The sequence below is a fragment of the Rhinoderma darwinii genome, chromosome 1, assembly GCF_050947455.1.
Source record: "Rhinoderma darwinii isolate aRhiDar2 chromosome 1, aRhiDar2.hap1, whole genome shotgun sequence".
Lineage (NCBI taxonomy): Eukaryota > Metazoa > Chordata > Amphibia > Anura > Rhinodermatidae > Rhinoderma > Rhinoderma darwinii.
The window spans coordinates 472582773-472871130 of record NC_134687.1 but is presented as its reverse complement, the minus strand read 5'-3'; the positions used below and the strand labels follow the sequence as shown (position 1 = coordinate 472871130).

Here is a 288358-nt window from a genome sequence, read left to right as displayed (position 1 = left end):
TTGTTTTTAACTCCTTAACGCACCTTGACGCAAATGTACGTCATGGTTTGCCGTGCATTAAGGCACGAAGTACAGTTACGTGGTGCCTTACAAAATACATGGTGACAGAACAGTGACATCGGCTGACACAGACTCCCTCGTGACTTGTCAGGGGGAACAATCGCGGCGCGGCACTGCCTGCGATCGCTGTGATTGGTCAGTCAGTAGTAACTGACCAATCACAGCATTACAGCATGGTTACCGGGCTAAAAGAGCAGGGGAGCCACGCTAGTTGATCGCGATTTGGCAACAGGAGGCCTAACAATGGCCCCCTGTCTGCCAAGTACGGCGGCCTGTTAGGCGGGGCTTAAAAGGCTTCCGGCCGCAGATGAAAGACGGCGGAGGGCTCAGAAGCTGAGCCTGCGCCATCAGCCAAGGGGGGAAGATGTATGTTAAAGCTGACATCCTTCTGTAACGGCAGGGAACGAAGCTAGCTCCGCTCCCTGCCATTAACCCCTTAGATGCCGCAATCAAAAGCGATCGCGGCATCTTAGTGTTTTCCAGGAGATCGGCATCGCTGCCATGTGGTCGCACGGATGCTGATCGTTGCTATGGGAACCGGAGGCCAACAGTGGCTTTCTGGTCTGCCACATACAAGCCTAATAGACTTGCTGACAGCTCTAATGCATCGCATTACGTGGGTAGTGCAATGTATTAGAATAAAGATGAGAGGTGCAGGTCTTCAAGTCCCCTAGTGGGACAAAAAAAAGTTCAGCTAAAGTGTAAAAATTAAAAACTGCCTTTTTTCCTATAATAAGTCTTTTATTATAGGAAAAAAAAATTAAGACGTTAAAAAAGTACACGTTTGGTATCACTGCGTCCGCAACAACCCAAACTATAAAACTATAATGTTATTTTTCCCGCATTGTGAACACCGCAAAAACAAAAAAACAATATCAGAATCGCTATTTTTTTGGTCACCATCCCTCCTAAAGTATAGAATAAAAAGTGATCAAAAAGTCGCACATACCCCAAAATAGTACCAATAAAAACTAAAGCCCGTCCCACAAAAACCAAGCCATTACACAGCCTTGTCAACGCAAAAATAAAAACGTTATGGCTCAGAATATGGTCACACAAAAAATATAAATTTTTTCAAAAAAGGGATTTTTTTTGTGCAAACGCTGCAAAACATAAAAAAACTATATACTTATGGTGTCGCCTTAATCATATCGACCCGCAGAATAAAGTAAAATGTCTTTTATTACACCAGGGTGAACACTGTAACAAAACCCCCAAAAAACTTGCTGGTTTTTGGTCACCTTGCTTGCCAAAAAAATGGAATAAAAAGTGATCAAAAAATTGTGTGTTCCCCAAAATGGTCCTAATGAAAACTACGGATTGTCCCGCAACAAATAAGCCCTCACAGAGCTTCGGTGCAGAAAAAAGTTCTGGCTCTCAGAATATGGCGACGAAAAATATGCAGGGTGTTCCAAAAGTGGATAAGATTGGGCAGCATTTATGAGTGCGAAACTGGCCACACATCTATGAATTATTTATTTACCCCATTATTATACCCCCTTATTATTCCCTGATGTACTCCGCACAGCTTAGATATGCCCCCATGTAACGTCTATGGCCACGGCCCGTCGTTCTGACTTACCCCTTGACGGCCGTGGCCATGGACATCAGAGTTCCTTCCAGCGTCGTCCTCCTGTGAGGCACCGGCACTCACTTCCGGACATCGAGACTGTCTCTAGAGGGCGCGCGCGCCCGTGCGTGCACAGTCTTAAAGGGCCAGTGCGCGCATAATTGCAGGAAGTCTGCAATCTAGCCAAGGATGCTCTCGGCTATAAAAGGGGCTCTGCCCTCTTGTTCTTTGCCAGAGCATTGTTCATTACCCAAAGTTTGTCTTTCTAATGGTCCACTAGTGTCTTCCAGTTTCCTAGTATTCCCTGTTCCTGTATCCTATTTCCGTGCTATCCTGATCTAGTGCCGTGCTGAGCTGTTGCCGTGTTGTGCTTCATTCCACGCCTGTTCGCAGCTAGGAAACTAGGAAAGACTGGGCCCCATAGCAAACTTTTGACTGCGGCCCCCCCTCCGCTGGGTATCACACAACCCCCCCCCTTGTAGATAGTGCTTCCCTATAGATTCCACCACACAGCGCCCCCCTATAGATAGCACCATACACAGCGCCCTGTAGATAACGCAATACACAGCCCCCCTGTAGATAACGTCTTACAGCCCCAAATCCCCCCTGTAGATAATGCCATACAGCCCCCCTTTAGATAACGCCAGACAGCCCCCCCTGTAGATAATACCATACAGCCCCCCTATAGATAACGCCATACAGCCCCCCTGTAGATAACGCCATACAGCCCCCTGCAGATAATGCCTTACAGACACCCCCTGTAGATAACGCCATACAGACCCCCCTGTAGATAACGCCATACAGACCCACCTGTAGATAACGCCATACAGAGTCCCCTCTGTAGATAATGCCATACAGAGTCCCCCCTGTAGATAACGCCATACAGAGTCCCCCCTGTAGATAACGCCATACAGACCCCCCCTGTAGATAACGCCATACAGACCCCCCTGTAGATAACGCCATACAGACCCCCCTGTAGATAACGCCATATAGACCACCCCTGTAGATAACACCATACAGAACCCCCCCCCCCTGTAGATAACGCCATGCAGACCCCCCCAAAACAAAAACGGCCTATAGTTTGTCCTGCAAAAGAGATGTATCCCCTATTCACAGGATAGGGGATACATGTGTGATCGCTGGCAGCGATAAGGAGAACGGGGGACCGAAAGACCCCCGAAGTTCCCCATGACAAACCTCGGACTTCCTGCGTCTGCGCAGTTCAATAAAAATGAAAGGAGCGCTGGTCACGCATGCGCACAAGCGCGACCGGTGCGCAAGTCATTTCTATGGAGCTGCAGACAGACCCCGGAAGGCCGAGGTTTGTCATGGAGAACTTCGGCGGACTTTCGGTCCCCCATTCTCCTTATCGCTGGGCGTCCCAGCGATCACACATGTATCCCCTATCCTGTGGATAGCGGATGCATGTCTTTTGTAGGAACAACCCCTTCAGTGGCATCGCACTGTAGCAGCCATAGCAGCTGCTAGCGGAGCCTCCGGCCATGGGGGGGGCCGTGCCGGCGGGTGGCACGGGCCCCCTCATGCTGCGGGCCCCGTAGCAGCCGCTACGGCTGCTAAAGCGGTAGTTACGCCACTGCCTGTTCGGCTAAGCCACGCGTGACGTCTACCTGCCGCCTGGTCCCAGCCGTGCCTGCCTTGCTACTGTCTACATTGCCTCAGGTATCCTCTCTGAACTATAGACTCTGTACTTTACCTGTTTGGCCAGCTGCCATCCCGCTACGCGGTACGGCCCAGTGGGTCCACACCCCGCTTCGTGACACCCCACATTATAAACTGAAATACCAGTAAAACCCCAAACAGAACAACTGCCAAGCAAAATCTGCACTCTGAATGCCAAATATCACTCCCTCCCTTCTGAACCCTACAGCGTGCCCAAACACCAGTTTACATCCACATATATGGCATTGCCATACCCGGGAGAACTAGCTTAACAGTTTGAGATATTTGTCTTCAGTGACACAAACAGGGCACAACATATTGTGCACTAAATTGGCATATCAGTGGAAAATTGCAATTTTCACTTTGCACCATCGCTGGGCACTAATTTCTAATGTAGAATCACCTGTGGGGTCAAAATGCTCACTACACCCCTTAAAATGCTCTAAGGGGAGTAGCTTCCAATATAGGGGTCACTACTTGGGGGTTTGTTTTACTATGTGACCTCAGAGCCCTGCAATTGTGAGGCAATGCTGTGAAAATCACCAAAATAGACCTCAAATGTGCATGGTGCTCTTCAATTCTGAGCCCTGTTTTGTCCAGGCAAATGATAAATGCCTTGAGGGGTGCAGTTTCCAAAATGGGGTCACTTCTTGGGGCTTCCACTGTACTGTGGTACCTCAGGGGTTTTGCATATGCGACATTGCGGCCAAAAACCAATACAGCAAAATCTGCATGCCAAATAGCACTCCTGCCTTTCTGAGCGCTACCGTGTGTCCAAACAGCAGTTTACGATCACATGTAGGGTATTGCCGTAATCAGGAGAAATTGCTTTACAAATGTTGGGGTGCTTTTTATCCAGTATCCCTTGTGAATGAAGACATTCTACAATTTAGTGGAACAAAATGTAGATAGTGATTTTCACGGCCTAATTCCAACAAATTCTGAAAAACACCTGTGGGGTCTAAATGCTCACTATAGCCCTAGATAGATTCCTTGAGGGGTGTAGTTTCCCAAATGGGGTCACTTTTTGGGGGTTTCCACTGTTTTGGCCTCTCATGGGCTTTGCAAATGAAACATGGCACCTGAAAAACAATCAAGCAAAATTCGTGCTCCAAAAGCCAATCGGCGCTCCTTCCCTTCTAAGCATTTCCGTGGGTCAAAACAGCAGTTTATTACCACATATGGGGTATTGCCGTACTCAGAAGAGTTTGCTTTACAAATGGGGTTCTTTTTCTCCTTTATCTACCGTGAAAATGGAAAAATCTGAGCTAAAACAAAATTATATTAGAAAAAACTTAGATTTTCATTTTCACAGCCAGTGGCGTAACTACCGCTATAGCAGTCATAGCGGCTGCTACGGGGTCCGTAGCATGAGGGGGCCCGTGCCACCCGCCGACACACGGGCCCACCCCCATGGCCGGAGGCTCCACTAGCAGCTGCTATGGCTGCTACAGCGCAACGCCACTGAAGGGGTTGTTCCTACAAAAGATCGCTGGGACGCCCAACGATAACGAGAACGGGGGACCAAAAGTCCTGCGAAGTTCTCCATGACAAACGTCGGAATTCCGGGGTCTGTCTGCAGCTCCATAGAAAAGACTTGCGCACTGGTCGCGCTTGTGCGCATGCGTGACCAGCGCGCCTTTCATTTTTATTGAACTGCGCAGACACCGGAAGTCCGAGGTTTGTCATGGAGAACTTTCAGTCCCCCGTTCTCCTTAGCGCTGCCAGCGATCACACATGTATCCCCCTATCCTGTGAATAGGGGATACATCTTTTTTATAGGACGTACTATAGGCCGTTTTTATTTCTGGGGGCGAGTCTGTATGGTGTTATCTACAGGGGGGTTTGTATGGTGTTATCTACAGGGTGGTCTGTATGGCGTTATCTACAGGGGGGACTCTGTATGGTGTTATCTACATGGGGCCTGTATGGCGTTAGCTACAGGGGGATTTGGGGCTGTAAGACATAATCTACAGGGGGGGCTGTATGGCGTTATCTACAGGGGGGACTCTGTATGGCGTTATCTACAGGGGAGGTCTGTATGGCGTTATATACAGGGGGTGTCTGTATGGTGTTATCTACAGGAGGTGTCTGTATGGCTTTATCTACAGGGGGGGCTGTATGGCGTTATCTACAGGGGGGATTTGGGGCTGTAAGACGTTATCTACAGGGGGCTGTATGGCGTTATCTACAGGGGGGATTTGGGGCTGTAAGACGTTATCTACAGGGGGGCTGTATGGCGTTATCTACAGGGGGGCTGTATGGCGTTATCTACAGGGGGGTTGTATGGCGTTATATACAGGGGGGCTGTATGCCGTTATCTACAGGGGGGATCTGTATGGCGTTATCTACACGGGGGTGTCTGTATGGTGTTATCTACAGGGGGGGTCTGTATGGCGTTATATACAGGGGGTGTCTGTATGGCGTTATCTACAGGGGGTGTCTGTATGGCGTAATCTACAGGGGGGCTGTATGGCGTTATCTACACGGGGGGTCTGTATGGTGTTATATACAGGGGGTGTCTGTATGGCGTTATCTACAGGGGGTGTCTGTATAGCGTTATCTACAGGGGGGCTGTATGGCGTTATCTACAGGGGGGATTTGGGGCTGTAAGACGTTATCTACAGGGGGCTGTATGGCGTTATCTACAGGGGGGCTGTATGGCATTATCTACAGGGGGGCTGTATGGCGTTATCTGCAGGGGGGATTTGGGGCTGTAAGACGTTATCTACAGGGGAGCTGTATGGCGTTATCTACAGGGGGGCTGTATGGCGTTATCTACAGGGGGCTGTATGGCGTTATCTACAGGGGGGATTTGGGGCTGTAAGACGTTATCTACAGGGGGCTGTAAGGCGCTATCTGCAGGGGGCTGTGTATGGTGCTATCTATAGGGGGGTGCTGTGTGGTGGAATCTATAGGGAGGCATTATCTACAGGGGGGGTTGTGTGATACCCAGCGGAGGGAGGGCGCCAGTCAAAAGTTTGCTATGGGGAACAGTCTTTCCTAGTTATGCCCCTGTTCACAGCCTAATTACACTAAATTCAGCAAAATACCTGTGGGGTAAAAATGCTCACTATACCCCATGATAAATTCTTTGAGGGGTGTCGTTTGCCAAATGGTGTATTTTTTGGGGGTGTTTTCTTTGTTTTGGCCCCACAAGGCCTCTTAAAACCTGTATTGGTGCCTAAAATATATTCTAATAAAAATAAGGCCCCAATATCCACTAGGTGCTCCTTTGCTTCTGAGGCCTGTGTTTCAGTCTATTAGCACACTAGGGCCACATGTGGAATATTTCTAAAAACTGAAGAATCTGGGCAATAAATATTGAGTTGCGTTTCTCTTGTAAAACTTTCCGTGTTACAGAAAGAAATGGATTAAAACTGATTTTCTGCAAAAAAAATGACATTTGTAAAGTAAAGGGTTAAGAAACTTTCTAAATGCTGCTTTGAATACTTTGAGGTGTTCCGTTTTTAAAATAGGGTGATTTATAGGGGGTTTATAGTATATAAGGCCCTCAAAACCAGTTCAGAACGGTACCGGTCCCTAAAATAAGGCTTTTGAAATCTTCTTGGAAATGTCAAAAATTGCTGCTAAAGTTCTAAGCCTTGTAACTTAATAGAAAAATAAAAAGGACATTCAAAAAACAATGCAAACATAAAGTAGACATATGGGAAATGGGAAATAGTAGCTCTTTTGTCTGGTATTACTATCTGTCTTACAAGCAGATACATTTAAATTTTAAAAAATTTACATTTTTGAAATTTTTTGCAAAATTTTGGTGTTTTTCATAAACACTGAATGTGTCGCCCAAATTTTACCACTAACTTAAAGACCAATCTCAGAAGCGCTTGAAAAAATAAAAGCATTCCAAAGTTATTACCACTTCAAGTGATACATGTCAGATTTGAAAAAAATGGTCTGGTCCTTAAGCCCAAAAGGCTTAGTCACTAAGGGGTTAATCTTTCTTCATGTCATTTGTCAAAATAGTACAAACATATCATGCATTTTTATAACATGTATACTAGTTTTGTTTACTTTCAATCCAAAAAAAAAAACACGCACAAAAAAATAAATTAATTACCCTTCTCAGATATTAATTTTGTCATGGGGACCTATCTTTGTTATATTTTGCCCCTCAAGTTTTTCAAAAATATATATTTCTGCACTCATTATCCATTTGTTGCTTCTACAACTGCACTGTTGGTAGTCTTTTTTTTCCCTCCAATTCTATGTTAACACTGAGTTTTTTGCAGGAGGAAGATTCCTCCTGCAAAAACTGCTCCACACAGTTTTTGCACAGTGGTTTGACAAAAACTCGTCAAAACACTCGTCGAGGAGTTCTTTTTCCTCTTTCTGACTGAAATGGGGTTTTGGAGGCGGAAACCGCCTCAAGATGGGTCATGACGCTTCTTTTTACCGCGACGCGTTTTTTTTACTCGCGGTAAAAAGACTCGTCCAACTCCCATTGAAATCAATGGTAGGCATTTTCAGGCGGTTTTTGACGAGTTTTACGGTGCGGTTTACTTGTCAAAAAACTCGTCAAAAAACTCTGTGTGAACAGGCACTTGTTGTGTAAATACTGCTGATTTTCTGCAACAGAATTAGTTGCGGAAAATCTGCAGCAAATACAGTAGAACAAATCTCATCCACACGCTGCGTAAATAAAGAAAAAACGCTCAGAAATTTACATACAGTGCAGAATTTTATTTATTTTATTGTATTTGCGCAAATGCTGCTTATTTGTTGCAACCCGCAACAAATAAGCAGCATTTGCGCAAATACAATAAAATAAATAAAATTCTGCACTGTATGTAAATTTCTGAGCGTTTTTTCTTTATTTACGCAGTGTGTGGATGAGATTCCCCCATTGAACTCAATAGGGAGGTAAAACCCGCAAGAAATAACATTTATTGCGGTTTTTGCAGTGGGTTCACAGCGATTCCGCCACAAAAACGCAACTCAGAAAATAAAAAACCTATACTTACCCAGAAGTCTGTGTTTCTTCCTCCAGGGCAGCCTCCTAGGATGACATTCCATCCCATGAGACCGCTGCAGCCAATTACATGCTGTAGCGGCGGTCACATGGGATGAAACCTCATTCCAGGAGGCCGGCCTGAATTACGTAAGAGGCACAGCCTACTAGGATGACGTTTCATCCCATGTGACCGCCGCTGCAGCCAATCACAGGCCACAGAGGTCATACTAGGAGGCCAGCCTGCTAAATGCTGCAGTTTTCCGCAGCGTACATTCCGGACGAAAAACTGCACCAGAGTTTGGTGCGTTTTTTTGCAGCGTATCCGCCCTGTGTGAACTCAGCCTAAGCGTCCTAGCGATCAAACATTATTCGTTCTTGCCCTGAATTCCCTTTTCACTTTCTAGTATACAGTTAACCCCTTAAAGTCCAAGCCATTTTTTGATTTTCGTTTTTCACTCCCCATCTTCTATGAGCCATAACTTTATTTTTCCATCAATAGAGTCGTATAAGCGCTTATTTTTTGCAGGAGGAGTTGTAGTTTTTACTGGCACCGTTTAAAGTACCATATAATGTACTGGGAAACTGAAAAAAAAAATCTATGTGGGGTGGAATTGGAAAAAAACTGTGATTCCTTCAATTTCTTCTGGGTTTAGTTTTCACCGTGCGTCAAAAACAACAATTTAACTTTATTCTCCTGGGCAATACGATTACGGTGATACCAAATTTATATAGTTTTTTTTAATGATTTACACCTTTTACAAAGAAAAAACTATTTGTTAGAAAAAATAAATAAATCTGTGTTACCACATTCTGTAAGCCATAACTTTATTTTTCCATCGATTCAGCAGTATGAGGGCTTATTTTTTTTGCGGCACGAGCTGTGTTTTTTATTGGTACATGCGACTTTTTGATCACTTTTTATTACATTTTTTTCACTAAGTTGACCAAAAAAACAGTGATTCTGGTGTTATAGATTTTTTCCTTTTTGTGGCATTCACCGTGCGAATTAAATAATGCTATATTGTTATAGTTCAGACTGCCAGAGGCACGGCTTAAGGAAGACAGACAGAAGGGAGTCCTGGAGGGCTTCATTAGGCCCCTGGTCTGCCATGACAACCATTGGCACCTCCCGATCGCGTGGAGAGGGGGTCGCCCCCCTGCATTCAATGCCTCAGATGCTGTGGTCGTGATTGACCGCAGCATTTGAGGGGTTAAACGGCCAGAAATAGTGCGATCGCGGTTCCTGGTTGTTAGCCCTGGGTGTCAGCTGTAAAAAAAAGAGCTGACACCCGCAGCGCATGGAGCGAGCTCCATACTTGTCCCCCTGCACCATGACGTCCCGGTACATCATGGTGCGTCGAGGGGTTAACAGGGTCCTTTGGGATTTTAAGATCAAATATCTTTCATTTTATTGATTATTTCAGACCAATTACAGTGCAGTCTAGGGCATCTCCAAACCATATGTATTTAATCAGCATCTATAGCTTTACATCTAAGGCTTGCAAGATCATTCTTTCTTCCAAATTAATTTAATTATTTTGGGGTGTAGAATACCATATGCATATTGAAAAGTTGGGACACTATTAGAAGCCCCATTTTTAGTTATTTTGGGGACCATCTCTAATTCGATTTGCCACTGTTTTGGCATTATAAAATCCAGCACACTTCCTTTTTTATCTGTGGTTTTTTTGTATTCCTTGATCGTGAACGGTTTTTATAAATCCTTGACATTAGGCTTTTCTTCTTTTTTTTTTTTTTTTTAAACATACCTACGGTCGATAATTATATTAAATCAGGATGCTCAATTTTCTTAAATGTACACCAATTTATGCTTATTAGTATACCGGATACAGATCAACTTTGTAATTTACTCACTGTTAGGGTATGTTCACACGAGGTCATTACGTCCGTAATTGACGGACGTATTTCGGCCTCAAGTACCGGACCGAACACAGTGCAGGGAGCCGGGCTCCTAGCATCATAGTTATGTACGATGCTAAGAGTCCCTGCCTCGCTGCCGGACAACTGTCTCGTACTGAAAACATGGGACAGTTGTCCGGCAGCGAGGCAGGGACTCCTAGCATCGTACATAACTATGATGCTAGGAGCCCGGCTCCCTGCACTGTGTTCGGTCCGGTACTTGCGGCCGAAATACGTCCGTCAATTACGGACGTAATGACATCGTGTGAACATACCCTTAAAATGTAGTTGTTTTATCCATGCAAATTCTGCATGAAGCTTCTGCCACTAGGTGTCCCTCCAGTTACTTTTAGTGCCTGAATACTTTTCATGCATCTTTAGAAGATTAATTACTCTCTGCAGCACATATGCCGCCTTCCTAACAAGAGTAGCATGCCATCAGCATATAACAGGATGCTTTCTCTCCCCTGGGCTGCATGCCGCAGTACTTCTGGAAGCGAGGCTCTTAAATAGTTTGACACTGGTCTAAATATTATTCTGGTAGAAGTTGTAATCCTGGTTTAGCAGTGGTGCACCAAATCCCACGTAAATGGGGGAAGGGTCTATTCTGGGAGTCAATTATGGTGCCCTTACCTTAAAAAAGAAACAAAGCCTGTGGATGTTCCCATATGTACTCTCAGAGAGCTTATACATCTTGATACCATACCATACCCTCTTACTTGGCATCAACAGAAATGTAGTATTCAGGGGTGTATGCCTGGGAAAACTTAGCACTGAAATGGTCTATGAGGGGCCCAAGTTTACATGAACAGTCATAATTGTGGTACCATCAGAGTGGGCACTGTGCATTATTAATTAAAGAGTAGGAACCTAAGAATTGCTTCAAAACACATCCTCGCCATAGCGAATGTGTTGTACTAGATATTCGTGCTACAATAGTTTCTAATGCTTGGCTTCTTCAATAACCTCATATTTATTACAACACGAGGCCCCAAAATACAACCTTCTCTGCTGCACCTACAGGGTCTACTGGTAGGGTTTAGCATAGAGCTGGCGATTTGGGTGACAAATAAGTATGGGCTAATAAATTAATAGGGGTAGAGGGGGGGGGGGGTAAAAAATAAAAAAGCCCTTCTTGAAGCCCTGACAAACTTTATTCCAAAATTCCTAGTGAACACAGATCTGGGGTACATAATTCCGAGGGGTTATCCATATAGGTCAAGAGACTCAAGGGCTGCATCAGTGGCACTCCTTTGATGCCTTCTCCAGGTTTTTTTTATTTTTACAGGTGCTAGTTAATAAAGAGGATAACAGTAGTAGAGGAGTGTCATTCTTGCAACCTGCAACACCTGAAACTCAATTTCAGAGGGGGAAAAAAAAGCATACGCCTCCCCAGCAGCAAACACTTTTTTTGTGTATGAGGAGTTTCTACATGGGAGGTGTTAAAAATGTATAAAGGCAAAAAAATAAAAGTCAAATGAGAATGTAGTACTAAGATTTTATTACACTAACCTAGTTTATAAACAAATCGCAGAGAAAATAACTAGATTAGTTTAACTCCTTCAGGACTGAGCCTGTTTTGGCCTTCAGGACGAAGCAGATTTTTCAAATCTGACATGTGTCAATTTATGTGGTAATAACTCTGGAATGCTTTTACCTATCCAAGCGATTCTGAGATTGTTTTCTCGTGACACATTGTACTTTATGTTAGTGAAAAAATTTGGTCGATAAATTCAATATTTATTTGTAAAAAAACACCAAGATTTAGAGAAAATTCGCAAAGATTAGCATTTTTCAAAATGTAAAAGTATGTGCTTGTAAAACAGATAGTAATACCACACAAAATAGTTACTAGTTTACATTTCCGATATGTGTACTTTATGTTTGCATCATTTTTTGAACATTCTTTTATTTTCTAGGGCGTTACAAAGCTTAGAACTTTAGCAGCAATTTCTCATATTTTCAAGAAAATTTCAAAAGGCTATTTTTTCAGGGACCAGTTCAGTTCTGAAGTGGCTTTAAGCACCTTATATATTAGAAAGTCCCCATAAGTCACCCATTATGAAAACTGCACCACTCAAAGTATTTAAAACAGCATTCAGAAAGTGTTTTAACCCTTTAGGCATTTCACAGGAATTAAAGCAAGGTAGAGGTGAAATTTACAAATGTTATATTTTTTTGCCAAAATTCATTTCTAATACATTTTTTCCTGTACCACAGAAGGTTTTACCTGAGAAATGCAATTCAATATTTATTGCCCAGATTCTGCAGTTTTTAGAAATATCCCACATGTGGCCCTAGTGTGCTTATGGACTGAAGAACTGGCCTCAGAAGCAAAGGAGCACCTAGTGGATTTTGGGGCCTCCTTTTTTTTTTAGAATATATTTTAGGCACCATGTCAGGTTTAAAGAGGTCTTGTGGTGCCAAAACAGTAAAGACCCCCCAAAAGTGACCCCATTTTGGAAACTACACCCCTCAGGGAATTTATCTATGGGTATAGTTAGCAAAAACAAAAAGTTTTTTTGCTAAATTTATTTAAATTACTATGTGAAGATGAAAATCTACTTTTTTCTGAAAAAAACGTAGAATTTTTTAATTTTTCCAAGGAATAAAGGAGAAAAAACTCCCCAATTTCTCCCGATTATAGCAATACCCCAAATGTGGTAATAAACTGCTGTTTGGACCCACAGCAGGGCTCAGAAGAGAAGGAGCATCATTTGGATTTTGGATTTCTTATTTTGCTGGAATAGTTTTCAGTGCCGTGTCGCATTTGCAATGCACTGGAGGGACCAAAACAGTGGAAGCCCCCCAAAAGTGACCCCATTTTTTCTAGGAGTAAAGTCAGCATTTTGACCCCACAGTTTTTCTGCTGAATGCATTGGAATTAGTTTGTAAAGGTAAAAATCTACTTTTTTTCTGAAAAAATGTAGACATATTTAATTTTTACAAGGAATAAAGGATAAAAAGCACCCCAACGTTTGTAAAACAATTTCTCCCGATTACGTAAATATACCATATGTGGTAATAAACTGCTGTTTGGACCCACTGCGGGGCTTAGAAGGGAAGGAGCGCTATTTGGCTTTTGGAGCTCAAATTTAGCTGAAATGGTTTTTGGGTGCCATGTCATATTTGCAAAGCCCCTGAGAGGCCAAAACAGTGGAAACCACACAAAAGTGACCCCATTTGGGAAACTACACCCCTTAAGGAATCTATGTAGGGGTATAGTGAGCATTTAGACCCCACAGGTATTTTGCAGAATTTATTAGAATTAGGCCGTGAAAATTAATATCAACATTATGTCCACTAAAATGTTGAATTCTTTCAATTTCACAAAGGATAAAGGAGAAAAAGCACCCCCAACGTTTGTAAAGCAATTTCTCCCGATTACGGCAATACCCCACATGTGGTCATAAATGTTTTTTCATTAGAAAGTAATTAACCCTTTTCGGACTGATCCCTTTTTTTATTTTTATTTTTCGTTTTTGCCTTCCCGCTTTCCAAGAGCCATAACTTTTTTATTTTTCAATCAAGAGAGTGGTGTGAGGGCTTATTTTTTGTGGGACAATATGTAGTTTTTATTGGTACCATTTTGGTGTACATGCAATGTACACCAAAAACCATCAATTCTGACAATGTTTTTTTATTCTTTTTTTTTACGGCGTTCACCGTGGGCTGTAAATGTCCATTTTACTTTATTCTGCGGGTCGATACGATTACGGCGATACCATATGTATATATTTTTTTATGTTTTGCAGCGTTTCCGCAATAAAATCACTTATTTATAAAATAAATAATTTTTTGTGTGACCATATTCTGAGAGCCATAACTTTTTTATTTTCAGTCAAAAATGCTGTGTAAGGGCTTGTTTTTTGCGAGTTGTAATTTTTATTGGTACTATTTTGGCGTACATGCGACTTTTTGATAACTTGTTATTGTATATTTTGAGAGGGGTGTTCATCCTGCGGGAAAAATAATATTATAGTTTTATAGTTAGGGTTGTTACGAACACAGCGATACCAAATATGCGTACTTTTTTTAAAGTGTTAATTTTTTTCCTATAATACAAGGCTTATTATAGGGGAAATAAAGTATTTTTTGTTTATATAACTTATTTTTAAACATTTTTATTATCTTTGTTTTAAGTTGCCCCACTAGGGGACATTTAGACTTGGAGCTCTGATCGCTGCTAGAATACATTACACTACCTACATAGTGTAACGTATTCTAACTGTCATTATGACATGACAGTCACTCTGACAGGAAGCTTAGGAGGACCTGGTCCTCCTAAGCTTCCGTACATGGCAGCCCAGAGGCCATTGTCTGGCCTCCGGTTGCCGTGACAAGGATCACAAGCCCCCGCAAATGCATGTGGAGGCTGACGATCGGCTCTAAACCTCTTAAATGATGCGATCGCAATCGACCGCCGCATCTAAGGGGTTAATTGCCAAAATCAACGGCGTTGGGCCGCTGATAGGCAACACGGAGAGCAGGGCAGACACCCTGCACAGTTAACCGCTGCTGCGGGTAATGGTTAAAGCGTGGACGTAGCTGCACGCCCAGGTGCGCAAAGTTACTGCTCTTCTGGACGTGCATTTACGCCAAGGTGCGGGAAGGGGTGAAAACTACTGAAAAAGGCCAGACTTACTGATACAAGAGCAGGTGTGTACACGTGTATACGTGTACACACACACACACACACACACACATGGCAGTACTAGTGGTACTGCCGTCAGGGGCCTGGCCACAATGATGAAATAATAAGGGCCTGTCCGCTTCTCAGCTGCTTTAAAAATTTGAATGAGGGCCCCAGTGTTAGTCACGTGTGTCACGGCGTGGGGTGTGGTCCCACTGGGCCGTACTACATAGCGGGATAGCAGCAGGGCAAACAGGTACAATACAATGTCTATAGTCCAGAAAGGGTACCTGAGGCAATGTAGACCGTAGCGGTAGATTCAGGCTAAGATGAGGCTCTGACAGTAGACAGACACCTGGCGGGGTGTGACACAATAGATGCAGCGGAAGACACAACACGACTTCAACTCTTGACGGCACACAGGCACGGTAGCCTGGGATACAGGGTACAGGCAGCAGGAACGGGTAACACTGGGAACTGGAAAAAACTAGGAGACCATTTGCAATGACAAACTTTAGGTAACAGAACAACGCTCAGGCAATGATCAAGAGGGCAGAGCCCCTTTTATAGTCCAGAAGCATTCTAGGCTAATTGCAGATTTTCTGCAACTGTGCGCGCACTGGCCCTTGCGGGAGACAGTGTTCGGACCAGGGAGTGAGTGTGGCATCTCTCAGGAGGGAGATGCCGCCGAGAACTCACACGTCCATGGCCGCGGCCGTCAGAGGGTAAGTCAGGACTATGGTCCGCGGCCATAGACGTTACATTATCCCCCCTCTTAAGCCCCCTCTTTTTGGGACCAGAGCAGAAGAGAAACTTCTTCACGAGGACAGGAGCATCGATGTTCTCCTCTGGCTCCCAAGACCTCTCCTCTGGACCAAATCCCCTCCAATCCACCAAATAAAAACGTCCTTCCTCCTACTTTCTTGGTGTCCAGGATCGCCCTCACCTCGAAAGTACCAGACGATCCGCCAGGAGCCACTGCGGAACTAGGAGTCCTGGAGTAGCGGTTTAGGACCACAGGCTTCAGCAGGGAGACATGGAAGGAGTTTGGGATCTTGAGGGTAGGAGGCAGCCGAAGCTTGTAAGAGACGGGATTAATTTTCAGCAGAATCTCGAAGGGTCCGAGGAACCTGGTGGCAAACTTGCAAGATGGTACCCTCAGCCGGATATTCTTGGAAGACAGCCAGACCTTAGTACCCGGAAGAAACTGGGGAGGTTCACGTCTTCTAGTGTCTGCCTTTTTCTTCATGCGGTCGTCCGCCAGCAGAATAGAAGATCGGGTCCGCTGCCAGATCTGTAGAAAGTCCCTGAAGGTAGAGTCAGCTGCAGGTGTAAACGATTTGCCTGACACAGCTTCTGTGTCGACGCCCGTGGTTAATCAGCCTGCATCTGTTCCTAGGTCTGTTAGAGTGACTCGATCGGCTACCACTCAGGCTGGTAGGCTCAGGAGTGGGAGAACCTATCACAGCCTGGCCAGACGGTTCTAGCTCCCGCCCTTGGTCTATGTATACCTTCATTTGCTGCTTGTCCTTTGCCTGTGATTCTCTCTGGTTCCTGGCTCTGCTGTTCCTGCTACTTACATTTGACCTGCTCCATATTGACCCTGGCTTGATTGACTACTATTCTTCTTCTCTGCTTTTGCTACCACGCACTCTCCTGGTTTGACTCGGCTCGTTCACTACTCCTGTTGCTCACGGTGTTGCCGTGGGCAACTGCCCCACTTCCCTCTTTTCTGTGTACCCTGTCTTGTGTTGTCTGTCGTGCACATATTGAGTGTAGGGACCGTCGCCCAGTTGTACGCCGTCGCCTAGGACGGGCCGTGCAATTAGGCAGGGACTGGGTTGCGGGTAGATTAGGGCTCACTTGTCCGTCTCCCTACCCCGTCATTACATAATCACAGGCCCAAATACCTTTTCTACTCTGGTCCCTGACACACTATGTACCCCCTTGAGGCCCTGGCTCAGCAAATGCAGGGTCTTTCCCTACAGGTCCAAGACCTGGCTCAGAGGTGCAAACAGCGTGATGCTACCCTGGTAGTGCCCCCCACCTCAACCCCACCTTAAGTTGCCTGACCGATTCTCAGGGGACCGGAAGACTTTTTTCTCCTACCGGGAGAGTTGAAGGCTCTATTTCCGTTTAAGGCCCCACTCCTCAGGTTCTGAGAACCAGCTAGTGGGTATAATTATGTCCCGGCTCCAGGACAGCCCCCAGGAATGGGCCTTCTCCTTGGCTCCTGATGCCCCTGAACTTTCGTCTGTTGATTTTTTTTTCTGTTCTCGGGCTCATCTATGACGAGACTGACAAGACTGCCTTTGCCGAGAGTCAGCTGGTGACCTTACGTCAGAGTAAGAGACCCGTTGAGGAGTACTGTTCTGACTTTAGGAAGTGGTGTGTTACTTCTCGGTGGAATGACCCTGCCCTGAGGTGTCAGTTTAGATTGGGTCTGTCGAACGCCCTGAAAGACCTGTAAGTTAGTTATCCCTCTTCGGACTCTCTAGATCAGGTTATGGCTTTAGCGGTACGCCTTGACCGACGTCTCAGGGAACGACGACTCGAACGATTTTGTGCCTTTTCCTCTGACTCCCCTATGATGGCTCCAGAGGTTCCGTTGCTTCGTTCTTCCACCGAAAACTCGGATGAACCTATGCAACTCGGGGCCTCCGTGTCTCCCCAACAACGTAGAGAGTTCCGCAGGAAGAATGGTCTCTGCTTCTACTGTGGGGATGACAAGCATCAACTGAACGACTGTCCTAGGCGTAAGAATAAGCAGCCGGAAAACTTCTGCGCCTAAGTGACCATCGGGGAGGTCGCTTCGGCGCACAGGTATTTCCCGTAAATATGAAGCCTAATAAAATTTTGCTTCTCTTTCAGGTCTCTTTTGGTGGTAGGTCTTCCACCGGCAGTGCCTTCGTGGACTCAGGGTCTTCTCCTAATATTATGTCTGTGGAATTTGCTATGTCTCTAGCTATGCCATTAAATGATTTGCCTAAACCTGTCCCGGTAGTGGGTATCGACTCCACTCCACTTGCTAATGGCTATTTTACACAGCATACCCCTGTATTTGAACTCATGGTTGGCTCCATGCATTTGGAGCAGTGTCGTCCGATTTGGTTTTAGGCCTTCCTTGGTTGCAGATGCATAATCCCACGTTTAACTGGAATACTGGGGATCTTACTAAATGGGGTAATGAATGCATGACTTCCTGTTTTTCTATTAATTTGGTTTCTCTGGCTGAGGAGGTGAACACTCTACCTGAGTTTATTCAGGACTTCACTGATGTTTTTTCTAAAAAATCCTCCGAAGTGTTACCTCCTCATAGAGAATACGATTGCGCAATCGATTTGGTACCAAGAGCTAAGCTCCCTAAAGGTAGGATATTTAATCTCTCTTGTCCTGAACGTGAAGCCATGAGAGAATATATCCAGGAAAGCCTGGCCAAGGGTTACATCCGCCCCTCTACTTCTCCAGTAGGTCCTGGCTTCTTCTTCGTAGGGAAGAAGGATGGTTGTCTTAGGCCATGCATCGATTACCGGAACTTGGATAAGGTCACTGTAAGGAACCAATATCCCCTTCCTTTGATTCCTGATCTCTTCAATCAGTTTCAGGGGCCCAATGGTTCTCTAAGTTTGATCTTCGGGGGACTTATAACCTTATCCGAATCAGGGAAGGGGATGAGTGGAAGACTGCGTTTAACACGCCCGAAAGTTATTTCGAATACCTCATCATGCCCTTTGGGTTGTGTAATGCTCCCGCGGTCTTCCAGAATTTCATAATTTATGTTTTAAGAGACTTCCTGGGGGTATTTCTTGTAGTGTACCTTGATGATATACTTGTGTTTTCCAAGGACTGGTCCTCCCACATTGAGCATGTCAGGAAGGTGCTCCAGGCCATTAGGGAAAACAAACTCTTTGCTAAAGCTGAAAAATGTGTGTTTGGGGTGCAGGAGATACTATTTTTGGGTCAAATCCTCACTCCTAATGAATTCCGCATGGACCCTGCCAAGGTTCAGGCTGTGGCGGAATGGGTCCAACCTGCCTCCCCGAAGGCTTTACATTGCTTCCTGGGGTTCGTTAATTATTACAGGAGATTTATTGCTAACTTCTCGGTCATCGCTAAGCCTCTTACGGACCTTACTCGCAAGGGTGCTGATCTCCTCCGCTGGCCTCCGGCGGCGGTTCAGGCTTTTGAGGTCCTTAAGAGGTGCTTTGTCTCTGCCCCAGTGCTGATTCAGCCTAACCAAATGGACCCATTCATCGTGGAGGTTGACGCCTCCGAGGTGGAAGTGGGTGCTGTCTTGTCCCAGGGTACCAGGGGTCTCATCCATCTCCGTCCCTGTGCCTACTTCTCCAGGAATTTCTCCCCCACTGAGAGTAACTATGACGTTGGCAACCGCAAACTCTTAGCCATTAAATGGGCATTTGAAGAGTGGCGCCACTTCCTGGAGGGGGCTAGGCACCAGGTAACGGTCCTTACCGACCACAAGAATCTGGTTTTCCTAGAATCTGCCCGGAGGCTAAACCGGAGACAAGCTCGATGGGCGTTATTTTTTACTAGATTCAACTTTGTGGTCACCTATAGGGCTGGGTCTAAAAATATTAAAGCTGATGCACTGTCGCGTAGCTTCATGGCCAGCCCTCCTCCTGAGGAGGATCCTGCTTGTGTTTTGCCCCCAGGTATAATCATATCCTCTGTTGATTCTGACTTAGTCTCCGAAATTGCAGCTGATCGAGGTTCAGCTCCCGAGAACCTTCCTGAGAAAAAGCTGTCTGTTCCCCTGCAATTCCGGCTAAGGGTACTCAGGGAGAATCATGACTCTGCATTATCTGGCCATCCAGGCATCCTGGGTACCAAACACCTAATTTCTAGAACCTATTGGTGGCCTGGGTTGCTTAAAGACGTTAAGACCTACGTCGCCGATTGTGAAACTTGTGCTAGGTCCAAGACTTCCAGGTCCCGACCAGCGAGCTTACTATATTCTTTGCCCATTCCCCAAAGACCTTGGACCCATATCGCCATGGATTTTATCACCGATCTGCCTCCACCCAAAGGCAAGTCGGTGGTGTGGGTTGTAGTAGTCCGCTGAGGCAAGATGTCCCATTTTGTACCCCTCAAGAAACTACCCAATGCCAAGACGTTAGCTACCTTGTTTGTCAAACACATCCTGCGTCTCCATAGAGTTCCTGTCAATATTGTTTCTGACAGAGGGGTACAATTTGTTTCATTGTTTTGGAGAGCCTTCTGTAAGAAGTTGGAGATTGATCTGTCCTTCTCCTCGGCCTTCCATCCTGAAACTAATGGCCAAAATGAGAGGACTAATCAGTCTCTAGAACAATATTTAAGGTGTTTTATCTCTGACTGTCAAGATGATTGGGTCTCCTTCATTCCCCTCGCCGAATTCAGTAACTCGTCGGGGGTCTCCCCCTTTTTCTGTAATTTTGGGTTTAATCCACGGTTCTCCTCCGTTTCACCTGGTGGTTCCAACAATCCCGAGGTAGATGTCGTTCATCGGGAACTGTGCACAGTCTGGGCCCAGGTTCAGAAGAACCTTGAGGCGTCCCAGAGCATCCAAAAGACTCAGGCAGATAAGAGACGTTCTACTAACCCCTTGTTTGTGGTCGGGGATCTGGTGTGGCTGTCCTCAAAAAATTTGCGCCTTAAAGTCTCGTCCCAAAAATTTGCTCCCCGGTATATAGGGCCGTACAAGATCATTGAGGTCCTTAACCCTGTCTCCTTCCGGCTGGAGTTACCCTCGTCCTTTCAGATACACAACGTATTCCATGCCTCCCTCCTGAAAAGATGCTCCCCGTCCTTGGCTAGCAGGATGGTCCAAGACTCCCTCCAGTACCTGGTCCATTGGAGAGGTTACGGGCCTGAGGAGAGGACTTGGGTACCCGCCCGGGATGTTCACGCCGGGTTATTGCTCAGGAAGTTCCATCTTCGGTTCCCCAACAAGCCAGGTCCACCTAGGAAGGGTCCAGTGGCCCCTCATAAAAGGGGGGGGGGTACTGTAATGGATTTGCCTGACACAGCTTCTTTGTCGACGCCCGTGGTTAATCAGCCTGCATCTGTGCCTAGGTCTGTTAGAGTGACTCGATCTGCTACCACTCAGGCTGGAAGGCTGAGGAGTGGGAGAACCTATCACAGCTTGGCCAGACGGAGCTAGCTTCCGCCCTCTGTCTATTTATACCTTCATTTCCTGCTCCTCCATTGCCTGTGATTCTGTCTTTTTGTTTGTTTTTTTTTTCTGTCTGGTTTCCTGGCTCTGCTGCTCCTGCTTGTACTATTGTCCTCTGCTTCAAATTGACCCTGGCTTTACTGACTACTCTCCTGCTCTGCGTTTGGTACCTCGTACACTCCTGGTTTGACTCGGCTCGTTCACTACTCTTGTTGCTCACGGTGTTGCCTTGGGCAACTGCCCTATTTCCCTTAGCTTCTATGTACCCTTGTCTGTTGGTCTGTCGTGCACTTATTGAGCGTAGGGACCGTCGCCCAGTTGTACGCTGTCGCCTAGGACGGGCCGTGCAATTAGGCAGGGACTGAGTGGCGGGTAGATTAGGGCTCACTTGTCTGTCTCCCTACCCCGTCATTACAAAGGGTGAATGATATTCTGTGGGGACTCCACAGTGTCTTTTGTCTCAAACGACCTAGACAATGCATCAGCACTCACATTCTTGTCGGTAGTGGAGCTCAAACTGGAACCGAGTGAAGAATAGCGACCACCTGGCTTGACGAGGATTCAGCCGTTGAGCCGTCTGAAGAAAGGTGAGGTTCTTGTGGTCCGCGAAGACCAGGATTGGATGAGCTGCGCCTTCTAGTAGGTGTCTCCACTCCTGTAGGGCCAGCTTGACGGCCAGTAACTCCCGATCCCCAATCCAGTAGTTGCGCTCTGCGGGAGAAAACAGCTTAGAGTAGTAGCCACATACCACAGTCTTGCCTTTCGAACCTCTCTGAAACAAAAGTGCACCAGCACCAACAGAGGAGGCGTCCACCTCTAACGAAAACTGTAGGGACACATCAGGATGATGAAGAATTGAGGCTGACGTGAAGGCCTTGTTTAAGCTCTTGAACGCGGCCTCTGCTTCTGGAGGTCACACCTTGGCATTCATGCCCTTTTTGGTGAGGGCAGAGATGGGAGCTGTCAATGAGGAGAAGTTGGGAATGAACAGCCGGTAGAAGTTGGCTAATCCCAGGAAGCACTGTATGGCCCTTAAGCCTTGAGGGCGTGGCCATTCCAGGACAGCCTTTACCTTCCCAGGATCCATTTTGAGGCCCTGATCGGAGATGATATAGCCCAGGAAGGGTAGAGACTTTCTTTCGAAAACGCACTTCTCCAGCTTGGCATATTGGTGATTCTCCCTTAGGCCTTATTCACACGAACATGTGCGTTTTGTGCTTGCAAAAAACGCTGCATTTTTTGCGCGTTGCAGTTCTGTGTGCAGTTCTGTGTGCAGTTCTGTGTGCAGTTCTATTTTCACGCGCGTATCACAGACGTTAAACACGTTCATGTGAATACGGCCTAAATCGAAGCAAAACCTGGCGGACATGTCTCTGATGAGTTACTGGATCTGGGGAATAAAATCAAAATGTCATCGAGATACACCACAACACAGACATAGAGGAGATCATGAAAAATGTAATTGACGATTTCTTGAAAAACCGCTGGGGCGTTACACAGGCCAAAGGGCATAGCAAGGTATTCGTAGTGCCCATCACGTGTATTAAATGCAGTCTTCCACTCGTCATCCTGACGAATCCGGATTAGATTGTAGGCCCCCCGCAGGTTTAGTTTAGAAAAAAAGTTGCCCCCTGTATGCGATCAAATAGTTCAGAGATTAAGGGCAATGGGTATCTGTTCTTTACCGTGATCTGGTTAAGAACCCGGTAGTCAATGCAGGGTTGGAGGGATCAGTCTTTTTTCTTGATAAAGAAAAACACGCCTCTGGCCTGAGATGAGGATTTATGTATTAAGCCCCTCTCTAGATTCTCCTTAATATAGGCAGACATTGACTGGGTTTCAGGTAAGGAGAGAGGGTATACTCTACCGCGAGGTGGGGATGAATCAGGAACCAAGACAATAGTATAATCATACGCTCGATGTGGTGGCAACGTCTCCGCCTCCTTCTTGTCAAAGACATCTGAGAACTGAGTGTAACAAGGAGGCAACCCTGCCAATGACTGATGCGGAGGAGACTGAGGCGTATGGATATGACCCAGACAGCGGTTGAGACACTTCGGGCCCCACTGGAGAACCTCTCCGGAGTTCCAATCCAGGACTGGAGCATGTAGACAGAGCTAATGCAAACCCAGCAGCACGGGGTTGACGGCCTTGGGCAGGACAAACAGGGAGATGAGCTCAGAGCAGGGTCGGACTGGGACTGAAATTCAGAAATTGATAGAACACAAGCCCAATTGCGATGTGGTGAATGTGAAATATGTTTATCGCTTTGCAGGTTTTGAGAAGGTTTGGATTGACTTGACTGGGACTGAGCTGCTATGAGATGTAATACCAGGTACATCTGCTACTATACTAAAACTACAGATCTGTGCCTGATAAACAATGAAGGCACCTTCAAACTGCTGATCGGCAGGGGTGCCAAGAGTCAGACCCCCACCGATCTGATATTGATGGCCTATCATAAGAACAGGCCATCAAACTTAAAGTCCTGGGAAAACCCCTTAAAAAACCCAGAGTAATTTATTAAAACATAAATGATAAATTAATGCATGTAAACCACACCAAGATGAACAATTACAAGCTTTTTGTCAGTTGTGGCTCTTTCATCAAATTTGAGCAAGTGTTTGCTCAATTCTTCCATTGCTTGTGTCTGAAGCCCATTATCTCTTATGTCAGGGAAATTCCTAGGAGTTCTCCAGTCATGCAAAATAGACATAAAACATTGTATTGCCAATTCTACAGATGGAGCTGAAAACATGCAAGGACAATATAGAGGGTTTTCTGCGTGGTTGTCAGCAGAGTCACCAGGCCAAATCCATGTCTGGTGCTATGCTCATGTACTGAATTTAGTGCTGGCAGATACCACAAAGGTTGTGATTCCAAGTGCATCACTATTTCATTTAACCCCTTAATGACCAAGCTAGTTTGGACCTTAATGACCAAGCCAGATTTGTAAAATCTGGTATGTTTTGAATATCCAAGTAATTCTGACATTGTTTTTTCGTCACATGCTGTACTTTATTTTAGTGGTAAAAGTAGACTGATAAGATTTGCGGAAATTAATTAAAAAATAGAAAAATTGAATACATTTTGTAAAAATTACATTTTTCCCAAATTTTTAACTGCAATATGTCACATATGTAAACACATACTGTACAATTTTTTTTAATTAAATATATATTTCCATCTCTTTACTTTTGAAAGAATAAAATAAATTTTCAGCAATTTAGCGGACTTACAAATTGAATAATAATTTTATACATTTTGAAGTACATTTTATTTTCCTGCACCAAGCCAGGTTTTCAGAGGCTCATAGGTCTCAGAATGATGGAAACCCCCACAAATGACCCCATTTAGAAAACTAGACCCCTTAAGGTATTTATCTAGGTGTATAGTAATTTTTTTGACCCCACAGTTTTTTGCTAAATTTAATACATAGCAGGTGAAAAAAATATTTAACTTTTTTCATAAAAGTGTCAGTTTGAAAACCGATTTCTTTGTAATGCGAACATGAAAATGAAGAAACACACCAGAAAATCTATCACCCTGTTTCTCCTGTTTTCAAAAATACCTTGTGGCCCTAATGCGTTGCCTGGACACACGGCAGGGCCCAAAATGAAGGGAGCACCCGGAGGCTTTCAGGACTCATATTTTGCTTGAAAATGTTTTAGGCCCCACTGTACATTTGGAGAGGCTTCGAGCTGCCAGAACGATAGAAACTCCCCATAAACGACCCCATTTAGAAAATTAGACCCCTTAAGGTATTTATGTAGGGGTATGGTAAGTATTTTGACCCCACAGTTTTTTGCTAAATTTAATGCATATCAGGGGGAAAAAAAATTAAATTTCACTTTTTTCATAAAAGTATCAGTTTGAAGACCGATTTCTTTGTAAAGCAAACATGAAAATAAAGAATCACACCACAAAATCTATCATCCTGTTTCCCCTGTTTTCAAAAATACCCACATTGTGGCCCTAATGCGTTGCTTGGACACACGGCAGGGCCCAAAAGGAAGAGAGCACCCGGAGGCTTTCAGGACTAATATTTTGCTTGAAAATGTTTTAGGCCCCACTGTACATTTGGAAAGGCTTTGAGCTGCCAGAATGATAGAAACTCCCCATAAACGACCCCATTTAGAAAATTAGACCCCTTAAGGTATTTATGTAGGGGTATGGTAAGTATTTTGACCCCACAGTTTTTTGCTAAATTTAATGCATATCAGGGGGAAAAAAAATTAAATTTCACTTTTTTCATAAAAGTATCAGTTTGAAGACCGATTTCTTTGTAAAGCAAACATGAAAATAAAGAATCACACCACAAAATCTATCATCCTGTTTCCCCTGTTTTCAAAAATACCCACATTGTGGCCCTAATGCGTTGCTTGGACACACGGCAGGGCCCAAAAGGAAGAGAGCACCCGGAGGCTTTCAGGACTAATATTTTGCTTGAAAATGTTTTAGGCCCCACTGTACATTTGGAAAGGCTTTGAGCTGCCAGAATGATAGAAACTCCCCATAAACGACCCCATTTAGAAAATTAGACCCCTTAAGGTATTTATGTAGGGGTATGGTAAGTATTTTGACCCCACAGTTTTTTGCTAAATTTAATGCATATCAGGGGGAAAAAAAATTAAATTTCACTTTTTTCATAAAAGTATCAGTTTGAAGACCGATTTCTTTGTAAAGCAAACATGAAAATAAAGAATCACACCACAAAATCTATCATCCTGTTTCCCCTGTTTTCAAAAATACCCACATTGTGGCCCTAATGCGTTGCTTGGACACACGGCAGGGCCCAAAAGGAAGAGAGCACCCGGAGGCTTTCAGGACTAATATTTTGCTTGAAAATGTTTTAGGCCCCACTGTACATTTGGAAAGGCTTTGAGCTGCCAGAATGATAGAAACTCCCCATAAACGACCCCATTTAGAAAACTAGACCCCTTAAGGTATTTATCTAGGGTGTATAGTAAGTATTTTGACCCCACAGTTTTTTGCTAAATTTAATGCATAGCAGGTGAAAAAAAATTACATTTCACTTTTTTCATAAAAGTATTAGTTTGAAGACCGATTTCTTTATAAAGCAAACATGAAAATGAAGAATCAAACCACAAAATCTATCATCCTGTTTCTCCTGTTTTCAAAAATACCCACATTGTGGCCCTAATGCGTTGCTTGGACACACGGCAGGGCCCAAAAGGAAGAGAGCACCCGGAGGCTTTCAGGACTAATATTTTGCTTGAAAATGTTTTAGGCCCCACTGTACATTTGGAAAGGCTTTGAGCTGCCAGAATGATAGAAACTCCCCATAAACGACCCCATTTAGAAAACTAGACCCCTTAAAGAGGCTCTGTCACCAGATTTTGCAACCCATATCTGCTATTGCAGCAGATAGGCGCTGCAATGTAGATTACAGTAACGTTTTTATTTTTAAAAAACGAGCATTTTTGGCCAAGTTATGACCATTTTCGTATTTATGCAAATGAGGCTTGCAAAAGTACAACTGGGCGTGTTGAAAAGTAAAAGTACAACTGGGCGTGTATTATGTGCGTACATCGGGGCGTGTTTACTACTTTTACTAGCTGGGCTTTCTGATGAGAAGTATCATCCACTTCTCTTCAGAACGCCCAGCTTCTGGCAGTGCAGATCTGTGACGTCACTCACAGGTCCTGCATCGTGTCGGCACCAGAGGCTACAGTTGATTCTGCAGCAGCATCAGCATTTGCAGGTAAGTAGCTACATCGACTTACCTGCAAACGTCGATGCTGCTGCAGAATCATCTGTAGCCTCTGGTGTCGATGTGTCCTCGCTCGTCTGACACGATGCAGGACCTGTGAGTGACGACACAGCGTGATCTCTGGAGAACACGGCTGTGTCTGCACTGCCAGAAGCTGGGCGTTGTGAAGAGAAGTGGATGATACTTCTATGCACAACGCCCAGCTAGTAAAAGTAGTAAACACGCCCCGATGTACGCACATAATACACGCCCAGTTGTACTTTTACTTTTCAACACGCCCAGTTGTACTTTTGCAAGCCTCATTTGCATAAATACGAAAATGGTCATAACTTGGCCAAAAATGCTCGTTTTTTAAAAATAAAAACGTTACTGTAATCTACATTGCAGCGCCGATCTGCTGCAATAGCAGATAGGGGCTGCAAAATCTGGTGACAGAGCCTCTTTAAGGTATTTATCTAGGGGGTATAGTAAGTATTTTGACCCCACAGTTTTTTGCTAAATTTAATGCATAGCAGGTGAAAAAAAATTACATTTCACTTTTTTCATAAAAGTATCAGTTTGAAGACCGATTTCTTTGTAAAGCAAACATGAAAATGAAGAATCAAACCACAAAATCTATCATCCTGTTTCTCCTGTTTTCAAAAATACCCACATTGTGGCCCTAATGCGTTGCTTGGACACACGGCAGGGCCCAAAAGGAAGAGAGCACCCGGAGGCTTTAAGGACTCATATTTTGCGTGAAAATGTTTTAGACCCCACTGTACATTTGGAGAAGCTTTGAGCTGCCAGAACGATAGAAACTCCCCATAAACGACCCTATTTAGAAAACTAGACCCCTTAAGGTATTTATCTAGGGGTATAGTAAGTATTTTGACACCACAGTTTTTTGCTAAATGTAATGCATAGAAGGTGAAAAAAAAAATTGTAACTTTTTTCATAAAAGTATCACTTTGAAGACCGATTTCTTTGTAAAGTGAACATGAAAATGAAGAAACACACCTCAAAATCTATCACCCTGTTTCTCCTGTGTTCAAAAATACCACATTGTGGCCCTAATGCGCTGCCTGGACACACGGCAGGGCCCAAAAGGAACAGAGCACCAAGTAGCTTACAGGGCACCAATTTTGCTTGAAAATGTTTTAGGCCCCAATGCACATTTGGAGAGGCTTTGAACTGACAGAATGATAGAAACCCCCAAGAAATGACCTATTCCTAAAACTACACACCTTAAAGGGAACCTGTCACCAGCATTTCACCTATTAAACCAGCAATACCTGGTGGTAGTGGGTGAAAAATCATTTCTATATAACCTATAATTGTCTTCTTAGTCGGCTATGTAGCTTTAGTATTCAGTTTTTTAGTGTTCCCACACCGTATGCTAATGAGCAGAAGAGTCAAATCTTCATTTGAAAAGAGTCAAATCTTCACTCCTCAAGTCTTTCCGAGTTTACCCCGCCTCCTTACTTTTGAGAGCTTCTCACCTTTCCCCAGCACACAAAATCCAGCGCTTGTGCATTGATGTCCTCTTCTGGTGTGTGCTCACAAAGGGACACTGGATTATTACGATAAGAGGCGCAAAATGTTTGCAGACCGTTATTTACAGTCGGAGAAGGAGTTTAGGAGAGCGGATAACGGCATTGAACTTTTGATAGCAGCGTTCAGTGAGGAATAAGTAAAGTTCAATAGGTGAAATGCTGGTGACAGGTTCCCTTTAAAGTGGCTTTAAAGAGGCTCTGTCACCTGATTATAAATGCCCTATCTCCTACATAGTATGATCGGCGCTGTAATGTAGATAACAGCAGTGGTTTTTATTTTGAAAAACTATAATTTTTGAGCAAGTTATGAGCAATTTTAGATTTATGCTAATTAGTTTCTTAAAGGGAATGTGTTACCAGCAAAACATGTTTTTGTTTTTTTTAGTTAAACAATTAGTGTATAGGTGATTAAACATTGTTCTAATTTTATTTATTTTTTTCACGAGTCAGGAAATATTATAAATTGGATTCAATTGGATTCTAATTTATAATATTTCCCATTGCTGGTCACTAGATGGAGCCATTCCCAAAATTGCAGCATTGCATGTGGTAAATCAACCACATTGCTTTATGCTGCAAAATTGGGTAAAAAGCCCTCGCTCTAGTGAGCTCTCAGCATCCCCCCCTCCTTTATCCTGGCTAGTGCCGGGAGAAACGAGGGGTTTGAACGGTCTAACCTCCTACACTGTGTGTCGCCATTTTTTGAGCTAACACACAGTGTAGAAGGTTTACATACAGTAGTAAACACACACTGAAACACAAACATACATAGAAATCCCTTACCTGCTCCAGTCGCCGCCGCTCCCTCCGGTCCATCCGCTCCGTCTGCTGCCGCTGCTCCATGTGCACAAGTCCGGAAGCCGCGACCGGAAGTAGTAATCTTACTATCCGGCCGCGACTTCCGGTCCACAGGAAAATGGCGCCGGACGGCGCGCATTTCAAATTGAACTGTGTGGGAGCGGCGCATGCGCCGTTCCCACACAGCGGCGTACATGTTAGTGGATGGAACGGGCCGCGTTCGCAGTCCCTATGGGACTGGAGCTGCCGTATTCCATGTCTGTATGTGTCGTTAATCGACACATACAGAAATGGAAAAAAAAATGGCAGCCCCCATAGGGAAGAAAAAGTGTAAAAATAAGAAAAAGTAACACACAAACACACAAATTAATCCAAACGTTTTTAATAAAGCACTAACATCTTTAACATATTAAAAAAAAAATTGTGGTGACACTGTTCCTTTAAAGACCAACTGGACGTGTTTTTACTTTTGACCCAAGTGGGTGTTGTAAAGAAGTGTATGAGGCTGACCAATCAGTGACCAATCAGCGTCATACACTTCTCATTGTTCCAGCCCAGCATGATCCAGATTATGCAGTGAAAGAAGCTGGGCTGGAACAATGAGAAGTGTATGACGCTGATTGGTCACTGATTGGTCAGCCTCATACACTTCTTTACAACACCCACTTGGTCAAAAGTAAAAACACGCCCAGTTGGTTTTTAAGAAACTAATTAGCATAAATCTAAAATTTCTCATAACTTGCTCAAAAATTATCGTTTTTCAAAATAAAAACCACTGCTGTTATCTACATTACAGCGCCGATCAGATTATGTAGGAGATAGGCCATTTATAATCTGGTGACAGAGTCTCTTTAAGCTATTCAGGAGTGTAGTGAGCATGCTGACCACTATGTTCTCATAAAGGAGGCATGTCCTGAAAAATGCATTTGCCTGTTTGACTATGTCTTGCTAACAAAGCAATTGTCCCACATTTGTGTCATTCTGATGCCGTTGTGAACAGCATTCTAGTCTGATATATAATAAATTATAGTGGGAAAAATCAACTATTCTGGAGTGAAAGGCAATATATTTATAAAAAAAATGGAGGAATACGTATCCAACTATGTGGCAAACTGGAGTTTGTTCATGAGATAAAAAACACCTGTAGGGCTATGATGACATCTTATTTTTTATAGTGACTGGTCATACAACGTCTCTTTAGCCTCATCAATCCCTATATAAGGGATGAACGAGCCAAGCGACGCGGTACACCATAACAGACACCTGCCCCGCAAGGTAGGAACCGCTATGCGTACAACAACCAATCACCTACAGAATATATAAAGGGGCAGTGTCCAAAACCATCTATAGGAACAGTAAAGGATCACTAGTCCCCAAAATAATGTCAGTATTGTCATAAGTATTGTCGGGTGTAAGAGATCCAGTAAAAACCCGAATAAAACTGTAGTAAAGCCCATGGTGTATTGATCTGGAACAGCTCGATTATTAGAGATCCTCCAAATAAAAAAGTATGCCCATTTCACGATACAGTAAAACAAATTGAGCTTTGTGCGGCAGGACATAGTCATTACAGGTCATCTTACATTTTGAAAAAAAAAAAGATATGATATTTCACTGACAACATAGGGTCACATTTTGAAAGCTATAACCCTTATGCTTTTTACTTAGGTGTGTACTGAGTATTTAGACCCTACAAATATTGAGGCCTTAATATTTAGCGTGCCTTTTCTCCTGTGCTTCAAGATATTCATCTAGGGGTATAATGGAAATTTTTAGTTCTATTTAGTGGTTTTACTGGGATGTCAGGATTGCACATCAGAACTGAGAATTGAAGGAGTGCCAGGAAGTTTTTAGGGCCCACTTTTTACTCGTAAGATTTTATGCAACACGGGTGCCAGAACATTTAGAAAATTCATAAAATGCCTCCTTGAATAAAATTGAAACTTTCAAGGTATTCATCTAGGGGTATAATGGGAATTTTTAGTTATATTTGGTAGTTGTTTTTTTTTTTTTTAAGTGTCAATTGGGACAAAATGGGAAATAAAATAAATTTTAGAAAGTAAATACCCAGGCGATAGGAGAAGGCAAGAAGAAAAGGGACTTAATTAAAATCAACAGAGGTGTGGTATATTCGAAAGCACTCTCCAATGCAGAGGCCCGGTTTAGAGGGACGGGTCTCACAGTAGTGAGTGTTGTCTTTCCTAATGCCCCTCATCGAGCACACTCGACACCTTCTTTGGGGCCTCCTTTTCTTTCAGTGGGGGGAAGTACGCCAGCGAAATGCTGTCCATGAACAATTCTTGAGCCCACTATTCCGGAAGCACTGCTGCTTCCACTGCCGCTCTCCCCTTCCTGATCTCCAAAAATCAACGTTTTAATATTTTTTTCTTGAAAATCAAGAAAAGTCCCCCTATGGCCTGCACTTTTATGCAGAACAAAGGAATTATATAGTGCCACTTGTATCAGGTATACGGCCAATTTTTTTATACCAGGTTCTTGATTTTCTGAGGGCATTGTAGGGTTGCAGAACCTGGTCCGAAAGATCCACTCCTCCCATGAACTGGTTGTTGTCCTCGATACACACAGGCTTGATGGTCTGCTCTGTGGTTCCTCGCACTGAGATAGGGCTGGATCGGTCTGCATGGAGAGTGGTCAATACAAGGACATCACGCTTGTCCTTGTATTTGACCAGCAGCAAATTGTCACTGCAAACAGCCCTGCTTTCCCCTCGGTGCACTGTATTATCTACAAAGTCCTTGGTGAGACCCTTTTGGTCTCGCCTAATTGTGCCACATGCTGTGGTTCCTCTAGCAGCAAGGCACTTCAAAAGGGGGACACTATTATAAAAGTTATCAATAAATAGATGGTATCCCTGGTCCAATAAGGGGTGCAGCATATCCCATACTATCTTCCCACTTATCCCTAGGACAGGGGGACAGTCTGGGGGCTCTATTGCAGAATCTTTTCCCTCATAGATCCTGAATTTAAAAGTGTATCCAGACACGCTTTCACACACTTTATACCTTTTGTTGGGCAGGTACTGGCGGAAGTGTAGCCTGCCCTAGAAATGCACCAAGGATTTGTCCACTGCAATGCATTTTTGTGGGGTGTAAATCTCTCTAAATTTTGAATTGTAGTGGTTCACTACAGGTCTAATTTTAAACAGTCTGTCAAAACTGGGGTCATTTGTGGGTGGGCATTCCTCATTATTGTTGTAATGCAGGAACCGTAGCATGGAACCGTAGCATGGTGAGGCGGTAAAGTGGGCAATGGTGTAGCATATCAGTGCTCCAATAGGAGCGAATAGAGGGCTTTTTTGTAATGCCCATGTTAAGTAGTAGGCCCCAAAATTTCTGTATTTCATTTGCATTGGTAGGGCTCCATTTTTGGGGCCTGGCATAGTAACTGTTGGGATTGTGGGTAATAAATTGTGCCACATAAATATTTGTCTGCTGTACCATAAGACAAATTAATTAATCAGAGAAAGATAATTAAAAAAAATCTATCTCTCTAAATCCAGTAGTGTCCAAGTTGGTGCCTGAGGTGGCAGTAAATTCAGGCACCTGGGGCATATAATTATCGGGGGCAATCCACGCAGGGGCATCTGAATTTGGTTGTGCTTGCGCACTAGCCCTAGAACGTCTACGGCGGGGGGGGGTCACTTGAGGATGACGACATCAAAAATGGCACCTCATCTCCACTGTCAGACTCTGACTCTGCACAGAATAAGGCGTACGCCTCTTCAGCAGTGAACACCCGCTTTGTCATTGTAATAACATTGTTTTTAACTCCCTGAACCTCTAACCCTAATTAGCCCTACCTAATACCCTAATGCTAAATTATTTTTAACTAGCCCTGACAGTACCTAACCTTACACCACGTACACTCTAACAAGCTAGTCTGATACTATCCCTAACTAATTTACTATCTCTGTCGCTCACTAACAAACTTTTTTTATACGTTTTTTTTTTCTATATATATATATATATATTTATTTTTTTTGTTTTTGTTTTAGTATTTTTACAGGAACAAAAAAACACAGAAAAACCCACCAAAGGGGTTTCACACGCAGCCTGGCTGACTGAACTGATTCAGTGATGTCTGTCACTAGGCAACAGACGATACTGATGGGGTGATGGGACACAATGGGGTGCTGATGTGGCACACTGGGGTGCTGATGAGGCAAAAGGATTTGATGATGGGGCACAGGGATGTGCTGATGGAGCACAGGAGGTGACTGACTAGCACAGGGGTGACTGGTCAGCACAGGGGGTGACTGATCAGGCTGTGGGGTGACTGATCAGGCTGTGGGGGTGACTGGTCAGGCTGTGGGGGGGACTGGTCAGGCTGTGGGGGGGTGACTGGTCAGCACAGGGTGTGACTGGTCAGCACAGGGGGTGACTGATCAGGCTGTGGGGGTGACTGGTCAGCACTGGGGGGTGACTGGTCAGCACAGGGGGTGACTGATCAGGCTGTGGGGGTGACTGGTCAGGCTGTGGGGGTGACTGGTCAGGCTGTGGGGGTGACTGGTCAGCACTGGGGTGACTGATCAGGCTGTGGGGGTGACTGATCAGGCTGTGGGTGACTGGTCAGGCTGACTGATCAGGCTGTGGGGATATAATGCGTTCACAAGTAAAATTAGAATCCGTCTCTGATCTCCTCTCAAAACCAACAGAGGAGATCAGAGACGGAGACTATAGAAAAACAAGTCCTGCCTACTTCACACTAACTGTGATTGGTCTCTCTGCACTGGCAGACCTATCACAGCAATCGCCGACAGGGGAACTGTTACCTCGTCCCGCAGCGCTGTGACAGTTTAACTGCATCACGTACATGCATGTGGGAATGCGCTAACCAGCCGCATTCCCCGACGTGCATGTACGTGAAAATGCGGGAAGGGGTTAATAAATGATGCAGCTGTATTTATTCGGGAGTCACAACAACGCATGAATACATGGATAAATGTCAGTCAGGACCCTCACCATCTTAGTGTATCAATAATGCATTCATTTCAGAAGGCGATGTGCAGAGAACTGCATCACTGACTTTGAGCACGTCCAGGAGTGCTGTAAGCCCCAAAGCATATATCCCCCCCTCACACAAAAAAATTCTCTATATATACAGTGAAGGAAATAAGTATTTGATCCCTTGCTGATTTTGTAAGTTTGCTCACTGTCAAAGACATGACCCGAAACATACAGCCAAGGCAACAAAGGAGTGGCTCAAAAAGAAGCACATTAAGGTCATGGAGTGGCCTAGCCAGTCTCCAGACCTTAATCCCATCGAAAACTTATGAATCGAGCTGAAGATCCGAGTTGCCAAGCGACAGCCTCGAAATCTTAATGATTTACAGATGATCTGCAAAGAGGAGTGGGCCAAAATTCCATCTAACATGTGTGCAAACCTCATCATCAACTACTAAAAACGTATGACTGCTGTGCTTGCCAACAAGGGTTTTGCCACCAAGTATTAAGTCTTGTTTGCCAAAGGGATCAAATACTTATTTCTCTGTGCACAATGCAAATAAATATATATAATTTTGACTATGTGATTTTCTGTTTTTTTTTAAATATAATTTATCTCTCACTGGTAAAATTAACCTAGCCTAAAAATTCTAGACTGTTCATGACTTTGACAGTGGGCAAACTTACAAAATCAGCAAGGGATCAAATACTTATTTCCTTCACTGTATATACAGTTATTAAATCATACCATTATACCAGATGAAATACTACCTACATACTGTTACTGAATAATACCGCCACAACATAACCATATAGTGACTGACTAATAACCCCATACTGTAATTGAACACAACTCACTATAATAAGACCAATATTACCAATAATAATACATTATAAGGTCCAAATAATACCGCCACACCATAACCACATAGTGACTGAATAATACCGCCACACCATAACCACATAGTGACTGAATAATACCACCATACTGTTACTGAATAATACCACCACACCATAACCACACAGTGACTGAATAATACCCGCATACTGTTAGGGTATGTGCACACACACTAATTACGTCCGTAAATGACGGACGTATTTCGGCCGTAAGTACCGGACCGAACACAGTGCAGGGAGCCGGGCTCCTAGTATCATACTTATGTACGATGCTAGGAGTCCCTGCCTCGCTGCAGGACAACTGTCCCGTACCGTAAACACGATTACAGTACGGGACAGTTGTCCTGCAGCGAGGCAGGGACTCCTAGCGTCGTACATAACTATGATGCTAGGAGCCCGGCTCCCTGCACTGTGTTCGGTCCAGTACTTGCGGCCGAAATACGTCCGTCAATTACGGACGTAATTAGTGTGTGTGCACATACCCTTAATGAATAATACCCCCACACCATTACCACAGTGACTGAATATTACCGGCATACTGTTACTGAATAATACCCCCACGCGATAACCACATAGTGACTGAATAATACCACCATACTGTTACTGAATAATACCACCACACCATAACCACATAATGACTGAATAATACCCCGATACTGTTACTGAATAATACCGCCACACCAAAACCACATAGTGACTGAATAATACCCCAATACTGTTACTGAATAATTCTGCCACACCATAACCACATAGTGACTGAATAATACCCCATACTGTTACTGTATAATACCACCACACCATGACCAAATAGTGACTGAATAATACCACCACACCATAACCACATAGTGACTGAATAATACCTCCATACTGCTACTGAATTATACTGCCACACCATTACCACATAGTGACTGAATAATACCCCCATATTGCTACTGAATTATACTGCCACACCATTACCACATAGTGACTGAATAATACCCCCATACTGCTACTGAATTATATTGCCACACCATTACCACATAGTGACTGAATAATACCCCTATAATGTTACTGAAATATACCCCCATACTGTTACTGAATAATACCACCACACCATAACCACATAGCGACTGAATAATACCTGCATACTGTTACTGAATAATACCCCAACACCATAACCAGTGTCTGAATAATGCCACCACACTGTTACTGAATAATAACACCACATTATGACCACAGTGACTGAATAATACCCCCATACTGTTACTGAAAAATACCACCACACCATAACCACATAGTGACTGAATAATACCCCATACTGTTACTGTATAATACCACCACACCATGACCAAATAGTGACTGAATACCCGCACACTGTTACTGAATAATACCACCACACCATAACCACATAATGGCTGAATAATACCCCCATACTGTTACTGAATTATACCCCCACACCATTACCTTAGGGACTGAATATTACCCGCATACTGTTACTGAATAATACCCCCACACCATAACCACATAGTGACTGAATAATACCCCCATACTGTTACTGAATAATACCACCACACCATAACCACATAGTGACTGAATAATACCCCATACTGTTACTGTATAATACCACCACACCATGACCAAATAGTGACTGAATAATACCAACACACCATAACCACATAGTGACTGAATAATACCCCCATACTGCTACTGAATTATACTGCCACACCATTACCACATAGTTACTGAATAATACCCCAACACCATAACCAGTGTCTGAATAATACCACCACACTGTTACTGAATAATAACACCACATTATGACCACAGTGACTGAATAATACCCCCATACTGTTACTGAAAAATACCACCACACCATAACCACATAGTGACTGAATAATACCCCAATACTGTTACTGAATAATACCGCCACACAATAACCACATAGTGACTGAATAATACCCCAATACTGTTACTGAATAATTCTGCCACACCATAACCACATAGTGACTGAATAATACCCCATACTGTTACTGTATAATACCACCACACCATGACCAAATAGTGACTGAATAATACCACCACACCATAACCACATAGTGACTGAATAATACCCCCATACTGCTACTGAATTATACTGCCACACCAATTCAGAGACCCGGTTTAGAGGGACGGGTCTCACAGTAGTGAGTGTTGTCTTTCCTAATGCCCCTCATCGAGCACACTCGACACCTTCTTTGGGGCCTCCTTTTCTTTTCAGTGGGGGGAAGTACGCCAGGGAAATGCTGTCCATGAACAATTCTTGAGCCCACTATTCCAGAAGCACTGCTGCTTCCACTGCCGCTCTCCCCTTCCTGATCTCCAAAAATCAACGTTTTAATATTTTTTTCTTGAAAATCAAGAAAAGTCCCCCTATGGCCTGCACTTTTATGCAGAACAAAGGAATTATATAGTGCCACTTGTATCAGGTATACGGCCAATTTTTTTATACCAGGTTCTTGATTTTCTGAGGGCATTGTAGGGTTGCAGAACCTGGTCCGAAAGATCCACTCCTCCAATGAACTGGTTGTTGTCCTCGATACACACAGGCTTGATGGTCTGCTCTGTGGTTCCTCGCACTGAGATAGGGCTGGATCAGTCTGCATGGAGAGTGGTCAATACAAGGACATCACGCTTGTCCTTGTATTTGACCAGCAGCAAATTGTCACTGCAAACAGCCCTGCTTTCCCCTCGGCACACTGTATTATCTACAAAGTCCTTGGTGAGACCCTTTTGGTTTCGCCTAATTGTGCCACATGCTGTGGTTCCTCTAGCAGCAAGGCACTTCAAAAGGGGGACACTATTATAAAAGTTATCAATAAATAGATGGTATCCCTGGTCCAATAAGGGGTGCAGCATATCCCATACTATCTTCCCACTTATCCCTAGGACAGGGGGACAGTCTGGGGGCTCTATTGCAGAATCTTTTCCCTCATAGATCCTGAATTTAAAAGTGTATCCAGACACGCTTTCACACACTTTATACAGATTCACGCCATACCTAGACCTTTTGTTGGGCAGGTACTGGCGGAAGTGTAGCCTGCCCTAGAAATGCACCAAGGATTCGTCCACTGCAATGCATTTTTGTGGGGTGTAAATCTCTCTAAATTTTGAATTGTAGTGGTTCACTACAGGTCTAATTTTAAACAGTCTGTCAAAACTGGGGTCATTTGTGGGTGGGCATTCCTCATTATTGTTGTAATGCAGGAACCGTAGCATGGAACCGTAGCATGGTGAGGCGGTAAAGTGGGCAATGGTGTAGCATATCAGTGCTCCAATAGGAGCGAATAGAGGGCTTTTTTGTAATGCCCATGTTAAGTAGTAGGCCCCAAAATTTCTGTATTTCATTTGCATTGGTAGGGCTCCATTTTTGGGGCCTGGCATAGTAACTGTTGGGATTGTGGGTAATAAATTGTGCCACATAAATATTTGTCTGCTGTACCATAAGACAAATTAATTAATCAGAGAAAGATAATTTAAAAAAATCTATCTCTCTAAATCCAGTAGTGTCCAAGTTGGTGCCTGGAGTGGCAGTAAATTCAGGCACCTGGGGCATATAATTATCGGGGGCAATCCACGCAGGGGCATCTGAATTTGGTTGTGCTTGCGCACTAGCCCTAGAACGTCTACGGCGGGGGGGGGGGTCACTTGAGGATGACGACATCAAAAATGGCACCTCATCTCCACTGTCACACTCTGACTCTGCACAGGATAAGGCGTACGCCTCTTCAGCAGTGAACACCCGCTTTGTCATTGTAATAACGTAGTTTTTAACTCCCTGAACCTCTAACCCTAATTAGCCCTACCTAATACCCTAATGCTAAATTATTTTTAACTAGCCCTGACAGTACCTAACCTTACACCACGTACACTCTAACAAGCTAGTCTGATACTATCCCTAACTAATTTACTATCTCTGTCGCTCACTAACAAACTTTTTTTATACGGTTTTTTTTTCTATATATATATATATATATTTTTTTTTTGTTTTTGTTTTAGTATTTTTACAGGAACAAAAAAACACAGAAAAACCCACCAAAGGGGTTTCACACGCAGCCTGGCTGACTGAACTGATTCAGTGATGTCTGTCACTAGGCAACAGACGATACTGATGGGGTGATGGGACACAATGGGGTGCTGATGTGGCACACTGGGGTGCTGATGAGGCAAAAGGATTTGATGATGGGGCACAGGGATGTGCTGATGGAGCACAGGAGGTGACTGACTAGCACAGGGGTGACTGGTCAGCACAGGGGGTGACTGATCAGGCTGTGGGGTGACTGATCAGGCTGTGGGGGTGACTGGTCAGGCTGTGGGGGGGACTGGTCAGGCTGTGGGGGGGTGACTGGTCAGCACAGGGTGTGACTCGTCAGCACAGGGGGTGACTGATCAGGCTGTGGGGGTGACTGGTCAGCACTGGGGGGTGACTGGTCAGCACAGGGGGTGACTGGTCAGCACAGGGGGTGACTGGTCAGCACAGGGGGTGACTGATCAGGCTGTGGGGGTGACTGGTCAGGCTGTGGGGGTGACTGGTCAGGCTGTGGGGGTGACTGGTCAGCACTGGGGTGACTGATCAGGCTGTGGGGGTGACTGATCAGGCTGTGGGTGACTGGTCAGGCTGACTGATCAGGCTGTGGGGGTATAATGCGTTCACAAGTAAAATTAGAATCCGTCTCTGATCTCCTCTCAAAACCAACAGAGGAGATCAGAGACGGAGACTATAGAAAAACAAGTCCTGCCTACTTCACACTAACTGTGATTGGTCTCTCTGCACTGGCAGACCTATCACAGCAATCGCCGACAGGGGAACTGTTACCTCGTCCCGCGGCGCTGTGACAGTTTAACTGCATCACGTACATGCATGTGGGAATGCGCTAACCAGCCGCATTCCCCGACGTGCATGTACGTGAAAATGCGGGAAGGGGTTAATAAATGATGCAGCTGTATTTATTCGGGAGTCACATCAACGCATGAATACATGGATAAATGTCAGTCAGGACCCTCACCATCTTAGTGTATCAATAATGCAGTCATTTCAGAAGGCGATGTGCAGAGAACTGCATCACTGACTTTGAGCACGTCCAGGAGTGCTGTAAGCCCCAAAGCATATATCCCCCCCTCACACAAAAAAATTCTCTATATATACAGTGAAGGAAATAAGTATTTGATCCCTTGCTGATTTTGTAAGTTTGCTCACTGTCAAAGACATGAACAGTCTAGAATTTTTAGGCTAGGTTAATTTTACCAGTGAGAGATAGATTATATTTTAAAAAAAAAAACAGAAAATCACATAGTCAAAATTATATATATTTATTTGCATTGTGCACAGAGAAATAAGTATTTGATCCCTTTGGCAAACAAGACTTAATACTTGGTGGCAAAACCCTTGTTGGCAAGCACAGCAGTCATACGTTTTTAGTAGTTGATGATGAGGTTTGCACACATGTTAGATGGAATTTTGGCCCACTCCTCTTTGCAGATCATCTGTAAATCATTAAGATTTCGAGGCTGTCGCTTGGCAACTCGGATCTTCAGCTCGATTCATAAGTTTTCGATGGGATTAAGGTCTGGAGACTGGCTAGGCCACTCCATAACCTTAATGTGCTTCTTTTTGAGCCACTCCTTTGTTGCCTTGGCTGTATGTTTCGGGTCATTGTCGTGCTGGAAGACCCAGCCACGAGCCATTTTTAATGTCCTGGTGGAGGGAAGGAGGTTGTCACTCAGGATTTGACGGTACATGGCTCCATCCATTCTCCCATTGATGCGGTGAAGTAGTTCTGTGCCCTTAGCAGAGAAACACCCCCAAAACATAATGTTTCCACCTCCATGCTTGACAGTGGGGACGGTGTTCTTTGGGTCATAGGCAGCATTTCTCTTCCTCCAAACACGGCCAGTTGAGTTAATGCCAAAGAGCTCAATTTTAGTCTCATCTGACCACAGCACCTTCTCCCAATCACTCTCAGAATCATCCAGATGTTCATTTGCAAACTTCAGACGGGCTTGTACATGTGCCTTCTTGAGCAGGGGGACCTTGCGGGCACTGCAGGATTTTAATCCATTACGGCGAGGTGAGATTTTGCATGGAGCCCCAGATCGATGTCGATTGACAGTTATTTTGTATGTCTTCCATTTTCTTACTATTGCACCAACAGTAGTCTCCTTCTCACCCATCGTCTTACTTATGGTTTTGTAGCCCATTCCAGCCTTGTGCGGGTCTATGATCTTGTCCCTGACATCCTTAGAAAGCTCTTTGGTCTTGCCCATGTTGTAGAGGTTAGAGTCAGACTGAATAATTGAGTCTGTGGATAGGAGTCTTTTATACAGGTGACCATGTAAGACAGCTGTCTTTAATGCAGGCACCAAGTTGATTTGGAGCGTGTAACTGGTCTGGAGGAGGCTGAACTCTTAATGGTTGGTAGGGGATCAAATACTTATTTCTCTGTGCACAATGCAAATAAATATATATAATTTTGACTATGTGATTTTCTGTTTTTTTTTAAATATAATTTATCTGTTCATGACTTTGACAGTGGGCAAACTTACAAAATCAGCAAGGGATCAAATACTTATTTCCTTCACTGTATATACAGTTATTAAATCATACCATTATACCAGATGAAATACTACCTACATACTGTTACTGAATAATACCGCCACAACATAACCATATAGTGACTGACTAATAACCCCATACTGTAATTGAACACAACTCACTATAATAAGACCAATATTACCAATAATAATACATTATAAGGTCCAAATAATACCGCCACACCATAACCACATAGTGACTGAATAATACCGCCACACCATAACCACATAGTGACTGAATAATACCACCATACTGTTACTGAATAATACCACCACACCATAACCACACAGTGACTGAATAATACCCGCATACTGTTAGGGTATGTGCACACACACTAATTACGTCCGTAAATGACGGACGTATTTCGGCCGCAAGTACCGGACCGAACACAGTGCAGGGAGCCGGGCTCCTAGTATCATACTTATGTACGATGCTAGGAGTCCCTGCCTCACTGCAGGACAACTGTCCCGTACTGTAAACATGATTACAGTACGGGACAGTTGTCCTGCAGCGAGGCAGGGACTCCTAGCGTCGTACATAACTATGATGCTAGGAGCCCGGCTCCCTGCACTGTGTTCGGTCCGGTACTTGCGGCCGAAATACGTCCGTCAATTACGGACGTAATTAGTGTGTGTGCACATACCCTTACTGAATAATACCCCCACACCATTACCACAGTGACTGAATATTACCGGCATACTGTTACTGAATAATACCCCCACGCCATAACCACATAGTGACTGAATAATACCACCATACTGTTACTGAATAATACCACCACACCATAACCACATAGTGACTGAATAATACCCCGATACTGTTACTGAATAATACCGCCACACCAAAACCACATAGTGACTGAATAATACCCCAATACTCTTACTGAATAACTCTGCCACACCATAACCACATAGTGACTGAATAATACCCCATACTGTTACTGTATAATACCACCACACCATGACCAAATAGTGACTGAATAATACCACCACACCATAACCACATAGTGACTGAATAATACCCCCATACTGCTACTGAATTATACTGCCACACCATTACCACATAGTGACTGAATAATACCCCCATACTGCTACTGAATTATATGGCCACACCATTACCACATAGTGACTGAATAATACCCCTATAATGTTACTGAAATATACCCCCATACTGTTACTGAATAATACCACCACACCATAACCACATAGCGACTGAATAATACCTGCATACTGTTACTGAATAATACCCCAACACCATAACCAGTGTCTGAATAATACCACCACACTGTTACTGAATAATAACACCACATTATGACCACAGTGACTGAATAATACCCCCATACTGTTACTGAAAAATACCACCACACCATAACCACATAGTAACTGAATAATACCCCATACTGTTACTGAATTATACTGCCACACCATAACCACATAGTGACTGAATAATACCCTTATAATGTTACTGAATAACACCCCCATACTGTTACTGAATAATACCACCACACCATAACCACATAGTGACTGAATAACACCCCTATACTGCTACTGAATTAGGGATGACACGATACCAGGATTTGGACTTCGATACCGATACTTTGTGTAGTATTGTGATTTCGATACCAAAACGATACTTTGCTTATGTGAGGCGCGAGGTGTGATGAATTTTGATCGTGCCTCACTTTATTAGTAATTAACCCCATATTATTATTATTTTTTACAGTGTACACATCATAAATGACGCAAAAAATGTGTTGTACAGGTTATTACGGCCGCACCAATACCGAATGTGTATGTTTTATGTATTGAGACTTATTTTAATGTTTATTGTAAAAAAAAGGTGTATGTGTATTTTTTTTTCAATTTAACATGACTTTGTTTTTACTTTATTTTATCCATATGCCAGTACATTGGCCTGTGTATGGATAGTACACAGGCAGTTGTTAGGACATACTTAAGTATGCCCTAACAACAGGAAATATGGTAAGACAGCCCTGGGGTCCTTCAATGGACCCTGGGCTGTCTGCCCATATATGGTATGTCCCTCAATCGCGTCACAGAGATTCCTGTGACGTGATCCAAGGGGCATCACCCCTTCTCATTTTCACTTGAATGCTGCAATGGTGGTCAACTTTGATCGCAGCATTCAGGGGAATAGCGGCGGAGATGAGAGGTTTCTCTGATCTTCGCCGTTATAGAGCGGGGATGCGGCTGTGTAATACAGCCATTGCCCCGCTCCTGAGAGTGAGGGTATGTTCAAAAGCTTAACAAAAAACGTCTGAAAATACGGAGCTGTTTTCAAGGAAAAACAGCTCCTGATTCTCAGACGTTTTTTAGCAACTCGCATTTTTCGCTGTGTTTTTTGAGCTGTTTTCAATAGAGTCTATCAAAAACGGCTCCAAAAATGTCCCAACAAGTGTCCTGCACTTCTGTTCACGAGCCGTCATTTTACGCGCCGTATTTTGAGAGCGACGCGTAAAATTAAGGCTCGTGGAAACAGAACACCGTAAAACCCATTGAAAGCAATGGGCAGATGTTTGTAGGCGTATTAGGGGCGTTTTTCAGGCGTAATTCGAGGCGTAAAACGCCCAAATTACGTCTGAAAATAGGCCGTGTGAACATACCCTAAGTGCGCGCGCGGTCAGCCTGAGGTAATGCGGCCGGCGCTGCACTGAGCGGCGGTTCAGGCATTGAAGACAGAACATGGGGGTGTTTTGCAGTGTGCCCGCCATATTCTGTCTTCAGTGTAGGGATGTCACGATACCAGAATTTGGACTTCGATAACGATACTTCGTTTAGTATTGCGATTTCGATACCAATTTCGATACTGTGCCAACAGTAATAAAAATTAAAAAAATCTTCAGTTTTCTGATGTGAGGCGCGGGGTGTGATGAATTTTGAACGTGCCTCACATTAATAGTAATTAATCCCATCATGTTTCTCAGTCATAATGGGTTAATGTGTGAGGTACATGATGGGGTTAATTACTATTAATGTGAGGAACATGGAGGGTAAATTCATCGTACCTCACATTAATAAGTGATAGAAAGCCGTGTTTATTTCATTTTTTTACAGCGTACACATCATAAATGATGCAAAAAAATTGTTGTGCGCGCCATTACTGAATGTGTGAATATTTTATGTATTGAGACTTATTTTACTGTTTATTGTGAAAAAGGTGAATGTGTATTTTTTTTTTTTAATTTAACAATACTTTGTCTTTACTTTATTTTTAAACTTTAATGTACTGACATATATCAGATATGTGCCAGTACATTAGCCTGTGGACGGATAGCACACAGGCAGTTGTTAGGACATACTTGGGTATGTCCTAACAACCTGGGGTCTGTCAATAGACCCTGGGCTGTCTGCCCATATATGGTATGGCCCTCGATCGCGTCACAGGAATTCCCTGTGACGCGATCCAGGGGCATCCCCCCTTCTCATTTTCTCCTGAATGCTGCAGTCCGCTGTGATCGCAGCATTCACGGAAATAACGGCGGAGATGAGAGGTTTCTCTGATCTCCGCCGTTATAGAGCGGGGCTGCGGCTGTGTAATACAGCCATTGCCCGCTCCTGACAGGAAGTGCGCGCGTGGTCAGCATAAGGAGGTGCGGCCGGCGCTGCACTAATGAGCGGCAGTTCAGGCACTGGAGACAGAACATGGGGGTGTTTTGCAGTGCGCCCGCCATGTTCTGTCTTCAGTGCCGGCAATCATTAGTGCAGCGCCGGCCGCATCGCATCATCCTGACGGCGCGCACTTGTCATGACTCAGGAGCGGGGCTGTGGCTGAATTACACAGCCACAGCCGCGCTCCCATACATTCATGTATTACTATACTGAGCTGTGCGGCTGCGCAGCTCAGTATCGAAATACAGGAAATAGCGGTATCGAACCGTTTAGGGATGCACAGTATCGAAACAGTATCGAAGTTTCGATGCACCGTGCATCCCTACTTCAGTGCCGCCGCTCATTAGTGCAGCGCCGGCCGCATCGCATCATCCTGACGGCGCGTACTTGTCAGGACTCGGGAGCGGGGCAAAAGCTGTATTACACAGCCGCAGCCCCGCTCTCATACATTCATGTGTTACAATGCTAAGCTGTGTGGCCGCACATCTTAGTATCGAAATACATGAAATAACTCTATCGAACCGTTTGGGGATGCACAGTATCGAAACAGTATTGAAGTTTCGATGCATCGTGCATCCCTATACTGAATAATACCCCCATACAGTTACTGAATAATACTGCCACACCATAACCACATAGTGACTGAATAATACCACCACACAGGGGCATAGCTAAAGGCTCATGGGCCCCGATGCAAAGATTCTTTTTGGGCCCCCCTCAAACTTCTCAAGGTCGACAGCCCGCAGCTTTTAGCTGCATCGCTGGGTCTCCTAAGTGACCCAACAATGCAGCACTAGCAGCCAGGGGCGTCACTAAGGTCTTGAAACGCCAGGGGAAATAGCCCCAATACATATACCCCCCAAAAAATGTGTGTGCGTGTATGTGTATATAAGAGACAGCATAACTATAGCACTACGACCCTATAGCTATGGATAGGATTAGATACAGTGGCTCAGCAGACAGTATCACACATGATAGGATTAGATATAAGGCCCAGCAGACAGCATTTCACATGATGGGATTAGATACAGTAGCTGAGCAGACTGTATCACACATGATAGGCTTAGATATAGGTCTCAGCTCGCTGACATTGCAGCTCTAGCGCTGGACCCAGGAAAGGTAAGAATAATATTAATGTTACAATTTATTTTTGTGTGTTTGTGGTTTTTTACAGGTTCGGTTGTTGGACTACTTCGGATTCGAGGACTACTTCGATAACGGCTTTTATTTAATCATAAATAAAATGGATAACGAGGGTTGTGTGTAGGATTTTTATTTCAATAAAATATTTTTTCTATGTCTTTGTATTTTTCTAAACTTTATTACTACCACCATAGTAATGGCCGCTAGCTGATTGACAACATCCATTACTAAGGCGAGGCTTAATGTTAGACGTGAAGAGGGGGAACCCCACATCGTTCTTTCCAATTATTATTTTTTCTTTTTTAAAAATTACGTGGTGTCCCCCCCCCCATTTTTCATAACCAGCTCGCTACAACACAGCAGCAGCCTGGCATTTCCAGGGTGGGAAGAGCCACTGTGTTTGGCCTTTCCCAGCCTAATAACACCAGCCTGCAGCCTCCCCAGTGCCCGACCCTCACTACAGATTGTTGGGTACTGGATCGTACCCGGCTCTTCCCGGCACCCCTGGTGGCAGTGGGTACCAGGGTAATAATGGGGGTTAGTGGTAGCCTCTGCATCAGCTAACAGCCCCCGCCTTAGTAATGGACGCTGTCAATCAGCCAGCAGCTATTAATAAGGCAGTAGTAATAAAGTTTCAAAGAAATACGAAGACATAGAAAAAAAACAGGTTTATTGAAAAAAAAAACCCACACAACTCTCGTTAACCATTTTATTGATAATAAAAAAAAAGTCGTCATCGAAGTAGTCCACGAATCCGACATAGTCCAATGACCGAACCTGTAGAAAAAAATACACGAAAAAAAGCATTAGTAAGGGCCTATTCACATCACCTCTGCCCTTCCGTCTGAGGTTTCTGTCGGGTAACCCCTCAACGGAAAGGCAAACTGAAACCTCAGCTTCCGTTTTCCTTGACATTGATCTCCATGGTGACGGAAACGTTGCTAAAGGTTTCCGTTTGTCACCGTTGTGACATGGTTTCGTTGTTTTGATGGAATCAATAGCGCAGTCGACTGTGCTATTGTTTGCGTCAAAAACAACGGAACAAACGGAAACCTTTAGCAACGTTTCCGTCACCATGGAGATCAATGGCGAGGGAAACAAAAGCTGAGGCTTCAGTTTGCCGTTCCATTGAGGGGTTACCCGACGGAAACCTCCGACAGAAGGACAGCAGTGATGTGAACACAGCCTCCTAACACATATGGTAGGCTTAGATACAGGGCCCATGTGCAGGTGTGATACTGTTTGTTGGACCCTGTATCTAAGCCTAAGTTAGGCTTAGATACAGGGTCCAGTAGACAGTAATCTTATACAGTATAAGCTGGGGCCCTGTATCTAAGGCTACCACATGGTAGGCTTAAAAGGGGTTGTCCAGACACTAAACATTGATGGCCATCAATAGCTGATGGGTTGGGGTCAGACTCCCGGGACCCCGCCAATCAGCTATTTAGAAGGGGGTGAAGTGCTCGTACGAGCGCTGCTTCCCCTTAATTTCCCTTACTTGCTCACACTGTGAATCGTTGACACGTCCGTGTCGGCGATTCACAGTGTGAGAATGTGACCGGAATGAAGGGGAAGTAACACTTGTACGAGCACGGCACCACCTTCAAAACAGCTGATTGGCGGGATCCCGGGAGTCGGACCCTTGACCTATCAGCTCCAGCAGAGTGGTATAGTACTTACCCTCCTCTCCAGCCGCAGCGGAGGTCCTGACTGCATTCAGTGTCGGGATGAGAAGTTTATTCACCCAACAAATGCAACGTTTCACTTCCTCAATGGAAAATGTTTCCATTGAGGAAGTGAAACGTTGCATTTGTTGGGTGAATAAACTTCACTTTTTTTTTCGTGAGTGCTGCTTCCATGCTCTTGTTTTTTTGTTATACATCATATGGGGAGAAGTCACTCCTATCATTTGAAGCTTAGCACCGACCATTTATTTGGTAATTTGCACTTGTGCTGCTCCTACCTGCCTTACTACAGTGTCGGGATGTTGTGCGCAGCACATAGCATTGTGACATCATGTGCTGCGCACAGCGCTGTATGGTCAGGACCGCCGCTTCGCTCCGGAACCAGGAAGATAAGTACTGTCAGTTATTATAGTTACTTTCGATGTTGTGTGGGGGCCCCTGACTTCGGGGCCCGGTCGCAATTGTGACCGATGCGGCCCCTACAATTACGCTACTGCCACCACACCATAACCACAGAGTGACCGAATAATACCCCCATACTGTTACTGAATAAAATCCACTATACAAAGACCAATATTACCACCATGCAGTGACCTTATAGTTGTCCAGTTCCTAAAAATTGATGCATATCCTCAGGAAAGGCCATCAATAGCTGATGGATCGAGGTCCCACTCCCGGGAACCCCGCCGATCAGCTGTTTTGAAGGGGCCGCAGCGCTCATACGAGTGCTGTTTCCCCTTTGTTTCTACTTGCTCTCTGTGAATCGCTGACATGGATGTAGCGGCGAAGCGAATGGGAGAAGGTGGTTGTAATACTGTGAATCGCCGCTACATCCATGCCAGCGATTCACAAAGAGCAAGTAGAAATGAAGGGGAAGCACCACTCGTACGAGCACTGCCGCCCCTTCAAAACTGCTGATCGGCGGGGGTCCCGGGAGTGGGACCCCGACCCATTGGCTATTGATGGCCTATCCTGAGGATAGGCCATCAATTTTTAGGGACTAGACAACCCCTTTAATGCAAACTGTGGGGGGAAACCTCAACTCCCAGCATGTCCTACATGTGTCTGGGCATGCTGGGAGTTATGGTTCCACATGGAGGGGATAACACAGTAAATTTTTTTGCATATTTACTTTCTTTATTTACCTACTTGTGCAGACTGGAGAGGACTGAGGATGGACATACTTTTCTATGAAGATGCTAGACTGATTCATTTGTCAGCTCAGCTCCGTGTGAGCAGTAAATCCGCCGCTGCGCTGTAGTCAAAAGACTGGGAATGCATGCTCACGCAGAGAAGCAAGAAGCTGCATCGTGATAGGGTTAGAGTATGGAGGGGCGGGCCAATTACGGAGGAGGCGGGGCTTAGAACAGAGACAGAGAACTGAGGAGCTGCGTCAGTAATTGAGGAGGGGCCGGGACACGGGCGTGAAAAATAAATTTATGACAGCTAGCAACACTGGCTTGGCAGCAGGCTGCTTGCTTTGTGCAAAGTCCAGTGTGCCACTGTGACTGTCTAGCGCTACCTAGTGAGAGGAAAAGGCGAGCAGGAAGCGGCCCACAGCGTACACTGGCCGATTTGCCAGAATTTACAGATGGGCAGTCCGGCCCTGGCTCAGAGTGTAGGGCTCCCACTTGAAGCCTCAGCAGCTTGGCCACAGACAATATTGGGTCAGGCAGCGGCAGTCCATCTACTGAGGCAATGACCAACGGCTTCTCCAGAAGGACAGTGGGCAAGTGAAGAAGATCCACAAGGTCTTGGCGTATGAAATTGGCTGCAGAGCCAGAGTCCAGGTAGGCAGAGACCGGATGAGGCCTCTCGCCAGCGACAATGGTCACAGGGATGAACAGCTTGGAGGATAGTTCTCTATCAAATGCTGTGTCGCCCAGGGTGGTCGCTCCAACCAATCCTAGGCATTGGAATTTTTGGGCTTCTGGGGACACAGACGCACGACATGGCCAGCGAGGCCGCAATATAGACAGAGTCCAGAAGTGCGCCTGCGCGGTTTCTCCTGAACAGACAGTTTAAGCCGATTCCACTTGCATCGGGACCTCGGGTGGAGTAGTAGATGAAGGTAAGAGAGGTTGCTGGAACATGGGTGCCAGTCTAGGAAGCCTTCTCTCTTGTCGAGCCTCTTGGGATCTTTCTGAGCCTCATGTCCACTCGGGTGGCAAGTAGAATCGTCCAAGGCAGCAGGTAGATCTCGAGCAGCAAGTCCGTCCTTGATCTCAGATGATAGGCCATGCCAGGAGGAAGCTACCAACGCCTCGTTGTTCCAGGACAGCTCTCCTGCCAGGATCTGGAACTGGATGGTGTACTCGCCCACGGAGGCGTCCTCCTGGCGAAGGTTCAGCATAGCGGTAGCTGCTGATGAGACTCGTCCAGGCTCCTCGAACACAGTGCAGAATAACCGCACGAACCCCTGGAAGTCTCGGGTCCCTGTCGTTCCGAGACTGGGTTCGCCCACGCTAGGGCCTTGCCAGCAAGAAATGATGAAGCAATCCTGGCTCCGTCTTAAGGAAATGCTCTGGCGTGCATGGTGAAGTGGATATGACACTGGTTAAGAAATCCCCTGCACGTGCTTGCGTCTCCATGAAAACGAGGTGGCAGTGGCAGCAAGAACAGAGGATCAGAACCGGAGCTGCCAGGAGGTCCAGTTGGAGAGGCTGGAATAGGTGCAGAGAAGGAAGCAGCCAGCGCCCCTAACTGCTGTGCCATGGAGTCTACTGTCACAAGAAGTTGATCCTGTCGTGCTCACAGGTCCACCTGCATGGCTTGGGAGGGTGACAGGACCTTGAATTGACCAGCAGGGTCCATGGTCTGAGCATACTGTCAGAGCGCGGGGTGTGGACCCACTGGGCCGTACCGCGTAGCGGGATAGCAGCTGGCCAAACAGGTACAATACAATGTCTATAGTTCAGAAAAGGTACCTGAGGCAATGATAGTAGCGGTAGATTCAGGCTAAGATGAGGCTCTGACAGTAGACAGACACCCGGCGGGGTGTGACACAATAGATGCAGCGGAAGACACAACACAACTTCAACTCTTGACGGAACAGAGGCACGGTAGCACGGGATACAGGCAGCAGGAACGGGTAACACTGGGAACTGGAAAACACTAGGAGACCATTTACAATGACAAACTTTAGGTAACCCAACAACGCTCAGGCAATGATCAAGAGAGCAGAGCCCCTTTTATAGTCCAGCAGCATTCTGGGCTAATTGCAGTATTCTGCAACTGTGCGCGCACTGGCCCTTTAAGCCCGTCTGCGCGCCCTGCGGGAGACAGTGTCCGGACCAGGAAGTGAGTACCGGTGTCTCTCAGGAGGGAGATGCCGCCGAGAACTCACACGTCCATGGCCGCGGCCATCAGAGGGCAAGTCAGGACGACGGTCCGCGGCCATAGACGTTACAACGTGGAGAAAGGAACGGACCCTGCAATGTAATGGGGCCCATTCTTTACTCTGAAGTAACTAACGCTGGGGCCCTGAGAGGACTTACAGAAGAGGAAGATGCAGCACGATAAGCAGAAGCTCCATGTGGAGAGACCCCTCCCACCAGACACGTCCTTCTCTACACAGTTGACTGGACCTGCAAGCTGGTGAGTGTTCCCCCTCTCCATCCTGCTTCCCATTCCTCCCGACCCCACTTGTAGAATATATAAAGTATGTTAAAATGTTTTTGTTTTTTCATTTCCCTAGCGTTTTTTTGCTGCGATTTTCCCAATCGCAGTAAAAGTGGCTTATATATATGGCTTATTATATAAAAATCACGGAAAACCCGGCGATTTGTGCCACCATTACGAAAATTGTATTAAAAAAACGACACAAAACATGAAAAAGCACTGTTAGGCTATATTCTCACAGTGTGGTTGAATCACATTTTTGCCGCGATTTGGCAAAAAAAAAAAATATATAAAAAAAAAAAAAAAGGGATTTGACTGCCCTGTGTAACTAGACTAAGCCCTTATTCACACGACAGGGTTTTCCGGCCGGATGACAGCCATTCATAAAACGGCCGTCACACGGCTGCAGTAGGAACAATAGACCCCTATTGCCGTTTACTCGGCACCTATAGAAGTCTATGGGGCTGGGTACTACACGGCCATCACCGGAATGTGTCCCGAGTGATGGCCATGTCTTCCGTCACTTGCGCGCTCCCTCTCCTCCTCACAGTGCATGTGAGGAGGAGGAGGGTCTTTTTTTGCTCCCTGTAGGAGTCGGATTCCGCTACCGGAGAAGTGAGTGACCAAACTGTCCATATATGGACACAGTGACGTCACTCACTTCTGAAGCGGAATCCCCGACCCTGTGGCCAGGAATTCCTCTCCAGGAGAAGTCCGGGACTACACTGTCCATAGATGGACATTGAAGTCAGTGACTTCTCCTGGAAAGGGGGGGGGGGAGGATGGGTGCAACCTACAGGGGGCTGTTTGGCATTACCTACAGGGGACTTGGTGGCATTACCTACAGGGAGCAGGGTGGCACTACCTGTAGGGGGCTGGGTGGCATTACCTGCAGGGGACTGGGTGGCATTACCTGCAGGGGGCTGGGTGGTATTACCTGCCGAGGGCTGGGTGGCATTACCTGCAGGGGGCTGGGTGGCATTACCTGCAGGGGGATATGTGACTTTACCTACCAGGGGGGCTGTGGCATTATCTACAGAGGGCTGTCTGTGGCAACAAATTGAAATGAAATTCATCCGATTTTAAAACGGACAGGGAAAAAAACGGATGCAAAACGTGTCAAAATCAGCCGTTAAAAACGGCAACACGAGACTTCCGGTTCCGGCGCTGGTATGTGAAGACGCGTGTAACATCGCTCCCGCTCCTCCAGACCTAACAAAGCTGTTTGCTCTTTAAAATCTCTCCTCAAGATACACTGGGGTGGAGAAGACCTAACATCTAAACGACTGGCGTTACCTAAATGGAGCGTTACTTGCTGAGGAGCAGCAGAAAACCGGATTTGGAAGACATGGGGGACGACGCTATGGAGGAACAGCCGCCCAAGATGGCGCCGTTAGAGGAGAGACGGGACAGCGTTGAATTGCCGACTCAGCCTCCTCCCGCGCAACTTCATATCTTGCAAGAAACTTTGGATTACAAATTATTGGCTAAAGCAGTGGCCGACCTTATAGTTCCGGATCTGTCCAGCACTCTGGTATCGACGGTGCAATCCACCTTAAACCGCTTACAAGAGAGCATTACACAGCATGAGGGCCGCATAAACGAAGCTGAATAGAGGATTTCAAATGCTGAGGACGAGTTGATTGCGGTGGTGTCCCAGACAAGTGATCTGCATCAGACCGTTAAACAGCTTTACGACCGCATTGAAGACCTTGAAAATCGGTCCCACCGGAACAACTTGAGACTGGTCGGTTTGCCGGAGTCCATACCAGTTAAAGCTCTTAGAAAGCTGTGTGAGTGTGATTTACCACAGGCCCTGGGCTTATCAGGGATCAGACGGGTGGAACGAGCTCATACCACCTGCCTCTGACCATAATGTTGGCAATACTGAGCGGCCCCGACAAGTCATAATGCGATACTTGGATTTTGTGGATAAGGAAGACATCCTTCATGCTTACCGTACCCGAAAGGAACCACTTACCTTTCAAGGTGCACGTATACTCCTCTTCGGAGATTACTCAGACGACGTGACAAGACAACGACGAGCTTTCAGTGCCACGTGCTCCTTGCTGTTTCGGAAGAACATTCAATTTCAACTCCTGTATCCTGCCATCCTTCGCATTAAACACCCAGATGGAACTTTCCAGACGTTCAGAGATCCGGCGGCAGCAGACCGATTCCTAGCTTCTGAATCTTCGCCTACTACATCGGTGATCTCGGAGGCAGGGACATTCATCTCCTCACCTAGACGCAGGCCACCCTTGTCAGCCCAGTCGACGCGAAGCTCTTCTTCTTTGACCGAAGCAAAGGGGACCCCAGGTAGTCTGAAGGCACAGCGTACTACACAGGGGCGTAGCTAGAGGCTCATGGGCCCCGATGCAAGAATTCTTACTGGGCCCCCCCCCCGCAAACTTCTCATGGCCGACGGTCCACTTTCAGCTGCATCGCTGGGTCTCCTAAGTGACCCAACAATGCAGCACTAGCAGCCGGGGGCGTCACTAAGGCTGGGTTCACACACACTATTTACGGACGTAATTAGGGCGTTTTAGCATTGAATTACGTCCGAAAATGCGGCTCAAAAGCGTCGGCAAACATCTGCCCATTCATTTGAATGGGTCTTACGATGTTCTGTGCCGACGGTCATTTTTTTTTACGCGTCGCTGTCAAAAGGCGGCGCGTAAAAAAGTGCCTGTCACTTCTTCAGACGTAAATGGAGCCGTTTTCCATGGACTCCATGGAAAACCAGCTTCAGTTACTTCCGTAATGGACGCAGCAAAAGACGCCTCCACATGCCAAAAATTACGGTGCTGTTTTCTCCTGAAAACAGCACAGTAATTTCAGCCGTAACGGACGCTGCCGTGTGAACATACCCTCAGGGCTTAAAATGTCCGGGAAATAGCCCCAATACATATGTGTCCGCCCCAAAAAAAAGTGTGTATATGAGACAGCATAGCATATCTATAGCACTACGACCCTATAAACTATGGATAGGATTAGATACAGTGGCTGAGCAGACAGTATCACACATGATAGGATTAGATACAGTGGCTCAGAAGGCAGTATCACACATGATAGGATTAGATACACAGCTCAGCAGACAGTATCACACATGATAGGATTAGATACAGTGGCCCAGCAGACAGTATCACACATGATAGGATTAGATACAGTGGCTCAGCAGACAGTACCACACATGATAGGATTAGATACAGTGGCTCAGCAGACAGTACCACACATGATAGGATTAGATACAGTGGCTCAGCAGACAGTATCACACATGATAGGATTAGATACAGTGGCTCAGCAGACAGTACCACACATGATAGGATTAGATACAGTGGCTCAGCAGACAGTATCACACATGATAGGATTAGATACAGTGGCTCAGCAGACAGTATCACACATGATCGGATTAGATATAGGGCCCAGCAGACAGTATCATACATGATTGGATTAGATACACAGCTCAGCAGACTGTATCACACATGATAGGATTAGATACAGGGCCCAGCTCGCTGACATTGCGTCTCCAGCGCTGGACCCAGGATAGGTAAGAATAATAATTTTGCTTCTTTATGTGTTACTGATTATTTTTGTGTTTGTGTTTTTTTTACAGGTTCGGTTGTTGGACTTCGGATTTGAGGACTTCAATGACGGCGTTTTTTTTATTCTCAATAAAATGGTTAATGAGGGTTGTGTTTTTTTATTTCAATAAAATATTTTTTCTATGTGCTTGTATCTTTTTAAACTTTATTACTACCGCCTTAGTAATGGCCGCTGGCTGATTGACAACCTCCATTACTAAGGTGAGGCTTAATGTTAGCCGGTGCAGAGGCCAACACTAAACCCCATTATCACCCCGGTACCCACCGCCACCAGGGGTACTGGGAAGAGCCGGGCACAAACCAGTACCCGACCATCTGTAGTGACGGGCAGGCACCGGGGTGGCCGCAGGCTGGTAGTATTAGGCTGGGGAAGGCCAAAAACAGTGGCCCTCCCACCCTTGTAATGCTGCCTGCTGCTGCTGTGTTGTATCTGGCTGGTTATGAAAATTGGGGGGGACCCGACATCGTTCTTTCCAATTATTTTTTTTTTTATTTTTTTTTTTAAATGACGTGGGGTCCCCCCCATTTTCATAACCAGCCAGATACAATAAAGCAGCAGCAGGCAGCATTACCAGGATGGGAAGGGCCACTGTTTTTGACCTTTCCCCTCCTGATAATACCAGCCTGCGGCCACCCCAGTGGCCAACCATCACTACAGATGGTCAAGTACTGGATGGTACACGGCTCTTCCCAGCACCCCTGGTGGTGGTGGGTAACGGGGTAATAATGGGGGTTAGTGTTAGCCTCTGTACCTGCTAACACTAAGCCCCGCCTTAGTAATGGATGCTGTCAATCAGCCGGCGACCAGTACTAAGGCGGTAGTAATATAGTTTAAAAAAAAAACACAAAGACATAGAAAAAATATTTTATTGAAATAAAAAAAAAAACCCACACAGCCCTCATTAACCATTTTATTAATAAAAAAAAAAGCTGTCATCGAAGTAGTCCTGGAATCCGCCGTAGTCCAACGACCGAACCTGTAAGAAAACACACAAAAAATGATTAGTAACACATGTGTTAGGGTATGTGCACACACACTAATTACGTCCGTAATTGACGGACGTATTTCGGCCGCAAGTACTGGACCAAACACAGTGCAGGGAGCCGGGCTCCTAGCATCATACTTATGTACGACGCTAGGAGTCCCTGCCTCGCTGCCGGACAACTGTCCCGTACTGAAAACATGTTTACAGTATGGGACAGTTGTCCTGCAGCGAGCCAGGGACTCCTAGCATCGTACATAACTATAATGCTAGGAGCCCGGCTCCCTGCACTGTGTTCGGTCCGGTACTTGCGGCCGAAATACGTCCGTCAATTACGGACGTAATTAGTGTCTGTGCACATACCCTAAGGCTTAGATACAGGGCCCATGTGTGATACTGTCTGTGGGACCCTGTATCTAAGCCTACCACAAGGTAGGCTTAGATACAGGGTCCAGCAGACAGTAATCTTATACAGTATAAGATTAGTGTGTGCTTGGGCCCTGTATCTAAACCTACAGTGTGGTAGGCTTAGATACAGGGCCCAGCAGACAGGATCACGCATGGGCCATGTATCTAAGCCTACCATGTGATTGGCTTAGATACAGGGCCCAGCAGACAGGATCACACAATCTGTGATCCTGTCTCATGGGCCCCCTAAGCCTGATACATCGTAGGCTTAGGGGTTGTGCAGTCCCTAAACATTGATGGCCTATCCACAGGATAGGCCATCAATAGCTGATGTGTCGCCCGGGACCCGCAAATCAGCTGTTTTGAAGGGGCCGCAGCACTCGTACGAGAGCTGCTTCCCCTTCATTTCACTACTCGCTCACACTGTGAATCGCCGACACCGATTCACAGTGTGACCGGAATGAAGTGACAGGAATGAAGGGGAGCAGCTCTCGTACGAGTGCTGCGGCCCCTTCAAAACAGCTGATTGGCGGGTCCCGGGAGTCAGACCCCGCCAGTCAGGGCTAACCTTACCTTCCTCTTCGGCCGCGGCGGGAGTTCTGTAGTCTCGATGCTGTGCGCGGCAACATAGCGCTGTGACGTCATGCGCTGCGCACAGCGCTTGACGTCAGGACCTCCGCTGCCATCCGGAACCAGGAAGGTAAGTAAAGTATGTTACTATAGTAACAGGGGCCCGCGGCCCGAGTTACTATAGTAACTTTTTATTGATGTGGTGCGGGGGGCCGTGGGCCCCCCTGGCTTCGGGGCCCGGTCGCAATTGCGACCGCTGCGACCCCTATAGCTACGCCAGTGGTACTACACATCGAGGACGTCAAAGTCGATCGCGACTGCCAGACTGAGGACTGTACCTGAGCGGGATGGTCTCGTGTCACAACACTGGGACTTACTTGAGTATACCTAGTTAATTGTCAATATGGGTTACACTGCTGTGGGAGGGAAGGGTATGAGTCTGGTCCCCCAAAAAAAAAAAAAAAAGTCAGGTCTTGGGGTTTTGCCTTCTGAGATCGTTCCCCCTTCTTCTTAATCGTACAATAGGGAGGGGAGTAGATGTGTAACGTTAAGTACCAGAATAATGGGAGTCCTAGACATATATTGTTGGATATACTTGTTACTTGTTCCTATGCACTCTTGCACTTTGTTCAATGTGCCTTTTACTGTATTAGTTCCTATTGGAATCCACTGTTGCACTCTTAGACTTCAGTTACTCACTCGGGAGGTATATTTTAGCTGTCACCATCTTGGCCCCTCAATAGGGATTGGCGCCCGCGTATTAATGACCTATCCAGTTGCTCATATTTATAGTACACCTGTGACATGAAAATCGTAACTTGGAATGTTAAAGGGCTTAGGTCCCCAGCCAAACGTATGATGGTCTTGCGCCATTTGAAAAGACTTCGGGCAGATGTCGCCCTACTGCAGGAGACCCATCTCCTTAAAGAAGATTTCCCGCGCATGCTTAAATTATGGGTTGGGGAGGTGTATGGATCCCCTGCAGTGGAGCGGAAAGCAGGGGTTTTAGTACTGATTCGTAAGGCATTTCCTCATACGGTCACTGATGTAGTTACAGATGACGAGGGCAGGATGATACACCTCCAACTCAACAGTCCTCAGGGTACGATGAGGTTATATAATGTGTATGTTCCGAATAGCTCACAGAAACCCTTTTATGATAAGTTTCGTGCCACCCTACTCCTTGATTCATCTACGGAAATAGTGGTGGGAGGGGATTTCAATGGGGTAGTGTCGCAGCAGGAGGATAGGTCGTCCAGGCCTTCTACAGATCTGACGACCTCTGTCGCGGGCTCTAATTTGGCGGGTCTTTTGTCGGTTGCATCATTGATTGATGGTTGGAGACATGTTCATCCTGGAGTATACTCATTTTGATCACCCCCACTCTTCTTGGTCGCGTATTGACTATGTATTACTTAGTCATGCATTAATTCCCAAGGTCAAAGAGGTCTCAATTACAGACCTAGTTATTTCAGATCACGCACCTGTCTTAATAGACCTGCTTGATACTCATCCTAAGGGAGACGCTTATTTGTGGCGCTTTCCATCCTTTTTGGCCAAGGATGAAAGTTTCCTGACGCTTCTGAAGGGTTGGTGGCTTGAATACGGGGCTACGAATGAGCAACATGTATCTGATCCTCAGCTATTTTGGAACACGGCAAAAGCAGTTTTGAGGGGACGCATTATAGCACATGTTAGTAAACTTAAAAAAGGGGTACGGTCACAGTACGAGAAGACTAGTGCAGTGTTGAGACAGGCATATACCGAATTTTTAGTAAAGCAGACCCCACTCTCTAAAGCCTTATGGATATCAGCCAGGGGAGATTTTGATATATGGGCTGAGCGTCGGGAAGATTTTATTAGGACCCAACAGGAAGTAAGCTATAGACGTTTTGGAGATAAACCTGGGAAACTGTTAGCAAACCTGGCTAGGGGAAAGAGACCTTTTCACTGTATCCAACGCCTGAGATCCCCGGGAGGCAATGTTACAGAAGACCCAAAGTCCATTAACACATCACTGGGGAATTATTATGCTTCACTGTACCGGGACGACCCGGGGGAGCTGCCGGAGGGCGAGACCTTTTTGCAAAACCTCTCTTTACCTCAAATTTCTGAGGAACAATTACACGCGCTTAACGCGCCGATAACCGCGGAGGAGGTGCGAAGTGTAATTATGGCCTTGCCCTCGGGCAAGTCTCCTGGGCCTGATGGATACCCAGGTGAATTTTATAAGGCTCTGGGGACACAAGTGGCGCCCATCTTGACTAGCCTGTTTAATAACGTATTGTCAGGACAGGATCGGGCTTTCCAAACTAATCTAGCCTATATCAAGCTAATACTTAAAGAGGGTCGAGATCTTGAATGTCCCTCCTCTTACCGGCCGATTTCGCTGATCGACCAGGACCTCAAGATATTGGCTAAGCTCATGGCCAACCGTTTGGCTTTGATATTGCCCTCACTGATAGGCCCATCGCAGGTGGGTTTTGTAAAGGGCCGTTCAGCTGTAACGAACATCCGAAGAGTTTTATTGGCAATGGATAAGGTTGGAGATGGCCGAGGGGGAGAACCGCCTGCCCTGATCACCCTAGATGCAGAAAAAGCATTTGACAATTTGAGATGGGGGTCGTTGGGTCAGGTGCTGGATGCCATGGGTTTTCAGGGGGCTTTTAGACGATTTCTGAGAGTTCTTTACACACAACCTAAAGCTAGTGTACACACGCCTGGATTTATCTCCCCGTCCTTTCCTTTGCTAAAGGGGACGAGACAGGGATGTCCATTGTCCCCTTTACTATTTGATCTGGCTTTAGAGCCCTTGGCCCGGTCCCTGGATACAGACCGGACCTTTCAAGGTATTTCGATTGGGGGGGCGACTCTGAGGCTGGCTCTTTTTGCGGATGATATCCTCTTATTTATGGCTCACCCGGATACAGAGCTGCCCAAAGTACTGGATGTCATATCGGATTTTGGCGTTTTTTCGGGATTCAAACTGAATGTGTCAAAATGTGAGGCTTTGTTTCTGGGCACGACAGATCCACGGGGTGGGTTACCCACTCAGTTGCACAATATTCCAGTGGCCAAACGATCCATCAAATACTTGGGGATACATATTGGGCGCACAGCCGACTCCCTTTATCGTTTGAACTATCTCCCCTTATTTACGAAGATCTTACATGACTTGAAAAGGTGGCATGGTTTACCACTCTCTCTATTGGGTAGGAATCACCTTCTTAAGATGATGAGCTTCTCGAAGCTATTGTACCCTTTACAAACCCTGCCACTTCTTTTAAAGCATACAGATGTCTCAAGACTACAGTCGGCTTTTGTTCACTTTCTATGGAAAGGGAGCAGGCCTCGAATCCGTATAGACAAGCTCATGGCCACTAAGGAGAGGGGGGGTATTAACTTACCTAATATACGAGGGTACAATTTGGCCTGTCTAGCAAGACATGTTATAGACTGGGTGGCGTCTATCAGTTATCATTCAGATCACACGCTTGAATCACATTTTTGTGCCCCATGGGACCTCTGCACGCTCCTACATTCGTCCCTATCAGCCATGCCTGGGTACATAAAGCAATCGGTGATCTGTAGAGATACTTTCATGACGTGGAGGGCGATGAGACGGAGTTATGGTTTATCTTTCCGAGTTTACAAATATCTTCCCCTATGGAATCATTCGGAATTCGCTCAAGGAAGACAGAGTAGTCTTTTTGCAGAATGGAGGGCGAGGGGCATTTTAAGGGTGGAACATCTACTCCATGACACGGATCCGAGATGGCTTATGGGTCAAGAATTAATAGACAAATTTGAGTTGAGACCTTTCCAAAGTATCCAATATGCTCAGGTCCAGCATTTCTTTAGGAATGCGCTAAGGGAGGTGGGTCGAGAGGTGATCGCAAATAAAATGGATAAAGCAATTTTTCAACATACGGGAATGCTGTCTGTATCACAAATCTACTGCAAAATTAGGGACAGTTTGATTGTTACCCCGCCGGAACAATTTTTTATAAAATGGGAAGAACAATTAGGAGACGGGGACCTCAGGGACAAAATTCTGATAGGATGGGGTTCAGTTCGGAAACATGTGATGAGAGGTGTGGAGAGATACTCAGTTTCGCATAATGCACAGGGCAATCTTAGGTTTTAATATACCACAGAGCAATGCTATGCCTGACCGCCTGGTGGCCTGTCCTAAATGTCATGTCCAAAAAACAGATCTGTTCCATGGTTTATGGCAGTGCTCGGCAATTCAGCCCTTGTGGTCTCAGGTCCGTGACATGATGGATACACTATGGGATTTGGCCCTGCCAATGTCGCATGTCCTTTTCCTTTTCCACTATTGGGAGGAGGAGACGGATGGTGGCAGAGCGGAAGGGAGACACATGCCCCAACTGTTTCACCTGATCTGTTTGGTAGTTAAACGACTACTGCTACAACAATGGTTGGTATCAACAATACCAACTATGCAAAATGTAGTGAACCAACTAAAGCAGTGTCTACACATAGAACGATTAGATGCGGAACGTATGAAAACCAAACGCACTAAAAGATTTTTCATAAAATGGAAGGCATTCATGATACGGCATTTATCTGAATCGGAACTTAAACAGGCGGTGTCTCCCTTCACGCTCACCAAATGGTACTTATTGGAAGTCTTAAAGGGTACGCTGGGTCGTCTGCATTTGCGGGACAGCTGAATTTCTTACCAAACTACATTTAGAATTTTCTCTTCCCGAGAAGGTGGGAGGGGTTTGTTTCCCCTTTTTCCTCAGTACTGCTTTATGAATATTCTTATTTTTGGAAAAAAATTTTGATACAAACTAATGTGCAATTTCTTTATTTGTTATATTACACTTTGTGGTAATACTGTTTAATATGTTTGAGCCTGTGTGCTCTTATTTGTTGTGTGGTTTTGTATAACTTGCAGAAAATAAAAATAAAACATTTTTAATACAAAAAAAAAAAAAACGGCAACACGGGCCCGGAACGGAATCGGAATGGATGCAAAACGTCCGGGAAAAACGGACGTTTTTATCGGCCGACACTCGGACCCTGTCGTGTGAATAAGGCCTAAGGCCTTATTCAGACAGCCGTGTTCGGTCTGTGATATACAGAGCGTGTATCGGCCATATTTCCCAGGCCGACCACAATTCAGGGAGCTGGACTCCTAGCATCATAGTTATCAATGCTGCTAGGAGTCCCTGCCTCTTCGTGGGAATACTGCCCCATACTGTAATGATGTTTTCAGTACAAGACTGGGGACAGTATTCCCACGGGGAAGCAGGGACTTCTATGATTATATACAACTGTGTGCCTAGAAACCCGGCTCCCTGAACTGCAGTCGTTCCGGGAAATATGGCCAATACACAGTCCGTATATCGCAGACCCAACATGGACGTCTGAATAAGGCCACTTACTGGTCTCCTATTTTTGGTGCAGATTACACACTGAAAATTCACCACAAATTACAATATAAGGCTATATACAGACGAACGTGTGTGTGAAATTAGCCGTGAATAATGGCAGTTTTTCACGGCCGATTTGCACCCGTGCAGGACCAGTTTTCACAGATCCCTCATAGACTTGTCTATTGAGGGATCCGTGAAAACGTACAAAAACAGGACATGTCCTATTTTCAATTTTTTTTTACAGGCCCTCCACATCATCCGTTAACCCCTTAGTGACCACCAATATGCCTTTTCACGGCGCTCACTAAGGGGCCTTAGGCTAGGCCGCCGCCTTTTCACGGCAGCCCAGTCTAAGCCCTGCACGGGTGTTCCGCGCAGGCCGGAGCCGGGGCTCGACTGTCTGATGACAGCCGGGCTCCTGCTCCACTCGCCACGATCTAAATTTACTTAGATCACGACCATTTAACCCGTTAAATGTCGTGGTCAATACCGACTGTGGCATTTAAATCATTTGCAGAGGGAAGGAGCTCCCTCTCTTGCCCATCGGCGGCCCGCAAATGCAATCGCGGGCTTCTAATTGGGTGTCATGGCAGCCGGGGGCCTGATAAGAGCCCACAGGTCTGCCCTGGGCATGTGTCTATTAGGACATTCCAGAGGCACGCCCAAAGGGTACATGCACACAATGTTTTTTCAGACGTAATGGAGGCGTTTTACGCCTCGAATTACGCCTGAAAAGATGGCCACAATACGTCGGCAAACATCTGCCCATTGCTTGCAATGGGTCTTACGATATTCTGTGCAGACGGTCTGTAATATTACGCGTCGCTGTCAAAAGTGCAGGACACTTCTTGGGACGTAATCGGAGCCGTTTTTCATGGACTCCATTGAAAAACAGCTCCAATTATGTCCGTAATGGACGCCGCTAAAAACGCGTGCACTTGTAATAACGTCTGAAATTCAGGAGCTAATTTCACCTGAAAACAGCTCTGTAATTTCAGACGTATTTTGCGTTGCCGTGTGAACATACCCTAATAGATTGCCTGTCAGATTTACACTGACAGGCAATAATGCTTTGATATACTAAGTATCCCAAAGCATTATAGCAGCGATCTGAAGATTGCATAGTAAAGTCCCCTAGTGGGACTAAAAAAAAATAAGTAATAAATGTGAAATAAAAATTACAGTAAAAAATGTTTTCCCATTGTCCCCCAAAAGTCATAAAAGTTAATCAATAAGTCCCACGTACCCCAAAACAGTACCAATCAAAACGACATCTCGTCCCACAAAAAAAAGAAGCTCTCACATAACTTCATTGATGGAAAAATAAAAAAATTACAGCTCTTGGAAAGTGACAATGCAAAAATAAATAATTTTAATTCAAAAGTGTTTTTATTGTGTAAAAGTGGTAAAACATAAAAAAAACTCTACATATGTGTATTGTCGTAATCGTACGGAACCATAGAATAAATGTAACGTATTATTTACGCCGCACAGTGAACAGCGTCAATTTAAACCGCATAGAACAATGGCATAATTTCATGATTTTTTTCTACCCCCCCCCCCCCCAAAAAAAAAGTTAATAGAAAAATCAAATCTACCCCAAAATGGTGCCATTAAAAAGTACAACTAATCCCGCAAAAAACAAGTCCTCATACAGCTATGTAAGCTGAAGAAAAACCCCAAAAAATAGCTTGGTCATTAGGGCCTAAAATAGGCTGGTCACTAAGGGGTTAAAGCATCGACCGTGTGATTAGCCCCATAGAAATACATGCAGCCGTGTGACGGCCATTAACCCCTTCCCGCTTTGGGCACTTTTGACCTTCCTGACAGAGCCACATTTTTAAATATGACATGTTTCACTTTATGTGGTAATAACTTTGGAATGCTTTTACCTATCCAAGAGATTCTGATACGGTTTTCTCGTTACACATTGGACTTTGTATCGAGCAAATTTTGCCAGTAACATATTCAGTATTTAATTGTGAAAAACACCAAAATTTTGTGACAAATTGCAAAAATTAGCATTTTTCGAAATTTAAATGTATCTGCTTGTAAGACAGGCAGTTATACCACACAAAATTGTTGCAAATTAACATCCCCCATCTGTCTACTTTAGATCGGCATAGTTTTTTGAATATAGTTTTATTTTTCTAGTACGTTACAAGGCTTAGAACTTTAGCAGCAATTTCTCACATTTTCAAGAAAATTTCAAAAGGCTATTTTTACAGGGGCCAGTTCAGTTGTGAAGTTGCTTTAAAGAGGCTATCACCAGATTTTCAAACCCCTTATCTCGTATTGCAGCAGATCGGCGCTGCAATGTAGATTACAGTAACGTTTTGTTTTTTTCAAAAACGAGCATTTTTGGCCAAGTTATGAGCATTTTTATATTTATGCAAATGAGCCTTTCTTAAGTACAACTGGGCGTGTTTAAAGTTAAGTCCAACTGGGCGTGTATTGTGTGTGTACATCTGGGCGTTTTACTTGTTTTACTAGCTGGGCGTTGTGAATAGAAGAAGTGTATGATGCTGACGAATCAGCATCATCCACTTCTCTTCGTTAACACCCAGCTTCTGGCAGTGCACAGACACACAGCATGTTCTCGAGAGATCACGCTGTGACGTCACTTCCTGCCCCAGGTCCTGCATCGTGTCGGACGAGCGAGGACACATCGGCACCAGGCGACAGAGGCTATAGTTGATTCTGCAGCAGCATCGGCGTTTGCAGGTAAGTCGATGTAGCCTCTGTCGCCTGGTGCCGATGTGTCCTCGCTCGTCCGACACGATGCAGGACCTGGGGCAGGAAGTGACGTCACAGCGTGATCTCTCGAGAACACGCTGTGTGTCTGTGCACTGCCAGAAGCTGGGTGTTAACGAAGAGAAGTGGATGATGCTGATTCGTCAGCATCATACACTTCTATTCACAACGCCCAGCTAGTAAAACAAGTAAAAACGCCCAGATGTACACACACAATACACGCCCATTTGGACTTAACTTTAAACACGCCCAGTTGTACTTAAGAAAGGCTCATTTGCATAAATATAAAAATACTCATAACTTGGCCAAAAATGCTCGTTTTTGAAAAAAAAACATGTTACTGTTATCTACATTGCAGCGCCGATCTGCTGCAATACGAGATAGGGGTTTGAAAATCTGGTGACAGAGCCTCTTTAAGGGCTTTATATATTAGAAACCCGAATAAGTCACCACATTTTAAAAACTTCACCCCTCAAAGTATTCAAAACAACATTTAGAAAGTTTCACAGGAATTAAAGCAAAGTAGAAGTGAAATTTACAAATTTCCTTTTTTTTTTGCAGAAATTCATTTTTAATCAATTTCTTTTTGTAACAGAAGGTTTTACCAGAAAAATGCAACTCAATATTTATTGCCCAGAGTCTGCAGTTTTTAGAAATATCCCACATGTGGTCCTAATGAGCATCGGCCTCAGCAGCAAAGGAGCACCTAGTGAATCTTGGGGCCTCCTTTTTATTAGAAAATATTTTAGGCACCATGTCAGGTTTGAAGTGCTCTTGCAGTGCCAAAACAGTGTAAATCCCCCAAAAGTGACCCCATTTGGGAAACTTCACCCCTCAAGGAAATTATCTAGGGGTATAGTGAGCATTTCTACCCCACAGGGTTATTGCAGAAATTATTGGAAGTAGGCCATGAAAATTAAAATCTACATTCTTTCAAAGAAAATGTAGGTTTAGATAATTTTTTCTCATTTCCACAAGGACTAAAAAGGAGAAAAAGCAATGCCACATTTGTAAAGCAATTTCTCCTGATTAAAACAACACTCCACATGTAGTCCTAAATGGCTGTTTGGGCACACGGCAGGGCTTAGAAGGGAAAGGGCGCCAATTGGAGCTCAAATTTAGGAGGAATGGTTTGCGAAGGCCATGTCACATTTGCAAAGCCCCCACAAGTGACCCCATTTTTGAAACTACACACCTTGAGGAATTAATCTACGGGTGTAGTGAGCATTTTGACCTCACAGGGGTTTTATAGATTTTATTAGAATAGGGCAGTGAAATTTAAAAAAATCATTTTTCTTCAATAAGACATAGCTTTAGCTCAAAATTTTTCATTTTCTCAATAAATAAATGAAAAACAGAACCACAACGTTTTTAAAGCAATTTCTCCTGAGTACGGCAATACCCGATATGTGGTCATAAATTGCTGTTTGGGCACACAGTAGGGCTCAGAAGGGAAGGAGTGCCATTTGGCTTTTGGAGTACAGATTTTGCTGGATTGGTTTCTGGTTGCTATGACGCATTTGCAAACCCTCCAGAAGTGCCCCCATTTTGGAAACTACACCCCTCAAGGTATTCACCTAGGGGTGAAGTGAGCATTTTAACCCCGCAGGTGTTTTGCAGAAATTAGTGTGCATTCGATGTTGCAGAGTGAAAATTTTATTTTTTTCATAGATATGCCAATATGTGGTGCCCAGCTTGTGCCACCATAACAAGACAGCTCTCTAATTATTATGCTGTTTCCCGGTTTTAGAAACACCCAACATGTGGCCCTAATCTTTTGCCTGGACTATCGACAGGGCTCAGGAGTGAGAGAGTACCATGCGAAATTGAGGCTTAATTTGGCAATTTACACAGTATTGGTTCACAATTGCAGAGGCTCTGATGTGAAATAATAAAGGAAACCACTGAGAAGTGACCCCATTTTGGAAACTACACCCCTCAAGGAATTTATTAAGGGGTGTAGTGAGCAATTTCACCCCACAAGTCTTTTCCATAAATTATTGCGCTGCAGATGGTGCAAAGTAAAAATTTTCATTTTTCCCTAGATGTGACATTTCAGTGGGAAATATGTCGTGCCCAGCTTGTAACACTTGAGCCACACACCCCAAAAATTGTTAAAGGGGTTCTCCCCGGTATAGCGATGCCATATATGTGGAAGTAAACTGCTGTTTAGGCACGCTCTAGGGCTTAGAAGGGAAGGAGCGCCATTTAGCTTTTGGAGTGTGGATTTTGCTTGGTAGTATTTTTGCTTGGAGTTTTACTGCTGTTTCAGTTTATAATGTGGGGCAAATGTAAGCTGGGTAGAGTATATTAGGGGCATAGTCAGGTGGTATAATAATGGGGTAAACAATAAAATAATCCATAAATATTTGTTACGCTGTGAAGCAATCCTTTCTGCACAGGCCGGTGTCACACTGATAAATGGTGTCCTTACTTATCTCCCATTTGGTCCACAATTTTGCTGGGAAGTGTTGTTCTGGTATAATACGGGCACCCTAGCTTCCAGCAGATATATTTGAGTCCTCCAGTTCCTGGTTTCATAATTTTAGGGCCTTGATAAATCACCTCTTGAAACAGAAGAAATGTTCCCCTCGGGTCAGCACAACTGCATATTTTACTTACCTGACTTATTGGAGCCTTAACTAATTAAATTTTTTCATAGACATAGTGGTATGAGGGCTGTTTTTTGCGGGACGAGCTGTAGTTATTATTGGTACCATTTTAGGGTATATGCGACTTTTTGTTATCCTTTTTTTTTGGGAGGCAATGTAATAAAAAAACATCAATTCTGGCATAGATTTTTCTTTATTTTTTATACAGCGTTCACCATGCGTTATAAATTACAAATTACCTTTATGTTTTACAACTTTTTGCTCAATAAAATTACTTTTGTAAAAAGAATGTATTTTTTCTGTCGCCAAGTTGTAAGAACCATAACTTTTTAATTTTTTAGTTGACGGAGCTGTCTGAGGGCTTGTTTTTTGCGAGACGAGTTAGGGTATGTGCACACACACTAATTACGTCCGTAATTGACGGACGTATTTCGGCCGGAAGACCCGGACCGAACACACTGCAGGGGGCCGGGCTCCTAGCATCATAGTTATGTACGATGCTAGGAGTCCCTGCCTCTCTGCAGGACGACTGTCCCGTACTGAAAACATGATTACAGTACGGGACAGTTGTCCTGCAGCGAGGCAGGGACTCCTAGCATCGTACATAAGTATGATACTAGGAGCCCAGCTCCCTGCACTGTGTTCGGTCCGGTACTTGCGGCCGAATTACGTCCGTCAATTACGGACGTAATTAGTGTGTGTGCACATACCCTAAAGGTTTTTATAGGTACCATTTTTGGATACATGCGACTTTTTATTTCAGTATTTGGAAGACAAAGTGACCAAAAAAAAAGCAATTCTGCCATTTTTTACGGCGTTCACTGCGAGGGACAAATAACATAATATTTTTATAGTTCAGGTGGTTATGGACACAGCGATACCAAATATGTATGGTTTTATTATGTTTTTACAATAGTAAATGACTTGATAAGGGAAAAAGGGTGATCGTGTTTTAGGTTATTATTTTTTACAACTTTTATTTTTACACTCTTCCTTTGAAGGTCCAACTGTTTGATTGATGTTCTAATACATTACACTACCTATGTAGTGCAATGTATTAGAACTGTCCGTTATATTCTGCATCCCATACATGTGAGGTCTCCACAACCCAGTTCATATGCTACGAAAATTTTTCCACATGTATTTTTGTCCGCATCATGAAAAGAAATCCACCACAGCAATAAGTAGTATGCCACTTATTTTGCATGGAAAAGCCGAGGATAAACAACTTTGAGTGACAATGGGACTTATGCCTTGTTCAGGCTCTCTGCCTCCCATTGATGTCAATGGGAGGTCAGTGACGGAAATGCCCGAAGAAAGGGCATGTCATTTTAGTTCACTCGCAGGGAAAAACTCCTTCAACTCCCATTGAAATCAATAGGAGGTGATATCGGCTGTTTATTGCCGCAGTTTCCAAGGCAAAACACTCAACAGGGCCTTATTCTCGTTTGGATCGGCTACATGCTCGTGGCACATCTGCATCAGAAGTCAAAGGGAAAGCCTCCAATTTTTGCTGTTGAAAAACACATTGAACTTTAATTGCAGCATAAGAACAGAGCGTTAGTGCTCCTTAAGGGTATGTTCATACAGCTTATATTCGGCCTTCTTCGTGCTATAAATAGACGAAAAATCAAAAGCAAAACGCCTCCAAACATCTGCCCATAGATTTCAAATGGGGAAAAACTGCGTTCTGTTCCAACGGGACATTTTTGTTTACGCTGCAGTTTTGAAAACCGGCCATGTAAAAAAAAAAAAAACACCCACAAAAAAGAAGTGCATGTCACTTCTTGAGATGTTTTTGGAGCAGTTCCTTTTATAGACTATAGAAAAACCGCTCCAAAAACGACCGTTAAAAATGCGACTTCAGGAGCTGTTTTCCAACGTTTTTGAGTTTGCGTGTGTACATACACATCCTCACAAGCGCTTCCCCCTCCCCAATTGGCACCTGTTTGTACGCCCGAGGTTTTAAAGGAAGGGAAACTCGAGCGCTCGGTAATTAGCCCCATTTGATCCCCTGAGGGCGCTGCTTTCGTAGAGAAACATGTCAGGGTGGGGTGCTATCGTGATTTTAATATCACTGCTAGGCTAGCACCTTTACCAGAATTCTACTGTGACACAGCGGGCAGCTCCGCAGTCTGCAGATGCTGGCCGAAGCATTTACATTTAGTTACCACAGACAATCAGGTCATAGCAGCGCAGTCTTTATTGACACGTTGTGCTAGCCTACCTTGGCTAAATTTTAACTATTGTATATGTTGTATGTTCTTCCCTTGGGCATTTTAAACCTATATCATTAAAAGTTATATTTTATATCATTAAGTAGTTGGGAACTAGGGTTTCATTGTTCCTTTGGCATATTAGTTTTTTTTTTTTATTCATTTATATACCTGCCAACTACCAGGGTCTCTCCAGTTTTTCATTCCCCCCTCCCTTAAGGCCCCTTTCACATCATGTTGTTGCCCTAAGTTTAACGTGTACGTCAGGAAATCTAACGTACACTATAAACAACGAAGATAATTGAGGGTTCCATTATGTCCTTTTAGCCTATGTCGGGCCGGTAGACGTCAGTATACCTTATTTTTTTTTTAAGGACGGAATAGCGTAGTAGACTTTGCTATTCCATCCTGAGGGATTGCACCAAAAAAAAAAGCAAACATAGTCCTGCCAGTATGTGGACAGTGATGTCAGGAGCTTCCCAATTCCAGAGTCCCCAGGCAGAGCACCACAAGTGCTCTACCCAAGGACTTTGTCCCTGGGAAAGCTCCCGACATCACTGTCCATATGTAAAGTGACGTCAGGGGATTTTCCAGGGCCGGAATCCCTGGCCAGAGCATTGACAACGCTCCAGCCGTATACTCAGGCTTTGCAAAGCTTCTGAAGTCACTTTACATATATGGACATCAGGAACAGCACCATAGTTGCTCAGCAGAGCGCTAGTAGAAGGCTCCAGCCCTGTGAAAGCTCCAGACGTCACTGCCATTCATGGACAGTGACTTCAGGAGCTTCCCCTGGGCCATTCCCCAGGCGACATTTGACATTTCCCACTATGCCATACAGTGGGATACAATTTGGCTAAATAGATAAAAATCCAGAGCATTAATCGGTCACTGACTGCCCCATGGTTTCGTTCACTGTAATGGACATCAGCACCAAAATCAGTTAATGCGTATAACGTACACATGTGAGTGTCACACTTTCCGTTGCCCACGGAGGGGGGGGGGCCCAGACATCTTGGCTGTATAGGGCGCAGAAATTTCTGATGGCGGCCCTGCAACCTGGACGCAGACAAACCACAATGCTAGAGGGATTGCTCAGGTGCGAAGTACTACTGAACATCCACACCTACTATTCATGAAGAGGGTGGCTGCTTAGTATTAACATTGCACAAAGAAAGCTTCCATAAGCGTGCCAGTCACATGTAGTGCACCATGCTGGCTTACAGCCCATTAGTTACGCTCATACTATTAGATCAGACGCGCTGCCCAGCACCTAACAGAGTACTTACACTATTGTCCCCCAACATTACAAGGCTCAGCTACACCCTGATAAGTTTTCCATGATAAACATTAGTGGATATTTTAGCCTAAAAACGCAAGCTTGCAACCCACGTCAAGGGTCATATTGAGTGTCCCTAAACTCATATGCCCTTGTAGAACTATGGCCTTTTTCAGAGATTTAAAATTAATAGTTTCTTTACCGATGATGTTTGTAATATGATCACCACTGTCCCTTCTCTCCTCTAAGCTGCACTTTTTTTTCAGAACATGTACCCTCATAAGTATAGGAACGGTAGTAACATACCCTCAAAAACTTTACTGTTTTTTGTTCTGTTGGTTTCAGTTCCTCCATCCCACTTGCCCAACAGAGCCACTCCTTTTACTCCAGGAATGCTGCATCATGTGACTTAGGGCTTATTCAGACGAACGGGATATACGTCCGTGCAACGCACGTGATTTTCACGCGCGTCGCACGGACCTATATTAGTCTATGGGGCAGTGCAGACAGTTGCGTGATTTTTACGCAGCGGGAGTCAGCTGCGCAAAAGTCACGACATGTCCGTTCCTTGGGCGTATTTCGCGCATCACGCACCCATTGAAACCAATGGGTGCGTGAAAATCACGCACCCATTGAAACCAATGGGTGCGTGAAAATCACGCATGCCACACGGAAGCACTTCCGTGGGACAAGCGTGGTTCGCGCAACAGCTGTGAAAAGGATGACTGAAAACAGAAAAGCACCACGTGCTTTTCTGTTTACAAACGGAGTGGCATGATGGCGGCTGCGCGGAAAGTACGCAGCCGCGCATCATACGAGGCTCACACACGCAGCTGTCAAGTGCCCTTTGCGCGCGCAAAACGCCGTTTTTGCGCGCGCAAACGCACACGCTCGTGTGAATCCGGCCTTACTGAAACTACAGTACCCATAACTCATGCTTACTTTAGTGCACTGGGCCCCGTTTAATCTGTACTCCCCTTCCCGATGCAGTCTCTTCAACAGCTTGGTAGTCATGTTGTACAGTGATGCAGATTAATCTGCCAATGATTTTTTTTGGGCTGCACCCTGTGTATGCTTTCCCTTCAGAGGTATCCTGCCACCAAGTGTAGTCTCAGAGCCTGCTATCATAGGTTTTTGTGGAGTCTTTCATGCATGCTCACTGGTGGGCAAGTGCCCTAAGACTGTGCATGCTCTCCCTGTAGAGTGAGGATGGCACAATTGCACACGGGAAGAGAAATACGGAGAATGCACTGTGCATGGTCGACCGAAAGCACAGAACTATTGAAGAACGTAACAAATAGAAACGAGACGAAAACCTCCACATAGCATGTGGTATTTTGGGGGTGGGGCAATTGCAGAAAAACCACAGGTTTTGGCTAATTAAATGGATTTTAAATTATTTCATTTACAACTAGAGAACAGTGAGGTATACTTTAGATTGAGAACACCCCTTGAAGTCTTTCCTGATGCAGCCCACAAACCATTTTAATTTCCCTCCGCCTAATATTCTCTATTTTATTAGGGCCTTTAGTCTCGAGAACTGTACGCAGTACTCAAGGCAAGGTTATATTAGTGGCAATATAAATCGGCTACAAACAAATCTCCCCATACAACTAAGTAACCTACTGGCGTTTCTGAAGACATTTCTCCCAGATTCCTCTATTCTGTTGACATTACCTCACCATCCATTCTTTCAGATTTTTGTGCCCCACCTGCATTCTACATTTAAATTTATTTAACCCCTTCAGGACTGAGCCTGTTTTGGCCTTCAGGACGAAGCCGATTTTTCAAATCTGACATGTGTCACTTTATGTGGTAATAACTCCGGAATGCTTTTACCTATCCAAGCAATTCTGAGATTTTTTCTCGTGACATATTGTACTTTGTTAGTGAAAAAATTTGGTTGATAAATTCAATATTTATTTGTAAAAAAACACCAAGATTTGGAGAAAATTTGCAAAAATTAGCATTTTTCTCAATTTAAATGTATCTGCTTGTAAAACAGATAGTAATACCACACACAATAGTTACTAGTTAACATTTCCCATATGTCTACTTTGTTTGCATCGTTTTTTGAACACTTATTTTTCTAGGACGTTACGAGACTTAGAACTTTAGCAGCGATTTCTCATATTTTCAAGAAAATTTCAAAAGGCGATTTTTACAAGGACCAATTCAGTTCTGAAGTGGCTTTGAGGGCCTTATATATTAGAAAGTCCCCATGAATCACCCCATTTTGAAAACTGCACCCCTCAAAGTATTCAAAACAGCATTCAGAAAGTGTATTAACCCTTTAGGCGTTTCACAGGAATTAAAGCAAAGTAGAGGTGAAAGTTACAAATTTCATTTTTTTTTTTTACAAAATTCATTTGTAATACATTTTTTTCTATACCACAGGAGGTTTTACCCGAGAAATGTAACTTATTATTTATTGCCCAGATTCTGCAGTTTTTAGAAATACCCCACGTGGCCCTAGTGCGGTCATGGACTGAAACACCGGCCTCAGAAGCAAAAGGAGAACCTAGTGGATTTTGGGGCCTCCTTTTTTTTAGCATATATTTTAGGTACCATGTCAGGTTTGAAGAGGTCTTGTGGGGCCAAAACAATAAAGACCCCCAAAAGTGACCTCATTTTGGAAACGACACCCCTCAGGGAATTTATATAGGGGTATAATTAGCATTTTGAACCCACAGTTTTTTTGCTAAATTTATTTGAATTAGTTTGTGAAGATGAAAATCTTTTTTTCTGAAAAAACATAGAAATTTTTAATTTTTTCAAGGAATAAATGAGAAAAAAAACACCCCAACATATGTAAAGCAATTTCTCCTGATTATAGCAATACCCCATATGTGGTAAACTGCTGTTTGGACCCACAGCAGGACTCAGAACGGAAGGAGCAGCATTTGGATTTTGAAATTCTGATTTTGCTGGTATAGTTTTCAGTGCCATGTCGCGTTTGAATTGCACTGGAGGGAACAAAATAGTGGAAACCCCCGGAAAGTGACCCCATTTTGGAAACTACACTCAAGGAATTTTTCTAGGGGTAGTTAGCATTTTGACCCCACGGTTGTTTTGCTGAATTCATTGGAATTATTCTGTAAAAGTAAAAATCAACTTTTTTTCTGAAAAAAAGGTAGGCATTTTTAATTTTTACAAGGAATAAAGGAGAAAAAGCACCCCAACATTTGTAAAACAATTTCTCCCGATTACGGAAATATGCCATATGTGGTAATAAACTGCTGTTTGGACCCACAGCAAGGCTTAGAAGGGAAGGAGCGCTATTTGGCTTTTGGAGCTCAGATTTAGCTGAAATGGTTTTTGGGTGCTATGTCGCATTTGCAAAGCCCCTGAGAGGCCAAAACAGTGGAAACCCCCCAAAAGTGGAAATTACACCACTTAAAGAATCTATCTAGGGATATAGTGGGCATTTAGACCCCACAAGTCTTTTGCAGGATATTAGAATTGGGCCATGAAAATGAATATCAACATTTCTTCCACTAAAATGTTGCATTTTTTAAATTTCACAAAGGATAAAGGGGGAAAAAGCTGCCCAACATTTGTAAAGCAATTTCTCCCGAGTACGGCAATACCCCGCGTGTGGTCATAAATGGGTTTTCATTAGAAAGTAATTAACCCTTTCTGGACTGATCCATTTTTTTCTTTTCCTTTTTAGTTTTTTCCTCCCCGCGTTCCAAGAGCCACAACTTTTTTATTTTTCAGTCAATAGAGTGGTGTGAGGGCTTATTTATTGAGGGACGAGCGGTCGTTTTTATTGGTACCATTTTTTTTTGGTACATACAACTTTTTGAGCACTTATTAAATTTTTAGGTAGAGCGAAGGTGACCAAAAAAACAGCGATTTTGCAGTTTTAAATTATTTTTCACGTGAGACGCTCCATACATCGAAGGGTTTAATGCGCAGCGCATGGTGCGGAGTGAAAATTACAATTTTCCACTCATATGCCATTTTAGTGCACTACATGTTATGCCCAGTTTGTGCCACTGAAGACAAATACCTCAAAATATTAACCGGGCTCTCCCGGGTATGGCGATGCCATATCTGTGGACATAAACTGGTGCTTGGGCACGCTGCAGGGCTCAGAAGGGAGGGACGCCATTTGGCTTTTGTGGCACAGATGTAGCTTGGTAGTTCTGTTTGGGGTTTTACTGGTGTTTGTTTGTAATGTGGGGGCATATGTAATCTGTGCAGGGTATAATAAGAGGGTATAATAATGCAGTAAATAAATAATCCGTAGATATGTGGCCGGTGTCACACTGATAATTGGCGCCCGATCTTATCTGCTTTTGGAACACTCTGCACATTTTACATCGCCATATTCTGGGAGCCAGAACTTTATTTTTTCACCACAGGAGCTGTGCGAGGGTTTATTCTTTGTGGGACAATCTGTAGGTTTTCATTAGTACCATTTTGAGGTATCAAAAAATTTCTGGTCACGTTTTATTCCATTTTTTGGCAAGCAAGGTGACCAAAAACCATCAATTCTGACAATGTTTTTTATGGCTTTCACGCTGGGCTATAAATGACCATTTTACTTTATTCTGCGGGTTGATACGATTACAGCAATACCAGCTGTATATAATTTTTTTATGTTTTGCAGCGTTTGTGCAATAAAATCACTTATTTATAAAATAAATAAATCTGTGTGTCACCATTTTCTGAGAGCCATAACGTTTTTATTTTTCAGTCAAAAAAGCGCTGTAAGGGCTTGTTTTTTGCGGGACAGGATGTAGTTTGTATTGGTACCATTTTGGCATGCATGCAACTTTTTGATCACTTATTGTATATTTTGGGAGGGTTGGTAACCAAAAAAAATTGTGATTCAGGCACTGTTTTTTGTTTATTTTTTTTCGCGGTGTTCACCGTGCGGGAAAAATAATATTAGTTTTATAGTTGGGGTCGTTACGAACGCGGTGATACCAAATGTACTTTTTTTAACGTGTTAATTTTTTTCCTATAATAAAAAGCTTATAGGAAAAAAAGCATTCTTTGTTTGTCACTTAAAAATGTTTTTAAAAAGTGTAAAAATAAGTTATATTATCTTTTTTTTACTTGTCCCACTAAGGGACACTTAGACCTGCAGCTCTGATCACTGCTGGAACACATTACACTACACACGTAGTGTAATGTGTTCTGTCATTGTGACGTGACAGTCACACTGACAGGAAGCATCGGAGTACCGGCCGGAGGCTGATCCTCCGAGGCATCCGTACATGGCAACCTGGAGGTCATTGTCTGGCCTCTGATTGCCATGATAAGGATCGCCAGCCCCCGCAAATACATGTGGGGGGCTGCCGATCCGCTGTAAACCTCTTCGATGTGATCGCAATCGACCACCGCATCAAAGGGGTTAATTGCCAATTTCAGAGGCGACAGGCCGCTGATCGGCAACGGGGAGAGCAGGGCTGACACCCTGCACAGTTAACCGCCGCTGCGGTGTAGCGCCACGCGGCGGTTAACTGTTAAAGCGCGGACGTAACTGCACGCCCAGGTGCGTGAAGTTACTGCTCACCAGGACGTAGTTACGCCAAGGTGCGGGAAGGGGTTAAAGAGTATTTCCAACATAGTGTAGGTGACAGCAGTGTTTTTTTTTATTTAGAAAAACATCAATTTTCACCAAGTTATGACCCATTTTAGATTTATGCTAATGACTTTCTTAATGCACAACTGGGCATGTTTTTACTTTTGGCCAAGTGGGCATTGTACAGGACTGTATGACGCTGACCAATCAGTGTCATACACTTCTCCATTCATGTACTCCATGACAGCACACGCTGTGCTTACACCCATATTAACGTTACTGAAGTGTCTCGAGTAAATAGACATTACTACCAGCCGGGACGCGATGTCTATCAAACACTCCAGACGCTTCGGTAACATTTGACATCGCGTCCTGGCTGGTAGTAATGTCTCTTTACTCGAGACACTTCAGTAACGTTAATGTGGGTGTAAGTGACAGCACACGCTGTGCCGAGTACATGAATGGCTGATTGGTCAGCATCTTACACTTCTCTCCACAACACCCACTAGGTCAAAAGTAAAAACACGGCCAGTTGGGCATGAAGAAAGCCATTAGCATAAAGTGAATAGGTCATAAATTGATAATTCTAAATAAAAAAAAAACAAAAAAAAAACAAACACTGCTGTTACCTACATTACTTGTAATGTGGTGACAGAGCCTCTTTAACCCCTTCCCGCATCTTGCAGTTAATGCACCTCGAGGTGAGCAGTAACTTCGCGCACCTCGACGTGCAGTTACGTCAATGCCTTGACCGTTAACTGCCCCTGATGTACTCTGCCCAGCCTACATATGCCCCTCCACATTATAAACTGAAATACCAGAGCTACTACCAAGCAAAATCTGCACCCCAAAAGCCGCTCCCTCCCTTCGTAGCCCTACAGCGTGCCCAAACAGCCGTTTACGTCCACCGATATGGCATCGCCATACCTTGGAGAACCCGTTTAATATTTTATTTGTGGCACAGCATATAGTGCACTAAAATGGCACATCAGTCAAAAATTGTAATTTCCACTTTGCACCATCCGCTGCGCATTAAACCCTTCGCGCACCATGACTTAATAGCATGTCGTGGTGTGGGGGGTGATGTATGGAGCTTCTCACGCACTGAGCCCGCGCCATACGCTGCGGGTGTCAGCTGTGTGTTACAGCGGAAACCCGGGACTAACAGACAAAAAAGCGATCACGCTGTTACGGGAGTATGTAAAAATGACAATATACTGCAATACATTAGTATTGCAGTGTATTCTACCAGTGATCTAACGATCGCTGGTTCAAGTCTCCTATTGGGACTAATAAAATGTGTAAAAACAAAAGTAAATAGTTATTAATAGTGGAAAAAAAATAAAAAAATATTTAAAGTCCAAAAAAAAGCTTCACATTCTCTCTAAAGTAATGTAAAAAACACAAAATTGGTATCGCTGCGTCTGTAAAAGTCTAAACTATTACAATATACCATTATTTAACTCGCACGGTGAACGTCGTGAAAAATAAAGAATTTAAAACTGCAAAAAAAAAAAAAAGAAAAAAAAAAAAAATCGCTGTTTTTTGGTCACTTTGGCTCTAACAAAAAATGTAATAAAAAGTGTTAAAAAGTTGTATGTACCAAAAAAATGGTACCAATAAAAAACTACAGCTCGTCCCGCAAAAAATAAGCCCTCACACCGCTCTATTGACGGAAAAATAAATCAGTTATGGCTCTCGGAATGTGGGAAAAAAAAAAAACATGGATCAGTCCGGAAAGGGTTAATTACTTTCTAATGAAAGCATTTATGACCACACATGGGGTATTGCCGTACTCGGGAGAAATTGCTTTACACGTGTTGGGTGGCTTTTTCTCCTATCCTTTGTGAAATTGAAAAAAATTCAACAATTTAGTGGAAATAATGTGGATATTAATTTTCATGGCCTAATTCTAATAAATTCTGCAAAAGACCTGTGGGGTCTAAATACTCACTATACCCCTAGATTCCTTAAGTGGTGTAGTTTTCCAAATGGGGTTACTTTTGGGGGGCGTCCACTGTTTTGGTTCCTCGGGGCTTGGCAAATTCGACATGAGCTCCAAATGCCAAATAGCGCTCCTTCCCTTCTAAGCCCCGGTGTGGGTCCAAACAGCACTTTATTACCACATATGGCGTATTTACGTAATCTGGAAAAACGGTTTACAAAAAGTGCTTTATTCCTTGTAAAAATGGCTACGTTTTTTCAGCAAAAAAGTAGATTCTTACCATTACAGACTAATTCCAATGAATTCAGCAAAACAACTGTTGGGTCAAAATGATAACTTTACCCCTAAAAAATAATTCCTTGAGGGGTGTAGTTTCCAAAATGGGGTCACTTTTGGGGTGTTTCCACTATTTTGGTTCAGTTAGTGCATTGCAAACGCGACACGGCACTGAAAACTATTCCAGCAAAATCAGAAATCCAAAGTCCAAATGGTGCTCCTTCCCTTGAGCCTTGCTGTGGGTCCAAACAGCAGTTTATTACCACATATGGGGTATTGCTGTTATCGGGAGACATTGCTTTACATAGTGTTTTTTTCTACTTTATTCCTTGTAAAAATTCCTATGTTTTTTCAGAAAAAAAAAATAGATTTTCATCTTCACATACTAATTCAAATAAATTTAACAAAAAAAAAAAAAAAAAAAAAAAAAAAAAAAAAACTAACTGGGTTCAAAATGCTAACTATACCGCTAGATAAATTCCTTGAGGGGTGTAGTTTCCAAAATACGGTCACTTTTGTGGGGGGTGGGGGTCTTTACTGTTTTGGCACTACAAGACCTATTCAAACCTGACATAGTGCCTAAAATATAGTCTAAAAAAATGAGTCCCTAAAATCCTCTAGGTGCTCCTTTGCTTCTGAGGCCTGTGTTTCAGTCCATTAGCACACTAGGGTCACATGTGGGATATTTCTAAAAACTGCTGAATCTGGGCAATAAGTGTTGAGTTGACTTTCTTGGGCAAAACAGGCTCAGCCCTGAAGGGGGTTAAGGTCTTGTTCAGTTTACAAAAATACTAGCGGTCCTTTACTCGACAGGTTTTTTTCCTTTAAAGCGCTTTAGACTACAGGTGTGTGTGATCTTGGTGTGTAATTAGGACTTCCATTGACTTTTTTTTAACACAACGGGTTGTTTTTTTTAAACACGCATGTGTAAAAATGCATCCTATTCACTAACGGCACGCTTTCCCACTGGTGTCCATGTGAAGCTTAAATCAAGCTTTTGATATGCTTTTCGGGGCTTAAAACAGTGTCAAACGTGCAGTGTCAACGGCCTAAAATTGCACACTTTATCCATTCTTTTTCTCTAGATCAGTATGCATGGCTTATGTAATTGGGTTGATGCTACAGAATATAATATATATTTTTTTATTTTAAATACTTTAGGATTTCTTAAACACTGCTGGACCATCTTTCTAAGAGCTCTACTTTTAACATTAAACAGTGCCGGTAATTCCTCCAGGTATATAAACGTATGAACACATTGACAACTAAGTATTACCAGCTGGGGTTTGTCTACACGCCGACACTCAAATCGACTTGAGCTAGTGCTGAAAATGCCAGGCTGTAAGGTCACATCTCTGACAAGGTTTATGGTAATGCACAGTTGTCAATTTCTTCAAAAGAAAAGTTGATCTATCAATGATATTTTAGTGGGAATATACAGTAAGTATTTAATTAAACAGATGTCAGGAATGGCGACAGGTTCTCTAATTCTATCAAGCACTTACATCGAAAACCTCAGAAAATTAGTGTTGACTACAGAAAGACAGAATTCTAAAGGTTATGAACAAAATGAGTACAATTAATAGATTTTGGAATGCAATAACTTTAATGAAACAACAAAGTGCAACAAAAGCACAATTCAGAATGATAGGAAAGACGGTAACTTGACAGTTATGCTTCAGATACCACCCCTCAAGCGCAAGACAAGGTGCAAAGTGGACTCCTTCTGAATATTGTAGTCTGATAAAGTGCGTCCATCTTCTAACTGCTTTCCGGCAAATATCAACCTCTGTTGATCTGGAGGAATTCCTTCTTTGTCTTGAATTTTAGCCTTCACATTTTCAATTGTGTCACTGGGTTCCACTTCCAAGGTAATTGTTTTGCCAGTCAGGGTCTTCACAAAGATTTGCATGCCACCTCTAAGGCGGAGAACCAAGTGCAGGGTCGATTCTTTCTGAATATTGTAATCAGAGAGGGTGCGGCCATCTTCAAGCTGTTTGCCGGCAAAAATCAATCTTTGTTGGTCAGGTGGAATGCCTTCTTTGTCTTGTATTTTAGCCTTCACATTCTCAATGGTGTCACTAGGTTCAACCTCAAGCGTAATTGTTTTGCCAGTAAGTGTCTTCACAAAGATTTGCATGCCACCTCTTAAACGCAACACCAAGTGGAGAGTGGATTCTTTCTGAATATTATAATCAGAGAGGGTGCGGCCATCCTCAAGCTGTTTACCAGCAAAGATTAGCCTCTGTTGGTCTGGAGGGATACCCTCTTTATCTTGTATTTTAGCCTTCACATTCTCAATGGTGTCACTTGGCTCTACTTCTAGGGTAATTGTTTTGCCCGTCAATGTTTTCACGAAGATTTGCATGCCACCTCTTAAACGCAACACCAAGTGGAGAGTGGATTCTTTTTGGATGTTATAGTCAGAGAGGGTGCGACCATCTTCAAGCTGCTTGCCAGCAAAAATCAATCTTTGTTGGTCTGGGGGAATTCCTTCTTTGTCTTGTATTTTAGCCTTCACATTCTCAATGGTGTCACTAGGTTCAACCTCAAGAGTAATTGTTTTGCCAGTCAAGGTCTTCACGAAGATTTGCATGCCACCTCTAAGGCGGAGAACCAAGTGCAGGGTTGACTCTTTCTGAATATTGTAATCAGAGAGGGTGCGGCCATCTTCAAGCTGCTTGCCAGCAAAAATCAATCTTTGTTGGTCTGGGGGAATTCCTTCTTTGTCTTGTATTTTAGCCTTCACATTCTCAATGGTGTCACTAGGTTCAACCTCAAGAGTAATTGTTTTGCCAGTCAAGGTCTTCACGAAGATTTGCATGCCACCTCTAAGGCGGAGAACCAAGTGCAGGGTTGACTCTTTCTGAATATTGTAATCAGAGAGGGTGCGGCCATCTTCAAGCTGCTTGCCAGCAAAAATCAATCTTTGTTGGTCTGGGGGAATTCCTTCTTTGTCTTGTATTTTAGCCTTCACATTCTCAATGGTGTCACTAGGTTCAACCTCAAGAGTAATTGTTTTGCCAGTCAAGGTCTTCACGAAGATTTGCATGCCACCTCTAAGGCGGAGAACCAAGTGCAGGGTTGACTCTTTCTGAATATTGTAATCAGAGAGGGTGCGGCCATCTTCAAGCTGCTTGCCAGCAAAAATCAATCTTTGTTGGTCTGGGGGAATTCCTTCTTTGTCTTGTATTTTAGCCTTCACATTCTCAATGGTGTCACTAGGTTCAACCTCAAGAGTAATTGTTTTGCCAGTCAAGGTCTTCACGAAGATTTGCATGCCACCTCTAAGGCGGAGAACCAAGTGCAGGGTTGACTCTTTCTGAATATTGTAATCAGAGAGGGTGCGGCCATCTTCAAGCTGCTTGCCAGCAAAAATCAATCTTTGTTGGTCTGGGGGAATTCCTTCTTTGTCTTGTATTTTAGCCTTCACATTCTCAATGGTGTCACTAGGTTCAACCTCAAGAGTAATTGTTTTGCCAGTCAAGGTCTTCACGAAGATTTGCATGCCACCTCTAAGGCGGAGAACCAAGTGCAGGGTCGATTCTTTCTGAATATTGTAATCAGAGAGGGTGCGGCCATCCTCAAGCTGTTTACCAGCAAAGATTAGCCTCTGTTGGTCTGGAGGGATACCCTCTTTATCTTGTATTTTAGCCTTCACATTCTCAATGGTGTCACTTGGCTCTACTTCTAGGGTAATTGTTTTGCCAGTCAAGGTCTTCACAAAGATTTGCATGCCACCTCTAAGGCGGAGAACCAAGTGCAGGGTTGACTCTTTCTGAATATTGTAATCAGAGAGGGTGCGGCCATCTTCAAGCTGCTTGCCAGCAAAGATCAATCTCTGCTGGTCAGGTGGAATGCCTTCTTTATCCTGAATTTTTGCTTTGACATTCTCAATAGTGTCACTTGGTTCAACTTCTAGTGTGATGGTCTTCCCAGTAAGGGTCTTCACAAAAATCTGCATGTTCTGAAACAGAAAATTTAGGTAGAACTCATTAGACTAACACTTAAAAACATTATTTTTTACTTAAAGGCCTCGTATACAATTGGTGCCATCCTATAATGCATGTTTTTTTTTTATGTGAATCTGCACCAACAGCCCACAGGAACAGACAGCAATGGGGAGACCTGTGGCCCCAAAATTCACTAACCAGTTTTTAGGCAAACCAAGTCCAATTACAGCTATAACATTGAAAATAAATACAACAACATTATGGTCTAGACATAAATGATGCGCTAGTCATTGGGCCAGGCTAGGAATTGGAATTCTCTGAATTAATTGAATACATCAATGGAAAATATAAAATTAATTAATGGTTTAACTTGGAGATTAATGTATACATTTTCTTGATATTCATTTATACGTGAAGGCAGTATATGGAGACCAAATGGTTATCGGAAACCCACAGCCACAAATTCACTTATACATTTTGATAGCCATCACCCTACTATACACGTTAAAAGTTGAGTCTCTTATGGACAATTTGAGATTTGCGTTAATCCTGCACATAGAGGACTTCATTAAGTAGGCAGATGATCTAAAATTTAAGATTGGACTGAGCAGATTTCGAATATGCTATACCTAGAGTGGAAATTCTATTTATGGGATTTATATAGGTGTAGTGCCAATTGAAGTCTCATTGAATTGCTCAGAATTGGTATGAACAAAGGAGTTGGTACAGATTTAAAGGGATATTCCCATGTCCCACTCATTTTTTTCACAATACCATTATCGTTTTAAAAACACTAACAGTATTGCAAGAAAGCCATGCTGTTATCAATAGTTCTGTATGCACATTGAGTTCCAGAAGACCAACAGCAGGATCAATAGCTTAAGCATGCACAGGCAGCAACAATAAAATGCCAGGATGGCTCCAGAGGTACTGCCCATGCACGGGAACTTATACGCATGTGCAGGCAACGCACGCTCCCGGGCAGAAAGCAGGAACGTCTGCACAAGCACAGCTCGACCACAGTGGTGGCTGTAGCCATAGGAGACACGGAGTACAATAGGGACATGGGATGGAGCAGAAAGGATTTCTCATACGCGCTGAAAATTGCATACATTTACATTGTTATTTAACAATGATTCTCAATATGGGAATGCTCCATTTCTAGGCCACGATCTTTCTTGATACATCCCGATTGTTTGAAATATACTAATGAAGAAACGGCTAGCCAAGAGCATCAACACCTGCGATGCTTCCGAGGTGGAGCAACCTCACAGCCTCTGACAGTCTTATCAGCATGAGGCTGCTTCACTGTCTTATCTCAGTGGCAGTACCAAATATGTACTTTATGGGGAACCATTCCTAAAAACGTCATTTAATGATAAACCCATTTTAAAAAAAAGACTTAAAAGGGAGTCATGAATTTTTTATATTGCTTTTAATAAAACAAAAATTGTTTTTATTAGTGTTTTGACTAAACTTTTTACTTTGTTCTTACCCTTACTCCTCTATGGGGGCTGGCATTTTATTACATCTGTGTCGATTAACGACACATACAGAGATGGAAAACGGCACATACAACCACGGAGATTGCAGGAGCCGTTCCATTCACAGAAGCGTACGCCGTCTGTGTGGGAACAGCGAATGCGCCGCTCCCACACAGACCAAAACGAAGCTCGTTCGTAGAGCGAAAACCAGCCCCATTTTCATGTGGACCAGAAGCTGCTGCCGGACAGTAAGATGACGACTTCAGGCCATATGTTCAACCAAGCGAAGGAGCGTAGAACAGCGGAGGCAGGAGCAGGTAATTTATGTTCGTGTATGTGATGTGTGTATTATGTTCGTGTGATACTGTCTGCCGAGCCCTGTATCTAATCCTCCTACACCATGCAGTCGCTCAGAAAATGGGAGCACACAGTGTAGGTTTGAAGACATTCAAACCCTTCCGTCTCCTGGCACTAGCCAGAAGGGGAGGGCGGATTGTGTGAGGACACTAGAGGAGAGTGTCCACCCCAAATTTGCAGCATAAATCAATGAGGTTACTTTAATCAGGGACCATGCTGCAATTTTGGGAACTGCTCCCTCTAGTGACCAGTACATGGAATTATTATAAATTAGAATCTAATTTATAATATTTCCTGACTTGTGAAAAAATTAAAATAGTGTAATCACTCAAATACTAATTGTTTAACGGGCAAAATAAAATAGCGACCTATTCCATTTAAAAAAAAACAAAAAAACTTTACTAAACCTTATTTTACTATTTTGTTCCACTAGGAAACTTGAAGAATAGACATTATTACTTTTATAATGCTTTGGTATACAGGCAACCTATTCTGCTATATCTCTGGCATGGCCTAATAGGCAGGTGCTTATGGCAGAGCCACCTCCCTCTATCAAACACCTTAGTAGCTACTATAGAGTACAATATCCAAGAGGTTAAAGTGTAAGGGCCAGTTCACACAGAGTTTGACATGGAAACCGCGATGGAAAACACCAAAAATGCTTCCCATTGTTTTCAATGGGAGACGGAGGCGTTTTTTCCCATGAGCGGAAAAAACAGGCTCGCGGGGAAAAGGGACATGCCCCCCATCTTCGGGAGTTTACCCTTCTGTCCTCCCATTGACATCAATGGGAGGCAGAGAAAGCTTATTTTGCGACATTACATGCCCACGAGCAAAAAAAGTCATGAAAAATCGGCGTGCAGGCAGAGGAAAATCTACCTCAAATTTTCAAATGGAAGTTTGAGGCAGATTCTCCTCCTCCAAAAAAAACTGAACCGAAACAAAAAACCTTGTCAGATTCAATATTGCTCTCACAGAAAGTCTATGAGAGACATCTTCAGCCTGACAGGGAGTGTCGATCACAGCTGAAGGTGCAGGGGGCTTTAACACCATCGTTTCAGCGACTTTAGGGGGTCTCAGCACCCCGACACACCTTGATCCAAACTTTTGATACGTCTAACATATCAAAAGTTAGATTAAAGCGCAGCCTCTCTTAACTCTAATCACAGCAGCTTAATCTCCAATCCCGACAGGAGCAGGGCTGCGTTTAAATGGGCAGCGATTAATGACACCTCGTTGATCGCTGCTTGTTAGCTGGGAGCTAGTATGGGGACAAGCGCTTGTTACTACTATCGCCCATCCCCATACATTTCTATTATGTTGGCAGCACATTAGTTTACACAGGGAGATAATGGTTTGCCATTTAAAACTATGCATTGTCGACGAACAAAAGTATTTGCTCGTTCATCGGCTGATAGTTTCCCTGTTTACACGTGGCAATCATCGGGAATAAGCTTTGTGAACACTCAAATGAGTGATAATTGGCCCATGTAAATGGGCCTTAGCTATGCTCCTGGGTACAATTGCAGCACATGCCTGTGACAGATACATCCGACATCAGGCCTATTTTGAGCTTTTAGGAGTTTAAGTTTTTATTAGCACCATTTTAAAAAAGGTACATATCATTTATTAACGTTTTTAGAGGAATAGAAAAAAATTGATAGGAAAAACCGCAATTCCTCCAGGTTTTATTTTTTTCAAATTTTTAAGACTATATGAAGTGCGTTTAAAGAGAACCCTTCACCTGACCATACATGTGCAGCATGTTACAGGAACGGCTACACAAACACTCACTTGAAATTATTTTTCTAACTTCCTCCATTACATATATTTGGCGCCTGATATGTAAATAAACCCCTGAACTGTCAATAGGGCGTTTCTAACTAAATGGCATGGGGGGGGGGCGTGATCTCTTCACTCAGGGCGCTGTGTTCCCTCCTGCGAGAGCAGAGCGCTACAGAACCACCAAGTCTGTGTGTGTTCTGACGGGAGGGAACATAGCGCAAGCCGTCCCGACACTGTCCGTAGCTGATTGGACAGTGTCAGAGCGAAGAGATCACCCCCTTGCCATTTATTTAGATAGAAACACCCCATTGACTGTTCAGAGGCTTATTTGTAAATAACGGAGGAAGTTAGAAAAATTATTTCAAGTGAGTGTCTGAAGCCCTGCCCATTACATGCTGCACATGTATGGGCAGGTGAAACGTTCTCTAAATAGGTTGGCTTTTTTTCCGCTAAAGGGTTATGATGGTGGTTAGAGCAATACATATTTTTTTTTTAATAAAAAATAAATAAATAAAATAAGTGTATTTGTCCTACTTGGGACTTGAAGCTGCGAACTATTACTGGTCAGTTTTACAGTCATTGTCCCGTCACATAGCCCTCCCAGTGTAAAACTGGTTGCTACTGACTGCAGCTTTTAAGGGGATGTCAGTTAGGCATACTGAACTGACTGTGTACGGTGAGCGGGCAGGGAAATCGCATCCCGTGGAGGCAACAGAAGATTCCCAGATTCATGTCCTCGCGAAGAGGCTGTGCGAGAAGCTGTTAGAGGTATTCCCAGAATGGACCATTATCACATATCCACAGAAACCCATCACTAGAACAGGGGACCCGAACCCGTATTTCTCCTCACTGCATGACTGCTCAGTTGTTTCCATCGGTCCCATAGACATTAAATGGAGTGGCAGAACACATGGAACTCTGCTCCGTTCAAGCTTCAGTGCAGGGAGGGTGCCATAAGGAAGAGCAAAGGTTCTGGACCCCCAGCTTAGTGATTGGTAGGTCCACCCCCCCCCCCCTGGATAAGTGATTAGTGGCCATTCTGGAAATACCTATTTAATCAACATTTAGTGAGGAGCATGTGACTTTTCACACGCCAATATAAACGGGCAAGAACATGGATTCATGGTTATCTGTAGGCGCTCACTTAACTTACTATATATAAAAAAAAAAAATATATATATATATATACACACCAAGCAGCCATGGCTACTAAATGTCTGGTAACAGAATACCTGAAAGCCGTTGTTACAGGTCACACTTCAAAGCTAAGGGTAGAGGGAACTGAAACCACCAAAATTAAGTTTAACCATCAACCCCTGCGCGCACCAGGCTTGGACTCACTTCCGCCGCTGACTGTGTAAGGCGCCGAGCCCTCCCCTCTCGCAGCACACCCCGCCTCCTGTTGTCTCCTCGCCCCACTGCATGCGTCACAGATTAACGGCAATGGCGGGCGCTTACTTACACAAGAACTCGACCAACCGCCACAACGTACATGCACCGTATACAGGTTCAGGCTACTGTGTAAAGCTTACATTTGCCCTACAAGAAAACGGTGACCTCAGTTCCTTACCAAGTAACCGTTAATAAATGCCTTAATAGAGCACGATGAAAAACCATAAAACACTTCACGATAGATGTAGACCAGTCGGTGCTGCTACTACGGTAGTGCGCGTTGTACACTTACTGTAATTTCCACGGATGCCTGCACACAGGACCTCTATCTTCCTCAGCCAATATGCACTGCGACGTAAGCCCAAAAGCCGTTTGCTTATATAGATAAATTTGGTAACCTTCCGCCGAACAAGCGAGACTAGGATTACTTGAGGTATTGTGGCGTCCTCAACAGTGTCGCAAATACAGCTATATAACACGAAGTACGAACACCTTATTATTATGTAGTCTTTAGTACAATGTGAAAATGTTTGGTTCTAATCATACTAATATTAAATTAAACGAATAGTTATGACTATGAGAACGTTGGCGGAGGAACACAGCGTAGCCACTGATTGTAGAGGGTGGGTTTTCTGTCGGAACTTTATTTTAACTCCACCTCTTTTGATCCATATGGAACATGCTGGGCTGTCTGTCCTCTGTTGGTTACACACAGGTTGTATTGTGCAAACATAAGAGGGCACTGGGCACAGGACATTTTATCTAATGACAGAGGAAAGTGTGAAGAAACAACTCAAAATGTACAGTGACCTGTAATCTTAGTCATCACCAATAACATCTGACATATCCAAGTGTATACCAGAAAAACATGGATACTGTAATCCTTCCATTTGTTTCCATGAAGCAAACAGATGCAAAACCAGTGTCCCTTTTGAAAACCGCGCCGCAAAACTTGTCAAAAACGGCCCGAAAATGCCTCCCGTTGATTTCAATAGGAGACAGAGGAGTCTTTTTCCTGTGAGCGGTAAAACCGTCTCGTGGGAGAGAGAAGGGACATGCCCTATCTTCGGGCGTTTACGCCTCTGACCTCCCATTGACATCAATGGGAGGCAGAGAAAGCGTATTTCGCAGAGTTTTATGCCCACAACGCTCAATGGCCGCGTGTGAAAAACGCTGTGAAAATCGGCGTGCAGGGAGAGGAAAATCTGCCGCAAACTTCCAAACGGAATTTTGAGGCAGAATTTCCGCCTGCAAAAAACTCTGTGTGAACCCAGCCTTAGGGTATGTTCACACGGCCTACTTTCGGCCGTTTTTCGGGCCGTAAACGGCCGAAAAATCGGAAGCAGTACGGCTCCAAACATCTACCCATTGATTTTGATCCGACGGAGCGTTGTTCGCTGCGTTTTTTTACGTGTAAAAAAACGGCCACAAAAAATAAGTGCAGGCCACTTCTTGGGACGTTTTTGGAGCCGTTCTTCATTGACTATCGAAAAAAGCTCAAAAAACGTCCGTAAAAAAACGCAGTGAAAAACTCGCGAGTGGCTTCAAAAACGTCTGAAAATCAGGGGCTGTTTTCCCTTGAAATCAGCTCCGTATTTTGAGGCGTTTTTGAGTTTGCGTGTGAACATACCCTTAACAGATTTACGTCTGGATAAGGTACAGGATAGTACAGTATATTTTGGGTACCAAAAAATATATATGCTAATGCTACTGTACGCTTTCAATGGGCAGGCAGATCCAAACATATGGCATCAGGTTGTATGGTATATATTTAGACCTATTTGAACTAAAACGGGGAAAAACCCTTTACATCCTTCACCTCCTAAGGCTACAGGCACACTAGCATCATAGTTATGTACGACGCTAGGAGACCCTGCCTCTCCGTATAACTACTGTCCCATACTGAAAACATGATTACAGTACGGGACAGTTGTCCCGCAGCGAGGCAGGGACTCCTAGCGTCGTACATAACTATGATGCTAGGAGCCCGGCTCCCTGCAGTGTGTTCGGTCCGGGACTTGCGGCCGAAATACGTTCCGTCCTTTACGGATGTAACATGCTCGTGTGAACCCAGCCTAAGGCCCCTGCACATGGGACAGAAATGCTACAGTGGATTATAGTACCAGCCATGTGGATGTGATTTGAAGAAATCTCATCGACATGCTGCTGAATGTTTTCCGCATGGATATCAGAGCATGCTGCGAATTGTAAAATCTGCTCATTCTGTTCTGGATGTTCAGTGCGGATCTCACCCTTTTCAACAATGAAAGGGTGAAATCTGAGAATCTGGGGCAAAATTCGCTACACGTGTGGGTACCCTTAGGCCGGATTCACACGAGCCTGTGCGTTTTGCCCGCGCAAAAAACGCGGCGTTTTGCGCGCGCAAAAGACACTTGACAGCTCCGTGTGACAGCCCCGTATGATGCGCGGCTGCGTGCTTTTTGCGCAGCCGCCATCATTATGACACTCCGTTTGGATGTTTGTAAACAGAAAAGCACGTGGTGCTTTTTCTTTTCACAGCTGTGCTTCCGTGTGGTGCGCGTGATTTTCACGCACCCATTGACTTCAATGGGTGCGTGATGCGCGATATACGCCCAAAGAACGGACATGTCATGACTTTTTCGCAGCGGACTCACGCCGCGGAAAAATCACGCAACTGTCTGCACTGCCCCATAGACTAATATAGGTCCGTGCGACGCGCGTGAAAATCACGCGCGTTGCACAGACGTATATTCCGTTCATCTGAACTACAGCAAAAAACGACAGCAAAAAACCTCAGTTTTTGCGGACCGCAATTGCGGTCCGCAAAAACGGAGCCATTCACTTTCATTGAACACTGACACCTTTCCGTAGCACTACGGAAGGGTGTCAGTGCCGTGGAAATGTTCCGGGAATTATGGAACATGTCCGTTCTTTCGCATTTTGCGGGCCGTGCTCCCATACTTTGTATGGGAGCACGGCCCGAAAATGCGGCTGTCAGTCAGCGGCCGGCCGTGCCCACAATCGCGGGCCGTGATTGCGGGCACGGTCGTGTGCATGGGGCCTTAGTGTATGTTCTAACAGTGCAGTTGTGCTACGGTTGTTGTTCTGTTTGGTTTTAGTGCAAATTGCCGTGGTTTCATGGATTTAGTGAGCTTCACCTGTGCTAGCTGTAGAACCGCACGCAGTTTTTGCTGCACAGTTCTTGGCTGTGCGGCAACAATCGCACCATCTGAATATACCCTAATACAGAATTTGTGCAGGGCTTGTCATCGTCATGCAAACTTTCAAATTCCCAAATATGGGCATTGTACATGTGTGGCTAATCGATTTAAAAAAGTTTGCTGCGGCATATCAAGCGCTACTTTGAAAACCTAGTGTGCTTATTTTTTACTTTAGGGAGAAGGGCATAATGCGCTGCCAGAAATCTCTTGTCAGAGTTTGTCTCTGAGGGAAATAAATAAACATTGAATTGTCGGTGGATCTCGCAGAACTCAACGGCATCAGCTGATACTTATGTAATCTGTGTTTAATAAAGAAATTTGACTAGAAATATCTCCAAGTACTATGGGCACTAGTAAGAAAATATCAAAGCCCTTGTTCATGGTTCATAATCTGTCATGGTCCCACACATATCAGATAGGGAACCTTTACCTCACTTAAAAAAATAATTCTAGTCAGATGGGAATGACAGATTCAAATAATTCCGATGCGGCACAGATTGATAACAATAGCGTTTTCTGGACAGAGACAAGCTGTATGCAGAGTTATCACTCACAAAATCTGATCTTTTAATAATTTTAGTTCAAAATGGATTCCCATTAAAAACAATGGAATAAATTAAGATGTCAGTTACCTTTTTTTACAGCAAAAGATAAAGGTAACGAACTATATGCCATATTGGTAAGAACTGAGACTTGCTGTCACATGCCATTGCATAGAATAACCTTGCACTGTGTAGGATCTATATCTATATATATAAAAATTAATTTCTGTTGTCTGTTGCATGTTCTTTATGCACGGCCAAACGACTGGACCAATCTGCACCAAATTTGGCACATGAATAAATCATGCGCATCCGAATGTTTGGACCGAGTATCATCTCTCTAGGACCTACCGTTCTCGACATATTCACAAAAGCAAATATGGCACCACTGGCTTCCACATCAAGGACCTTCCTCCATATCACGTCAGATGACCTGTACTCAAAGACACAACTAGACCAGTGTGAAGCCGGGGAACTCTGCTATTCTATATTCTAAAAGTCAATGTCTATTTGTCGTCCCCTATAGGCATCCAAACGCCTGAACCATTTGAACCCAAATTTGGCACTTAGATACATCATGTGTTCAGGAAGGTTTTCGTAAATGTCCCAACCTTGCCGTCGTTCTCTGTTATCAGCCATTATAGCAAATGTCTGTCTGTCATCCTATATGGGCATCCAAACACCTGAACTATTTATCCCCAAATTTGGCACATAGTTACATCGGGTACATCCTGGGCACCCTTGGAACAAATTCAATGAACCCACAAACAGATAGACCGACACATTATACCCGGGCAACACTGGGTACTTTTTCTAGTATCTATATATATATAAAAATGAATTTGTTTTGTCTGATGTATGCTGTCTGTTGCATGTTCTTTATGCACGGCCAAACGACTGGACCAATCTGCACCAAACTTGTCAGATAAGTAAATTACTTCCGAAGGTTTAGACCGGGTTTCAGCTGTCTAGCACTTACCATTCACAACATATTCACAAAAGTAAATATGACCACTGGCTTCCACATCAAGGACCTTCCTCCATATCACATCAGATGACCTGTATTAGCCAATAGAAGCTTGCAGGTCCTTCACTCTTAGCCTTACTCATATACACACAGTTTTAGACCAGGTTTCCATACCAACCCAGCCATTTTTCTTTTCTTGACGTGTTACTCGCTGTAAACGGACTGTACCTATGCTGGATTTGAGCATTGTCATAAATTGAAACCCTTTCATACCAGTCATGCCCCCAAAAAGGAACCCTGCACTTAGAGGAAAGACTCCTGTGGCAAAGCGCATGGCTGCTGCCCGAGCTGCTGAAATCTCTCAACAGAAACAAGCCCATGGATTTCAGCATTCTCATAAATTGAACCCCTTTCAAACCAGTCCTGCCTCCAATAAGGAACCCTGCACTTGGAAATTTATTGGATATGTTGGCTTCATATCAGTAGGAAATTAAGATTTTAACCACGAACACAAATAACAAACAAATGGACCAGTGTGAAGCCAGGGAACTCTGCTATTCTATATTATAAAAGTCAATATCTGTTTGTCGTCCTCTATAGGCATGCAAACGCCTGAACCATTTGACCCCAAATTTGGCACATAGATATATCGGGTGTTCAGAAAAGTTTTCGTAAAGGTCCCAACCTTGCCGTTGTTCTCTGTTATCAGCCATTATAGCAAATGTCTGTTTGTCGTCCTCTATAGGCGTCCAAACACCTGAACTATGTGTCCCCAAATTTAGCACATAGGTACATTGGGTGTTCAGTAAGGTTTTCGTAAATGTCCTGACCTTCCTGTTGTTTTCTGTTATCAGCCATTATCACATGATCACGATCCAATACTATAAAAGCGAATACAGACATTTGCTTTTATAGTGAAGATGTTTTTATCTGGCAGTAGCAAGTAGTGCACTTTACAAGATAATCCTAGATGGGAAGGTACAGGGGAGCAGTTATCCATAGAAACCAATCAGATTACTGTTGGCCAGGAGGAAAGCTGCATCACTAGCTGCGGAGTCTCCTCTTGCCCAACTGCAAACTGATCAAATGTGTCATACTGCTGCTCGACCTGCTGAAACTCCTCAGCAAATGCGGGCTTTCTCAGCAACAGATCAGACAGGTGGCTCTCAGAAGCGCAGAGACTTCTGCCTGAACCCAGACCAGTCAGCAAGCTGATAAAGAGCACATCATGTTCAGTGTACTAATGATTGGGCTTTCATGCATGATGCTGTTTTCAATTATGATCCAACCATAATCTATGGCCAACTAGTAATAAAACTGCCAATGTTGTTAATTAACAGGCTCTGTCACAGTCTTATGACTCCATTTTCTACCAGTTTAGCTGTTAGGTATTTAGGAAGTTAAAAATGAAATAAACAGTGCGTAACTACTGGGGTATATAGGGCTACTAGCGATTTCCCCAGAAACCAAGAAAATATGAGGGCATGGATTGGACTCCTGGGCACCCTTGGAACAAATCCAATGAACACACAAACAGACAGACAGACACGTTATACCCGGGCAGCGCCGGTAACTTTTTCTAGTACTTTATGAAAGTAAGGTATTCATGTGTACAATAATGTAGCTCTGTCTACAATTAGTACAATGTTGTGTAATGACCATGAGAGACACACCTCTGAACTGCTCCTTTATAATGCTGATGTTCTATTTAGGCCTCCTCAGGTGCCAGGGCCTGGGTGCAGTGCACATGCTATTGCCTTAGGTTACATGGCATTTCCATAGTATGTATGTGCAAAAAAACTTTGGTTAACCCCTTCCCGACATTTGCCTTATGGATATTTCATGGAAAGCTAGTGCTTCCCACTGTAAAGGCTGCCGCGCCGTTCCCCGCCGCTCCCACGGCCTCCGCTCCGGCACCCTCCCTCATCAGCTGCTCGTCCTGAGCTCCACTTACCCGGTCCGGACGCTCTGCTGGCCCTGGACGGCGTCAAGTGAGTGCAGCCATAGCCTCCTTCCGCGGTCGGCATCCCCGATGTGCGGCTGCTGTCACTAGAGGGCGCGCGCGCTGACTCGTCCTGCCTTAAAGGGCCAGCGCGCCTTAATTCCCTGAACTTCCTATTTAAGGTTCCTCTTCCCTACCATCCCTGCTTGTTCAACCAAGTTCCCCGTAAGTTCCCTGTGCCCTAGTTCCCTGTTTCCGTTCCTTCTGCCTTTTTCTGGATTTCCCGTTACTGACCTCTGCTTGAACCTGACTATCTTTGTCTGCCGTCTGCCTTGACCTATTGCTGCCATACCCGTTACGACGTCTGCCGCCTGCCTTGACCTATTGCTGCCATACCTGTTACGACGCCTGCCGCCTGTCCTGACTTCTGCCTATCCATCCGACCGCCTCTACCCGCTGTGCCAAGCGTTGCCTGGGTGTCAAGCACCATCTCCCAGATGACAACGAGGATCCACGAACAAACCGGTGAGAACCGTTATAGGTTGAACAAGCCATGGAACCCCTTGACACAGCCCTGCCGGACACGGCTGATATGGCTCAGGAGCTTTCTAGACAACGAGTCCGCCATGTTCAGCTTTTCCAGCTGCTGCAGAACGTGTACACTCGCTTGAACGAACTAGCACCTCCGGCGCCTCCGATACTACCACCACCTCCTCAACAAGCTGCTGTCTACAGTCCCGGACTTCACCTACCTACACCTGCTCGCTATGAGGGAGACCCGAAGACCTGCAGGGGATTTGTTAACCAATGCACCATCCACTTTGAAGTTATGGCACATCATTTTTCCTCAGACCGGGCTAAGGTGGCCTATATCCTGTCCCTGCTGTCTGGTGAAGCACTGGCTTGGGCATCGCCCTTGTGGGAGAGAAACGACCCGATCATGTACAACGTTCAGAACTTTCTCTCTACCTTTAAAAAAGGTGTTTGAAGAACCGGGCCGCGCCTCTTCTGCAGCGTCCTCCCTACTTAAGCTCCGACAAGTAATCTCCACTGTAGGCCAATACGCCATTCAGTTCCGCACCTTGGCTACAGAACTCCAGTGGAATAATGAGGCTTTGGTATCGACCTTCTGTGAGGGTCTGGCGGGCCGAATCAAGGATGAACTTGCGGGCCGAGATCTTCCACCGTCCTTGGATGACTTGATTACTCTTGCTAATCGTATAGATATATGTTTCCATGAGAGATAACAGGAATCTGCTCGAGGCAATCGGACATCACAATTGGCACCAACCTTCCATAGACCTCTTCTGGCCTCATCTTCCTCCCGGACGGACGAACCCATACAGGTGGAGAGAACAAGACACGCCTGAGGAGCGCCAGAATAGACGCAAGTTGAATTTATGTCTGTATTGTGGTGGAAAAACGCACTTCCTCAGAGACTGCCCAGTGAGGCCGGAAAACTCCAACGCCTAGGGCAAGTAGGAGAGACTACCCTAGGTGGAATACCTTCCTCTCAGAAGATGACCATACCAGCGAAGCTGTCCTTTGCAGGAACCACTTTCGGCGTTCAAGCCTTCCTTGATTCCAGATCCGCTGGGAATTTTCTGTTCCAGTCCTTGGTAAATCGCTACCAAATCCCAGTGCAAAGACTCACCAAACCGTTGTCCATTGCTTCTGTAGATGGGAGGCTCCTACAGGAAACTATCTATCTCGTCACTGAACCCATTCTCCTGTTAACAGGGGCGCTGCACCAGGAACGTATCTCCTATGTGTTAAAGAACTCTCTGAACCCTTTGCTTCTAGGTCTACCATGGTTGCAGAAGCACTCTCCTGTTATTGACTGGACTGGAGGTCAAATTACCCGCTGGAGTGACTTCTGTCACCAACATGGTCTGCTATCTATTCGCCCACCTAAGCCTCAGTCTGCAGAACCTGACTCAGCAGGACTTCCTACTCCATACAAAAGCTTCTCGGATGTCTTCTGCAAACAACAAGCTGAATCACTGCCTCCTCACAGGCCATACAACTGTGCCATAGACCTGGTCCCCAACGCCACACCTCCCAGAGGTAGAGTCTACCCTTTGTCTTTGCCCGAGACTGAGGCCATGTCTAGGTATGTCCAAGAAAATCTGGAGAGAGGATTCATCCGTAAGTCCTCCTCTCCTGCTGGCGCAGGGTTTTTCTTTGTGGGAAAAAAAGACGGCTCCCTGCATCCTTGTATTGATTACCGAGGATTAAACAATATCACGTTAAAGAACAAGTACCCGCTACCATTGATCTCAGAACTCTTTGACCGGCTACAGGGGGCGAAGATATTCACCAAACTAGACCTTCGTGGAGCTTATAACCTCATCCGTATCCGCGAGGGAGACGAATGGAAAACCGCCTTCAATACTCGTGATGGGCATTTTGAATACCTTGTCAATCCCTTTGGACTTTGTAATGCTCCTGCAGTTTTCCAGGCCTTTGCTAATGACATTTTTCGAGATCTGTTGTACAGCTGTGTGGTGGTATACCTGGATGACATTTTAATCTTCTCCCCCAATATTCAAACCCATCGTGTGCATGTGCGCAAAGGTGTTACAACATCCGCGAGAGAACTCTCTGTTTGCCAAGCTAGAAAAATGCCTCTTCGAGAGAACCAGCCTGCCTTTCTTGGGGTATGTCATTTCCGACCAGGGTCTTCAAATGGATCCAGCCAAGCTGTCCTCAATTCTCAACTGGCCTCGTCCGCAAGGACTCAAAGCGGTCCAACACCTGCTAGGATTCGCAAATTATTACTGCCAGTTTATTCCTCTTTTCTCCTCTATGACGGCTCCTATTTCTGCTCTGACGAAAAAATGGGTTAACCGCTTCCCGACCGCCCACTGTATATTCACGTCGGCACTTGCTGGGCTCTGTGCAGTGCCGACGTGAATTCACGGTGGGTGTTAAAAGCACGATCCGGGTGTCTCAGAGTAGCGCTGACACCCGGATCGCGCTGTTATCACCTACCTCTGTTACCGGAGATATGATCGGGACCTGATTAGTTCAGGTCCCGGTCATGTGATCGCAGGGAAAGTGTGTTGTAGCAACGAACTGGAAAGTTTGTTGCTATAACAAACTGGAAAGTTTGTTGCTACAACAAACTTTCTCGGGGACCGATTGCTGGTGCTGCAGTCGGTTAGAAGGCAGAACCGGGGGCCATATAACGGCCCCCAGGTCTGCCATGCACAGCAGCCTATGAGAACCAGCCGGATGCAGGTTCTCATAAGCTTCCTGTCAGTGTGACTCTCAGCGTATACAGTTTATAATACGTTACACTACCTAGGTAGTGTAATGTATTATAGCAGCGATCAGTGCTGCCAGGCTTCAAGTAAAACAAGTAAAAAGTAAAAAATAAAGTAATAAAAAAGTTTTATAAAAGTGTAAAAACAAGTTATAAAAGTTACAAAAAGAAATAATGCTTTTTTTCCTATAATAAGTCTTTTATTCTAGGAAAAAAATGAAAATGTTAAAAAAAGTACACATATTTGGTATCACCGCGTTCGTAACGACCCAACCTATAAAACTATAATATTATTTTTCCCGCACGGTGAACACCGCAAAAAAAATAATTAAAAAACAATGTCAGAATCACTTTTTTTTGGTCATCAACCCTCACAAAATATAGAATAAAAAGTGATCAAAAAGTCGCATGTACCCCAAAATAATACCAATAAAAACTACAACCCGTCCCGCAAAAAACAAGCCCTTACACCGCTTTTTTGACGGAAAAATATAAAATTATGGCTCTCAGAATATGGTGACACAGAAAATAAATAATTTTATCAAAGTGATTTTATTGCGCAATCGCCACAAAACATAAAAAACCTATATACATATGGTATCGCCGTAATCATACCGACCCGCAGAATAAAGTACAATGTCATTTATACCGCATGGTGAACACTGTAAAAAAAAATACAAAAAAAATTGTCAGAATTTATGTTTCTTTGTCACTTTGCTTCCAAAAAAATCTAATAAAAAGTGATAAAAAAAAATCACATGTACCCTAAAATGATACTAATGAAAAGTACAGATTGTCCCGCAACAAATAAGCCCTCACACGGCTCCGTTGGAGAAAAAATAAAAAAGTTCTGGCTCTCAGAATATGGCGATGCAAAATGTGCAGAGTGTTCCAAAAGCGGATAGGATCAGGCACCATTTATCAGTGTGACACAGGCCACATATCTGCAAATTATTATTTATGTACCCCATTATTATACCCTCTTATTATGCCCTGATGTACCCCGCACAGCTTACATATACCCCCACATCATAACTGAAATACGAGCAAAACCCCAAACAGAACAGTTACCAAGCAAAATCTGCGCTCCAAAAGCCAAATGGCGCTCCCTCCCTTCTGAGCCCCACAGCGTGCCCAAACACCAGCTTTCGTCCACATATATGACATTTTATATCCGGGAGAACCCGCTCAACATTGTATGAGGTATTTGTCTTCAGTGGCACAAACTGGGCACAATATATTGTGCATTAAAATGGCATATCAGTGGAAAATTTTAATTTTCACTTTGCACCATCCGCTGCGCATTAACGCCTTGGCACACCACGACTTAATAGAATGTCGTGGTGCGAGGGGTTATATATGGAGCGGGCTCACGCGCTGCGCCCGCTCCATATTCTGCAGCTGTCAGCTGTGTATTACAGCTGACACCCGGGACTGACGGACAGGAACAGCGATCGTGCTGTTACAGGAGCCTGTAAAATGACATTAGACTGCAATACATTAGTACTGCAGTGTATTGTACCAGCGACCTAATGATCGCTCGTTCCAGTCCCCTAAAGGGACTTTTGTGAGGTTTCCACTGTTTTGGTACCTCAGGGGCTTTGCGACATGACACCCGAAAACCAGTCCAGCTAAATTTGAGCTCCAAAAGCCAAATATTGTTCCTTCCCTCCTGAGTCCTGCCTTGGGTCCAAACAGCAGTTTATTACCACATATGGTGTATTGCTGTAATCAGGACAAATTGCTTTACAAATTTTGGGGTAATTTTTCTCCTTTATTCATTGTAAATATTAAACATTTCTATGTTTTTTCAGAAAAAAGTAGATTTTCATTTTCACGGCCTAATTCCACTAAATTCAGCAAAAAAACTGTGGGGTCAAAATGCTAACTATACCCCTAGAACAATTCCTTGAGGGGTGTAGTCTTCAAAATGGGGTCAGTTTTGGGGGGATTCCACTGTTTTGCTTACTCCAGGGCGTTGCAAACGCGACATGGCACTGAAAACCAATCCAGCAAAATCTGCGCTTCAAAATCCAAATGGCGCTCCTTCCCTTCTGAGCTCTGCTGTGGGTCCAAACAGCAGTTTAGTACCACATATGGGGTATTGGCGTAATCGGGAGAAGTAGCTTTACAAGTTCTGGGGTGCTTTTTAATCTTTATTCCTTGCAAATATTATTTTTTTTAAATATTTTTTCAGAAAAAAAGTAGATTTTCACTTTCACAGACAAACTCCAATAAATATAGCAGAAGACCTGTGGGGTCAAGATGCTAACTGTACCCCTAGATAAATTCCTTGAGGTGTGTAGTTTCCAAAACCGTCTCACTTTTGGGGGATTTCCACTGTTTTGGTACCACAAGACCTCTTCAAACCTGACATGGTGCCTAAAATATATTCTAAAAAAAGGAGGCCCCAAAATCCACTAGGTGCTACTTTGCTTCTGAGGCCTGTGTTTCAGTCGATTATCACACTAGAGCCACGTGTGGGATATTCCTAAAAACTGCAGAATCTGGGCAATAAATATTGAGTTGCATTTCTCGGGTAAAACCTTCTGTGTTACAGATTTTTTTTTATTACAAATGAATTTCAGCAAAAAAAATAAAATTTGTAAATTTCACCTCTACTTTGCTTTAATTCCTGTGAAGCGCCTAATGGGTTAAGAAACTTTCTGAATGCTATTTTTAATACTTTGAGGGGTGCAGTTTTTAATATGGGGTGATATATGGGGTCTATCTAGTACATAAGACCCTCAAAGCCACTTCAGAACTGAACTGGTCCCTGTAAAAATAGCCTTTTGAAATTTTCTTGAAAATGTGAGAAATTGCTGCTAAAGTTCTAAACGTTGTAACGTCCTAGAAAAATAAAATAATGTTCAAAAAACTATGCAAATATAAAGTAGACATATGGAATATATAAAATAGTAACTATTTTGTGTGGTATTACTATCTGTTTTACAAGCAGATACATTTAAAATGAGAAAAATCATAATTTTTGCAAATTTTCTCTAAATTTTGGTATTTTTCACAAATAAGCAATGAATTTATTGACCAAATTTTTCCACTAACATAAAGTACAATATGTCACGAGAAAACAATCTCAGAATCGCTTGGATAGGCAAAAGCATTCCAGAGTTATTAACACATAAATTGACACATGTCAGATTTGAGAAAATGGGGCTGGTCATGAAGGTCAAAATGAGCTCAGTCTTGAAAGGGTTAATGCTAAAGACTGGACCGCGGAGGCCGAACCCGCATTCCAAGCTCTCAAAGCTGCCTTCTCTTCTGCCTCAGTCCTACATAGACCGGATTCCACCAAAACAATTTGTTCTGGAGGTCGATGCTTCTTCTGTGGGAGTTGGAGCTATTCTGTCCCAGAAGACTTGTAGAGGGAGACTCGTGGCCTGCGTTTTTTTCTCCAAATCGTTCACATCCGCTGAAAAAAATTATGGAATTGGAGATAAAGAACTTTTAGCTATTAAATTGGCCCTGGAGGAATGGAGACACTTGCTTGAGGGTGCACGGCACCCCATCATAGTTTAAACAGACCATAAAAACCTCCTATACTTACAAACTGCTCAACGCCTAAACTCTCGTCAATCTCGGTGGGCATTATTCTTCTCCAGATTCGACTTTCAGCTTAATTACAGACCTGCTGGAAAGAATACCAAGGCTGACGCCTTATCTCGCTGTTTTGACCCCACAGACCAAGAGCCCAGCCCCCAGTTTATTATAGATCCGAAACATATTGTGATCGCTGCTCCTGCTGAAGTGGTACACATTCCCCGAGGAAAGACCTACAGTGAAGGAAATAAGTATTTGATCCCTTGCTGATTTTGTACATTTGTCCACTGTCAAAGTCATGAACAGTCTAGAATTTTTAGGCTAGGTTAATTTTACCAGTGAGAGATAGATTATATTTAAAAAAAAAACAGAAAATCACATAGTCAAAATTATATATATTTATTTGCATGTGTATATGTTTGTGTGTATATTTTTGTGTGTGTGTGTTAGTGTATATATGGGTGTTTGTGTGTGTTTTTGTATATGTGTGTGTTTGTATATATATGGGTGTGTTTGTGTATGTTTGTGTCTTTATGTGTGTTTGTGTATACATGGGTGTGTTTGTGTACATGTGTTTGTGTATATGTTTGTGTGTATAAGTGTGTGTGTGTGTGTGTTTATGTGTGTGTGTGTTTGTGTATATATGGGTGTGTTTGTGCATATGTGTATATGTTTGTGTGTATATGTTTGTGTGTGTTTTTGTGTATATGTGGGTGTGTTTGTGTATCTATGGGTGTGTTTGTGTATATATGGGTGCATTTGTGCATATGTTTGTGTGTATATGTTTGTGTGTGTTTTTGTATATGTGGGTGTGTTTGTGTATATATGGGTGTGTTTGTGTATATATGGGTGTGTTTGTGTACATGTTTGTGTGTATAGGTTTGTGTGTGTGTGTTTTAGTATATGTGTGTGTTTGTGTATGTTTGTTTATGTGTGTGTGTGTGTGTGTGTTTGTGTATATATGGGTGTGTTTGTGTACATGTGTTTGTATATATGTTTGTGTGTATATGTGTGTGTTTGTGTATATGTTTGTGTGCTTGTGTATATGTTTGTGTGTATATGTCTGTGGGTTTGTGCATATGTGTATATGTTTGTGTGTTTTTGTATATGTGTGTGTTTGTGTATATATGGGTGTGTTTGTGTATGTTTGTGTGTTTATGTGTGTTTGTGTATATATGGGTGTTTGTGTATATGTTTGTGTGTATATGTGTGTGTGTGTGTGTTTGTGTATATTTTTTTGTGTATATGTGTGTGTGTTTATGTGTGTGTGTTTGTGTATATATGGGTGTGTTTGTGCATATGTGTATATGTTTGTGTATATATGGGTGTGTTTGTGTATATGTTTGTGTGTATATGTGTTTGTGTGTTTATGTGTGTGTTTGTGTAATATATGGGGGTGTGTTTAAATGTGTTTGTGTATATGTTTGTGTGTGGTTGTTTGTGTGTGTGTAGGGGAGTATAAGTATTGTTCACATTGATAACTTTTTTTTTATGTTGTTGCAGATTTTGATGTATCGATTGGACTACGTCTTCGATTCTTTGGACTACTGCGCAGATCTACATTTTTTGCAAATTTTAATAAAATGGTTAACGAGGGTTTTGTTGGGGATTTCTTATTTCAATAAAAAAAAATTGTCTTTGTTTTTTTTTTTAAACTTTATTAGTGCCTAGATAATGGCAGTTGGCTGATTGACAGCATCCATTATTAAGGCGGTACTTAGTGTTAGCCGGTGCAGAGGCTATCACTAACCACCCATTAGTACCCCGGTACCCACCACCACCAGGGGTGCCGGGAAGAGCTTGGTACGATCCAGTACCCGACCATCTGCTGTGATGGTCGGGTACTGGGGCGGCCGTAGGCTGGTATTATGAGGCTGGGAAGGGCCAAAAACAGTGGACCTTCCCACCCTTGTAATGCTAGGCTGCCGCTGCTGTGTTGTATCGGGCTGGTTATAAAAAAGGGGGGGACCCCCACGTTGTTTTTTTTTTAAATTTAACAATAGACGTTGGGTCCCCCACATTTTTAATAACCAGCCATATACAAGGCCGCAGCAGCCTGGCATTACACGGGTGGGAGGGGCCACTGGTTTAGTACATTCCCAGGCTAATAACACTGTGTTGTTTGTGGCTGGTTATGATAAATTGGGTGGAACCCCATGTTTTTTTAATAAAAATAATAAATAAATAAATAAAAAAAATGACGTGGGGTCCCCCCCATTTTTATAACCAGCCAGATACAACACAGCAGCAGCAGCCTAGCATTACAAGGGTGGGAAGGTCCACTGTTTTTGGCCCTTCCCAGCCTCATAATGCCAGCCTGCGGCCGCCCCAGATCCCGACCATCACAACAGATGTTAGCCTCTGTACCGGCTAACACTAAGCCTCCCCTTAGTAATGGACCTTGTCACTCAGACAGCGGCCATTACTAAAGTGGTAGTAATAAAATGTGAAAAGAAAAGACAAAGATATAGATAAAATATTTTATTGAAATAAAGCACCCCCAACCCAACCCTCATTAACCATTTTATTGATGAAAAAAATAGAGTCATCTAAGTAGTCCTCGAAACCGACGTAGTCCAAACACCAAACCTGTAAAAAAATATATATATATAAAAAAAAATGAAATAAAACATGTCGTAGCCTTAGTTTCAGTTTCATGTGTGATACTGACTGTTATACCATGTATAGAAGCCTGCCGCAAAGTTGGCTTAGATACAGGGCACCAGCAGACAGTATCATACATGGCCATACAGACATTTATACCATCAAACATACATACATACATGCAAACATACATATATACATACAAGCAAGAACATATATACATGCAAACATACATACATGCAAACATACATGCAAACATACATACTTGCATGCAACCATACATACAAACATGCACATATATACATACATGACAACATACATGCAAACATACATACATGCAAACATACATACATGAAAACATACATACATGCAAAAATACATACATGAAAACATACATGCACATATACACATACATGCACGTATACACATACAAACATGACAACATACATACATGACAACATACATGCAAACATACATACATGAAAACATACATACTTGAAAACATACATACTTGAAAACATACATACATGCAAACATACATGCACATATACACATACAAACATGAAAACATACATACAAGCAAACATACATACAAACATACATACATGCAAACATACATACATGCAAACATACATACATACATACATACATGCAAACATACATACTTGCATGCAACCATACATACAAATATGCACATATATACATACATGAAAACATACATACATGCAAACATACATACATTCAAACATACATGCACATATACACATATATGCACATACAAACATGACAACATACATACATGACAACATACATGCAAACATACATACATGAAAACATACATACTTGAAAACATACATACATGCAAACATACATGCACATATACACATACAAACATGACAACATACATACATACATGAAAACATACATACAAGCAAACATACATACAAGCAAACAAACATACATGCAAACATACATACATACATACATTCAAACATACATACTTGCATGCAACCATACATACAAACATGCACATATATACATACATACATGAAAACATACATACATGCAAACATACATACATTCAAACATACATGCACATATACACATACATGCACATATACACATACAAACATGACAACATACATGCAAACATACATACACATACATGCACATATACACATACAAACATGACAACATACATACATGACAACATACATGCAAACATACATGCAAACATACATACATGAAAACATACATGCTTGAAAACATACATACATGCAAACATACATGCACATATACACATACAAACATGAAAACATACATACAAACATACATACATACAAACATACATACATGCAAACATACATACATGCAAACATACATACATGCAAACATACATACATACATACTTGCATGCAACCATACATACAAACATGCACATATATACATACATGAAAACATACATACATGCAAACATACATACATGCAAACATACATACATTCAAACATACATGCACATATACACATATATGCACATATACACATACAAACATGACAACACATGACAACATACATGCAAACATACATACATGAAAACATACATACTTGAAAACATACATACATGCAAACATACATGCACATATACACATACAAACATGACAACATACATACATACATGAAAACATACATGAAAACATACATACATACAAGCAAACATACATACAAGCAAACATACATACATGCAAACATACATACATGCAAACATACATACTTGCATGCAACCATACATACAAACATGCACATATATACATACATGAAAACATACATACATGCAAACATACATACATTCAAACATACATGCACATATACACATACATGCACATATACACATACAAACATGACAACATACATACATGACAACATACATGCAAACATACATACATGAAAACATATATACTTGAAAACATACATACATGCAAACATACATGCACATATACACATACAAACATGACACCATACATACATACATGAAAACATACATACAAGCAAACATACATACAAGCAAACAAACATACATGCAAACATACATACATACATACATGCAAACATACATACATTCAAACATACATACTTGCATGCAACCATACATACAAACATGCACATATATACATACATACATGAAAACATACATACATGCAAACATACATACATTCAAACATACATGCACATAAACACATACATGCACATATACACATACAAACATGACAACATACATGCAAACATACATACATGAAAACATACATACATGAAAACATACATACATGCAAACATACATACATGAAAACATACATGCACATATACACATACATGCACATATACACATACAAACATGACAACATACATACATGACAACATACATGCAAACATACATACATGAAAACATACATACTTGAAAACATACATACATGCAAACATACATGCACATATACACATACAAACATGAAAACATACATACAAGCAAACATACATACAAACATACATACATGCAAACATACATACATGCAAACATACATACATACAAACATACATACTTGCATGCAACCATACATACAAACATGCACATATATACATACATGAAAACATACATACATGCAAACATACATACATTCAAACATACATGCACATATACACATATATGCACATATACACATACAAACATGACAACATACATACATGACAACATACATGCAAACATACATGCAAACATACATACATGAAAACATACATACTTGAAAACATACATACATGCAAACATACATGCACATATACACATACAAACATGACAACATACATACATACATGAAAACATACATGAAAACATACATACATACAAGCAAACATACATACAAGCAAACATACATACATGCAAACATACATACAAACATACATACATGCAAACATACATACTTGCATGCAACCATACATACAAACATGCACATATATACATACATGAAAACATACATACATGCAAACATACATACATGCATGCACATATACACATACATGCACATATACACATACAAACATGACAACATACATACATGACAACAAACATGCAAACATACATGCAAACATACATACATGCAAACATACAAACATGACAACATACTTACATACATGAAAACATACATACAAGCAAACATACATACAAGCAAACATACATACAAGCAAACATACATACATGCAAACATACATACATACATACTTGCATGCAACCATACATACAAACATGCACATATATACATACATGCAAACATACATACATTCAAACATACATGCACATATACACATACATGCATATATACACATACAAACATGACAACATGCATACATGACAACATACATACATACAAACATACATACATGCAAACATACATGCACATATACACATACAAACATGCCAACATACATACAAGAAAACATACATACATGCAAATATACATACATACAAACATACATGCAAACATACATAACCAATGCGGAGGACAACCAAAATACCCCTTGAAGGTCATACAAAGTAAATTACTTCAAATAATATATAATATATGGGGGGAAAAGGGCATATAACACAGTGAATACCCATGACTGCTGGTAACATTAGCAATGACTCATATAATGTATAAGAACAACAACCTAAAAGAATTGAGTCAAAGACCAAATTTAAATAAAGAATTATAATTTTTATTATTACACAATACAAGAAATAAATATATTTACTCACACCCGACGCACGTTTCCGCGAGGAATGCCTTCCCCCGGACGAAGGCATTCCTCGCCGAAAGGTGCTTCGGGTGTGATGCCAGACAACAGTGTGCTATTATATGGGTAAGCTGCTCTCACTAAACTGCATGTGCACTTTATACTAATGATTTATGCATTATCAAATGTTAGGCTACATTAATGAGTATAACCATATACCATCATTTGGGACCTTACACAAGCCTTTTTTTGATAAGTATACCCAGGTGTTAGTAATTAATTAATTTATTTATTAATCTATTTATGTACCTTGGTCTCTCATATATATCCTTGTTATGCATATGCTATTACAGTAGCCCCATTATACACATGTGTCTGGCTTCTTTTTCCACACTGTGGTAGTCATCCTTGTCTTTTTAAACTTGTGAGTAAATATATTTATTTCTTGTATTGTGTAATAATAAAAATTATAATTCTTTATTTAAATTTGGTCTTTGACTCAATTCTTTTAGGTTGTTGTTCTTATGCAAACATACATGCATACATACATGAAAACATACATACATACATACATACATGACAACATACATACATACATGACGACATACATACAAGAAAACATACATACATCACAACATACATACATCACAACATACCTACATGCACATATACACATACATACATACATACATGACAACATACATACAAAAATAAACCCACCTAAGACGTTCCCACGAAGAGCTGAACGGTCCCGTCACTATTCTTCTTACTGCTCCCATTCACAATAACATAGCGGTGGGCGCAGATGACGTAATCACGTGGGCCTGATATGATTACGTCATCTGCGCCACAACGCACTGTTACTATGAATGCAAGCGGCGCCAAGAAGAAGGAAGATGGAAAGTGACGGGACCGTTCAGAGCGCCGTTAGAACGTCTTAGGTGAGTTTATTTTTTTTATATATTTTTAGTTGTTCGCCGGGTGCTGATGCAGCACCGGTGCGGCGGATACACAAATTACATGTAGTGACAAGGGGGGTAGAGAGAAGTTATTTGCCGAAATGGGGTGAATATAGTGTAGTGTAGTGTAGTGTAGGGCTGATGACATTCACGGTAAGTTCGTCTCAATCGGGCTTACCATGCCCGCTTGAGACGAACATTCTCCCGATGTTGCTAGAACTACAGTATCTAGCAACATCGGGAGCGCGCACACTGCAGAGCAGAGCGGCTTGATTGACATCGAGCCGCTCACGCCCCTTTTTAGCAAAGATAACCAGCACTTGCTGAGTTATCAAGTGTAAAAAAAAGGCACTTAGGAAATGAATTTTTAAATTTTTTTTAACAGCAAATGTTTTAAAATTCATTTCCTGCTTAGAATGTCTAAAAAAAAAAATTTGAGTCAACTTGGGAAAACCCCTTTAACCCCTTCCCGACCCGTGATGTGCCAGCACATCATCGAGCGGGGAGGGGATGATGTATGGAGCGACTGCGGCATTTATATTGGTTTTCCTATGAAGGACATTTATGATATATCCACAGGATATGTCATAAATGTCAGATAGATGCGTGTCTCACCTCTGGGACCCGCATCTATCTCTAGAACAGGGCCCCCTAAGCCCCGTTCTATCTTACCCGGCTCCGCTGTCTTCCGGCCGCTTCACTTCCTGGTTACATGGTCAAGTTACGCAAACATCGCAACTCGCTGAGCTACGCTATTTCCACAGTTACGGAAACAGAGTAGCATGCTACGCTGCTTCTGTAACTGCCATTATTGCAGTGTATTCAAGTCCCCTAGGGGAACTAATAAAATGTGTGTAAAAAAAGTTAAATACATTTCAGGTGTGTAAAAAAAAACGTAAAGTTTAAAAAAAACATTTCCCATTTTTCCCCAAGCAAAATGTAAAAAAAATAAAAATAAATTAATATCGCTGCATCCGTTAAAGTCCGAAACTATTAGAATATATCATTATTTGACACAGTGAAAGGTGTAGAAAAACAATAATATAAAACCCCAGAATCGTTGTCTTTTGGTCACCATAGCGCTAAAAAGAATGAAATAAAAAGTGATAAAAAAATCGTATGTACCAAAAATTGGTGCTAATAAAAACTACAGCTCGTCCCGCAAAAAATAAGCCCTCACACCGCTGAAACGATGGAAAAATATAATTTATGGCTTTCAGAATGTGGTGAAACTGAACAAATTATTTTTTTTAACCAATAGTTTTTTCTTTGTAAAAGAAGTAAAATATGAATTTTTTTCCTATTTTCTGTTGTCTAAAACCTGGGTGCGTCTTATAGTCCGAAAAATATGGTACTTGCTATTTCACTCTGTTTCCACTTCCCTATGTTGAAAAGAGGATTAGGGGATATAGCACAGATACAAGCAGACGCTATTGGTAATCTATCTACTACCAGCCCTACGCGTTTCTTTTCTAAGTTATATCTCTGCTGTAAATCCTCAGGGGCTTGCAGAGTCAGAGTGTTGTAACTTCTAGCATTTTAGAAGTGTTCAATGTATTAAATGTTTTAAAATAGAATCATTCGATATTGTTTTAAAACATAAAATAAAAGTTTAAAGTAATAAAATAAAACACAATCGCCCTGTTCCCTTATCAAGTCCTTTATTATTGAAAAAAATTAATAAACCATACATATTTGGTGTCGCCGCATCCGTAACCACCTGAACTATAAAAAATATTATGTTATTTATTCCACGCGGTGAATGGCATAAAAAAAACACGTAAAAAACTATACCAGAATTTCTGTTTTTTGGTCACTTTGCCCTACAAATTTTGGAATAAAAAGTGATCAAAAAGTTGCATGTATCCAAAAACGGTACCTATAACAACTATAGCTCGTCTCGCAAAGAACAAGTCCTCATACAGCTCCGTCGACGAAAAAATTAAAACGTTATGGTTCTCAGAAGTTGGCGACACAAAAAATACATTCTTTTTACAAAAGTAATTTTATTGTGCAAAAAGTTGTAAAACATAAAAAAGTGTAATAAGTTAGGTACCACTGGAATCGTACTAACCCGCAGAATAAAGTTAACATGTAATTTACAACGCATGGTGAACGCTGTATAAAGAAAACTAAAAAACTATGCCAGAATTGCAGTTTTTTGGTCCCTTGCCTCCCAAATAATATAATAAAAATTGATCAAAAAGTCACATGTACCCCAAAATGGTACCAATAATAACTACAGCTCATCCCGCAAAAAAACAGCCCTCATACCACTACGTCTATCAAAAAATAAAATTAGTTAAGGCTTCCATAAGTCAGAAAATAAAAAATATGCAGTTGTGCCGGCCCGAGGGGAACATTTCTTCTGTTTGAAGAGGCGAATTATCAAGGCCCTAAAATTAGGGAACCAGGAAGGGTAGGGCCCAAAGATATCTGTTGGAAGCGAGGGCACCAGTATTATACCAGGACAACACTTCCCAGCAAAATTCCCCAAACTGCAAAGGTGCGGAGTATGGACCAAAAGGGGGATAAGGAAGGACATTTATCAGTGCGACACCGGCCTGTGCAGAAAGGATTGAGCACAGCGTAACACACATCTATGGATTATTTTATTGTTTTCTTTAACCCAATTATTATACCACCTGACTATGCCCCTGATGTACTCTGCCCGGCTTACATGTGCCCCCACATTATAAACGGAAACAGCAGCAATATTCAAACAAATCTACTACCAAGCAAATCCACGCCCCAAAAGCCAAATGGTGCTCCCTCCCCTCTGAACCCTACAGCGGGCCCAAACAGCAGTTTACTTCCACATATATGGCATCGCCATACCCGGGAGAACCCTTTTAACAATTTTTGGGCTGTGTGTCTCCAGTGGCACAAGCTGGGCGTGACATATTTGCCACTGAAATAGCATATCTAGGGAAAAATGTAAATTTTTACTTTGCACCATCTGTAGCGCAATCACTTATGGAAAAGACCTGTGGGGTGAAGATGCTCACTACACGCCTTAATAAATGCCTTGAGAGGTGCAGTTTCCAAAATGGGGTCACTTCTGGGGGGTTTCCACTGCTTTGGTCACACAGGGGCTATAGCGCCCAGAAACCAATCCAGTAAAATCTGCACTCCAAAAGCCAAATGGCACTGCTTCCCTATTGAGCCCTACTGTGCCCAGAAAGGAACACCTAAGCAAGAACAAGATCAATACTAGCACAAAGATAATGAATATAAAAAATATATATTTTATTAGTGAATCGATACAAACACATTAAAAAAGAGTCACCCAATAAAGAAAGGCGTCAACCTTTGCAGGACAAGATATCAAATGACCGGGGCATGTACACCCATGAATATGAATGTGTACGTTTGTATATGACACATGTATGGTAACAACCCTGACTGTGTCTGGATTGTGTCAAATTAATACATATTATATGCCAATGGCAGTGTAATATAAAGTGCTACATGCAGGTAAGGGGACATGTAAAAAAGTCGACCACTTCCGGCACAGCGTCATCAGGGAGGATGTGGGACGGCGATGTCTGACATCGCCGCCCACAACCAGCCCCGATGGAAGACAGTGGACGAAAGGTGCGTATGCCACTCCCCCCCTCTGACAGCGCTCTATCCCTCCCACGTGATCAAGCGGATAAGACACCACACAGCAGCATAAGAAACAAATAATGGAACAGGAACACTATATATGGACACATAAAAAGCAGACTAGGTCAGGAGGTAAAGTGGCTATAAAGGGACACTTTGATGTATGTATATGAAAATTGTAAAGGTCGGACTAGAGAATATGAAATAGGGAGTTATGCCAAACCACGTAGATGTTGTTCTTGCTTAGGTGTTCCTATTCCGTTTGTGGTCAATGCACCAAGTTTACTTGGTTTCATATGGGGGATGTCTCTTAGTGATACAGATGTAGAACAATTGGGTTTAATACATGTATTATTACATCACACAATACACCATATCACCACATATAGAGTCATTCCCTGTAGTCCCTCGTGTGTACAACTGGTTATGTGTGCCCAAAAAGCCGTTTATTACCACATATGGGGTATTGCCGTACTCGGGAGAAAATGCTTTACAAATTTTGTGTTGCTTTTTCTCCTTTAGTCCTTCCCCTTGTGGAAATGAAAAAAAAAATTTGCTAAACCTACATTTTCTTTGAAAAATATGTAGATTTTAATTTTTACGGCCTAATTCCAATAATTTCTGCAAAAAAACTGTGTGGTAAAAATGCTCACAATACCTCTACATAATTTCCTCAAAGGGTGTAGTTTCCAAAATGGGGTCACTTGTGGGGGGTTTCCACTGCTTTGTCCCCTCAGGGGCTTTGCAAATGCGACATGGCCTCCGCAAACTATTCCTGCTAAATTTGAGCACAAAAAGCCAAATAGCGCTTTTTCCCTTCTGTGCCCTGCTGTGTGTCCAAACAGCCGTTTATGACCATGGTGCTTGTTTTTTCCTTTAGTCCTTGTGGAAATTAGCTGAACCTACATTTTCTTTGAAAAAAACGTCGATTTTAATTTTTACGGCCTACTTCCAATAATTTCTCCAATGAACCTGTGGGGTCAAAATGCTCACTGTACCCCTAGATAATTTCCTTGAGGGGTCTCGTTTCCCAAATGGGGTCACTTTTGGGGCATTTCCACTGTTTTGGCACCGCAAGAGCCCTTCAAACCTGACATGGTGCCTAAAATATATTCTAATAAAAAGAAGGCCCCAAAATCCTCTAGGTGCTCTTTTGCTTCGGAGGCCGGTGCTTCAGTCTATTACCACACTAGAGCCACATGTGGGATATTTCTAAAAACTGCAGAATCTGGGCAATAAATATTGATTTGCGTTTTTCTGGTCAAACCTTCTGCGTTACAGAAACAAATGGATTAAAAATGAATTTCTACAAAAAGAAATTAGATTTGTAAATTTCACCTCTACTTTTTTTTTAATTTAAATTCTTTTATTTTCTGTTTTCCGATAAACAAGAGACGAAAGTGCAAACATCAGCAGCACAAACATCGGCTTGCAGGCCAAAATAATTCCTATATGAAGTGCAAACATAAGAATAACGCCCATCTGAAACAATAACGAAAACACAGTCGCCTTATGCACCCTGAACCCGCAGCCATGCCATGAGTAGGCATAACAGAGAGAGATAGTAAAGCAGAAAAGTAAAAAGCTATTTTTCGATAAATTTTGGTGTTTTTCACAATTAAATACTGAATGTATCGAGCAAATTTTGCCAGTAAAATAAAGTCCAATGTGTCATGAGAAAACAGTCTCAGAATCGCTTGGATAGGTGAAAGCATTCCGGAGTTATTACCACATAAAGTAACACGTCAGATTTGAAAAATGAGGCTCTGTCAGGAAGGTCAAAAGTGGCCAAAGAGGGAAGGGGTTAAAAAGTGCCATTGTTGTGAAACAGATATTTTCTGGATACAGAAACGTCTATCTTGATTACGATTATTGGGAATATTGACAGTTGAATGAAGGAGATGCCCAATTCGATTTAACCCCTTAAGGACACGGCCAATTTTAGCCTTGAGGACAGAGCAATTTTTTTTTAAATTCCCTCTTTGCATCCCGACGCTCATAACGCTTTTATTTTTTGTACGATGTAGTTGTATGAGACTTTGTTTTTTGCGCCACGAGTTGTACTTTATGGAGGTACCATTTTTTGGTACAAATACATTATCGTTTAATTTCTATACATTTTTAATTAGATTAAAATGCAGAAAAAAAGCAGCTGCGCAGCAGTTTTAATATTTATTTTTTTTACACCATACACCGATCATCATAAATAATGTTATACATTTGTAGTACAGGTTGTTACGGTCGTGGCGATACCAAATATGTCTGTATTATTTCATGTTTTGGGACTTATATTTTAAAAAGTTTATTTATTATAAAAAATGTGTGTTTCTGTGTATTTTTTTTACTTTTTATTTATTTATTTACCATTATTTTTTTTTACATTCATTTAACTTTTTTTTTTAATCCCATAAAGGGATTTATCATTTTGATTTTTATTTTGCAACTGTAATGTACTGGCATAGATCTATATGCCAGTACATTAGCCTGTGTACTGATCGTACACAGGCAGTTGTTATGCCCTAACAACAGGAAATATGTTCAGACAGCCCTGGGGTCCTTCACTGGACCCTGGGCTGTCTGGCCATACGAGTTGTGGGCTTTGATCGCGTCACAGTTATTTTCTGTGACGCGATCAATGTGCAGTCCCCTCTCCTTGAACGCCGCGATCAGCTGTCATCGCGGCGTTCAAAGGGTTAACAGCGGAGAGAAGATGTTTCTTTTCTCTCCGCTGTCAGAGCGGGGCCGTGGCTGTGTATTACAGCCGTTGCCCCGCTCTCGATCGCGCGCACAGACGCGCGCAGGGACGGCTGTCACACAGGACGAGTATGCTCGTCCTAATGCGCGAAGTGCTCGCCGCTCAGGACGAGCATACTCGTCCTGTGTCGGCAACCAGTTAAAAAACTCTGGTCCAGATCCGTTCTGACTATATAAAAAGAACAATAGGTTATTGTTAAATAAAAATAAATCGCCTCCCCGTCGGGGAATTGAACCCCGGTCTCCCGCGTGACAGGCGGGGATACTGACCACTATACTAACGAGGATTAGCTGAAATTTCGCTGGTCGATATAGTTGACCTATGTAATTACGTGTAAGAAGAGAATTAATACTGCAACATCGATGTTATAAGAACAAGACACGAGACATCATTAATTCTGCTTTTCCAAAAGTTTGTAAATGTTCCCTATGCACAGTAAAAAAAACAACTAGTGTAGTACCGTGTTAGCATTTTTCTTGAAAGACTGTGAATTTCAGAGCAGTAAAATGGGAGGAGAGCGGAAAAACTGTGACCTCGCCGTCGGGGGATCCCCGGTCTCCCGCGCGACAGGCGTGGATATTTACCACTACTATGATTAGCTGGTGAAAATCCATGATTGTATATATGCTGAAGATTATCTCATGTCAGGCACATTAAATACATTACAAATTATAGAATCAATTGTTTCTAATGTCACTGCCACAAAAAAAATCAAATGCTAACTAAATTAGCATATTAAAACCTGCCGAAACCCGGGATCGAACCAGGGACCTTTAGATCTTCAGTCTAACGCTCTCCCAACTGAGCTATTTCGGCTACGAGAAAGCTCGACTGTCAGATATTTCAACATTCTACGGTTACAACTCTGTAATTTATTGTGCTTTATGTAATCTACAATATTATATTATATTTAAAAAAAGCGAGAAAATAAAATTTCCTTGCCTCCCCGTCGGGGAATTGAACCCCGGTCTCCCGCGTGACAGGCGGGGATACTGACCACTATACTAACGAGGACTGGCTGATGAAGAGCTCTGCAGTTCCACTGTTGTAGCAACTCACAGGATATTGCATATTTACTGACATTAATCAAGGATTTTCCAGTACAACCAGGAGGGGATGTAGCTCAGTGGTAGAGCGCATGCTTTGCATGTATGAGGCCCCGGGTTCAATCCCCGGCATCTCCATGTTTTTTTTATTTTTTATTTATTTTTTATTTATTATTATAACCCATTGTGGAGCTCATTAGCTCATAACATAAATACTGTTTCTAATTATTCAAATATGTAATTGTGAAGCCGAAAATATGGAAAATACACCGCATCCTCTATAGCAGGTGTCAAACTCATTTTCATTGAGGGCCACATCAGCCTTTGGCCTTATTCACATGGACGTGTCCGTTTTGCGCGTGCAAAAGGTCCTTGGGGCATCTGTGTATGGTGCCTGGCTGCGTGATTTTCGCACCGCCGGCATCATTATGACACTCCCTTTTTATGTGACGACATAGTAATGGAGGGGATTTTATGTTTCCCTTCTCTTCTTTACCAGCTGTAGCGCGAATCACGGGCGTCACCCGGAAGTGCTTCCATGTGCCGTGCGCGATTTGCACGCGCCCATTAACTTCAATGGGTGCGTGCTGCGCAAAACATGGTCAAGTATAGGACATGTCGTGAGTTTCACGCAGCGCACATACGCTGCGTGAAATTCACTGACAGTCTGAACGGCCCCATTCACTAACATAGGTCCGTGCGACGCGTGTGAAAATCACGGACGTATAACACCTTCGTGTGAATAAGGCCTTATGGTTACCTTCAAAGGGCAGATTGTAATAGTAAAGCTCCATGCACACGACCGTAAAACCGCGGACCGTACTACAGGCTTTTTTGGACCCATTTGGTAATATTGGCAACGGACACCTTTCAGTAGCGCTACGGATGGAGCAGGTCCTATTTTTCGTATTTTACGGGCCTTCCTCCCATATTTTGTATAGGAGCACGGCCTGAAAATGCGGGTGGCCGTGCCCGCAATCGCGGGCTGTGATTACGGGAGACAGCCATGTGCATGGAGCCGAAGACTGTATAAATGTTACAGCTCGCTTAACTGTTAAGGAGAAGTTATATTTATACAGTCTTAGGCTGGGTTCACACACACTATTTACGGACGTAATTCGGGCGTTTTAGCCCCGAATTACGTCCGAAAATATGGCTCAAAAGCGGCAGCAAACATCTGCCCATTCATTTGAATGGGTTTTACGAGGTGCTGTGCCGACGGTCACTTTTTTTACGCCGCTGTCAAAAGACGGCGCGTAAAAAAGACGCCCGCGTCAAAGTAGTGCCTGTCACTTCTTGAGACGTAATTGGAGCCGTTTTCCCTTGACTCCATGGAAAAACAGCTCCAATTACGTCCGTAATGGACGCAGCAAAAGACGCCTGCACATGCCATTACGGCTGAAATTACGGTGCTGTTTTCTCCTGAAAACAGCACCGTAATTTCAGCCGTAACGGACGCTGCCGTGTGAGCATACCCTTACAAAGAGGGTATGTTCACACGCAGAGTCAAAAACATCTGAAAATACAGAGCTGTTTTCAAAGGAAAACAGCTCCTGAATTTCAGACGTTTATTAAGCCACTCACGTTTTACGTGGCGTTTTTTACGGCCGTTTTTGGAGCTGTTTTCAATAGCGTCGATTAAGACCGGCTCCAAAAACGTCCCAAGAAGTGTCCTGCACTTCTTTTTTGCTGCCGTTTGTTTTTTACGCGGCCGTTTTTCAAAACGGCCGCATTATTAAAAAAACGGCCCATCGGAACAGAACGCCGTTTTTCCCATTGCAATCAATGGGCAGATGTTTGGAGGCGTTCTGCTTCCGATTTTCAGTATAAGTAGGTATAATTTCCTCTACCAATAATAAAAGACATCCTGGGTTGAAGTATACGAGGGAGTCCTACTTTAAAGGGACATTTATGACACATCCACAGGATATGTCATAAATGTCAGATAGATGGCATTAAGTTCTATGAGACTTACGTAAACAGCGTAGCTTCGCGAGTTACGCTGTTTACATAACTCACGACCATAAAACTTTTTCATGGTCGGAAAACACCTAATTCAGCCGCAACACACAGCGGCTGAACGGGGTTTAGAGGTTCCGTTCTGGGGATAGGTCTGGGACCCGCATCTATCTGACATTTATGACATATCCTGTGGATGTGTCATAAATGTCTCTCGTGGGAAAACCCCTTTAAGCTTAAGAAATTCCATTACCTCAGCCCAGAAATTTTTAATAATTGGACATTCCAAGAACATGTGTAGGAAAGAGCCCTCAGCGCCTTGGCCAAGTGGACAGACAGGAGTAGGTATAAGTCGGTCTCTTGTAAATATCAAGGGACCTGTTAAGGCTGGGTTCACACGAGCACATTAACGTCCGTAATGGACGGACGTATTTCGGCCGGAAGTCCCGGACCGAACTCAGTGCAGGGAGCCGGGCTCCTAGCATCATAGTTATGTACGATGCTAGGAGTCCCTGCCTCTCTGCAGGACAACTGTCCCGTACTGTAATCATGTTTTCAGTACGGGACAGTAGTTCCACGGAGAGGCAGGGACTCCTAGCATCGTACATAACTATGATGCTAGGAGCCCGGCTCCCTGCACTGAGTTCGGTCCGGGACTTCCGGCCGAAATACGTCCGTCCATTACGGACGTTAATGTGCTCGTGTGAACCCAGCCTAAAAGTGGATAGCATTTCCTTATGATCGTCGGTAGATACAGACGAAAGAGTCTGAGATCATCGGTCCAGGGCTCTATCAAGTTTATTGGAAGATACCGTTAATAGCCGTTTATAAAGTATGGACAATGGTTTAGCCAACCTCTCCTGTGTCACCCAATACTCCACTGGGGATGTACAGAATCTAACATTATATCCTGCAAATTGCAACCAAAGAGCGTGTCTAAGCTGGAAGTAACGGAACCTGAGATGTGTCGGGATCTGGTGTTTGGACCAAAGTTGTACAAAAGTAGCTACTTTATCGTCTACCGCCACATCCTCCAAGGTTAATATACCCAGGGTTGCCCAATCACTAGGGTTCGGAAGTCTTCGTAACTGTGGCAGAAGCGGGTCATGCCAAAGCGGTGTCCCAAGTGACCAGGACATCTCTTCTGAGTTATAGAGTAATAATGATCTCTGCCAGAACTTTAGAGTAGGTGTCTATAAATAGAGTTCACAAGTGCTTTATAGGAGCTGAGAAGTGAAGCTTCCAGCTCAGTACAGGGATTGAAGAGTCTGTCAGTTTACCACCACCAAATATAAACCAGTTGGCTAGCAAGGAAGTAGAGATATAGATTCGGGAAGGTCAGCCCACCTTGCTCAGTGGGTAGTTGTAGTGTACCTAGAGAAATTCTCGAAATACCCCCTGCCCAAATAAAAGATCGAAGATCTTTGGAGTACAGTGATAATGGTAGCCATACTGGAGAATTAAAATCCTCTCTATCCAAGGTGGGGAACATAATAGTGTCTAAGTATGCCTCTAGGGCAGGTGGATTATTTGGAACCTTAGAGGAGTATAAATCGGAGTAAAATTAAGCAAAGACATCATCAATGGTCAGAATGTTACTAACAAGCATTCGAGTACAAGAGGTGATTTCCAAAATGGGTTTCGGTATGGTATCCTCTCTAGCTAAGTAAGCCACGAAAAGACCATTCTTATCTCCCTGTTCAAAAACCCTTTGCTGGGAATATAAGGTGTGCTTTCTGGTGAGCTCAGTTAATAAGAGGGTATATTCACATTGCTTTGCTAAGACGGTAGCAAAGGCTGAGGAGTCCATAGTCCTGTGATATTCCTCCTCTGTAACCACCAGTTCAGCCTCAAACACTGTACGTTGTTTAGCTAGTTCCCTTCTACAGAAAGAGATTGACCGTATAAGAGATTGAAGGCATCCCATACCAGATTGATATCTGTCGGTCCTGAATTAGCGTTCCAGAAACCTGTACTTTCTCTTTCGAAGGAGGTTGCAACTTCAGCACAGGAGAGCCATAGGGGATTCAATCTCCAGATCTTACACTTGGGAACTTCAGGGAATCCCAGTGTGACCATAAGGGGAGAGTGGTATGAAATCCCCTGAGGGAGGTACTGCGCATATACCACGTATACTAAAGAGGCATCATTTCCAAACGCCAATTCAGGAAAAGGACCTATAGGCGGGTGAATGACATGAGTAAGCAACAGAATGAGGGTAACAAGCATGCCAAATTTCCCATAAGTGATATATTGCGACCTAGTCAGCCAGAGGGGAACCACAGCCCAAGACTCCCCCCAGTTTATCTAATTCAGAGCATAGCAAGATTGAAGTCCCCGAGGAGTAGAAGAGGAGCAGAACCAAACTCTGTCACCAGCATCATTATCTCAGTGAGTAAGTGGAAAGTGGCCGTAGGAGGATTATAGACATTCACTATAATAAAGGAAGTAAAATGGATCTGACATAATACAATAAATCGCTCCTAAGGATCCGTCTCAACAGACGTAACCACACCAGCAACGAGATCCCGCAGGAGTAACTGGAATAAGAAGCACGATAGCCATGTCTGACCAAAGGTCGTGCAACAGCTCTCAATTTAGGACCAAGTAAATGAGTCTCTTGTAAAAGTATAATATGCAGATTGTACATGAAGAAAATTAAACACTAAGGACCTTTTAAATTTATCATTAGGTCCTCGCACATTCCAGGAGATGATTTTAAGATGGCGTAGTGTCTCCATGAGTGATATGTAGGTCAATACAGTCCCGGAGGATAACAATATACAGGCGTTGAATACAGAAGTCGTGCCCAATATGGGAATTTCCAACTCCAGCACTCCCAGAGACCAGATCACCAGTCCACATGGTCAGATAATTTATACATATACAAGCAGATAAGAATGAAAGGCAAAAACAAGGAAACCTAACCCAAACCTACCCTACCCAACCACCTGACCTCGAGATAGGTTTCATTCCCAATTGCAGCATGTGGCAAAAAACAGAAACAGAACTACAAGATGTGCTTAAAGGAACAGTGTCATCACAAATATTTTATTAATATGTTAAAGATGTTAGTGCCTTAATATAAACGTTTATTTTCATTTGTGTGTTTGTGTTTTACTGTTTCTTTTTTTCACACTTTTTTTTCCCTATGGGGGCTGCCATTTTTTGTTCCATTTCTGTGTGTGTCGATTAACGACACACACAGACATGGAATACGGCAGCCACAGTCCCATAGGGACTGCGAACGGCTCCCGTCCCATTGACTGCCGTGTACGGCGTCTGTGTGGGAACTGCGCATGCGCCGCTCCCACACAGTCCTATTCGAAATTGGCGCCGTCCGGCGCCATTTTCCTGTGGACCGGAAGTCGCGGCCGGACAGTAATATTACTACTTCCGGTCGCGGCTTCCGGACAAGTGCACATGGAACAGCGGCAGCAAAGGGAGCGGACGGGCCGCGGCGGCAGGAGCAGGTAAGCGATTTCAATGTATGTTAGTGTTTGTGTGTGTTTACTACTGCATGTAAACCTACTACACTGTGGGTTACCTCAAAAAATGGCGACGCACAGTGTAGCAGGTTAAACCTTTCAAACCCCTCGTTTATCCCGGCACTAGCCAGGATAAAGGAGGGGGGGATGCTGAGCGCTCACTAGAGCGATAGCTTTTAACCCAATGTTGCAATGCTGCAATTTTGGGAACTAGCTCCAAACAGCTCCATCTAGTGACCAAAAATGGGTAGTATTATAAATTTGAAAAAATTTATAATATTTCCTGACTCGCGAAAAAAATAAAAAAAATTTGAACAATGTTTTATCACCCACACACTAAATGTTTAAATTTTAAAAAAAAAACATGTTTTTGGGGCGACACCATGCCTTTAAATGGTTAGAGAAAGGGGGCAACCACTCTCCCCTAGAGTGCAGCAAGGATTCTCAAATCAAACTAATAGGCTCAATAGAGCTACAACACGGAAGACAGGAGTATTACAGTTTGGGTATGTGCACACACACTAATTACGTCCGTAATTGACGGACGTATTTCGGCCGCAAGTACCGGACCGAACACAGTGCAGGGTGCCGGGCTCCTAGCATCATAGTTATGTACGATGCTAGGAGTCCCTGCCTCACTGCAGGACAATTGTCCCGTACTGTAATCATGTTTTCAGTACGGGACAGTAGTTCCACGGAGAGGCAGGGACTCCTAGCGTCGTACATAAGTATGATGCTAGGAGCCCGGCTCCCTGCACTGTGTTCGGTCCGGTACTTGCAGCCGAAATACGTCCATCAATTACGGACGTAATTAGTGTGTGTGCACATACCCTAATACATCCAAGACCTGGTATATCTCCCGACACCCATCACGACTGAAGACATCAGCGAGGAAGATCAAAATCTTTACATATGAGCAAAGTTAGGAACACGTTCCATGGTGTAGAGTAATTGCCCTCTGTTATATTCCCTTACAGCATAAGGAGATATGGTAGCAGAGGAGTAGAGATTAGAGACCATGACATTCTAACCAGGCAAAGACATCTTCCGGTTTGTCAAGGAATATGGCAGGAATAGAGCCACCGTGCACCAACTGCGTTTTGCAAGGTATTGTACGACAGCTCCCAATACTCCCTCGTTTTCTTGAGAACTGTATCTGTGTCACGCGAGCACACCAATTTGGCCATGCGGCTAAGGGGGAGGCATGTGCACCACGCGGACTCCGTTCCGCTCATATGCTTCTTCTCCTATCACCTATCAGGCTCGCGACCAAGTGACTGAATCTGAACCCCGCAAGATGTAAACCATCTTAATGGAGTTAGGGCGGGTTCACACATGGCGGAATTGCACTTAAATTCCGCTGCGGACACTCCGCAGCGTTAATCCGCAGCGGAGCCGTTTCTACATTGACTTTCACTTTAATTTAGCAGTGTTCGTTTACACGATGCGTACAATTCCGCTGCGGAGCATAGGCTGCGGAGCGGAATTTGGTGTCCGCAGCATGCTCTGTCTGTTGCGGAGCAGTGGCGGACTCATGGCGGAATTTCTCCATTGACTTCAATGGAGATTCAAAGTTCCGCAATGAAGTCCGCAGCTGTCATGCACATGTCATGTGTGCTGCGGATGCGTCTTGCTTTTTTTACTTGACATTTCTTCATTCTGGCTGGACCTATGTATTTCTAGGTCTACAGCCAGACTGAGGAAGTCAATGGGGCTCCCGTAATGACGGGAGCGTTGCTAGGAGACGTCAGTAAATAGTCACTGTCCAGGGTGCTGAAAGAGTTAAGCGATCGGCAGTAACTGTTTCTGCACCCGGGACAGTGACTACCGATCCCAATATACATGTATCTGTAAAAAAAAATGAAGTTCGTACTTACCGAGAACTCCCTGTTTCTGTCTCCAGTCCGGCCTCCCAGGATGACGTTTCAGTGTAAGTGACGGCTGCAGCCAATCACAGGCCAAGCACAGGCTGCAGCGGTCACATGGACTGGCGCGTCATCCAGGGAGGTCGGGCTGGATGCCGAAGGAGGGACGCGTCATAAAGACAACGGGCGGTAAGTATGAATTTCTTTTACTTTCACTAGGGAAAGTGCTGTCCCTTCTCTCTATCCTGCACTGATAGGGAGAAGGGAAGCACTTTTCCCGCAGTCCGCAGCAGCTAGTCCGCATCAATTTTCTGCACATTTTGTGCAGATCCGCAGCCGTAATCCGCAACCCGGATTAGGTGCGGCATTGATGCGGACAGTTGCGGAGGAATTCCTCCATGTGTGGTCATGCCCTTATACGCACCTTTTTTTTTTAAAAAGGTGTGCGATTAATTTGAGAGGCAATGGTCACCGTCAACTTCAGGGTTACCATTGTTAGACCTTCTAAGATGTAGAGCCCTAACTCTGTAATGGTACCATTCTACTGTTAATTTATTCAGATTCTTGGGTTGTTGGGAAAGCATAATTCACTGTAGTTCCTACTTTTTCCTTGCCTAACTGATGTCCTTATATGGCTACTACGCTACTTACCTGTATTTGCTGTGTTTACAACAAAATAATTGTTTATATGTGGCTATTCATGCTATGGATTTAGGAAGGTGGATGTTCTGTTCAATGTTTAGTATTGCAATGTCATAATGAAAAAACTATTAAAAACAATATGCTAAGAAAATAAAATCATATAAATACATTTTATTAAAATGATGCAGGACCAGGACATGTGGCAAATACATTTTAGGGGTGGGTTCAAACGACCAAGACTTACAGCAAGTAGAAAATATACAAAAGAAATTGGTCCGCTCAACACTCATTTGAAGTAAGGACGCCACATTCCATGTTTGATCAGTGCACGGGAAAGAGAGCTACGTCGGGAGTAGGCAGAAATCCAGGGAACAAGGTTAGAGGTCCAGCACACGATATGATATGAAAAAATACAAAACTGTTTATCCAAAACTGTGATTACACGCCCGTTGTGACTTTCTTTCCATAGGGCCTTATACACACTTGCCATACATAAAGAAGCTCATTAACTCCCTAGGTTTATAGTCCATTGGATATAGATACAAATTTACTAATATTATGGAACGTTACCATCTACAGCTTTTTAGATTAGTTTATCTAAAGAATTTCCCTTTCGCTATTATCGCAATTCTCATATATTTCTAAAATGTGGTTTCAGAAAAAGTTTAAAGATATTGTCCACATAATAGTAACTATGTGTATCATAAAGGGTTAACTGCTTGATTTGACACCACATGCTCCCTTTCCCCACCTATCCAAACACCTGATTTAGAAATGAATTAATTTGTTAAAGAACACAACTTTCCAGGAGACAGATAGATTGCATCTTTTAATCTAAAGAGGAAATGTACATACGCATCTAATATAATAGAATGTCTAACTTATATTGTTTATCTAATTGTTTGCATTGTACTTTCTCTCCTTTTTTGTGATTTTGTTTAGTATGATGCTTAAAAATGTGTAAATTAATTGTGTAGCCAATCAACTTGAAGGGGTTAATTCTAAGCACTCCCACTACCTTGTTTTTCCCCCCAACATCTGATCCATAAAAGCAGACTCTATACAATAGAGAGTAAGCTATGATTAAAGGAAAGGTGTCATAATTATTTTTTTTCCGTATAGTATTGCTTTTAGTAGGTTATTAACCCCTACCCGCACCAGGACGTAACTGTACGTCGTTGCGGGAAGTTACTTCCCGCACGAGGACGTACAGTTACTGAGTTAATCCCGGTGCACACTGTCGGCGACAGTGTGCACCGGGAACCGGGAGGTCAGCTGTCGCCGACAGCTGACACTCCCCTCTTGCCGGCCAGCGGTCCTTTGCCGCTGATTTCGGCGCATTAACCCCTTAAATTCGGCGATCGGGTGCAATCGCCGAATTTTAGGGGTTTCTAACATATCGGCAGACCCCCGTCCGAAATCGCGGGGTCTGCCGATAGTTAGTATGGCAAACGGAAGCCAAACAATGGCTTCCGGGTCTGCCATGGACAGAAGCCCATCAGGACCAACCTTCGGCTGGTCCTGATAGGCTTCCTGTCAGAGTGACAGAAAGTCACTGTGCCGTTCCCGATGCACACTGTCGGCGACAGTGTGCATCGGGAACTTGGAGATCAGCTGTCCCCGACAGCTGACACTCTCCAGTGTTGCCGATCAGCGGCTCATCGCCGCTGATTTCGGCAATTAACCCGTTACATGGGGGGCTCGATTGCGATCTCCGCATGTAGCGGGTTTGTAGCGCATCAGCAGCCCCCATGCAATCGTGGGGGCTTCTGATGCTTGTGATGGCACCCGGGGGCCAGACAACGGCCCCCAGGTCTGCCATGTATGTCAGCCTATGAGGATCAGCCTCTGTTGATCCTCGTAGACCAACTGTCAGAGTGACTGTGACGTCACACTGACAGTTGGAATACGTTACACTACCTAGGTAGTGTAATGTATTCTAGCAGCGATCAGAGCTGCAGGTCAAAAAAAGAAAGTGTAAAAAGTAAAAGAAAAGTTAATAAACAAAAATATAAAGTGTAAAAAGTAAAAAAAAGTTAATAAAAATGTTTTATAAAAGTGTAAAAATAAAAGGTTTTGTTTTCCTATAATAAGTCATTTATTATAGGGAAAAAATGAAAACGTTAAAAAAAAGTACACATATTTGGTATCGCCGCGTTCGTAACGACCCAATCTATGAAACTATAATGTTAATTTTTCCGCACGGTGAACGCCGCAAACAAAATAAACGGAAAACTGTCAGCATCGCTATTTTTTGGTCACCACCCCTCCCAAGATATAGAATAAAAAGTGATCAAAAAGTCGCATTTACCCCAAAATGGTACCAATAAAAACTACAACCCGTCCCGCAAAAAACAAGACCTCCCACAGCTTTTTTGACGAAAAAATAAAAACGTTACGGCTCAAAATAGCGTGTCCCAGAAAATAAATTATTTTATAGAAACTTAATTTTATTGTGCAAACGCTGCAAAACGTAAAAAAATCTATACACATATGGTATCGCCATAATCGTACCGACCGGCAGAATAAATTAAAACGTAATTTATTGCGCACGGTGAACGCTGTAATAAATAAAGAATTTAAAGCGCCAAAATCGCTGTTTTTTGGTCACCTTAGCTCTAAAAAAGATCCTGAGGGGCCAAAATCTCACTATACCCCTAGAAAAATTCCTTGAGGGGTGTAGATTCCAAAATGGGGTCACTTTTGGGGGGTTTACACTGTTTTGGTCCCTCCGGGGCGTTGCAAACCCGACATGGCACTGAAAACCAATCCAGCAAAATCTGCGCTCCAAAATCCAAAAGGCGCTCCTTCCCTCCTGAGCCCTGCTGTGGGTCCAAACATCAGTTTACGACCACATATGGGGTATTGCCGTAATCGGGAGAAATTGCTTTACAAATTTTGGGGTGCTTTTTCTCCTTTATTCCTTGTAAAAATGAAAAAATTCTATGTTTCCACAGAAAAATAGGTGATTTTCATCTTCACAGACTAATTCCACTAAATTCTGCAAAAAAACTGTGGGGTCAATATGCTATCTATACCCCTAGAAAAATGCCTTGAGGGGTGTAGTTTCCAAAATGGGGTCACTTTGGAGGGGTTTCGGCTGTTTAGGTACCACAAGACCGCCTCAAACCTGACATGGTGCCTAAAATATATTCCTAAAAAAAGGAGGCCCCGAAATCCACTAGCTGCTCCTTTGCTTCTGAGGCCTGTGTTTCAGTCCATTAGGACACTAGGGCCACATGTTGGATATTTCTAAAATCTGCAGAATCTGGGCAATAAATATTGAGTTGCATTTCTCTGGTAAAACCTTCTGTGTTACAGATTTTTTTTTATTACAAATGAATTTCGGCAAAAAAAATGAAATTTGTAAATTTCACCTCTACTTTGCCTTAATTCCTGTGAAACGCCTAAAGGGTTAAAATATTTTCTGAATGTGGTTTTGAATACCTTGAGGGGTGCAGTTTTCAAAATGGGGTGATTTATGGGGACTTTCTAATATATAAGGCCCTCAAAGCCACTTCAGAACTGAACTGGTCCCTGAAAAAATAGCCTTTTGAAATTTTATTGAAAATATGAGAAATTGCTGCTAAAGTTCTAAGCCTTGTAACGTCCTAGAAAAATAAAAGTACGTGAAAAAAAATGATGCAAACATAAAGTAGACATGTGGGGGATGGTAACTAGTAACGATTTTGTGTGGTATTACTATCTGTTTCACAAGCAAATACATTTAAATTTAGAAAAATGCAAATTTTTGCAAATTTTTGCTAAAATTTGAAGTTTTTCACAAATAAATATTGAATTTATCGACCAAATTTTTTCACTAACATAAAGTACAATATGTCACGAGAAAACAATCTCAGAATCGCTTGGATAGGTAAAAGCATTCCGGAGTTATTACCACATAAAGTGACACATGTCAGATTTGAAAAAATAGGCTGTGTCCACAAGGCCAAAACAGGCTGTGTCCTAAAGGGGTTAAAATACATTTTATTTATTTGTGTTCTTGTGTTGTACTTTTTAATTTTTTCTTACTTTTACTTCTCTATGGGGGCTGCCATTTTTTTTTCATCTCTGTATGTGTCGATTAACGACACATACAGAGATGGAATACGGCACATACATCCCCATAGAGAATGCAAACGGGAACCGTTCCATTCACTATAGCGAACGCCGTCTGTGTGGGAACGGCGCATGCGCCGCTCCCACAGACCAAAAGGAAGGTCTTCGGCAGAGCAAAATCCGGCGTAATTTTCATGTGGACCGGAAGCCGCGGCTGGACAGTAAGATGACGACTTCCGGTCGCGGCTTCCGGTCCACAGCGAAGATGCAAGGTATAGGAGCAGAGGCGGCAGAAGCAGGTAAGTTATGTTTGTGTATGTGATGTGTGTATTATGCTCGTGTTATACTGTCTGATTACCACTGTATCTAATCCTCCTACACTGTGCATTCGCTCAGAAAATGGCGGCACACAGTGTAGGTTTGAAGATTCAACCCCCTCCTTCTCCTGGCACTAGCCAGGATAAGGGAGGGTGGATTGTGTGAGGACACTAGAGCGAGTGTGTCTACCCCAAATTTTCAGCATAAGCAACGAGGTTGCTTTACCACATTGCCAATGCTGCAATTTTAGGAATTGCTCCCTCTAGTGACCAGCACATGGAAATGTTATAAATTAGAATCTAATTTATAATATTTCCTGACTTGTGAAAAAATTAAAAAAATTAAAACAATGTGTAATCACTTATATACTGTTTAACTGAAAAATAAAATTATTTCTAGCGACACATTCCCTTTAAGAACTGAAAAGTTCGAAATGCGTAGGAGTTCTCTCCTCGGGATTTTTAACTTCTTGTTTTAATTTTGACTTGAATAAACAGTTTTGTATTCTTTCGTATCATATCGTGTGCTGGACCTCTAAACTTTGTTCCACCGAGACTTACACCTATCTCGAGAATGGTCATACCCAGTCCCCCATTCACAGAAGATAGGTGGCCTCTTATAGTGGACAGAAGACACAGAAAATGGAGGACACAAGTGATGCGTGCGGGGCAGAGTATTGCACAGACAACATTCTTGGGGCATTATATCTTTAAAGAATAACTAAAATCTTTTAAAAAACTTTTGACAAGTCTTAGCGAAATGTCAGTTTTGTTTGGTTGGGGTACAAGCAGAGACCCCCATTGATCGCTAGTGCTTTGCCGCTCAATTTCTGATTGGCTTTCCTATGAAAGCTATGCAAACTGTGTACAGGCATTCTATTGTGTCCGTACACGGCCCGCTCGGCATTGCGAGAAAAGCCGCTCAGAAATGTAGTGGCGCATCGCTCACCCAAGTGCTTCATTTTAGCTATCATTGGAGGTTTCAGTGCTCGTACTCCCACCAATCAAAACTTCTGACATGTAACTATGTCAGAGGTTTTTTAAGTTTAGTAAGGCCCCTTGCCCACTTCCGTTTTTCCTTCAGGGTGCTAGCCGTTTTTTTGATGGCTAGCACCCTGACCCATTCATTTCAATGGGGCCATGCACACTTCAGTTTTTTTGGACGGTCCCGTTGTTCTGTTCCGACAAAAGTAGAGCACGTCCTACTTTAGTCCGAGATTCTGTGACCGTGGGGCCCATACAAGTCAATGGGTCCGTCAAAAAAATGTAAGGCACACGGAAGGCATCCGTGTGCCGTCCGTGTGTGACGGAGCCGTTGCCTAGCAATGGCCGTGCGGGCAGAAGAGATATTGAACTGCACTAAGCGGCAGCCCCTTCTCTCTATCAGTGCTGCATAGAGAGAAGAGGCAGCCCTTTCGGGCAGAGCAGCCGCAGCGATAGAAAGAAAAAGCAGTTCATTCGTACCCCGGCCGTTGTCTTGGTGACGCATCCCTCTTCCGACCTCCCTGGATGACGCGGCAGTCCATGTGACCGCTGCAGCCTGTGATTGTCTGCAGCGGTTACATGGGATGAAACATCATCCCAGGAGGCCGGACTGGAGGAAGAAGCAGGGAGTTCTGGGTAAGTATGAACTTATTTTTTTTTTGAGTAGGTGTTTTTGTAGGAAACTTTAGAACTTTATATTGTGAGCGCCGCGCCTGGTACTCACCGTCCAGCTGTAGTCACTTTCCAGGGTGCTGAGTTACTGCCGATCAGTGCAGCCCCTTCTCTCTATCCAGCACTTAACTCTTTCAGCACCCTGGACAGTGACTACCGCTGGACAGTGATTACCATGCGCGGCGCTCGGAAACACGGAAGTGTACAAAGAGTACGCACGAGAACCACACTGATCCAATCACGGACACACGGATCCGTGAAAAAGGCAGTGAAAACGGTGATGGAAGTGTGCATGAGGCCTTACCCTTTAATACTAGATTTACATGATGTAGCTCATTTCTTTAAGTGCGATTATTGCATAGATTTTTTTAAATTATGCACTTCAACCTGGTCTGCACCTCAATAAGTTTGTAAATGTAAGTCCTTTTGTACATAGTACGGATTAGTTGAAATATGCAGCACGCATATTTCCATGCAGAAAATAATCAGCAGCATCTGGAAGAGATTTTTTTCAGGCTAGGGCTACACAGCGACTATGGTTGCGACACAGGTCATGCGTTCAAAGATCGCTGTGTCGCCCCGCCTGCATCATTGGTAAAAAAAAGTCAATGTGGTTTTGTGATCTGCAAGTTGCCGTGACTGCAACGCCAGAGGCGCAAGGAATCCAAACCTGCTGGAAGATGTGTCACCTACCTAGAAATAATAATTAATTTACTAACAAATCCATGGATACATTCGCTTATATACTGCAAAATTAGCTCAGGAGATGAGCCGGCGTCAAGAGCGGTGGATGTCAGCTGTATGTTACTGCTGACATGCACCTGTAACAGCAGGAACGGGAGCTAGCGCCGACCCCTGCCATTAACCCTAGATGCAGCGATCGAAAGCGATCGCTGCATCTTAGTGGTTGGCAGAAGATCGGCAGCTCTGCAAATTACGGAAGCCGATTACGACCCGCCCGGAGGCGAAGCCTAATAGGCTTGCTGTCAGTGAATGACTGACAGATATAATACATTGCACTACATAGGTAGTGCAATGTATTAGAAAAAAAAAAAAAAGTTGTAAAAAATATAATAAAAGTTTCACGTAATAAAACACTATCGCCCTTTTCCCTTGTCAAGTCCTTTATTATTGAAAAAAATAAAATAAACCATACATACTTGATATCGCCGCGACCGTAACTGCCTGAACTATCAAAATATTATGTTATTTATTCCACGCTGTGAACGGCGTTAAAAAACAACCCGTAAAAAACAATGCCAGAATTAGTTTTTTGGTCACTTTGCCCTACAAAAACGTAAATAAAAAGTGATCAAAAAGTCGCATTTATCCAAAAATGGTACGTATACAAACTATAGCTCGTCTCGCAACAGCTCCGTCAACAAAAAAATTGAAACGTTATGGTTCTCACAACATGGCGACAAAAAAAAATACATTCTTTTTACAAAAGTAATTTTATTGTGCAAAAAGTTGTAAAACATTAAAAAGTGCTATAAATTTGGTATCGCCGGAATCGTACTGACCCGCAAAATAAAGTCAACATGTAATTTAGAACGCATGGTGAACGCTGTATAAAAAAATCTAAACTATGCCAGGATTGCTGTTTTTTGGTCACCTTGCCTTTAAAAAAAAAAATAGGATAAAAAGTGATCAAACAGTCGCATGTACCCAGAAAATGGTACCAATAATAACTACAGGTCGTCCCGCAAAAGAGCAGCCCTCATACCACTACGTCTATGAAAAAATAAATTAGTTAAGGCTCCAATAAGTCAGGAAATAAAAATATGCAGTTGTGCCGGCCCGAGGGGAACATTTCTTCTGTTTCAAAAGGCGATTTATCAAGGCCCTAAAATTAGGGAACCAGGAAGGGTAGGGCCCAAACATATCTGCTGGAAGTGAGGGTGCCCGTATTATACCAGGACAACACTTTCCCGGTAAAATTCCCCAAACTGCAAAGGTGCGGAGCATGGACCAAAAGGGGAATAAGTAAGGACGCCATTTATCAGTGCGACACCGGCCTGTGCAGAAAGGATTGCTTCACAGCGTAACACACATCTATGGATTATTTTATTCTTTTTTTTACCCCATTATTATACCACCTGACTATGCCCCTGATTTACTCTGCCCAGCTTACATGTACCCCCACATTATAAACTGAAATACCATTACAACTCCAAACAAAACTACTACCAAGCAAAATCCACGCTCCAAAAGCCAAATAGCGTTCCCTCCCCTCTGAACCCTAGCGCGCCCAAACAGCAGTTTACTTCCACATATATGTGTCATCGCCATACCCAGGAGAACCCGTTTAACAATTTTTGAGCCGTGTCTCCCCAGTGGCACAAGCTGGGCACGACATATTTGCCACTGAAATGGCATATCTAGGAAAAAAAATAATTTTTACTTTGCACCATCCGCAGTGCAATAATTTATGGAAAAGACCTGTGGGGTGAAAATGCTCACTACACAAATCCCTATCTCCTATTGCATGTGATTGGCGCCACAATGTAGATAACAGTAAAGTTTTTTTTTTGTTTTTTTTAAAAACAATCATTTTTGGCCAAGTTATGAGCAATTTTATATTTATGCAAATGAGCCTTTCTAATGGACAACTGGGCGTGTTTTCTCTTATTTCCAACTGGGCGTGTATTGTGTTTGTAACATCTGGGTGTGTTTACTTGTTTTACTAGTTGGGCGTTGTGAATAGAAGTGTATGATGCTGACGAATCAGCATCATTCACTTCTCATCGTTACCACCCAGCTTCTGGCAGTGCACAGAGACACAGCGGGATCTCGCGAGATCACGCTGTGACGTCACTTCCTCCCACAGGAACTTCATCGCGTCGGATGAGCGAGGACACGCTGTGTGTCTGTGCACTGCCAGAAGCTGTGTGGTAACGATGAGAAGTGAATGATGCGGCTTTGTCAGCATCATACACTTCTATTCACCACGCCCAGCTAGTAAAACAAGTAAACACACCCAGATGTTACAAACACAATACACGCCCAGTTGGAAATAAGAGAAAACACCCCCAGTTGTCCATTAGAAAGGCTCATTTGCATAAATATAAAATTGCTCATAACTTGGCCAAAAATGATTGTTTTTAAAAAAAAACAAAAAAAAAACGTTACTGTTATCTACATTGCAGCGCCGATCACATGCAATAGGAGATAGGGATTTGATCATCTGGTGACAGAGCCTCTTTAATAAATGCCTTGAGTGGTGTAGTCTCCAAAATGGGGTCACTTCTCAGGGGTTTCTTTTATTATTTCACATCAGAATCAATAAAATCTATGAAACACCAGTGGGGTCAAATTGCTCACTACACCCCTATATTAAATCCTCAAGGGGTGTAGTTTCCTAAATGGAGTCACTCCATGGGCTTTGCAAATGCGACATGGCCTATGCAAACCATTCCTGCTAAATTTGAGCTCCAAAAGCCAAATGGTCACTTCTGGGGGATTTACACAGTTTTGGCACTGCAAGAGCCCTTCAAACCTGACATGTTGCCTAAATATATTCTAATAAAAAGGAGGCACAAAATCCACTAGGTACTCCTCTGTTTCAAAATCCACTAGGCCTGTGCTTCAGTTCATAAGCACACTAGGACCACATGTGGGATATTTCTCTCTAAAAACGGCAGAATCTGGGCAATAAATATTGAGTTGCATTTCTCTGGCGAAACTCTCTGCGTTACAAAAAAAATTGATTAAAAATGAATTTCTGCAAAAAAAAACAAGAAGTTTGTAAATTTCACCTCTACTTTAATTTAATTCCTGTGAGACGTCTAAAGGGTTAAAAAAAAACCGTTCTAAATGCGGTTTTAAATACTTTGAGGGGTGAAGTTTTTAAAATGGGGTGACTTGTTGGGGGATTCTAATATACAAGGCCATAAAAGCCACTTCAGAACTGAACTGCCCCCTGTAAAAATAGCCTTTTGAAATTTTCTTGAAAATGTGAGGAATTGCTGTTACAGTTCTAAGCCTTGTAACGTCCTAGAAAAAAAAAGGGATGTTCAAAAAACTATGCCAATCTAAAGTAGACATATGGGGGATGTTAATTAGCAACACTCTGTGTGTTATAACTGCCTGTCTTACAAGCAGATACATTTAAATTTAGAAAAATGCTAATTTTTGCAATTTTCCACAAAATTTGGGTGTTTTTCACAAATAAATACTGAATGTATCGAGCAAATTTTCCCAGTAACATAAAGTCCAATGTGTCACGAGAAAACAATGTCAGAAAACGCTTGGATAAGTAAAAGCATTCCCAAGTTATTACCACATAAAGTGACACATATCAGATTTGAAAAATGAGGCTGTCAGGAAGGTCAAAAGTGGCCAAAGCGGGAAGGTGTTAAAGAACAGATATTTTGTTTTTATTTCACTTCGTTATATACATATTTTACAATATGTTGTTCATGAGTAAACATCATTATTTCATGAAAAATGTGAAGTTACTTTGTAACAATGTATAAAATGCCAAGCGAAGGGCAAACGACATTAAAGAACATTAAAGAAAAGTTGAGTCAGTAGATGGAACTGTATATTTTAAGGCAATTGAGGCATCCATTTTATCTTCAGGTATAAACAATTCCCAAAGTGTGTTTCTCAGGAAACGAAAAATAATATTTAACAATTTTGTTTGATGGGTTCAACATGAGACTGGTGGCCAGGCTTTGGTGACATCTGCATGTGCTGCTTCAGGAATCCATTGACAAAATGCATGTAAGAGATCTGGGGAAACAGAAAGTCAGTTTCAACGGGTATGACCATTAGAGTCAAAGATAACTAAAATACAAACATAAAGAAGCAAGGGATCTCAGTCACTACAGAGCTCAGTACAGTTGTACGGTGCCAACCAAGAATAATATTTAGCAAAAAAGAAAGGGGGAAAAAAGGGAATTGAATCCTGGTATTAGAGGTACTTGGCACAATTTGACTATAAAAATATGAAAAATAATTGTAATATAATAAAAATGCTACATATACAATCTTGCATATACTGACAAACAGACAAACATCACAAGCCCGGCCGGGTAGTAAGTAACATGATTCACAAAGTGGAGATATAATCTTACTAAGACCATATGCTAGGCAATTGTTGCTTAATGCGTAATGCATACATCACAATAGAAAATATAATTACATTCAAATTCAGATGCGAATCATGAAGTGGTAAGCATATCAATCAAATAATACCACTCGGAGGGGGGCTAAATACACCTTGGACTGAAATACAGTAACTATAGATAGTAATCACAGGGTAACTGTTACATTTGAACATGAGAAATTGTGTAAATAAACAAAGCCTTGTCGGACGCAGATAGACTGTATAGCGCAATATTCTAACAGTCAAGCCATGTAAAATTGCATGAAAGTTATACTTATCGTTCGATATATGTATGACAGCCGATAGGAAGTCCTTTCAAGACAGTTTCTGCCAATGGGGCCGACTATATCAGCCCTCCTGCAAATGAACACCACAGCTCAGGGAGGTTATTTCGGATCCTAAGATCAAAAACAGCAAGGCGATCACACTTCCACTATATTCATCTGTTGAAATCTCCCAGAGAATAGCAGTGTAAACCATCAGTATGGTAATAGGCTTTCAATCCAGATCAGGTGCGGTTACCGTGAGTGCTTGGGTCAGACGATTTTCAAGGTAGACCGTACCTCCACCATGAGTATGATGTTATCCGCACTCAAAGGTCAGATCCAAACTGAAGTCTTGGGAGGATATGTGTAGTTGTTACCCAGTGAATATGCCGGTATTCCGGCTACGTCCGATTGACATGAGAAGCATGCGTCTCCGGACCAGGCCATGGATTTCCGGCGTGTGACATCACACAGAACAGCTGACACGTTTCGTCACTCACGTAGTTATTGTATTTCAGTCCAAGGTGTATTTAGCCCCCCTCCGAGTGGTATTATTTGATTGATATGCTTACCACTTCATGATTCGCATCTGAATTTGAATGTAATTATATTTTCTATTGTGATGTATTGATTACGCATTAAGCAACAATTGCCTAGCATATGGTCTTCTTAGTAAGATTATATCTCCACTTTGTGAATCATGTTACTTACTACCCAGCCGGGCTTGTGATGTTTGTCTGTATATGCAAGATTGTATATGTAGCATTTTTATTATATTACAATAAATGTCATATTTTTATAGTCTTTCTAATACCAGGATTCAATTCCCTTTATTCCCCCTTTTTTTTTTGATAAATAAAATATACTTGTACATCAATGAGAACCCGTCACTGGGAGAGGCCAGTATGTGCTAGGCAGTCGGTAGATGCCTTTTAAATGCTGAACGAACTGCATTCACTAATATAGCTGCAGCGGATCATATATCCATGAGCATATGGCAGCCCTCCTAGCAACAGAGCAGCACTAAGAAAGCTACCCTTTCCCACACCATGGCTCTGAAACGGAAAATACTATTTAGTAGGGAAGTGTCATGAGTAAGCCCCCTTGCCAAGCTTAGTAAGGCTCTATTCACACCATGTTCAAGTCAAATATTCAACGTAAGTCCGGAAAATGCTTTAAAGATCTACTTTAAATATGCCCAGTTCTATTGGGTAGACATATGCCAAAATAATGTCATATGTTTGCCTGGCATATGCCCATCTACAATTTCTTCAACTGTATTAAAAAACGTATTCACGTACATATTTCAATACCATTGGATGGCCCAATTTTTTTTTTACAAAAGTATACTTTTTTTTTTTTATTACCATGAAAGTCAATGGCAGATGTACGCAACAGTAAAGACATACGATTGATAATGCTTGGGGCATATATTCAATGGCACTAATCAGAAGTGTAAGCTGAATGTGCAGCCTGAACTCGGTGTGAACCTAGCCTAACACATAGAGCTCCGTAATAAAAACAAAACTATATATATACACACGCCTGACAGAAATTTTAGAGAGGTTGTCCAGTTTAGAAGTTAAGGGTTTTTTGGGTACTCAATGTAAATAATTTTCTTGGAGAGTTTATTGGGGGACACAGACCACTGGTATAGTCGTAACAAGTCTCCCAAAAGGGAAAAATAATGACACCAAGTACAGTAAGTAACTTGCAAAAAATATAAATTCTTTATTACAATATACATAAGAACATGTTGGCCATCAGGACCTAAAAACCACAGACAATTAAAATATACAATGTGGAGAACATGAGGCTACTCAGAATGGCCTATATTCAACATTCAATAATACCGGACAGGGTCACTATGACAGTCATGCTATAAATGTACAGTACAAGGATAACCGACACCACAAAATGTGTCTCCAAAAAGCATGCTGAAACAGAACAATGTAATACAGACCCTGTAAAAAATAGTATACACGAGAGACTTGTAGCTAACACTGAAATCTCAGTGTAAATAAAGTGGTATAGAGACCAGGGTATCACCAAAAATCAGAGTAGGTCCCAGAAGCCATACCAACCCGTGTATTGCATATCAAGCCAAAAATTAGCTCCACAGCAAGAGCCCCGACTCACGTTTCGCGGTAGCTTTTTCAAGGGGTACTCCTTGAAAAAGCTACCGCGAAACGTGCGTCGGGGCTCTTGCTGTGGAGCTCATTTTTGGCTTGATATGCAATACACGGGTTGGTATGGCTTCTGGGACCTACTCTGATTTTTGGTGATACCCTGGTCTCTATACCACTTTATTTACACTGAGATTTCAGTGTTAGCTACAAGTCTCTCGTGTATACTATTTTTTACAGGGTCTGTATTACATTGTTCTGTTTCAGCATGCTTTTTGGAGACACATTTTGTGGTGTCGGTTATCCTTGTACTGTACATTTATAGCATGACTGTCATAGTGACCCTGTCCGGTATTATTGAATGTTGAATATAGGCCATTCTGAGTAGCCTCATGTTCTCCACATTGTATATTTTAATTGTCTGTGGTTTTTAGGTCCTGATGGCCAACATGTTCTTATGTATATTGTAATAAAGAATTTATATTTTTTGAAAGTTACTTACTGTACTTGGTGTCATTATTTTTCCCTTTTGGGAGACTTGATTTGTCTTCACATACAGTTATAGGTATTTATTGTCTGTTTTTCCTTGATATGTGTGGACGTTTACTATAACGTTTATCGTTAGGTCTGGTTCTATATAGGTATTCACCACTGGTATAGTCGGCTGCAGCAAGGAGGCAACACTGAGCATTAAAAGTCTTAGATCCTCCTACAAAGGCTCTATCCTTCCTGCAGACACTGAGCTAATTAGTTTGTACAAAAGCAGTAAGGGCAACAAGAAGAAACCAACAGAAGGTAAACCGTAAACCTAAAACAAAATTCTAGTCTAGCTTAAGAGGGTAAAGCATAGCAAAATTACTTAAACTATGGAAGGGGGTAATGTGGCTTCCGGATGCTTGGTCTAACTGCTTAGGAATGTCAGTTACATCATTCACCAAGGAAGGTAATGTGTATAACACAATTACTTGCCCCACGGAAAAGGGGTAATTGTCTCCCTGATGCTTGTAATAACCACATAGCAATCTCAGTTGCACTGTGTAGCAGAAAAGGGTAGTCTGCAATAATACAATTACTCCGCATAAGCAGCAGCAATATGCTCACAATAACAGCAATGTCAGTTATAATACAGTCAAGACGGTAACTTTGGGCCGCAGCAGAGGAGGCTTGCAACACCAGTGGAAGTCAGGGGGATGGGTTAGGCTGGAAAGTAGAACCCCAATATTAAGGGCCTTCGTTCCCCGCCTGAGCGCAAAGTGAAAAAGGAGGAGCAGGGTAAGTCCACGCTGGGCAACATAAGAGGGGAAAAAAACTGCCTAATGAATCAGAAGAGTGCAGCCTAGTAGGTGGCAATGAAGCCTGGGCCTAGATCAGTGATGCAGCTCGGTCACGTAGCGGTGCGGCCTAGTAGGCTAGGTGTTTATGATTCCAGAATAGGGAGGAGAAAGGGAAGGGCACAGTAAGCTCACACTATGAGCAGGCAAGAAGCAGTGCGGAGAAAGCTCTGCCTCTACTCCCAAACAACACAGCCTAGTAGGCTGCAATGGAGCTGGGACCTCACAATTGGTGCCATAGCCAGGCTACATGGCACAGACGAAGAGGAAAAATAAAAACCTACACCGCGACCACTGAGATCTAGGGAGAGTTGAAAGGAAACAGGCCAAAGGAGGACAAGGGTTGCGGAAGGGAAGGACGCTGGGGAGGATACTAAATCCGGTAATATTTTTCTCTCAAGTTCCTCTTCAGCTCCCAGGTGCAAACTAGCAGGGTCACCCCTGCAGTGTGCCACTCTCTCATGAGAGAGAGCACTGGTTGAGTGCAGGCAGGAAGCTGGGTGACCCTAGGGCTGGTGGACAACAGATGGGCTCTGGTGCTCTTGTCCCATTTGTCTTCTTTGGCAGGTAAATAAATGCACGGTAGGAATGACACAGTGTCTCCTGTCCTTGGTGGCGAGTACATGAAGACCGCGTCAACTCTGTTTCTCAACCTATAGGAAAGAAACAGACTGCTACATAAACAGGGGGATTTTCCCCCTACGGACACGAAGCTAAAACGGATTTTCTCATTAGCCTGTGTAGAGTGACCTAACACTGTAATGCTTTGTGTCCCCTACTAGTGGCAGCTGCCTATATGTGGTCTGAGAAACGCATAACAATGACATGAAACCCCATTTTCATATACTCTATTATTAGGGAATTCTGATTTACAGTGAAGGAAGTATTTGATCCCTTGCTGATTTTGTACGTTTGTCCACTGTCAAAGACATGAACAGTCTAGAATTTATAGGCTAGGTTAATTTTACCAGTGAGAGATAGATTATATTTAAAAAAAAATAAAAAAAATCACAGTCAAAATGATATATATTTATTTGCATTGTGCACAGAGAAATAAGTATTTGATCCCCTACCAACCATTAAGAGTTCAGCCTCCTCCAGACCAGTTACACGCTCCAAATCAACTTGGTGCCTGCATTAAAGACAGCTGTCTTACATGGTCACCTGTATAAAAGACTCCTGTCCACAGACTCAATTAATCAGTCTGACTCTAACCTCTACAACATGGGCAAGACCAAAGAGCTTTCTAAGGATGTCAGGGACAAGATCATAGACCTGCAGAAGGCTGGAATGGGCTACAAAACCATAAGTAAGACGCTGGGTGAGAAGGAAACAACTGTTGGTGCAATAGTAAGAAAATGGAAGACATACAAAATGACTGTCAATCGACATCGATCTGGGGCTCCATGCAAAATCTCACCTCGTGGGGTATCCTTGATCCTGAGGAAGGTGAGAGCTCAGCCGAAAACTACACGGGGGGAACTTGTTAATGATCTCAAGGCAGCTGGGACCACAGTCACCAAGAAAACCATTGGTAACACATTACGCCGTAATGGATTAAAATCCAGCAGTGCCCGCAAGGTCCCCCTGCTCAAGAAGGCACATGTACAGGCCCGTCTGAAGTTTGTAAATGAACATCTGGATGATTCTGAGAGTGACTGGGAGAAGGTGCTGTAGTCAGATGAGACTAAAATTGAGCTCTTTGGCATTAACTCAACTCGCCGTGTTTGGAGGAAGAGAAATGCTGCCTATGACCCAAAGAACACCGTCCCCACTGTCAAGCATGGATGTGGAAACATTATGTTTTGGGGGTGTTTCTCTGCTAAGGGCACAGGACTACTTCCCCGCATCAATGGGAGAATGGATGGAGCCATGTACCGTCAAATCCTGAGTGACAACTTCCTTCCCTCCACCAGGACATTAAAAATGGCTCGTGGCTGGGTCTTCCAGCACGACAATGACCCGAAACATACAGCCAAGGCAACAAAGGAGTGGCTCAAAAAGAAGCACATTAAGGTCATGGAGTGGCCTAGCCAGTCTCCAGACCTTAATCCCATCGAAAACTTATGGAGGGAGCTGAAGATCCGAGTTGCCAAGCGACAGCCTCGAAATCTTAATGATTTACAGATGATCTGCAAAGAGGAGTGGGCCAAAATTCCATCTAACATGTGTGCAAACCTCATCATCAACTACAAAAAACGTTTGACTGCTGTGCTTGCCAACAAGGGTTTTGCCACCAAGTATTAAGTCTTGTTTGCCAAAGGGATCAAATACTTATTTCTCTGTGCACAATGCAAATAAATATATATAATTTTGACTGTGATTTTCTGTTTTGTTTTTTTTATATAATCTATCTCTCACTGGTAAAATTAACCTAGCCTAAAAATTCTAGACTGTTCATGTCTTTGACAGTGAGCAAACTTACAAAATCAGCAAGGGATCAAATACTTATTTCCTTCACTGTATTTACAGTCCCTTGTTCAGGACCTGCGTGGAGAGTGGTTACTGTCTCTGTCGATAGCAAATTTAAAAAAAATTCTGCCGAATGTAGTTACAGGACTTTCCAGCTTAGGCTGCTCCTTGTTAGAAATCCTATTGGGATATGTTACGTTAATAGAGAGGGAAGTCTCCTGTTCTGGAGTACTCTAAAAAATTGAGTTCTCAGCTCTGCAAAACCACAGGTATCCACTGATGACAGCAACTGCTGGCAGGGGGACCCAACATTTTTTATGAAGTTGTTCAAACCAGACTAAAGGCCCATTTACAGAGGCCAATGATTGGGGCAAACAAGCGATCATATGAATGCATGTTCTCATCAGCCGACGAAACACCAAACGCTTGTGTGTAGGCTGATTTACATAGTTAGTACGGCTGAAAAAAGACACATGTCCATCATAGTTTATACTGTCCTGAAAATTATTATTGTCGTAAACAGGGGATGTGATGTCAACAGCATGTGAACTGTATGGGTACCAAATGATCGCATTACAGTTTACATTGGCCCATGTAAAGGGACATATACGAGCGCCGATTGACCTGTATTTAATTGGTGCTCGTTATGGGCACATATCTGCCCTTATAAATCATGCTTTAGTCATCAGAAGTAACTGATCACTGCATAGTTTGAAGCTTCTGAAATTCTTTGTGAAATGCTATACTTTCATAAATATTTAAAGACTGGCTTAGAAACAGACTGAGCTGGAGAACCACAGATTGCAGACCACTGCTCAAATACAAGGAATCATGGTTTGTAAAGGCACTTTGTGTTCTATGCGTTTACTATAACCATAAATTAAAGTGGGAGTGGATTCGATTATGCAGTAGATTAATATTAGATTAATAGTATCAATTTAAAAAAAATTAAAAAAAAAAAATTATATATATATATCCTGGCATAGAAAAGATATATCGAAAACAGTTATTGGCAAAATACAAATGTACTTACATTTAGGATCATTTTTCCAAGCTGAAACTAGTGAGGACAAATTATCTGCCTTTGCAGAAACCAAGGCTCTCAATAAAATTTCAGTTCTAGGCTGAAGCCTGTGAGTAATACAAGAAATCAAGTAAAAATGCATCAGAAGAACAAATGACAAATATACTATTGTCTACTTTTCTTGAAAAATGAAGGTTACATGGCAACAATTTTCAAGATTCTGTAGCCCCAAAATAATAAATCAGACAGTGCTTGCTACTTAGCTGCCATAGGAAATAATGGAAGTTGCATGCACCAAATTGGGGCTGCATTACTTCCTATGAGGTTCACTTGCTGCTTTTAAATTGGGGGTGAAAAGCTGTAACAAGTAGTACTCCTGAAGACAATGTGGTGGCGCTGCAGGGAAAGTGTACCGCCAGGTTCCCCCATAGATTACAGCTGATCAGTGATGGTCCTAGTAGCAGGACACCCTGTGATTAGCTAGTTATCGGGGTACTCTTCTAACAAAACAGGACTGTAAGGATCGGACACTCCCTTAGTATTCAGCACATAACAAGAAGTGATCCAAATGAATTAGCATGATGGACCACTGAAGGCACTACTACAACAGGAGTAAATTCAGTTTAGCCACTTACTTTGCCCATGTTTTAAGCATTGTAGCAGGGCTAGATAGTAATATACTGGTGTAGGAGCAAAGTTTTTGGATCACCTAAAAAAAACAAAAAAAAACACTATTATTTTAAAGAATGCAATTCAGCACAGACTGGACAAATCAATGATACAAACTTTTACCTTTCCTTCTAGTAAATACTTTGCAAAATATTTGTAGCGTTCAAGCCCTTCTGGGTATTCAAGCTCCACAGCAGGTAGTTGCCATCCAACTCGAACTGAGGTAGAAAAGAACACACAAATGAAATCGTTTTTAAGTACAGCGCATGAAACATATTTTAGAACCTGCTACAGCCCAGTCCACTTAACAGTACTCAGAAAGAGAAGACTAACTGAAACACTTAGTCATTGTTGAAGTATAGCTATTCTGGATTAACGGCAACCACACTGGAATTATCCGGAAGATGCTTGAGGAAAATCCTTTTTCTAGGTAATGGCTGATTTTACACAAGCAAATTTTTGATCAGTATTACGTCTATGGGGCTATTTACATGTTAAAATAACCGAAATATACCCATATTTAAAAAAATGCAGCATGCGCTACTTTTATCTGTTTTGCGGATCAAAAACGTCCATTGAGGTATGTGGAGAGTGTCCAAAATACGGATGCATCCGTATGTTATCGGTATTATGTCCGTTATCCACAAGTGCTGTCTGATGTCATTCAATTTCCTCCCTAGAAGAAAGCCCATCGGTATTATAGATATCTAACACTGAGGACATACTGATGCAATAGGATACGGAATACGTCCGTATTGCAGATCCGCATTACGAATACTGGCTGAATTAGCAACTAAATTAGGAATGTGTCAGAACGGCAACATAAGCGATAATAGAAATAGCATGAAACCGCATATTCCCGGAGGCCGGATTCCCACACAGCACTCAGGCTCATTTTTCTGCAGTTTTTTTATATGTGCTTTATATTTAGCCAAAAACTCTGCAGTCAGATGTTTGTTATTAGTCTATGGGAACATATGAATATCTTTACACACAGCATTCTGGTTAGTGTCACCTTTTTGGGCTTTTTATAGTCAGTTTTTTGTTTAAATGTGCTATATGTGTGTTTTTTAAGATGTACAAAAAAACAACATTATTTAAATAAACACTGAAATATTTAGAAAACGGCAGTCTGCTTTATATGCGTTTTTAATGTAGTTCTAAATCACATGACACCTGCAACTAGCTGAAAAATGTCATTGTTTGTATTCTCTTAGGTGTTGCTGTTGAAGTGGCATTTAAGGCCTGTTCACACTGGGTTTTTTGCAGGCAGAAAATTCTGGCTGGAAAAATTAGCTCCATTTTTTTAACGCGGTTTTGCACCACACGCATTTTTTGGCGCGATATTTTTTTTCCCTATTTCTTCAAGAGACAAAGTGAAATTCCGCGCATGTTTTTTGCCGAAAAACGCGGCAAAAAAAAACCCATTTATTTCCGTCTCCCATTGATTCAATGGGGTTTTCAAGGCGGAAAACGCCTCAAGATAGGGAATGTCACTTTTTTCCCGCAAGTGCTTTTTTTTTTTTTTTTGCTCGCAGTAAAAAACCGCCTCCACCTCTCATTGAAATCAATGGGAGTCAATTTCGGCCGTTTTTTGCCACGATTTCCGTGGCAAAAAAACTCTGTGTGAACAGGGCCTAAGGGTGTGTTCACATCAGCGTCAGGCTTCTGTTCATTGCTTCCATTAGACTATGCTATTATTTCCGCAAAAAAAACGGAAACCTTATGAAACGGAAACCAACTGCAACGGAAGCATTACCATTAAAATCAATGGTAATGCAAAACGGAAGCGATGGTTTCCGTTTATCGGTTCCTCCGACGGAAAGGTCGAACGGAACCGATGATTGGAAGCCCGACCATGATGTAAACAGGCCCTAACGCATAAAAATCAGGATCATCTATGAACCAAGAACAAATTTAAAATGTATTGTCTATTATACATACAGAAGGTGCTTTGTCTGTGACACTTCAATCTTCCGGATACTGAACAATAAGAGGGAGGAGGGTCTTCCAATGGTTCTCCAAAGTGACAATACTGTGGAAGCAAGGCAGGAATCCACTCTGGTTCAATCGAGGAAACACCTACAAGCAAATTAAATGATTTCCAAATTAGCCGATGCCAAATAAATTATGCATGAATGAGCATGGCAGAAGCTCAAGTGTAAGGCCTGCTTTCAAAACACACTTACAAAACTGAACCCTCAAAATCAAGAAAAAGGTAAGAAATCGTCATCCAGTCATGACTACAGGAAACACTCATTTGGTTTTGGAACAAGACATATAAAACACCTGTTTTCATGCATCTGAACAAGCAGAACACACCTTGAACGGACCTACACAGGAAGAAAGAACTATAGCATTCACTGGTTGGATCAGCTTCTTACCCTTCATGTACATCTTAGTTGTTTCCAAAATTTCCTGGAAAACTACAAAATCAGGAAGTTGTCTGAATAGGGAAGAATTTGGATGGATAAAAACTGGATCTTCAAGAAGAGGAGTCTGGAAACAAGAGAGCACAATGGTCTATTGATGCATTCAAGTACAGAATATGAACATAAAAAACGTGTATGGAACTTGACAGGAGTACTAGAGGTGGGTCATCAGTCATCAGAAAAACAGAAAGAACCAAAGTTGTCACGTTCTTAAATGAAGCTTGTATGGTGCCTATAGAAACCTATTACTGCATTATCACAGCTTATGCATCGACTGCATAATGGGTTTACGGGAAGTGGGGGGGGGGGGGCGTAACACAAGCTTAAAAAGACTACAAACCTAATTCATACTATGTGTCTAATTCTAAACCCAACACAAGAAAACTATCCCGGGGGTGATCTAGGACGGACAAGTAAAGACTTGTTTATATTTTACTGCAAATCTTTGAAAAATACTGGAAAACATTTTGAATGCAACACATATGTTTTCACACCTTATACGCATTCCTCCATTTGTCATCAAGGAGTTCTTCAGGATGAATCCGCCTAGCTACGTGATCACCCAAACCAGACATTACAATCTGCCTCAGATAATTCACCTGGCTCTCCGTAGGGGGTTGCATCTTGGAGTCCAGAAAAATTGAGATGTCGGGGCACAAGGAATTGACTGCAGGAGGAAGAAGATCGTTAACTGGTTAGAATATATTATACAAGACTTACTGATCTGGGATACTAGAATTGCCCCTACCGGTTGTGGTTAGCTGTCCTCTTAAACGCCTTATCTCCATCATAGCTTTAAATCTGAGGCCATTACGTTCACAGAATGCTGGCGTTAGTCCGGAGTATTCACATGCACCCACAGCACCTGCAAAAGGGAGATTTATTATATTCCCGAATTAAATTATGTGTATGAAGACACTAATAATCTGTAATCCAGTTTCACACACTATATCAACTAATTGTAATCAAACATGGATTTTTTTGTCATATTCACATACATCCAATCTTTCCTCTGCTATATTTTTTAGCTTCTGAAATGGCACCCCATTTACTTTCAGACGAATGAGCAGGTCACTTTCACATCTCCATCACTACCAGCCTTGGCTGCCAGGAAGATGAAGATGGCAGCCTGGACCCTGTAGGGTATCACAGACTAGTCAGGAGGTATAAGTATTTTTATTCAATGTTTTATAAAGGTGATGGGTAAGGTTTTGATCACTGCCTAATAAAAGGCAATGTCAACATCAGTTCTGTATCTCCACATTCCTGTGGTGACCAGTGCAGACACCAACTATTCTGCAAAAGCAATTACTGCATTTCTCAGGGTATAAAAAAGGCCACGTTTTATAATGCCCGAAAAGAGAAAACATTTTGGAAATAAACATGCAGCTAGCAAAACCTAAAGTTCGGAGTCTGACACACCAAAATGATATTAAAACAAAATATCTTTATTGAGTTAATCTAAAATAAGACATAAGTTAAAACAGAGATGATTTCCACAGTGCAGAAAGACAACCAGATTAATTGTGCATGATATATCCAAATGTATGAGTAATAGGCGACACAATTTAATCACAGAAATACATCAGCAGTATATTACAATTATGATGTACACATTCTGATACATTAGCCGGTAAGAGAAACTGTTCAGCAGCAGAAGAGTTGTATATATCAATTCAAATATAATTTTAAATATAAATAAATGCAAGTCAATGAGTGTGAATCAGTGTGAATACCCCTGAATAGAGCCAGATGAGAAAGTCAGTGGTAATACTATGCACGAGCAAAATACATAGCTCAGTTTAACCCAGTAAACACAAACACATAAGGCAAAGTCAGGGCAATAGCTGTGTTGACAGCCACGAATTTAACACTCACAGCACAATAGGTCTAGTATAATAAGAAAACCTTTTGCTGAAAGAAAAGTGCATAGGCTGAAGAGGAGCTCATACCCATTGTGACAGGTCACCGTCTCTGGCGTCACCCCGACGCGCGTTTCGGCCCGGAAGCCTTCGCATTTATTTCAACGTTTGTGTTGGAGATATGTATTATTTATTTACTATTAACCATTCATGTATATATTGTTGGTTTTTACTCTTATTACGTCTTAGTAATTCTAAGTTCATCATCATTGATTATCAGCGATTGGATTGGCTCCTTTTTGTTGTTTTTTTAAAATTCTGACATATCTACTCTTTGAGCTGTTTTGTCTCTTTCGTCCTTGTTTTGTATATGATTCTAATGTAGCAGCTTACCTGGACCTGTTCCGATATTGTGTTTATATGTGCGGCGTTCGTTGCTATGGTTTCACCCCTTGCCTGTGGCCGGAGCGCTGGTCATGTGATTTCACTCTTCAGTGTTTCCGGGTCCAGGGCACCAGATGTGTTTGCCTGCAACTACGTCGCTACAATCTTCTGTACCGAGTCACAGCTCTCGGACTCTCCGGATGTAGAAGGTGATTGGTCTAGGGTTGTTTTAAAGGGCCAGCATCTTCAGTTACAACACCACCCCCAGACGAAGGCTTCCGGGCCGAAACGCGCGTCGGGGTGACGCCAGAGACGGTGACCTGTCACAATGGGTATGAGCTCCTCTTCAGCCTATGCACTTTTCTTTCAGCAAAAGGTTTTCTTATTATACTAGACCTATTGTGCTGTGAGTGTTAAATTCGTGGCTGTCAACACAGCTATTGCCCTGACTTTGCCTTATGTGTTTGTGTTTACTGGGTTAAACTGAGCTATGTATTTTGCTCGTGCATAGTATTACCACTGACTTTCTCATCTGGCTCTATTCAGGGGTATTCACACTGATTCACACTCATTGACTTGCATTTATTTATATTTAAAATTATATTTGAATTGATATATACAACTCTTCTGCTGCTGAACAGTTTCTCTTACCGGCTAATGTATCAGAATGTGTACATCATAATTGTAATATACTGCTGATGTATTTCTGTGATTAAATTGTGTCGCCTATTACTCATACATTTGGATATATCATGCACAATTAATCTGGTTGTCTTTCTGCACTGTGGAAATCATCTCTGTTTTAACTTATGTCTTATTTTAGATTAACTCAATAAAGATATTTTGTTTTAATATCATTTTGGTGTGTCAGACTCCGAACTTTAGGTTTTGCTATTAATCAGCGGGTTCCACCGTTACTACCATGCTTCAGTCCCCATAAGAGATTACGTAATAAGTCCGATTTGTGACTATAATAAATGAATCTGGGGAGTATTTTCCATGGTGTTCTTCATGTAGGTATACTACTATAAACATGCAGCTACCTAGACTCAATACGATTCTCTAAATACATACCTAGCATAACCATAAGGTCACCAAGTTCTCGTGCAGGACCTTGACCTGCCCATATCTTCTGCATCTGCAACACTCGGGCCTTTTTTCCTTTTAATACCACATTCTCTTCGTCATTAAGGGCTGGCCTAAATAAAAGCAACAAAACAAAACATGTTTTAATTCTGTAACAAGGAAAGAATATAGCTTGTATTTCCTCTAAACTTAACGAGTAGAGGTTAGAATCATCAGGTCTGGGAAGGCATACCCTTATTTATCACACTTATTCATAGGATTTGCTGGATTATATGCACCCTCAGTCTTCCGGTCTGTAAAAACCAGTAATACTCTCTCACGGTCATCTTCCATGTATACAGAGCATAGTACTTTGAGTACTCAACGTAAAATAATTTTCTCGTCATTGAGGGGCACAGGCCATGAGTATATGCTGTTGTCACTGGGAGGCGTAAAAAGCCCTTCCTACAGGATAAACCCCGCCTACAGACACTGAGCTAATTCAGCACATATGTAAGCAGTAAGAGAAGCGGAAATAAAGCAATGAACTGTAATAAGGACCAAAGAAAATATACCAGATAACAGACAACCAAGTCAACAATAGGGTGGGAACGGTGTTCCCCAAAGCACTGGACAAAAAAAGGGGAGTACTCAAAAAAAAGAAATCCCCTTTCCCCCTTCATCTCATTAACGGAAACAGACCATGGGATATCCTATAGCAGTCCCCAGGGGCAGGAACTGAATAAAAAGGTGTGGTCATCTTCTCCAAAAGATGCTTGCAAGACCTTGCCACCAAGCGTAGTATCCGCAAAAGCAAAAGTGTGCACCCTGTAAAACTTGGTAAATGTGTGAAGAGACCAGGTACCCACTGATGGCGCCCCTTTTACCAGGAGGCCCCCGATCACCCTAGTAGAATGGGCCATAATCCGGGACAGGGGTTTCCTACCCTTAACCTGGCAAAACTTGCGAATAGCTAACGAAATCCAGCGAAGGCCAGTAGCTTTAGAGGCCGCCAAACCGTTCCTCTGACCTACCGGAACAACAAACAAGGAATCTAACCTGTAGAAGGAAGAGGTGAGAGACAAAAAAAACCCGGCATATTTTGAGGCAGGAACACCCTTGCCGACCGTGTCAAACATTATACCTAGAAAGGTAACCTGGCAAGGGAATAGGCAAGACTTGGAGCGGTTGACTATAAACCAAATTGGGACGGAGTATCCAGGGTGATATAGAGACCACCCAGGTTGACTGGAATGGGGAATTTATCAGAAGGTCATCTAAATAAGGCATGACAAACACCCCTGGAAGGAGGAAGTGCCATCATCACCGAAAGAATTTTGATACCCGTGGAGCAGAAGCCAGGCCAAACAATAGTACCACGAAAAGTAGGAACCGATGGTGGGACGGGCAAATAGGGACGTTGAGGTACGAGTCCTTTATGTCCAAGGAATAGAGAAAGTCTCCCTGGTCCATGGAGACAATCACCAAGCGGAGCAAAAAGATTGGTGTAAAACCCTTGAAATCTCTCATCTGGAGAGACAGGGCCGATCACTCCTTGTAGCTCTAGAGAGTCTATTGTCCGAAAAAAGGTAGCCGCCCTGGAGGGTGATGTGGGGGGCTTGAACTGAAACAACCGGTCAAGTGGAACCAGTTGGGATTTGAAGGTGGTCTTGTTCTTAGAGTGCTGGTGGGATGGTTGTCTGGATGATTGTGGACTGACAAACCAACGAAAAACTTAAAAATGATGTCCGGGTGGGACGACAGAACGTAATCTGAGGCAGGTAAGAGCTCTTCCCACACGTTGTTTCCAAAATTATCTCATCCAGACTGCTGGCATTCGATTCTGGCATGTTGGGGGTAGCCCTTCGTTTTGGCGCGATTTCTCCTCAGTTGGGAAAACACAGGACCTCTTGCTGAGTCTTGATGCTGTTACCTGTAGGACAGCATCATACTCGCTGGAACTGGGTAGGATCTGCCCCTGGGCACAAAAATTTTCTCTCAGGTCCCCTCTTTCAGACTCTGAGCTGGATATTCTTCCGTTAGGGGCTAATGAACTAGCAGAACATAGGTAACACTGTGCAGCCATTACCCCTTCATTAAAATGGAGTAACTGTCCTGCCCTTGCAGTATCTGAGTGGACTGTCACCACTATCCCCTTTTTTAAAGAGGAGCGTGGAGACCCCTTGATACTGCCATGCCTGAGAGCAGGCTCCTCCCCTCTGGTAGCGGAAATTTTTCACATGGTCAGTCTATTTCTCTGTGCATGCCGGCTTCAAAGCCAAGCATCCGTTGCTTCGCCACCCACAGCATTGCCCATGCCTAGTGCTGAAGTGGCTGAACCAGAGTGGGTCTACTACCTTATAGGGCAGTCAGTGACGTCACTTATGTTACCCAGTTTATGATGGGCATCCTGGTTTGTCTCTCCGAACAGCCCCAACTGTACCCTCCATCCCCCTCCTTTGCCTGTGGCAGGCCTCAAAAACGGGTTAGATCGGCTTGTTCTCAGTCGCCATCAGTGTTTCTTACTTCGACGGTTCCTCACGTTCCCCAGGGTGTATGTTCCGCAGCTTCCTCCCCTACTAGGGAGGCAATGTCTGAGGGAGAACTTTCAAATTCCAATTTGGAGCAAAAATTAAACATTTTGCAAGTTGTCCTCAGCAGTTTACAGCCTTATTAAAACAGTTTGAAAAACCTTGCAAGTGAAGGACGGGAAACTTACACCCGACTAGTCTTCTTCCACCAACCTAAAAGGTCTCAATTTTTTCCCTTCTCATTTGGAGTTCAAGAACATAGTTTCCAAGGAGTGGAAACATACTGTATGGTCAAGATTTTTTAAAATACCACTTGGTTAAATATTATATACTCCCTTCCAGGGGAGGTCTCCTCCAAATGGCCTAAATCACCAACAATGGATCTTCCTGTCTCTTGCCTAGCCAATGGCAAACGCAGCGTCATTCTACGAAACACATGAAAGCCACATCAAATTCTACTCTAGGTCCTCCTTTAAAGCTACTGGCTCCGGCATTTGGACGATTCTTGCTACTGCAATGGGCTCACTAACTCCGTAATGGTGTAAATTCTCCTAAACTACGCAACATTACTGACCAAGTGACAGACCTCTTAAATCAGTCACTACTTTATGCAGCAAAAACTAAAGCAATTCATTTATGTATTCAATAATGTATTTATACCTGGGAGAAACAATATATGCGCTAAATATACAATTAAACAGCAAAGAGTATTGTCAAGGTATCCATCGCCTACCTTTCCAGCTCATCAAACAGCTCTCTGACAGTCATAGCTGCCACGATAGTAATAACATATGGTAAGCAATCGTGCTGCTTCCCCAGAGCAAGCATTTTAGCATATCGAGGTGCAACTGGAAAAGATGCCATGGTCCTTCCTAGGGGTGTGATTGGACTACTAAGTTTAGCTGTCTGTAGTGCTCTCAGTCTGTAGAAATAAAATATTTAAAAAGGTTAAAACTCATCTGCAGCAATTCATTCAATCTGTACATGGCTGGAGACAAATTGGTAGTTTGGGATTAGAAAATAAAAAAAGGTCTGCTTTTATTCCAGAAACCACGTCACTCTTGTCAATGGGCTTTGTCTGGTATAGCAGCTTAAATTAATGGGACTGTGCTGCAATACCAGACATAGCACCAATCTTGTCAATTGGTGCTATTTCTGGGAAAAAAAATTCCTTTTTAACAATTCCAAAGAACTCCTTTAAGTATTTGTTGGTGGATATAATCAATTTTGGCTAAATTCACCGACAATATTACATTGCAAGTTAGAAATGAGTAATATTATAGTCATACCTGTCAGTTTTGGGAGGATCCTGCAATGCCCCAAGAGCAATTAATAACTCCTCTGCTGCTTTCAAAGCATCAGATGAAGGTGGCGTGGGAAAAGGAAAATTTACCACCTAAAATCAAACCAGTAGGTTATTCATAGAGTACCGTATTTTACTTATCAATAAAAACAAACAGGAGGACATTTGTTCTAGGATACTGCTTGACTTAGCTGCTCCGAACAAAGATTAAAAGAATATACGCGTGTTTGTACATACATATACTGCCATTTACTGCATGTTTACAATGCACATTATTTTCATCTGGTCTTTTAATATCTGCCATTCAACAATAGAAAAATTAAATTATCTTCATAATGCTATGATTATTTTTATCTCACCTTTTCAATGTTCAAATCTTTCATTTGAAGAACTAAATCTTCAACAGGACGTCTTGTTATTTCTGGTTGGGAAAACTGTTCAAAATCGCTGAAGACGGCTGAAGAGTACAACCTGCATGTGAGTAAAATGAATATCGAGGTTATACTAAGCAGGATTACTTACTTTAACTGAAAAAAATAAAAATAATTTCTAGCGACACATTCCCTTTAACAGTTAGTATTTAAGTGATTAAACATTGTTTTAATTTTTTTTTAAATAGATTCTAATTTATAACATTTCCATGTGCTGGTCACTAGAGGGAGCAATTCCCAAAATTGCAGCATTGCAATGTGGTAAAGCAACCTCATTGCTTTATGCTGCAAATTTGGTGTAGACACACACGCTCTAGTGTGCTCACACAATGCCCCCTCCTTTATCCTGGCTAGTGCCAGGAGAAGGAGGTGGTTGAATCTTCTAATACTCCTACACTGTGCATTCGCTCAGAAAATGGCGGCACACAGTATAGGAGGATTAGATACAGTGGTAATCAGACAGTATAACACGAACATATACACACATCACATACACAAACATAACTTACCTGCTCCTGCCGCCGCCGCTGCTGCCTCCGATCCTACTCCTCGCGTCTACGCTGCCTGGAACATATGTCCGGAAGCCGCGACCGGAAGTAGTCATCCTACTGTCCGGCCGCGGCTTCCGGTCCACATGAAAATGGTGCCGGATGTCGCTCTGCCGAAGACCTTCCTTTTGGACTGTGCGGGAGCGGCGCATGCGCCGTTCCCACACAGACGCCGTACACTGTAGTGAATGGAACGGCTCCCGTTCGCATTCTCTATGGAGATGTATGTGTTGTATTCCATCTCTGTATGTGTCGTTAATCGACACATACAGAGATGAAAAATAAAATGGCAGCCCCCATAGAGAAGTAAAAGAAAGAAAAAAAGTAAAACACAAACACACAAATAAATAAAATTTATTTTAATAACATACTAAAAGCAAATTTATATAAAAAATATTTTTTCCGCGACACCTTTCCTTTAACAGGTTCCCGACCGCTGGCTGTATTTATACGGCCAGCGGTCAGGGTCTCTGAAGTCCGCCGTATAGACTAATTACGGCGGCACTTCAGAGACTGTGCACGCGCGATCGCGTGCACACAGCTCTATGCCCTGGCTGTTGCTAACAGCCATGGGCACTGGGCAGAATGTCAGGGGCCAATCTTTTGGCCCCTGAACATGTGATCTCTGTGACAACCAATCACAGCGATCACATGCATTTCTGCATATAAAACAGTGTGCACGCGATCGCGTGCACACAGCCCTGTGCTCACGCTGTTACCAACAGCTCTGGGCACTGGGCAGAGTATCAGGGACCAATCTGATGGTCCCTGAACATGTGGTCGCTGTGAAAACCTATCACAGCGACCACATTTGTTTTATTTTGACTTTTCTGGCAGCAAATCTCCTGCCTCTTTTCTTCTCCTCAAACATTGTTTCAGTTTGAGGAGAAGAAGAGACTCGAGAGAATTGCTGCCAGAAGAATACTGTGAAAAAAAAGTGTTGCACTGTAAAACATTCTCTGTATAGATAGATTTCTATCTATCTATACAATATGTCTATCCATCTATCTTTTTTTCTACCTATCTACCTTTCTTTCTTTCCATTAGAATAGGCAGGTAGGGAATATATAATTATATATATATCCACATATATATAATATATATAGCAGTAGCGGTTTATTTTTTTGTTAGCGGTAGTGTAGATATATATACCAGTTAGTTTGTGTGTTTTATAAAAAAATAAATAATAATTTGTTTAGTTAGTGTTAATGACGTTATGGCGAGGAAGTTGTTTAGCGCCGAGGAGGCATATGCCATGCTGTGGTCTGAGTCGGAGACCGCATCAGAGATGGCGTCAGAGATGGAACCTGTTTTAGGTAGTGACGATGACAGCGTCACTTCAGGTTCATCTTCAGGGGACGTTGTCCCTGATGCACTTGAAACTGCAGAACATGAAAGCGCAGGGCCAAGTAGCGCTGTAGCACGGGACAGCCTGGTCCCTCCAGTCCAGGCTCTTGTATGGGCACCTGCCCCATCTTTTGGGCCTAGAATCCACGGATTTACTGCCACTCCTGGCATAACCGTGGACAATACAAATTTTGTCCAAATGGATTACTTCCATTTATTTATAACGGACGACATCCTAAATCAGATTGTCCATGAAACAAATTTATATGCCACTCAATATAGAAGGCAGAAACCTTCATCCACCCATGCCAGAGATTGGACGCCCACCAATTTGCAGGAATTGAAAAAAAATTTGGGGCTCACCCTAAATATGGGTATTGTCAAAAAGCCCTCCATTAGGTCTTACTGGTCAACAAGACCCGCCCAAGCCACCCCAGTATATTCTGCAGTAATGCCCAGGTCTCGTTATGAGACAATAATGAGGTTCCTCCACTTCAATGATAACGCACAGGCCCCCCCAAGTACCGATGCTAACCGGGATCGGTTGTTCAAAATAAGACCGCTAATAAATTCCCTGAATAATTTATTTCTGAAACTTTACACCCCTGAGCAGAATGTAAGTGTGGACGAATCCCGCCTCAACTTCCATGGCAGACTTAGCTTTCGCCAATATCTACCTTCCAAAAGGGCAAGATATGGCGTTAAGCTTTATAAACTGTGCGAAAGCGGGTCAGGATATACCACCGCCTTCAGAATTTATGAAGGGCGGGACCGCACAATAAATGTTCCTGGATGCCCCCCTGATCTTTCCACCAGCAGTAAGATCGTGTGGGAGATAATGCAGCCTCTGCTTCACAAGGGGTACCACCTGTACTGCGACAATTTTTATTCCAGTGTGCCCCTGTTTAGGCATTTGCATGCTGCAAGGACTGGGGCATGTGGTACCATGCGCAAAAACCGAATTGGTTTTCCGCAGCAATTAGTGGGGAAGCGCATGGTAAAGGGGGACTCATGTGCTTATGCATCTGAGGAATTGCTGGCGGTCAAGTTCAGGGATCGCAAAGACGTGTATGTGCTAAGCACGATTCATACCGCAGGAACAGAGGCAGTGAGGGAAAGAGGGGCAACATCGGACAAGCACAAACAAGTGAGTGTGTCCGAATATAACAAGTACATGGGGGGGGGGGGGTGGATTTAAGCGACCAGGTTTTACAGCCCTATTTAGTAAAGCGAAAAACAAAAACCTGGTACAAAAAAGTGGCCATTTATTTGTTACAGGTGGCCATCCACAATTCATTTGTGCTCTATAAAAAAAACAGAGGCAGAGACACATACCTGGATTTCCAGGAGAAAATTATTGAAGGCCTAATTTTTGATGTTCAGGACACCCGAGAATGCCCCCAGTCTGAGGATGTCACGCGACTGACTGAAAGACACTTCATCAGTCGGATTCCCCCAACACCAACCAGAAGCAACCCCCAAAAAAAGTGCTGCGTCTGCAGAAAAGACGGGCACCGCAAAGATTCCCGATATTTCTGTCCCTCATGTCCCTCGCAACCAGGCCTGTGCATTGAGCCATGTTTTAAAAAATACCACACTGTTCTGAATTATTAGATTTTAGTTAATTTGTTGAAAATATATTTGCCCTACATTACATTTTTATTTTTCCCCTGATTTTACTCCAAGGGTGAGGGAGGGAATGGGTGGGGGGTGGATGTCATGTTTGCATGTTTTCTAAAGTTCATCTGCTGGAGAGATCCATTTGCATAAACCTGCAATTTCTTATTTTAGAAAACCCCAAAAAATAAATTCCCATTATACCCCTAGATGAATATTTTGGGATTTCTGCTTCAAGAGCAGATATTTTGGAAGTGTTCTAGAAACTCTGTTGAGTTTTGTAAAACCAGCTTTGAAAAAAAGCGATTTGTGAAATAAGCTTCTTCTATCGTCCGCCCTCCTACATCACTATGTGATAAATAAGACACACATATTTGGTATCCCCATGCACAGGAGAAGTGGAAGAATGTGAAAGGAGATTAATTTTGTCCGTGGTCTATGCCGTGTGTGAAAAATGCTGGTATAAACTGACGCATTTGCTAAAAAAATTGCTAATTTTATTTTGATCCATCTTATTCAAGAAACTTTCAGAAGAAAACTGGACTGTCTAAAAATATGATAAACCCCTTGAAGAAAACCTTGTGGGGTCTACTTGTGTGAATGAAGTCATTTATGGGGTGATTCTAATGTTTCAGCAGCATTACGCCCCCCAGAAAACAGTATGTGGCTATAAAATCAAATGCAGAATTCCTGGACCAAAAAGCCTCCTTTTATGCCAAGCCCTGGCACATGCCCGCACAGTGAATAAGGCACACATATTTGGTATCCCCATGCACGGGAGAAGTGGAAGAATGTGAAATGGGATGAATTTTGTCCGTAGTCCATTCTATGTGTGAAAATGCTAGCATAAACTGACGCAATTGCTAAATTCTTGCATTTTTTTCCAATTTTGCCCACTTTAGAGAAAAAAATAAAAATGATATATACTGACAAATGCCACTAAAACAAAGCCCTATCTGTCCTTTAAAAAGAGTGTAAAATTCAAAGATGAACTTTATTCACCTGCAGAGTTAGGGTATGTTCACACGATGAGAGGCATTTACGTGTGAAAAGACAGACTGTTAACAGCTGCCTCGTTTCACACGTAAATGCTCCTCCTCGCATTTTGCGAGCCGTCTGAGACGCTCGTAAATCTTGAGCTGTGCTTCATTGAGTTCAATGAAGAACAGCTCAAATTACGTGGCAAAGAAGTGCCCTGCACTTCTTTGCCGAGGCAGTCCATTTACGTGTCGTCGTTTGACAGCTGTCAAACGACTACGCGTAAATTACAGGTCGTCTGCACAGTACGTCGGCAAACCCATTCAAATGAATGGGCAGATGTTTGCCGACGTATTGTAGCCCTATTTTCAGGCGTAAAACGAGGCATAATACGCCTCGTTTACGCCTGAAAATAGGTCGTGTGAACCCAGCCTAATAGTCATCTAAAGAAGCGCATAGCAAAATTGTCAAATTTGCTCTGGTTATTTAGCTGTAAAACAGCCTAGTCCTTAACCGGTTAAGATTCTCAAAAACACTATCACTAAAACGAAGAAAAGCTGCGCCAAATTCATCCAGCTATTGGTCACATTGAGATTGATTAAACTGGTAGCATTCTAGAGATAGGATTTGGAAATGGGCCTAGTCCAAACTAGAGTATCTTAGACATGCAGGGAACAATCTCACATTGACACAACACACAAATGTTAGGAATTTAACAAAATGTCATGATGCAACTTAAAAGTGTTTGATGCAGCGACGTGTTTCGTGTACAAGAATGGAAACCAAAAATATTAATAGATAACAAGGAATTTGAATTGCGTTCTTACAATAAGATCTGGATGTGAGATTCACAAACATGAATAGACTGAAAAAGACAAACATAAGTGAGTAGCAGCGGAATGTCACCTGTAGCAGTGGCCAGGCTCAGTACGCCCTGCTCTTCCTGCTCTCTGATCAGCTGAAGCTTGGGAAGTCCAATCCACGCGGAAGGAGGAAACACCAGTGACTTTATCATAGAATCTTTTCTTTACTTTTCCGCAGTCAACAACATATTTTATACCAGGAATAGTGAGAGATGTTTCTGCTACATTAGTGGCCACAATGCATAACCTAGTGCCACTTGGTGGAGGGCGAAAAACCTGCATGAAAACATATGTCAAACCATACGTCATCACAAAAGGACAATATGATTGCTATACAGAAGGATGCGAACTCGAAGAAGAATTCAGTTACCTTGGCCTGCTTTTCAGGAGCTAGCAAGGAATACAATGGTAATACATAAAGTGGAATGGAGGAGTCGGATTTTTCATCTAGAAAGAGAAAAAAAAACTATTTTATAATCTATTTGAAACATATTCTGTTATAAAAAATATAAATAAAATCTTTGAAACAAAACAAAATTTTTGGCACACGTGAAAACAACTATGTACGTTTCTATAGTCCCAGCAAAACCCTAAAACATACTTTTATCACAGAAAGAACTGATCATAAAGAAGCAGTGAATATAAAATCAGTGGCATTGGCCATACAGGCAGCATTTTCCTTCAGCAGACATCACAAATGCATTAAAACGAAGAGACAGCACAGCTATGTTCAATATAACAAAGAAGAAATAAGAGTAAACCAAAACCTTCATCTGATCCAGCATCTCCTAAATCCAGGTCTAAGTCAGACCCCTCTCCCTCTTCTTCATCATCATCTGCAACAGCCTCCCGGTCTTCATCGCCTTCATCCATAGGCAAAGCAGAATAATGGTCTAAACTGATTTTAGGGAGATTCTAAATAAAGATACAAAAATATTAGGACGTGATTATTAATTAGCATTATGAAACAGTGGCATTTTCTACAAACAATTCTACATGCTAAACGTACCGCCTTTTTCTTTGGTTTTGACTTCTTAAACTCTTTCAGTGCCTCTGCTTCCCGTACATCTGCGTCATTTTCATTTACTCCTGAAAAGCAAAAGTATGACACTCGCTTTAGTTAAAAAAACAAAAAAACTAAACTAAAAACTAGTTGTGTTTATTTTTTGTTTTTTTAAAGGGTGGGGCATTTCAAAATGAAACTTGATATTAATGATGTAAAGGCATTCAACTCCGTTAGATCTGTTTAAATGAAAATGAGGTTTTGTTGCAGATTTTGCGCTTGATGCAGAAAGAACCCCATTCAAACGAATTGGACAGACTTTCAGTCGCAGAATTTTCTGCAACAAAATCTGCAGCATGCGCAAAGGACCTTAACACTTAATGACCGGGCCAGATTTTGAACAACAAATACGCATGACTTTATCAGCGAATAAATCCGTAAAAATGTTGCATATCCCAGTAATTCTGACATTGTTTTTTTTTTGTCACATTTCATACTTAAAAATACGCCGATACGTTTTGCATTTTTTTAATTAAAAATAAAAAAATATAAAAAAAAACTTGAAAAAAAAACTCTGTTTCAAGTAAAATATTTCTCAAATGTATGTATATACTGTACTAATGTGTTTAGACATGTATATTTCCAGGTATACTTTATTTTGACAGCAATGTATTAAAAAGAAAAAAAATTTAAGCACATTACAGGGCGTACAAATTTTATTGAAATTGTGAACATTTTGAGAATTGTAAAGTACATTTTGTTTTCATGCACCAAGCAAGGTTTGCAGAGGCTCAGAGGTTCCAGAACATAAGAAACCACACAAAAATGCCCTTATTTCAAAAACAAGACCCCTCAAGCTTTTCAACAGGGGCTGTGGTAAGCATTTTGAGCCCACGTTTTTTGGCAGGAATTAATGTAAGAGATAACATTTCCGTTTTTTTTTTCACAAATGTGTCATTTAGAGGACATATTTTTCATACACAGTATATGAAACTGAATTGAATGCACCCCAACAATTATTGCGCTGCTTCTACGGTTTTCACAAATACCCCCATTTAGGACGTAATCCATTGCCTGGCCACATGGTGGGGCCCAAAATGACAGGAACCCCTCTATGGTTTTCAGGACATAATTTTAGCTTGAATGACTTATAGACCCCACTCCTTATTTACAAAGGATTTGAGCTGGCATAACGATGTAACACCCCCAAAAGTGACCCTATTTTGAAAACGACACCCCTAAGGTATTCATCTAAGGGTGTAGTGAGTAGTTTTAGGCCACATTTTGTGGCAGGAATTAATGCAAAGACTGTGTAAAAAATAAAATTCTGTTTTTAAAAATACCCCCACTTAGGATGTAATCCATTGCCTGGCCACATGGTGGGGCGAAAAATGACAGGAACCCATCTACGATTTTCAGGACATAATTTTAGCTTGAATGACTTATAGGCCCCCACTGTATTCCAATTTATATATATTATAGTGTAATAAAAAGTGAAGTGAAAAAACAAACAAACAATGGATTGGATAAGATGTCAGAAAGTTTATAAAAGGGCCAAAAATTTTTTAGAAAATCTAATTATTAATTTATGTATGGTGCACACGGAAATTCCCTAATGCAGGGCCCTGGTTTTTCTGGGCAGGTGTCACATTGATAATTCCGTATTCCGTTTCTAGAACATACACAACATCTTTTTTGGGGTCTGCTTTTTTGGCAGTTGGGGTCACTTTGGATGGGAATTGTTGTCCAGGGTCAATTCTGCTGGCTTGACTTGATGATGCAGCCCCTCCCCTGGTCTCCAAATATCAGATTTTGAATAACCTTTTCTTGATAAATCAAGATATGATCCCTGGTCTCCCGCCATTCTGAAAATGACAAATGAGTTCTACAGGGACACTTTAATGTGGTGAATGGCAAGTTTTTTTTGTAACATATCCAGGATTTCGGAACAGCATTGTAGGGCTGCAGCATGTGGTCTGCAAGGTCCACCCCCACCCATAAATTTATTATAGTCCTGTATGCACACAGGCTTACGGACAGTACTACTTGTCCAGTGTACAGGATTGGGGCCTGCTGCGGTCTGGGTGAATTGATATTAGCATGAGAACATGGTCACAAAACTTGACAAGCAGCAAGTCCTCATTATAAAGTCCCCTGTGTTCCCCAGCTTTTAATTTCTGGATGACCTGGGAATTTGGCAGTCCTTTTTGATTGTGGCCTATGGTGCCAAAGGCCCCAATTTTTTTTGCAGACAGGCACTTGAAGAGGGGTACACTAGTATAGAAACTATCCACATAAAAATGGTACCCCTTATCCAAAAGAGGGTGCCAAAGGTCCCACACAATTTTTCCACTGCTGTTGAGTGAAGGGGGGAATTCTGGAGGGACAATTTGGGAGTCTTTCCCTTCATATACTCTGAATTTGAGAGTGTAGCCCAAGTCACTCTCACACAATTTATACATTTTTAACCCGAATCGGGCCCTGTGTTTGGCAAATATTTGGCAAATAGTGCCTGAATTGTAGCCGGTCCTTGAAAAGGACCAGGGACTCACCCACGGTGATATTTTTTTCTGGAGTATATGCCTGTGAAAATGTTTAAAAATGGCCTAATTTTAAAAAGCCCGTCACAGCTGGGGTCACTGCGGGGTGGGCAAACTTGTATTGTCACAGAAATTAAGGAAGCACAATATAGTTTCAAAACGCTGCCTTGTCATCACTTCTCTGTACATAGGGGTGTCGTACAGGACATCAGATGTCCAAAAGGACCTAATTGTGGGTTTCTTTACCAAACCCATGTTCAAAAGGAGGCCCCAAATTTTAAAAATGTCTACCATACGCTATTATTGGTGTAATAAGAGTGGGGTGACTGGCGATGAATTGAGCAGCATATAAATTGGTCTGTTTAACCATCAGGAGTAATAATTCAGCTGAAAAGCATATTTAAAAAAAGTCCTCATCCCTAAACACCTCGATGCGGATTTGGATGCCAGTCACAAAATTAAATTCTCGAACACACGTGGTGTATGACTCCATGGGCACCCAATCGGGGTCAATGGCACTAGTACTAGGCAGACAATCGTGCCTGCAGCGCATTGGCAGTGGCTCATCATCACCAGTGCTAGTGGACGATAACATTAAAAATTCCTCATCAGTCTCACTCACTTGCACTTTCTGTATCCGAGCAGATGATGGCATAGGCCTCTTCTCTGCCGTATACATACGCTGAGCCATTTTCTTACTCTAAACTTAACACTAGCCCTAACTTTGACCCCTAACGCCCTATACCTAACTTACGCTACCTAATGACCTACGCCCTACAATGTGTAACGATAATAGACTCCACGGAATGCTAACTAAACGCTACACTATATATATATATATACTGTATATTAAAAAAAAAATATATATATATATATATATATACATACTGTATATTAAAAAAATAAAATAAATAAATTCTTAAAGAGCTTAGTTCAGTTATTTCTGTCCCCCTTTTCATAATATTCAGAGAATCTCTAGTGACAGGTATAGTGCCAAGGGACTGGCGCAGGGCAAATGTGGTGCCTATTTTCAAAAAGGGCTCTAGGTCTTCCCCGGGTAATTATAGACCAGTAAGCTTAACATCCATCGTGGGGAAAATGTTTGAGGGGCTATTGAGGGACTATATACAGGATTATGTGACAATAAATAGCATTATAAGTGACAGCCAGCACGGTTTTACTAAGGACAGAAGTTGTCAAACTAACCTAATCTGTTTTTATGAAGAGGTGAGCAGAAGTCTAGACAGAGGGGCCGCTGTGGATTTAGTGTTTTTGGACTTTGCAAAGGCATTTGACACTGTCCCCCATAGGCGCCTAATGGGTAAATTAAGGACTATAGGTTTAGAAAATATAGTTTGTAATTGGATTGAGAATTGGCTCAAGGACCGTATCCAGAGGGTTGTGGTCAATGATTCCTTCTCTGAATGGTCCCCGGTTATAAGTGGTGTACCCCAGGGTTCAGTGCTGGGACCACTATTATTCAACTTATTTATTAATGATATAGAGGAAGGGATTAATAGCACTATTTCTATTTTTGCAGATGACACCAAGCTATGTAATATAGTTCAGACTATGGAAGATGTTCATGAATTACAGGCAGATTTAAACAAACTAAGTGTTTGGGCGTCCACTTGGCAAATGAAGTTTAATGTAGATAAATGTAAAGTTATGCATCTTGGTACCAACAACCTGCATGCATCATATGTCCTAGGGGGCGCTACACTGGCGGATTCACTTGTTGAGAAGGATCTGGGTGTACTTGTAAATCATAAACTCAATAACAGCATGCAGTGTCAATCAGCTGCTTCAAAGGCCAGCAGGATATTGTCGTGTATTAAAAGAGGCATGGACTCGCGGGACAGGGATGTAATAATGCCACTTTACAAAGCATTAGTGAGGCCTCATCTAGAATATGCAGTTCAGTTCTGGGCTCCAGTTCATAGAAAGGATGCCCTGGAGTTGGAAAAAATACAAAGAAGAGCAACGAAGCTAATAAGGGGCATGGAGAATTTAAGTTATGAGGAAAGATTGAAAGAATTAAACCTATTTAGCCTTGAAAAAAGACGACTAAGGGGGGACATGATTAACTTATATAAATATATTAATGGCACATACAAAAAATATGGTGAAATCCTGTTCCTTGTAAAACCCCCTCAAAAAACAAGGGGGCACTCCCTCCGTCTGGAGAAAAAAAGGTTCAAGCTGCAGAGGCGACAAGGCTTCTTTACAGTGAGAACTGTGAATTTATGGAATAGCCTACCGCAGGAGCTGGTCACAGCAGGGACAGTAGATGGCTTTAAAAAAGGGTTAGATAATTTCCTAGAACAAAAAAATATTAGCTCCTATGTGTAGAAATTTTTCCTTCCCTTTTCCCTTCCCTTGGTTGAACTTGATGGACATGTGTCTTTTTTCAGCCGTACTAACTATGTAACTATAATATATATACATATATATATAAAATCCCAATGCAACATGAACACAGCACTGAGGATAAATCACTTCCCCGATTGGAAATATACAGAGACCATAGGATCAAGTAACGGCACCAGGACTTCAAGATTGATGAAAAAGGGTGGATTTATTCACCTCAAGTGAGCAGCGATGTTTCGGTCCATCAAAGAACCTTTCTCAAGCTGTACACATATACACACACACACACACACACGCTAAAACATCCCTACCACACTAACCCTATAAACCTAAAGCTGATAAATGTTCCAACACTAGCCCTATTTCTAACTAATTGCCCCCCTAACGCCCTACACCTAAATAGAACAAAAAAGAGGGGGAGGGCGTGAATGGGGTTACTGGGGGTGGTCTGTAGTTCTTTTACAAGGAGACAAAGCGTACAGATCCGTTCTCCTCAACAATCTGACAGGAATGAGGAGAACGCAACGGTTTCCCCTGCCTTTACATGCTGCGATTGGTCAGTCAGATTTGACTGACCAATCACAGTGATCGCTGTATGGGGACCACTGTGATTGGTCCCCCGACGGCTCCCTGTGACAATCAGCTGTCTATGACAGATGTTGCCACGGACTTGTCACCTTGTGTTTACACACGGAGACAGTTTAACCCCTTAATAACCAGCCTGTTTTAAACCTTAACCCTTTAATGACCAGCCTGTTTTAGACCTTAATGACCAAGCCATTTTTTACGTTTTTCCATCGTCTCATTCAAAGAGCTATAATTTTTTTATTTTTGCAACTACATAGTTGTAGAAGGTCTTTTTTTTGCGGGACAAGTTGTAATTTTTAATAGCACCATTTTGGGGTATATTGAATTTATTGATTAACTTTTATGAATTTTTTTTTGGGGGGGGATAGAAAAAAACTGCAATTCCGGCACACTTTTTTGCATCCTAAATTTACGCCGTTTACCATGTGGTATAAATAACATAACTTTATTCAGCGGGTTTTTGCGATTGCAACGATACCAAATGTATATAGATTTTGTATGTTGTACTACTATTACACAGTGAAAACATTTTTTTTTCAAAGTTATTTGTTTTTGTGTCTCCATATTTGAAGAGCCAGAACTTTTTTATTTTTTCGCCGATGCAGTTGTATGAGGGCTTTTTTTTTGCGAGACAACTTGTAGTTTTTTTCGGTACCATTTTGGAGTAGATGCGGCTTTTTGATCACTTTTTATCACATTTCTTTTAAGGCAGGATTCAAAGAAAACAGCAATTTTTGCATTGTTTTTTTATTTTATTTTTTACGACGTTCACCGTGCGGGTTAAATGATGTAATAACTTTATAGTTGGGGTCGATACGGATGCGGCGATACCAAATGTGTTTAACTTTTTAACTTTATTTTGTTTTTTAATAATAAAGCAGTTTGTAAGGGGAAAAAGTGGGTTTTTAATTTTTCCCCACTTTTTATGAAACTTTTTTTTAAACTTTTTTAGTAGTCCCACTAGGGGACTTCACTATGCTATTATCCGATCGCTTTTATAATACACTGCAATACTTCTGTATTGCAGTGTATTATGCCTGTCCATGTAAAACGGACAGGCATCTGCTCGGCCATGCCTCTGGCATGACCTAGCAGGCATACACTACAGGCAGACCTGGGGGCCTTTATTAGGCCCCCGGCTGCCATCGGATTTGCAGACACTCGGCGATCTTATCGCCGGGTGTCCGTGGGATGAGAGGGAGCTCCCTCCCTCTCTCCAAAACTACCTGTAGTAGCTGAGAGCAGGGAGATTTAACGGCTCCCTGCTCTGTTTATTTATTCCGATGCAGCACCGTAAAAAGGCTATTGCATCGGAATAAAGCCCGTTAGTGGCCGCCGTAAAAACAATAGGGGGCGGTCACTAACGGTTTAATGACCAAGCTTTGGTTACGTTTTTCCATCGTCACATTCCAAGAACTATTAGTTTTTTATTTTTGCGTCGTCATAGCTTTAGGTGGTCTTTTTTTTTTCGGGACAAGTTGTATTTTTTAATAGCACCATTTTGGGGTACATATAATTTATTGATTAACTTTTATTAACTTTTTTGGGGAGGGAAATAGAAAAAAAACTGAAATTTCGCCACTCTTTTTTGCGTCCTAAATCTACACCATTTACTGTGTGGTATAAATAACAAAATAACTTTATTCGGCGTGTTGTTACGATTGCAACGATACCAAATTAGACTAGATAGAGTTGTATTCACATCTGAGAGCACAACCTAGCAGTGTACGGGTTTGCTGCCTCGGAATGTAAAACTAAGACTGTTCTCATTCACGGACAGTCAAGAAATACCTGGAAAATGGTGAGAAATTGAAACAAAGTATATTAGAAAGATGTATAGATTCAAATTTATATAGTGATTAAGCTTTATTTATATAAAACTGGAAAACCCCTTTAAATATGCACATCCTTAGGGCGAACAACATCTTGGGTGGGTCTGGATTTCAGGCACTGAAGTAGGTAGACTGGCAGCAGGTAAAATTTTTCTAAGTCACCACAGGCATAGTACATTACCAGATATCCTTGGCCCAGGTGCCTGCTGGGATTCTCCTGAGAATAGACATGTCACAAAAGGGAAAAGCAGCCCACTGGGCTAGCCTACTGGACCGAAGGTGCTGAGTTACGCCCAAATGCCAAACAAGAGCTGGAAGATGTCTATCTGACAGAACAGAGCCCGCTCCTTACAAGATGTGCTGTAGGCCGCGAGAGTCAGGGAGGAACGCACCCTGAGGAGCTTGCACCAGCTGGAGGACCGCCCAACAAAAAGTCTGCGCTGAGAATATCACCGTAGAGCCCTAATTGGCTAGATGCATTCATTGGTTCGCTGGCGGGCAGGGAAACCTCAAAACCTGCTGCCACCAAGTCCCCTAAGAAGTCGGGGACTAAATTTATCTGGCCTTGCTGACAGTGGAACACTACTGGCTAAATAGTATGAAGAATCACACAAAAAGTTTTTTCTGCCAATGGAGCCCAGGACTCTTTTTAGGATGACCCCACGGCAGTGAGGGGAAGAATCTCCCTCAGGTAAGAGAATAAAGCCCCAGGTTAGGTACACCTCTCTCTGAGAAATACTCATTCAGGCAATAGGGGATGGAGTCCCAGGTAAGCACAAATTTTATCTCAGAAAAAGCTCCCTCAGGCAAGATCACAAAAAGGTTATTTACCCGAATAAACATACCCCCTTCATCATTGTAGATAAAGAGCAGGCCTGAGAAGGTGGGGAGGGGCTGTAAGGAAACAATTTCAAGCACACTGAAGTCTTCGAATGTACACAGGGTCACCTCTTCAGTAGCCTTGCACATATAGTGGGGGTACTGGCACTCCACCTGCTAAAAATAGGTTAGATGACCGGCAGTGAGGTAACAACAACAACAAGTGCAGAAAAATCGTGGTTTACTGGCACCTGCAGTGGGTTGACTAGGCTGGAGACCCGGCTGACAACCTACCTGCCGCTTTGGAGAAAATATAAAGACAGAAAACTAAAATAAAAAATAGCAGCAGACCTAAGATTCAGGTCATGTGTGTCTTCTACGGACACTAGGCTAAAACCGATTAAGCCAGTGTCTGTGGGAGAAACGAGGTCTGCCTGCACGGAGCCAAGATTTTTTCCTACCTGGTAGATTCAAACAAATTCGTTCAGGCAGCACTCCACTATTTCTTTATAATATATTATGGGTGCCTGGTCCTGGTGGTAAAACTCGCTACCACCGTAAGATACCAACAGAAAGAAAAAAATAGGTCAGCACCCTAAATTGGTGGTGTAATCAAATCATTTTATTTCATTAATCGGATGTGATACCACTGTGAAAAATCTAAGCATCCTGTTTTCATAAAAACTGTATTGTCCCGTCAAAGCCGATTCCCTCGGGTCAGCTGGACTGTCGGCTCAGATGAAGGCTGGCCCTGCGAGTCTATGACACGCAGGATCCAGCTAATGATGATCACGTTCATGTTCATGAACTTTGTTGTGATCCTTATTAGCTGGATCCTGCGGTGTCTCTGACCAGCAGGACCAGCTTTCAGCTGAGCCGTCATTCCGGCTGACCTGACAGAATCGGCTTTGATGGAAGGATACAGCTTCTATGTATACTGAATACATAGTTACTGCATCTTAAAAAGTAAACAAAAATTGTAACTAAAGTCAATTTAACCCCTTCCCGCTATTGGGCGTGACTGTACGTCCTAATTCACAGTGCATTCCCGCAATAGGACGCACAGTCACGCCCTGTAGATGAAGCGGGCACAGGAGCTGTGCGCGCTTCATCTTCAGAGGCTGTCAGCTGTAATACACAGCTGACATCCTGCTGCAACGTCGGCAATGGCAGTTACCGCCGATCTTTGCCGTTAAACCCCTTCAATGCGGCTGTCAATGGCGTCCGCCGCATTAATGTTGGTTGACAGAGGGAGGGGGCTCCCTCTGTACCCCCCGCGAGAGATTGCGGGTGGCGATGGTTGCTATGGCAACCAGGAAGCCGTTGCTAGGCTTCCTGGTTGCCCAGGTACGGAAGCCTATTAGGTCATGCCCGAGGCAGGAACTAATAGGCTAACTGGCAGATGAAATATGACAGTTACAATAAACTGCACAACATAAGTAGTGCAGTGTATTGTACCGTGGATCAGAAGATCAGATCTTCAAGTCCCCAGACATTTTATTTTTTGGTCATCTAGTCTCAAAAATTTTTTAATAAAAAGTGTTCAAAAAGTTGCAAGTAACGCAAAATGGTACCAATAGAAACTACAATTTCGTCACTCATAAAACAAGTCCTCCTGCAGCGACATCACCCAAAAAATAAAAAAGTTATGGTGGTCAGAAAATGGCGACACTAAAACATGATTTTTTTATAAGAAAGTATTTTTATTGTGGGAACATAGTGAAACGCAAAAAAAAACATAAATTTGGTGTCGCTGTAATCGTATCGACCTGCAGAATAAAGTTAACATATTGTTTATACTGCACGGTGAACACTGTAAAAAAATAAAAAACAAAACAGTGCTGGAATTGATGATTTTGGTTTCCTCATCTCCCAAAAACTTGAATAAATAGTGATAAAAAAAATAAAAATCGCATGTACCCCAAAATGAACCCAATAAAAATTACAGCTCGTTCCACAAAAAACGCGCCCTCACACAGCTCTGTCAACGGAGAAATAACACGTTATGACTCTCAAAACGCAATGATGCAAAATGATGCTAGAGACTAATTTTTTAGGTCCAGTAGAATTTCACTAAATACCCCACATCATCATTTACTGGACCCCACAGGTGGACCCTGTAGATGCAGCGGAGATGAGGAAACTTTAAGGCCTTGTGCTGCTTATAGGGCTAGTGAAGAAATCAAAGATTAGGCAATACTGGAGCACAGATATTTTGTATAATACCCAATAAACCCAGCCTGTGCATAAAGTATTGGTTCAAAGCGTACCACACCAATCCATGGATTATTCATTCACCCCATTATTACATCATCCTATTATGCCACGATGCACTCCGCCCAGTTTACATATGCCCTGATGTACTCCGCCCAGCTTACATATACCCTGATGTACTCCGCCCAGCTTACATATACCCTGATGTACTCCGCCCAGCTTACATTTACCCTGATGTACTCCGCCCAGCTTACATATGCCCCCACATTATAAACTGAAATACCAGTAAAACACCAAGCAAAATCTGCACTTCAAAAGCCAAATAGTGGTCCAACGGAGCCTGGCAGTGTACCCAAACGGCAATTTATGACCACATATGGGGTATTACTGTATTCTGGAGAACCCGCTTAACAATTTATGGTGTGTGTGTCTACGATGGTACAAGCTGGGCACAACACATTGGGCACTGAAATGGCATTTCTGTGGAAAACAGCAATTTTCAATCTGCAACATCTATTGTGTACTCATTTTTGCAAAACACTTGTGGGGTCAAAATGCTCACTGCACCCCTAGATAAATTCCTTGAGGGATCTAGTTTCCAAAATGGGGTAATTTTTCAGGGGTTCCACTGTATTGGTACTATAGCTCAATGCAACATGGTGTCAAAAAACGAATCTTGTAAAATCTCCACTCCAAATACTAAATGGCGCTCCTTCCCTTTAAAACCTTGCTGTGTGTCCAAATAGCAGTTTATGACCACGTTTTGGGTATTGCCTTACTCTAAAAGAAAAGCACCTCAACTTTCGTAAAGAATTCTCTCCATTCTCCTTGTGAAAATGCAAAATTTTGGGCTAGAACTACATCTTTTCGCAACTAAAAAGTTTAATTGTTTTTATTTTCACATCCCAATTCTAATAAATTCAGCGAAAACCTGTGTGGTCAAAATGCTCACTACACCCCAAGATTCATTCGTTATTAATTCGTTTACAAAAGGAAGTCGCATTTCAGGGGTTCTTGCTGTACCTTAGGGTCTTTGTAAATGCAACATTTCGCCCAGGAATCAATCCTGCAAAATCTGTGCTCCAACTGCCAAATGGTGCTACTTCCCTTGTATCCTGCCGTGTATCCAAACGGTAGTTTATGACCACATATGGGGTATTTCCCTACTCTTAAGAAGTTGCTTTACAAATGTTAGGGTGCTTTTAAACTACTGCTATGTCTTATTGGAAAATAATGTAATTTTTCATTTTCACTGCCCATTTCTAATAAAATCTATGAAACATCTGTGGGGTCAAAATGCTCACTACACCCCTAGATGAATTCCTCAATGGGTGTAGTTTCCCAAATGGAGTCACTTTTGGGTGTTTCCACTGTACTGGTACATTAGGAGCTTTATAAATGTGACATGGTGCAGAGAAATCAATCCATCAAAATCTGTACTCCAAAAGCTAAATGGCGTGCCTTCCCTTCGGAGTCCTGCCGCTTGCCCAAACAGCAGTTTATGACCACATGTTGGGTATTACCATACTCTGGAGAAGTTGCTTAACAAATATTGGGGTGCTTTTCCTTATTTATTTGTTGAAAAAATAAAAAATTCTGAGGTAAAGCTACATCTTATTGGAAAATAATGTAATCTTTCATTTTCAATGCCCAATTCTAATGAAATCTATGAAATACCTGTGTGGTCAAAATGCTCACTACACCCCTAGATGAATTCCTCAAGGGGTGTAGTTTCCAAAATGGGGTCTTTTTTTGGGGTGTTTTCTTTGTTTTTGCACCACAAGACCTCTTCTAACCTGACATGGGGCCTGAAATATAATTTAAGAAAAGGAAGGCCCTAAAATCCACTAGGTGATCCTTTGCTTCTGGGGCTTTTGTTTCAGTCCATCAGCACACTAGGGCCACACGTGGGATATTTCTAAAAACTGCAGAATCAGGGCAATACATATTCAGTTGTGTTTCTCTGGTAAAAGCCTTCAGTATTACAGGAAAAATTGCATTTCTGCAAAAAAAAAATGAAATTTGCAAATTTCCCTTCCACTTTGCTTTAATTCCTTTGAAATGCATAAAGGATTAAGAAACTTTCTAAATGCTGTTTTGCATACTTTAAGGGGTGCCGTTTTTAAAATAGGGTGACTTGTGGGGGTTCCTAATATATAAGGCCCTCAAAGACACTTCTGATCTGAACTGTTCCCTAAAAAAATAGGCTTTTGAAACTTTCTTGAAAATGTGAGAAATTGCTGCTAAACTTATAAGCCTTGTAACGTCCTAGAAAAATAAAAGGATGTTCAAAAAAAATGATGCAAAGTAGACATATGGGAAATGTTAACTAGTAACTATTTTGTGTGGTATAACTATCCGTCTTACAAGCAGATACATTTAAATTTATAAAAATGCAAATTTTTGCACATTTTCTCAAAGTTTTGGTGTTTTTCACAAAAAAATATTGAATTTAAAATCGACCAAATTTTTTCACTAACAAAAAGTACAATATGTCACGAGAAAACAATCTCAGAATCCCTTAGATAGGTAAAAGCATTCCGAAGTTACTACCACATATAGTAACACGTCAGATTTCAAAAATGAATCTCTGTCATTTGGTCCAAAAGTGGCTGCGGCGGGAAGGGGTTAAAAACGATTATTTTTCTTTTCTGAAATTAATAATCCTCCCAATATACTTTTGGTTCCAAAACTGCACGGATTGCAGGTTTACTGTTGAATGGAAACGGAAGTTCAGAGCGGCCGTTCTTGTGGTGACACGCTGACATAGGCGCAGGGGGGGGGGGGGGGGGGGAAAGGTGCAGGGGGCTGGCTTAGCTAATGAAATAAGCCAGGCAGCCAGCCCCTTCATCAACACTCAGGGAGGAGGGGGGGAGCTCCTTCCCCCAGGAGCCTGTGTTGGCGCGTCACCATAAGAACGGCCGCTCCGAACTACCAGGTGCACGCGACAAAGTATATTCCAAAGTTTATTAATTTCAGAAAATATAAATTATTTTTATTTTCGTCAGACAACCCCTTTAACCCCTTAATGACAAGCCTATTTTAGACCTTAATGACCAAGCCATTTTTTACGGTTTTCCATTGTCACATTCCAAGAGCTATAACTTTTTTATTTTTGCGTCGACATAGCTGTGTCAGGTCTTGTTTTTTGCGGGACAAGTTGTATTTTTTAATAGCACCATTTCTAGGTACATATTATTTATTGATTAACTTTTATTAACCTTTTTGGGGGGTGGGGATAGAAAAAAATCAGAAATTTCGCAACTCTTTTTTGCGTCCTAAATCTACGCTGTTTACCGTGTGGTATAAATAACACAATACGTTTGTTCAGCGGGTTATTACGATTGCAACGATACCAAATTTGTATCGTTTTTGTATGTTTTACTACTTTTACAAATTATTTGTTTTTGTGTCTTCATATTTGAAGAGCCGTAACGCTTTTATTTTTTCGCCGATGCAGTTGCACTTTTTTTTTGCGGGAAGACTTGTCGTTTTTATTGGTACCATTTTGGAGTAGATGCGACTTTTTGATCACTTTTTAATCACATTTTTTTAAAGTCAGGATTCACAGAAAACACTGTGCGGGTTAAGTAATGTAATAGCTTTATGGTCGTTACGGACGCGGCGATACCAAATATGTGTAACTTTTTAACTTTATTTTGGTTTTTTAATACTAAAGCAGTTTGTAAGGGGAAAAAGTGGGTTTTTCATTTTTTTAAAATTAACTTTATTAAACTTTTTTACTAGTCCCACTAGGGGACTTCACTATGCGATGCTCCGATCGCTATTATAATACACTGCAATACTTTTGTATTGCAGTGTATTACTGCCTGTCCGTTTAAAACGGACAGGCATCTGCTAGGTCATGCCTGCGGCATGATCTAGCAGGCATTCATTACAGGCAGACCTGGGGGCCTTTATTAGGCCCCCGGCTGCCATCGGAGACACAGACACTCGGCGATCTTATCGCTGGGTGTCGGTGGGATGAGAGGGCGCTCCCTCCCTCTCTCCAAAACCACTCAGATGCGGTGCACGCTATTGAGCACCGTATCTGAGGGGTTAAACAGGTGAGATCGATACTAATATCGATCTCACCCGGCAGAGCAGTGACGCTCCCAGCCCTCAGCTGCCTCTGCCAGCTGAGGGCAGGGAGATTTGACAGCTCCCTGCTCTGTTTACTTATTCCGATGCCGCGACGTAAAAAGTCTATGGCATCGGAATAAGGCCTGTTAGTGACCGACGTAAAAAGACTATGGGCCGGTCACTAACGGGTTAAAAGTTGTTTTAATCACTAAAACCATTGATTTATAAAAGAAAATGCTGTGTACCCTAATGATATGAACAAGAAATAGGGTCTTCGTTTTCGGCGCTATAGCGATGTCATGCGTTTAACAATCTACACATATATAGTTTCATTATGCCCTGAAAAATAAGAGGATTAATTTTTGGTGTAAAAATGATTAATTGAATAAACTATGATGGAAACAAGTACATTTTTTTGCCTCCTTCACACAGAAGATTTCTGGCATTTAAAAAACGCTTCTAAAAACGCTAGTGTTATTAAAAGAAAACATGTTTTTTTTAAGGCGTTTTTAGTGGCGTTTTCATTTGGCGTTATTTTGGAAATGCTTTTTTTCTAGCGTTTTTTCTATCTTATAGAGAATACTGAAAAAAGTCATACCCAGAGCATGCTGCGTTTGGAAAAAAAATACCATGAACCACAAAATTGCCTCAAAAATGAAACAAACCATAACGCAGTTGTATTTTGTGCATTTGATATTTTAAAATCACTTCACGTAATACCGGGCCGCACTAGAAAATGCATGAAAAAAAGTCCTCCACCAGAGCATTTGTAGCGCCCTGGCCGAGGACTCCAGGATTGGAGAAGCCACTGACGTCACTGTCCATATAGGGACAGTGATGTGTCTGTGGTGGGTTCGGGCATCGTATCCCACTGTATGCCTATCGCTACCTTCCGTCAGAAATAAACTTCGGGACTCCTCCTGACAATACCTCAGACATCAGGAAAAAACTAGATGTGAACAGGCCGGCCCTACGCACCACTAGATAATTTTAAAGAGGCTCTGTCACCAGATTATCAAATCCCTATCTCCTATTGCATGTGATCGGCGCTGCAATGTAGATAACAGTAACGTGTTTTTTTGTTTTTTTTTAAAACGATAATTTTTGGCCAAGTTATGAGCAATTTTATATTTATGTAAATGAGCTTTGAAATGGACAACTGGGCGTGTTTTTTTCGTATTTCCAACTGGGCGTGTATTGTGTTTTTAACAACTGGGCGTGTTTACTTGTTTTACTAACTGGGCGTTGTGAATAGAAGTGTATGATGCTGCAAATCAGCATCACACACTCCTCATCGTTCCCACCCAGCTTCTTTCACTAAAGACACACAGCGTGACGTCACCCACAGGTCCTTCAACCTTGTCGTCGGACAAAGAAGATACATCGGCTGAAAGGCGTCCAAAAGGTTAATATGCTCGTCTCTAGGGAGTTTACAATGCTTACCTGCACATGGTGATGCTGCTACAAATTCAACTGTACGCCTGGGGCTGTGGTGTCTTCTCTCTTCCGACGCCAAGGTTGAGGGACCTGTGGGTGATGTCACGCTGTGTCTGCAGTGAAAGAAGCTGGCTGGGAGTGATGACGTCACCCACAGGTCCTTCAACCTTGGCGTCGGAAGAGAGAAGACATCACAGCTCCAGGCGTACAGTTGAATTTGCAACAGCATCACCATGTGCAGGTAAGCATAGTAAACTCCCTAGAGACGAGCATATTAACCTTTTGGGCGCCTTTCAGCCGATGTATCTTCTTTGTCCGACGACAAGTTTGAAGGACCTGTGGGTGACGTCACGCTGTGTGTCTTTAGTGAAAGAAGCTGGGTGGAAACGATGAGAAGTGTATGATGCTGATTTGCAGCATCATACACTTCTATTCACAACGCCCAGTTAGTAAAACATGTAAACACGCACAATTGTTAAAAACACAATACACGCCCAGTTGGAAATACGAAAAAAAAACAAGCCCAGTTGTCCATTTCAAAGCTCATTTGCATAAATATAAAATTGCTCATAACTTGGCCAAAAATTATCGTTTTAAAAAAAAAAAACACGTTACTGTTATCTACATTGCAGCGCCGATCACATGCAATAGGAGATAGGGATTTGATAATCTGGTGACAGAGCCTCTTTAAGCCTCTGAATGTAAACAAGAATGTTTCAATTCACTAGCAGCAACCCGACTTTGAAAATATTGCTCCATTGAACCAAAATAACTTTGCAAAAACAATTCAGGATAAAGTTACCTTGTGTTCCTTGTTTTCCTCGGTAAGGAAACATTTTTCTCAAACGCCTGCAAAGTGAATGTACTTCTGCTTGACCTGTGAGGAACACCAAGATTCCTCCTAGTAATAAAAAAAGATATACACTATGAGAAAAATGGGAGAAACTAGCCAAATCTTCATGTAAACAACTTTTTCTTTTAACCAATTTTGGCATTGGGGACAGAACAATTTATTACTAATTTCCCTCTTTGGATCCCGGCTCATAACTTTTTTAATTTTTTTTTTTTATGTAGCTATTTGAGACTTTGATTTTTGTGGGATGAGTTGTACTTTATGTAGGTATTTCGTAAATTTACATAGTTTTATTTATATACATTTTTATTTTGGAAAAAATGCAGAAAAAAGGCAGTTCCGCTGCAGTTCTCTCTCTTTTTTTTTTTTTTACACCATACACCGATCATAATTAACATTACACATTTGTTGTACAGGTTGTTATGGTCGCGGCGATATCAAATATGTGTATTTTATTTAATATTTTGGGACTTATGTTTTGGTTATTAATTGTAAAAAAAAAAATGTGCATTTCTGTGTATTTTTTTTTACAGATTTTTTTTTATTTATTTAACATTACTTTTTCTATATTTTACTTGGTTTGTTTAATCCCATAGAGGGATTTTTCATTTTGATTTAGATTTTTTATGTTTAATGTACTGGCATGTATCTATATGACAGTACATTAGCCTGTGTACTGATTGTACACAGGCAGCTGTTAGGGCATACCTCAGTATGCCCTTTCAACAGATATTACGGTCAGACCTTCAATGGACCCTGGGTTGTCTGTCCGTATATGACATGTTCTGTAATCGCGTCACAGGGACTCCCTGTGATGCGATCAAAGGGTGGTCCCCTTGCTCAATTTCCCTTTGAATTCTGCGGTCAGCTTTGAGCATGACAATTAAGGAGTTAACGGCGGAGAGAAGAGCGTGGCTTAGAGCAGTGTATTACAGCAGTTTCCATGCTCCTGATGGCGCGCGCACACGGTGTCCCCCACAGGACGAGAATGTTCGTCCTAAAGCGGAAAGCATCCGCCGCTCAGGACGAATATTCTCGTCCTGTGTCGGCAACCAGTTAATAATAAAGTTGCAATTTACTACTACCAAACTTTGATTTATTTTCTCTTATCAGAATGACTGAGATCGCACTAAAATAACTGTATAGTGAAATGCTTTATCGTTCGGCACTTTGGGGGACATATGAGGTTGCCACTAGAAGGCGTGACACTAAGAATAAAAAAATATTTGCTTCCCCTACAGACACTGAGCTAGCCAATCTTAGCTTAGTGTTCATAGGAGTTAGACACCCCTGCTGTTACAGCAGGCAGTTTGTTTTTTTTATGTTAATTTTTTTTCCTGCTGGAAGGAGAAAGAGTAAACAGGGTGACGCTGTCCCCTTACATTCCCCAACTTGTGGCAGGCACTGTTGTTCCCTGCCACACTGAAGACAAGAGGGACAAGAGCGCAAGCTACTCCGTTGCCCACCAGCTTAAGAGTCATTCCCCAGTTGCTCCAAACTTGTGTCCCATCTTACTGCAGCTGGCACACCGCTGCTTGTGCTACATGTTTGGGGGTGAACTGGACTTCAAGACAGGTGACAGGTGAGTATTAACTCCCACCCATAGGTAGCAAGGGAACAGTGCAACTGGTGCATCTCCCCTCATGGTGCTCTGTGGTCAGGCACCACTTTTTTCCTCTCTGCGCCACTACAGGCCGACCGTCAGACATTCACAACAGGGCTGTGTCCAACGTCCCCGTTCGCCATTTTTTAGCAGCCAGGCGCCATTTTCTGGCTCACTTTTACTTCTGCTCCCAGCCAACGATTGGTACATGGCCCTCACATTACCGCCGGCAGCCAATCACTGTATGCAGAAGGAGCAGTCCCTCTTCTCCCGCCCTCTGCATCTCATAGACAAGCCATGGACACAGCACAGGAACACCTGCAACGAGCTGCTGATGTTGGCGATACACTGAGCCAGTGAATTAAAGTAGGGGGACATATACCTAGAACATCCTAGGTAACCCAGGCAGTCATTTCACCTTTTCTAAAGAGTATAGCCATGCCTCCCGCAGTCAATTTATTGTCACTAGTCTTTTTCCCAGTAGTTAATGAGAAACAATATGACCCCTATACTGCCATGTTAGACTCCAGAGTAGAGTCCTCCCACATGTGGCCAAAAACGTTCCTGTGGTCAACCTACTCCTCTGTACGATGCATGCTGGTTTCCAGGCAAGACATCTCTGGATGTCCGCCATGTAGGCAAGCCATCTCAGCCATCCCTAGCATTGCCCACGCCTAATGCTGAATAGGCCAAATCTCAATGTGTTCATTTCCTTTCCAAGGTCTTCAGTGACTTCTCTAATGTTACCCAGTCTATGATGGGCATCTTGGTCCGCCTTTCCAACCAGCCTTCTGGGGACGCCTCCGAAACGGATCACATCTGCGCAGTCTCACCCACCCTCTGTATTCCCTGCCTAATAGGCTGCCCTCTGAGGGAGAAATATTGGATTCCAACTCAGAACTGGATATATAGTAATCCTCCAAGCTGTCCTCTATGGTGGATAACTTCATCACTGCGATCACAAACACCTTATTCTTACATTTCATGGATGCTGACCTGTCTCCCCCAATGGAGACTGTTACTTTTATCTATCCCAGATGATCTCACAAACCTTTTCCTACTCACTCAAAGTTTGAAGAAGAGGTAGTATCCAAGGAGTGGAAACATCCGGACAATAAATTTTCCCAGATCTCCCACCTGGAATTTATGTATCCTTTTATGGAGGATATTTCCTCCAAATGGGCAAAGTCTCCTGCTGTGGCACCTCCTGTCTCTAGTCTGGCCAAGACCACTACTCTTCTAATGGCAGAATCACCTCTTTCTGCAATCCCTTGTACCACCGCATAGAGTCATTCTCCAGGTCCTCCTATAAAGCTGATGGCTCGGCCTTGAGGCTGATTTTCAATTCTACATGGATCAGCAGAGCCTCTACTTAATGGGCTCCCCAGCTCCATCACGGCATCCTCTCGGTGGAAATTACTGAAGAGCTTGTTGACCTCTCTCGGCAGCTGTCTAACAGGACAAAGTATCTGTGTAAAGCTTCCCCGAATGCATGTCTTTTTATAACTCGCGCCTCCTCTTCTATGGACGCCATGCAGCAGATGGCATGGCTTAAATGCTGGTCTGCTGACCCTGCTTATAATCGCTCCTCGACTGCCCTTAACTTCACTGGCTCCCGTCATTTTGGGACCCACTTGGACAAAATTATCTTGGAGGCGACAGGTGGGAAGAGCACTCACCTGCTTCAGTCTAAGGTTCGTCGTATTCCCACAGCCAGGTAACCAGGACTTTGTTTTCGCCCCTTTTGAAGATTTTTTGGTCCACGGGCAACTGTTTGACCACGACTCCAAGAATAAACTTTCGTTCAAGTCCCATCTTTGTTAGCGCCCCCGCACTCAGGCCCTTCAGACTGCAGTGGGTAACACAAATTTCGCCTGAAGGTGCACCCCCACTCAGATTTAGGGTGGGGGTCAGACTTCTACTTCTCAAGGATGTCTAGTTCTCGCACATCTCGGATGCCTGGGTGCAGGATGTTGTCACCTCAGGGTACAAGATTGAATTTGTGCACATTTCACCTGACAGGTTTTTACAGCCCACACCACCTCCGTTGCATGCCAGGGCAGCTGCTTTTTTTCAGGCAATAGAATCACTAGAGTCAAGGGATCATTGTCAGAGTTCCTCCAGACCAAGAATTCTGAGGATTTTACATCAATCTATGTCACCCCGAAAAGGACGAATCCGTTAGTCTTCCAATCCTGGTTTTTGCATTGGAGCTCCTCCGGTCGGTCATCGCCTCCATGAAACAAGGAGACTTCCTTTCCTCAGTGGACATCAGGGACGCGTACCTTAATATCTTTATTTGCCCATATGACTAGCACTTCCTGAGTTTTGCAGTTCTCTCTCATCACTACCACTTTGTGGCTTTCCCATTCAGCCTGACGACAGCCCTGTGGGTTTTCACAGAAATTCTGTCAGTGGTGATGGCACTTCTTTGGTCCAAGGGGATTTCAGTTGTCCCCTATCAGGAAGATATCCTCATAAAGTCCCCGTTCCAGGTGAACAATCTGGCCAATCTACAGATCACTTTGTAGAGTGACTGGCTCGCCTCAGATGGATAGTGAACCAGTCCAAGTCCCATGTGACTCATTGTCGAAGACTTGTCCTTCCTGGGAATGGAATTCAACACTGTCTCGGCTTTCCCTTCCTCTAGAAAAATTGTCCAACAGGGAGTCCGCGCTCAGTGGCGAAGCACTTCAACTTCTCTTTTGCATGAGGGTTCTGGGCACCATAGTGGCTTTTATCAATGCCATTCCCATTGCCCAGGGTCACACTCGCCAGTTTCAGAGGGCGATCTTCTACCAGTAGAACCGCTCCCTAGATTCTCTGGACCGCCGAATATAAATTCCCCAGACAGTCCGACGGTCTCTCCAATGGTGGTACTCCTCCCCAGCGATCCCTTTTCCCCCGCTATGCCGGCAGGTCTTCTCCACGGATAGCAGCCTTTGTGGGTTCGTGCCTTCCAGTATCTCAGGGCCCAAGGCCTCTGGTCCCACGAGGAATACAGCCTTTCCATCAATATTATGAACTAAAGGGCGATTTTCCTGTCTCAGTCACTGGACAGCTCTTCTGGCCAGCAGCCCAGTCCGGGTCCAGACAGAGAATGTGACGGCAGTCGCCTACCTCCATCACCAAAAAGTTAAGCACGTTCAGCCTCAATGAGGCAAGCATCCAAGATCCTAGAGTGAGCGAAGCTTTACATTCTTGCTCTCTCAGCAGTCCACATTCCCGGGGTCGACAATTGGGTCGCAGAATAACTCAGTTGCAAACAGGTTGACCCAGTGCAGTGTACCCTTCATCAGAAGTAGTTCCACCAAATTTGTTCAAGGTGGGGAACACCAGACGTGGACTACTTAATTCCCAGGTTTCCCTCTTCGTTTCCTTGTCTCGGGATCCCGAGGTGGATGCTCTGTGGCCCCATTGGATGAATTCAGCCTTATTTACCTGCATCCCCCTTTCCTCAGGAGGATCAATGCCGAGAGAATTCCAGCCACCCTCTCAAGCACGATCTGCTCTCAGGGGCCTCTCTTGAAAATAAATTTATGGTTGCTACGTTTAATGGTGTTGCGGTTGAAGGCGCAGTGCTGAAGGAACAATGCTTATCGCAGCGGGTGATCCATTCCATGTTGAAGGCTTTTAAACCATCTTTGACCCGCATGTATCACTACACTTTAACGTATTTACAATGGTTTAATGCTTGGCATTTCCCTCCCTTGGTTTTCTCCTTGTCCATAATTCTGGTGTTCATCCAGGAAGGGTTGGATCGTGGTCTTGCTCTCAGCTCTATTTGAGGGCAAGTATCCCCGTAGTCCATTCTCTTCAAGACCTCTGGCGTCTAAATCTAACGTCTGAACTTTCTTACATAGTTATTGTCCACACGGTGCCCCCATTTTGGTTACTCACCTCTGTCCTTTCTGTGATGCAGTCAACCTCGTTTGAGAAACCTTATTGCATCTGCTCATCTGGAAGGTAGCCCTTCTTTTATGCCAAAGGTGGTCTCCTCCTTCCACTTTTACGAGAATATTGTTTTGCTGTTCTTCTGTCCGTCTCCAGTGTATCCTAAGGAATGCGCTTTTCACAATTTGGATGTTGTCCACGAGTTGCAGGTCTACCTCTCGCACGATTCCTCTTTCCACAAATCAGACTCCTTGTATGTGGATCCGGAAGTCTCTAAGACTACAATTGCTCGATGGCTGCGGTTGGCTATTCGTGAGGTCTACCGGGTCCAGGGTTGAGGAACCCTTGTTACAGATTACGACTCATTCTACTAGAGCAGTTGGTGCTTCCTGGGCTACGCGCCATCAGGCTTCTGCACTCCAGCTGTGCAAGGCGGCTACTAGGTTCTCTCTGAACTCGTTTACCAAATTCTACAGGGTACACACTTTGGTGTCCGCAGATGCTTCCCTTTGTTGCAGCGCAAAGCAAGCATCTGTTGAGTGGTTACTTAAGACCTTTTTTATGGTTCCCACAACTGTAAACTGCTTTTGGGATGTCCCACAATCTGTTTCCCCAATGAGTCATCCAGTCTATTGGGAGACACAGCTCCCACCCTTTTGTTATGAACTTTATAAGGTTGTACTTCGGACATGGTTCTCTTATCTGGTTCTGATATTATTGTTTCTATTAATTTGTGTTCTGCTTCTGTACAGACTGGCTAGCTCAGTGCATTTAGGAGGGGGTATATAATGTAGGAGCAGCGAACATTTTTTCATTCTTAGCGTCACGCCTCCTAGAGGCAACAGAATATACCCCACGGTCCGATCCGATTCCCCGAATGGACGAGAAAAGGATTTTTACGGCGAGTACTCACAAAATCTCCCTTTTGAAGATCTATGTCACCTCATAAGAAAACAAAACTCAAAAGGTCTCACTTCATTATGCAATTGGTTCAAAAGTCACAAGCTGAAACATTACCTGGTGGGAGCATTCTATGAATCTTGCAAACCTTTCTGAAACATTCCCCTGCATAGTCATCTAATGGAGTACGTTTATTAAAGTGAACTGTGACTGGAAACTGCCTGGCTTCCACCTAAAAAAGATCAGATTACAGTTTCCAATAAATTTGTATACATATGGGCTTAACCAAAAACATTCAGAAAACGTGAAAGTGTAAAAGTGTGTTTTCTCCTGCAAAACAGTATTAATAATACTTGCCAAAGTTGACTGTGTACAGACGGAATAAACTATAATGCAGTTAGCATGAATTAGGCTGTATCCACATGGGACGAAAATGCTGCGGATTTTCCGTGTGGAAAAGCTGCAGCGGAATACAGTCCCAGCCATATGGATGAGATTTGAACAAATCTCATCCACATGCTGCGGCACATTTCCTGAACGTAAATCAGACCAAGCTGCTGATTTTTAAATTCTTGCTCACTCCGTTTTTGATGTTCACTGCGGATTTCATTATTTTTAATGTAGAAAGGGTGAAATCTGCTGTGAATCCGCAGAAATATTAGCACATAACACTTGCGGACGTTGCTGCAGAAAAATCTGCAGCATCTTCATCCTATTTGAATCCAGCCATGGCAGTAAGGTTACCGGACAGCCATAAGACAAACACTAAACATTTTTGCTCATCTCTGCATGTGTAGGAATGAAAATCCCAAAACAGAAGCATAACCCTTTAGAGAAAAATAAGTAAATAAGTAAATCTTTTCGGATTTTATTACTTTTCTCTGTTTTTTAAAGTCAGTTTAGAGACAATCTCTTAAAAGGGGCTTATCACGAACGTCATTTAAGGCCTCATGCACACTTCAGTTTTTTCCTTCAGGGTGCTATCCGTTTTTGTCACGAATAGCACCCTGAACCCATTAATTTCAAATCGGGCCATGCACACTTCCGTTGTTTTAAAGAGGCTCTGTCACCAGATTTTGCAACCCCTATCTACTATTGCAGCAGATCGGCGCTGCAATGTAGATTACAGTAACGTTTTTATTTTTAAAAAACGAGCATTTTTGGCCAAGTTATGACCATTTTTGTAGTTATGCAAATGAGGCTTGCAAAAGTCCAAGTGGGTGTGTTTAAAAGTAAAAGTCCAAGTGGGCGTGTTTAAAAGTAAAAGTACAACAGGGCGTGTATTATGTGCGTACATCGGGGCGTTTTTACTACTTTTACTAGCTGGGCGCTCTGATGAGAAGTATCATCCACTTCTCTTCACAACGCCCAGCTTCTGGCAGTGCAGACACAGCCGTGTTCTCGAGAGATCACGCTGTGACGTCACTCACAGGTCCTGCATCGTGTCAGACGAGCGAGGACACATCGGCACCAGAGGCTACAGATGATTCTGCAGCAGCATCGGCGTTTGCAGGTAAGTCGATGTAGCTACTTACCTGCAAACGCTGATGCTGCTGCAGAATCAACTGAAGCCTCTGGTGCCGGTGTCCTCGCTCGTCTGACACGATGCAGGACCTGTGAGTGACGTCACAGCGTGATCTCTCGAGAACACGGCTGTGTCTGCACTGCCAGAAGCTGGGCGTTCTGAAGAGAAGAGGATGTTACTTCTCATCAGAGCGCCCAGCTAGTAAAAGTAGTAAAAACGCCCCGATGTACGCACATAATACACGCCCACTTGGACTTTTACTTTTAAACACACCCACTTGGACTTTTGCAAGCCTCATTTGCATAACTACAAAAATGGTCATAACTTGGCCAAAAATGCTCGTTTTTTAAAAATAAAAACGTTACTGTAATCTACATTGCAGCGCCGATCTGCTGCAATAGCAGATAGGTGCTGCAAAATCTGGTGACAGAGCCTCTTTAACGGGATGGAAGTGTGGGCGTTCTGTCAAAAGTAGTGCAGGTTCTACTCCTGCCCGTTTTTGAAGGATCAGTCTCTGCCTTTGCATTGAATTTGGTCAGTGAAACAACGGGCTGCACACGGAAGCCATCCGTGTGCAGCCCCTGTGTGACGTGACCGTCATTAACAGTTGTACAACGGCCGACGGAAGTGTGCATGAGGCCTAACACTTTCTCGTGATTAAGGCCCCTAGCAATCAGACACTTATCACCTATCCTGTGGATAGGTGATAAGTGTCATTTGTGGTCAAATCTATTTAACTGCTTAAGGATACGGCCAATTTGAGGTTTTTTAAAGAGGCTCTGTCACCACATTATAAGTGCCCTATCTCCTACATAGTCTGATCGGTGCTGTAATGTAGATAACAGCAGTGGTTTTTATTTTGAAAAACGATCATTTTTGAGCAAGTTATGAGCTAGCTTAGATTTATGCTAATGAGTTTCTCAATGGACAACTGGGCGTGTTTTTACTTTTTACCAACTGGGTGTTGTACAGAGGAGTGTATGAGGCTGACCAATCAGCGTCATACACTTCTCATTGTTCCAGCCCAGCTTCTTTCACTGCACAATCACACTGTAAGGCCTCATGCACACGACCGTAAAAACACCCGTTATAGCGGGTCGTAATTACGACCCGAAATAAGAGGCCCATAGACTTCTGTTAGCCACGGGTACCTTCCCGTTTTCTCACGGGAAGGTGCCTGTGCCGTTAAAAAAATAGAACATGTTCTATTTTTTTAATTTTTACGGGCCGTGCTGCTATACTTTATAATGGGAGCACGGCTCGGAAAAGCGGCCGGCTGCCCTTGGCCGGCCGTGCTCATGAGGCCTAACAATGAGAAGTGTAGGACACCGATTAGTCACTGATTGGTCAGCCTCATACACTTCTCTGTATAACACCCAGTTGGTAAAAAGTAAAAACACGCCCAGTTGTCCATTGAGAAACTCATTAGCATAAATCATAACTTGCTCAAAAATGATCGTTTTTCAAAATAAAAACCACTGCTGTTATCTACATTACAGCGCCGATCACATTATGTAGGAGATAGGGCATTTATAATCTGGTGACAGAGCCTCTTTAAAGACCAACTGTGCGTGTTTTTACATTTGACCAAGTGAGTGTTGTAAAGAAGTGTATGACGCTGACCAATCAGTGACCAATCAGTGCCCTACACTTTTCATTGTTCCAGCCCAGCTTCTTTCACTGCATAATAACACTGTACTGTGGATCATGCTGGGCTGGAACAATGAGAAGTGTAGGACACTGATATGACACTGATTGGTCAGCCTCATACACTTCTTTACAACACCCACTTGGTCAAAAGTAAAAAATCGCTCAGTTGGTCTTTAAGAAACTCATTAGCATAAATCTAAAATTGCTCAGAACTTGCTCAAAAATGATCGTTTTTCAAAATAAAAACCACTGCTGTTATCTACATTACAGCGCCGATCAGATTATGTAGGAGATAGGGCACTTATAATCTGGTGACAGAGCCTCTTTAATTTTCGTTTTTTCCTCCCAGCCTTCCCAAAGTCATAACTTTTTTAATTCTTCGTCGACATAGCCATATGAGGGGTTGTTTGTTGCGGGACAAGCTGTCGTTTTTCATAGCACCATTTATTGTACCGCATAATGCACTGGGAAGCTGAAAGGAAATTATTCGTGGGGTGAAATGGGCAAAAAAAAGCGATTACGCCATTTTTTAGGGGGTTATGTTTTTACGGCTCCCATCAGGCGGTAAAAACTACATATTCACCTTATTGTACAGGTTGATACGACTACGGTGATACAAAATCTATATGTTTTGTTTTATGTTTTACCACTTTTAACCCCTCCACGACATTTGTAGTATGGATACATCATGGAAAGCTAGTGCTTCCCGGATTTTGCCGCATCCATACGACAAATGGATGACACCGGCTCAGAAGCTAAGTCAGCGCCATCATTGCCGGATGTCAGCGATGTATTACAGCGCACATCCGGGAGTAATGGTGGGGACCGAAATTAGCTTTGATCCCCGCCATTAACCCCTTAAATGCAGTGGTCAAAAGCGATCGCTTCATTTAAGCAGTTTGCAATCCATAAGCACCATACTGGCCGCCCGTTCTGCCTAGCACGGAAGCCGTTCAGGGCCCACCCGGAGGCAGGGCCTGAAAGGCTTCCGTAGCCGACGGCAAGATGGCGCCGGCTCAGAAGCTGAGCCGGCGTCATCAGAAGTGGATGTCAGCTGTATGCTACAGCTGACATCCACTTGTAACGGCAGGAACCAGAGCTCTGATCCCTGCCATTAACCCCTTAGATGCAGCGACCTAAAGGGATCGCTGAATCTTAGAGGTTGCTAGCAAATCGACAGCCCTGCCTTGCGATAGCAGGGCTGCCGACTGCTGCTATGGCAACAGGAGGCTTAACAATGGCCTCCTGCTCTGCCATTACGGAAGCCGATTAGGCCCAGCCAGAGGCGAAGCCTAATCGGCTTGCTGTCAGTGAATGATTGACAGATCTAATACATTGCACTACATAGGTAGTGCAATGAATTAGAAAAAACAATCTGACAGTTGGACCTTAAAGTCCCCTAGTGGGACTAAAGAGTAAAAAAGTATATATAACAAAAAAAAAAAGTGTAAAAAAACATATGTTTTAAAACATAATAAAAGTTTCAAGTAATAAAATACAATCGCCCTTTTCCCTTAACAAATCCTTTATTATTGAAAAAAATAAATAAACCATACATATTTGGTATCGCCGCGACCAAAACGGAATGAACTATAAAAATATTATATTTATTCCACGCGGTGAACGGCGTAAAAAAAACAAACTATACCAGAATTTCTGTTTTTTTGTCACTTTGCCCTACAAATATTAAGTATAGTAGGTATGATACCTTTTATTGGCTAAACATAAAAATTATAAATGCAAGCTTTCAGAGCACAAGGCCCCTTCTTCAACCCTACAAATATTGGAATAAAAAGTGATCAAAAAGACGTATGTATCCAAAAATTATAGAAACTATAGCTCGGCTCGCAAAAAAAACCCTCATACAGCTCAGTCAACTAAAATGTTAAAACATTATGGTTCTCACAACTTGGCGACAGAAAGTAATTACAAAAGTAATTTTATTGTGCAAAAAATTGTAAAACCTAAAAAAGTGCTATAAATTTGGTGTCGCCGGAATCGGACTGACCCGCAGGATAAGGTCAACTTGTAATTTATAACGCATGGTGAACTCTGTATAAAAAAAACCTACATACCTATGCCAGAATTGCAGTTTTTTGGTCACTTGGCCTCTCAAAAAATAGGATACAAAGTGATCAAAAAGTCGCATGTACCCTAAAATAGTGCCAATAAAAACTACAGCTTGTCCCGCAAAAAAACAGCCCTTATACCACTACGTCTATCAAAAAATAAAATTAGTTATGGCTCCAATACGTCAGAAAATAAATATGCAGTTGTGCAGGCCAGAGGGGAAGATTTCTTCTGTTTCTCAGGCGAATTATCAAGGCCCTAAAATTAGGGAACCGGGGAGGGCCCAAACATATTTGCTGAAAGCGAGGGTGCCCGTGTTATACCAGGACAACACTTCCCAGCAAAATTTCCCAAACTGCAAAGGAGCAGAGTGTGGACCAAAAGGGGGATAAGAAAAAACACAATTTATCAGTGCGACACTGGCCTGTGCAGAAAGAATTGCTTCACATCGTAACACACATCTATGGATTATTTTATTTACCCCATTATTATACCACCTAACTATGCCCCTTATGTAATTTGCCCAGCGATCATGTACCCCCACATTATAAACTGAAATACCAGTAATACTCCAAACAAAACTACTATCAAGCAAAATCCACGCTCCAAAAGCCAAATGGCGATCCCTCCCCTCTGAACCCTACAGCGTGCCCAAACAGTTGTTTACTTTCACATATACAGCATCGCCAAACCCTTTTAACAATTTTTGGAAAAGACCTGTGGGGTAAAAATGCTCACTGCACCCCTTAATAAATGCCTTGAAGGGTGTAGTTTCCAAAATGGGGTCACATCTCAGGGGTTTCTTTTATTATTTCACATCAGAACCTCTGCAATTGTGAACCAATACTTTGTAAATCGCCAAATTAAGCCTCAACTTCGCATGGTACTCTCTCACTCCTGTGCCTGGTCGAATGTCCAGGCAAAAGATTAGGGCCACATGTAGATTGTGTCTAAATCTGGGAAACACAGAATAATAATTAGAGAGCTGTCTTGTTATGGTGGCACAAGCTGGGCACCACATATTGGCATATCTTATCTATGGAACAAAATCTAATTTTCACTCTGCAACAGAGTGCACACTAATTTCTGCAAAACACCTGTGGGGTTAACAAGCTCAATACACCACTAGGTCAATACCTTGAGGGATGTAGTTTCCAAAATGGGGTCACATCTAGTGATTTACACTGTTTTGGTCCCACAGGGGCTTTGCAAATGCGACATATCGCCCAGAAACCAATCCAGCAATATCTGCACTCCAAAAGCAAAATGGCGCTGCTTCCCTTCTGAGCACTGCCGTGTGCCCAAACAGCAGTTTATGACCACATACGGGGTATTATCGTACTCGGGAGAAATTGCTTTACAAATGTTGGGGTTCTTTTTTTCCTTTACTTGTTGAGAAAATGAAATTTTTTTAGCTAAATCTACATCTTATTGAAGAAAAGGGATTATTTTCACGGCCTACTTCCAATAATTTCTGTAAGAAACCTGTGCGGTCAAAATTCTCAATATACTGCTAGATAATTTCCTCAATTGGTGTAGCTTCCAAGATGGGGTCACTTGTGGGGGGTTTTCACTGTTTTGTCCCCTCATGGGCTTTGCAAACGCGACCTCCGCAAACCATTCCTGCTAAATTTGAGCTCCAAAAGCCAAACGGCGCTCTTTTCCTTCTTAGTCCTGCCGTGTGTCCAAACAGCCGTTTGTTTATGACCACATGTGGGGATTTGTTTTAATCGGGAGAAATTGCTTTACAAATGTTGCCGTGCTTTTTCCCCTTTAGTTCTTGTGGGAATGAGAAAAAATTAGCTAAACCTACATTTTTTTTGAAAAAAAAATTCGATTTGAATTATCACGGCCTACTTCCAATAATTTCTGCAATAAACCTGTGGGGTCAAAATGCTCATTATACCCCTAGATCATTTCCTTGAGGGTTGAAGTTTCCCATATAGGGTCACTTTTGGGGGATTTCCACTGTTTTGGCACCGCAAGAGCCCTTCAAACCTGACATGGTGCTTAAAATATATTCAAATAAAAAGAAGGCCCCAAAATCCACTAGGTGCACCTTTGCTTTTGAGACCGGTGCTTCAGTCCATTAGCCCACTAGGGCCACATGTGGGAGATTTACAAAAACTGTAGAACCTGGGCAATCAATATTGAGTTGCATTTCTCTGGTAAAACTTTCCGTTTTACAAAAAAAATGGATTCAAAATTTAATTTCTGTAAAAAAAAAATTACATTTGTCAATTTCACCTCTACTTTGCTTAAATTCCTCTGAAATGTCTGAAGGGTTAAGAAATGTTCTAAATGCTGTTTTGAATACTTTGAGGGGTGAAGTTTTTAAAATGGGGTGACTTATTGTGGGTTTCTAATATATAAGGCCCTCAAAGCCACTTCACAACTGAACTGGCCCCTGTAAAAATAGCCTTTTGAAAATGTAAGAAATTGCTGCTAAAGTTCTAAGCCTTGTAACATCCCAGAAAACTAAATTGACGTTCAAAAAACGATGCCAATCTAAAGTAGACATATGGGGGATGTTAATGCGCAACAATTTTGTGTGTTATAACTGCCTGTCTTATAAGCAGAAACATTTAAATTTTGAAAAATGCAAACTTTTTGCTAAATTTTGGTGTTTTTCACAAGTAAATACTGAATGTATCAAGCAAATTTTGCCAGTAACATTAAGTCCAATGTGTCACGAGAAAACAAAATCTCAGAATTGCTTGGATAGGTAAAAGCATTCCGAAGTTATTAGCATATAAAGTGAAACATGTCAGATTTGAAAAATGAGGCTCTGTCAAGAAGGTCAAGAGGGAATGGGTTAAAAAACTAAAAACTATTTGTTTTGTGTCACCATATTCTGAGAGCCATAACTTTTTTATTTTTCCATCAATTTAGCGGTGTGGGGGCTTACATTTTGCTAGGCAAGCTGTAGTTTTCAATGATACCATTTTGGGGTACATGTGACTTTTTGATCACTTTTTATTAAAAATTTTTGGAAGGTGATCAAAAAACTGCAATTTGCAAGTTTTATATATCTTTATATATTTTTTTTTACGGCGTTCACTGAGCGGGTTAAACAACGCTATATTGTGATAGTTCGGACTTGGATCGCTTGCATGATATACTGCAATACCAATGTAAAGCAGTATTTTGTGATTCTGACAGACTGCTTTGAAGCCCTTCCTTTATTAAGCCCCCCCAAACTGCCGTGACAACCATTTTCAATGGCCGATCGCGACGCAGGAGGACGCGATGGTGTGTTTGAGGGGGCGTTGCCCTGATCCAAACAATTAAATGCCGCAGTCGAAGGGTCTGTGAAAAAATACTACAGTCCTTTTTTTTTTGCGCTTCACGCATCCCTCCATAGAGTTTAGTCTATGGGGGATGTGTTATAAAGCGTCCTGAACGGGTGCACCTCGTAGATAAAAAAAACTGCAGCTTTTCACATCCGAGGTTGGCTACGTTCGTCTGAATGTAGCCTTAGAGAGAATTCAGACGTTGCAGTTGACGTGCGTTTCTTACCGTGCCGCCAAAAACTGCACGCGGTGTTACTACAAATTTGCTGTAAAACTGCATACGTTTTTTTTCCCGTGTAGCTCTCAGACGCGCAGCAAAGTACTGCAGCTCAACCGCACGGTCTATATACCCTAACACTGTCAATTCCCTAAATATCAGAAGCACACATTTTACAAGTGAGAGTGCACTAATAAGAAGATGCAGGACTAGTCAGCAGATTACATCTACAATACTGTCTCAATGCACTGTACACGCAGGATGTCAATCTGCTAAGGGGTTCTAACTGAGTGGGTATCTGCTCATGCCTACACGTTCTGACACTTTTTTAGAAAATCCCTGTATGCAATATTACATTTCTTGGTGTAGTAATTGTGGTTGGATCCCAGGCATACCAGTTTAGTACTCATGCATTAGGGATATTAAATTTGTCTAAGGCTTCGTTGACACCTGCGTTAGAGTATTCCATTGTTCCCCTCCTTCATAGAAGCCAAACAACGAAAAACTGGAAGCGCCGGATCTGTTGCATTACAAATAAGTGTTACCAGACTAAACCAATTGACTTTATTGGGTTACGCTGGGTTTCTGTCATGGCGTCTGTTATAGCAGAAAAAATAGAGGATCCTCTGTCGCAGGTGTGAATAGAGCCTTCTTCTATTGAACTTTCAAATACAGTGGCATTTTAAATAAAACAGGCTGTGGTACATACTAAACTGGGTATAGAACTCTTTGTTGTCGGTCGTGTTTGTTCTAGCAGCTGGAGCTTTTAACTCCTTAATACCGAAGGCATTTTAAACCTTAATGAATTGAAGCCGTTTTTTAGGTTTTTCCATCGTCGCATTCTAAGCTATAACTTTTTTTATTTTTCCATCGGCATCGCTGTATAAGGTCTTGTTTTTTGCAGGACAAGTTGTATTTTTTAATAGCACCATTTTGGGGTACATTATTAACTTTTATTAACTTTTTTGATGGGGTAACAGGAAATTCGCCACACTTTTTTGGGTCTTAAATTTACGCTGTTTACAGTGTGGTATAAAAGGTGGCGCTTCAGAAGAACTAGCCTGAACGGCTGCAGTAAAAACACTATATGGTGGTCGTTAAGGGGTTAAACAAAATTTGCGTGGTAAATCTCTGGCTGTGCTGTGGAAGTTTATAGTTATATGATTTAGGCCTTATTCACACAACAGGTTCCGAGTGTCGGCCGATAAAACCGGAAGTTTTGGGCCGTTTTTCCCGGCCGTTTTGCATCCGTTCCGGGCCGTGTTGCCATTTTTAACCCGTTATGCATCCGTTGTTTTCTCTGTCCGTTTTAAAATCAGATGAATTTAATTTGTACATTTTTTGCCACACACTTCCCTCTGTAGATAATTCCACACACTGCCTTCTGTAGATCCTGCCACAGCCCACCTGTAGGTAGTGCCACACAGACACCCTTGTAGATAGTGCCACCAACCCCCTGTAGGTAATGCCACACAGCCCTCCTGTAAGCAATGCCACACAGACCCCATTGAAGGTAATGCCACACAGCCCCCTGTAGGCAATGCCACACAGCCTTCCTGTAAGCAATGTCACACAGCCCTCCCGTAAGCAATGCCACACAGCCCCCCTTGTAGGTAGTGCCACAGAGCCCCCCTTGTAGGTAGTGCCACAGAGCCCCCCTTGTAGGTAGTGCCACACAGCCCCCCTTGTAGGTAGTGCCACACAGCCCCCCTTGTAGGTAGTGCCACACAGCCCCCCTTGTAGGTAGTGCCACACAGCCCCCCTTGTAGGTAGTGCCACACAGCCCCCCTTGTAGGTAGTGCCACACAGCCCCCCTTGTAGGTAGTGCCACACAGACCCCCTTGTAGGTAGTGCCACACAGCCCCCCTTGTAGGTAGTGCCACACAGCCCCCCTTGTAGGTAGTGCCACACAGCCCCCCTTGTAGGCAGTGGCACACAGCCCCCCTTGTAGGCAGTGGCACACAGCCCCCTGTAGGCAATGCCACACAGCCCTCCTGTAGGCAATGCCACACAGCCCTCCTGTAGGCAATGCCACACAGCCCTCCTGTAGGCAATGCCACACAACCCTCCTGTAGGCAATGCCACACAGCCCTCCTGTAGGCAATGCCACACAGCCCTCCTGTAGGCAATGCCACACAGACCCCATTGAAGGTAGTGCAACACAGCCCTCCTGTAAGCAATGCCACCCAGCCCCCCTTGTAGGTAGTGCCACCCAGCCCCCCTTGTAGGTAGTGCCACAGAGCCCCCCTGTAGGTAGTGCCACACAGCCCCCCTGTAGGTAGTGCCACACAGCCCCCCTGTAGGTAGTGCCACACAGCCCTCCTGTAGGTAGTGCCACACAGCCCCCCTGTAGGCAATGCCACACAGCCCTCCTGTAGTCAATGCCACACAGCCCTCCTGTAAGCAATGCCACACAGCCCTCCTGTAAGCAATGCCACAGCCCTCCTGTAAGCAATGCCACACAGCCCTCCTGTAAGCAATGCCACACAGCCCTCCTGTAAGCAATGCCACACAGCCCTCCTGTAAGCAATGCCACACAGCCCTCCTGTACGCAATGCCACACAGCCCTCCTGTAAGCAATGCCACACAGCCCTCCTGTAAGCAATGCCACACAGCCCTCCTGTAAGCAATGCCACACAGCCCTCCTGTAAGCAATGCCACACTGCCCCCATTGTAGGTAGTGCCACACAGCCCCCATTGTAGGTAGTGCCACACAACCCCCCTGTAGGTGGTGCCGCACAGCCCCCCCTGTAGGTGGTGCCGCACAGCCCCCCCTGTAGGTGGTGCCGCACAGCCCCCCCTGTAGGTGGTGCCGCACAGCCCCCCTGTAGGTGGTGCCGCACAGCCCCCCTGTAGGTAAAGCGTTGCCAAAGCTGTGGCCGGGGATTGCGCTCCTACAGGGAGCAAAAAAATATGCTCCTCCTCCTCATATGCACTTCGCACTGTGAGGAGGAGAGAGCGAGCACGGAAGACACGGCCATCACTCGGAACACATTCGAGTGATGGCCGTGTATTACCCGGCCCTATAGACTTCAATGGGAGCCGGGAAAGCGGCCGAAAATAGAGCATGTTCTATTTTTTGACGGCCCGGTTTCCCGGCCGTCAAAAAGTCGGTCGTGTGAATAGCCTCATTTGGGCTCGATTGTTCCTACTGCGGCCGTGTGACAGACGTTTTTTGAATGGCTATCACACTGTCAGGAATCCCTGTCGTGTGAATAGGGCCTTAGTGGTTCCAATAATCTTATAAAATTTGTTATTATTTAGTTTTTTTATAGCAACAAAATGTAGACTGGCAAACAATACATAAACCCCTTACGGTCCGAGCAATTTTTATTTTTTGTCTCATTTTCCACCTTCTATTTGTTATAAAAAAAGAAATTGTTTTTTTTCCATATTCTGAAAGCCGTAACTTAATTTTTTCGTCGATTGAGCCGTGTGAGGGCTTAAATTTTGCGGCACGAACTGTGGTTTTTATTGGTACCTTTTTTTAGTACATGCGACTTTATCACTTTTTATTCCATTTTTTTCAGGTGCTTTATATATTTTTCTTTTTACGACTTTCACCGTGAGCATTAAATAATGCTATATTGTAATAGTTTGGACTTTTAGGGACGCAGCAATACCAATGTTGTTTATTTTTTACATTACTTCAGAGGAAAAATGGAAAAAGGTTGTTTTTTTTCTGCCTCTGTTAAAGACGCTCTGTCACCAGATTATAAGTGCTCTATCTCCTACATCTGATCGGCGCTGTAATGTAGATAACAGCAGTTGTTTTTATTTAGAAAAACGATCATCTGAGGCGTATTGGAGTGGTGGGCAGCTCCCTCTGACAGCTCATCGGCGCCCCCACAATGCCATCGTGGGGTGCCGATGGTTGTAATGGCTGCCCAGGGGCCTAATGAAGGCCCTCAGAACTGCCTTTAGTCTGCCTCCCTTAAGCCCTGCCTGTGGCAGGGCTTAAAGAGGCTCTGTCACCACATTATAAGTGCCCTATCTCCTACATAATCTGATCGGCGCTGTAATGTGGATAAGTGGTTTTTCTTATTTTGAAAAACGATCATTTTCGAGCAAGTTATGAGCAATTTTACATTGATGCTAATTAGTTTCCTAATAGACAACTGGGCGTTTTTTAACTTTTGACCAAGTGGGAGTTGTAAAGAGCAGTGTATGACGCTGACCAATCAGCGTCATACACTTCTCTCCATTCATGTCCATTTGTATTCAGCACAGCGTGATCTCGCGAGATCACTCTGTGGTGTCACATACACCCACATTAACTTTACTGAAGTGTCTTGAGAGTGAATAGACACTGCCTCCAGCCAGGACGCGATGTCTATTCACACTCCCGACACTTTAGTAACGTTTTTGTGGGACTTACTCACACAGCACAGTGCGATCTCGCGAGATCACGCTGTGCTGTGAATACAAATGGACATGAATGGATTGAAGTGTATGACGCTGATTGGTCACTTGATAAAAAGGTAAAAAAACGCCCAGTTGTCTACTAAGAAACTAATTAGAATAAATCTAAAATTGCTCATAATGGCTCAAAAATGATAGTTTTTCAAAATAAAAACCACTGTTATCTACATTACAGCGCCGATCACATTATGTAGGAGATAGGGCAAATGCAGACACCACGATAAACTGACAAAGGCTGACAATGCTTTTTTTCAATAGGACATAATATTCATATATTATGACCTTCTGATAAGTTGTAACATAGTCAATTGTCCAATGTTCAGTTCAAATGAAACTTCCCTCACCTTAATCACTGGAGGAGTAACGGGGAAGAGTCTTTTGTTTTCAGTGAAGTCTTCAATACGCAGAGTAGCCGACATGATAATCAACTTTAATGGACGTCCTTTCTATTAAAAAAAAAAAAAAAAAAGCACACATTCATTTTAATAATACGCTTACTTAATGATATATATATATATATATATATTCACACACATTTATGGTCTCGTTTTGGGTTGCTGGCGCAGTGGTGCTACAAGGTATTATATTAAAAAAAATCCATAAGAATATATAAATCTACATTCTAAAGTTATAAATAACGTCAAGTAAATTAAAATGAAAAAAAATTATTGAACTAACCTTTGTACGAAGAGGTACAATGCGAGATAAGAGTCCAATTAATATATCTGTGTAGACACTCCGCTCATGCGCTTCATCAATAATTATTACTCTGTACCTTTTAAGCAAGAAATCCTAAAAAGAAACAAGAATAATGGATATGTTTTTCGGAATTTAAAAATAAAAGCCAAGCATGAAACAATTACTAGCACATGGAGAAATAAGTGAAGGGTACTTTGTTTGAGCACTCTGCATTTATAAGCTAAAATGGATTAGGATCCTTCACCTTTGAGAAGGTATTCCCTACTTCCCTCTGCTGTGACCCATTGCCGTTTTTGGCAAAAAATTACGGTACACGGACCACAAATTTATCCAAATATACCTGCCCTAATATAGATTAGGCTGTTACGCACTGATAGAAAATGATGTGTAGACTGTATTAGGGCAAACATTATAAAACAAATAATCAGTAGAATGACATCAAAACTGGAATGTATGGATATTTGTAAGGATGTGCGTGGATTTCATTGAGATTTATCAGAATTAATGCAGAGGAAAAGTGGAAGATTTTCCATAGCAGCCAATAAGGTTGCCACTTTTATGTTCCAAAAGCCTCAAAAATAAAAGCTTAAGGGCTAGTTTACACTGAGTTTTTTTTACACGTTTTGACGCGGAAATAGCATCGGAAAACGTGTAAAAAACAGCCGAAAATGCCTCCCATTGATTTCAACAGGAGGCGGAGGCGGTTTTTTCACGCGAGCGGAAAAACCGTCTCGCGGGAAAAAGAAGCGACATGCCCTGTTTTGGGCGTTTACGTCCCTGACATCAATGGGAGGCAGATAAAGCATATTTCGTGACATTTTTTGCCCGCGGCGCTCAATGGCCGCAAGCCAAAAATGCCGCGACAATCGGCGTGCAGGCAGTGGAAAATCTGCCTCAAAATTCCAAACAGACTTTTGAGGCAGATTTTCCGCCTGTAAAAAACTCTGTGTGAACCCAGCCTAAATCTGATTGGCTGCTATGTAAAAGCCTTGACTTCCTTTTGCACTAGTTCCGATAACCCGCTCTACAGTCATGTATGTATAGAAGATAATACAGTGTGAGAAAATATATGTAAAATGAAAACACCAACGTAAGTGGCCGCTATGGGTAAATCTCTTCACCTTTCTTTCTTACTTATTCTGATAAATCTTTCTAGGTATCTCCTTACAAACGTACATGACAGTTTTGGTGTCCGACTGCTGATTTGCGAAGACTTCATTACAATTTGCATCGTCTAAGTCTTTCAACGTTATAATCAATAGTAAGTGTCATTTAGGTGTATTTCACATTTAATTATGGATAACCAAGACGCTCACCTTCTGAATTTCTTTTAACAGAACACCATCGGTCATGAATTTTATTTTTGTTTCAGGAGAGATATTTCCTTCATATCGGATTTGGTAAGAAACAACACTAAAAAAAAAACACAAACATTGTTCTATGAAGGTTTATAGTAAAAACAAAAAACAATGATGCAAAACTATAAAGCTGTGATTATAACAAACATTTTACAAGCAGATATATTTTTACATTGCACGCAATTATAATGTTACGATATTAGGACTAGTTATAAGCGAAAGTTAAAGCGACCCTCCGGTCCCGGGACAACATTTTAAATATAATGGGTATATGGAGTAATATTATCTGGTGCCCACCAGTTGTGCACCTCTGCCGTGGTTCTGATGTTTTAGGGTCCCCTCTGTGCAGCCCCAAAATGGCTGCAGCGCTTCTCAGACTACAAGTCCGAGACACTCCCACTGTTCTTGAATTTGCCAGAGCTGCTCACGTGAGCAGTTCTGTGTAACCCGTAAACAGAGGGAGTGTCTTAACCCTTCCCTCTCCTTGCATTCTGGGCCCTAATGACCAAGCCATTTTTTATTTTTCCATCGTCACGTTCGAAGAGCTATAACTTTTTTATTTTTGCGTCGACATAGCTGTATAAGGTCTTGTTTTTTGCGGGACAAGTTGTACTTTTTAATAGCACCATTTTGGGGTACATATAACTTATTCATTAACTTTTATTAACTTTTTTTGGGGGGGGATAGAAGAAAACCTGAAATTTCACCACACTCTTTTTGCGCCCTAAATCCACGTAATTTACCGTGTGGTATAAATAACACAATAACTTTATTCAGCGGGTTGTTACGATTGCAACGGTACTAAATTTGTATAGATTTTGTATGTTTTACTACTTACACAGTAAAAACACTTTTTTTTCAAAATTATTTGTTCTTGCATCTCCATATTTGAAGAGCCGTAACGTTTTTATTATTCCGCCGATGCAGTTGTATAAGGGCTTTTTTTTGCGTGACGACTTTTAGTTTTTATTGGTATTATTTGAGAGTAGATGCGACTTTTTGATCACTTTTTATCAAATTTTTTTAAAGTCAGGATTAACAGAAAACCGCAATTTTTCCATTGTTTTTTATTTTATTTTTTACGGTGTTCACTGTGCGGGGGTAAATAATGTAACAGCTTTATAGTCTGGGTCGTTACAGACGCGGCGATACCAAATATGTGTAACGTTTTTGCTTCATTGTGGGGTTTTTTAATAGTAAAGCATTTTGTAAGGGGAAAAGCTGGGTTTTTCATTTTTTTTTCACTTTTTTTTTTTATTAACTTTATTCAACTTTTTTTTAACTTTTTACTAGTCCCACTAGGGGACTTCATTGTGCGATCATCCGATCGCTATTATAATACACTGCAATACTTTTGTATTGCAGTGTATTACTGCCTGTCCGTTTAAAACGGACAGGAATCGGCTAGGTTATGCCTCTGGCATATCCTAGCAGGCATTCACTACAGGCAGACCTGGGGGCCTTTATTAGGCCCCCGGCTGCCATCGGAGACACAGACACTCGGCGATCTTATCGCCGGGTGTCAGTGGGATGAGAGGGAGCTCCCTCCCTCTCTCCAAAACCACTCAGGTGCGGTGCACGCACCGCATCTGAGGGGTTAAACGGGTGAGATCGATACTTATGTCGATCTCACCCGGTCGAGCAAGGACGCCCCCAGCCCTCAACTGCCTCTGGCAGCTGAGAGCAGGGAGATTTGACAGCTCCCTGCTCTGTTCACTTTATTCTAATGCAGCGCCGTGGAATGGCGGCGCTGTAGAATAAAGCCCATTAATGACCGCCGTGAAAAGGCTTATCGGCGGTCATTAAGGGGTTAAACTCAGTCTGAGAAACGCTGCGGCCATTTTAAAACAACACAGACGGAACCCTAAAATGGTGGATCCACTGCATAGGGGCGCAACGGGAGGTCACCAGGTAATATTACTCCATATACCCCATCGCATTTATAATTTTGTCCTGAAACTGGATGGTCGCTTTAAATTGCCCACATAATAAACTTAGAGCTAATAAACAAACTGAGGCTAGCAGTGGCTCTAGGGTATTTTATATAACGTGTCCGTCCATCCATCTATACACAGTCAGATCTAGGAGCCAGCAATACCACCATACAGCTAGGTTCATAACCTGGTTGAATAGCCATTACAAACAGGTTTTACAATCTTAAAACTAGAAGGGGGGGGGGTGGACACTGCCGTTCAGAAAAAGCATTGTGAGCCTGACATTTCATGCCACTTGAGATTTTGCCTATATTCCCCACAGTAGTCAGAGTAAAGCTTCCCTTAACCAGGTTGTCCTATCACAACAACCCTAGTAGTCACAGCTATAGCCACAACACAAACCTCCTACCGTTTCCCTCAATAGTCATCCATCAGACAGTGTATAGGCCCACACCTCAGCCCAGTGGTTAAAGCAGGACCTCCCCACACAGTGTCATAGAATGGCCCACCATTCCCCCAGTGGTCAGAGCAAGGTCTCAATATGGCCTTCCCTTTCCCTTGGTCATGCTAGGATACCACTCTCTTTTACTATTAGTCACAGCAGGGCCTCCTACCCTACCCCCAGTAGTCACAACAGGAATCCCCCTTTCTAATATACTTACCTTGGTGTCTTATATAAATGTACATGTATAAATATATAGTAATAATTTAGTTATAGGTCAAACAAATCACAAACGAAGTAGCTACCAACTTACTTCTGAGGCAAGTTCATTTCAAGAGCCACTCTCTGTGACATGGTAACTGCTGCTACACGACGAGGTTCTGTTATGCCAATTATGTCATTATCACTGAGGAACATAAAAAAGAAAACAACTTCTACTTTGCTTCATAGTCATATAAGCATATACAGTGAAGACATGTACTTAAAAAGAGCCATTTATAAATATTACTGTAAAGAGAAAATTGACACTATATAAATCACAATCAATACTAACAAGCAACGACAGGAGAGAACCAACGAGTTTCTCTTGGTTTAGGTCACACTTTGAGTCCATAAATAACAGACTATAAAATTTGCAGGTAAGCGTATATATCTGATGAGGAGCAACAAAAATATTTTACTTTAAAAAAGTTAATCATTAGTAATACTGCATGGCTATATTACCAGAATTGGTTCTATATTATATATGTTTTATAAGGCCAAACTCGCATCCTAGCTCTGTATCCAAATGAATGAATAGTGAGATGGTCACTTCTGAGACCCCCAACTATTAGGAGAATGGGGGTCCCATTAACCCTGTCTCCACCAGGAGAGGCAGACACACCTGTGCAACTTTCCATTTAAGTCTGCATTAATTTTTGAAAACAGCCCTAATCTACTTGAATGGATAGAGCTGTGCGTGTGCAGCCACCTCTCAATTCAATTTCTGCCTGGATGTGATGGTTTTCTTGCCTAAACAAAAGAAAGTTGAAGGAACCCCACTCTCTTGATAGGTGTGGGTCTCAGAGTTTGGACTCCCACCATTTAGACATTTATAGCATAACCTGTGGATACACCACAAATGTTAAAAAGATAGCAAAAATTACTTTATATTAATATGGTAATTCCCAAGTATTTGCCTGGCAAGATGGCTTCTGCATCCAGATGGATGATTGGAGAGGTGGCCAGGCATGTGTGAAAGTCCATAGGAATGAGGAAAATCCTGTTTTGACTTGCCTATTCCTAGAATAGTAGGGTCACTTTAAAGGGAACCTGTCACCAGCATTTCATCTATTAAACCAGCAATACCTGGTAGTAGCGGGTGAAAAATCATTTCTATATAATCTATAATTGTCTTCTTAGTCGGCTCTGTAGCTTTAGTATTCAGTTTTTAGTATTCCCACACCGTATGCAAATGAGCATAAGAGTCAAATCTTAGTTTAAAAAGAGTCACATCTTCATTCCTCATGTCTTTCCATGTTTACCCCGCCTCCTTACTTTTGATTGACAGCTCCTCACCTTCCCCCAGCACACTAAGGATATGTTCACGCGACCGCGCAAAAAACGTCTGAAAATACAGAGCTGATTTCAAGGGAAAACAGCCCCTGATTTTCAGACGTTTTTTGAGCAACTCGCGTTTTTCGCAGCGTTTTTTACAGCCATTTTGGAGCTGTTTTCATTGGAGTCTATGAGAAAACGGCTCCAAAAAACGTCCCAAGAAGTGTCCTGCACTTCTTTTGACGAGGCTGTAATTTTACGAGCTGTCTTTTGACAGCGACGCGTAAAATGACAGGTCGTCGGCACATTACATCGTAAGACCCATTGAAAGTAACGGGCAGATGTTTGCCGACGTATTGAAGGCGTTTTTTCAGACGTATTTCGAGGCGTAAAACGCCTCCAATACGTCTGAAAATAGGTTGTGTGAACCCAGCCTAAATCCTGAGCTTGGCCATTGATGTCCTCTTCTGGTGTGTGCGCACAAAGGGACACCGGATTATTATGATAAAAGGCACAAAATGTTTGCAGACCGTTATTTACAGTCGGAGGAGGAGTTTAGAAGAGGGGATAACGGCAATTAACTTTTGACAGCAGCGGCCAGTGAGGGATAAGTAAAGTTCAATGGGTGAAATGCTGGTGACAGGTTCCCTTTAAGAAATGAACACAAGTATAAAGTTTAGCCTGAGAATGGTAAAACATTTGCCCTTCATAATCCTATTTTAATTCTTGCAAGTATTTAGAGAACCACATGCAAGAACAATTCATACTTTGTTTTACATAAGGCCAGCATGCTTACTGGCTGAGCTGTCCAACTTTACAAGAGGCTACTGCCACATGATTTCTGCATAACTCAGGAAATAGTAAGCGCACAAAAGAAACAACAAAAAGTGGGGCACTTTTTTTTTTCAACTTTACAAAGAAAACACCTATGCCACCTCACAGTCGTTCTACATGAATGATGGTATTTTGCACCAAAAAATGCTGCATGTCAATAATAAATTTGGCTCCACAGTGAGTTATTTCGATATACCTCATTGAGGAATATTTTTTTCAAATCTGTCATACATGTCGCAAAGCATTAAAGACAAACACACGTCTTCCATAAATATGGCGTAAGTCGCTAGCACCATTTCCTGACGCACATTATGTAACTTTTCTGGTGCATTGCCCTTGATAATAGTAATAATATAAGTACCTTATGAAGGCCACTGAAATAGTGTACAAGCATCCTAATGTAAATATATAATTTGGGACTCTTCTTATTCTTTTTCCGAGATTTCAGAACAGAGAGCATACTGGACTAAAAAAAGGGATTGTACTGTAATAATTTTTAATAATTTTTATAATGCATGTGTATATGTGCCTTTTGTACTTCTATTTATTTATTTTTAAAATTCTTTATTTATATGACCTGGACGATCCATTTTCACAGAATAAGGGGTACAGAGTACAAAGAAACAGAAAAGGAATACAAAAGGCACTAAACATGTTGAATAAATCAGTACAATAGTCCCTACACACGTAGGGGGTGTGAGGCAATATACAAATAGCTAATAACACTTGGAGTAAAGTATTCAATATATTTGGGGACGAGTAAAAGGACTAGAAGAAAGGGGAGAGGTAGAAAAGAAGATGAGAGAAAGAGAAAGATATTAAAAAAAAAAAAAAAGGGAAGGCGGGGTGGGATTGTAGAACATCAGGGTGTAGTATGCCGCATTGCTATAGAGGACTCTCAATCGGGTTGTTGGTATGTCGAAGGAGGTCTTTGTATGAGTCAGAGCTCTGAAAGTCTATCCAAGGAGCCCATATTTGATAAAACTTATTATATGAGTCATTGAGAGAAGAGGTTAAGTCTTCCATGGGCATGAGATCATTGACCTTGGAAATCCAGAGGAACAGAGAAGGAGGAGAGGTAGTTTTCCAATTTAATGGGATGCAATGGCGAGCTGCCATTGCCAAAAAGTGTAGCAGAGAGCGTCTATAAGCATCAACGGGGACGTCGCAGTGATGGAGGAGGAAGAAAGCCGGGTCCAAAGGAAGGCCTGTATCTGTAACCTCGCTGATCACCTGCTTAACTCCATCCCAAAATGGCGTAAGTAGAGAGCAGGACAAAAAGGTGTGGAGGAGGGTACCATCCTCCAATCCGCATCTCTAGCAAAGAGGAGAAACTGCAGGGAAGAAGCGGTGCAGACGGACCCGGACTCTGTACCAGCGAGAAAGCAATTTATAACGGGCTTCTTGATAACGAGAACTGATCGAAGTCTTGTGAGCCAGGATGAGGATGTGAGATCTGTGTGCGTTCGAGAGAGAAATATTCCAAATCGGCCTCCCATTGCAAGTGGTACTTAGGGGAGGTAGATCCGGAGGATTCTAAAGTAGGGTAAGACCGTCGACAACGTATGGTGAATCAGTCTAGAACCATCACACAAATCTTCCAAAGGAGTCCTGCTGGTTTGATATAAGAAGGGGGGCAAAATGGAGGTGCAAATATGTCTGAGCTGAAGAGCTCTCCAATGACCTAAGGGCGCAAGGTTAGGCAACTGAGACATTTCAGCAATAGAGAGCCATTCCGAACTACTCAGGAAATGGGATGCCCTAAATTTGCCGGAGGCGAACCAGGATCGTAATACTGAATCTTTAAGACCTGAAGGGAAGAGTGGGTTCCCCAGAATGGGGTTTCTTTGAAGAACGGACTGGGAGTAGGGAGGACCTCATGGAGGGTATGGAGCAGGATAATAGTGTAGAGCCAATGGTAGATTGCTGGCATAGAGGTTTGAGCTGATTATGGTCTAGCCACGGAATGACAGAAAGAGGAACCTCGGTGAAACTCTGTTCCAAACATATCCATGGTTTAAGGAGAGCATACCTGCACCAATCTACTACCCTCGAAAGGTGGGAGGCAATATAATAAGATCTGATATCAGGAAGTGCTAGTCCCCCTGAATCCTTAGATCTACACAGAAGCGTGCGTTTAAGTCTAGGTGGTTTGCTGGCCCAAATGAACGATATTTGCAGAGAGTTGACCGCTTTGAAAAACTAGAGAGGAATAGTTATAGGAAGAACCTGGAACAGGTATAAGATCCTGGGTAGAGTATTCATTTTGAATATGGTGCATCATCCCTTCCACGTGAAAGAACCTTTCGTCCATCTAGTGCAGTCCGACTATGTTAGCAAGGAGCGGGGGGAAATTTAATCTGAGAAGATCTTTCAGATCAGATGAGATTTTAACCCTGAGGTATTTGAAAGCGGTCGTGTTCCACTTAAAACTAAAGGACTGTTCTAAGGTAAGTAAAAGAGGTGGGGAATAGGAAACGTTCATGGCTTCCGACTTAGAGAAATGTATTTTGAAATTAGAGTGTTTAGAAAACCGCTGAAATTCATGCATTATGTAATGGCAGGAAGGAGGTGAAGGGAAAGTGAGCCCTAATCTACCCACCGCCCTGTCCCTGCCTACTTGCAACGACCCGCCCTAGGCGACGAGGTACAACTGGGCGGCGGTCCCTACGCTGGCTAAGTGCACAGGAAGACAAACAGGGAACACGCAAGGGAAGGGGCAGTAGCCACGGAACGCCACGAGGAAACGGGGCGGCGAACGAACAGTCAGGACCAGGACGAAGTTAGTACACCCGAGCAGGCACGGAGACAGAAGCAAGCCAGGGCAAGCAAACAGGTCAAGCAGAACTGCAGCAAGGCAGAAGCACGGCAGAAGCAGGCTGGAGCAAGCAGCAGTGGGGCCAGGAATCCAAAAGAATTACAAGCACTGAGGGAGAGCACAGGGCAGGTAATAAAGGGCAGGGGGCGGAGCTAACTCCGAGAGACCAGGCCGCGATAGGCTCTCCCACTCCTGAGCCTGCCACCCTGGTTGGTGGGAGATGGTGTCAGTCGAGCAGGTCTGGCCTCAGGTGTGGATTGATTAATCCCAGGAGTATAGCTAGATGAAGTACCTGGCAGATCCCTAACACATAAGGTTCGGGAGTGATATGGATGGATTGGTCAAGAAAAATAGAAGGTTGTCTGCATAAGTTGCAACTTTATCTTCCGTTGTACGCACTTTTATACCGTTAATGTCAGGGTTCGCTCGGATATGTTGGAGAAAAGGTTCCAAGGTCAGAATAAAAATTAGGGGCGATAGAGGGCAACCCTGTCTGGTCCCGTTGTGAATTGTGAACTCGTCTGAGAGGACGCAGTTCACATGGACTCTAGCAGAGGGACATGAATACAAGGACATTATCCAACCCACTTTGTGGAATCTAAGGCCGAGTCGGACAAGAGTTTCCTCCATGTATGTCCAGTTAACTCTGTCAAAAGCTTTTTCAGCATCTGTGGAGAGGATCATGAGTGGTATATTAGATAACTGAGCTTTATGGAGAAGATTAATGGTCTTAGTCGTGTTGTCATGTGCCTCCCGACTTGACAAAAACCCAGCCTGGTCCGCATGAACCACATCCCCCAGTAGTGGAGCCAAACGTACAGCAAGAATCTTTATGTCTGCGTTGAGGAGAGAGATCGGTCTGCAGCAAGCGCATTGTGAGAGTTCCTTATCGGGTTTCGGAATCACCGCAATGTGTGCTCAGAGTGCATCAGGAGGGCTGGTAGAGGAAGTGGAGAAAGAGTTCAAGGAGGCCAAGAAATGCGGGCTCAAGGTTTCAAAAAATCTTTTATAGTACGGTAGCGTAAATCCATCAGAACAGGGGGCTTTGCCCGACTGGGAGTGCTTGCGGGAATGAGACAATTCTTGTATAGAAATCGGAGTTTCCAAAGTAGTGAGATTGTTCTCTGATAGGGAGGGGAGGCCAGAGTCAGCAATGTAGGCTTTATTGTTTGATCTGAAATTACTAAAGAGCGTGGCTTGGTTACTGGAGTCAGTGTTGTATAAAGAGGCGTAGAGGTCGCGAAACGTGGATGCTATGTCTAACGGTAGTTGGACCCGAGAGCGGGGAGAGGGGGTTAGAAAGGGTGCATAGTTATGTGTTTGCTGAATACGCAATGCTCTAGCAATAGATTTACTACATTTGTTTCCATACTCATAAAAATGACGTTAAAGGGAATGTGTCGCTAGAAATTTTTTTTATTTATTTTTTAGTTAAACAGTTAGTGTATTAAACATTGTTCTAATTTTTTCACGAGTCAGGAAATATTATAAATTCCCAAAATTGCAGCATTGGCATGTGGTAAAGCAACCACATTGCTTTATGCTGCAAAATTTGAGAAGACTCACTCGCTCTAGTGAGCTCACAGAATCCCCCCTCCTTTGTCCTGGCTAGTGCCAGGAGAAAGGAGGGGATTGAACGATCAAACCTCCTACTCTGTGTGTCGGCATTTTTTGAGCGAACACACAGTGTAGTAGGTTTACATACAGTAGTAATCACACACTAAAACACGTATACACACAGAAATAACTTACCTGCTCCTGCCGCCGCCGCCGCTCCAAGTGCTTGCATTAGAACACAAGTCCGGAAGCCGCGACCGGAAGGAATTATCTTACTGTCCGGCCTTGGCTTCCGGTCCACAAGAAAATGTCACCGGACGTCGCTCGGTCGAAGACCTTCCATTTGGACTGTGTGGGAGCGGCGCATGCGCCGTTCCCACAGACGGCGTACAGCATAGTGAATGGAACGGGTCCCGTTCGCATTCACTATGGGGCTGTATGTGCCGTATTCCATGTCTGTATGTGTCGTTAATCGACACATACAGAGATGGAAAAAAAAAATGGCAGCCCCCATAGACAAGAAAAAGTTCAAAAATAAAAAAAAGTAAAACACAAACACACAAATAAATAAAACATTTTTTAATAAAGCACTAAAAGCAAATTGATATAAAAAAAAAAATTTCGCGACACCCTTCCTTTAACATTTGGATAGGGAAGCTTTGGCCTTAGATACCAGGAAGGATCTAACTGCTTCTCGTTTTTGAAGCACGGCTACCTTACAATCTGGGTCGCGGGACCGTTTATGAGAAGTTTCCAGAGTCTTAATCTCAGATAGGAGGGTGATGGCCGTAGCCCGTTCCTTTTTCAATTCTATTTCTTTTGTGTGTGTACTTTATCACTTACATTTATGACTTACCTTGCATAGCCGGCTTCATAGAGGAACTGTGGAATCTGGGTAGTTTTCCCACTGCCAGTCTCACCACATAGAACAACAACAGGGTTTTCTGTAATGGCTTCCATAATGACCTGTTCTTCAGCCAGAATTGGGAGTTTTAGCCTAGCCTCCTAGATAAGACAATAAGAAAGAAGTTGTAAGTGTTACTTTTCTTACGGCTTATTCATATCAGCGTTGTCTTTCTGTTCATCTGTTCCATTCAAACTTTCCTTCAGAGGAACAGATGAACGGAAAGCCAAACGGAAACGATCGCTTCCGTTTGCATTATCATTTATTTCAATGTTTTTTTTCACGGAAACAATAGTGTAGTTGACTAAGCTATTGTTTCCATGAAAAAAAAAACACAAAATGGAAACCTAGTGGGGACAGAGGCAAACAAACAGAAAAATACCATTGAAATTAACGGTAATGGAAACGGAAGCGATAGTTTCCGTTAATCTGTTCCTATGACGGAAAGGTTGAATGGAACAGATGAACGGAAAGACAACGCTTATGTGAATGGGCCCTAAGATAACTTTCACTATGTTGTGTTTGTACAATGTGAACAGCTCGTGTAAATAAAATGGACACTATGTCCTGATCTGCAATATATAGTTAGGTCCAGAATTATTTGGACAGTGACAAGTTTTGGCATTTTAGCGGTGATCAAAACATATTAAATATAGTGTTATATAATCAATATGGGCTTAAAGTGCAGACTCTCAGCTTTAATTTGAGGGTATTCACATCCTAATTTGAGGAAGGGTTTAGGAATTACAGCTCTTTAATATGTAGCTGCCTCTTTTTCAAGGGACCAAAGGTAATTGGACAATTATCGCAAAAGTTATTTAATGGGCTGCATGGGCTATTCTCTCGTTAATCCATCATCAATTAAGCAGGTAAATGGTCTTGAGTTGATTCCAGGTGTGGCATTTGCATTTGGAAGCTGTTGCTGTGAACCCACAACATGAGGTCAAGGGAGCTCTCAATGCAAGTGAAACAGACCATCGTTAGGCTGAAAAAAATGAAGAAATCCATCAGAGAGATAGAACAAATGTTCGGAGTGGCCAAATCAACAGTTCACCACATCTATCCAAGTGAAGAACACTCTCCTGGAAGTAGGTGTATCAGTATCTAAGTCTACCATAAGGAGAAGACTTCATGAGAGCAAATACAGAGGGTTCACCACAAGGTGCAAACAATTAATCAGCCTCAAATAGAAAGGCAAGATTAGACTTTGCCAAACAACATGTAAAGAAGCCAGCCCAGTTCTGGAACAGCATTCTTTGGACAGATGAAACAAAGATAAACCTGTACCAGAATGATGGGAGGAAGAAAGTATGGAGAAGGCTTGGAAAGGCTCATTATCCAAACCACACCACATCCTCTGTAAAACATGGTGGAGGCAGTGTGATGGCATGGGCATGCATGGCTGCCAAAGGCACTGGGTCACTAGTGTTTATTGATGATGTGACTGAAGACAGAAGCAACCGGATGAATTCTGAAGTGTTCAGGGATATACTTTCTGCTCAGATTCAACCAAATGGAGCAAGGTTGATTGGACGTCGCTTCACAGTACAGGTGGACAAAGACCCAAAACATACTGCGAAAGCAACCCAGGAGTTTTTTTTAAGGCAAAGAAGTGGAATATTCTGCAATGGCCAAGTCAAACACCAGATCTCAACCTGATCGAGCTGCATTTCACTTGCTTAAGACAAAACCTAAGGCAGAAAGAGCTACAAACGAGCAACAACTGAAGACAGCGGCCGTAAAGACCTGGGAAAGCATCACAAAGGAGGAAACCCAGCGTTTGGTGAAGTCCACGGGTTCCAGACTTCAGGGAGTCATTGCCTGCAAAGGATTCTCTACAAATTATTTAAAAAAACAAAATTTTATTTATGGTAATGTTAATTTGTCCAATTACTTTTGAGCCCCTGAAATGAGGAGGCTGTGTAGAAAAATGGTTGCAATTCCTAAACGATTCACAGGATATTTTTGTTCAACCCCTCGAATTAAACCTGAAAGTCTACACTTCAATTGCATCTCAGTTGTTTCATTTAAAATCCAACGTGGTGGCATGCAGAGCCCAAACCATGAAGATTGTGTCACTGTCCAAAATAATTCTACACCTAACTGTATCTCTCCTTGTGACTATTAGTAGTCACTTTATACACTATATGGCTAATAATATGTGGACACTCCTCCTTATTATTGAGTTCAGGCGTTTCAGCCACACCCGTTGCATACAGGAGGACAAAATGAAGCACATAGACAAGCAATCTAAACAGACAAAAATTGGTTAAAGTATAGGTCATACCAAAGATCTCAGTGACTTTCAATGTGGCGCTCATATAGGATGCTACCTTTGCCACAAGTCAGTTTGTGAAAATTCGGATCTGCCCCAGTCAACTCTAAGTGCTATTATTGGGAAGCATCTAGGAGTTACATGATCGAGCTGCTGCACACAAGCCTAAAATTACCATCCATAATAGCAAGCGTCAGTTGGATTGGTGTAAAGCACACAGCCACTGAACCAGTGGAAACGTTTTCTCTTGAGTAATCAATGCCTGAACTCACAAATATTCTTTTGGCTGAATAGGCAAAAATTCCAACAGACACACTCTAAAATATTCTGGAAACACCCATAGTTTAAGAATGGGAGGTCCACAAAGCTGAAATAGGTGTGATGGTAAGGTGTCCACATACTTTTCGCCAGATAGTGTATAATCAAATATCTATTTTAGGTTTAGTTGCCATTTTTTTTGGTTTCGTACCCTGCTTGCAGTATTAGTGGGTTATGCATTAATACAAACCTGCATTTCAGGAGTCCTGTCGACAGGAATGAATATTGCTGGCTGTGAGGATGGAGGAGCAGTTTTATGTTTGGATGTATTCTTAGTACATTCTAGCGTCGATCTGTCTGGGATGCTCTGTGAGACACCTGTATCTATAGGTTTCTCTGGAGAGAGGATATTATCCCCAACTTTTTCTTCCCTCTTCTCAGAAGCATCACTCTCATCTTCCTCACCAGAACTGTCAGAAGACATGACATTGTCTGACTCTTCCCAATCATCTCCTGCTGGAGCTTTCCGCCTACGCTTCTTGTTGGCTCCGCTGATGCTATTTATGCATACCAATCCTGGACTATTTACGTCATCAAATGTCCTATAAAAGATAAGCAGTGTAAATGTGCCGGTTAGGAAAGCTGAAAGTTGCCCACTCTTTCAATTAGTTGCAAACTAGAGGTCGTACCCCTACCAATAAGACATTTATAGCATAGCCGGTGGACATACCATAAATGTCTAACATGTGAAAACCCCTTTAACTTCATATGTCACTAAAAATGTTATCATGCCAATATATTTTTAAAAACCACCCACGGTTTTCATTTAATCCATTCATTCTCCTTGACATACTATTAGGTCATGGTAAGTGCATTCAATAGCGATCGCGGCTTCTTAGGGGTTATAGCACCATAGACGTCCCGCTACATGATAGCGGGCGGCGATGTTTGCTATGGCAACCAGAGGCCTAACAATGGCCTCCAGCTATGACGCATGTAGTGCAGTGTATTAGAATTGCGATCACGGCCTCCTGCCTTCAAGTCCCCTAGTGGGACAAAATAAAAAAAGTGAAAAAATAAAAAGTGTGGAAAAATAAAAAAATAAAAGTTTTGCAGTAATAAAAGTAAAAAATCACCCTTTTTCCCTTAGCAGTCCTTATTATTAAAAAAAATAAACAAACAAATAAACTATACATAATTGGTATTGCTGCATCCGTAACTGCCTGAACTACAAAAGTATTTTGTTATTTACCCTGCGCGGTGAACGCCATAAAAGAAAAAAATAAACCATACAAGAATCACAATTTTTTTGGTCACTTCATCTCGTAAAAAATTTAATAAAGAGATCAAAAAGTTGCATGTACCCAAAAATGGTACTGATCGAAACTACAGTTCGTTACGCAAAAAACAAGCCCTCACGCGGCTTTCTTGATGGAAAAATAAAAAGTTCTGGCACTTAGAATAAGGTAACACAAAAATTAAATGATTCTTTATAAAATGTATTTTATTGTGCAAACGCCATAAGACATAAAAAAAAACTATAAAGCTATGGTATCGCAGTAATCGTATCGCCACGCAGAATAACGTGAATATGTCATTTATAGCGCACGGCGAACGCTGTAAAGAAAATAATTCAATAAAATACAATAGTAGAATTGCTGTTTTTAAGTCACCATGCCTCTTAAAAAATAGAATAAAAACTGATCAAAAAGTCACATGCACCCCATAAAAACTACAATGAATTCCTCAAGGGGTCTAGTTTCCAAAATTGGGTCACTTATAAGGGGTTTCCCGTGTACTGGTACCTCAGAAGCTCTGCAAATGCGACATGGCGCCCAGAAACCAATCCAGCAAAATCTACATGCCAAATAGAACTCCTGTCTTTCTGAGCCCTGCCGTTTGTCCAACCAGCAGTTTATGACCACATATGGAGTATTGCCGTAAATCGGGAGAAATTGCTTTACAAATGTTGGGGTGCTTTTTCTCCTTTATTCCTTGTAAAAATAAAAATTTGTACCTTTTATCTGAAAAATGAGATTTTTAATATTAATTGCAGTCTAATTCCTTAAAATGGAGCAAAAAACATGTGGGGTCTAAATGCTCACTATACCCCTCGATAAGTTCCTTGAGGGGTTTAGTGTGCTAAATAGGGTCACTTTTGGGAGGTTTCCACTGTTTTGGCACCACAAGACCTATTCAAACCGGACATGGTGCATAATAAAAAGGAGGCCTCAAAATCCTCTAGCTGCTCCTTTGCTTCTGAGGCCGGTGTTTCAATCCATTACCGCACTAGGGCCACATGTGGGATATTTCTAAAAACTGCAGAATCTGGGCAATAAATATTGAGTTGCGTTTCTCTAGTAAAACCTTCTGTTTTACAGAAAAAAATAAAAGGAAAAGGATTTTCTGACAAAAATAAATACATTTGTAAATTTCAACTCTACATTGCTTTAAATTCTTGTGAAACACCTAAAGGGTTAATAAACTTTCTAAATGCTGTTTTGAATACTTTGAGGGGTCTAGTTTTTAAATGTGGTGTTTATGGGGGTTTCCAATATAGATTGCACATCAAAGCCACTTCAGAACTGAACTGTTACCTAAAAAAAAAAAAAAAGGGGCTTTTGACATTTTCTTCAAAATATAAGAAATTGCTGCTTATGTTCTAAGCCTTGTAACGCCCTAGAAAAATAAAAGAATGTAAAAAAAATGTTGCCAACATATAGTAGACATATGGGATCTGTGAACTAGTAACTATTTTGTGTGGTATTACTATCGGGCTTACAAGCAGATACATTTAAATTTAGAAAAATGCTATTTTTCCAAATTTTCTCTACATTTTTCACAAATAAACACTAAATATATCGACCCAATTTTACCACTAACATAAAGCCCAATGTGTCACGAGAAAACAATCTCAGAATTGCTTGGATAGGTATAAGCATTCCAGAGTTATTACCACATAAAGTGAGACATGTCAGATTTGAAAAATGGGCTCTGAGCCTTAACCCCTTCCCGCTCCTGGACGTACTATTAGGTCATGGCAGCTGTATCGTTCGCGCTCCATGACCTAATAGTACGTCTCGGGAGTAACGGCCGTTTCGGCCGTCCTCCCGACACATACAGGAGCTGCGACAGCTGCTGTCTTGTTCAGCAGCTGTCACAGCTCCTACAGCGGGGACCGATCGCTGTGTCCCCGCTGATTAACCCCTTAAAAGCTGCGTTCTATAGAGATCGCGGCTTTTTAGGGGTTAAGCGGCCATCGCCGGCCTGCTACGCGATAGCGGCCGGCGATGGTGACTATGGCAACCGGACACCAAACAATGGCGTCCGGCTATGCCATAGACGGAAGCCTAGTGGGTCCTGACAACGTCAGGACCCACTATGCTTGCTGTCAGTGAGTAGCTGACAGTTCTAATACACTGCACTACGCTTGTAGTGCAGTGTATTAGAATAGCGATCAGGGCCTCCTGCCCTCAAGTCCCCTAGTGGGACAAAGTAATACAGTAAAAAAAAAGATGTGTAAAAATAAGAAAATAAAAGTTTTAAAAGTATTAAAAGTAAAAATCCCCCTTTTTCCCTTATCAGTCCTTTATTATTAATAAAAATATATAAACAAACAAACTATACATAATTGGTATCGCCGCGTCCGTAACGGCCTGAACTACAAAATTATTTCGTTATTTATCCCGCGTGGTGAACGCCGTAAAAGAAAATAATAATAAACCGAACCACAATTGTTTGGTCACTTCACCTCCCAAAAAATGGAATAAAAAGAGATCAAAAAGTTGCATGTAACGAAAAATGGTACTGATCGAAACTACAGTTCGTTACGCAAAAAATAAGTCCTCGCACGGCTTTATTGATTGAAAAATAAAAATGTTGTCTCTTAGAATAAGGCAACACAAAAAGTGAATGATTGCACAATAAAATACGTTTTGTAAACAAACGCCATAAGACATAAAAAAAAACTATAAACATTTGGTATCACCGTAATCGTATCGCCCCGCAGAATAAAGTGAATATGTCATTTATAGTGCACGGTGCAAGCAGTAAAAAAAAAAAGAATAAAAAAACAATAGTAGAATTGCTGTTTATTAGTCACCACGCCACCTAAAAATAGAACAAAAACTGATCAAAAAGCCGCATGCACCCCAAGAAAACTACAATGGATTCGTCAAGGGGTCTAGTTTCCAAATTGGGGTCACTTTAAGGGGGTTCCCAATGTTTTGGCAGCACAAGACCTCTTCAAACCGGACATGGTGCCTAATAAAAAAGAGGCCTCAAAATCCACTAGGTGCTCCTTTGCTTCGGAGGCCGGTGCTTAAGTCCATTACCGCACTAGGGCCACAAGTGGGATATTTCACAAAACAGCAGAATCTGGGCAATACGTATTAAGTTGCGTTTCTCTGATAAATCCTTTTGTGTTATAAAAAAAAAGGTATAAAGAGGATTTTCTGACAAAAAAAAAAGTCAATTTCACCTCTACTTTGCTCTAAATTTCTGTTAAACACCTAAAGGGTTCATAAACTTTCTAAATGCTGTTGTGAATACTTTGAGGGGTCTAGTTTCTAAAATGGGGTATTTGATAGGGGTTTCTAATATATGGGCCCCTCAAAGCAACTTCAGATCTGAACTGGAACCTAAAAAAATAAATAAATGAGGCAATACTTCGCTTCTTACATTATACTGATAATGAGCCGTGCCCACCCCGAGATGACCCCAGTTTTGACCGTTTGTATAAACGGAGACCCCTATTAGACCGTTCCAGTGCCCGGTTTTCCCAAGCATACACCCCCGAGAAGTGTATTTCTATTGATGAGTCCCTGGTACATTTTAAAGGGAGGGTTCAATTCCGCGAGTACCTGCCGGGTAAGAGGGCAAGGTATGGCGTGAAGATGTATAAGCTGCGAGAGTGCATCCGGGTATACCTACAGGTTTAGACTATATGAAGGAAAGGCCACCCCCAAACCAGACTGCATCCTGGACTACAATAGGTACATGGGAGGGATGGACTTGTAAGATCAAATCCTGAAGCCCTGCGGTGTGGTATAAGATGCTGGCCGGGCACATCATACAGATGGCATTGTACAATGCGTACGTGCTACGTCGATGTGCAGGCCAGACGGGAACTTTCCTGGAATTTCAAGAGGTGATTATCAAGGACCTAATCTTTAGGGACCAAGAAGGGGGGGCACCCAGTACTTCTGGAAGCGGGGCCACACGCATCGTACCAAGGCGGCAACACTTTCCAGGAGAAGTTCCCCAAACTGGCACGAAGGGAAAAAGTCAAAAGAGGTGCAAAGTCTGCTATAAGAGGGCGATAAGGGATGACACAATATATCAATGTGACACGTGTCCCGAATAACCAGAGGTCTGTATGAAAGTCAGTTTTAAAATTTATCATACATCCCTTGGTTTATAATTTACCCCAATTTTACTTACCCTGATGCACTCCGCACTGCTTATCCCCCCTCGTCTTTCCCCTCTGAGCCCTGCTGTGTGCCCAGGCAGCTGATAACAGCCACATGTAGGGTATTGCCATACCCGGGAGAACCCACATTACAGTTTATGGGGTGTAGGTCTCTGGTCAAAATGCTCACTACACCTCTAGATGAATGCCTTAAGGGTGTAGTTTTTAAAACGGGGTCACTTCTTGCGGGTTTCAACTGTACTGGTACCTCAGGGGCTTCTGCATACATGACTTCGCACTAGAAAATCTCCAGTAGGCCAAATGGTCGTCCTTTCCTTCTGAGCCCTCCCATGGGCCCAAACGGCAGTTTATCACAACAAATGGGGTATTGCGGCACTCAGAACAAATTGCGCAACAGAATGGGGTATTTTGTTTCTTGTGAAAATAAGAAATTCAGCCAAAACTACATATTATTTGAAAAAAATAATTTTGTTTTCATTCCAAGCCCAATTCAAATAAGTTCTGTGAAAAAACTATGGGGTCAAAATGGTCACAACACCCATAAATGAATTCCTTGAGGGGTGTAGTTTCCAAAATGGGGTCATTTGTGGTTGGTTTCTTTTGCTTTGATACCTCTGGGGCTCTGCAAATGCGACATGGCACCCGAAAACCAACCCAGCAAAATCTGGACTCCAAAGAACACACAGCACTCCTTTCCTTCTGAGCCCTCCCATGGGCCCAAACGGCAGTTTATCACCACAAATGGGGTATTGCCGCACTCAGGACAAATTGGGCAACAAAATGGAGTATTTTATTTCTTGTGAAAATAAGAATTTTAGAGCTAAAATGACATATTATTGGAAAAAATATATATATTTTTTTAATTCCCAGCCCAATTCAAATAAGTTCTGTGAAGAAACTATGGGGTCTAAATGGTCACATTACCCATAAATGAATTCCTTGAGGGGTGTAGTTTCCAAAATGGGGTCACTTTTGGTGGGTTTCCATTGCTTTGATACCTCTGAGGCTCTGCAAATGCGACATGGCACTCGAAAACCAATCCAGCAAAATCTGGACTCCAACAAACATATAGCGCTCCTTTCCTTCTGAGCCCTCCCATGGGCCCAAACGGCAGTTTATCACAACAAATGGGGTATTGCCACACTAAGGTCAAATTGGGCAACAAAATGGGGTATTTTGTTCCCTGTGAAAATAAGAAATTTTGATCACAAATGACATTTTATTGGAAAAAATGAAATTTTTTTCATTTCACAGCCCAATTCAAATACGTGCTGTGAAAAAAACTGTGCGGTCAAAATGGTAACAACCACCATAAATGAATTCCTTGAGGGGTGTAGTTTTCAAAATGGGGTCACTATTGGGAGATTCCTACTGTTTTGGCACCTCAACACCTCTTCAAACCTGGCATGCTGCCTAAAATATATTCTAATAAAAAAGAGGACTCAAAATGCACTAGGTGCTTCTTTGCTTCTAGGGCTTGTGTTTTAGTCCACGAGCGCAGTAGGGCCACATGTGGGACATTTCTAAAAACTGCAGAATCTGGACAATACATATTTAGTAGTGTTTCTCTGGTAAAACCTTCTGTGTTACAGGAAAAAAAAAAATATTTGAAATTCAGCAAGAAAAATGAAATTTGCAAATTTCACCTCCACTTTGCTTTAATTCCTGTGAAATGCCTGAAGGGTTAAAAACCTTTCTAAATGCTGTTTTGAATACTTTGAGGGGTCTAGTTTTTAAAATGGGGTGTTTTATCAGGGTTTCTAATACATAGGCCCCACAAAGCCACTTGAGAACTCAAGAGGTACCTTAAAAAAAAGGCTTTTGAAATTTTCTTAAAAATATGAGAAATTGCTGTTTATGTTCTAAGCCTTGTAACGTCCAAGAAAAATAAAATAATGTTCAAAAAACGATGCCAATCTAAAGTAGACATATGGGAAATGTGAACTAGTAACGTCTGTTTTACAAGCAGATGCATTTCAATTCTGAAAAATGCAATTTTTTCAAAATTTTCTCTAAATTTTGCAATTTTTCACCAATAAACACTGAATATATCGACCAAATTTTACCACGAACATGAAGCCCAATGTGTCACGAGAAAACAATCTCAGAATCGCTTGGGTAGGTTTAAGCATTCCGACGTTATTACCACATAAAGTGAAATATGTCAGATTTGAAAAATGGGCTCTGAGCCTTAAAGGAACAGTGTCATCACAAATTATTTTTTTATATGTTAAAGATGTTAGTGCTTTATTAAAAACGTTTATATTTATTTGTGTGTTTGTGTTTTATTTTTTCTTATTTTTACACTTTTTCTTCCCTATGGGGGCTGCCATTTTTTGTTCCATTTCTGTATGTGTCGATTAACGACACATACAGACATGGAATACGGCAGCCACAGTCCCAAAGGGACTGCGAACGGGTCCCGTCCCATTCACTTCTGTGTACGGCGTCTGTGTGGGAACTGCGCATGCGCCGCTCCCACACAGTCCAATTTGAAATTGGCGCCGTCCGGCGCCATTTTCCTGTGGACCGGAAGTCGCGGCCGGACAGTAATATTACTACTTCCGGTCGCGGCTTCCGGACTTGTGCACTAGGACCAGCGGCAGCAGACGGAGCGGACGGGCCGGAGGGAGCCGCGGCAGCAGGAGCAGGTAAGAGATTTCAATGTATGTTCGTGTTTGTGTGTGTTTACTACTGTATGTAAACCTACTACACTGTGTGTTAGCTCAAAAAATGGCGACACACAGTGTAGGAGGTTACACCGTTCAAACCCCTCGTTTATCCCGGCACTAGCCAGGATAAAGGAGGGGGGAATGCTGAGAGCTCACTAGAGCGAGGGCTTTTTACCCAATTTTGCAATGCTGCAATTTTGGGAATAGCTCCATCTAGTGACCAGAAATGGGAAATATTATAAATTAGAATTAATTTATAATATTTCCTGACTCGTGAAAAAAATAAAAAAAATTTGAACAATGTTTAATTACCCACACACTAAATGTTTAATTAAAAAAAAAAAACAAACATGTTTTTCTGGCAACACATTCCCTTTAAGGCCAAAACTAGGCTGCGTCCTTAAGGGGTTAAAGGGGTTTTCCGAGATAAAATGACTTTATGTTAATGCTTGTAATTTATTAATGTAAATACGTTTGTAATATACTTACATTTTCCAAATTGACCGTGTTTCCAGATGCTGCCGTGGGGTACTGGACGGGTGATGTCACTCTGGCCGCTGTGTTGATCTTCAATTCTTTTCCGTGTATATGACACGTCACTTGTAACGTGCCGCGTATAGGTTGTTCTGCTGTACGGCCCGTAATGCGCATGCGTGGTCCCTGCTGTTCTCAAGGTCCTAGCTGTTCTCGAGATAACAGCAGGGACCACGCATGCGCGTTACGAGCGGTACAACAGAACAGCCCATACAATAATAAATTACAAACATTAACACAGTCATTTTATCTCGGAAAACCCCTTTAAGGCCAAAACTAGGCTGCGTCCTTAAGGTGTTAAAATCAGAAAGCAAAACAATGACGCACATACTTTATTAAGCAAAGCGAATTACACAACGTCTTTAAAGGGTAACTAAACGTTCAACAAACTTCTGACATGTCTGGGCACTGAGACCCCCACCGATCGCTAAAACTAAGAGCTCGTGTGAGTGCTGAGCCACTTCATTTCTGCTCGGCTTTCTGAGAAAAGCCGATCAGAAATTAAAGGAAAGGTGTCACGAAAAAAAATATTGCTTTTAGTATGTCATCAAAATAAATTTTATTTATTTGTTTTTTTGTGTTGTACTTTTTTCTTACTTTTACTTCTCTATGGGGGCTGCCATTTTTTTTTCATCTCGGTGTCGATTAACGACATACAGAGATGGAATACGGCACATACATCCCCATAGAGAATTCGAACGGGAGCCGTTCCATTCACTATAGTGTACGCCGTCTGTGTGGGAACGGCGCATGCGCCGCTCCCACACAGACCAAAAGGAAGGTCTTTGGTAGAGCGACATCCGTTGCCATTTTCATGTGAACCAGAAGCTGCGGCCGGACAGTAAGGCTGGGTTCACACGACCTATTTTCAGACGTAAACGAGGCGTATTATGCCTCGTTTTACGTCTGAAAATAGGGCTACAATACGTCTGCAAACATCTGCCCATTCATTTGAATGGGTTTGCCGACGTACTGTGCAGACAACCTGTCATTTACGCGTCGTCGTTTGACAGCTGTCAAACGACGACGCGTAAAAATACAGCCTCGTCAAAAGAAGTGCAGGACACTTCTTTCAGACGTAATTTGAGCCGTTCTTCATTGATGTCAATGAAGCAAAGCTCAAAATTTACGGCTGTCAGAGAAGCCTCGCAAAATGCGAGGAGGAGCATTTACGTCTGAAACGAGGCAGCTGTTTTCTCCTGAAAACAGTCTGTCTTTTCAGACGTAAAAGCCTGCTACCGTGTGCACATACCCTAAGATGACGACTTCTGGTCCCGGCTTCCGGCCATATGTTCAAGGCAGAGCAGACGCAAGGACTAGGAGCGGAGGCGGCAGGAGCAGGTAAGTTATGTTTGTGTAGTTATGTTTGTGTATGTGATGTGTGTGTATGTTAGTATTATACTGTCTGATTACCACTGTATCTAATCCTACTACACTGTGTATTCGCTCAGAAAATGCCGGCACACAGTGTAGGTTTGAACATTCAACCCCCTCCTTTCTCCTGGCACTAGCCAGGATAAAGGAGGGGGGATTGTGTGAGGACACTAGCGAGTGTGTCTACTCCAAATTTGCAGCATAAATAAATGAGGTTGCTTTACCACATTGCCAATGCTGCAATTTTGGGAATTGCTCCCTCTATTGAATCTAATTTATAATATTTCCTGACTTGTGAAAAAATTAAAACAATGTGTAATCATTTATATTCTAACTGTTTAACTAGGAAAAAAAAATAAAAAATTCTAGCGACACATTCCCTTTAAGCAACTCAGAGCTCACCCGAGCGCTTTTGCCGCTTCGTTTTAGCGATCAGTGGGGGTCTCAGTGCTAAGACCCCCAGCGATCAAAACTTCTGACATGTCACTATGACATGTCAGAAGTTTGTTGAATGTTTAGTTAACCTTTAATAGCAGAAAATACTGCATATTGCGCCTCTGGAAAATCCTACCGTTTAGAAGTGTACAATCGATCCCCTGTGCCCAACTTGGAGGTTGTATACAACAGACTCAGTTCTTTCTCAGAGACCTGTACCTCACTCAGCTTACTGAGGATATCGGATCTCTGCAAAAAGGAAAACAAATCATTTATTACTTTGTCTTGCTGTGATGACATGACAAGTAGTAAGTCAAGGTGGTTCCACACTCGCAGACAGCGACCACTTATTTAAAAAGTACCAGTTTTTGTCTGCCGCGGAGGGAGCCAAATCTTAGAGACACAAGTAATTTTTGAAAGCCTAGCTCCACTTTTCTAGGATCTACGAATACCTTGCACCCTGCCGCTGTACATTTATGCTTAGAGCCCTGTATTCTGATGCCTCCTTCCCCCCAGTTGTCAATGACTTACTGTGTCAGAGCTGTCTATAGGTTAATATAGCCATAAACTGGAATTACAACAGGATAATTATCCAATCTGGTCTCAAAAAACTGGACAAGATATGACTTTTCATAGTAGGATTGTAAACTTTCGCCATATTTTGAGGCCTTGCTTTGATTTTCGTATAACCTTGGCAGATCTTTTTTTGTTTTATATCTAGCACGGATTACAGGCTGAATTTTTTGAATAAGTAAACAACATGCTTCCCATTAGGCGACCTTTAGACATGGTGGATAAGTCGCATCGAAAACCCGCAACAAGTTCACAGTTCAAGATTAGCAAATGGGGTTTTACAAAACTCCATATAGTCGTAGCAGATTTTTCCATTATGGATTTGAGGGTATGCTATAGATTTTTAAACCTGCAGAATGCCTATTATGTTGCGCTTTTGCAGTGAAAAGGTAAGATCCATGGCAAATCCACTGTGGAAAAATCTGTTCCATTTGAACTCAGCCGTAGAATATTTCTTGCACAGGCATGTCTGAATATTTACTGGGAAAGTAGATGCGATGATTTGTGAGCACATCCAGTAGATACTGGGTTGGCCACTGGTGCAGAAACAGCTGATGGTATAAAGACAAGGCGCACTCTTTTTCTCTAAAACAAATTAAAAAAAAGGGACAAACCTGGCTCTTTTTTTCTTTTTGCTCCAAAATCTTCTGAAGAGCTTTTTTCTGTTTTCGAGTTAGGTTTTTTTTTCTGGGAGCACTCGGAGTAATTTTTTTCTGTTTGGATTTTTTGGATGGTAACACTAGAGCGTTACTCTTGTCCACACCTTTCAGTTGTTCAGCTCCTGAAATATTTTTTTTATTGTTTTTTTTAAGTAATAAAGCGGTCATAAACATTTTTTTATATTACCATCAGGTATCAAAATCTTACCTTCTACTTCAACCTGAACACTTTGCTTGGGTTCGGAGTTGTCCTCTGTGCACTGCACTTGTCTTGCTTTCCAGTTACGCCTCTTTCTCAGTTTCCCCATGTTGGTATTCTGCAAGCAGTCATGAAATGACATTAAAAGTTCCTCTGCGTCAAGTGGTAAGTATTACTGGAAAGGCTGGGATGCCATCTTCTTCTGCATAGTGCAGGGCTGAAAGTAACGTTGGGGATTTTGCTACCAGCACTTCTGCTCTATGAAGCTGATGATGCAGAAACTAAACTAAAATGTGCTGGTTTAGCATTGTTACTTTCATAGCTTGTTAAAAGTTTTTATCCAGTTTTAAAAAAAAACAACACATTTTCATATATCCGAGAAGATAATTCTGAGATAACAAGGGACTCCTGTTCGAGAGCCACATCTCTTGACCAGAGTGGAGAGCGATCACAAAAAGCATCTCTCTCTCTCGCTCTCTCTCTCTGGAGGACCTGTCTGGTATTACACAGACAACCCATTAATTAGAATGGACATAATTTCCCCTGTGTTGGCGCTTCAGGGAATTTCCCCACAAGGTCAAGGGACCCTTCTATGAACGATTGTCGAAAGCAGACCACCCCTTAAAAGGGGTTGTCCAGGCAGAGGGAGGTTTTTTCATACTGATGACATATCTAAAGGACAGGTCATCAGTATATGATTGATGGGACACTGGGACCTGCACCGATCACCTTCAGTACTGCAGCATGGCGGCTATACTGCGACCGGAGCCATCTTCTTCCGGCACCAATCCTGCATAGCTTCCGGCGCCCGGAGGCAGCTGATTGGTGCGGGGTCCGAGTGTCGGACCCCCACCGATCCTATACTGACGACCTATCCTTTGGATAGGACATAAGTATTGAAAAACGCCCTCTGCCTGGACAACCCCTATACGGATCATGTAAAAAAAAAAATTTTTTTAACATAATTGGTATCGGCGCATCTGTAAAAATTGGAACTATTCTAATGTAGTATTATTTAACCCAAACGATGGACGCTGTAAAAAAAAAAAAAGGGAAAAAACGTAAAAAACGCCAGAATTTAACTTTTTTTTTTTTACACCTTACCTCCCCAAAAAAGTGGAATAAAAGGTGATCAAACAGTCGGATACACCCCAAAATGGTACAAATAAAAACTACAGCCCATGCCGCAAAAAAAAAAAAAAAGCCCCCACACCACTCAATCGACGGAAAAATAATAACGTTATGTCTGAGAATATGGCAACATGTTTTTTAACCCCTTAAATGCTGGCGTATAGTCTTTTTACGTTGGCCATGCGGGGTAGCTTTTGTGACGCGCCGCCTTTTCATGTCAGCCCTTCAGAAGTTGTTTACCCACATCGGGCGCTGTGCTCCTGAAGCACAGGCTGTTTCTGACAGCCTCGGGCACCGATTGGAGCAGTGGTTTCCGTTCATGTTTAACCCCTCAGATGTGCCGGTTAATAGCGACCACCGCTACTGAGTGGTTTTAGAGGAAGGGGGCTCCCTCACCCCAATTGGCACCCGATAGTTTCTATGGCAGCTGGGGGACCTAGTAAAGGCCCCCAGGTCTGCCTCTAGAGAATGGCAGAGGCATGGCCTAACAGATACCTGTCAGTTTTTCACACACACGGGCAGTAATAGACTGCAGTACAGAAGTATTGCAGTGCATTATAAAAGCGATAAAAAGATCGCATAGTGAAGTCCTCTAGTGGACATAAAAAAAGTTTAATAAAAATTTTAATTTTAAAATTGAAATCAATGTTAATGCAAACAGAAAGCTATGGTTTCCGTTCGTGGGTTCCCCTGACGGAAAAGCCTGATGGAACCCATGAACGGAATCCCGATGAAGATGTGAACGAGGCCTTATTGTTATCATTATTTTCTATGAGCCTGGACGGCAAAACACAGCCGTAATAAGACATGTCCGGACCGTGGAAACCACGGTCGTGTGCATGGGCCCATAGAAATGAGTGGGACCGCAATTCCTTATACAGGTTTGTCGACGGAAAAATAAAAATGTTAAACCTCTTTGAATGTGACGATGGAAAAAACTTAAAACATTGCTTGGTATTAGGGGTTAAACAAATAGTAGTAGTAAAACAAAAAATATATATAAATTTGATATCGTCGTAACCGGATCGACCTGCAGAATAAAGTTAACGTGTAAAGTTACCGCATGGTTAATGGCGTAAAAATGAACCACAAAGAATATTCCACCCTACAAAGATTTTTTATTTTTTTACAGTTTCCCAGTGCATTTTGTCATACATTAAATGGTGCCAGTAAAAACTGCAATTTGTCTCGCAAAAAAAACAAGCCCTCATACAGCTATTAAAAAATGTATGGCTTTTGGAATGTGGGGAGGGAAAAATTAAAATTGGCTGCGGTGCCATGGGGTTGAACGGAGTCTTGTCAGTAGTTTGAGCCAGTAATCCCTCAGCATGCAGCTGGTGTTTAGTATGCCAATCCTGCCTACCTCAAAAACGTTTCTAGAACAGTTAGTAAAGTAAATTAGAACTCACTAAATGGGTGCAGTGGCTTCTGGTTTCAGAGCGGGAAGTTGTAGATGAATAACTATTCCCTAAACGTCGGTTTTGGAGGTAGGCAGGTTTGGAGTCTCCGCTCCATAATGATATGCTGGTGGTTTAGTGGTTCCAAACCTACTGACAGGTTCTTTTTAATGGCGCTGTCTATTCTTATCAGAAAGTATTTCAACGTAGACAAAGGTCACTGGTGATATGAAAATTCTTTTTATTAGGGTATGTTCACACGGCTTATATTCACGCCGTAAATGGCTGAAAAAAAATCGGAAGCAGAAGGCCTCCAAACATCTGCCCATTGATTTCAATGGGAAAAACGTTGTTCTGTTCCGACGGGCCGTTTTTTACGCGGTCTGTTTTGAAAAACGGCCGCGTAAAAAAAACGCCCGTGAAAAAGTAGAGTATATAACTTCTTGAGCCGTTTTTGGGAGTCCTTTTTCATTAACTCTATAGACAAACGGCCATAAAAACACAAGTTGCTTAAAAAAACGTCTGAAAGTCAGGAGCTGTTTTCCCTTGAACATAGCCTGTCTCACAAAGGATTTTGCCTTTTGGGCAGTGATTCCCTTCATATATCAAAAGAGATTACTCCCCGAAAAGCGTAGTCCTTTGTCAGACTAAAGGCCCTATTACACCTGACAATTTTGGCCGGTGCAGTGAGCGCCGATCAACGAGACAGCTCTTTGATCGGCGCTCGTTTGCTCCAGTCACAAGGAGCTACGTATGGAGACGAGCACTCGTTACTCGGATCGCTCGTCCCCATACATTATTATCATGTCAGCAGCGCGTCTCCCTGTTTATACAAAGAGATGTGTTGCCGACAACGATATTTTACCTTTTTAAACCTTTACAATCAGCAGATGAACGAGCGTTTGCGCAAACATCTGTTGATCGGTGCCCTGTTCACACATGGCAATTATCGGCAACAAGCGTTCTATAAACGATCGTTTGCCTGATAATTGCCCAGTGTAAAGCCCCCTTAACCCCTTAGCACAGCAGGACGCACCGGTATGTCCTGGTGCGGGGGGTGATGTTTGGAGCGCGCTCCATATTCTGCGGGTGTCGGCTGTGTTTTACAGGTGACACTCAGGACTAACTGCCAGGAGCAGCAATCATGCTGTTCCTGGATGTTTAACCCCTCAAATGCTGCAGTCAATCGCAACATCTGAGGCGTTGAAAAGAGGGGAGCGGCCCCCTCCGACAGCTCATCGCCCCCCGCAACGAAATGGGGGGGGTGACGATGGCTCTTATGGCAGCCCAGGGGCCTAATGAAGACCCCCAGGGCTGCCTTCACTCTGCCTCTGTTAAGCCCTGCCTGGGAGGTGCCCGGGCTTATGGAAAGGTGCCCGGGCCGTTGAAAAATATAGAACATGTCCTATTTCAGGTCGTAATAACGGCACGGGCAGCCCATAGAAGTCTATGGGGCTCCCGTAATTACAGGAGCGTTCCTAGGCGACGTCAGGGGATCATCACTGTCCAGGGTGCTGAAAGAGTTAAACGATTGGCATTAACTCTTTCAGCACCCCGGACAGTGACTACCGATCACAATATAGATCAAGGTGTAAAAAAAAATAGAAGTTCATACTTACCCAGAACTCCCTGCTTCTTCCTCCAGTCCGGCCTCCCGGGATGACGTTTCAGCCCATGTGACCACTGCAGCCAATCACAGGCTGCCACGGTTACATGGACGGCCACGTCATCCAGGGAGGTCGGGCTGGATGTCAAGAGAGGGACGCGTCACCAAGACAACGGCCGGGTAAGTATGAATTTCTTTTACTACGGAAAGGGCTGCCCCTTCTCTTTATCCTGCACTGAGAGAGAGAAAGGGCTGCTGATTAGTGCAGTGCAATTTTGCAGCGAAAACATGCCCGTAAATACGGGTGGAATACGGGTGAATCCGGACTTGTATTTACGGGCACCGGTCCATAAATACTGGTGCAATACGGGTCAAATATGTGTGACACCGGACCCGTATTTACGGGAGGAAAAAAATATGTTTGTGTGCATGGGGCCTTACCCTTAGGCTGGATTCACACGAGCGTGTGCGTTTTGCACGCGCAAAAAACGTGGCGTTTTATGCTCGCAAAAGGCACTTGGCTGCTCCGTGTCTCGGCCCCGTATGATGCGTGGCTGCGTGCTTTTCGCGCAGCCACCATCATTATGACACTCCGTTTGGATGTTTGTAAACAGAAGAGCACGTGGTGCTTTTCTGTTTTCATTCATCCTTTTCACTGCTGTTGCGCGAATTACGATCTTCCCACGGAAGTGCTTCCGTGTGGCATGCATGATTTTCACGCACCCATTCACTTCAATGGGTGCGTGACGCGCGAAATACGCCCAAAGAACGGACATGTCGTGACTTTTTCGCCGCAGAAAAATCACGCAACTGTCTGTACAGCCCCATAGACTAATATAGGTCCGTGCGACGCGCGTGAAAATCACGCGCATTGCACGGACGTATATCCCGTTCGTCTGAATAAGCCCTTATAAAAAGAATTCTCACATCACCTCCTTTGTCTACGTGGAAATACTTTAAGAACAGAAAGCACCATTAAAGGCATCTTTTTTTTATTATTATTTATTTGACTTGTCCGTCGTACCCGCAGAGGTCTGGATTGAATTAGTAATTTGGACTAGCAGTCGTCCTACATACCTCAGAATGGGTTACAAGCGTGTACTTTTATTTTACCAGGTGAGCATATTTCTTATGGGTTCTCCCAGTCACCCAAAATCATTGTGACATATTGCACAAGGCGCCGTCCCTCCACCTTTCTTCTAATAACATCACCTATCTAGCGCTGTCAATAGTTTGCGGGAAGGAGTTCAAAACTGCTGAGAGACTTTAAAGAGGACAATCCCTTTCAAAATTCGGACGTCAGGACGATCAAAATGATCGCCTCGGGTTCCACTCTCGTCAAACAGCTGACTTTACCAGTAGAAGCCACAGCCAGGCAGGCTTTTCCCCTGCAGGGTAAATGTAGTATTACAGGACGGCCTCTCAGATAAAAAGCCATCCATGTAATACAAGGATGGCGAGCGGCTTTCTGTTCTGGGCTTATGGACCCCCTGTCTGATGTCCATATGCCCTATTACGGCTTATGGACAGTGGTTGTTTTCCCTTTAAGTCACATGTCTGATGAATGCTCCAGCCAGTAGAACAAACTACTATACATTATTATCCATATAGTATAATCGGTGACAGTCAGAATGTGCTCAGCAATTATCTAACCACAATCCGTCATTCTACTAAACCGAACGCTGGCCATAGACGTAATGAATATGAAAATCGGATTGTTAATCAGTGTGCAACGAGGACAATTTGTTCCATCAGCCATAATTGGCTTTAGGTCTTGTTCTAAATTTCTAGGCTAGACTTAAAGTCGCAGGGAAATCAAGTCCCTTTAATTATACAATTGAATCGTGTGTAGCCATAGAAGTCAGATATTGCAGGAGAAAATTAACATACAACAATACATATAAATGGAAGCATAACATGAATGACTTTCTATGAACCCCTTTAACGGTAAGCTATATGGGAACACAGTTTGAAGACATGTACCCTATGTACAGACAGTAATGGCTGCTCCACACTGTGTGGTAGTAAGTGGCAGCTATCAGTGTAGAAACATTGTGGCGCTTGTAAAGGACCTGCAGTACAGACAACCAGCCCGGACTACACAACAGCGGACACACATTCACGTACACACGAGACAAATGAAAGTCACACTCACGACCAAGCCTGGCGACGCTGTAATCACTATGGGCATGGAGCACACATGGGGCAGACTGACCCGGAAGAGGAAGTGACGTCAGCTGTTCCTAGCAACCACTGCACTCCAGCAACCAGAGGGCGCGTTCATCGAGTTCCTGGACTGGGAGCATCAGGCTGCGGAGTAAATGATGCCACAGTATAGTGAATGTAGAACTGGTGCCCTCATGACAACGCTACATTCAGCTTTACTGCTGCTCTGCTATATGAGGGTTAGAACTAAATGTGTGTGACTGGAGGTCGCACAACAGTTGTAAGTCACAAAAGAAGTACCTAGGGCATATGTGTAAATGACTCAAAACGATGGAGCCCTTGCACAACTGAAACAAACGGAAACCATTGGCACCGGATCCGTCACCATTGAAATCAATGTTGATGGAAGCGGAAACCTATTGTTTCCGTTTGTTTCAGTCAGGGTTTTCGGTTCTGACGGGAATCTCCAACGGGACGCCAGGACGGAGCCCTGACGCAGATGTGAACGAAGCCAAAGTGTGGTTATGTCAGTCCATCTTGAATGAACAATCCATTTTGTGTTATGAAGAATCATCTGTTTCTCTAAAATGTAAGTTATTTTGTGATTTTACGGACACTCAAAAGGTTAAACATTCTTAGCCATGTTTTTTCATCCCTTAGCCCTTATTCACACGACAGGGTTTCCCGGCCGGGTGATGACCGTTCATAAAACAGCTGTCACCCGGCCGCAGTAGGAACAATATACCCCTAATGGGGCTATTCACACGACTGATTCTTTGACGGGCTGGGCAAACCGGCCGTCAAAAAATGGGACATGCCCTATTTTCGGCCGGCCGCCCCCGCTCCCATAGAAGGCGCAGAGTGCATGTGAGGAGGAGGAGTCAGTGGCAAATTATCGTTCGGGCGGCTGCCCGGGGCCCAAGGCTCCCGGGAGGCCCATGGCCATCCGAACCACACATGATCGAAAGGCCCCCCTCATGCCCGGTGTGGCGTCGCTAGCACCGGAGGGGGCCCCGGTGCTAGCGGCAGCCACATTCACACATCAATGAAAAGTTACTATAGTAACTGCGGTCTATGTAATAAACTACACGGGCCCCTGTTACTATAGTAACTGACAGTACTTACCCCTCCTCTTCCTGGAGCGCATCGGAGGTTCTGACGTCACAGCGCTGTGCGCAGCGCATAACATCACGATTCTATGCGCTGCGCACAGCGTCCCGACAGTTGATGGAGTGAGGACTTGCGGCCGAAGAGGAGGTAAGTTTAATGTTAGTGTCTTGCTGTTGGGTTGGGGTCAGACACCCGGGACCCCCGCTGATCAGCTGTTTTGAAGGGGTTGCAGCCACTCGTACAAGTGCTACTTCCCCTTCATTCCGGTCACTTTATCACACCGAATCGCCGACACGGACTTGTCAGCGATTCGCAGTGTGAGCAAGTGAGGGAAATGAAGGGGAAGCAGCACTCGTTACGAGCTCTGCACCCCCTACAAGACCGCTGATTGGCGGGGCTCCCGGGAGAGGGACCCCGACCCATCAGCTATTGATGGCCTATCCTGAGGATAGGCCATCAATGTTTAGGGACTGGACAACCTTTAAAGCCTACCGTGTGTTAGGCTTAGATACAGGGCCCCAGCTTATACTGCATAAGAATACTGTCTGCTGCACCCTGTATCTAAGCCTACATTAGGCTTAGATACAGGGTCCAACAAACAGTATCACACATTCACATGGGCCCTGTATCTAGGTCCCTTTATCTAAGGCCCTCGTCACATCACCGCTGCCCTTCCGCTGAGGGGTTCCGTCTGGTTAATCCCTCAACGGAAAGGCAAATGGAAACCTTAGCTTCCGTTTGCATCACCATTGATCTCAATGGTGATGGAAACTTTGCTAAAGATTTCCGTTTGGGGGGATATTAATTTGTATGTATAGGGGGCTGTGTCTAACGCTCTCTATGGGGGGGAATGTGTGATATCTACAGGGGGCTGTGTGTGGCGCTATGTATGGGGGGGTGTAATATCCACAGGGGCTGTGTGTGGCACTATGTACAGGGGGATGTGTGTGGCGCTATCTATGGGGGGGGTGTAATATCTACAGGGGGCTGTGTGTGGCACTATGTACAGGGGGCTGTGTGTGGCACTAGGTACAGGGGGCTGTGTGTGGCGCGATCTATGGGGGGTGTAATATCTACAGGGGGCTGTGTGTGGCACTATCTATGGCGGTGTGTAATATCTACAGGGGCTGTGTGTATGTGGTGTTTTACAGTGTGTGGTATTATTATATTCAGGCGCGCAGTCTTTTGTGCTATTATATTTAGGGGCACAGTATGTGGCACCATGATAACTTTATTTTCATTTATAGGTGTGGAAATGTTGGAAAAGTGAGGAGTCGAAGACATCTGAGTGGCAAATTCTGCAGAAATCAGTCATGGCCGAGAGATGTCGTCGTCATGTGCTCTGGACCGGATGGAGAAGAAAAGAGGAAAAAAACTACTAGAATCTGAGACGTCGTCACCTGTGAGTCACTAGATTTATAGAGAATCTGTCACCTCTCCTGACATTTTTATTATAGGAAATCCTTGTATTTCACAAAAAGTCTTTCTGCAGTCCAGGACTGATAGACAATTCCCCTTGTCAGGAGGATGTGTCCCAGCACACTGTGATACTGTCAGTATGTAGGGACACAACCCTGTGACAAGGGGAATCCGTAACACCCATTTGTTAATTCTTGCCCAAAAAGGTAGTATTAAAAATAGTTACGGCGCGTCAGGGCGGCGGTGCGCAAGGGGGCCCAAGTTTGGGTAACAGCCCAGGGCCCATCGTCTACTTAATCCGCCACTGGGAGGAGTTTATGCCATTCGAACGAATCGCTGTATGCTTGAGGTAAGATTCTACAATGTGGGGGTACTGTATACAGGGGTACTGTGTGGCAGGGCCGGGGTGTACAGCAGGTGGAAGGGGGCGCTGCGCTGGCTCCCTTCCCCTGCTTGTTTTAAAAGCGCCCTGGCCCGGCGACACCTCACATGGCCGATGGCGCCGCTAGCAGCGGCTGCTACTGCTGTAGCAACGCCACTATAGCAGAGCAGGGAGGTATCTCCCTGCTCTTCTATGTGCTAGCCCCACTTTAGCTCCCTGAAGGAGCGGAATCCCTGTGTGTTCGGGGATTCCACTCCTGGACAGAGCGCTTGATGTCGGGAAACTCCTGAAGCGGAATCCCCGAACACTCTGTGACTGGGGATTCCACACCAGGAGAAGCCAATAACGTTCAGTGTCCATTAATGGACACAGACGACAGGGGCTTTTCCTGAAGTGGAATCACCGGCCACATGGGGATTCCACTTCAGGAGTTGCCCCTGATGTCACTGTCCAGATATGCCCGGCCCGGAACAGAATCGGAACTGATGCAAAACAGATGTAAATCGGCCGGGAAAAACGGCCGATTTTATCGGCCGACACTCGGACCCTGTCCGGACACTGTCATGTGAATAGGCCTTAAAGAGGCTCTGTCACCAGATTTTGCAACCCCTATCTGCTATTGCAGCAGATAGGCGCTGCAATGTAGATTACAGTAACGTTTTTATTTATAAAAAACGAGCATTTTTGGCCAAGTTATGACCATTTTTGTAGTTATGCAAATGAGGCTTGCAAAAGTACAACTGGGCGTGTTGAAAAGTAAAAGTACAACTGGGCGTGTATTATGTGCGTACATCGGGGCGTTTTTACTACTTTTACTAGCTGGGCGTTGTGTATAGAAGTGTCATCCACTTCTCTTCACAACGCCCAGCTTCTGGCAGTGCAGACACAGCCGTGTTCTCCAGAGATCACGCTGTGTCGTCACTCACAGGTCCTGCATCGTGTCAGACGAGCGAGGACACATCGGCACCAGAGGCTACAGATGATTCTGCAGCAGCATCGGCGTTTGCAGGTAAGTCGATGTAGCTACTTACCTGCAAACTCTGATGCTGCTGCAGAATCAACTGTAGCCTCTGGTGCCGACACGATGCAGGACCTGTGAGTGACGTCACAGATCTGCACTGCCAGAAGCTGGGCGTTCTGAAGAGAAGTGGATGATACTTCTCATCAGAATGCCCAGCTAGTAAAAGTAGTAAAAACGCCCCGATGTACGCACATAATACACGCCCAGTTCTACTTTTACTTTTCAACACGCCCAGTTGTACTTTTGCAAGCCTCATTTGCATAAATACGAAAATGGTCATAACTTGGCCAAAAATGCTCGTTTTTTAAAAATAAAAACGTTACTGTAATCTACATTGCAGCGCCTATCTGCTGCAATAGCAGATAGGGGCTGCAAAATCTGGTGACAGAGCCTCTTTAAGCCCCATCCACATCGTCAAAGATAGAGCAAAATAGCATCTGTTTGGTCTATGTCATGGTTTACATGACGCGACGTAACGTTTTATTAGCATTGATCTCAATGGCTGAAGTATGCAAATGTAATGCTATATGTTTGTATCCGTTTACATACAGTAAATCAATCCTGTTTTTTTGTTGCTTTTTTTTCTGTTCACGTTTAAAAAAAAAACATACTTTTTTTTTTTAGATAAAAAATGGACAGAGACGTATACCGACGTATGAGTCTAAGTCTGTGTTTTTTATAGCGTGTACGTTTAGTACACGTGATAAAAAAACAGACGTAAACAGAAAATGGTACACGTTTGTATACGTTTTCAATGGTCCACGTTTTTATAAAAAAACGGATACGCTTGGCGGACAGGAAATGGGGCCTTATCTGAGTCTGCTACAAGAATGTATGTATTGACCTTGCAGCTGCAAGGTCCTTATCGGACGTCTTGTCTTACTGATTATTCCCCATGAGAAAGTTCCTTTCTTAGGGCGGATTTACACGAGCGTGTGCGTTTTGCGCACGCAAAAAAACGCGGCGTTTTGCGAGCACAAAAGGCACTTAACAGCTCCGTGTGTCATGATCATATGGTGCGCGGCTGCGTGCTTTTCGCGCAGCCGCCATCATTATGACACTCTGTTTGGATGTTTGTAAACAGAAAAGCACGTGGTGCTTTTCTGTTTGCAATCATAGTTTGCCTGCTGTTGCGGGAATCACGCACGTCCCACGGAGGTGTCTCTGTGTGGCATGCGTGATTTTCACGCACCCATTGACTTCAATGGGGGCCTGATGCACGAAAAACGCAGAAATATAGGACCTGTTAAGTGAGTTTTACGGAGCAGACTCACGCTGCGCAAAAATCACTGACAGTCTGCACTGCCCCATAGACTAGCATAGGTCCGTGCGACGCGCGTGAAAAGCACGCGCGTTGCACGGACGTATTACACGTTCGTGTAAATCCGCCCTTACAGTAAGTTTCCACATGATGCCTTTCTCGCTTGTGATTGGCTCAGCCAGAGCCAAAGTCCCAGTGTAAGTGACTGGCAGAGCTCAAACCCACTCACCTTTTGAAAGATATTATTGTAATTTCATTCTATCAATAAAGCAGAAAGGATATTTGTGTATACAAAGCGTGTCTCTTTGTGTCTTACTTCTCCCCGAGATATCAGTATAACATATAGATTTGGATCTGGATTAGGGCTGATTCAGACGAACGTGGCGTTTTTGCGCACGCAAAACACGCAGTGTTTTGTCTGCGCAAAATCCACTTGACAGCTCCATGTGGCAGCATCATATGATGCGCGGCTGCGTGCTTTTCGTGCAGCAGCCATCATTATGACACGCCATTTGGATGTTTGTAAACAGAAAAGCACGTGGTGCTTTTCGGTTTACATTTATCCTTTTGACAGCTGTTGCGCGAAACAGCCAGTTCGCACGGAAGTGCTTCCGTGCGACCTTCGTGGTTTTCACGCACCCATTGACTTCAATGGGTTCGTGATGCGCGAAATACGCCGAGATATTGAACATGTCGTGCTTTTTACGCAGCGGACAAACGCTGCGCAAAAAGCACGGACTGTCTATACTGCCCCATAGACTTCTATTGGTCCATGCGAGCCGCGTGAAAACCATGCGGCCTGCACGGACGCAATTCACGTTCGTGTGAATCCGCCCTAAGTGGCTGAAGGGTGTCAGATGACACACCCATCAAGCCTTCAGTCTAATATATTTTTGCCAGGATTGCGTCAACAGCATATAACAGATGCCCTAAGAAAAATGCCAGGTGCATGTGACCGAGCAGCATGGTCAGCCTTCGGATTACGAAGGCATACTCCCCTAGAAGCAATGCTTCACCATAATAGATTACCACAATAGTACAGAGTATATACGGCGCATCCCATAATACAGACACGAGCCCTGCGCACAGAACCTGTATGGCTGTGAACTGAGTCTGTATGGCTCTTTAGTACGTACCATACAGTCTCTTTTGGAGATATTTTCTCCTAGAAACCTATGGCAGCTCTTTTTTTCTTTTTTTTTTAACCAAACCCATAAGTGGACACAAAAGAAAAGAGATGTATCAGTCTTTTACTTAACCCCTTAATGACCAGCCTATTTTAAACCTTAATGACCAAGCCATTTTTTACGTTTTTCCATCGTCGCATTCCAAGAGCTATAACTTATTTATTTTTGCGTCGACACAGCTGTATAAGGTCTTGTTTTTTGCGGGACAAGTTTTATTTTTTAATAGCACCATTTTGAGGTACATATTATTTATTGATTAACTTTTATTAACTTTTTTTTTGGGGGGGGGAATAGAAAAAAACCTGAAATTTCGCCACGCTTTTTCGCATCCTAAATCTACGCCATTTACCGTGTAGTATAAATAACACAATAACTTTATTCAGCGGGTTGTTACGATTGCAACTATACCAAATTTGTATAGTTTTTGTATGTTTTATTACTTTCACACAGTAAAAACACTTTTTTTTCAAAATTATTTGTTTTTATGTCTCCATATTTGAAGAGCCATAACTTTTTTTATTGTTTCGCCGATGCAGTTGTATGGGGACTTTTTTTTGCGGGAAGACTTGTAGTTTTTATTGGTACCAGTTTGGAGTAGGTGCAACTTTTTGATAATTTTTTATCACATTTTTTTAAAGTCGGGATTAACAGAAAACAGCAATTTTTCCAGAGTTTTTTATTTAATTTTTTTACGGCGTTCACCATGCGGGTTAAATAATGTAATAGATTTATAGTGGGGGTCGTTAGGGGAAAAAGTGTGTTTTTCATATTTTTTTTAACTTTATGAAACTTTTTTTTTACTTTTTTACTAGTCCCACTAGGGGACTTTAATATGCCATCATCCGATCGCTATTATAATACACTTTTGTATTGCAATGTATTACTGCCTGTCCGTTTAAAACTGCTAGGTCATGCCTCCGGCCTTTATTAGGCCCCCGGCTGTCATCGGAGACACAGACACTCGGCGATCTTATCACTGGGTGTCGGTGGGAGAGGGAGGGAGCGCCCTCCCTCTCTACAAAACCACTCAGATGCGGTGCACGCTATTGAGCACCGCATCTGAAGGGTTAAACGGGTGAGATCGATACTTATATCGATCTCACACGTTCGAGCAAGGACGCCCCTAGCTACATCTGGCAACTGAGATCAGGGAGATTTGACAGCTCCCTGCTCTATTTATTTATCCTGATGCGGCGCTGTAAAAAGGCTTATGCATCAGAATAAAGCCCATTAGTGGCCGACGTGAAAAGGCGTATTAGCGGTCACTAGCGGGTTAAACCCTTTCTTGCTCTTGGATCCACCTCTGGCTTCGCCTAAAAAACTAAGCCGAATACTGCATCAAAACCATGTGTGTGTGATTCTTAGGGACAAGGGTTGACTAGGCCCGAGGAGGCATAAGGGGGACCAGGGCATCCTTAGCACAGTGGTAGTGGCTAGGGTAGAAAATGGCGCTGGCCATATGATCGTCAGCGCCAATGAGTCCAGGGGGTGGGGGAGGTGACCCAAACCACAGGAATTATCTTTTTATGTACACTACCGTTCAAAAGTTTGGGGTCACCCAGACAATTTTGTGTTTTCCATTAAAACTCACACTTATATTTATGAAATGAGTTGCAAAATGACTAGAAAATATAGTCAAGACATTGACAAGGTTAGAAATAATGATTTTTATTTGAAATAATAATTTTCTCCTTCAAACTTTTCTTTCGTCAAAGAATGCTCCATTTGCAGCAATTACAGCATTGCAGACCTTTGGCATTCTAGCTGTTAATTTGCTGAGGTAATCGGGAGAAATTTCACCCCATGCTTCCAGAAGCCCCTCCCACAAGTTGGATTGGCTTGATGGGCACTTCTTGCGTACCATACGGTCAATCTGCTCCCACAACAGCTCTATGGGGTTGAGATCTGGTGACTGCGCTGGCCACTCCATTACAGATAGAATACCAGCTGCCTGCTTCTTCCCTAAATAGTTCTTGCATAATTTGGAGGTGTGCTTTGGGTCATTGTCCTGTTGTAGGATGAAATTGGCACCAATCAAGCGCTGTCCAGAGGGTATGTCATGGCGTTGCAAAATGGAGTGATAGCCTTTCTTATTCAAAATCCCTTTTACCTTGTACAAATCTCCCACTTTACCAGCACCAAAGCAACCCCAGACCATCACATTACCTCCACCATGCTTGACAGATGGCGTCAGGCACTCTTCCAGCATCTTTTCAGTTGTTCTGCGTCTCACAAATGTTCTTCTGTGTGATCCAAGCACCTCAAACTTCGATTCGTCTGTCCATAACACTTTTTTCCAATCTTCCTCTGTCCAATGTCTGTGTGCTTTTGCCCATATTAATCTTTTCCTTTTATTAGCCAGTCTCAGATATGGCTTTTTCTTTGCCACTCTGCCCTCAAGGCCAGCATCCCGGAGTCGCCTCTTCACTGTAGACGTTGACACTGGCGTTTTGCGGGTACTATTTAATGAAGCTGCCAGTTGAGGACCTGTGAGGCGTCTATTTCTCAAGCTAGAGACTCTAATGTACTTGTCTTGTTGCTCAGTTGTGCAGCGGGGCCTCCCACTTCTCTTTCTACTCTGGTTAGAGCCTGTTTGTGCTGTCCTCTGAAGGGAGTAGTAGACACCGTTGTAGGAAATCTTCAGTTTCTTGGCAATTTCTCGCAAGGAATAGCCTTCATTTCTAAGAACAAGAATAGACAGTCGAGTTTCACATGAAAGCTCTCTTTTTCTAGCCATTTTGAGAGTTTAATCGAACCCACAAATGTAATGCTCCAGATTCTCATCTAGCTCAAAGGAAGGTCAGTTTTATAGCTCCTCTAAACAGCAAAACTGTTTACAGCGGTGCTAACATAATTGCACAAGGGTTTTCAAGTGTTTTCTAATCATCCATTAGCCTTCTATCACAGTTAGCAAACACAATGTACCATTAGAACACTGGAGTGATGGTTGCTGGAAATGGGCCTCTATACACCTATGTAGATATTGCATTAAAAACCAGCCGTTTGCAGCTAGAATAGTCATTTAGCACATTAACAATGTATAGAGTGTATTTCTGATTAATTTAATGTTATCTTCATTGAAAAAAACTGTGCTTTTCTTTCAAAAATAAGGACATTTATAAGTGACCCTAAACTTTTGAACGGTAGTGTATCTGCAGGTTGAAATACTTACTGTATGTTGGCAAAAACATGAGAGAATTTAGGAGAAGGATCCTCGAACATATAGGGGACGTAAACAACACGAGAGAAAGCCAGTGTTTCGACATGTTGTAGATGTGCATGGGGGTGACGTCCAATCTCTTAGGTTTTTTTTCTTGGAAGTAGTGGGGGCAGGGGCGGATTGAGGGTACCATGGGCCCCGGGTACTTTTTCAAGTCTGGGCTACCCACCCCCCAATCACTGAATACAGAACTTTGAAGACGCTGTACCGTATATATTTGCAAATTTCTGTTTAGGCGGCCACAGATCTGGAATGGTTTTGAATTAGCTGTAAAAGCAGAATGGCCCATACAGAAGAGAAAAAGCCGAATATTTTGAGACACTAAAGTGGTTAGGAGCTTTTTAACTTTTTTTATTTTTGTGTCAATGGAGTGGTAATAGTACTATACACTGTACTCCTGAATATAATAGTACTATACACTGTGCTCCTGAATATAATAGTACTATACACTGTACTCCTGAATATAATAGTACTATACTGTGCTCCTGAATATAATAGTACTATACACTGTGCCCCTGAATATAATAGTACTATACACTGTACGCCTGAATATAATAGTACTATACACTGTGCTCCTGAATATAATAGTACTATACACTGTACCCCTGAATATAATAGTACTATACTGTGCTCCTGAATATAATAGCACTATACACTGTGCTCCTGAATATAATATAATACTATACACTGTACTCCTGAATATAATAGTACTATACACTGTACTCCTGAATATAATAGTATTATACACTGTGCTCCTAAATATAATAGTGCTACACACTGCACTCCTGTATATTATAGTACTATACACTGTACTCCTGAATATAATAGTACTATACACTGTACCCCTGAATATAATAGTACAATACACTGTGCTTCTGCATATAATAGTACTATACACTGTACCCCTGAATATACTAGCACTATACACTGTGCTCCTGAATATAATAGTACTATACACTGTGTCCCTGAATATAATAGTACTATACACTGCGCCCCTGAATATAATAGTACTATACACTGTGCTCCTGAATATAATAGTATTATACACTGCTCCTGAATATAATAGTACTATACACTGTGTCCCTGAATATAATAGTACTAAACACTGCGCTCCTGAATATAATAGTACTATACACTGCGCTCCTGAATATAATAGTATTATACACTGTACCCCTGAATATAATAGTACTATACACTGTGCTCCTGAATATAATAGTATTATACACTGCTCCTGAATATAATAGTGCTACACACTGCACTCCTGTATATTATAGTACTATACACTGTACTCCTGAATATAATAGTACTATACACTGTGCTCCTGAATATAATAGTACTATACACTGTACCCCTGAATATAATAGTACTATACACTGCGCTCCTGAATATAATCGTACTATACACTGTGCTCCTGAATATAATAGTACTATACACTGTACTCCTGAATATAATAGTATTATACACTGTGCTCCTGAATATAATCGTACTATACACTGTGCTCCTGAATATAATAGTACTATACACTGTACTCCTGAATATAATAGTATTATACACTGTGCTCCTGAATATAATAGTATTATACACTGTGCTCCTAAATATAATAGTGCTACACACTGCACTCCTGTATATTATAGTACTATACACTGTACTCCTGAATATAATAGTACTATACACTGCACTCCTGAATATAATAGTACTATACAATGTGCTCCTGAATATAATAGTACAATACACTGTGCTTCTGCATATAATAGTACAATACACTGTACCCCTGAATATACTAGCACTATACACTGTGCTCCTGAATATAATAGTACTATACACTGTGTCCCTGAATATAATAGTACTATACACTGCGCCCCTGAATATAATAGTACTATACACTGTACTCCTGAATATAATAGTACTAAACACTGCGCTCCTGAATATAATAGTACTATACACTGCGCTCCTGAATATAATAGTATTATACACTGTGCTCCTGAATATAATAGTGCTACACACTGCACTCCTGTATATTATAGTACTATACACTGTACTCCTGAATATAATAGTACTATACACTGTGCTCCTGAATATAATAGTACTATACACTGTACCCCTGAATATAATAGTGCTACACACTGCACTCCTGTATATTATAGTACTATACACTGTACTCCTGAATATAATAGTACTATACACTGTGCTCCTGAATATAATAGTACTATACACTGTGCTCCTGAATATAATAGTGCTACACACTGCACTCCTGTATATTATAGTACTATACACTGTACTCCTGAATATAATAGTACTATACACTGCACTCCTGAATATAATAGTACTATACAATGTGCTCCTGAATATAATAGTACAATACACTGTGCTTCTGCATATAATAGTACTATACACTGTACCCCTGAATATACTAGCACTATACACTGTGCTCCTGAATATAATAGTACTATACACTGTGTCCCTGAATATAATAGTACTATACACTGCGCCCCTGAATATAATAGTGCTATACACTGTACTCCTGAATATAATAGTACTAAACACTGCGCTCCTGAATATAATAGTACTATGCACTGTGCCCCTGAATATAATAGTACTATACACTGTACTCCTGAATATAATAGTATTATACACTGCGCTCCTGAATATAATAGTACTATACACTGCGCTCCTGAATATAATAGTATTATACACTGTGCTCCTGAATATAATAGTGCTACACACTGCACTCCTGTATATTATAGTACTATACACTGTACTCCTGAATATAATAGTACTATACACTGTGCTCCTGAATATAATAGTACTATACACTGTACCCCTGAATATAATAGTACTATACACTGCGGTCCTGAATATAATCGTACTATACACTGTGCTCCTGAATATAATAGTACTATACACTGTACTCCTGAATATAATAGTACTACACACTATACCCCTGAATATAATAGTACTATACACTGTGCTCCTGAATATAATAGTACTATACACTGTACACCTGAATATAATAGTATTATACACTGTGCTCCTGAATATAATAGTACTATACACTGTGCTCCTGAATATAATAGTGCTACACACTACACTCCTGTATATTATAGTACTATACACTGTACTGAATATAATAGTACTATACACTGCACTCCTGAATATAATAGTACTATACAATGTGCTCCTGAATATAATAGTACTATACACTGTGCTCCTGAATATAATAGTACTATACACTGTACCCCTGAATATAATAGTGCTACACACTGCACTCCTGTATATTATAGTACTATACACTGTACTCCTGAATATATTAGTACTATACACTGTGCTCCTGAATATAATAGTACTATACACTGTGCTCCTGAATATAATAGTGCTACACACTGCACTCCTGTATATTATAGTACTATACACTGTACTCCTGAATATAATAGTACTATACACTGCACTCCTGAATATAATAGTACTATACAATGTGCTCCTGAATATAATAGTACAATACACTGTGCTTCTGCATATAATAGTACTATACACTGTACCCCTGAATATACTAGCACTATACACTGTGCTCCTGAATATAATAGTACTATACACTGTGTCCCTGAATATAATAGTACTATACACTGCGCCCCTGAATATAATAGTACTATACACTGTACTCCTGAATATAATAGTACTAAACACTGCGCTCCTGAATATAATAGTACTATGCACTGTGCCCCTGAATATAATAGTACTATACACTGTACTCCTGAATATAATAGTATTATACACTGCGCTCCTGAATATAATAGTACTATACACTGCGCTCCTGAATATAATAGTATTATACACTGTGCTCCTGAATATAATAGTGCTACACACTGCACTCCTGTATATTATAGTACTATACACTGTACTCCTGAATATAATAGTACTATACACTGTGCTCCTGAATATAATAGTACTATACACTGTACCCCTGAATATAATAGTACTATACACTGCGGTCCTGAATATAATCGTACTATACACTGTGCTCCTGAATATAATAGTACTATACACTGTACTCCTGAATATAATAGTACTACACACTATACCCCTGAATATAATAGTACTATACACTGTGCTCCTGAATATAATAGTACTATACACTGTGCTCCGGAATATAATAGTGCTACACACTACACTCCTGTATATTATAGTACTATACACTGTACTGAATATAATAGTACTATACACTGCACTCCTGAATATAATAGTACTATACAATGTGCTCCTGAATATAATAGTACTATACACTGTACTCCTGAATATAATAGCACTATACACTGCGCCCCTGAATATAATAGTACTATACACTGCACTCCTGAATATAATAGTATTATACACTGTACCCCTGAATATAATAGTACTATACACTGCGCTCCTGAATATAATAGTACTATACACTGTACTCCTGAATATAATAGTATTATACACTGTACTCCTGAATATAATAGTACTATACACTGTACTCCTGAATATAATAGTACTATACAGTGGCGTAACTACCACCGTAGCAGCTGCTACGGGGCCCGCGGCATGAGGGGGCCCGTGTCGCCCGCCGGCACGGGCCCCCACCATGGCCGCAGGCTCCGCTAGCAGCCGCTATGGCTGCTACAGCGGGACGCCACTGAACACTACGGCAGAGCAGGGAGGTATCTCCCCGCTCTGCCATTAAACAAAAGACATGTATCCCCTATCCACAGGATAGGGGATACATGTGTGATCGCTGGCATTGATAGGGAGAACGGGGGACTGAAAGTCCCCTGAAGTTCTCCATCACAAACCTCGGACTTCCGGGGTCTGTGTCGACAGCTCCGTAGAAATGAATGGAGCGCCGGTCGCGCTTGTGCGCATGCGTGACCAGCGCTTCTTTCATTTTTATTGAGCTGCCGACACAGACGCTGGAAGTCAGAGGTTAGTCATGGAGAACTTCAGGGGACTTTCAGTCCCCCGTTCTCCCTATTAATGCCAGCAATCACACATGTATCCCCTATCCTGTGGATAGGGGATGCATGTTATTTGTAGGACACACTGTAGGTCGCATTTTTTTGGGGTGTTGGGGACGCTGTATGGCGTTCCCTACAGGGGGGGGGCTGTATGGCCTTCCCTGCAGGGGGGGGCTGTATGGCGTTCCCTGCAGGGGGGGGCTGTATGGCATTCCCTACAGGGGGGGGGGCCTGTATGGAGTTCCCTACAGGGGGGGGCTGTATGGCGTTCCCTGCAGGGGGGGGCTGTATGGCGTTCCCTGCAGGGGTGGCTGTATGGCGTTCCCTGCAAGGGGGGGCTGTATGGCGTTCCCTGCAGGGGGGGCGCTGTATGGCGTTCCCTGCAGGGGGGGTGCTGTATGGCGTTCCCTACAAGGGGGCGCTGTATGGCGTTCCCTACAGGGGGGCGCTGTATGGCGTTCCCTACAGGGGGGCGCTGTATGGCGTTCCCTACAGGGGGGGGCGCAGTATGGCGTTCCTTACAGGGGGGGGGCTGTATGGTGTTTCCTACCTGGGGGGCTGTATGGCGTTCCCTACAGGGGGGCTGTATGGCGTTCCCTACAGGGGGGGCTGTATGGCGTTCCCTACAGGGGGGGCTGTATGGCGTTCCCTACAGGGGGGGCTGTATGGCGTTCCCGTACAGGGGGGGCTGTATAGCGCCACACAGTCCCCCCTGTAGATAACGCCACACAGTCCCCCCTGTAGATAACGCCATACAGACACCCCCTGTAGATAACGCCATACAGACACCCCCTGTAGATAACGCCATACAGACACCCCCTGTAGATAACGCCATACAGATACCCCCTGTAGATAACGCCATACAGACCTGTGCCCCTGAATATAATAGTACTATACACTGTGCTCCTGAATATAATAGTACTATACACTGTGCTCCTGAATATAATAGTACTATACACTGTGCTCCTGAATATAATAGTACTATACACTGTACCCCTGAATATAATAGTACTATACACTCTACTCCTGAATATAATAGTATTATACACTGTACCCCTGAATATAATAGTACTATACACTGTACTCCTGAATATAATAGTACTAAACACTGTGCTCCTGAATATAATAGTACTATACACTGTACTCCTGAATATAATAGTACTATACACTGCGCCCCTGAATTAAATTGTGTCAAACACTGTTAAGTAAAACACCACACACACTAACAATGCCCCCTGTAGATAGCGACAGTCACAATGCCCCCTGTAGATAATGCCAGTTACATTGCCCTCTGTAGAAAATGTCCCCCGTAGATAGCGCCAGTTACAATGCCCTCTGTAGATAATGACCCCTGTAGATTGTGCCAGTTACAATGCCCTAAGTAGATAAAGTCCCCTGTAGATTGTGCCAGTTACAATGCCCTAAGTAGATCATGACCCCTGTAGATTGTGCCAGTTACAATGCCCTCTGTAGATAACGTCCCCTGTAGATTGTGCCAGTTACAATGCCCTATGTAGATAAAGTCCCCTGTAGATTGTGCCAGTTACAATGTCCTCTGTAGATAATGACCCCTGTAGATAGTGCCAGTTACAATGCCCTATGTAGATAAAGTCCCCTGTAGATTGTGCCAGTTACAATGCCCTCTGCAGATAACGTCCCCTGTAGATAGTGCCAGTTACAATGCCCTCTGTAGGTAAAGTCCCCTGTAGATAGTGCCAGTTACAATGCCCTCTGTAGGTAAAGTCCCCTGTACATTGTGCCAGTTACAATGCCCTCTGCAGATAACGTCCCCTGTAGATTGTGTCAGTTACAATGCCCTCTGTAGATAAAGACCCCTGTAGATTGTGCCAGTTACAATGCCCTCTGTAGATGACTTGCGAGATCACGCTGTAAATGACAGGTTACAGGGAGATAACGCTTGCTCTGCTCTAAGTACCACACAAACGTTACCGAAGTGCCCGGTGGAAGGAATGTCTAGTCACTGTGTAAACACTTCAGTATTGTTAATGTGTTAGTATAAGACAGCACATACTGATCTAGCAGGATCACTATGCGCTGTGTAAATGAATGGAGAGGAGTGCATGATGCTGATTGGTCAGCGTCATACACTTCTCTCCACAACGCCCACTTGGTCTAAAGTAAAAACACGCCCAGTTGTGCATTAAGAAACTAATTAGCATAAAGCTAAAAATCGCTCATAACTTGGTGAAAACAGATCATTTTTCTAAATAAAAAGCACTGCTGTCGCCTACATTATAGCGCCGATCCCCTTATGTAGGAGATAGGCCACTTCTAATGTGGTGACAGAGCCTCTTTAAAATGCAGGCAGTTTTAGAGACTGTTTTTGAGTTTACATTTTTTTTGGTCTATAAAATCTACTATCATTTTGTTGACAAAAAAAAAAATCATCAAAAATTGGGTCGAAACCGAAGTGGAATCTGCTCCAAGATAGGGCAGAATGCTTTTTTTTTCAGTGCCTTGGGTTGGGGCGTTTTTGATGTTCATTCTGATGAAGAAAATGTATCAAAATCAGCATAAAAAAACTGTGTGAACATACGCTATAGCTTGGTTTGTTTCAATAAGGGCATGTTCACACTGCGCTCAAAAAGATTACGGTTAAACGTGTCAAATATGCTAGCGGTTTTGTAAAGCACTTTTTAAAATACAGGTGTTTTTAACGCATATTCCACGTTTTTTGACGAGTTTTGTATGTTTTTGGCGCGTAATTAGGGCTCACTTAAAATGGCAGTACTATTAGGGCTTATTCAGACGAACGTTAAATACGTCCGTACAACGCGCGTGATTTTCACGTGTGTCGCACGGACCTATATTAGTCTATGGGGCCGTGCAGACAGTTCCGTGATTTTTACGCAGCGTGAGTCTGCTGCGTAAAACTCACGACATGTCCATTCTTTGTGCGTATTTCGCACATCACGCACCCATTGAAGTCAATGGGTGCGTGAAAATCACGCGCACCACACGGAAGCACTTCCGTGGGACGCGCTTGATTCGCGCAACAGCAGTAACACTATGAATGTAAACAGAAAAGCACCACGTGCTTTTCTGTTTACAAACATCCAAACGGAGTGTCATAATGATGGCGGCTGCGCGAAAATCACGCAGCCGCGCACCATATGAACATGACACACGGAGCTGTTAAGTGCCTTTTGCGCGCGCAAAATGCCACGTTTTTTGCGCACGCAAAACGCACACGCTCGTGTAAATCCGGCCTTAATGCGTGAAATACACGCTGTGTGAACGGGCCCTAACATCTATGGCCTCCTTCACACACTTTTTTTTTTCAAGTTTTAAAACAAATTTAAAAACCCCATGTGTTTCATGCGGCTTTAGGGCAATTTTTACATACATTTTTGGTGGACTTTTTTATTCATCATTATTTTGCACAAGTGGTTTTTAACCCCTTCCCCCTGCTTGCATTCTGGGCCCTAATGACCAAGCCATTTTTTACGTTTTTCCATCGTCACATTCGAAGACATCGTCGACATAGCTGTGTAAGGTCTTGTTTTTTGCGGGACAAGTTGTACTTTTTAATAGCACCATTTTGGGGTACATAGAATTTATTCATTAACTTTTATTAACTTTTTTTAGGGGGGGATAGAAGAAAACCTGAAATTTCGCCAATCTTTTTTGCTCCCTAAATCTACGTCGTTTACCGTGTGGTATAAATAACAGAATAACTTTATTCAGCGGGTTGTTACGATTGCAAAGATACCAAATTTGTATAGATTTTGTATGTTTTACTACTTTTACACAGTAAAAACACTTTTTTTTTCAAAATGATTTGTTTTTGTGTCTCCATGTTTGAAGAGCTATAACTATTTTATTGTTCCGCCGATGCAGTTGTATGAGGGCTTTTTTTTTTTGCAGGAGGACTCGTAGTTTTTATTGGTACCATTTGAGAGTAGATGCGACGTTTTGATCACTTTTTATCACATTTTTTTTTAAAGTCAGGATTGACAGAGAACAGCAATTTTTCCATTGTTTTTTATTTTATTTTTTACGCCATTCACCGTGCGGGTTAAATAATGTAACAGCTTTATAGTCGGAGTCGTTACGGACGCGGCGATACCAAATATGTGTAGCTTTTTTGCTTTATTGTGTTTTTTTAATAGTAAAGCATTTTGTAAGGGGAAAAGGTGGGTTTTTCATTTTTTTTTTCAAATTTTTTTATTAACTTTATTCAACTTTTTTTACTAGTCCCATTAGGGGACTTTAATATGCGATCATCCGATTGCTATTATAATACACTGCAATACTTCGTATTGCAGTGTATTACTGCCTGTCCGTTTAAAACGGACAGGCATCTGCTAGGACATGCCTCTGGCATATCCTAGCAGGCACTCACTACAGGCAGACCTGGGGGCCCGGCTGCCATCGGAGACACAGACACTCGGTGATCTTATCACCAGGTGCTGGTGGGATGAGAGGGAGCTCCCTCCCTCCCTCTCTCCATAACAACTCAGGTGCGGTGCATGCTATTCAGCAACGCATCTGTGGGGTTAAACGGGTGAGATCGATATTATATCGATCTCACCCGGTCGAGCAGGGACGCCCCCAGCCCTCAGCTACCTCTGGCAGCTGAGAGCAGGGAGATTTGATGGCTCCCTGCTCTGTTTACTTTATTCTAATGCAGCGCCGTGGAATGGCGGCGCTGTAGAATAAAGCCCACTAATGATCGCCGTGAAAAGGCTTATCAGCGGTCATTAAGGGGTTAAGTCCTATAGAGAAGTCTATAGAAAAAACCAGAACATTCTGATTTAAAGAGGCTCTGTCACCACATTATAAGTGCTATATTATTATTATATCTCCTACATAATATGATTGGCGCTGTAATGTAGATCACAGCAGTGGTTTTTATTTAGAAAAACAATCAATTTTGACGGAGTTATGACCTATATTAGCTTTATGCTAATGACTTTCTTAATGCCCAACTGGGCGTGTTTTACTTTTTGACCAAGTGGGCGTTGTACAGAGGAGTGTATGACGCTGACCAATCAGTGACAAATCAGCGTCATACACTTCTCTCCATTCATGAACTCAGACATCGTGATCTGTCACTTACTCACACATTATCTTTACTGAAGTGTCTTGCGAGCGAATAGACATCACTACCAGCCAGGACGCGATGTCTATTCACAACCCCGACACTTCGGTAACGTTTGTGTGGGACTTACAGCACAGCACATCGAGATCACGCTGTAAGCTGTCATTTACAGAGTGATCTCACGAGATCACCCTTGCTGTCATTAAGTCCCACACAAACGTTACTGAAGTGTCGGGATTGTGAATATACATCGCGTCCTGGCTGGAAGTGATGTCTATTAACTCTCAAGACACTTCAGTAACGTTAATGTGGGTGTAAGTGACAGCACACGCTGTGCGGAGTACATGAATGGGGAGAAGTGTATGACGCTGATTGGTCACTGATTGGTCAGCGTCATACACTTCTCTTCAGAACGCCCAGTTGGTCAAAAAGTAAAAACACGTCCAGTTGTCCATTAGGAAAGTCATTAGCATAAAGCTAAAATAGGTCATAACTCAAAATTTATTGTTTTTCGAAATAAAAACCACTGCTGTGATCTACATTATGTAGGAGATATAATAATAATATAGCACTTATAATGTGGTGACTCAGTCCTTTCCCATAAAAGAGTTTTATGCTCAACCCAACTATTTCATGGCTTTAGAAACATAAGCTAACAATTCCCTGGAGAGATTGTACACGACTTCATACATGTATTTTACAGCAAGTCCGAGGAGCAGATCGACCACAACCATTGTCCTCCTCCAGCAGCCGGTACTTCCTGCTCACCCGGCACTTCTCTATGATAACCGCCTATCTCCGGCTGGAACTGTTCGCTTTTATTTAGGAAGGGGCCGATCTTCCGGTGCTGGGAGGAGACGGAAGGCAGGACTCATACATTGTACTGTGGAAGACGTCTTCTGTCATCTGCTTATTTCTGCTGGGACATGGACCGCCTGCGCTCCAAGCTGCCATGGTTCCTCACCCTGCTGCTGCTGGTGGCGGTAGTGCTGGGTGCCCAGGCTACCAGGAATCGAGGCCATGACAAGCAGAACAACTCCTTCCGCAAGGCGGCCACCGGCTTCTACCAGACCATGAGCAGCACATTCGGCGAGGAGAACGTGAGAGCTGTACAGAAGGTGGGATATGACTCATGCCGTGACATGGGGTGGGCACCTCACGTCTACACTGAGCTCTGTCTGTGCAGATTCTCGTTCACTTTACCTATTGCAAGGGCGAATCCATTCCCATCCCCCTCCATGTAACTGACCATAGCAAATGCTCATCGCATTGATGCAATACATTGTAATTGTGGAACTATGTGTGTTGTGAGTGCCGCAAGAGGGTTCTATGTGGTAAACGTAGCTAGAAACGACAGGCTATGCATAGAAACCATCTCTGGTGGATTAATGCCCCCTGCATGGTTTACCACCTCTTTGGTAATGCTATTAGAAAGTATAAGTAACCATACCTGCCAACTTTGGAGAAGGGACGAAAGGGAGATTCTTAAAATAGTGGTATGTGCACTCCTTTTTTTTTTTTTTTTTTTTAATATAAAGGTCACCCCCAACCTCTAATTTCACAAATAATACATGTGACTTTTCCTATCACACCCCAAAATTAATACAGACCCTCCAAATAAATGGAGACCACCTAAAGTAATCCAAAGCTCATACCAGGCGTGCGGGTACTCCTATCTCCCCATTCTTGCAGTCCTCTATGCTCCCGGCGCCGCTGCATATAATGTCCTGATACTGGCCCCGGCCTCAGTATGTTGTCTGCGGCGGGATGAGTGGCACGCAGGAGATTTGCCCGCTCTTCCGAGAGGTCTCCGTTTTTCCAGGTGTGTTGGCGAGTATGTAAATAACCTATTGTTTTCGTTTGAGATCAATGTCAGTAATTCTAAAACCTTTCGAGATTCCGCTCCTCTCCCCAGCAGCAAGCATCCGTTATTTGCCTCTACTCAGTTGTTTTGCTTCTGATGTGATGTCATCCACAATGATGTCACGTCTCCTGACTGCGGTGGCCAATCCCCACTGGCTGTAGTGACGTTTCGTCTGTAGTGATGTAACGTCCCAGGACCACAATAATTGAAACATCGCGTCAGAAGCAAAGCACCTGAGTGATGGCAACTGACAGAGGCCAAGGGCCCGAGCAGGATTTCAAGGGTAAGTGTATTAGAACGTCTTATATCCTTCAATAAGGCCTGATTTACACGAGCGTGTGCGTTTTGCGCATGCAAAAAAAGCTGCGTTTTGCGTGCGCAAAAGGCACTTAACAGCTCCGTGTGTCATCAGTGTATGCTTTTCTGTTCGTGATGCTTTTCTGTTCACATTCAGTTTGACAGCTGTTTCGCGAATCACGCAGTTCGCACGGAAGTGCTTCTGTGCAGCATGCGTGGTTCTCACGCACCCATTGACTTCAATGGGTGCGTGATGCGCGAACCGCGCACAAAGAAAGGACGTTGTGGGTTTTACGCAACGCACTCTCGCTGCGCAAAATTCACGCACTGTCTGCATACCCCCATAGACTAATATAGGTGCGTTCGACACGCGTGAAAAGCACGCTCGTGTAAATGATGCCTTACTGTGGGGTTCAGGTTTTTTAATTATTGTGGGGAAAAAAACATCCCTTTAACTGTTAAATTAGATCATTGCATTTCCTTAAGACGGGGTTCAAACTGCATTTTTAACAGGCGTTTTTTTTATTTTGGTTGATAAACTCAGATTGTGGGACATGTGAGTTTATCAACCAAAATATAAAACACATATTAAAAACGCACAGTCTGAACCCAGCCTAATAAGTGTCTTTTACCTGTTGCATTTACATTCAAGAGCGATTCAGGTAAAGAAACAAGGCTGCTTCCCAGCGCCATCATCACAACACGGGCAGTGTTCGTCGCCCTGTATTCTGTGAATGAAGAGCGAACTATGCATTGTGCCGTTCCTCTGTTCTAAGAAGAGATACTCCAGAATTATTTCATGGGGGGAAAACAAGTATTTACTAAAACAGACATGTCAGGAGAGGTAGAAAAAAAGAAGGTAGGCAGCACTCAAAGGGTGAGGATAAATCATCCGTGGTTTATTCCAGGGTGTGACATTTCAGCTAGTATTAAAGGGGTTTTCCAGCCAGTAAAAATTTATATCCTCAATAGCTGATCAGTCCGGGTCTAATTACCGGGACCCCTGCCGATCGGCTGTTTTGAAGGGGATGCAGTGCTCGTACAAGCGCTGCTTCCCCTACATTTCTACTTGCTTAATATGACCCCAACTGATCCGCTATTGATCGCCTGTCCTGAGGATAGGCCATCAATTTTTACTGGCTGGACAACCCCTTTAACCCTTCAGGACCGAGGTCATTTTGGCCCTTGAGGACCAGCCCCATTTTTTCACATCTGACGTCATTTTATGTGGTAATAACTCTGGAATGCTTTTGCCTATCCAAGCAATTCTGAGAATGGATGGGTGATGCGCAAAATACTCAGAATAATAGGACATGCAGTGAGATTCGCGCAGCGGACACACGCGTGAAAAACACAATGTCTGAATAACCCCATTGAATTGCATAGGTCCGTGTGACGTCCGTTGTTTTAATGCGCATAACACTGATGTGAAATACGCCCGTGTCAATAAGGCCTCATTCTGAAAAACCTGCCTCCAAACCCGGTGTGGTAGAGCCTAGCGTGTTTCCCAACCCAGTAAGTATTCTGGTTATGGAAATACTTGTATGGGGATTAGGTACTTAACTTTTTCCCACCTTATTGTTTCATTGTGAGACCTCTAGGAAGTCTAAGAGAGAACCTCCATCTCATAAATGTGCCATATGTCACAAAAAACGAATAATCTAATAACAAAAAGTCCCTATGCCATTCCTGCAGAGAATATCATTAGGGAGGAGCAACCATCATTTATGGAAGAGATTAAGGGAATGGTCAAGCAGGAGATCCAATCTTCTTTGGCCTCCTTCTCTCAGGCATCTTTTCCCTCTAAGCCCCCTCCCACACCTAAGAAAAGAAAAATTGTGGTAGAAGAGGATTCAGGGTCTGAAGGGGGTAGTTACCTTCTCTCTCTATTGCGTGATATCCCGGACGAAGGAGAATTGCCGGGACCTTCTGCTCCCCAAAAAGAGAAGTATAGAAAATATGCAAGAACTTAATGCAGCAAGAAGCACTATAGGGGTAGAAGAGAGAGAAAATACTTGTACGATCCAGGACGGAATGTTTTCTAGACTACGGGCAAAAAAGAAACTATGCTTTCCCACCCGTGAAAATCTTCAAGGACTCATTAAAGATGAATGGAAATTTCCTGAAAAACAAGTCCCTTGGCCAGCGGAATTCAAAGATAGATTTCCACTGGATGAAGACACATTAAAATGGATGGAAGTGCCAAAAATTTACATCCAGGTTGCTAAATTGAGAAAAAAGGCTACCCTACCCTTTGAAGATTCTTCACAATTAAAGGACCCACTAGATAGAAAGGCTGACAGCCTATTGAAGTCATGGGGAGCTTCTTCTGCCTTACTACAAGTAAATATAGGGGTGACCTGTGTCACAAGATCCATCTATAGATGGTTTAATCAGTTAGACGGTCACCTAAGGGAAGGTGACATAATTGCTTCCATTCCATTACTAGCCAAGGCAACCGGGTTCCTAGCTGATGCTTCAACTGAATCCATCAGGATCGCTTCTATAGCAGGAGTGCTTCCTAATACAACTAGAAGAAGCTAAAAATGTGGACAGGGGACCCTCTGTCATAAACAAAACTATGTGATATCCCCTTCCAAGGGGAATGTGTTTGGGCCGAACTTAGATGCCCTCTTGGAAAAGGCTTCCGATAAAAGGAAGACCCTTTCGGAACCTAAAGTTTCAAAGAAAAAGCAGTCCTTTTGTCCCTTTCGAGGTCCGTCTCTAAATTATAGAGGGAAAGGCACAACCGGTAGATGGAGCTATCAAAAAGGTGGAAAAGGAAGAAATATTTTCCTTAACCGAAATAAACCATACCAGCATATACAAGGACACCAAGATTGTGGGGGGCAGAATATCGAAACACCTAGTACAGTGGAAGGTGATCACAAATAACCAGTGGATTCTTTATTCTATAGAGGAAGGGTTCAAAATAGAATTTATCTCCTATCCCCCCAGAAATATGGTTATCACGTCCCTTCAAAAATAACACTAAGAGAAGGTCTTCAAAAACTAACACAGGAAGTTTTTCCCTTGTCCCTCCAATGGAAAGAGGGTTAGATCACTACTCCTGCCTCTTTCTAGTCAAGAAACCCAACTCCTACAGGATAACCCTAAATCTCAAACCCTTAAACAGATTTATAGTTTACCACAAGTTCAAGATGGATTCTTTAAAATCTGCAATACCTCTGATAGGTCAAGATTTTATGATGGCTACAATAGATCTACACGATGCATACTATCACATCCCTATTTATCGGAAATATCAAAAAATTTCCTAAGGTTTGCCATACTGGAAAATCAAAAAGTAGTGCATTACCAGTTCAGGGCCCTCCCATTTGGGATATCATCAGCTCCCAGAATATTCTCAAAAGTGATGGTGGGGATAGTGGTCTTCCTCAATCTTCAAGGTATTAAGATCATTCCTTATTTAGACGATCTCTTAGTCTCACCCAATGTTACTTGCTTAAAAAATCACATCCAGACACCGCAGGTCCTACAGAGTCTGGGTTGGATTATAAATATAAAAAAATCAGATCTATTCCCTTCGAAAAGAAAAGCTTTTCTAGGGATTCTCCCAGATTCCCACAGACAAATTTATTTTCTTCCACAGGAGTAGATAATTTTGTTGAAACAAAATAAGTTACCTACTACAACCAAGACCGATATCCATAAGGATGGCGATGTCAGTCCTAGGGTCCATGACATCCTGTATCGAAGCAGTAGCATGGTCTCAAGCTCACTCCAGAGAATTGCAAGACCTAATATTCTCAAAGAGGAACAGATTTCATATTTTCCTAGACCGAAAGATCTTACTGACAAGGTCAGTAAAAATCTCTCCCCTGTGGTAGTTGAAAACCAACAATCTAAAGGGGGGAATCCATTGGCACCAGTATCCTGTGAAAACTATAACTACGGATGCAAGCAACAGGGGATTGGGAGCAACACTAGAGTGGTTCTTTTCGGGGAATGTGGCCAAAACAAGTCATCACTCGGCAAACTTCAGAGAATTAAAGGCAGTCCTGGAATCCCTGAAGGTAACTGAACATCTTATCCAAAATTCTCACGTGAGGATTTATTTGGACAATGTGACGACAATTGCATACGTGAGACATCAGGGAGGCACCAGACCGAAAAACCTGCAGATCCTAGTGGGTCAAATATTTTCTCTGGCAGAGCCTCTGCCATTTTCCCTGTCAGTTCTCCACCTCCAAAGGTTCCTCCAACATCCAGGCAGATTTCTTAAGTCGAAAGAACTTCGATCCAACCGAGAGGCTTCCTGTTTTAGGCACCAATCTCCACATAACCCAAAAAATGGGGATCTCCGGAAGTGGACTTATTTGCAAATCAGAAGAACTCAAACTCCTATTTCCCCACCCCCCTAAATCCAAGGGAAAAGAGTTTAGGGGTAGACTCATTGGTTCAGAATTGTAAGTTCCAACTTGCTTATGCTCTTCCTCCGATCCCCTTAATAACAAAGACCTTACAAAAGATCAGGTTAGAGAAAACAAAGGTGATATTAATTGCCCCTCTCTGGCCAAAAAGGGCTTAGTTTGAACTTAAACAGGCTAAAACTAGCAGAACCATGGATACTACCAATATGTCAGGATCTCCTACATCAGGGACCAATCCCATATACAGACCCTCAAAAGCTTCAACTAGCAGCCTGGCTTCTTAAGCCACCATCCTAAAATTAAAAGGATTGTCTGAATCCGTAACAAATATGCTACAGAAGAGTAGAAAATAAGTGACCAATGTGATCTATTAAGTTTTGAAGAAATTTCTTTCCTGGCATGGGGATGAGAAACCAAATATTTTTCATCCTAACGTAGCAAACGTTCTGAACTTCCTTCAAGCAGTTCTTGAAGAATTTTAAACCAAGTACGCTAAAAGTACAGATATCTGCCCTAAGTTCATATTTTGATCAGGATCTTGCTTCCCCCCCAGATGGATCAAAAGATTTTTCGTAGGAGCCCACAGGCTGTCATTAAAGAAAATGATTCTAGTCCTCACCTGGGACCTAAATATTGTGTTAAATGGACTAACTTTACCTCCATTTGAATCTTCTACTGAAATTAGGAAACTATCTTGGAAAGCAGCTCTTCTAGTGGCCATCACCACGGCACGCAGAGTGGGAGAAATTCAAGCCCCCCTCCATAAGACAACCATATCTGAAAATTATGGAAGACCGAATAATTTTTTGTCCAGACCCCACCTTTGTTACCAAAAGTGGTATCAGAATTCCACCTGTCCCAGGACATAGTACTTCCATCTTTCTGTCAAAATCCTAAGAAAAAGAGAAGTTCCACTCATTAGATGTACGCAAAACCATACTAAAATATTTAGAGTTGATAAATTCTTGGAGGACGGGTCAAATATAGGCAAAAAAAAGCTTACAGAACTACCATTGCAAACTGGATAAAGAAAGCAATCGTAGAAACGTATCCGATCCAAATTCCTAATCTCCCAGAAAATCTAAGAGCTCACTCCAGAGCAATGCCTGTATCTTGGGTGGAAAGAGGTGATGCCCCCTTGGACCTGATCTTCAAAGCAGCTACTCTGTCTTCCATCCATCCGTCCATCCATACATTTATTAACCACTACGGACTTAATTAGGCTTGTGTTGATGATTTTTCCTTTGGTTTCCCCGTCCCCCCTAATAAGTTTTCATTTGTTAACGCTCCTGTGGTGCGGTTATGGAGGGTAAGGGAGAAAATAAAATTAGACTTACTGGTAATTCGGTTTCTAAGAAATCCTCCACGACCGCACCCGGAGTCGTCCCCCCCCCCCCCCCCCCCCCGTATTATTTATATGTGATTATGAAAGAATAAGTATGCTGAAAATAACTTTGGTAATTTAAAATACACTGAGGAGGGAAGTGGCTATTTAACCTCTTGTGCTGTTTCTGAGTCAGAGCCTTTACCTCCTGTGATGCGGTCATGGAGGTTTTCTTAGAAACCGAATTACCGGTAACTTTAACCCTATTTTATTTTTTTCTGTTCTGCTTTCCACAGCGGAATTTCCGCCCGAAAAACTGCTGATTGTGGTGCGGTTTTACGGACGGAATGTGCTACGGGTTCCTGGTCAGATACTCTGGGTAGTTTTTGCGCAACATATCCGACCTGTGGGAGCCCAGCCTAAAGCTTTAAAAAAGTTGGAGGTGCTGTTCACGTCTATTTCAGGAGAGGCGACAGGTCTTCAGGTAAGCGTACCACATTTATTTTGGAATCCAATGTGCATTTGTTACTTCAAGAGCCCGTTTGGAACTATGTTACCTTCTTTAGCCTGCCAGTTGGTTTCTGATTCTGCTTGTGTTGTGTACATTTACGTTTTGGTGTTGTGTACTTTTACGTTTTGAGTCTGTTTACTAGCAAATGCACCCCATACGCCAGCAGCTGTATCCCCAAAATCGGACCTAATTTTAACCCCTTAATGACCGGGCCTGAAAAGACCTTAATGAACCGCTAAATTTTTCAGTTTTTGCCTCTCTGCCTTTCAGCAGCCATAACTTTTTTATTTTTCATTGATGTGGTTTTATGCGAGAGAAATTGTTCCCCCCCCCCCCCACAGTCTGGGGGTAAAAAAAAATATTTTTTTACGGCATGAATATAGGAAAACTATTCTTTGCATTGTTTTTCTTATTTTTTTTTTTTATCCCTTTCAAGCTAAATAACCCATTAGATTAATTCTTCAGGTTATTACGGTTGTATAGATATCTAAGATGTGTAGGTTTTTAGTTTTTATTTAGTTTAGGGGCAATAAAATATATTTTCTGCAAAATGCCTTTTTTTTTTTTGGTGGACTTTTTTTTTTTTTTTTTTTTTTATTTTTTTTTAAAATCCCATTAAGGGATAACTTTAACTTTTTGTTTTTTACTTATAATGTATCAGCATACTCCTGTATGCTAATACATTACACTGTGTGTCACTATGACACAGGCTGCTGATCGGGCAAACGGAACAAACAGCCCTGGGGTCTAGGTACCCAGGGCTGACTGCAGAGGGATTCACCAGTGTTTGATCGATCAAAGGGGAATTCCCTTTGATCATGTCACGGACCGCGGCAATCAAAGGGTTAAACAACGAGTCCGAATGTTTTCCGACCCCAGCTGTGTTCAGGAGGCTGCTCTGAGATCAGGAGCTGTTAGTTACAGCTCCTGCTTAGAGGATGAGCGCTCATCAGCCTCATCTACAGCGACGCCGAAAGATGTCGTCGTAGGCTGGCGACCTGCACTGCCTGCCGTCAAGAAGGTGGGCGGTCATTAAGGAGTTAACAGGATATATGTACAGAGATCGACTGCTATATGTTCTCTTTTGGTTTAGCCATAGCTTATCTCTTCTGGTTATATCGTATATTTACATCAGTAGTTCCCAGTGTTAAATGGGGAAGGGGTGTTACCATACAAAAGCAGCAGTATTTTATTTATTTTTTTCTCAATTTTTTTTAAACCACAATAAGCTTATTTAATGCAACATCACGAATATTTTTTGTCAAATTTGTGTTTTTAAGAGGGATTCTTACTTGCTGTTATTAAAACAATTAAGTTGTTCGTAGCTGAATCAAGTAGTATTGGTAATTATACATATAATTGTTCTTATTTAGCCCCTTGGAGACACAGCTAATTTTGTATTTTTTTCCAATGAAGCCCCCCCCCAGTCTGCCATCTAAGTACTCTATGAATTGCAGTATATCATGTAAGCGATTGCTTGTTCGAGTCCCCTGGGGGGGGGGGGGACTTAGTAAAAACAGTTAGGCCCTGTTCACGCAGAGGATTTTGCAGGCAGCTTTTGACCTGCCTGCACTTTCTTGCCACTGTTCTGGTGGCGTCTTTCGCCTGCGGCCATTGAGAGCCGCGGGCGAAATGGGAGGTCAGAGGCTGAACCGCGACTAGTAAAGACATGATGCTTTTCTTCCCCACAAGCGGCTAAAAGAAAAAAAAAAAACATGCCTCCACCTCCCATTGCAATCCATAGGAGGCGGTTTTGGACGTTTTTTTTTGTCATTGATTCCGAAAACTTTGAACTGGGCATTAAAAAAAACAACAAAAAAACAAAACTTTAGGGGGGTTTTCAGAATTACATGTTTATTTGGGCACTATACCTAGTCTCCCCCGCCCACTAACTTTTGGAAGTTACTTACTCTTTCCAACGTGCCCCGTCTCTGCTTTTGCCGCTCGCTACGTGACCTCTGACGTCACGTTTCCTTTAGTCTCTAGTGACGTGCTGTATACTGATCACATGGCCTAGGAGCCGATAGTCCTAGCACAGTATGGGTCACGTCACTAGTCACGTTTCATTCCGGTGGCGTGTATTTTCAAGTGGTGAACGCGCATCTGCTGTCCCCGCTGTGCTAACCATTTTAGCTAGTCAGCAAAAGAGGGAGGGGCCTAATGCATGCTGATTAGAGCATACAAGGCATTTTGGGACATGTAGTTTGTGCGTGACGCGGAGTAAACAAACATGCTCCAAACAATTAAAACGGCGCACCCAAGGTGTGTGAGTATCGGTAATTACCCATTTATTTATTTTTTAAATACAAATATTCTCATATTGGATACAATAGAGGAAATGTTATTTTTTGGGGGTGATTGATTGAACTCTGAAAACCCCTTTTTTAATGTTAAAAAAAAAAACAAAAAACCTTTTTTCCATTTTTTTTTTTTTTCCCTAAAGTGATGTTAAAAAAAATAATAAAATAAGTTCACGTAACTGGTATTGCCGTGTCGGTGAAAGTCCAAACTATTAAAATATAATGTTTCATTAAAAAAAAGTTATACCTGCAGAGTTCCATGCTTCCCATGTGACTGCTGCATCGGTCACATGGCCTGCAACGTAAACCCAGGAGGCTGGACCAGCACCGACGAGAGGGAGGGGGTAAGCATGAAAGTTTTTGTTCTGTTTTTTTATTCTGGTGCTGCTTTGCGCAGCGGAAGTTCCGCCCGAATAAATGTACCACAATGTGGTTCAGATTTTTGGACAGCATTCCCTGCGGTGTTCAGGACAGATATGCTATGTAGCTTGACATAGCGTATCCGCCCTGAACACGCCGTGTGCGTTCCTACCCTTATAGCGGGACTGCGGCTGTGTAATACAGCCATTGCCCCGCTCCTGACAACAACTGTGCCCGCGTGTCAGTAATATGTGAGGCGGCTGGCGCTGCACTAATGAGTGCCGGCACTGAAGATAGAGAATATGGTGGGTGCACTGCAAAACACCCTCATGTTATGTCTTCAGTGACGGCACTCATTAATGCAGTGGCGGTCGCACCACTTAATGCTGACCGTTCGCGTACGCTTGTTGTCAGGAGCAGGGCAATGGCTGTATTACACAGCCGCAGCCCCACTTTAACTAAATTCATGTGTTACAATACTAAGCTGTGCTGCCGTACAGCTTAGTCTCGAAATACATGAATTAATGATATTGAACCGTTTAAGGGTGTACGGCATCAAAATAGTATCAAAATTTCGATGCACCGTGCAACCCTAGTACATCCTGCGGTAAAAATTACATTTAAGGGTATGTTCACATCAGCGTCACCCTTCCTTTCATGGGTTCCGTCAGACCTTTCCGTCAGAACCCATGAATGGAAAGGCAAGCGGAAACAATAAGGTTTCTGTTTTTTTGGCGGAAACAGTAGTGCATGACGAGAAAAACAGCAATTCTGCTATTGTGTGTTATTTTTTTTACGCTCGCCGTGCACTATAAATTACATATTTAATTCTGCAGGTCGATGCGATTACAGCGATACCATATGTATATAGTTTTAGGTTTTACAGTGTTTGCAAAATAAAATCACTTTTTAAAAAATAGTTACGTTTTTGTGTTGCCATATTCTAAGAGCCTTAACTTTTTTTTATTTGTTCTTTTCTTTTTTTCCATCAAGCAAGCGGAGTGAGGGCTTATTTGCGGAACAACTTAGCTTTTATTGGCACCATATTTGGGAACATTCAACTTGTTGATCCCTTTTTATTAAATTTTTTTGGTAGGTGCAGTGACTAAAAAAGAGATTCTGGTATTGGTGTTTTTTTTGTTTTTTGTTCTTTTGTACTTCAGGCTATTACGAATGCGGCGATATCAGTTATGTCAAGTTTTTTATTTTTTTTAGTCCCACTAGGGTCTTGAAGGTCCAACCGTCCGATCGTTGATCTAATACACTGCAATACTTATGTATTGCACTGTATTATACCTGTCCGTTTCACACTGACCGGCAGCGTATTAGGTCCTGCCTCTGGCAGGTCCTAACTGCTTTTCGTAGATGGCAGACCCGAAGGCCATTGTTAGGCCTCCGGTAGCCATAGCAACAATCAGAAATCCGCAATTGCGTCGCGGGTGTGCCGATGGTGTTGTAACCCCTTAGATGCGGCGATAGCTATTGATGCATTTAATCGGCGGGAACCACCGGGTTTGGGGATCCGATCAGTTCCCAATGTCTTCCCTCAGTACTAAGGCTGCTAGTAGCGCCAGTTCTGAGAGATGCCTGTGATAGGGGAATCACTTTGCGCAATGTAAGGAGCACAATTAAATTAATAGGCTGCAGGCATAAGGACTAGCGCTGCAGCACATTAATTTACGTGGGCTGGTTGGGAAGGAGTTCACATGCATGCAATTTGTGGTGTTTCTTCTGTGGCGATTTATGCACTATCGCAACAAAACATACCACTAAATGCCCTGAAAGGGCTTGCACTCTTTTTAATTTGAAGCTATCCCAATGATCAGCTGATCAGTCAGTCTGGCCTTAGAAACCCCTGCCAATAAGCTGTAGTGGAAACCTAGTTTTACAAGTTATACATTCAATACAGGGGTCTTCAACCTGTGGCTCGCGGGCTATCGCTGGAACATTAGCGGCGGTGCCAGATGGTCATTTGGATTTTTTTGTGGTGCAGGGGAAATGGAGGAGAAGCAGCCAAGAAGTGCTGTTGGGGTTTGTTCACACGCTTACTAAAAAATGTCTGAAAATAGGGAGCTGTTTTCAAGAGAAAACCGCTCCTGATTTTCAGCCTTTTTTTTTTTTTTTTTTTTTCAGCAACTCGCTTTTTTTACGCGGCCGTTTTTCAAAACTGCCATGTAAAAAACCGCCCCGTCGGAACAGAACTTTTTGAAATCAGTGGGCAGATGTTTGTAGGCGTTCTGCTTCCGATTTTTCAGCTGTTTTTCAGGACGTTTATGGCCCTAAAAATGGCTGAAAACGCTCCATGTGAACATATCCTTACAGTACTGGGGTTGCCTCCACACTCGTAGTGAAATGTCAGAGGAGGCAGCCGCAGTGCCGTAATAACGTTTAATGACTCCTCCTCTCATGTCCACCACTGCCTTCCCGTACACGAGGCAAAGAATGCGTGTAGGGGAAGACAGTGATGTACATGAAAGGAGAGGGAGGAGTCATTAAACGTTGTTACGGCGATGCATCTGTCACCAGCTCTTCACTACCGCGCTTAGGAGGCCACACTGACCACGATTGGGTATGTGCAGCTGCAGCATCTCTTTTTAGGGGAACTAGTCATTGCCCCTCCCCCCTAACCCCCTTTAACCTCCCCCCTAACACCCCCTAATACCTGCTGACTGTAAAATACATTTAACCTGGGCTTCACATCTCTTCCCTCCACAAGCGCATGTATAAGGGCAGATAAAAGCTTTTGGAGAGTGGGGGGAGCAATGTGCCTATTACCGGTTGTATGTAAGCATGGCCCCTTAGGCCCCCTGTACACGTAGCGTAAATGCTGCAGATTTTCCGTCTGGATGTGCGGACAAAAAATTCACAGCAGGTAACCGTAACGACAAAGTGGATGTGATTTTAAAAATGTAATGTGCATTCAATATGGCTCGCAACCATCTCTGTACTGAATGTGTCTCCGGGTAAGAAAGGTTGATGTAATTCATGGTCGATGGGTGCGTCAGTGAGCTACTATTTGTGAGCCCTGGCTCATGGGGAGGGGGGTCCAAAGTGGCGGATCCCCCTCTATTATGTCACTTTGCATTTTAATAAGGCCTATGGAATGGTGGTGTCTTCATTAGGAAAACGCTTTATTCCCTCATATACAACTTGTATAAATCTCAATTTGTAAGCAGAAGTGACTTGGTGATGGAGAAGGGCATCCTTTCTTCCGTTGCCCTGTGATCTGTCAGAAAAAATGCAAGTTACTGTTTACAGAGAAGCCGGAACAGACTGTCCTAAACTAGTACAGGAACAACAGGGTGAATGTATCAACAGATTTACACAGTTGCTCTAAAATTTGCAACTTTTCACACCCCTTTCAGAAAGTTTCAAGTAAAAAGGTTGCAGGGTTAAGTTTCACTTTAAAGGGAAGGTGTCACGAAAATATTTTTTTTTATATAATGTTTTTAGTATGTCATTAAAATAAAATTTTATTTATTTGTGTTTTTGTGTTGTACTTTTTACTTTTTTTCTTTCTTTTACTTCTCTATGGGGGCTGCCATTTTTTTTTTTTTTCATCTGTGTCGATTAACGACACATACAGAGATGGAATACGGCACATACATCCCCATAGAGAATGCGAACGGGAGCCGTTCCATTCACTATAGCGTACGCCGTCTGTGTGGGAACGGCTCATGCGCTGCTCCCACACAGACCAAAAGGAAGCTCTTTGGTAGAGCGACAACCGGTGCCATTTTCATGTGGACCGGAAGCCGCAGCCGGACAGTAAGATGACGACTTCTGGTCGCGGCTTCCGGCCATATGTTGAAGGCAGCGCAGACGCAAGGACTAGGAGCGGAGGCGGTAGGAGCAGGTAAGTTGTGTATGTGATGTGTGTGTATGTTAGTGTTATACTGTCTGATTACCACTGTATCTAATCCTCCTACACTGTGTATTCGCTCATAAAATGGCGGCACACAGTGTAGGAGGTTTGAACATTCAACCCCCTCCTTTCTCCTGGCACTAGCCAGGATAAAGGAGGGGGGATTGTGTTTGGACACTAGAGCGAGTTTACTCCAAATTTGCAGCATAAAGCAATGAGGTTGCTTTACCACATGCCAATGCTGCAATTTTGAGAATTGCTCCCTCTAGTGACCAGCACAGAATCTAATTTATAATATTTCCTGACTTGTGAAAAAATTGGAACAATGTGTAATCATTAATATACTAACTGTTTAACTGAAAAAAATAAAATAATTTCTAGCGACACATTCCCTTTAATAGGCGCAGAGCCGCAGTACTTCAGCACGGCCACTGTACTGTGACTGGAGCCATCTGCTTCTGAAACGGACATCCGTTGCCCAGAGGCAGTTGGAGCAGCTATTCGGTGCGATGTCAGACCCCCACTGATTGTATACCGATGACCTAACCTGTGGATAGCTCCTCAGTATGACAAACCGCCCTGTGCCCGGACAACGCCTTTATTAATATATTCCCCCCCCCACTCTATGCTCTCACCCTGCATTTTCCTGTCATTTTGAAAAAAATTTGCTGTAAGCATACTCTTAAGGCCCCATGCACACGACCGTATTTTTTTCCCTCCCGTAAATACTGGCCGTAAATACGGGTCCATTGTCATTCGCATTCCGCCTGTATTTACGGACCCGTAAAAAAAGGGGGGCTGAAAATGTTACAATGTCCAAACCCCTTAAAAGGGTCACTTGATCGCTCAGACGCCATTTTCTCTGCTTCTCTTTATTCAAAAATTGAAATCCCCTGATATCGCCTAGCAACGCTCCCGTAATTACGGGTGCACACACACGTAGCCACCTATTAATTACAGGAGCCCCATAAACTTCTATGGGCTTGCCCGTGCCGTAATTACGGCCTGAAATAGGACATGTTCTATTTTTTTATATTTTTTTTACGGCCGGGCACCTCCCCGTACACAAACGGGAAGGTACCCGTGGCCAATAGTAGTCTGGGCCCATAATTACGGCCCGGGCGTTTTTACGGTCGTGTGCAAGGGGGCATAACGGTGTTTCCCAGCATTTTTAGTATTCGGAAACCACTGGATAAAAAATTATCTTGGGGAAACCTTACCAATTAATTGGTTTCAAAAGCGAAAATAAGTAATACGCAAGTACTTCTAAATCACTGTGCAGGGAAAAAAACAGATTCCAGACTGCAAAATAAATCCAGACCCCAAGAGTTCAGATCCCAGATTTTAGCAAATGTAGGAGATACGTGACAAGAGCCGGCACAATCGCCTATTGGGCTACGAGGAAGAGAGAGAGCAAAGTTACCCATTTCTGTTGTCTGGACTGCCTAATCCAGGTTAACACGCTACTAGAATCATTTCAATGCTGAGTATGGGGAACATACATTTCAAGATATCTGCAGCAATCCGAATGATGTCTTTCAGGGCGCCTGTACACTATTGGCAGTGTGCTAGGTGGCCAAAAACGGCATGAGGTTTTTGTCTGCACAGGTTGTATAGGTGAAATCTAGAAAAATATTATCGCTAGGTATACGGGCAGCACCCTAAGGTCGTGTGAATTAGGCCTAAGTGTAAGTTCACACATGGCAGATACGCTGCGTAAAGGTACACAGCGTATCCTCCCTGGCGGCCGCAGGGAATTCCAGACGAAAAATCGCACCAAATTGTAGTGTAGTTTTTCGACCGGAATGTTCGCTGCAGAAATCCTGCAATGAAAATAAACACAAAATCGGCTATACTTAACATGACTATTCGTCCCTGACGTTCTTCAGCCCTCGGGTAACGTTTCATCTCATGTGACAGCTGCAGGCTGTGATTGGCTGCAGCGGTCACATGGGATGAAAAGTCATCCCAGGAGGCCGGCCTGGACAAAGAAGCACAGACTTCTCGGTACGTATAAGATGTAATTTTTCCACCTCAAAAAAAAAAACGCAACATCTGCTATTTGTTGAGGGTTTTACTCCCCTTGAACTCAATGGGGAAAACTCGCTACAAAAAAGTAGCGATTACGCAAATACAACTGACATGATGCGGATTAAAAAAAGGGTAGGTCAGTTTCTGAGCGTTTTTTCCGCTTATTTACGCAGCGTGTGGATGAGATTTGTTTAAAACTGGGAGAGGGCCAGCAAAGGGCGACTCTATTGTACTGCTGGAGGATGATATATAATCTATCGGCACCACTGAAACCAACCGCCACCACCCCTTCCGGTGCTATAATTGTATAATTAATAACCTATATCAATTTTAGAAACGGTGCATGCTAATTATGCTTTAAAGGGTCATGGGGCAGTGCCGCTATCCTGTACAGTTCTGACTCCAAACCCACCTTTCCCTGCTCGATTGACATCCGCCTGGCTGTTCTTTATCGCTACCAATCTCCTCCGACTTTCTCAGATGCGCCACTGCCTTGTACTCCATGGCCACGCTCCATGCAGCAAGGTGTACGCTCCCCAGCTTCATCGCTGCACCGCGCATGCCAGGAGAGTACAAGGCAATGGCACATCCTTAAGAGTTGGAGGCTGGTAGTTATGTACAACAGCCAGGGGGATGTCAATCAAGATCTTGGGGGGGGGCATTTAAATTTTCGCAGAAGAGCTAGAATCTGCTAAGTTTAACCCCCTTCTCGACATTTGTCGTAAGTATACGTCATGGAAATCCAGTGCTTCCCGCAATTTGTCTAATACTTGCGACAAATGGATGGCACGGGCTCAGAAGCGGAGTCCGTGCCGTCATCCGTGGGTGTCAGCTGTATGTTACAGCTTACACCCTGCTGTAATGGCAGGGACCGAAGTTATCTCAGATCCCCGCCATTAACCCCTTAAATACGGCAGTCAAAATGGCTGCATATAAGGAGTTTGTAGCCAATCGCCACCCCAGCAACAAGTTTGCCAGGGTGCCGATGGCTGCAATGGCATCCAGAGGCCTAACGCTGGTCTGCCAGCTACGGAAGCCTCCTAGGCCCCGTCTGGAGGCGGGGCCTAAAAGGCTTCCGGTGTCGACTGGAAGATGGCGCAGACTCCGACGCTGAGCCTGCATAGTCAGCGGCGGGTGCCAGCTGTAACAGCAGGGATTGGAGCTAGCTCCAATCTCTGCCATTAACCCCTTAGATGCAGCAATCAAAAGGGTTGGCTGCATCTTAGTCCTTTTCCCCTGCGATGCGATCGTGGGGGTTCTGCCAGCTGCTATGGCAACAGGAGGCCTAACCAGGGGCGTAGCTAAAGGCTCATGGGCCCCAATGCAAAAATTCTTACTGGCCCCCCCCCCCCCCCGCAAACTTCTCATGGCCGTCGGTCCGCAGCTTTCAGCTGCATCGCTGGGTCTCCTAAGTGACCCAACAATGCAGCACTAGCAGCCGGGGGCGTCACTAAGGCTGGGTTCACACACCCTATCTACGGATGTAATTCGGGCGTTTTAGCATTGAATTACGTCCGAAAATGCGGCTCAAAAGCGTTGGCAAACATCTGCCCATTCATTTGAATGGGTCTTACGATGTTCTGTGCCGACGGTAATTTTTTTTACGCGCCGCTGTGAAAAGGCGGCGCGTAAAAAAGACTCCTGTCACTTCTTCAGACGTAAATGGAGCTGTTTTCCATGGACTCTATAGAAAAACAGCTCCAATTACGTCCGTAATGGACGCAGCGAAAGACACCTACACATGCCATTACGGCTGAAATTACGGTGCTGTTTTCTCCTGAAAACAGCACCGTAATTTCAGCTGTAACGGACGCTGCCGTGTGAACATACCCTCAGGGCTTAAAATGTCAGGGGAAATAGCCCCAATACATATGTGTCCGCCCAAAAAAAAGTGTGTATATGAGACAGCATAGCATATCTATAGCACTACGACCCTATAAACTATGAATAGGATTAGATACAGTGGCTCAGCAGACAGTATCACACATGATAGGATTAGATACAGTGGCTCAGCAGACAGTATCACACATGATCGGATTAGATATAGGGCCCAGCAGACAGTATCACACATGATTGGATTAGATACACAGCTCAGCAGACAGTATCACACATGATTGGATTAGATACAGGGCCCAGCTCGCTGACATTGCGTCTCCAGCGCTGGACCCAGGATAGGTAAGAATAATAATTTTGCTTCTTTATGTGTTACTGATTATTTTTGTGTGTTTGTGTTTTTACAGGTTCGGTTGTTGGACTTCGGTTACGAGGACTTCTATGACGGTGTTTTTTTTTATTCTCAATAAAATGGTTAATGGGGGTTGTGTTTTTTTATTTCAATAAAATATTTTTTCTATGTGCTTGTATCTTTTTAAACTTTATTATCACCGCCTTAGTAATGGCCGCTGGCTGATTGACAACCTCCATTACTAAGGCGAGGCTTAATGTTAGCCGGTGCAGAGCTACACTAACCCCCATTATTACCCCAGTACCCACCGCCACCAGGAGTACTGGGAAGAGCCGGGTACGAACCAGTACCCGACCATCTGTAGTGACGGGCAGGCACCGGGGTGGCCGCAGGCTGGTAGTATTGGGCTGGGGAAGGCCAAAAACAGTGGCCCTTCCCACCCTTGCAATGCTGCCTGCTGCTGCTGTGTTGTATCTGGCTGGTTATGAAAATTGGGGGGGGACCCCACATCGTTCTTTCCAATTATTTTCTATATATATATATATTTTTTTTTTTTAAATGACGTGGGGTCCCCCCCATTTTTCATAACCAGCCAGATACAATAAAGTAGCAGCAGCCTAGCATCACCAGGGTAGGAAGGGCCACTGTTTTTGGTCTTTCCCCTCCTGATAATACCAGCCTGCGGCCACCCCAGTGGCAGACTACAGATGGTCAGGTACTGGATCGTACCCGGCTCTTCCCAGCACCCCTGGTGGCGGTGGGTACCGGGGTAATAAAGGGGGTTAGTGTTAGCCTCTGCATCGGCTAACACTAAGCCCCACCTTAGCAATGGATGCTGTCAATCAGCCGGCGGCCATTACTAAGGCGGTAGTAATATAGTTTAAAAAAAACCACAAAGACATAGAAAAAATATTTTATTGAAATAAAAAAAAACACAATCCTCATTAACCATTTTATTGATAATAAAAAGCTGTCATCGAAGTAGTCCTGGAATCCGACGTAGTCCAATGACCGAACCTGTAAGAAAACACACAAGAAAAACGATTAGTAACACGTGTTAGGCTTAGATACATGGCCCATGTGTGATACTGTCTGTGGGACCCTGTATCTAAGCCTACCACAACGTAGACAGTAATCTTATACAGTATAAGATTACTGTGTGCTGGGGCCCTGTATCTAAACCTACAGTGTGGTAGGTTTATTTACAGGGCCCATCAGACAGGATCACAGATGGGCCATGTATCTAAGCCTACCATGTGATTGGCTTAGATACAGGGCCCAGCAGACAGGATCATGCATGGGCCATGTATCTAAGCCTACCATGTGATTGGCTTAGATACAGGGCCCAGCAGACAGGATCACGCATGGGCCATGTATCTAAGCCTACCATGTGATTGGCTTAGATACAGGGCCCAGCAGACAGGATCACACAATCTGTGATCCTGTCTCATGGGCCCCCTAAGCCTGCTACATCGTAGGCTTAGGGGTTGTACAGTCCCTAAACATTGATGGCCTATCCTCAGGATAGGCCATCAATAGCTGATGTGTCTCTCGGGACCCGCAAATCGGCTGTTTTGAAGGGGCCGCAGCACTCGTACGAGAGCTGCTTCCCCTTCATTTCACTACTCGCCCACACTGTGAATCGCCGACACGGATTCACAGTGTGACCGGAATGAAGTGACAGGAATGAAGGGGAGCAGCTCTCGTACGAGTGCTGCGGCCCCTTCAAAACAGCTGATTGGCGGGTCCCGGGAGTCGGACCCCGCCAGTCAGGGCTAACCTTACCTTCCTCTTCGGCCGCAGCAGGAGTTCTGTCGTCTCGATGCTGTGCGCGGCGCATAGCGCTGTGACGTCATGCGCTGCGCACAGCGCTTGACGTCAGGACCTCCGCTGCGATCCGGAAACAGGAAGGTAAGTAAAGTATGTTACTATAGTAACAGGGGCCCGCGGCCCGAGTTACTATAGTAACTTTTTATTGATGTGGTGCGGGGGGCCGTGGGCCCCCCTGGCTTCGGGGCCCGGTCGCAATTGCGACCGCTGCGACCCCTATAGCTACGCCAGTGGGCCTAACAATGGCCTCCTGGTCTGCTAATTACGGAAGCCCATTAGGCCCCGTCTGGAGGCGGAGCCTAATCGGCTTGCTGTCAGTGAACGACTGTTCTAATACATTGCACTACATGGGTAGTTCAATGTATTTGAATAGACATCATACAGTTGGAGCTTCAAGTCCCCTAGTGGGACTAAAAAAAAAAGTGTAGAAAAGGTGAAAACAAGTTAGAAAAAATAAGTTTCAAGTGATCAAATAAAACAATCACCCTTTTTCCTTTATCAAGTCCTTTATATTATTGAAAAAAATACACCATACATATTTGGTATCGCTGTGTCCGTAACAGCCTGAACTATAAAAATGTTATGTTATTTATCCCACGCAGTGAACACCATAAGAAAACAACCTAGAAAAACAGTCAGAATTGCAGTTTTTTTTGGGTCACCTTGCCCTCCAAAAATTGGAATAAAAAGTAATCAAAAAGTCGCATGTATCCAAAAATAGTATCTATAAAAACTACAACCTGTCCCGCGAAAAATAAGTCCTCATACAGCTCCGCCGACGAAGAGATTAAAACGTTATTGTTCTCACAACATGGTGACAGAAAAAAATATTCGATTTACAAAGTCATTTTATTGTGCCAAAACTGTGCTATAAGTTTGATGTCGCCAGAATCGTACTGACCCGCAGAATAAAGTTAAAATGATTTATAATGCAAGTGATCAAAAAGTCAAAGGCCAATAAAAACTATAGCTCAACTCGCAAAAAAATCAGCCTTCATTCACTCTGTCTATGGAAAAAAAAAATTTAGTTAAAGGGGTTTTCCCATCTTGGACATTTCATGACGTATCCACAGGATATGCCACAAAAGTCTGATAGAGACTTTAATGGCATATGGACCCGCACCTATCTCTAGAATGGGCCCCCTAAACCCCGTTCTAGCTTACTCGTCTCCCGACCACATCCTTGTTAGGTGGTCGGCAGTTAAAGAAACAGCCGTGCTCACTGAGCTACGCTGTTTCCGTAATTCGCGAAGTGAATGGGAGCTATGGAAACAGTAGCTTGCTGTGCCTCCCATTCACTTCTATGGGAGTTATGGAAACAGCCTGGCTCAATGAGCACTTGGCTGTTTCCGTAACTCCTGACCAATTAACCAGGAAGTGGCTGGGAGGCAGCGGAGCCGAATAAGGTAGAACGGGGTTTAGGAGGCCCCGTTCTAGAAGTCGGTGCGGGGCCAAGAGGTGGGACCCACATCTATCAGACTTTTATGGCATATCCTGTGGATAAAACCCCTTTAAGGCTCTAATAAGTCAGGAAAGAAAAATATGCTGTTGTGCAGGCATGATGGAAACATTTCTTCTGATTCAAGAGGCGATTTATCAAGTCCCTAAAATTAGGGAACCAGGAAGTGAAGGACTCTAACATATCGGAAGGAAGCGAGGGTGCCCGTATTATACCTGGACAACACTTTCCCAACAAAATTCCCCAAACTGCAAAGCTGCACAGTGTGTAACAAAAGGGGGATAAGAAAGGACACTTTATCCGTGTGATACTGGCCTGTGCATAAGATTGCTTCATGTCGTAACACACTTTTTTTTTTTTTTTTTCTTACCCCATTATGATACCATCTTATTATACTCTGCTGTACTCTGCCCAGCTAACCTATATGTTCACACTATAAACATTTACCAGTAAAACTCCAAACAAAACTACTACCAAGCAAAATCCGCCCTCCAAAAGCCAAATGGTGCTCCTTCCCTTCTGAGCCCTACAGTGTGCCCAAACAGCAGTTTACTTCCACATATATGGCATCGCCATACCCGGGAGAACCCTTTTAACAATTTTTGGGGTGTGTCTTCAGTGGCACAAGCTGGGCACGACATACTTGCCACTGAAATAGCATATCTAGGGAAAATGTGCAAATTTTTTTTATTTGCACCATTCACTGTGCAATCATTTATGGAAAAGACCTGTGGGGTCAAAATGCTCACTGCACCCCTTAATACATTCCTTGATGGGTGTCGTTTCCAAAATAGTGTCACTTCTCTGGTTTCTTTTATTTCACATCAGAGCCCTGCAATTGTGAACCAATACTTTGTAAGTTGCCAGATTACGTCTCACATTTTGCATGGTACTCTTTCACACCTGAGCCCTGTCGAATGTCTAGGCAAAAGATTAAGGCCTCATGTAGGGTGTTTCTAAAACCAGGATACACCGCATAATAATTAGAGCTGTCTTTTCATGTTGGCACAAGCTGGACACCACTTATTGGCATATCTATAGAAAAATTCCCAGTTTCACACTAATTTCTGCAAAACACATGCAGGGTTAAAATGCTCACTACACCCCTAGGTGAATACCTTGAGGGGTGTAGTTTTCACTTCTGTGGGGTGTTTCCACTGTCTTGGTCCCACAGGGGCTTTGCAAATGTGACATGGTACCAAGAAACCAATCCAGCAAAATCTGCACTCCAAAAGCCAAATGGAGCTCCTTCACTTCTGAGCCCTACTGTGTGCCCAAACAGCAGTACCACATATGAGGTATTGCCGTACTGTGGAGAAAATGTACAAATGTTGGGGTGCTTTTTTTTTTTTTTTTTTTTTTTTTTTCTCCTTTTATTTGTTGAGAAATTTTGAGATAAAGCTACATCTTATTAAATAAAAAAAAATTTGTTTTACTTTTCACTGTACAATTCTCAGAACTATAAAACACGTGGGGTCAAAATGCTCACTATACCCTTAGGTGAACTCCTCAGGGGATGTAGTTTTCTTAAATAGGGTCACTTTTGGGGAGATCCACTTTACTGGTACCTTTTAGGGGCTTTGCAAATGCGACATAGTTCTGAGGAACCAATCCAGCAAAATCTGCAGTCCAAAAGCCAGATGGTGCGCCTTCCCTTCTGAGCCCTGCCGTGTGCCCAAACAGCAGTTAATGAACAAATATGGGGTATATCCGTACTCTGGGGGGGGGCTTTTTTATTTCTTGTGGAAATTGTTGTGTTTTGTTTTTTTTAGCTAAAACAACCTTTTCTTGGAAAAAAAATGTTTTTCATTTTCGCGTCCAAATTCTAATTAAATCTATGCGACACTTGTGGGGTCAGTATGCTCACTACACCCCTAGATAAATTCCGTGTGGGTGTAGTTTCCAAAACGGGGTCTTTTTTTTTTTTTTTTTTTTTTTTTTTGGGCCGTTTCCTTTGTTTTGCGTCACCAGACCTCTTCAAACCTGACATGGTGCTTAAAATATAAACTAATAACAAATAAAAAAAGAAGGCCCCAAAATTCACTAGGTGCTCCTTTGCTTCTAATGGACTGAAGCACAGGCCTCAGGACACTAGGGCCACATGTGGGATATTTCTAAACGTCAGAATCTGGGCAATAAATATTAAGTTGCGTTTCTCTGGTAAAACATTCTGTGTTACAGAAAAAGATGGATTAAAAATTAGTTTCTGCACAAAAAAAAAGTGTAAATTTCACCTGTACTATTCTTTAATTCTTGTGAAACGCCTAAAGGGATAAAAAAAACATTCTAAATGCGGTTTTGAATACTTTGAGGGGTTACGTTTTTAAAATGGGGTAATTAATGGGGGTTTGTATTATATGGGCCCCTCAAAGCCACTTCACAATGTTATTGAAATTTCGGCTAAAGTTCTGAGCCTTGTAACGTCCTAGAAAAATAAAAGACTTTTCAAAAAACCAATGCCAACATAAAGTAGACCTATGGGAAATTAGCAACTATTTTGTGTTGTATAACGATCTGTCTTACAGGCAGATACATTAAAATTTATAAAAAGCTAATTTTTGCAATTTCTCTCTATATTTTTCTGTTTTTCACAATTAAATACTGAATGTATCGACCAAATTTTACCAGTAACTTAAAGTCCAATGCGTCACAAGAAAACGGTCTTCGAATCGCTTGGATAGGTAAAATCATTCCAGTGTTATCACCACATAGTGAGGTATGTCCTATTTGAAAAATTGGTCTCTGTTAGGAAGGTCAAAAGTGGCTGCAATGGGAAGGGGTTAAAAAACTGAAATAAACATTGTTTATCTTCTACATAAATGAAATGAGACATTTCCTTTTAATGGTCATTATCTTATAGAGGAAAAATAAGAGACTACTGGTATGACGCAGTCATCGGAGTACACCTCTCTTTAGGGAGTCCGTGCACACCGCTCTGCATGTGTCTGTACGAAGGAACACTAGTCCCTGTGGCTTTATACTATGGAGAAATAGGCACTCTTTGGTGCCGTTGTACGGCATTGTATTGTGGAGGTATTCTCTGCTAGAGGCATATGTAATCTGACAGAAAATAACCTTTTGTATGCCTCCATATGAAATTTAATGCATTCGAGGTACAAAAGGGCCCACATAGACTTCAGAGATTGTACACCGTCCTAATATGATTGTGTACATAAGCTTTAATAGTGGTGATCATTTTGTCTTCTGTAGTGACATCGTTTCTTTAGTAAAACGTGGTTGATAGAATAAAATAGGTATAGTAATTGTGTCCATGCAAATTTAGTCATCCATATTGCTGCTTGTCTTATTTCTTAGTTCTTTTCACGGCTGACTGAGAGGTTTGTGTATGGAGTTGATGTGTTGGTGGACACTCTGTGGAGGATATGGACAGACCTGCTGGATGTACTTGGGATTGATGGTGAGTAGGATATTTCAAGAATGTCGAATTAGGCTTTGTTCACATCTAGGTTTCCGTTTGCATCACCATTGATTCAAATGGTGGTTTCCGTTTGTCACCGTTGTGCAAGGGTTCTGTCGTTTTGACGGAATCCATACCGTAGTCGACTGCACTATTCATTTCGTCAAAATGACTGAACACTTGCACAACGGTGACAAACAGAAACTATTTGCACCGGATCCGTCACCATTGAAATCAATGGTGATGCAAATGTAAACCTATGGTTTCCGTTTGTTTCAGTCAGGGTTTCGTTCATGGGTTCCCCTGATGGAAAGGTCCGACGGAACACGTGAACGAAGCCCCGACGCAGTTTTAGAAGCACTGATAAAATATTCTAGATAAGGTTGCTTGGTAAGGTAACATATTTGTAAATTAAGATTTCAATGTGTTATTAATAATTGACATGGTATTTGACAGAAGAAAAACAACTTGTGTACCTAATTAACCACTCACAATTTTTGTGGCCTAATGACCAGGCTATTTTCTCCCCGTGTTGGTAATCTTCTTTTTTTTTTTTTTATCACAGATGGGTTTTGTTTTTTTATATACACTCAGAAAATTGGTGCAAAGTAAAAGTGGGGGCCATGCACACTTCAGTTTTTTTGACGGTCCCCTTGCTTGTTTCCGACCAAAGTAGAGCATGTCCTACTTTGGTCTGAGATTCCGTGACCGTGAGGCCCATGCAAGTCAATGGGTCCGTCAAAAAAACACGGAAGGCATCCGAGTGATGGAGCCGTTGCCTAGCAATGGCTGGGCAGCATAGGTGCACATAGAGACAGATATTGCACTGCACTAATCGGCAGCCCCTTCTCTCTATCAGCACTGATAGTGAGAAGAGGCTGCTGATCGGTGCTGGAACGTAGCGATATTAAGAAAAATAAGTTCATACGTACCCCGGCCGTTGTCTTGGTGACTCGTCCCTCTTCCAACCTCCCTGGATGACACTGTAGTCCATGTGACCGCTGCAGCTTGTGATTGGCTGCATCGGTCACATGGTCTGAAACGTCCTCTCAGGAGGCCGGGCTTGAGGAAGAAGCTGGCAAGCAGGGAGTTCTGGGTAAGTAGTAACTTTTTTTTTTTTGTTGCAGGTTTTTTTTTTAATGAACCATTAATCTATATTGTGAGTGCCGCGCGTGGCTGGACAGGGAATAGCATGTGCGGCACTCACAATATCGTGTACTCTCGGAAACTGAAACACGGAAGCGTACACTGAGTACACACGGGAAGCACACTGTTCCAATGACGGACACCTGGATCCGTGAAAAACGGCCGTGAAAACGGTGATGGAAGTGTGCATGAGGCCTAAAGGGTGTGCTGCAGCTTGTCATTGTTTTTGTGATATTTTTTTTTTTTTTATCAGTCTCCTGAAATGAATTTTTAAGTGTTAATTGCTAATGTGTTTCTCGTGCTTTAAACTAATTGGGAATTTTTTTGTCTTGTTTTTCAGCTTCCAACCTTACTCACTACTTTAGTCCAGCATCAGTCGCCAATAACCCCACTCGGGTCCTCATGCTGGTGTTGGCTGTTCTCCTAGCCTATTGGTGTGCGTCTCTTTTCCTGGGATTTTTCTTCTATCTTTTACATGTTATCTTTGGACGATTTTTCTGGCTGGTCAGAGTGTGCCTCTTTGCACTCTCCTGTGTCTATATCCTCCAGAAATATGAAGGAGAACCGGAACACGCCATGCTGCCTCTTTGTTTTGTTGTAGCCATCTACTTTATGACCGGGCCGGTTGGTGTTTACTGGAGGAGAAATAACAATAACAACATAGAAGACAAGATCGATCACTTAGACAATCAGATAAGGCTATTAAATATCCGTCTTACAAGGGTCATAGAAAGTCTGGATAGAGCCAGTGACCAGTAATACTCACACCAACTCCCTCTAGCACATAAAGCACTCTTGTCTTTAAACTGGTTGTTTGATGTATTGATCTGTAATGTAATCAGATAAAGGAATTCTTTGTGGTAGAAAAATATGTTTTTATGTAAATGCAACGGGCCCAAAAAAAACAAAAATGAAATTTCCAATTTTACAACTATACGAAGTTTTTGTAAAAGCTGAAGATTTTTCTGCATTGATCAAATGTATTGTAGCCTTACTTTAAATGTATTGTAGGTACTTTTTCTAAAATTCTATGGAATTGCAATTCCGTGGCCAAATCGCTGTGCTCTGAACTTCAGGGCAGCTGCGGAAAATTGAAAATCCTCACTGTACCATTTAAGGCTGGGTTCCCACATAGCTAAACGCTGCAGAAATTCTGCAACCTAATTCTGTGTGGAAGTTCCACAGCATTTACAGTTGCAGCAAAGTGGATGAGAGTTAGAAAATCTCATGCTCACACTGCGGGGGAGAAAAAAAACCGCAGCGTATTTGTTGGTTTAATGTTGCGAGATTTCTCCGTTAAATTCGAATGCAAAACCCGTAAATCTAAGTGTTGTGACTTTTGCGACGGAATTGCAGTGATCCTGCTGCAAATATCGCAAGTAAGAAAAAATAAAATAAAAATTATACTTACCCTTACTGCTTCTTCTCCAGTCCGGCCTTCTGGTACGACGTTTCATCCCATGTGACCGCTTTAGCCAATCAAATTCTGCAGCGGTCACATGGCCTGCAACGTCAATTTAGGAGGCCGGACTATGCACAGAAGAGACGGAGGGATTAAGTATAAATGTTTTCAATATTTTTTTAGCGCTGCTTTATGCAGCGGAATTTCTGCCAGAAAAAACACATTGTGGTGCAGTTTTACGGACGGAATGTGCTGCGGGTTCCAGGTCTGATACCGTGCGTAGTTTTTACGCAGCGTATCCGACACGCTGCAGATTTTGTTGCATATTTTGTGCCTGCTGCAGAAACAACCACATTTAGAAATTTCTGCAACAAAATCTGCATCATGTGAATGTACCCTTAGGGTGCATTCACAGTTGGCGTATTTGCCTTGTATTTTCGCAGTGTAAACATACGCTGTGGAAAACTACAGTGTATGCCTATAGGCAAAATATTCCGAAACTTGGACGGACTTCTCTAGTTCTTGCGTTGCAGAATATTTTTCCCATAGGCATACATTACGTTTTCCCCCAGTACGCCGCGTGCGACTGCACCCTTAGGATATAATTACGTTGCAGATTTGTTGCTGTAATTTCTGCTACTGGAGATATTTTCCATACATCTGAATAGGTTATTTCTGCAACTGTTTGCTAACTGTAGGCCCCTATAAAATTGTTACGTGTGATCTGTCTGGTGCTGTCAATTGATTATTGGAAAGCAATCAAAAAATGTTTAGGCTCTGTTCACATTAGCTTCCGTTATTAACATCCTGACAGATTTAAAAAGTCCCCTCCTTATACTTCCCATAGACAGTACATCCGCTTTAACAGCTTTATTTTCGGATGGTATTGGCTTATAATAGATTCTTCTTTTTTTTTTTTTTTTTACAGCAAGAATAGTGCTGAAGATGGCAATTCTTGTAATAAAATAACAAACGTGATAGAATCCAACCAAGCACCAGTGTGCACAGAGCCGAAGAAAATGATCCTTCTCCCGTTAATTAGGATCTTAGTTTGGAATGGAGGTTGGATCCCTGTAATCCAAGTGTGCCAAACACATTTGATTTGGTTTCTTATGTGATCCCAATTCCTCAGTGACCCTGAGACAGTTTATTTTATTTTCTCCCTCTGGTAAAGGAGATACAAAGATCTGTATTGGAAGAAAGTGTTTATTTTATGTGCGTCCTTTAAAGCAGCTCACTGCCTAAAAGTCTTGCATCTGCTAAGAATATCAATATGTATAAAATCTGTATTTTAGGTGTGCTTTTTTTTATGTCTAAATGGTCAAGATGAATATTTTTGAAATAGGAAGTAATTGCTGATGTGTTTTTTACCCTTTTTAATAGTGCTTTTTTTTTTTTCTGCTTGTGCCAAGTACATAGTACTGTGGATTACTTAGGTAGAATATAAATATACAGACAAATCTATGTGCTGTAACAGCCGTGGTTTATATTGTACTACACTTTGTAGGATAGCAGGTTTTATTAGATAAGTTTATACCGTATTGTTGTTTTTAATGTGTATTGTCCTTTTTTAGTTTCCAAATTTTACTCGGTTAGAAATGTATCCGCTGAATGTCACCACACCTGTTGCTGCTTAGATCTTTCTCAGGGTTTGGCAAGCAGCAATAAACTAGTTGTGTTCCTTGTGCACATTAAGATTGAGACTTCTTATTTTTTTTTTCGTGACAAGCCAAAGTGATAAAGCCATTTTTCTATTATGTGGCGTGCAGGTTTATGGGCTTCTGGAAAGAAATTATTTTCAATATTCCATCATGTTTCAGGCTTCAAATAGTGCAAGTAATCTTTATATTACTTTCTGAGTGTTATCCATTTATGGAACATTATAATATAGTTGTGTGCTAATTAATATAGCCCGGAAGTGAAGACCTGAAAATAGAGTAAAGCTTTTCTTATCTGTATGTATCGGAATCACTTTATAGGTATTTATTAGGAGTATGCAGTCCGTTCTTGAATAACCGTTGGTATTTTATATGGACGTGGTGTCATTAAATTACATTTGATTCTTTGAGGCCCCATGCACACGACCGTAAAATACCTCAGTTTTTGCGGACCGCAATTGCGGTCCGCAAAAACGGAGCCATTCACTTTCATTGAACACTGACACCTTTCCGTAGCACTACGGAAGGGTGTCCGTGCCGTGGAAATGTTCCGGGAATTATGGAACATGTCCGTTCTTTCGCATTTTGCGGGCCGTGCTCCCATACTTTGTATGGGAGTACGGCCCGAAAATGCGGCTGTCAGTCAGCGGCCGGCCGTGCCCGCAATCGCGGGCCGTGATTGCGGGCACGGTCGTGTGCATGGGGCCTTAGACATTGGCAGGTGCAGTGGTATTCGTTTATAACTGGACCATTTTTTTAGGTCACCTATATAAATTAGAAACCATAAAATCCTAAGCATTTAGTTAGTATTAGGATATCCAGCTTAGTTTTCTAAAGAAGTGACTCCATATGACTAGTGGATAAATCATTTCATGAAAGATTTGTGGTGTTATTAGAAGGAATATAAGATACCAGGAGACTCGTCAAAAAAACTTGTGGTCGCTCTCCGTTTTCGTTATTTTAAGTGTGTTTCCTGTTTTGCTGCCAGTCTTTTTTTTTTTTTTGCTGCTTGCATATAGAGGTGGTGGTTTATTGTTCTAATATACCAAGAACAGAAGAAATTCTTGTTTTTGTTTTTTTTATCGTTTGCTGCCTGGTACAAGGCTAGTAAAGCATTTTCATGTGACTGGTTCACTTTTATTGCTGGAGAGATACCATTCTAGTAAGATGACTCCACTAAATAGATACACTTTGCTTACATGAAATATGGAGCTGCATTTGAGGTCCTTTTCCCAGTACATATTGTTTACTCCGACTATTGTAAGATTGACCACGATCTCTGAAATAGACACTTGGTGACTGAAATGAATATAGTTTCAATGTGCTGGTTTACCCATCGTTTAATAATTCTGTGGTAAATTGTTTCTCCAAGGTGTAGTGGTGGTTCACGTCATCCACCAATAAATACAAGTAAAGTGGCTTCGTTTTGCAAATGCCAGCTATCAGAATAGTTAAGATCGTAGGCGCATTTGGAGGGATACGCAGTGGACACTCTTGGGATTAAAACTTTATGTACAACTTGAAGATGTTCATCTTTAGGGTATGTGCACACACACTAATTACGTCCGTAATTGACGGACGTATTTCGGCCGCAAGTCCCAGACCGAACACAGTGCAGGGAGCCGGGCTCCTAGCATCATACTTATGTACGATGCTAGAAGTCCCTGCCTCGCTGCAGGACAACTGTCCCGTACTGTAAACATGATTATACTACGGGACAGTTGTCCTGCAGCAAGGCAGGGACTCCTAGCGTCGTACATAAGTATGATGCTAGGAGCCCGGCTCCCTGCACTGTGTTCGGTCCGCGACTTGCGGCCGAAATACGTCCGTCAATTACGGACGTAATTTGTGTGTGTGCACATACCCTAAAAGTGCGCTGTTCTTAGGCCCTTTTCTCACACAGTTTTTTGCAGGCAGAAAAAGTCTGCCTCAGAATTCCTTCAGGAATTTTAAGGCCGATTTTAAACCTGTCTGCTCTTTGGTTTTTCTTACCGCGTTTTATTTTATTTGTGGCATTTTTCGCCCATGGCCATTAACGCTTATGCAAGATCCACTGGCACAGGTTTTGGTTTTTTTTCTGCCCATTAACTTCAATGGGAGGTCAGAGGCAGAAACCACTGCGAGAAAGGAGATGCCACTTTTTTTCCCGCGAGCGGCCAAATGCCGGCCGGGGGAAAAATCCTTCTGCCTCCCATTGAAATCAATAGGGAGTGATTTTGGACATTTTTTCGACGCTGATTCCGATGGGATTTCTGCGTCAAAATCGGTGCCAAAAAACTGTGTGAACTGTCACTTAAAAAAAGCGATGCCAATTATATTTTTATGTAGGATATGCACTGTATTTTTAAGATGTACCCTTGATCTAAACACAGAGGAGGTAGCCATTTTGTAGGCTAAGTTACTTCAGCTTACCTGACCGTACTGCACTAGATCCTTGGAATGGTTTGCTTCCTCTTAAAAATGTATTCTTAATCATACCATAACATGGGTTCCACCACGGTGTCGGGTGAAGGGTACACATATTGTAACTCAGGGAAATTAGATTAGTATGGTTTCTGCTTTTTCATAACTTACATGTGGCCTAAAATAGGATCAGACTAAGATAAGTATGAGGTATACATAGTCCAAGTATGAGAGCTTGTATTGTAAGTAATTGGCAAGCACACATTAATTGATAGAATTACTCGGCATGATGAATTTAGTTAGGTGTGCTAATATAGTATTTCTGTACACAATATATTTTGCTAAGAATATACTGCCTGTACCCTGCTCTCATGGCCATATTTCATAGTCTACGTGGACTATTTCCTCAGATAGCATGACATTGTGGTTGGAATCTGATGTGGGAATCCAGCTTTTGTGCTTTAAACCCCCCCCCCCCCCCCCCCCCAAAAAAAACTGTGTTTCTATACAATGTGTAAAGGAGTCCTCACAATATGCTGGGTAGCATTTGCGAGAGCAGGATCGGATGTTCTATACACCTGGATGAGCAAATATTAAAGGGCATCTGTCCGATTTATTCTTCCCTATGATAAAGGCTGCATAGTATGTGGGACAGCTCCGATATCCTATTAGCCAAAACGGCATAAAAAATATGAGCGCTCAAAGAATACACCAGAGTTAGGAGTCTGGTGTATTCTTGAGTGAAGCGCCCCCCCCCTCGCCCCTTTCGACAGAGAAGAGTGGACCTGTCCCCACTGTAGTCTGCCCTTTATAAAGTGCAGCAGGGTCTGATGACATCTAATTTTAATGAAAGGCGGCATCTGCCTTATTAAGTGTAACAACCTTGCTTAAGCACAATGCTCAAGGCCCTGAGTATTAAAGAATAAATCTCGCTTGAATTAGTGGTCTTGCCCAAAAAAAGGCTGCTACCGTTCTATGTTGTCATGTACTATTATCCCTGTACGGTGCACTATGTGACAGGTTACCTTTGACTCATTGGTTTAGGGACCTTCATGCAATCCAGTATGTACTGTTTGCTGCTACACTTCAACAAAGCAAAAAGTATTCCACTTGTATCACCGTATGTATGTGTGTGTATATATACGCACACACCCAGGCGTAGTAAATAGCGGACTTCAAGGCCTTTCAAATGTATGTATAAGGTTTTCATATAAAGCTGAGGTAGAGACTTCTGTTGTGCAACGTCTTCGATAGTAACTGTCATGTAACTTATGCAAAACTCTTTACACACTTTTGTCTTTTTTTCATTGAAGTGAAACAGAAATTACGTGGAAGGGATTAGATTCACACAAATGAGTTTTCTTAGAGGGCATTAGCGCCCCTAGTGACCCAGCCGTCCACTAACGGGCCATTAAAAATAAACTTGGACCAACAGTTTGCTATTGCATGAAAGAAACATATATAGGGCGCCACAGAGTACTCTTATTAGTACATCCGGTACTAAATGTCCGGATCTCCACTTCTATATTGATACTCTGGCACAGATCTTAAAAACAATCGTGTCCCCCTGACACACAGCATCTTCAGGGGAATGTCCGGTTTAACATTTACTTTGTATCACTGGACGTTTGTAGTATGATTGAATAAAAGTTAATGCCCTTTTAGTAAACCATTGAATCTAATGGAAGTTGCATGGACTGCTACAGTTTTCGCAAACCTTCGGGCAAGCAATCCCCGCTAGAAACATCCCAGATGGAATTGGTTACAAGTCATACAAAGGGGACATACGTATGCCACATCTTTTAACAATTACTGTCTGATTGAAAGTGAAAACCCATGAGTAAGCAAGTGAGCTATCACCGCCGACCATGCAATAAACCTACCATGGCATTAGACCAACGGCAGAAAAACATCCACCTTTTCAGGCGGTGTATAACAGGTTTTGAACATCCCATATTTCGACACGACCATCAGCCAAAACTGGTCTAAATCGTCCATTTTGGATAATTTGTCTCCTGTATGGTCCTCCTTAGACCTCTTTGTCTATAGGCTCCCTCTAGTGGCAATGTTGGCAAGTTTTAGAAGAGTGTCCTCTCTATGTAGACTGAATAATTTAGGTTTGCTTTGTCACGTAAAGTCTTTATGCAAAACAGTAAAAATAAACGTAGCCGATATATACATGCTAATATGAAATATATTTTTAAGCTATGGATCTTTGTGCTATTTTGTAGCTGTAAGTGGAGATGGTTTTACTGAATATATTCAGTTGCTGTGAGATGTCAAATCCATTTATCATCCTCCTGCTTCACTGTAGTGGAAATTTACCCAAGCTCCTGAGTAGTGGCTCCAGCACCAAGCTATACAATCTTCACAAGGCTCTCCTATCTGCCGAGCATAAATTGACATGCTATATGTGATAGTGTGTAGGGATGGATCTATGGAAACATGGCTGTGAGAAGAAAAAAATAAAAACAATAGATTTTTTTCACCTAGTGCTTTGGTTGCCTTGCCTCTTGCTGCTGAAATGTGAGGCGTCGTATGAACTGGACACACAAACTTTGCTAGGTATGAGTGATATCTTGAACCTATAGGAAGTTCAGGCTCTGCGCTATAGTAAATATATTGCACTATGTTAGAACGAGGGTTGCATTATGTTTTAGGATTTTGTTTTAAAAAGTTCTTGGGTTTTTTTTTTTATTAGATTTTCACACTTCACCAAATTGTGTCAATGTGCGTAACTGTTAGGGTATGTTCACACAGCTTATTTTTGGCCGTTTACAGCCGAAAAATCGGAAGCAGACATCTGCCAATTGATTTCAATGGGAAAAACGGCGTTCTGTTCTAACGAGCCGTTTTTTTTATGCGGCCGTGTTGAAAAACGCCCCCGAAAAAGACGTGCAGGTCACTTCTTGGGACATTTTTGGAGCCGTTCCAAAAACGGGTTGCTCAAAAAACGTCTGAATATTGGGAGTGGTTTTCCCTTGAAAACCGCTCCGTATTTTCAGACGTTTTTGAGTTCGCATGTGAACATACCCTTAGACTCTTTGCTATTGTCTGTGTTTATAGCTTTGCGTTTGGTTTGTGTATGGTTTTATAGGACATGTCTTGTTTACCAGTTTGCGGTTTTCACCTGTAATATTTTTAAGGGCCTGTTTACATCACAGTTGCCCTTCCATTGAGGGGTTCCGTCGGGTTAACCCCTCAACGGAAAGGCAAACGGAAACCTAAGCTTCCGTCACAAAGACTAAACCCTGTCACAACGGTGACAGACTGAAACCATTAGCTAGGTTTCCGTCACCATTGAGTTCAATGGTGAGGGAAACGGAAGCTGAGGTTTCCGTTTGCTCTCCACTGAGGGGGTAAACCGGACGGAGACCTCCGACGGAACCCCTCAACAGAACACCGCCTATTCTACATGTATCTGGTCTTGAGATTTTATACTATTATTTAGGAGACACTGCAGTTAAGTCTTGAGGAATGTTTTTCATTGTGTTGGGTGCAGCCGTACACTCTAAGGGCTCTATCAGAATATTGTACAGGCATTGGGATAAGTCTTTGATATTTGATTGGTAAAGGCCCTTCACTTTCTAACATTGCTCAGCGGATGCGTGCCAAGCACACGGATCTCAATGCTTGCAGGATACTCCGAGGTTAGCCGTGTCTTCAACCAGCCTTATGAATCACGAGATTCCATTCTGGACTTCGGAATATGCCTTCGCTTTAAACAGTTGTTTTACTGTGTTGCCTTGGTCATGAGGTAGAGGCATACACGCAAGTTTTGCCAAAAGTGTAAGGCCTCATGTCCACTTCAGTTGTTTTCATCAGGGTGCTATCCATTTTTTTAACTTATAACACCCTGACGCATTCATTTCTATGGGGCCATGCACACTTCCGTTGTTTTAACGGAACCGTGTGGCCGTTCCATCAAAAATAGGACAGGTCCTACTCCTGTCCGTTTTTGACGGAACAGTCTTGGCCTTTTCATTGATTAGGTCCATGAAACAACGTACTGTACACTGAAGCCATCCATGTGTGGTCCGTGTTTCACGGATCCGTCATTAACAGCTGTACGACGGCCAACGGAAATGTGTGCATGAGACCTAATACAAATTATTAGTACTAATGAAAAACTTTCTGTTAGTGTGTGAAGACCATATGCTGATGGCAGTGGAGAGGTTCATTCTCATAGAACTCCGACTAAACCACTAGTGGCAGCTCATACCCTCTCCAATGAAGACCATATTTTAAACCAAATATGTATAATTAATATAGAAATATATTAACTGAACAATCTATAAAAGAGGGAGTCTGTTTGCCAGCAAAATTGCAATTGTATGTATAGTTTACATTGTTCCAAAATACTACTGAAGCATAGATTTCTGCTAGACATATGTGTATACCTATACGGGTCCGAACAATGCATGGATGCCATGCAAATCTACCAGCAAAGCAAGCAGTGGCATGAGATTTACTGATCCTGTACGCATGTCCATAAGCTTCTCACAATCGTATACATTTTTGCCTAAGCCTCATGAGCAATTTTTTGAAGAAAATTGCACCCAAACAGTTGACACTGTATTGGAGACCCTCAGTTTAGTATGTGAAGGCAAAAAGTAGTATAATGTGTGAACATGGGTCTCCCATAGACTGTGATCAAGTGATTTTCCAAGATTAGAAAAAAAAAGGGTGGTCTCTTTTCCCCTTGAATGAGGTTAGGCTGCAGTACCAGACACAGCCCGTGGACAAGGGTGGCGCTGTTTGGGGGGCAGACCCTTTTATTCTAATCCATGACCTCTTCTTAAAGTTCCTAGAGAGCTGAACTTTACCAAGAATTGCATAAATACCTTAATACTTGGGCAGTCTGCATACATAAAAGTGACTTTAAATGGTTTTCCATGGTCGAGCCATGCTTGTATGTAGTCGTGATGTCAAAGATACAGGTATACTCCTAAAGAGAAGCTCTATAATTTTCTTTTATGTAACAGACAACCAGCTATTTTTGCTTTTGTTCACATTGATAAATTGTTTTGTAGTAAAGTTGCTTATTCATGGCTACCCATGGTGGTTTGAGTTACTTGTATTGTTTATGGTTATTCTGACTGTATTTTAATACTGTAAGCTACAGCTGTGACTGCAAAATACAATGTGTGTGTGTAGTTACACTTATGGCTTCTAAGAGTATTTGACAAAGTATTGGTAGTTACCTGCATGCATATTATTTGAAACTTTTTCTACATTTTATTTCCAGATCTATATGATGTTGCCATGTGTGTTTTTTCCTTTATTGCTGTATTTTTAAATAGAGTACTTCCCATACGTTATGTTCAATCAACTTGCTGTAGTAGGATACTTTACAATAAAAAGATGGTATTAATAAAAAAAACTTTTGTGAAAAGTAAGATGTAAGGCTTATTATTTGGTGATGTGGCACACATTTAAAAGGTTGTCTGCTAACGGTCCAAAACGTGAAGTTGATGGGAGAGGGGTCCCGTTTCTGGTTTTATCTGCAATCATCTGCCTTTGTCATCAGTATTTTTCTCTGTTTAGTAATGTAAAAAGGCCTTAATATATTGAAGTGGTTGTCCAGGTTGCTGGCTGTTTTTTATACTGATGACCTAGCTACAGGATTGGTCATCAGTATATGATCAGTGGGGGTCCAAAATCATCTGTTCCAGTTGCCTCTGAGCGCCGGAATTTATGCAGGGTTGGTGCTGGAAGGAGATTGCTCCAGTCATCATATAGCGGCCTCTTGGGTTACTACAGCTCTATTTCTATTCACTTGAATAGGAGCACAAAAAAAACAGCCCTCAGCCTGGACAACCCTTTCAGGACCAAGGATCATTGATGCCTCAATGCTCAGGCCAAATTTTGCATGTTTGGTATGCATTGCTTTACACGCCAATACCTTTTTAACGGCTTTGCATATGTCCACTGTTTTTTTTTAATGTTTTTTTTCTTTATGTACATACATTACATTAAAATAAAATTTACAAAAAAATATATATAATATGGTTGATATTCTGCATGTACTTTTCTGTTTTTCAAATGCGTTTTTTACATTGCTTATTTTATAACCCCCTTAGTGGCTTTGCAGTTGTCCAATGGTGGTAAAACATTAGAATCTATCCATAAAAATCCACCAATGAGGAAAATAGACAGACGTCCCAGGGTATACAATAAGGTATATATTGGGAAAAGTGGAACAGGGAGGATACAATGAATTACACTGTATAGTGTGTGTGTGTGTGTGTGTGTGTGTGTGTGTGTGGTTTTTGTTTTTTCCCTTCACAGTAACCGTATTTCAGGCTGCTGTCACAATCTGTTTCCTCTGCAAAATTGCTGTGACAGGAAAGTGAAGGCGAGATTCAACCGCGGCAGAAACTTATTTGCAAAACAAGCCTTTCTGTGACCGTGATTTGGTGAATCATGATTATAACATGGCTGCAAACTGAACCTACTGGTTGTTATCACTAGGAAGAGTCCGCGGGAGGGGAGAGCGGATCTCGGGGCCTGAAGGGGAGGGGCTGGCAGGGGGAGCAGTGTCTGATAGCGCAATGTGATCGCGCTTTACAAGTCCTACTGACTGCACTTTGATCATCATAAATAGTTAAAGGGAAGGTGTCACGGAAATTTTTTTTTTTTGTTATTGCTTTTAGTATGTCATTTTAAATAAATTTTATTTATTTGTGTTGTACTTTTTTCTTTCTTTTACTTCTCTATGGGGGCTGGCATTTTTTTTTCATCTCTGTATGTGTCGATGAACGGCGCATGCGCCGCTCCCACACAGTCCAAAAGGAAGGTCTTCGGCAGAGCGACATCCGGCGCCATTTTCATGTGGACCTGAAGCCGCGGCCAGACAGTAAGATGACTACTTCCGGTCGCGGCTTCCGGCCATATGTTCAGACGCAAGGACTAGGAGCGGAGGCAGCGGCAGGAGCAGGTAAGTTATGTTTGCGTATGTGATGTGTGTATGTTCGTGTTATCCTGTCTGATTACCACTGTATCTAATCCTACACTGTGCCTTCGCTCAAAAAAATGGCGGTACACAGTGTAGGGGGTTTGACCATTCAACCCCCTCCTTTCTCCTGGCACTAGCCAGGATAAAGGAGGGGGGATTGTTTGAGGATACTAGAGCGAGTGTGTCTTCTCCAATTTTGCAGCATAACGCAATGAGGCTGCTTTACCACATGCCAACTGCTCTAATTTTGGGAATTGGTCCCTCTAGATTCAAATTTATAACATTTCCATGTGCTGGTCACTAATTTATAATATTTCCTGACTTGTGAAAAAATTAGAACAATGTGTAATCATTTATATACTAACCGTTTAACTAAAAAAAATATATATATATTTTTCTAGCGACACATTCCCTTTAATTTGAGAGTTCCATGGTCGCTACTGTGACCATTTGGTTCTGTTATCACAGGGAAGTCACTAACAGCCCTGCATGCAGGAGCCGGCGGTGAACTGCGTCTGACA

The 288358-nt window shown here is 42.8% G+C and overlaps 3 protein-coding genes and 4 non-coding genes across 12 annotated transcripts; 2 read left to right on the top strand and 5 right to left on the bottom strand.

The window, feature by feature from the left end:
• Window positions 1-80806: 80806 nt before the first annotated feature.
• On the bottom strand, window positions 80807-88589 carry UBC (ubiquitin C). Of its 3 annotated transcripts, none has more exons than XM_075833535.1 (2): window positions 88485-88589; window positions 80807-83188 (listed from the first exon to the last, which is right to left on the bottom strand). In XM_075833535.1, exon 2 carries the CDS (start codon window positions 83183-83185, stop codon window positions 80900-80902), a length of 2286 nt encoding a protein of 761 aa, XP_075689650.1. In that variant the 5' UTR covers window positions 83186-83188; window positions 88485-88589; the 3' UTR covers window positions 80807-80899. The 3 variants fall into 3 exon arrangements, with proteins under 3 accessions (XP_075689650.1, XP_075689654.1, XP_075689664.1); XM_075833539.1 differs by lacking the exon at window positions 88485-88589 and adding an exon at window positions 88142-88166; XM_075833549.1 differs by lacking the exon at window positions 88485-88589 and adding an exon at window positions 88033-88101.
• A 26983-nt stretch (window positions 88590-115572) lies between these two features.
• TRNAD-GUC (transfer RNA aspartic acid (anticodon GUC)) lies at window positions 115573-115644 on the bottom strand. Its single transcript has one exon. It is a non-coding gene; the product is annotated as a tRNA-Asp (tRNA).
• A 457-nt stretch (window positions 115645-116101) lies between these two features.
• On the bottom strand, window positions 116102-116174 carry TRNAF-GAA (transfer RNA phenylalanine (anticodon GAA)). Its single transcript has one exon. It is a non-coding gene; the product is annotated as a tRNA-Phe (tRNA).
• A 126-nt stretch (window positions 116175-116300) lies between these two features.
• On the bottom strand, window positions 116301-116372 carry TRNAD-GUC (transfer RNA aspartic acid (anticodon GUC)). The gene has a single exon. It is a non-coding gene; the product is annotated as a tRNA-Asp (tRNA).
• Window positions 116373-116470: 98 nt separating this feature from the next.
• On the top strand, window positions 116471-116542 carry TRNAA-UGC (transfer RNA alanine (anticodon UGC)). The gene has a single exon. It is a non-coding gene; the product is annotated as a tRNA-Ala (tRNA).
• Window positions 116543-134747: 18205 nt separating this feature from the next.
• DHX37 (DEAH-box helicase 37) lies at window positions 134748-228893 on the bottom strand. 3 transcript variants are annotated; one of them, XM_075833483.1, is made up of 28 exons: window positions 228787-228893; window positions 222507-222615; window positions 222254-222420; window positions 221203-221315; window positions 210871-211222; window positions 208040-208188; window positions 200752-200844; window positions 198021-198117; window positions 196684-196797; window positions 196350-196451; window positions 182946-183060; window positions 176381-176479; window positions 159702-159781; window positions 159460-159607; window positions 159063-159139; window positions 158736-158968; window positions 153268-153379; window positions 152895-153001; window positions 152339-152527; window positions 149084-149208; window positions 146512-146628; window positions 146258-146430; window positions 145716-145830; window positions 145276-145413; window positions 143455-143549; window positions 143298-143371; window positions 142672-142769; window positions 134748-135127 (listed from the first exon to the last, which is right to left on the bottom strand). In XM_075833483.1, exons 1-28 carry the CDS (start codon window positions 228820-228822, stop codon window positions 135045-135047), a joined length of 3510 nt encoding a protein of 1169 aa, XP_075689598.1. In that variant the 5' UTR covers window positions 228823-228893; the 3' UTR covers window positions 134748-135044. The 3 variants fall into 3 exon arrangements, with proteins under 3 accessions (XP_075689598.1, XP_075689607.1, XP_075689616.1); XM_075833492.1 differs by having other exon boundaries at window positions 228759-228847; XM_075833501.1 differs by lacking the exon at window positions 228787-228893 and adding an exon at window positions 228615-228631.
• A 56-nt stretch (window positions 228894-228949) lies between these two features.
• On the top strand, window positions 228950-278507 carry BRI3BP (BRI3 binding protein). Of its 2 annotated transcripts, XM_075833521.1 has the most exons (4): window positions 228950-229386; window positions 231155-231309; window positions 274168-274270; window positions 275757-278507. In XM_075833521.1, exons 2-4 carry the CDS (start codon window positions 231232-231234, stop codon window positions 276173-276175), a joined length of 600 nt encoding a protein of 199 aa, XP_075689636.1. In that variant the 5' UTR covers window positions 228950-229386; window positions 231155-231231; the 3' UTR covers window positions 276176-278507. The 2 variants fall into 2 exon arrangements, with proteins under 2 accessions (XP_075689636.1, XP_075689627.1); XM_075833512.1 differs by lacking the exons at window positions 228950-229386; window positions 231155-231309 and adding an exon at window positions 249172-249550.
• Window positions 278508-288358: the final 9851 nt, after the last annotated feature.

Excerpts from the sequence above, each read along its gene's own strand:
- DHX37 (XM_075833483.1), bottom strand. The coding sequence starts at position 228,822 with ATGCCCATAGTGATTACAGCGTCGCCAGGCTTGGTC. Across the intron at positions 158,969-159,062 it reads CTCCTGAAAAGCAGGCCAAG|GTTTTTCGCCCTCCACCAAG; the intron begins GTAACTGAATTC and ends GTTTTCATGCAG. Across the intron at positions 143,550-145,275 it reads TCACAGACAAAGCACCTTCT|TTCGAGTTGGATGGCAACTA; the intron begins GTATGTATAATA and ends TTTCTACCTCAG.
- BRI3BP (XM_075833512.1), top strand. The coding sequence starts at position 249,359 with ATGGACCGCCTGCGCTCCAAGCTGCCATGGTTCCTCACCCTGCTGCTG. Across the intron at positions 249,551-274,167 it reads ACGTGAGAGCTGTACAGAAG|TTCTTTTCACGGCTGACTGA; the intron begins GTGGGATATGAC and ends CTTATTTCTTAG. Across the intron at positions 274,271-275,756 it reads GGATGTACTTGGGATTGATG|CTTCCAACCTTACTCACTAC; the intron begins GTGAGTAGGATA and ends CTTGTTTTTCAG.
- UBC (XM_075833535.1), bottom strand. The coding sequence starts at position 83,185 with ATGCAGATTTTTGTGAAGACCCTTACTGGGAAGACCATCACACTAGAA.